Source organism: Lycorma delicatula, chromosome 1 (genome assembly GCF_047948215.1).
Source record: "Lycorma delicatula isolate Av1 chromosome 1, ASM4794821v1, whole genome shotgun sequence".
Lineage (NCBI taxonomy): Eukaryota > Metazoa > Arthropoda > Insecta > Hemiptera > Fulgoridae > Lycorma > Lycorma delicatula.
This window is the reverse complement of record NC_134455.1, coordinates 99,904,045-100,140,501: the sequence shown is the minus strand read 5'-3', so window position 1 is coordinate 100,140,501 and position 236,457 is coordinate 99,904,045. Positions and strand designations below refer to the sequence as shown.

The window sequence follows — 236,457 nt, the reverse complement described above, 5'->3', positions numbered from 1 at the left end:
GATCGAGTAGATCCCCGCGGAAGAGAACTGGAAGGGTTCCTGATGAATTCAGAACTTATTAAACGATGGATCAGGAACCTTTTTCAACGCCAGAGATGGATCGACGTCCTGTATGGATCTTGCACTTATGAGCGGATCGATAGCACTGAGGTACAGCTTCCACGTCTTAGACGATTTGCATGGAAGCGATCATTTCCCGGTGCAAATTGTAACTGATGTTACAAGAAAAACATATCCCAGCTCTAAAAGATGGTTATTTGATAAGGCAGACTGGACGAGCTTCACAGTTAGAACGATACTCTCTGAAACAACTGGAATTATCGGGGACGATGTCGACGGCATAACAAATGCAATACTTGAGTCGGCATCGAGATATATTCCCAAAGCATCTGGGAAACTTACGAAGAAACCCGTTCCATGGTGGAACGATGAAATAAATGAAGCTATAAAAAGAAAGAAAAGGGCGTATAAGCCTTTAAGAAGCGTCCTAGCATAGAAAATCTTGTTGCCTTTAAGAAATACAGGGTGTATGTAAAACGTCTGATAGATTCAAAGAAACGATCCTGGCAACAATACGTGTCATCCATCGACAAAACCACTACTGCATCAGATGTTTGGAGGAAAGTGAAGGCGATTTGTGGACGTAATAATTTTGCTCCCATAACTAGCCATCAAGATGAAGAAGAAATAAAAGACACTCCATATGAAATTGCAGAGCTATTATCCAATCACTTCGAAAAGGCCAGCAGAACGGCCAACTACGAAGAAGATTTTCGTACCAAAAAAGAACAACTTGAAGGTCTACTAAACTTCAGAACTGAGTATAATTACTCATATAATGTACGATTTAAAATGGAAGAATTCGCGAAAATGTTGGAAAAATCAGGCAACACAGCTGCTGGTCCGGATGAAATCCATTATAATATGATCAGGCAGCTGAATACCACTGCAAAACGTAGATTATTAGAACTTTATAATAAAATATGGCGGGATGGAATGTACCCGCAGCAGTGGAAAAAAGCTCATGTTGTTCCAGTACCAAAGAAAAATAAAAATTTAACTGATCCCAATAGCTATCGTCCTATTTCCTTGACGTGCGCTATGGGAAAAATATTTGAAAAAATGACTAATTGACTCGTCTGGGTTTTGGAAAAAGTAAATCTGATATCACCGTATCAAGCAGGTTTTCGGCAATACCATTCTACCACTGATCAAATGATCAGCTTAGAGGACGTTATATATAACAGCTTTATTACAAGGAAACATTGTGTCGGAGTCTTCTTTGATCTTCAGAAGGCTTTCGATATGACCTGGCGTCATGGTATAATGCTCCAGATACATGAATGGGGCATTCGTGGCAATCTACCAGTCTTACTGAACAACTATATGAATGACCGTACTTTCCAAGTACGAGTTAATAGCGAATATTCATCTGTAAGAAATTTGGAAAATGGCATACCACAAGATTCGCCGTTTACCATCGCCATTAATAAATTGATATTAGCCATTCCAGTAGAAATCAGCTAAAGCGTCTATGTTGATGATTTGGCAATTGTGTATGCCAGCGACAAGACTGCTTTGGTGAAGCACAAATTGCAACGAGCGATCAACGCTCTAAATGAAGTTGCAAGGAATAACGGATTCCACCAAAATTCTCGGATTCTCACCAGAAAAAACGTGCTGTGTACACTTTTGTAGGAAGAGAATTCCTCATCAAAGTCCTGCGTTGACAATTGATGATAATCCAATACAATATAAAGACAACGTAAGATATTTAGGACTAGTATTGGATAAATCCCTTACATGGGGATTACATATACAGGACTTGAGTGATAGATGCAAAAAAGCCCTAAACATTATAAAATGTTTATCGAACTTAAACTGGGGCTCAGACAAAGAGACATTATTGAGATTGTATAAAGCATTGGTTCAATCTAAACTAGACTACGGATGTATTGTATATTCATCCGCTAGAAAGTCGCATTTAAAAAAGTTAGACGTAGTTCATAATAGCAGAATAAGATATGCAACAGGCGCTTTCCGCACAAGTCCGGCGGCAAGTCTGATGTCTGAAGCCGGAATAATGCCACTACATTATAGAAGAGAGATCCTTTTACTAAGATACGCAGCAAATATATGGGCTTATCCTGCCCATATAAATAATAAACTTTTCAACAACCATCCTATGGCTGCATTTATACGAACGTCTATTCCAGACCAGCCGGAATTAGGTACTACGAATTAAGAAGTAAATACGAAATTGCCATTCCAGATACATTGGCAATTTCTACTAGAGAAATACCCCCATGGCTCTTGCCAGCGGTAAATACAAGGTTGGATCTATCTCAAGGAGAAATAAAAAAGAAACCAGCAGTGATCATCCAACAGGAATTTTTGGCAACCGTCAGTAGTTACGAAGAACATATTAGAATTTATACTGACGGTTCTAAATCCGAACATGGTGTTGGATGCTCAATATATGTAAATGAAAAAGCCCACTTTTGGAAACTGCCAGATGTGGCCAGTATCTACACGGCAGAACTCACTGCAATTCAGCAAGTTCTTCGCTACACTGAACACTATTGCGAAGAGAGAGTGCTAATATGTTCCGATTCTTTAAGTGTACTTGTCGCAATTCGGAACAAGAACATTAAGGATGTCCTAATTGCAAACATTTTATACGTTCTTAATCAACGAGGACAGCGATGCGTATTTGTATGGACTCCGGGGCATGCTGGTATTACAGGCAATGAAATCGCAGGCGAAGCTGCCAGAAAGGCAACAGTCTGCGATGATTTGGATGCATTTCCTGTAACAGTGGCAGATGTTTTTTACTATGTTTGTTAGAATGGTGAATGGAATGCTGAATGGAGGAGTTTAAATACAAAATTAAACTCTTACAAAACTTCTCCTTATAAATGGAAAAGCGACTTTAAGTTGACTCGCCGTGAACAAGAAGCGGTGACCAGACTTAGAATCGGTCACACGCGATTAACAAATTCATATTTGTTAACCGGCGAAGTGAGACCAATATGCGGTGTTTGTAATAAAACACTGACAATCAAGCATCTAATAGAAGAGTGTACCATATATGAGGACCTCAGAAAGAGTTTCCGTCTTAGAAATAATATTACTGCTGATCTGGATAATGGAAATGAAGAAAATATAGTTGCATTTTTATACGCCAGTGGACTTCTTAAAAGTCTATAAAATGAAAGTTTAAAGCTGTGACAAAACAATCTCTAAGCGGTAGTTTTATTTATATATAAGGTGGTCTCGAAGCGTGGCACGTATAGTGACGGGAGGTAGCCCTCTTGCCTAGGCCATTTTGGCTCACCTGCATTCAAGAGCAGCGAGTCGGGGTGTGTCCGATGATGGCATGGAGGACTCTCAAGGGTGGATTGACGGCGCGAGGCTATGGGTGTGCGCGGTGCATGCCTATAGCCTGTTTATAAGAAGGATTCAACTGCCACTGCACCTTGGCGCGACTGATATACTGCTCAACGGCGTTTCTGGTCGCCCCGAGGGTACTCAAACAAACTATAAACAGAAAGAAGGATGTGGTATTGATGGGTTGAATTTTTAATTTCATGGTCTTTTGAGAACCTTATCTCAAATTTTAATATCGGGGCCCTTTACACCCCGTAAGTGTTGTGTGTTGTACTTGTCTTTTGTGTCTTACTGTTTTGTGTAGTTTGTGTTTATTAAATAAAATGTAAGGGCCCTTTACACCCTTACATATGACGATCCAGATGGTGATAGTAATTTCTTTTAAAGAATGTGACGATGGCTAATGACCTTAGCAGTCGATGCCCGTAAAAATTCAGATAAAAAGAAAATAACAAGATGGCGGCTTGACACTATTAAAAAGTAAATATTCGATTTTTATTTCCTTTTTTGTTATCGCCGCCATATTTAAATAATAAGATGGCGGCTTGATATTATTAAAATGTAAAAATTCGATTTTTATTTCGTTTCTTTTAACAACTTCTAATTTAAATAATAATAAGATGGCGGCTTGACATTATTAAATAGTAAATATTCGATTTTTATTTCTTTTCTTTTAACAACGCCATATTTAAATAATAACAAGATGGCGGCTTGACATTATTAAAATTTTAATATTCGATTTTTATTATTATTTTTTGATTATCTATTTGGTGTTTGGGTTTGTGATGGGGTTTTAGGACCTTCTTTATTGGTTTTTTAACTCGTAATTCTAGAAGAGATTACTTAGATAGATTGACTTTATGTTAACATTTTTTTTTTTGTTTTCTTTAATCCTTTTTTGTATTTTAAATAACTGATTTGTGTATTTGGTGGGCTTGTTTTTTTTTCTATTTATTATTTTTTTTATAATTGATAGGGTATCGTATATTTTTTGTAGTTTAAGTATTTGAATTTTTATTGTTGTTTTTTTGTCTGTTTATTTTGATCTTTTGTCTAAGGTTTATATTTTTTGTTTTCATTTTTTATTTTATTGTTATTGATTTTTTTTATTTCTATTTTTTTTTTTTGAGTGTAGATTAATTCCTTTATTTTTATTAATTTTTGGATGAGGGTATCAGCTTGAGCGTTTAAGTGCAGGATTTTTTAAAATTTTTTATACTCTTTTTGGTTCTTTTCCCTTTTTATTCAGAATTTTTTATTTAAATAGTTTTTATGGTTATTTTAATTATTTATTTTTGATTGAATAATTATTTGATGTTTATTATTTTATTTTATTTTTTGATTAGGTTTCGTTTATTTGGGTTTCATTTATGGTTACCCAGGGCTCATACTTCAGGTTCTATAATTTTAGCTGGTGTAATATTAAAGTTGGGGGGGTTATGGATTTATTCGTTGTTTAGGTTATATTTATTATTTTTTATTTAATTATGGTTAGTTTTTTTGTTAGTATTTGTTTATTTGGTTGTTTTTTTGTTAGAATATTTTGTATAATTCAAAGAGATTTAAAAGTTCTTGTTGCCTATTTTTTGTTTGTCATATAAGTTTGGTTATTTGTGGATTATTTACTATGACTGGTCTTGGTTCATTCTTTTATGGTTGCTCATGCTTTTGTTTCTTCAGGCCTTTTTTTTTTGATTGGGGTTATTTATGATCGATTGGGAAGACAAAGATTTTTTCTTGTTAAGGGATTACTTAATTATTTGCCTTCACTTAGATTTTTTTAAGTTTTATTTTGTGTTATGAATATGTCTTGTCTTCCTAGATTAAACTTATTTTCTGAAATTTGTTTAATTATTTCTATTTTAAGATGGAGATTTTTTCAATTATTTTTTTAATATATATATTTTTTTCTGCTTGTTATAGAGTAATAATTTTTTCTTTAACTCAGCACGGCTTGTATTCAGGTGATTTAATTTTAATTAATTCTTGTTGTGTTCGTGAATTTTATGTTTTACTTCTTCATTGTTTTCCTATTTTCTATATAATGTTTGATTTGTTTTTTTTTTATTTTACTTATTTATTTTAATTTAAAATTTTGATTTGTTATGTGAAAGATCTTTTTGAGGATAGGCTATGTTTTTCTGTTACAATCTCTTTTGTTTTTTGAGTGATTATTTTTTTTTTTTAATTCCTTTTCTATGAGTTTAATTTTTTTTTTTTGATTGAATTTCTTGTCTTTTTATGTCTTTTGTATTCTTAATTAGAGGTTGTGTTCTATTTTATAGTCTTGGTTATATAAGAGGTGACTAAAATCGGTTTTATTATTTGGTTTTTTTATTTATTTTAAGTATGGTTTTTTTTATTTGAATACTTGATATTATTTGTTTGTTATTGGGTTGAGATGGTCTTGGATTAGTTTCTTACTGTTTAGTTATTTATTATCAAAGTAGATAGTTATATAGCTACGAGGACCATTGTGAAGATCAAGTCACGACTTCAGATGCAGGGGCTACAACTGTCAGCTAAGAAAACTGAAATTGTAGAAATGACAGGGAGGTGGTGAATACCCCTTTTTGCTGTCCAAGTGGATGGAAAAATGATTGGCTCGAAGGAAGAGGCAAAATACTTAGAAGTATAGCTCCATAGGTCAAAGGGTTTCTCACTTCACGTGCAGCAAGTGGCCATGAAGGCGGAAAGAATGTCCTCAGCATTGCTAAGACTTCTGGCCAATGGCACCTACTGTGGTATCGATGATATTGTGTATGGCACTGGTAAGGTAGAGGCCTTTGTAATGGGGAGAAATGCTCAGAGACTAAATGGCATATATAAAAGGCGGGGCACTGGACCTACACCTTGATCCCATAGTACAAAGGAGGCGCCTACACCTTGATCCTGGAATGTGAAGGAGGTGCACTGGACTTACATTTTGATCCCAGAGGTGGCTGCCTGAATCAGTAAACTGCACGGAGAGGTGGACTTCTAGACGGCTCAGTGGTTGTCAGGTCATGGGTCCTTGGGATCTACCTCTGTAGAATTGGAAAGAGGAGCACAGAACTACCAGTATTGTGATGATGTGGATACGGTAGACCACACCTTTTTTGTGTGCCCTAGTTGGAGGCAGGACATACCACATGGTGATTTGAACTCGCCAGTGGGAGTCATGCGGTTGATGCTCTCTTCTGATGAGGAATAGACTGCATGTGTGCCTGGTGGTTTAAAGGGGTGCTACAGCAGTAACTGATGGAGAGGATGACTGCGAGGTGGGCAACAGAGATATCGGTTGAGGACAGTGATGGATGCCAGCCTTCAGGGAGAGGGGGGGGGGTCGAGTGGCAGGGGAGCCTAGGCATTGTTGTCACCGGTGGGTCCTGTGGGACGCATTCCTGCTATCTGAGGCCAGCATAGCTATAGTGTAAATTCGGAACTGTAAATATTGTTAATTGTAAATATTGAGTGTAAATAGTACTGAATGTGTTATGCAAATATTGGTGTGAATGAAAAATGTGCCTAGGACACAGGTGGTGCTGTTGTTATACCTTTGTCAATTCCAACACCACCCTGTATGAGGGAGTGGGTGTTTAGTGGGTCCCACCGCATAGACAGTGAATCCCATATACAGTATGTGCGGGCTGCTAGGAATTTGATTCAGACAAATTTTCCCACTTCCTACAGAAAAAAAAAAATCTACTGAGCCTTATAGGTGAACAGTTTTTCATTGCTGCATAATTGATGTGCTCTGTTATAAATAGTTAACAAAATCAGTTATTAAATCCAAATATAATTTATCCTTGCTTCCTCCAACAAAAAATTCAATTAATATGCATTCAATGAGTGTTTGTCATCAAGTTCAGACTTGGATCGGATGATTCAAGGATTCTGAATTGTGGAGTAGGAAAACCCCCTCAAAACATTTCTACCAATACAGACACCTGCAATTCCAGAACTATTGAAGTTAATGTTTTGTAGGTGCAAAACCAAGTGTGGTGTAGTCTGTGAATACCGAAAGGCAGGACTGAAGTGCTAGTCATCTGCCAGCATTGCAATGGTGAAACCTGTGAAAGTGTAGATAGTTTGGATTTGTTAGATGAAGAAGAAATAGCAGATGACTTGCCTTCATTATTATCAGAAAATATTGATGACGTTTGACCTGAAGAAGATACTGAATCTGATATTGATAGAGATACTATTTTCAACGATAATTTGAGCCCTTGCTACAAGACCCATGCTACAATACTGAGAAATGATTAGACCTACTGGGATACCATATAAAAAAAAGTGCCTAAGACTACCTCAATGGTGGTATGGAAATGAGTTTAGTAAAAATATTAGATTATATAAATAATAATATAATTAATAGTTACAATAATTTATAAATTAGTATACATTAAAAAAACATTATTTATAATTAAATGCCTACAATATGAGAAAATAACATAAAATATGAAGAATATCTAAAATAAAAATACAATTTTTATACTCATGTACATCATTGACTCCTTAGTTGCTTCACTTTAAGGTGTAAAACAACTCAAAAATAATGAAAATCATAAACATTAGCAGGTCAAATTATTTGTTAAGAAAAAATCTAAAAAAAGCTCTATGTAAATTTTTCATAATAGAAAGTTATCCTTTAAAAGCATTCATCCCTTATTTTAAATCTATTTTTATTTATACTTTTTTGTTATAAAAGATACAAAAAAAATTATTAATAAAAGTTGTAGATAATATTATCTATAAAAAAAATTATTAATAAAAGTTGTAGATAATATTATCTATAAAAAAAATTATTAAACATCTTTTACGAGTTATAGTTTTCAAGATAAATGAAAAACTGATTAAACCCTTATTTTTAAGATGGCAGCACTACCATCCTAAAAACTCAAAATTTAAATCCAGTACTCTTTTATATGAAGAAAAAAGGCCATCATCATGCATTTTTTCAAGTTTAACATATCTATGAATATTTTTAGAAAAGGTTTTCTAAAAATTTATTCTCTATCTTTAAAAAATATATATTCTGCTTCTTTGGCTCTAATTCTTTTAAATTTTAAAACTTATTTTTATGTAAAGAAATGAAAGCAAGGCCTGAACATGCTTATATTATTTAAACAAATCTGATTATAATATCCCACATAAATTAAATTGTGCACGAGTTAATAAAACATGTTCATTCATAATTTTGGACAAAAGATACAGGAAATATAAAATGATAGACATAAGTCTCCTGATAAAGATTTATTGTTAATGGTATATGTGGGACTGATGACCTTTGTTATCAGCTGTTTGAGTCTGAGACATATTTCACCAAGACCTACAAGAAAAAAAAAAAATGGAAAAAAAAATTATATTTTACATTTTATATTTTCAATATTTAAGAAGATTTACCATGTTTATAATGGGTGAAGAAGAAATACTGACTAAGTTTAGTAATCTATATTTTTAAATAAGTTAAAGTAGTAATTTAAGTAGTGATTTTTTTTTAATATCTTACACTGGAAAATTTGGTAACAATAACTACAAGATAAACAACAAAATAAATGTACTATGTTTTATTTATAAAATACAACTCATTAGCAGCAGATACATAAACATATATATAAATTTTACAAGGACGGAATCACGCCTTTAAGTTTATCAGTCCGGTAAAACTGCATATAAATGTACGAAAAAACAATTTAAATACAACATTATGTTATATTAAGACGAGGCACAACAATGATACTAACAATAAAATAAAAATTGTTGCTAAAAGCTTAAAATGAAAAAAAGAAATAAATTTAAAGCTGTATTATAACAAATGAGTGAAAAATTTACAATATCAGACAAAAGAAAGTAAGGAATTTGTGTATATGGCACTCTTAGAACAAACAGTAATTGCACCATTGTAAAAGCTAAAATATGACTTAATCTCTTTTTTTTTAAAGCAATAAAATATAAACAAAAAACAAATTAATACATAAATTATAAATGAAAATTCATTTTTTAAATTTATAAATATAAGGTAAACCTCAATGTTAAATTATGTATAAAATTAATAAACAATAAATCAAATATTTACAAAAAAAAAAAAAGTAATATTATACATATTTGTATAAGAAAAAAAAAATTTATTTAAATATATGTAATATAGGTAAAATATAAAAATCAAAATCAGTATACACATAGTATAGTTTATCTTATGGCATAATATTTTTGTCTTAAAAGAATATTTACAAATAAGATAAAAAACACTTATACTAAGAAAATTAAAATATTTATTAAAGATCTACTCACTGCAGACAGTTCCTCTACGTTATTAAAACCATGATTACAATACTTAATAATTCATCCTTCAAGTTATATTCACTGTGTAGATGTAAATATGACAATTTATAATTGAAAATATAAAGACAACCTTAAAAAAACATCACTACAGCTATACTTCTGATAGAAATTGTAAAACAAATGAAGAGTACTAAAAAATCATCCAAAGTAATGAAGGTATGCTGCTGACTTCTAAGAGCTAGTTAAATTTACTAGAACAAAAAACAATATTGTGAATGAAAACTGGTAATCTGATATACAATAATACCTCAATAAAGTTAATTAATGTTTATTGTATATGTAGTATAAAATGTGAGAAAAATGATTTCTTGTTCAATTTTACACTTTTTTTTGTATGATGCAATAGTTCTTAAATAGATAGTTAAAATGAAAAGGCAGATGTACCTAATAGAATTATTTCTTCCTCTCTGCTAAGTCTTAATTATTACATCACTCTATAACTATCTCTTGAAATGTAAAAAATGAACAATACAGAAATGGAAATCACGAATATGCAAGGGTACTTAGTATCACACTTTAGTAGCTAGAATTGGAACTGCATTTCCGATTGGGACGGAAAAAAATGACAATAAATCTAAAATGATTTGTGATGTTTCCTGGAAGAAGACCTGCTTGTTGCTTTACATCTTAGTGTACCTATACTTGAAATGGCTACTGCCTGTTAAACAATTATCATAAAGGGTTCATCAATCAATTCAGATAACAACGGATCTGCTTAACTTTAGCAGTGAAAAATACAAATATTCTATAAACACGCTAGATCAGTTGTCTTGGGTTTCATTTCTAGAAAGGTGCAGGTCTGGTTTTGTAATAAAAAAACTAATCAAATAAAACAGTTCAGTTGGCCAGAAACAAGAGTTATCTATAAATCTTTGAAGGATCCAATACAAAAATATATGTTACTGGAACCATTGCCTTCTAGTGATAGAATTGATTTCTAATTTATAATATAAATATTTAACAGAATCATCTGCATTCACACACACAGACAGACACACACACACACTTTTTACATAATACACCATGTATAATTCATTATACACCATGATTTGAGTCTTTCTCAGTATGTGTAGAAATTCTTAACAATTAAGAACAATATATAATAATAAAGAACAAAAGAAAAATTTGGAATAATGAGTCATCATAATTAGAAAATTAAGCAAAATACTCATATATAAAAAAATCTCATTATAAAATACCAATAATACTGCAATGATTACATATATAAATAAAATCAGATAAATAAATACTGTGAACTAAAAAAAGAAATAATTATTGTCATTACTTACACACATTTTATTTACAAAACTTATTGACAGTTTTAATATACTGCCATTTAATTAACCCTGTTAGTAAACCAGTAATTCATTTAATCACTAAATGCATTTGTACACAAGTAAAAGGGAATACAATATAAGTTACGAAAAAAAGATAATTTAAAATTTAGATGAAAAACAAAATAAATATAGACTATTAAAACTGAATTATATATCAAAGTAATTACACTTATTATATTCAAATGAATAGCAACAACAATAATTGTTAATGTATATGAAAAGTAGTAAACATAATTATTTACAGAGATCTATTGTATATATAAATAAAGTTGAATGATACGAAGGGAAAAATGTTAAATGATTGGTTTTATAAGTAAACCCTACGATAATGTGGTCTCTAGGATATCTGGTGTAGGTATCTTTTTACATTTCTGAACAGAAATTGTAGTTAAGTTTTTTTAATAATTTAAATTTTAGTACAATTTATTTATCAGCTTTTAACGGTATCTAAATCAGCGATAAGTCTAATGAGATCTCACAATACCTATGATGTGTAAAATACAGAAACTATTTGGAAACATTTTTAATTTATATAAAAATCAGTTTTTAATAATTGATTCAGATTTTACTTACAATACAATCCCAACATTACTCTCCTTTTTGATCAAGGGATGTAGGAGTTTAAAATGATATCTTGATGACAATTCTAATGCCAGATCAGTCTAGATAAATAGAGATCTTAAAAACCTAATATAAAATACCTTTTGATCTTCAAAGTTACTGACTCTAGAAAGTTGATATGTCAACACTTCTTGCTACTACTTTCAGCAAATCTCTTTTTCCTCGACTTATTTGCATTTTTAATAGAAATTTATTTGTTTTATCTTCAATATGAATTCATAATTAACATCATTATTATCTGTCAATTATTACTGTCTTAAAATGAAATCATATGGCAAAGGTGCTTCATCAATTTTGTATTAAATATTTTTAAAAAGAAATTTATTTTTTCTATAATAAAGAATTTCTATAATAAATCTGTAATGAGTTTTTTTTTGTCTTTATCATTTGACTGGTTTGATGCAGCTCTCCAAGATTCCCTATCTAGTTTTGATTTACTTATTTTTAATTCATATATCTGTACACTTCAATGATAACAACGGTGAAAAGACAATAGTTTACAACATGACTTGTCACTCGTAATGTTTTTTTTTTAATGAATTATTAAAATTAAAATAGAATTCTGATAATGAGTACTATAATTATAAAAATTTACAAAACTGAAAAAAATTATTATAATATAATCAATTAATTAATATATTATTGTCAAACTAATGATGGAGTGCTTTTGACCACTGAAAGCATGAATTATTAAACATTTTAAAAAATTTACAGAATAAAACAATTAGCTCAATCAATTGTACATCAAATCAAAAAACAGTTTATACATTATTGTACCTTTATTGAATTTAGAATGCCTAAGGATAACATTTACGACTAGCAATAGACATATATTTTTGAAATTGAGAACACCAGCAAGTCTTAAATACTTAACGTATGAAAAAATACAATTGCACATTAAAAAATATAGTTGATAAATTTTTTCAGAAAATCATAGACTGCCTTATTTGTAGTTTTAAGTTAAAAAAAGAAGCCTTTTTTATATAGACAATGAAGATAGCACTTCAGACTTGTTAATCTGTATTAACCATTGTTGGATATACTTTAAATAAAATTCCCAATGACCTTTTTTAAATCTAATATATTTTTAAATACAGTTACCACTAATTGTACAAACGGTAAAAATGCTATCAATCAGCAAGGTTTTAATTTATATAAAAAAACTTTTCTTTACATGTATTAATGTTAATATGAAGTGTTCATTTAACTTAACCTACAATGAACACACATTTACATATATATTGAAATAATACACCACACTTAAAAATTGAGCTAGAGATTAAAGAGGGATATAAATAATGAACACTTATTATAAAAATAAAAGTGACAGATAAGGTACTTAATATACATACATACCACAAATATATATTTAATAATTTCTTTTTAAGTTAGTTATATATTAGAATCTAAAATTCTGAAATGACAATTTTTATAGTCATTTATTTCTTTTAAAACAATGATCAATTCATGGTGAAACTTCCCAGCCCAGTATCAGGAGAGAGTCAGTATTGAGCAAACATTTCTCTTGATCAGGAATAATGCATCTCTAAAAATTACAAATTCACACATAAAAAAATCAGAGCTGTAGATGCGTAGATGCACTTTAATGTACAGGGAACTTAACATGTCAAAACAATTAAATTGTGCAATTAGATTTTACATTTCTATATAAAATTATAGTGAAAACAAAAATCAGCTACTTAATATAAAAAGAACGACAAATTAAACATGTAAATATATAGTGTTGTGAATAGAATGAATGCTAATTTTTATTTTTAATATTATTGTCACAATTCCAGTCATATTATCACTTCACATCAGATGAATTAAATAAAAAAGGAAGTTGTAAATAAATTGTATAAATATAACAAGGGAGGTAGGTGTTATATATTTACGGCTACTTAACTGATGAAAAAAAAGTATAACTTAAATTACTAGAAGAATCGTGGATATTTTGCAGTTGTTCGCTGTTATTAGCTACTAATTAATGGAAGTGTATAATTCAGAAGAAGATCATTGAATTATAATTCACATAAAAAAAAACATTGTATATAAATACAAAATATACATTCCTAGATATTTTATTTGCTCACAAGCTACTTTTTAATAACTTTTAATGGACCAATTATTTGAAAAAATCCCACCTGAATACTAACTTTGTCATAACATGCTTCTATTATAAAAAATCGCATTTCAATTATAGAAAATAATATTATTAAAAATAAATACAAGGGTTTCTTATTGCATAGAAATAACTGTAATTGTAAAGAGAATATACTTCTGTTTTAATTTTTCACTTCAATTATTAATCACAGTTTTTAAATTATCTATATTCCATTGCACAGAACATTAATATTAATAAAGCATTAACTAATTAATTATATAAATATTGTATAATAATATAAAAAAACTATAGCTATTACTGTTCTCAAAGCTGAGTAGTAATAACAGTCTTCCTGATAATAGGGGTTGGTTCAGTTTTGTTAGTAGTAAGAGGTTCCGATGTTACCAACCATGGTGATAACTGATTTAAAGTGTTTCCAGCTCCAGTTTTACTATCCTGAAAAAAAAATTACATTAAAAATATACATTTTCGTTAGAAGCATAATTTTCAAAACTAAATCATAATTTTGTTTTTTATTTCAGCATATTATTATTAGCATAATTTTCATTAGTGTATGCAAATAAATATTAGGTTAGACTTGAAAAATATTGCCAATAGTAAAAAACTACATTTACATAAAGTGGGAAATACATTCATTTTTCAGTATATATAATTTGGAATGGCTGTGTAGGTTTGTACAAATATATCAAATTTTGTGTAAAACTCATAAACCATGGGCGTCAGATTGATTTTAATTGCTCTGTTTTTATTGAACATCAATGATGATTTTAAGTTATAGAGCAGTAAAATAGCAATGTGTTAAATAGAGCATGGGTCATCTTCAACAACAAGAGATTTTTGTGTAATATTGTTTTAAGTTGCTGGTTAAATTATTCTGCATGACATAGCTGACATATGGTTCCCAAAGACAAAATACAGAAAAGTATTTTGGCATTTCATTTATAAAAGTAAGCTAAAGTGCATATAAAATAAGAATGTTTTATATATATATATATATATATATTACATATTAATAGAAAATTTTATTTAGTTAAGCATTTAATAATGTAATTTTTAATGAATGCATATAATAGTACAGGTTCTTTATATAGGATATGCAATTATCTCAAGTTATATATCAATTATATTATATATCAAGTTATCTCTGTTAAAGGTGTTTATTTTCATGTTACATTTATGTTTTATACAAAACTGTAGCAAAAGAACTTTTGCTCCCTCTTGATGAAATGTACATTTTTTTGTATTTACTTGCTCCAGAATAAAGAACAACTTTTTTATCTACATCCATGCTCAGATGCAGTTTTGAAAACAATTCAGTAAACAAAAATAAAATTTCAACAACTTTTCCAAAAACAGGTTTTCAAATTGGGAATAGTGATATCACCCATCAATAACAATTTTTGAAATGTTAGAAAATATATTTTCTTAATCAGACAGTGTTATCCCATTGTTAAGCAAGTCACTACATAAGTGGACAAAAAATAATGATGGGAAAAACAGACAATAATTACAATGTAAAACAAAATGTTTTATCTGTTTTCATAATAAATAAATAAAAAAATAATAAGACAATGTCTGTATTAGGAGTCGAGTGGAAAAAATGATCAACTTTTTAATATTTCTTATAAATATTATATTGTGTTTTACATTTAGACTTCATATAAGAAAATCATATTTAATAATTTCATTGTAATCGAACATGAGGAGTATTTAACAATCGAAATATGTAGTTAATAGTTTTTTAACCTTTATTTGATGAAAATCTTGAGTAATGTTAATTTTTTTAATACCATAAGTTCATGCATTCATAATATATAATCAGATAAATAAAAACAAAAATCAATGAAGGTTTTGAAACTTTGCCTAACATAAAGAACTTCCTATGTTAAACCTGAGCTCTAAAATTATGGAAGAAAAGTAAATATGCTTTTTACATTAATTCATGAATGAGAGGGAAGCATTAGAAATGCACAATTAATTATAAAATAAATATGTGAAATGTGAAGATAACAAATATATAAATCATAAATTCAGAAAGTGTTAATGAAAATTATTTGAGTACATGTTTAAGTACACTTTGAACTGAGATATAGAAAATTCAGGACTGCTTGCAAGGTTTTTAATTAGTATTATTCGAAAACTCAACAACAGAGTAATATTGCTAATAGATATAATATTGAGTACGACTTATATTAGTGGTGTATATTAATATTTCATTGGTATTTTAAATTATATTTCATTCTGGAAAACTTTTCTTGAAAATCTACAGAAATAAAAACACATTATAAAGCAGAAATTAAGTGGAAATACATTACTCATCTTTAAATTTTCAACCAACATAGATAAATAACAGAGCCAGCAATTTAGATAACCTTAATAAAATAATGCTAATAAAACAATACCAACTTCAGGGTCTGACAATAAAATTCATAATATTGCTGAGGTGCATCTGATGTGGTAGTAGTAAACATAAACAATTTCATCTTACTACTAGACACTTTCACCATCAAATCGTCAAACAAATCATCTAATCTTTTAATTATGAGGATAATTTATTATTTATTATAATTTAATTATGAGGATCTTTTAATTATTAATCTCTAATTATGAGGATAATTTTGTGAAGAAACTGGTAAAATGGTTTTTTCTTATGGGAGAAAAAATGTTACTTGTGACAAAGATCAGGTAACCTTCAAAAAGCAAATGTGAAAAATGATGAAAAAATTGAATAAATTTTTCGAATTATCATGGAAACTATTGACAAACTATCAGAAGTATATCTGAGTTAGTAAATATTCATAGGGAGTCAAGAAACTCTTAACATGAATAAAATGTGTACAGAAATGGTATTAGAACAGCTCACTTATGACCAGAAGCAAAGAAGGGTTAAATTGTCAAGATTTTTTGAAGAGAGAAGATAGCATTTGAAATTATGGCATCATAAGTGATAAATAGCTCTATCTACTTAAACTAGAAATTTTATAATTTTAACCTTTATTTAATGAAAATCTTGAGTTACAAGATTTTCATTGTGTATATATTGACTCCAGTGCTGAATAACCAATAACATTCAGAACATAGGTAAAGGACCTACATATACAGAACTGTCTGGAAAAACGTTTTTGCAGGAAAACAGATTCTTGTGTTGGAACATCCAGTCTATTCATTGCATCTGATCCTGAGCTTTTCATTCTTTATAAAATAAAGATAACAATGATAGAATTATGTTTTTATGATATCAATAACATCATGAGCTACATAACAGCAGGTCTAAAGGCATTACCACAAAACCAATATAAGGTGTTCTTAGTGGCAGAGTGGTACCATCTCAGCCTTTCATCAGGAGGTTCCAAGTTTGAATCCTGGTCAAGCATAGCATTTTTCATACACTAAAAATTTACATTTCATATTTCCATGCACAAGCTTCAAGATATATATGGTGAATTAATCATAAAAAAAGACTACAAATGTTTTGAAGAGTGGACTAGGCACTGAAGTCAATACATAGCTTACCAAGGAGATTACTTTGAAGGAGACATGCACAATAATACTCAGCACAAAGGTAGATAGAAATATTTTCAAAGTAAGTTTGCAAATTTTATTGTCAAATCCCATATCAATCCATAAAATGTATACTACATAGAAAACAGAAACCAATAATGTAATCTGAACCATTGTTTATTACCTAGCAAACAATGTAATTGCCCCTAAACTATAACCCTGAAACTGAAATCATTATTACCTCATACTTTAAAATTAAATACAAAGGCTGTTTTATAAGGAAGGAAAATAAATTTTTATTTCCCTTATCCTGAATAAATAACATGTAAATATAAATAAATATTAAACCTGAATAAATTTATTTTTCAATATAATCTTCTTTCAGCTAACAAATTTAACACAATGATGTTCAAGAGACAACATGATGTTTTCTTTTTAGTGTTAATATAATATTCAGGTCTTAAAAGCAGAACAGAATAGTTTACATGTAAGTATAAATTTAATTGAAACAAAAAGGCACCTGATTTTACAGAAATACTACACAACTTTTAAAATTTGATCTGGTAATTATCATTTTTCATGATGAAACTATTCAGTTTTACATATGTGTGCATATGTATGAAAGGAAATAGTCTCAAACTCCTCTGATGCTCTAGTTCTTTTCAATTATTAAATAAAAACACCTCATTCATGTTTCAATTCCATTGATGAACACAATACTGCCATGTGAAAAATATCTTTCCTTATAGTAAGAATAAATAAAAATGTTGAAAGAAAAAGTTCAATGGCCATCTATTCTTACTGATTATCTAACTGATTAGTTATTAACCTGTACAGTGGCACCTTGAGATACGAATGTTTTGAGATACAACATGAAATATTCTAAAATTTATACCTCGACATACAACAAAAAATTTGAGATACGAATTTGCGATGTGCGATAATTGCATAGGTGATCCCTAGATGGCAGAGCGTTCGCTCAGCTTTCCTCCCGCCGCTTCTGCCCGCTATGTCGCTCTGTTTGGTTGTTGAGACTAGAGTCCTCTGTATGGCCGCCACGACGTGTTATTCGTTTTGTTTGTGCCTGTTTTTCGTGTCATTTTGGATAATATATATATTGTACTCTGCATATTTTGTTATTTTAACCATGGATCCCAAAGACAAAACTGGTGAAAAGAAAAAGCCTAAGAAAATGATCTCAATGGGAGCGAAACATGAAATTATTGCAAAGAATGAGCGTGGCATTCGTATCATCAACTTGGGAAATTAGTATGGCCGCAATCCTTCTACAATATCTACGATTATCAAGCAGAAGGAAGCGATAAAGAAGCTGCAACCTTCCAAAGACGTCACCATTATTTCAAAGCTATGAACTAATATACATGATGAGATGGAACAGCTACTTTTATTATGGATTAAGGAGAAGCAATTGGCAGGTGACTGTTTCTGAAGTGATTATTTGTGAGAAGGCTGGCGCCATCTTCCAAGACCTCAAGCGTGATGTAACTGAGACAGAGGGAGAATCATCGCAAGGCGGTGAGGGGTTCAAAGCTAGTCATGGCTGGTTTGACAATTTTAAGAAATTTAGTGGCATTCATTCAGTTATTCGTCATGGAGAAGCATCTAGTGAAGAACTCATTAGTGAAGAACCTACCGCAACAAGTGCTCAATTATGACGAAACAGGATTATTTTGGAAAAAAATGCCTACGCGCACGTTTATCACGGCTGAAGAAAAGAGTCTACCCGGCCACAAGGCTATGAAAGATAGGCTAACGCTTGTCCTTTGCGCTAACGCTATTGGGGACTTCAAAATAAAACCGTTGCTAGTCTACCACTCGGAAAACCCAAGGGCCTTCAAAGTTTATAAAGTTATGAAAGAAAAATTACAATTTCTGTGGCGTGCAAACAGTAAAGCATGGGTGACCAGTCATTTTTTATTAAAACATAGTTTTTGGGCCTTCAGTGAAAAAATACTTAATCGATAATGGTCTACCGCTTAAGTGTGTCCTTCTGTTGGATAATGCCCCCGCTCACCCTCCTGGCCCTTGAGGATGACCTTTTAGATGAATTTAAATTTATTAAAATTGTCTATCTGCCACCCAATACAACGTCTACCCTTCAGCCCATGGATCAATAAGTTATCTCCAATTTTAAGAAACTTTTCACGAAGCATCTTTTCAAGCGTTGCTTCGAAGTTACCGAAAATACGAACCTAACATTGAGGGAGTTTTGGAAGAATCATTACAACATTGTGATCTGTCTTAAGCTTATAGATATTGCCTGGCAAGGTGTTCCTAAAGAACATTGAACTCAGGTTGGAGAAAATTATGGCCAGATGTTGTTTTAAAACGAGAGGGATTTGAGGGATTCTAATCTATTGAGGAGGAGATCGTATCCATTGGTCGCTCCATGGGCCTAGAGGTAGACGAGGCAGATGTTGCTGATCTCATTGAGGAGTATGCTGAAGAACTCACGACGGAGGAGCTGAAGGAGTTAAGAAGATTTCCCACTCGGGGGTAATGATGGAACTCAGCAGTGAGGAGGAGGTCAAGCCGGAGGAGAAACTTACTTCACGTGAAATTAGTGATATCCTTGGCAAGTGGCAGGAAGTGTCTGATTTTGTGGAAAAAAGACACCCAGAGAAATTGTCTACAGGGAGAGCGAGTGCCTTATTTGATGATAGGTGTCTCACATTTTTTCATAACATTTTAAAAAGAAGGCAGAAAAAGACCTCTCTTGATCGTTACCTTGTGAAGGTCTCACGCAGTGAAAGTCAGGAAAGTGAGGCCAAAAAGGCCCGACATTAAAGTGATGATTAATAAACATTGTGTGTTAATATATTAATAAATAAATTAATAAACATTATGTGTTTTATTACTCGTTTATTTATATACAAATTGTGTATATTATATGTAATTTAACTGTGTTTTGGGTTAGTTTCATATCATTAGAACGCATTAATATATATTACATTATTTTAAATGGGAAAAATTGCTTTGAGATACAATTTTTTTGCCATACAACGATGATCACAGAACGAATTAAATTCGTATCTCAAGGTACCACTGTACTTTGTAGTGGTCTTAAGCAGTTGATATGGTTTTTAATTGTACTTGCACGCAAGTAGATTAAATAAAAGTAAGGAAGTAGGCTTGTTAAGCAAGACTAATTATGCATCACAGCAGTATTTAACTGTGTTCTTTATCAGCTGTTTTTTTCATTGTTGAAATGATCAAATACCAATTAACAGTTGAGTACATTACTCAATTTGAGTCTGACAGTTTCTTAATTGCTTCACTGTCACCAGAAAAATTCTGGAAGCCAATCTGGCAAATAAGATGGGATGTGATGACAATTTAATCCTCTCAATTCAGTAAAATAAAGATAGTTTTGATGAAACAGCATCTTTTCTTGCCCAATAGCAATCTGAATTTCATTTCACTGCTCAGATGTGCAATAAAATGATATAATATTCATTTGATTGTTTTCCTTACTGTGAGACAGTTGATAAAATTAAGACATGTACATCCCAATAAACAGTAGCAATAGCCTTTCCATTAAAGGAGATTTGCCTTCTTTGGGTTCAGTTCATTCTTCTTTTTTAATTACAAAAACGAAAATTTTTATAGAAACTTTTTATAGTTTGAAATTTTCATCTAATCCATTTAATAGTTTGTCTTTTTTCACAGGTATAAACCAAGGTTCCATTAATTGCTATGAATCTGATATAAAAATTCATTTGGATTCCATTTGAAATGCTTTAAACTCTAGGATGAAACTAACATGGCAACGTCACGCACAAAGCTTCTTCATACCCAAATGATTGTGCAAGATGTGCACAAGTTCAATTGAGCTCCTTACCATCTCAGCTATTTCTTTTAACTTCAATGTACGGTCAACCAAAATGATTTTTGTAATCATTTCATTGGTTGTCCACTTCAGCATTCATTTTTACATCTCATTTGGTCATGTTTAAACTTGGCAATCCATATGTGAACTGTTTTAAATAGATGTTACAGACTCATCAAGAACTGTACCTAACTTGCTTTTCATTTTGTGTTAAAAAAAGAAAATAGAATTTTATGACTGTACAAACTTTTTTTGTTCTACATTTTTATCAAAATCATAGAGAGTTTTCTTTAGAAACTGTCAAAATCAAACTGAGCATTGTACTAAACTGATAATTATTATTTGATCATTTTAACAATGAAAGAAAACAGCTGATACAGAACACTATTAATAGTGCTGCTATGTATAATTTGCCTTCCTTAAACCTACTTCCTTACTCTTATCATGCTTGCAATTATAACTAAAAAAAATACCAACCGCTTAGAGTCATCACAAAGTACAGATTAATAACTAAACATCCAGAAGGCACTGAATTATTTTCACCATTTTTTTTTTATTCCTACTATAAGGTAAGAAATTTATCACGTGGCAGTATTCTGTTCATCAATGAAATTGAAATATGAATGAGGTGTTAGTGTTTAATAAATGAGAAAGTACTAGTGCATCAGAGGAGTTTGAGACTATTCCCTCACATATGTAAAACTGAATGTCAACAGTTTTATTATGAAAAAATTATTACCAAATAAATTTTTGAAAAATAGTTGTGTAGTATTTTTGTAAAAAAAGGTGACTTCAGGCCTTTTTGTTTCAATTAAATTTATACTTACATGTAAACAATTCTCAATTGAGAAGCATTTTAGACATCTATTACAACAAAAATTAAATTTATATGTTATTAACTCTTAATGATAACAAAATTATAACATAACAAATGTATAAACAGAAAAAGCGGAAACATCAACAAATTTGTAGCTAACCAACAGCAAACCACTTTCTGCATATTAAGAAACCAGAATACCTATTATTACACTGTAAAATAAATATTAGATAGTAAATAATTTGATCCATACTTTTACTTTACTACATGCAGTTAAATAAGGTTTTGTTATTATGGTTGTTAGTATGTTTTTGGTTCAACAATGCATGTAAGCAGAGTGTTCCAAGACACTTAAGATGACAACTAGATGTGCAAATGCTGAGATAATCTACCAGTTCAGGTCAAGTGAATCCAGACTACTTGACCTCTGGGTTTTAAGACCCGATTTGGGTTCTCTATAAAAAAAATGAGGAGGGACATCTTTTGGGAAATTTCGATTGAAACATTGGGGGAGCCTCCAGAGGGGATCAAAGTTTTGAAAAATATGCCTGTCTGAATTGGTAGACTACTCTCATTTCCCATCCACTTGAAGTTGATTAATTTCAACATTAATGATGAGTTACTATAAAAATGTAGTAAATATTTATGAAAATTAATATAAAACATAATTTTTCTATTTAATTTAACATTTTGAAAATAAAGATTGATTGATTGAAGATCATCAAATGTACCATATACTATGTAATACTGTACAATGTTCATGTATGACATATATATATATATATATATATATATATATATACTTTACAAAAACTAAACAACTTTATTTCAAATAAAGACCATAATATAAAAGATTGATTGATTGAAGATCATCAAATGTACCATATACTATGTAATACTGTACAATGTTCATGTATGACATATATATATATATATATATATACTTTACAAAAATTAAACAACTTTATTTCAAATAAAGACCATAATATAGTGAAAGCAGTCTTAAAAAATATGCTAAAAAGAAAGATTAATATATAAAAAAATAGATAAAATAAAAAACATAGATAGAGTTTGGTGCAATTTTAAACAGTGTTTTATTGCCAGAAAAATTCTAGGATATACTGATTTAAAATTCAGCTGCTGAATTGGATTTTAAAACAAGTAGAATGTTAAAATAAAAAAAATCCAAATCAGAAAAATTACACGATACAATTGAAATTTATAAAATTACTAGCTTTTACCCGCGGCTTTGCTCGCGGTGAACCTTTAAACGAAATACGCAAGCAACTATGTCATGTCGATCAGTGGCTTTTTACCTGGACATTAGCTCTTTAGTTACATCCTGCCACGAAGGATTACAGGTAAAAGTTACAAAGAGGTCAGGCCTGCCGTAAGTTCGTACATAAGCGAAAGCGTCTTGAGTGTATTCATGTAGATAACGGGGACCGTTCACAAAAGTAGAAGGCAGAATAACCATCTTGCCTATGTCGTTAGGTCTAACATTACCATCTGCGTTAATCGCATCTTGTAGATGAATGTAGTTTTCAGCTCGTAATTTTGTCTGGTTTATAGAAATGTAACGAAGGCGTTCGCTCTCTACTTTAATATACATATCTACCAAGAATTGATGAAAGAGTTCCCTTGACCGCAAAAGGAGATTGAAGTCGTGCTCTCGAAGCATCATGCGATACGCATAAAAATCCATGCAGGAAACTTTTTTATTGGGAACTGGCTGTCTTGTTGTTGGATTAATGACTGGAATATTGAAATGATATCCTGGCTCACCTTTACTGAAAATTAATGGGTACTGCAAAGCATCGTAAAATTTATGAGTATCGGCTACGCGTTTCAGCGTATTATCATGTGCCCGTAACACTATGCCTCCTGGAAAGCATGGGTCACCAGTAGCCAAAACAGCAACTTCATTGATCATCGGCGCATTATAATGCCTCTCATGTTCACCACGTGGACATGAGTCCAATCAGCATGCATGACCACTATGTTATTATCCAGAGGCCAGTTTTCTATTAAGCACTTTTAAAGGTATTTACCAACAAAGTGTGGCTGTGTAACATTCTTTGAATTTTCAATACTGTATCTCTTTCGACTCCTTCAATATACTGACAATGACGGTTTACTTCATTTTCTTCATCACCCATAAAATACACCTGTAAAAATTTATGCTGTTCATTATCTGCTGGAAAAAGTGATCCAATTTGATGATATATCTGTCCTTGTATAGTAAAAGTTGGTGAAAATCCAGGCATTCTTATCACTTTATCTACTCCAAAGGATGTCATTTGGAAGCAACAGTTATACTTTCTGATTTTACTTAAAAATTGCTTTGACTCATCTGTAACACTTAAATATAGAGTTTTCAAAGGCTCCTCTGTTTTACCAAGTAAAGGAAGTGAAACTTTACCACTGGAACAGCACATTCCAGCAGTTTCATCTTTCCATTTCAAAGCATCGCAATGCTGACATCTTCTATTCACTGAGCCAATGCCAATTAAAGAATGCTTATGGTATTCAAGTGAAGGATCATATTGAAATCCAGAATTATTAAATACAGACCAATTGTTATGCATGAAATTTTGACGGCACACTATTTGCATTTCTGCATGAACGATTCTTCTCACCTGCGATTGTTCTGGAGTTCCTATCGCTCTTATAGCTGCTTGCTGTTCAGCTTCTTTCTAAACGAATTTATGTTTGAATTGGCGTTTCAGCTGCTCTTAAGATAGCTTAGCGTTCAGCTTGCTCATCTAACCTTTCTTGTCTCTGAGAAGTTGTTTCACCAGCCCTCAAAGCACATTGCCACCTTGCTTGTTGTTGTCGTCTTAGTTCTGCGTGAGCGGAAGATTCTTGAGTTCGAGCAACTTTTGCCGCGCGGACCCGTGATGAATCCCTGGACAGGTTAGATTTGTGCTTCCAAGGCATTTTAGAAAAAAAAACTGGAAAAGTTTTAGTATTGCTTAGAAGTGACAGAAGAATAACAATAAATATAGGATTCGAAACAGCAGAAGCACTATACTCAATTGAATAGTGACTTAACCGTCGGTATTACAGTGTTGGATTGGCACTTTATTTAATTTACTTACTGGAATGCCAGATGGCGTTGAATTTGGTCAAATTTTTTGTCAGACGATCATACCTACCAACATAAATTTTTTTACCCTCCTGAAAAAATATTGTTTTTTTTTTTTTACTAAAAAGTGTCTGAAGTTTCATGATGATCGGTTGAGTAGTTTCTACGTGAAAGCGTAACAAGCAAACTCACATTAACATTTATAATATTAGTATGGATAAATCTAATAAAATACTGAATTAATTATGAGTGAAGTTAAACAAACAAATTCATTTGATTAATGATGGTAGAAACTATAGGTTGGAAATGGGTACAAAGAAAACCTAAACAAGTAAAATTGTAAAGTTAAAAATTTTTTTTTCTAACTGGCATGTAGATGTCACTTTGTAGAGTAGATGAATAATATTTATTAGTTACTGATATGTTACTTATAAAATTAAGAGAATATGGGATTTTCTTTTATGTGAAATTTAAGATTTATTGCAAATTATTAATTTCATGTTTATTGACATTTATTATTTTTATAATTATCTTCAAATTTACTTACCTTATTTTTATTAACAATTTCATGAATATTTCTCGTTAATTAAATTCTAAAACTATTCTTTCATATATAGTTCTGCCACAGAACTTCATACTTATATATATTTAATGAAAACAGGTAATCAATTGGAAGTTATTGGCAGACAAATGAACACATTATTCTTATATTTCTAAATAAACATAGAATAAATTCCATTAAAATCTGTAAAATTACTTTGTTAGGTAGGAATGTAGTTAATTAAAATTATTTGGTCTATTAATATTTTTTAATTTAATATAATTAAAAAATGATTTAATCAAAACTGTAAAACTGGAATTGTTGAAAAGTAGTAATCCACATAAAGCTACAAAAAAATCTCAATTTGTATGCAATTTTTTTTAAATGAGCATTAACAGGAAGATTTAAAATAATAAAAAAAAAATCATTCTCTACCATAAGTTTAGTCACACCCTAATAGAAGATAATAATAATGCTGTGAAGCTCACCTTAAAAATCTTCAAGAATTATATATATATATGCATATATATATATATATATATATAAAATCAATACAAATGTTTTGAAGGTGATTAATAGTAAATAAATGAAACTAGTAATGCTAGACAGTGTATTACATTTTTGTCATTTGTCATTACATTACACACCAACAAAGAAAAAAAATAAAAAAAAAGAGAAAAACAATTTGACTTCCAAGAAATGTTCTATTTTCTTAAAATACATTTAGGACTGTATTCACCAAAATTACTGAGGATTTTTGAAACCGTAAACAAACACATGGTTAATTCAGTCAAAAGAAATGTATCTAAAAGTAAAATACTGTTACATGAGCATTTGATTAGGCCATTACTAGGACACAAAAGTAACCCATCATTAATTGAGCAATGGTTAACATTATTGTGTAACATAAGTTATGATAACTATATTTTATGATAAAAACTGGATTCTGGTCCAAAGTCAGATACAGATACATTTTCAAAATAATTTAACTGTCTTATGTTATAAACATATTTCAGAGTTCAATTAACAGCCCATCAGAAAACTGACCTGGGACCAGTTAAGATTAACATCTACCACCAATCTTAGTTAATTTGTAATAGGAATTCAGCCTCACAAGGGGCTGTATTATTTTTTCATTATTCCTTCACCCTCAATAAGTTATTCTATTACATACTTTATCATCATAAACTCTGTTATTAAAAAAAAAAAAAACATGCTAAATCAAACATAAATTATAGTTACTCATTCATATTTTATTGTTCAGTCAAAAGATGTAATCGATTTCCTGTAAAACATTAATAACAACTGAGGGAAATTGTTATCTCCGCAGTTTTTGTTCTAAAGTTATGAATTTATATACAAATTTATTTATTTAAATTATTTACCACAGTTTATAGATATACAAACTTATCTATAGATTTATATCCCCGTAAACTTTGGTAAACTAAAAGACAATTTTCTAAAATACAAACAAAAATTTAGAAATACAATGAGAAAAGCAAAAAAACACTGTTAAAAGCAATGATAAAAGCTAAATAAAAGAAATAATAAATGCAATTACCTTTGAGGTTTTTCTATGAGTCTCAGTTACATTTGTAGTTTCCAATGGTTTGGCACTTGAAACAGGTTTAACTGTATTAGTTGTTTTATCATTTGGAGACTGACCAGAAGTTAGTTTTGGAGATGTTGGACATTTTAAATCTCCATTAATGCGTGAATATTCCTTAATCTCTTTTTTCAGGATGTCTTCATTCAGAGAATGGTTTTTTTCAATTTTATTAACCTCTGCTTTTGTCATTTCTTCTAATGTTTCTATAAATGGATTAGATGTTGAAAGGAATGGATTCGTGCCAGTTTTATTATCAGTCGATAAAGAAGTGAATGGATTAAACGGATTATTAGTTAGAGGTGATGTTTCTTGGGGAGTTAATGAAAGCGAAAGGAATGGTGTGGGTGAACGAGGTGAAGGAGTCCGAGTCGGGGAAACCACTCTCTGTTCTAATTTACCACATTCACCCCAAGAAAAGTGAGTTACAGTCACTGGAGTCGGGGAACGGTTTGATTCTTCTTTGTTCTTTCCGCTACATCCATCTGAACTATCTGCACCATCCTCCTTTACTTCTTTATCATTATTTCCAGTCAGTGACAATGTCAACTTGTCCCCTCCCTGGTTCCAGCAAATATGCCACAAAAGCAAACAGAACAAAATAACACAAAATACTAATAAAACAGAAGCAAATAAAAATCAAACAAGCAGTTTCAAAGCAGTTCAGATTACCAGTCAGCATTATAACAACTAAATTATTGCATAAATAATGAATGAATAAATTTAAAATCACTTTGAATACATTATTATTAAGCTGCAAAACCATAATTACTTGCATATTATAAAATGAACTATAAAAATCAAATAATGAATAAAAAAATAATTTATCCCAATAATGTAAAAGCAAAAGTAGAATATAATAATACACAATTACTAAAGATTTAATTAAAAGAATGAGAAACAATTAACTCCTCCAGTAACATTTGCAATTTAGTATTATGTGATTAGCAAAATTAAATGGTTATAATTAAAAACTATGATGAAAGCAAGTTCAAAATGTCTGGCTTGCTAATCAACCCATGAATACAATTTCTTTCATCAATTTTCTACGATTCTAACATTTTAATTACATTATATTCATAATAAAAGTATTGTCTTTTATTTAGATATTTAGAGCGATAACAAGCATTCTTGATGCCTAAAAATGCAGTGTAATATTTCTTGATGTTGACTAATCTTGAAAGTATAATTGCTAGACGATGGAAGAAGAGCTATGTACTCCTGCATTTCCTTGGAAGGATTAAAAAAACTTTTATATAATCCTATGGTGTAGAAAATTATATGGTAATTATAATCCAGTTAATCATCTCATTTTTAATTGCAAAAAAAATTTTTTTGACAATAACAGCATTTACTTCTTTTATATCAGTGAAAGTTTATACAAGAGTGATGGAATACAACTCAAAGCCAGTACTTAAGAGTTTTTAGCTGAATCTCAGCTACTATTCCCAAACAAAATTTAGACAATAGATTAAAAATTAAAACACATGAAGTAATACGAATGAACTGAAATGACCCAAACAGTTTACCAGATGTTTATGATATTTAAATTTTGGGATCAGATTAGTATGCTTACATAAGATCTTACCTTCCATTATCCCAACATAATACTTTGTAGGCAGCATTTCAGTTTTCATGTTATGAACAATTTTCTTTAATCTTATCATTAAATTTTAATTAGTCATAACAAATTTTATTCTATTTTGTTTCAAAATTAAAAAGAAATATGGCAGAATATATCTTGAGACTGAAAACATATCAATATATCGAACTGAAATCCCATCTTGGACTAGTAATATATTTTGGACCGAAAGATTTAAAAGAATTGATAAGAGAAGATGCTATGCAAGACATAAAATTTTAAGTGGAAAAGAACCAAAATTGACCACGACCAAAATTTAAAAAAAAATTACCAATGAAACTGTGGATGAAGATTATGAGTTGTGAACAGAAATCATTACAGGAAAATAGATTAAAAATGAATGAAAATAACAAAATTAATTAGGTGGTATGAAAGACAAAAAGTAGATTAACTGATGAAATTTATTACAACACATTCACCAACTTGCCACTAAAAGAGAAGAGCTTTTCATTGGAAATGAAAATAATCAATTTTTTCAAAAATAAAAAATTATAAATTACAAAGATAAAGGAAAAAATTTATGAATAAGATTTTTTTTTGTCACTGTATAATAGGATTTTTATATTTTTAATAAGTGTATACTTTTTTAATTTTTACGTAACTCATTTTTTGTATTTTAAGTTAAAGAAAAAAAAATGATGTGACGAATTGACTTCTACTATATTACTGTTAAGACAGATAAATGTATTTTGCAAGATAATTTGGCTATGTTACTAACACTTACGATATGTATTGCAACTACTACAACATGTTACTCACACACTCATGAATTCTGTATTCATTAGTTCCCATACATTATCACCCAATACCTCTGCCAAAAAAAAAAATTGAAAACTGTCACTGACAATAGTTATATAATTAAGTAATGTAAGAAATTAAGATTTTAACAGGTACTGAAAAATCGTATTAAAACCCCATATTAAATCTACAATCAAAATAACTGTTCTAATATATTATTAATAAAAGATTTAGTTTTAAATTAAATAAAGATTTCACATCAAAATAAATTCAAACTCTTATACAGATATTTTAACAAATTCATTAATATTAGAATAAACAAAGAACAAGAAGAAGAATAAGAAAAGAAATTGACAATATATGTTAATCAATTAATAAAAATAACCAATAATTCACGAGAAAAATCTTTAAATGCAAATAAATAGGTCTGATTTTCCAAACACATGCACTTTATCATGTACTAAAAAAAAAGTGGGTTTAAAAAATCAAATAAAGAAACTAGAAGAAACTTTATGATAAAGCAAATTTCAGTAAAATTAACACCAGTTAATTTGATAAAAGCAAATACAAAATAAAAGGGTTTCAATTTTTTTTTGAATCTAGTGTTCTGAAATAATTTATTAAACTAATAACTACAGACTGTGAGCAGAATAAAAATTAAATGCAATAAAATGATTGCACTATAAAATAAATTTTTTACATCAAAACAAATACATACCACTGAAACAAATGTTGCTTGTTCTTTGCCAAATTGATGATTCTTCTTATGACCAATGGAAGTATCACTGGAAAAACCAAGAAAAAAGATCATTAAAATACAAATTATATTCGATACTGATATCTTAAAATAAAAACTAACCTTTATTCATCAATAAAACAAATCTCATAAAAATATAACCATTAATTACAACAATTTTTTAAATCTTTGAGATCTGTTATAAAATCACATTATTAACTTCTTTTTCTGTGATCAGCCCTCTTCCAGCTTCTTCATACGCTTTCTAGGCTTCTTCCCACTAGGTGATTTTGAAGATATCTATTTAGGATCTTTTACTTTGTGTTATCTTAATATTTGTACTGAGCTTTTTCTGTACTAGATTAACAATAAATGCTTATGGGACATGTTATCAAAATATTTGTTACAAAGATAAGTTAAAAAACACATTTCATTTGCTCCTTTTTTATTAAAAGGAATAACTTTAAATTTTATTAATGGAGGACTTGACATTTTAAAATAAAAATTTTCACGTTTTTCTTACTCTAAAAACTCTCACTTTTTTGTTACTCTTATTAATTGAATTGGTCTAATGGGCCTATTTTTAATTGCCTTGTTCCATCCTTCAAAGATTCAACATGCATTTATTATGAATGTATAATTAATACAATAATGTTATATATATATGAATTACAAGTTTAAAGATTATAATGAAAATAATTTATATTATAAATGAAATAAAGACCTTTATTTACTTGAATGAACCAGCGAATAACAAAATTCTTAGAATAATTAAAGCTAACTGAGATACTGAACCAAGGCGGCATATTATTTGACGTATCACAAGTGGTAAACCTAACATTTAAAAAGAAAATCATAAATAGTTTATATTCCTTACTATATTTTAAAATAAAAACCATACATACAAAATTCTAAGTGAGCAACTTAAACTGCTGTTCTTTGAGTGTCACCTTTACTGGAATTACCATCAATGTTATTACTAGTGCCATTATTGGATGTGATGTAATTACTGTCATCTTTATCAGTTGCAAACTGTTCATGCTTCAGTGCAGTATATTTTTATTCTTTGCAGTTATGTTTTTCTAAAATGCCTTATTTGATCAAGGGTTGCTATAGTGGAAGCTGATGTGCATTCTCGATACTTCCAAGAAACTCCTCAAATAATAATGGAAAAATTTCAGAATGCCAGCATCCCTGCAAAGATGATTTGGTTAAAGAATGGCCTGCAATGGGGGTCAGTTGACTTCAAACACAAAAAGAAATACAGGACTTTCTGACTTTTTAAGATTTCAGAAGCCACAGCCAACATTCACAGAATTTCTGCCAGTCCAAAAAAATCTACATATAAGTTATAACAACAAAGTGATGTAAAATACAAATCTTACCATAAGATTTTTTATGACAAGGGCAGCCTTACTTGAAAGAATTGAAAAAAAAATTATTTTTATATTTTTCATGTAAATTAGTCTGAAATTCACACTTTAAAATGATGCCTAAATCATGTTTCTATTATATTAACTAGAAATAAATTAATACTTTTTTTGTAATCATATGTATGATATTTTCAGCATCTGAATATTCAGTCATGATTTTGATAACCATTTTACTAACTTTTTTCTACAGCTGTTCACATTTTTATCATTTATTTCCTAGTATTTTAGGTTGGTGTTATAACAACTGTGATTTTACTAACTCCAACTGTTTTACTTTACGCAAAAACATAGGCATCAAGAAAATTGAAAACCATTCTTCTCAGTCATCAAGTGCTCAGAGAACTCCTGTCTCATCTGGAAGTGTACCAAATAAAGTACTAGGTCTAAGTTCGAATTACAAGAGTATTTGGGTACTAATGATAAATGAATTTGTAGAATACAACATTATAAATTTGAAACAGTTGGAAAATGTGTTGAAAGACATTGCTGTATGTAAACAATGTAGGCTCAGCTTGTCATTACAAAAGAAATCACTTATTGGGTCGGTAAGTAAAGTACAGATTTTTTGTTCTAATTGTGATAATTTTAAAGAATTTTTAAATTGCGAAAGCATTGTTGTAGAAAATTAAAATGATATTAGATTTGATCCTGAGACTTGTTTATAGTTTACGAACACTGGGAAAGGTATATACTTCAGTGCAGTTGTTTTGTGATATTATGAATTTAGCACCGCCTCTTACACATTATTGTGATCATGGTTTGTTTTGAAGTCTGTTAAGCAACAACATAGGTAGAAAGTCAATGAATAATAGTATTGAAGAAGCAGTAGTAATGAATGGGGGAATCAGAGATCTAATTGTTGCTGTGGGTGGCTCATAACAAAAAAGAAACTGCACCTCATTAAATGCCATCATAACTATGACATCTGCTCTCAATGGAAGTCCTGCACACAGCAATTATCTAAATATTGCAGTTGTTCTGGTAGAAATAATAATGAACATGGATTTAATTATACTGCTAATTATTTGGGCACTAGTGGAGGTATGAAGTAGCAGGAGCTCTTGAAATCTTTCAAAGATCCATGCCTCAGTACAATGTCAGATATACTCAATACTTAGGTGATGGAGATTCAAAAGGCTTCATTGCAGAATCAGAAGCAGAATCATATAGTCCAGGTGCCCATTGAAAAAGTTGAATTGTTGGACACGTTCAGAAGAGAATGAGTCCAGACTACATAAATTAAAATCTAAAAAAAATAAACTGGTTGACAGAAAATCCCTATCTTGAAAAAATTATTTGACTGATGCAGCAATACAGAAGCTGCAAACATTTTATGGGTTGGCAATTCGAAGCAATTAACATAGTATTGCTGGTATGAAGCAAGCTAAATGGGCAGAACTCTTTCACATTGGTTCTTCAAATGAAAAACCAATGCATTAGTTGTGCCCTACAGATGCAGAGACCTGGTGCAAATATAATCAAATGCTTCAGAAAAAAGAATATATGCTTCAGAATCACAGGCAGCACTTTCATCTTCCTGACAATCATTATGGCAGAAATAAAACCCATTTTTCATGACTTAGCTAACCTTAATCTGTTATAAAAGTATTTGAAAGGGACCCCAAATGAATTACTGAATTATGTTATTTGGACATGACTCCTGAAATGGACATTTGTTATGTACAAACAATTTAATTTGGGATTTTTGATGCTATTTTTTCTCTCAATGGTAGCTATATTACTAAATGTATGGTCATGGAACATACGGGACTGCATGCTGGGAAGTATTTAGTAGACGCAATGAAAAGGCTGGATAGAAAGATATAACCAAGCTGAAAAGGCAGTATCTAATCTTGAAAAAAAGTCTGACAAGCCCACATGAAAGACTTGTATGCAGAAGAGGAAGGTTCAGATGAACAAGCATATGAACCTGGGACTTAATAAAATATTCATAAAGTAAGTAACAACATACGTTTGTGTAATTTCATTTTTAATTGTAAATTACTAAAAATTAATTTTTTTTTAAAAACTAAATGTAAGTTTTCTCAGTCCCTGTTGGAGTTACCCATCTCCATATTTGTAGGGCATATATAGCATATATAGTACCGAACACAAGCTTTTTGTGATTAATTCATTTTAAAAACAATTATACATTTTTAAAAATGAAAAAAATATGGACCGTCAGAATTAAAAAAAAAAAATTGTTATATCAAAGATATTAAACAAACTCTTGTGTCAGGAACTACAAAAAAGAGTACTACTTAAAAAAAATTAAGGCTCTATCTAAATTATAAGCTGAGAAAATCATGCAAATGGTTACTTAAGGTTGGAAGAAAGGCTGCCCTTTTAAATTTGAAATCAAACTGTGTAATTACTATACAACAACTTTAGTGAACAAAATGTAACGTCTCAATTACTGTGACTGGCTCTTCAGAAACACTGTTGATATATGGGTTAACCTGATGAGGTATGGTTTTATAAATTTGGATAAAAAAGTTAATTCATATATTTAATGTTTAATTTTACTAAAATTTAATTTTTATGTAATTGAGTGTGTCATTGTAATTTGATGTCTGAAAATTCTGACCTGATGTCCGAGTGTTCATATCATGATGAGAAAATTGGTAGGGCTGATAAGTTTTTGTCCAAATTGTCAATACAGAAGTGTACTGAGTAATTCTCAAGCAACTCTGTGCTCCGTTAACAGATATGAAAAAGAGTATGGCTTCTTTGAATAAGATGCAGCAATGTATCATGCATCAAATGATTCATAGCACATGTTCACACGGCTTTTAGAGAAGAATGAACTGTCAGCAAAGTGTAGTAGCCACTGTGTTTTTAGACTGCAATATTTTCATTTCAGGCTATTTGAAGAATATAGTTTATAAATAATATCACCACATTCTCGATGAACTGAATGCAAATTCAATAAGAAATCGATGGCATTGACAACAGTGTTTTTGCATTCTCAATATCTTAGAAAAAAATTCTCAGTATCTTCACTGGAGCATAAAAATTCATCACCACTGTGCAGGGTGCCCTATTTTTTATATGTAAACTTTTGCTAATATAAATAAAAAATGTTATTTACATTTTCCTTTCATTCAAAAAATTTCACATATTGCAAGTGTGTTTAGTTTGTAATAGTTCGCTTTTAAATTGCTCATCCAGTATATTAAAAATGATTTAATCTCCATATTTATCTTAAAACATGCATTAAATTAATTTATTTTCATATAAAAAATGTAACTGTAACAGTAAATCTAGGAGACTGGGAGTTACGAGAGAGTGAGACAGGATAGTTAGATATATAGGTGCAGGTCTAGGGCTCATTTCATAAAGAAAAAAAGTCAAAATAGTGAAAGAAATAGGGCATTCCAGAGGATTTCCAGAGTATCCTTTTGATTCCTTACAAGACATTTCATATCTAAATTTATACTTCTTCTACCTACTGTAGCTATTATAAACACAAAAAAATTAAGTAAAATATATATTAAAAAATATAATTAAAAACTGAATTCATTTCTTACCCGTTTACAATTACAGTGTTATCAACCATATTGGAAAGCTTAGTACGGTCATCTCGACAGGGTATTACTTCTGTGGGCGATCGTCTAAGTTCTTCTTCTACTTTAGCTGTAACAAAAGTTAAGGATTATAAAATTATTCTACTGAGAACATAAATAGTTATTTAAACTTTAAAATCTAACTCTCTTTAACTATAATAACAATCACAATAAGATCCATGGTTTACAATTTAACGATTCAAAATACAAAAGTGAATTACCTATCACTGAAAAATAAGCTCAAAAGTATGAAACACAATGATACAAAGAATATAATTTAAAATAATGATAAAATGTGCCCAATAATAAAAAAATACTCTACCTAAACAATGCTGCGGAATGAAAGGTGAAATGCAACAGGGCGTCGATATCAGATATACACAATTCTATTTATTAAAAAAATCAGAATGTCATGTAGAAATAAAACAAAAGATCTTCACACAATGAATCTTAAACTCAAGTCTAGCTTGTTTTTTCTATTTTGATCAGGTATATCACACCTCATGTGTAATGGAGAATTGCTTGCAGCATACATATGATGCTGAATACTGTATATGTATGAAGAGCATATATATGATGCTAGTAATCAATATCAGCAATAGAATCTAGCAACATTCCCTTCATGAGCTTACAAAGATTTTGTAACTTTTAAATTATTAGCAAGTAACTTTATTTTTGTGAATTTTTATACTTCGTAAAAACTAAGCATTAAATGTAAATTATTTAATTTCATACACATTTTGATGATTAAAAATTGTTAAAAAGTTGAAAAAAAAAAACATAATTATTTATTTATAACGTACCAATCCGTTTTAATATAATTAAAACACCTTTAAAATGATCTTTATAGTGATAGTTTCACTGATATAACTTATCCTGGTTTTCTGGTTAATTTCACCTTCATAATAGATTATTTAAACTTAATTTAATAACCATTAGAGACACTACATTTCAACCAACATTTTTCTCTAAAATAAAAAAAATAAATGTAATAAAAAAGCCTTACAGAAGTCAAAATTACTCAAAAAACCTACAAAATGCACTATACAGATTAAGATAAGATGAATTATTAAAATTAGACATAAGATGCATTATTAAAAACAAATGCATCTATTAAAAAACGTTTTTAGAATGCAAGCAGGAGGTAAGCCAAACTAAAGTTTAAAATAATGACTCTGTAAACTAATATGCAATATTATGAACCATTGTAAAATGAATAAACTAGAAAAATATAAGAAACTGTTAAATAAAGCTGTAAGGAACATCTACATATAAAGTCAATTTTTCAAAGGTTAATTATCTATTATTTTACTTTTTTATTTTTATTTATTAAACAAAAAGCGACTTGCCAATCTTAAATGGTTTGTTGACTCTGAATAATTGTTTCTTTCAACTGAATAAGATAATTTGTATACTGTACTCTAACTCAGGTTTTCGTTAGCCTATCACCAATACAAGCAATTATAAAAATCTTTTATTAAATTAAAATAAAATTATCTACTTATAATAGAAAAAATATTACTGGGATTTGCATGGTCAGTTGCTGCTTAAAATTGGGAACAGTGAATTATCCTCTGAAGTATTAAAAATACTACATTCCAAAGCACTATATTTATTATTGGTTTATTTGTATTTTTATCCTTCTATTGGATTTTATACATATTCTGTCCTTATAGTAAACAGTATAAATTGAAAGATGCTCGATTCAACTCTTAGTGGTAAAATCAATTTCAGTTGAAAGGATTATCACAGAAACTTAATGTTTATCACCTTCTATAATTATCATCTTGAAAGGAATGTAACTATTACCAGAGACATTTTCAAGTCCCAAAAAGAATGTAATTTTTATAACGAAATCTGATTTGTATATCTCTCCTTGTTACTTTTGCCATGCATAGGTCATTCTTAAGCCACTACAGCTGAAACAATTTGTGAATTTATTCAGTTTTAAATTTGTTGGGTAGTGCTCTTTGCTTTAAAACCCAGTGCTCTTTGCTTTAAAACCTATTCTTTTAATCTACCATAATTGTTCTTTTTTCTAATGTTCTTTACTAGATTTTATAAAAGTAATTCTTATTCATTATAATGGTTTACACAGATCATCTGCTGATTAAAAGCCTACAGGACTAAAATTTGAAAATCTGTGAGCCTTTAGAAAGGAGGAAGTGTACAACATTACTCACTGAGAATTACAAAATATCCAGAATGATGGATAAATGATACAAAAAAGAATATAAACAAGATCAATAATTTCACAAAAAAATACCCATACATATAGATGATGATGTAACTAAACAGACAAGATTTATTTTAGTGGCAAATGTGCACTTAGATGAAGCAACTGATCATGACAAAGTTTATGCCTTCCTTTCAGCAAGCCATTTTTAATTCAGAAAAGTCTTTAAATGATCAGGAAAATAAATGGGACCCCGAATTTAACAGCAGCAGAAGGTGATAGGGAAGTTTATAACTTTTCATTGAAAAAGTTATGAGTGTGGATAGTGAAAGTGTAAATCTATTGGAAAAAATTGATTTCTCAAAATACAAATTTATGATTAATTAAAACAAATACATAATTATGACAAAACTAGTCTATATCAAAAAGCTCCACCTACTAGAACTTTGAAAATGAGGAAATAAAAAGTGAACAATTAAGGTTTTATCAAGTATGGAAATTACAGGCTAAAATAAACTGTGGTTAGAAAATTGAGATCTCTGAGAAATTTTAAATAAAATTTGTGTGTGAATTATTATGCTAAAAAAAACAGCATGAATTGATAAATTTTTAGTGCATGGCTTCGTAACAAATATGTTTGTAAAAAAGTAGAACTTTGCAAAAATGCAAAAATTACAAAAACTATGAAAGATTTAAAAAAAATTGGTTCAAAAAATGATCACATTTTTTTTGGAATTAAATCTAAAACCACTGATGTAATTTATATAAAGTAATCACATGTTCACATGCAAAAAAAGACTTATTATTTTTAAGAATAGTATCTAAAAAATCAGTTTAAAATTTTTTCAAAGAAAAAAATTCAGTTTTAAATCTTATAATTTATCACCCTTCAGTCTTCTCCAGCCTAATCTTAACCCTTTGAAGATCAAATGAGACATTTATTACTGCAGAGTCTCATTGATAATGTAGCTGATGTACCATTCTCATCACAATGTGGTCCTTTACTGACATTTATGGTATTTACATAACTCTTAAATATAGTTATACAAAAAATTTATTAAGGCAGTCGTGGGTAAAACAGCTATATGGAACCTGAAATGAGATACACTACTTTCAAAAATAGATAGCCATTCCCAAGAATAACATGCATCTATATCAGGCTTATTAAAAGTGAGCAGGCTATTTCAAGTAATATTTACAAACATATACATAGAACTAACAACAGATAAATAAGAGCAGAAAATATTTAGAGGGCGTAAGATAGAAAAAACCTACATAGGCTAAATAAAAACTAAATTTCCAGTAGAGAATTTTTTCAAAGACAGCTGCTAGCATTTTTATATAATTTGAATATTTTAACTCATAACAAAGAAACTTCTTTGGACATCATTAAATTATAAAAATAAAACCTTAAAAACAAATCCTTCAATTATATTTAATATATATTCTTTGAAAATGAGAATTAAAAGGGTTAATTTTAATTACATTTATAATTTTAATTTGAAATCATAAGATGTTTTATATGCAGTAGTACCTGAGCTAGGAACCTAGCTTAACCTAATCTAATAAACAATCAAGTTTAAAGGTAATGCTAAAATTAAATAAGAAAAACAATACATGTTTTCTGAATAATAAAAAAGACAACTGTTACCGGCATTGAAATATTAGAAATAAGTTTACCTTTTAGTATATTACACTTAAGCTGATCTGGAGGAATAGGACGAGGTCCACAGTTGGCAGTATGAGTAAGACTGCGATTGTTTGGCAGTGGAGACTGAGCGATCACTCCATGCTCCACCTCATTTTCTGAATCTGCACAGCCCACGCGTACTTTCGTTACTAAGTGGAAAAGATTACACCAGTACATATTAACAGAAATGCTAAATACTGTTAACATAATATAAACAAACGTACTGTGTCGGTATTAAACTGACAAAAACTATATGTAACTACTAAGTGATTATCATACTACCAAATATGCACACAAAACGTTTACTCAATTCACAATAAATGAAGATATAGGTATAGTAATCATAAAATAAATAACATGTCATCATTTCTACATTAAATATTTTAGGTTGCTTGAAATTGTTAGGAATACCGAAATTCGACTAAAAAAGAAACACAATGAAAACCTTAATTGATAAATAAAAAAGAAATCTAACCAACAAACCTGATTTAATATTTTTTATGATCAAGAAAAACAAGAAACATGAAAGTGGTATGTAACAGCTACAGTTAACAAAATACAATAAAATACCATATTAAATTAAATATTTCACAACTCATTTACATTGATATTACTGATTAAATATTTAGAAAATAATAATGAAATAATTTGATAATTCTGGATATAATCAATTTTTTAATAAAATCAACTTTCAGCATTACAAACGTTTTTTCAGTGACATTCAAATATTACTACTATCATTTTATTTCATTCATTATTATTTAAATAAAAATAAGTTACATTTTTAACTGGCATCAAATGGAGAATTTTGAAAATGCTAACTTTTACAAAATTTTTTAAGATAAGATGAAACCAATTAAATCAAAATAATCTGACTGAAAATTCAGGAAATTTGGGTTCATAACTACAATTCAATGATTTGTTAAAGGCTTTACGTAGTAAAGAAGTACTTCTTTACAAAAGGTCCATCAACTTTTATAATGAAACAACAACTTTACTCTTAAATGATAAACTCTGCACTAGATTTTTAAAGCATAACCTCCTGTAAACAAGATATTTTTTTATTAAATTTTATCATTTACTAAAAATTACAAAATAAATAAAATATTAACATATTATTATTTAAATTAAAAAACTGCATATAAAAAGCAGATTAATAAAAATTTATTTAGAAAATGTAACAGTTAATGGGATAAGCAAAGAAAGTATATTTTTGGTAAACATACTGGTGGATAAGAAAATCACTTGATACACTAGGCAAAGCACCAAAACAAAGGCCCGTATTATTAACTAACTATATACAACATCATCCAGATACTCAAAATTCTTGGTAGAAATTTTAAATACCTTCAGATTTGCTTCCAAGATTGGAAAGTGGAAAAGATGAATCATTTTTCTCTTCAAGACTAATGCTTGTAGTATCTTTGGCAAGGCTTTTTAATAACGTGTCCAATCTTTCTTCAGCAACACCTGCAAAAAAAATCTCTTTTATTAAGGCTAACAAAGATCTATAAAAAACAATCATAAAAAATAATGTATCAAAAAAAAAAAATAATTAATTTAAATAATTTTCCTTTAACAGAGTTTTGTGGAAAATAAATTTGTTATTGCATTTAGATAAGAAAATTAACTGCAGACATAATCAGAGAACTTTTGCAAAATTACCACGATTCACAATACATAATAATTTATACAAACAGATTTTAAAAATGTTATTGATAAGTATTATGATCTTTTACATACGAGAGATAAATACTTTTTTATAAGGAAATGAGGTAGATGAAATGAAAGGTAAAAAAATGTCTCACTGTGTCCAGTGGATAAAAGCCAGTATGCTTATATGCATACCAGAACTGTATACATATGCTGAATAATTAAATTATGCCCACAAAAATAAAAAAAAAAGGATGAATTAAACTAAGTATGTATACATTTAACAATAAGCACTGCAATATATCATAAACGATGTCTAATCTTTTTTCAATAAATTACAACATGCACATAAAAAGTATAATACAGGTTGATTCAAAGAAATGGGAAATTTTGAAAGTTGTGTTGGTAGCCGTGGGCGATTGGTACCACTTGATAAGTGGCGCCAGCCTCTCTAACCTAACCTGCCATTTAGTTGTCATGGATCCTTGGAGTGGTGTGCAACGTGCATTTGCTATCAAAGCATTTTACAAAAACAATGTCATTTTAATATGGGATGGCACGACTGTGTTCCATCAGCACATGCAATTAAAACATGGATATCTAATTTTGAAGAAACTGGTTCGGCAATGAAAAAGAAACCTCCAGGCCGTGAGCAAACCGTCCGTACACCACAGAATGTTCAAGCTTTACAAGATGTTGTCACACGAAGTCCACATCGGCCAATCCGTCATCTCTCAGCATCTTTACAATTGCATAGTTCAAGTGTTCGAAGAATGTTAGTGAAGGACTTGCAATATCATCCGTACAAGTTGCAGATCTTCCAGGAACTGAAACTGAACAATGCAGTTGTGCGAGTACAATTCTGGAATGTAATGCTTCAGAAGATAAATGATAACGAAGAGTTTGTTCACGAACTGTGGATGTCAGACGAAGCGCGTTTCCACCTCAGTGGATTTATTAACAAGCAAAATTTCAGATACTGGGCACAAGAAAATCCTACGCAGCTACACCAGCGTCCGTTGCACAGCCAGAAAGTGGCCGTGTGGTGTGCTATGTCATCTTACGGTGTTATAGGCCCTTATTTTTTTGAGGATGACAACAGTCTTGCGATTACAGTGACGTCGGCTCGTTACGTAGCCGTGCTTGAAACCTTAGTTGTGGAACAACAAAAGAGATTTCCACCAATTCTTAACACAGTCTGGTTTCAACAAGACGGAGAAACGTCACATACTGCATGAATATCGATGGCAGCTGTACGCCGATTGTTTGGACAACGTGTCATTTCACAAAATGGTGACATTAGATGGCCTCTCAGCTTGCGATTACTTTTCGTGGGGTCACCTTAAAAGCAAAATGTTCCACAGTAGACCTGCTACAACGGAAGAACTGAAGGCAAAGATCCGAGAAGCAATTGCGGAAATTCCAGTTGAGATGTTACGTCAAACCATGAACAATTTAACGAAGAGACTTCATGAGTGTTTACGTAGAAGAGGAGGTCACCTGCAAGATGTCATCTTTAAAAAATAAACTAAAATGTATATATCCTATAATGGCAACATTTGTACAATTACATGAAATAAAATTAATTTTCTAAAAAGAATTTTTCATTAACGTTATTTAAATTTTAAAATTTCCTATTTCTTTGAATCACTCTGTACAAAAAAAATAAATAAAACGCCCATTTTTATAAAAATCAAGAAATCAATAGTGTTAATAAACCGAAAAGGCAGGTAAGAACACATCAGAGAAATTTACAATTAGATAAAAACACCCAAGTAATGCAGTAAAAAATATAACTATGTGACAACAGTTTAATCAGACGCTAACATTAATATTGAGTAACAGTTCATTCCTGATTGGTATCTTGCGACGAACAGTTTAGTTTAAAAAATTTGAATAAAATTAGAAGAAAAAAAGAATATAAAATTTATTTTAAAAAGTAGGATAGAAGAATAAAAAATACACACTGACAAACTACAACTGAATACAGAAATGAAAATCCATTGCTTATTTATACTAACCAGAACTACTACTTTTATTCCTTTTTAATGTTCCAACAATTGATGTAGTATCACTATTACTTGATGTAATAATATCCTCAGTATCAGAAATAACAGCTGTAGTGGTAGTAGCAGTAGTAATTGGTAGAGATATTGCAGCATTATGATGAGATGATGTTGAACTGTTACTGCGACAACTTCCATTTGTCGATGACAACTGGCATTCTACTTGCTTTTTACTACTCACATCACTTGCTACATCCTTTTCAACGTTTCTATTACATGAAAAAATAGTTTGATAGACAAAAATATTATGTGAAAATAGCAATACAGTAAATAACCTTGAAATAAATTTTCACAATTTATCAAGGCAAGAATAAATAAAAAAACAGCAGACATACTTCATCCTTAAGAGATTAACATAACAGTTAGCATGGAATTATAGATCTTACTTTCACAGCTTAGTTGAGATTAATTCTTTGCTATTCTGCCAGTGTGTATGATGTCATCTGACACACTGATTCCCTTCTAGTCCAATTTAGATTTCCTCAAATCTATTAAAAATAATATTTTTATATTATTTCTGAATATTAACCTGTTACTAAAGCAAGTTACTATATTCACCACTACACTGGCACTGCATTCTGTTAACTTTTACTACAAGTATTGATGCACTGTTTAAAAATAGTCCATCAAGTAATTCAAAACTGAATTACTTGACGAGGTTATGTCTTCTCTAAAAGAACTGGAGAACCTAGGAAATGCTTTTAATAAAGGTCTGAGATTTGGTTAAGGAAAACCCCTGATATTGATTTTCCTGTGGTAGAGAGGGGGCAACGATTGTAATATTAATAACAGCTAGTGTGTACAAGCGACTAATGAATGAAGGGACTAGTTACTCCTGATATAAGGATTTCTCTTTATTACAAGTACCAATGGCCTCCTCAGACAGTGAGTATGCAGTATTGGGTACAGGGCACTCTTCTGCCCTAGGAGTTGGAAACTGCCACCAAAAGTGAAGAAATATTTTAAGGATATTTTAAGAATATTAAAGACACTAGTGATATTTCTTTGCATTATGTTACAATGCTGGCTTCTTTTGTTAAATGTTCCAGAGTTAAAATAGCTTCTCATTTGATTCTCAGGGAGAAGCAACAAAAGAAGTTAAAGGAATTGTATGTAGGGACTTGGAATGTCAAAACTTTGTTACAGAGTGGAAAAATTAGGGAATCTAGAGAGGGAAATTAAGATAAATAAAATGGATATATTAGGATTGAGTGAAGACAGATGGGAAGGACAAAGTGAAATGAGAAGTACAGAAAGTTATTGTACTCTATTTTGGAAGAAAAAAGGGAAAAACTGGAGTAGCAATAATTATGAGGACTGAAGTAGCAAAACAAGTTCAGAAAGTATTTTATGTAAATGATAGATTAATATCATTAAGTATTGGGATGTTACCAAAAGATTTAGTTATAATACAAGTATATATGCTAACAACGAATTATTAAGAAGGATACTGAAGAGATGTATGAGTATTGAAGACTGAATCAAATCATAAAAAGACTGCTGTAAGGTACTGATGGGAGACTGGAATACTGTGACCGAGAAGGTGAACAAGAAAATGTGGTAAACTTTTGCCAAGAGAAAAAAATCACTTATAACCAACATTTGGTTCAAAAACCATGAAAGAAAGAGATATATGTGGGTAACTCCTAGGATCAAAACATGCTACCAGGTAGATCATACTTTAGTAGATGAAAGGTATAGGAATACTGTTAAAAAGCCAATGAAATACCAGATGCAGGTATCATTAGTGATCATTTGCTATTAATGATGGGACTGAGAAATGCTTTAAAGAAAGTAGAAAAAGCAAAGATAGTAAAAAAAATGCAACTTAGATAACTTAAAAAAATAAATTAAGAGGGTTGTCTGAAAAGTTTTGGGCCTAACATAGAAAAAGTATTTTTTCTTTAAATATAGTTTAAATTTTCAACAGTCTCCTTTCAAGTTGATACACTTTTTCCAGCGATGCTCTAACCTCTTTAACCCTTCCAAATAGTAGCTGGTGTCTTTCTCTGCAAAATAGGTGTTTACGTATGTGATAACCTCCTCATCCAATGAAAATCTCTTTCCTCCAAGCAAAACTTTAAGGTTAGGAAACAAGAAAAAGTTGCTTGGGACCAGATCTGGTGAATGGTCAACCAATTCAAAATGCAGTTCGTGAATTTTAGCCATGGCGACTGCCGAAGTGTGAGCAGGCTCATTGTCCTGATGGAAAAGCACTTTCTTCTCAAATGTGATCGTTTTTTTTTACAATTTCTGCCTTCAGCTTGTCAAGTAATGATGGAAAATACTGTCCCATTATTGTTTTACTTTTTTGAAAATGGTCGATAAATAAAATTCATTTACTATCCCAAAAACTGGTTGCCATCACCTTCCCAGCTGATGGAACTGTATTCCCCTTTTTCAGAGTTGGTTCACCTTCACAAACCATTGTTTTGACTGTTGTTTTGTCTCAGGATTGTAGTAGTGGATCCATGTTTCATGTACAGTTATGAATTTCTGCAAAAAATCTGATTTGATTTGCTTAAATTGCATCAACAGGGCCTTGAAAATGTTCATTCGAATGCGTTTTTGGTTCAAAGTGAGCAAACACGGCACCCAATGTATGGATAACTTATGCATATCCAATTCTTCAGTTAATATATGACAAACACGTTCTTTTGATATGCCCATATCCTCTGCTATCTCTCTAATCTTAATTCGTTGGTCGTTCAGTACCATTTGGTGAATTTTTTCGATGATATCGGTGGTGGTTGCCATTTTTGGCCGTTGCGAACACTCATCATCAACCAAGCTGGTATGACCATGTTTAAATTCAGCTGCCCATCTTTAGTGAATACTTTTCAATGCATCCGTGAATATATTGCCTAACATTTATTGATGAGTGCTGCCCTCTTCATGCTGAGGCTCAATACTTTTCAAACAATCCTCAAAGGAAATAATGGGAGAACAACTACTAGAAAATTAAAGAAACCAAAAAGATAAATAAGACCAGAAGAGACATGGAAGACAATAAAAAATGCCATAACAAAAACAGCAGAAGAAGAAGCAAACTATTTTGTGAGGGAAACAGAGCCAAGAAACCATGGGCAATAACAAAAATGCTAAAGAAAATTGAAAAAGAAAGGAGTATAAGAATAAGACAAGAAAAAATGAAAGAGTGTTGTATCGCAAATTAAAAAAATGCATTAAGGAGGAAAACACAAAAAAGTTAGGGAAACGTGGTTGAAGGAAGGAATAATATTGTGGATGGATCTTGAAAAGAAAATGCAACATAAGAAGGTGCATGGGATAAATGGAAAAGGAATGGTAAATTGTTCAACATTGTTCACTGTTCAACATTTACATTGAAAATATAAGGAATATATTACAAGAAAGAGAAGAACGAATAATAGGAGGCCAAAAAATAAGATAAATAAGGTTTGCTCATATGTAATTCTAGCCGATGGCATACAAGCACATCAAAGGTTGTTAGCAGCCCTGAATGAAGAAATAAAAAAGTGTGAAATAAAAATGAATATACAAAAAATTAAAGTAATGGATGCAAACAAGAAAGTGTATTTAGTGGTAAGGATAAGGGATGGAAAAATAGAAAAAAGTAAAAAATTACAAATATTTAGGGACTATGGTGATAAAGGATTGGAAGAGCGCATTGGAATTAAAAAGAATGGTAGCAATGGCAAAGGAAGCCTTCAGTAAGAAGAGAGAATTACTAGGTAGTAAAAGTCTTGACTTAGAATTAAGGAAGAGGTTAGCCAAATTTTATGTATGGAGTGTCTTGCTGTATGGAAGTAAAGCATGGATGATAAGGAATAGGAGGGGGACTCAATTGACGCTTTGAGATGTGGATGTAAGTAAACAAGGATGGAGAAAATGAGATGGAGAGATGATATATGTAACAGGATTAAAGAAGAAAGAGCAGTTATTGGGAAGTACACAAAAGAAAAGGCAACTAGTTAGGACATGTAGATAGAAGAAGTGGAATCTTGGCAAGTGCATTCCAAGGGTCAGCAAAAAGAGAAAGAGTAAGAAGGACAAGAAGGACTTGAGCTGAAGATTGAAAACTAAAAGAGGATGAAGGAGAAGGTTTGGCACAGAAATATATGAAGACAAGAGGTGGTGTGAGGGACATGCCTGGCTGCAGGTCCCTCATTCCACCTCCTTTTGACAACGAGGTAATGTAAATTAGCTATAATCAAGATTTTATTTCTAAGTTTTAAAAATAAATAAAATATTTTCTGGAAGAGTGCATTCGCAAGTGATTTTAGTGATGATAAAAGAGAGAAAAGTTATAGTAACCATTAAAACAATGATTACATTATTAATGAAAATTAAACAGGTGAAAAAAGTAATGAAAATGATAGTGATGATTGTAAACATTTTAAAACTAAAAATCCACTACTAAAAAATTTCTTTTAGTAATATCTCTTGGCTTTAAAATTTCTTATAACTGAAGATGAGAGAATGATTTGTGTTACTTTTTTCTTCTTTTTTTACAAATTATTCTCTAAAATTGTTGAAACTAATCAACTACTACAGAAAAAATTCAAAGGTCACACTTCCATAGTTCTCGAATATTCCTTGAAATAAAAGTCTTTTATGGTAGAACAAGGGTGATTAGAAAATATCTACATTTCTGCCGTAATACATCTTCAAGGTTGTCATACTGCCTTCTGCAGATGAGTGTTTAGAGTTGGTATGGCTGTGGTCACATGTTGAAAATTTGATCCTGGTCGCTTTATTTGCCTTCTGGTTATCATAGTGTAAACATGTCCATTCTGCTATCAGTTTGCATAATACATGAGCAGAGCTTTATCATGTAAAAGTGTTTTTTTTTGTGGATTGAGAAGTTTATGGCCAGATGGGAGTACGTCGGAAGAGGGACCGGACCAGGAAGTCTAACAACTTCCACCATGGATAACAAGATTCAGCAAGCTCAAAAGGTGGTTCTGGCAAATAGGCGAGTTACCATCAATGAGGCAATGTCTTCTTTGAACATCAGTTGTAGTTCTGCCTATCAAATCATCACAAGCTTGGCTTCAGTAAAGTCTGTGGACTATGTGCACTAAGATAGCTTACAGCAAAACAACCCCAAACATGTTGATATCTGCCAATGCTTACTTGATCACTTCAACAAGGAAAAAGATACATTTTTGAGAATAGTCACTGGTAAATGAAATGTGGGTTTCAGCATAGAAACTATGAGCCAGAATTTAAACACCCAGGATCTCTGATGAAGAAAAAATTCAACACTGAGCCACCAGCAAGAAAGGTTATGCTAATCGTTTGTTTTGGGATGCAAAAGGACCTACATTTAAAGATTTCATGGAATAGGGGCTATGATCAACAGTGAAATGTTGGGAAACAAACTGAAGCCAACAACAAACACGGAGGTCTATTGTTGAAGAAAGTGTTGTTGCATGAAAATGCCTGTACATGGCTCGCCACACCCTTCAAACCATCAAGTTGAATTTTGAGGTACTGGAACACCCTCTGTATAGCCCAGATCTTGCTCCCTCCGACTTTCATCAGTTTGAGCTGCTCAAGGATGCTTTGCAAGGTTCTCGATTTTTCACAGACTTATATATACAGGGAGCAGTAGAAAAGTGGCTTTGCGACCGACCAACTTAACCTTCTTGGAATGAATATGCAAGCTTGTGGATTACTGGACCAAGTGCATTGCCAAGGGAGGTGGCTATGTAGAAAAATTATGTACGTACTGAGTCCCTTCCTTTGTGTAAATAAATTTTAGAATGAAAAGTGTAGACAATTTTTATCTTGCCCTCATATAACACTTCAATACAAAAAAATAAAAACAAATAGTTTGTTTTTGTATACTTTGAAAAAGAGACTGGCTTGATTAATTCTCTATTTAGTAGAAGGCATTCCCTTTTTTTGAACATTTATTATAAACTGGTACATATAATGCACTTTGGTTTGGTGTACAGTTTCTGTGTTCAAATAAAATTTGAATTTTTCTAACTTTTCTTTGTTTTATTCAACTATCTTACACCAATTTGTTCAGAATTAAATTCTCTACAAGTTTTGTTTAAAATTTCTATGTGTTTATTACCCATTTAAGGAAGTTATTGTATGTCAGATATAAAAAATAGGGTCTTTTACCCCCAATTTATTGGTTTTCACCCTAGATTTTTCAAAAGCTATACTGCAGGTATGGTTCTAGGACTTACTTTATTCAATTTTCAGGCCAAAAACCATAAGAAATCACTAATTCTACTCCTTAATTAACATGCTAAAAATTTCAGTATGACCTCATTTGGTGAAATGGGGTCATTTCACCAAATGAGGTACTTCGGGTGGGGGTAGCTGAAATCCATAGGAAATCTTTCACTAGCCGTAACTCACAAAAAAAAATATTTTAGGACATATGTTTATATGAAATTTTAGAACTGTAGAATAGGTAAAGAAAGTTCTTGTGATACACCTTTATTACAGTTTATAACAGTTTTTATCAAATCAACCTAATACAGGAGATCCATTTATAAAATGAGCACATCACTGAAGGTTGCTTGGGATCATGTTAACAAAGTTCAGTAAATTAGCTATGAGAATAATTTTAGCTGAAAAAGTGCATACTCTGAATGATCACCAATTCTAAAAGTAAGAAAATGTGTTTTAGCACTATCAGAAGAAGCTGTTTATCTAAAGATACAGATTTTTACTGCTCTAAGTTTCTTACTGATTTGTAGAAATATGCTACACTGAAAATACATTTACAGACAAACAATTTACACATAACCCAGTTTTAATATTTTAAGGAACCCCTCATTAAGAAAAAACCTTATAAATGTTCTTGCATAAACTAATATTCCTAATTGTTCATAGATTATGATCATATTTCACTATATTTCTTATAATTACCTTGAAAGCAACAGATTCTATTGTGAACTATCACTGAAGTAACCAATTTTTAAACGCAAGCTTCATAAAACAGTTTAAGGGAATGTTCCCAATAACAGTATAATATAACAATCATTACGCAGTATTCACCTGCCAACAACCTGGAAGGAGCCTTAAAAAAAATTTGGAGTACAGCTGTTCTACATTAAAAATTACTGTAGGCCCAACATTTTAGTGTTTTAAAACATTAGGTGCAATGTAGAGATTTTATAAGGGTTTATTAAAATTATTGTAACAAGACCGATATAATGGACCTGAGTAACGGATTCCTGCCAATTAAGAAAGTAGTAGAAAATACAATAATGGGAGGAACCCAGAAAAGGGCTAAAAGGGAACCCTTCTAGTAAAGGTAACATGTCCGTTAACAATCGCCTTCTGTAATATTGCTCATTGACACACCTAAGGTGCCATTGTCCCTAAGGTTCCATGAGAAGAGTTACAGGACCAAGGTTAGGAATGCATGGGAACATGAAAAATTATGCTGGAAAACACAGCATATTTACTACTAAAACCTTACTGCTCTGTTGATAATTTACAACTAAAATCATCCTAAAAGTTTAATAAAAATATTTGCACAAGAATTATCTAAATACCAGCAGTTCCTGAGTTTTAAACAAACATATAAATGTAAATACACACAGGAACATTCTGATTAATATTTAATGATGCTAGATAACCTAGAATGAAATTGTAAAGAGAATGAGTAGTGAAAAAGGACATCCAATGTCTTGCCAATAATCCCTAAATTTATTTGACTTACTTCTACTTTAATAATACTTCAGTTACTCTGGATTTATGTGAATGATGTCACATATGTAATATGCTCTGTAATCAGTAGGTGTATAATGGCTGGATGGTACCTCCTACTAACACTTTATAAATGAAATGTCTTTTTTTTAAAATTCAAATAATTCATTAACAAATTGACCACTGTGTTAATACAGTTGAATATTAAATGAAATGAAAATTTTCACAGGATCCTGGGAAAAACAATTCTTGGAATTAATACGGTAAGTTTAACTTATTATCTATTTACTGAGTTTTGGCGTAAACCACCAAAGCACAGCATGTATTTTCACAGGATTCCACATCTTCAGTTGTTATTAAATTCTATAATTATTTTAAAGCATATTTATTTGATTTGGTAATTTGTTACAATTGTTTTCTGAAAATTATTATGGACATATACGCAAATTTTGCTGTCCAGTACTAGAATGATGTAATATTTAAAACATTATATTTTTATATATATACATATATGTTATAACAGGATCAGTGCAATGAACCAGGATAACAAAAAGAAGAATCCAAAAGGAACTAAAAGGGATTCTTTTCTCAGATTAATAGCTCTGTTCAACAATTTGTTCTTTGTAATACAGGTAATGGCACCTCCAAAAGCTGTTGTTTGACCAGGGTCAAGACCAGAATAACAATCAAGACTGGAATGGGAATTTTTACTGGAATAAGAATTTAAGGGTGCAGACGATGAAAATTATTAACTTCAACAGCAAAGGGATTAGATGGATATTGGTTCTGAAGGACAGGGATATAAATACTGCGAGCAACCAACAGAGACGGTCAGTAGTTCTGCGAGGTCGTGTTTGGAGTGACAGTGATAATGAGTGAAGAGTACATCACGAACAGTTCATTGTGGACAGTGGGTGAATGCAGGAAGTTGTTCGGTAAGCTATTGATAAACAGTAATGAAAGTGATAGTATTCTACTCATTCATAAAGTGTAGGGTAGTTCTATTGTAATAAGTAAAAGTAATAGTGTTTGCAGAAAATTGAATTTTATGAACTTCAGACTGTTTCTATGTTATCTTAGTTAATGCAATATCAGTTCTAGTGGTCATTACTACATTTTCAGTAAATTAGACTGTATTCTGGTTTTTATAATTTAACTCTCTTTAAATAAATCTTGTCTTTCTTTGAATTATTATTTTTTTCTTTTAGGCTCTTCTGTAACTGTGTTTTGGTGGTTATGTTTTTTTTTTGAATTTAATTAACACAGTAGTATATATATATATATATATATATATATATATATATATATATATATATATAACAAACTATTAATATATATATTATATTTGTTAATATATATATTATATTTGTTAATAAGTTTTGTTAATAAGTTAATAAGTTAAACTATTAATAAGTTTATACAATAAAATCTCCTTATTCGCAAGGGTTAGAAACCGTAAAAATGCTGCGAACACAGAAAACCACAAATATAGAATGGAACTTATACTCTTTTAAGGAAGAATGGTTAGGTTCTATGTAAAATGACAAAAAATCATGCGTACTTACTTAGGGCAATGTTATTGATGAAATACAGATGGCAACATTAATTAACAGCACTGGTTTAGTACAGTACATAGGTATACTACACAAAAAATTTAACAAAATACAGTATACTTTCTTCTAAATTACTCATACGCACTTACCGAACTGTTTGACTTAAAAACTCACTACAGTACTTACGGTATGTACTATATTGGAAAACAGTATTACATATTCAAATCATACTCAGTAACTGCCTTAAAAAGTTAAGAAAATAGCACTACAGTACTATGTACACTAAAAATAAAATTACTGTAAAGGAAATTTACAAAACTAACCTACAATATTTTGGATTGCATTTACAAAAATCTGTAATTTTTCCTTGTCTCGATATTGTTTTTAAATCTGTGTATTCTTGCATGACATCTTCAATTTTGCAATTAAAGATTAAGCATCTATGGATCAGCATCTATAAATAATTGGGTAAGATCATGGGATAGTTTAATGCCTTCGGTCAGCGTTTTAACATTTAACTGTTTTTTAGGGATTGTACCTTCTATCTCTTCACATTCATACTCTACCTGGGCCATTAAATCTAACAAATATTTTTATTTTTTAATGTCACTAATAATGTAATGTACATGAATATGGAAAATTTTAGCAACGAATATGGGAAGCACGAGTAAGGGGATTTCACTGTAGTAAATATTTTAATTCATTATATTTACCATAATACGAAATGAATGAATAATGATGATAAATTATCTCACTTTCTGAAATTGTTAAAATTTAAAGATATTGTTTTCTGATAAACCAACCACCTTTAAGAAGTTACCAAGTTTACATATCTAACTTGAAAAATGTTACATTAGATAAAATTAATTATATAGAAATAACTGAAACCTAGTTTTTACTTTATAAATAAGCTTCAAAATTATATACTATACTGAGTTTAGTATTGATCTGAGTGAGAATACTAACACTGACACTGGTAATACCCACTGACCTGTGGATCAGATTCAGAAAAATTATACTTACTTTTGACGCTCTCTTAGAACATGGGATTGTCTACGAGCATATCGCTGACTTGGCCGTCTCTCGAACTGTACAGTTCGACGTGCACGATTTTGTTGAGTTGTTTGAAACTCTGTTTTACCACTGAAATGAGAAGACATAACATGATAATGTAAATTTTAAACCATATATTTAACAAATGAAGGTCATGAAATACAATAATTTATCACTTACACTTAAGCAATAAAAACTAACCAACATTAATTATAATTTGATGTAACAAAATTATAAATATAATTATGTTAAGCCAATTATGTAAGGAAAAGACTGAAGACTGGATGGTCAAAATTATTTTTTACAACTTAACATAACAAAAGCTACAAGAATTAATTTTATATGAAATCATTAATAATCAAGCTACTAGAAAATATACGAGTAATAAACTGAGACTTCGTTTATATCAATTTTCTTAAATTTAAATTTCACTTTATTTACTGGTAATTTAAAAAAAATAATACATAACTTGAAAATAGTTTTTTTTACTTGTTTGAAAATAATGTTTTGGGCTTGCAACACTTTTTTCACAAATAACTAGTCTGTTTTATTCAATTTTGAGATCAAAAACAAATAACTAACACATTTGACTCTTAATTTGGGTCCCATGAATTTTAGTATAGCTTCAATTTACCCTTCTAGCAAAAATTAGGGTGAAATATGGGGTGATTCAAAACATGTGTTTTCAAGTTATTTGTTAATAGGAAAATTTTTGCATATCTTTCAAATTTGATTGTTTTTTTAAAAAATGAATCAGCTCCTAATTATATTGATATACAATTTTAAATTATCCAATATGTTTATATATTGTTATTGTAAATATATATATATTGCTCTTTGTATTATAAAATGGTGGTTTATTTTTTATTTTTTATAATTTATTGCATTATAATAGTGGATTATTTCATGTTTCTAAAATGGTGGGCTGGCTATAGTTTTTCAGATTCGACTTGTAAAACCAAACAAAAATATCCTTAGGAAAAATTAAAATTTCTCCTTTGTTCTCCCCATCTGCTATTTTGTTATTTTTATATAAAAATCTTTCTCAAGTTTGGATAGAGGAATCACATTAATATTTGGTAAGCATCTTGGTAATAAAGTTATAAAATTAGCAAAAAACCAGGAGTTAAATGTCTGAAAATTACAAAATAGCGGCCATGCTTATTTCTTAATTCTTTATAAATATTAGTTTTATCAAACTGTAAACTATTTGCTAAAATATTAAGTCTTTTACTATGAACAAAATGACATTTTATTTTTTTAAATAGGTTAGGAAATAGCTGAATTATGGCAGAAAATTGATGTAATTTTGTGTGTTTTCATGTCCTCCACTTCACGTTCAATTTGATTAAATAGTAATTGTTTTTATTTATTGTTATAATTTTCTCACAACAATAGACCTAATAATTAAAAAAAATAAGACAAATACCAGTGAAAATCTTACATTAATTATATAATAATGTAGAATGTTAGGTGTATCTTTTTTTTTATGTAAGTAGTTAATCAAATATAAGAGATGTTCAAAGTGTCCACCATTAGAAATTAAGAGTCTCCAGTCTTTTTCAGAGAGATTGTCTTAAATATTCTGTGAGTATTCCTAATTTCTTGAAATCCACTTTGGATCCTTTGTTGAAGATCCTCAATGTTAAGTATTAGAGTTGAATAAACTATATGTTTAAAATGGTCCCACAGATAAAAAGCAAGAGGGTTTAAGTCAGGTGATAGGGCACTGGCCCTCCTGTGACATATCTATTTTTCATGGAAAGTTTTATGCAGGAACTCACAAATGTGCTGGAGCTCCATTGTGTGTGAAACCACACATTTCCTCTTAACTGTAGAGGCAGATCTTCCAACAAATGTGGAATTTTTTCGGCCAAATGAGCAAGATAATTTTTTCAATTTAAATGATTTGGTAGAATGATAAAACCCCAAAAAAGATAGTCATTAAATATATCTGCACATATGTTCAGAGAAAATCTTTATGGCTACTTTAGAAGGTACTATGAGGATTCTTGTCGCTCCAGATATGCAGGTTGCGATAGTTTTGAACACCATTTCTATTAAAACAAGCTTCATCTGTGAACAGAATTCTTGCCGGAAATAAAGGGGCTTCAATTAATTACAGAAACCAGTTACAGAAAGCCAAGCTATGTGAAAAATCATCAGCAGTCAGCCCCTATAAGTGCTGAAGTGATAAGGGTAAAGACAGTTACCATTTAAAATCCGCCACACATTCACATGGCCCACACTTTCTTGAACTGCCAGAGAACTATATTTTTATCGGGGGATTCTTCCACAAGATTTAGAACACTTTCAACTGATTCAATACTCCTAGTACTCCTTGGTCTACCATGGTCATGATTCCCTGGTGTAAATGAACCTGTTTCCCTAAGCCGTAAGCAAAGTCTTGCAAAAGTTTTTTTTTCATTTGGCACACGTCTATTAGGATATCTATTTTCATAGAGTCCTTTTGCTTCTGCTCTGCTGCAGTGCTAAACTATACATTAAATGCATGTCACACATTTCTGCAAAAGAATATTTAAACCCCATGATGATAAAACAATAAAACTTAAAAAATAAACCAATGACACTAAATGTTAAACAAATATACACAAGTAAACATTGAGTTTAAATTACTTTAAAATCACATAGTTTTATTCAAAACAAAATGTGCATTGCATTTTTAAATTGTTAATATGACCAGCAGTAATAATTGCTGCGTAAAATTATTTTAAGTGAAAAGTTAATATCAATTGTTTTATTATTACTTAATATTAAATTTTATTATGAGAAAATTATTACTTAATTTGATACTAATTTATAATACTAGAATTAAGAATAAATAAAAACAGTGGAGGACATAAAAGAGACAGAAAATTACAACATAATTTTCTGTCATAAATCGGCTATTTGCAACTGTAAAAAAATAAAATGTCATTTTGTTCAAAATAAAAGGCTTAATATTTTAGCAATAACATACATTTTGATAAAACTAATATTTATAGAGAGATATAATGGATTGAAAAATAGTCATGGGTGCCATTTTGTAATTTGCGAAGATATTAAAGTCCTGATATTTTGCTAATTTTAAAACTTTATTACCAAGACACTTACCAAATATTAATGTGATTCCTCTAGCTGAACTTCAGATATAAATTTTTATATAAAAATAACAAAATGGCGGACAGGGAAGAACGAAGGAGAAATTTCCATTTTTCTTAAGGATATTTTTCGTTTAATTGTACAAGCAGAATCCAAAAAAGTATAGCCAGCCCACACTTTAGAAACATTCTGTGTGTATGTATATATATGAGAAATATTTTATTTATTAGCATCCCAGCAGTATAAAATTTGTATTTTACAACAGATTTAAACTATTTAATTTAAAATACTGTTATTTATCTATTAAATTTACACAAGCACTTTCATTGTATCATTGTAGTCATGGCTTCTTCAGGAGTTTATGTAATATCTTAAGTATATATTATTTAATATATATTTAAATACTGAGTGAGCAACTAAATTGAACCTTGCCTTAAACTTCAGTTATTTGAGATTACTTTAACACAACTACTACCAGCACCACTGTGTATGTTACTACTCTCGTCTATTGCTGTCAGCTGTGAACTGTTCATGTTTCAGTACAATATGGTTTTGTTTTTTGGAATTGTGTTTTCCTCAACTTCCTTATTAAATTGAGGAAAGGGTTGCTATAGTGGAAGCTTATGTGCATTCTGGATTCCTTCAAGAACAATGTCAAAAATATTCACAGAAAAATGTCCAAATGCCAGTATCCTAGGAAAGAAAAGATACAAGATTCAATTAAAAACTTCTGTACTACAGAATCAGTTTCAAGTGCAAAATGAAACAGGCAAACTTCCATTAGAATTTCAGAGGGTGTAGCCAATATTCAAAGAAAAATTTCTGCCAATCTGGAAAAATCTGTATGAAAGTTATCACAATAAAGTGGTGTAAAATAAAGTAAGTGGTTTATTTTCATAAGACTTTTCATAATTTGAATTTGAAACCATACTGTGCAACAACTTACGAAAACAGATAAACCAAATGTCTTAACTATTGTGACTGATTCTTAAAACATTGTTGGTAGATAGATAAATCTGATGAATTTCATGTTTCCCATATCTGGGCATGTTAATTCATACACAACACTAGAAACTGTATGACTGAAAAACCTCACTGTATGTTTGAGTGTCCACTTCACAATTAGAAAATCAGTAAGGATTACTGTAATGGGATAGGTATAGGATTTTGTAGGTTACAGGGAGAAGTGATGTTCCTCCATAGTTGTTTGTGTCCAATTGATTTTTTTTATTGTGCAGTGGCTAAATGAGTGCACATTTCCAGTCATCTGATATCTTCTCTGTCTTCTATATCTCCTCACAGATCTGGTGTCTTTTCTTCCTGACAATTTTTTCTTATCATGGCAGAATCATGGCAAAATCATAATATTATTGCCAGTCTTCTCCTGGCAATTTGTCATTTTTTTATGATGAATTGGATTTCTTCTTCTGTGAAAGATTCTGATATATATATATATACTGGGTTTCAGACGATATATTGCAGCTGATAGATGAACGTAGAAAATATAAGAATGCTATCGGCAATATAAGGAACTATCGGCAATTAAGAAATGCTATAAACAGGAAGTGCAAACTGGCGAAAGAAGAGTGGATTAAAGAAAAGTGTTCAGAAGTGGAAAGAGAAATGAACATTGGTAAAATAGACGGAGCATACAGGAAAGTTAAGGAAAATTTTGGGGTACATAAATTAAAATCTAATAATGTGTTAAACAAAGATGGTACACCAATATATAATACAAAAGGTAAAGTTGATAGATGGGTGGAATATATTGAAGAGTTATACGGAGAAAATGAATTAGAAAATGGTGTTATAGAGGAAGAAGAGGAAGTTGAGGAGGATGAAATGGGAGAAACAATACTGAGATCTGAATTTAAGAGAGCATTAAAAGATTTAAATGGCAGAAAGGCTCCTGGAATAGACGGAATACCTGTAGAATTACTGCGCAGTGCAGGTGAGGAAGCGATTGATAGATTATACAAATTGGTGTGTAATATTTATGAAAAAGGGGAATTTCCATCAGACTTCAAAAAAAGTGTTATAGTCATGATACCAAAGAAAGCAGGGGCAGATAAATGTGAAGAATACAGAACAATTAGTTAACTAGTAGTAGTTAGCTAGTCATGCATCAAAAATCAACTAGAATTCTATACAGAAGAATTGAGAGGAGAGTGGAAGAAGTGTTAGGAGAAGACTAATTTGGTTTCAGGAACAGTATAGGGACAAGGGAAGCAATTTTAGGCCTCAGATTAATAGTAGAAGGAAGATTAAAGAAAAACAAACCAACATACTTGGCATTTATAGACCTTGAAAAGGCATTCGATAACGTAGACTAGAATAAAATGTTCAGCATTTTAAAAAAATTAGGTTTCAAATACAGAGATAGAAGAACAATTGCTAACATGTACAGGAACCAAACAGCAACATTAATAATTGAAGAACATAAGAAAGAAGCCGTAATAAGAAAGGGAGACCGACAAGGATGTTCCCTATCTCCGTTACTTTTTAATCTTTACATGGAACTAGCAGTTAATGATGTTAAAGAACAATTTAGATTTGGAGTAACAGTACAAGGTGAAAAGATAAAGATGCTACGATTTGCTGATGATATAGTAATTCTAGCCGAGAGTAAAAAGGATTTAGAAGAAACAATGAACGGCATAGATGAAGTCCTACACAAGAACTATCGCATGAAAATAAACAAGAACAAAACAAAAGTAATGAAATATAGTAGAAATAACAAAGATGGACCACTGAATGTGAAAATAGGAGGAGAAAAGATTATGGAGGTAGAAGAATTTTGTTATTTGGGAAGTAGAATTACTAAAGATGGACGAAGCAGGAGCGATATAAAATGCCGAATAGCACAAGCGAAACGAGCCTTCAGTAAGAAATATAATTTGTTTACATCAAAAATTAATTTAAATGTCAGGAAAAGATTTTTGAAAGTATATGTATGGAGTGTCGCTTTATATGGAAGTGAAACTTGGACAATCGGAGTATCTGAGAAGAAAAGATTAGAAGCTTTTTAAATGTGGTGCTATAGGAGAATGTTAAAAATCAGATTGGTGGATAAAGTGACAAATGAAGAGGTATTGTGGCAAATAGATGAAGAAAGAAGAATTTGGAAAAATATAGTTAAAAGAAGAGACAGACTTATAGGCCACATACTAAGGCATCCTGGAATAGTCGCTTTAATATTGGAAGGACAGGTAGAAGGAAAAATTGTGTAGGCAGGCCACGTTTGGAATATGTAAAACAAATTGTTGTTGTGGTATACTGAAATGAAACGACTAGCACTAGATAGGGAATCTTGGAGAGCTGCATCAAACCAGTCAAATGACTGAAGAAAAAAATATATATATATATATACTGGGTAATTTATTTTAAACCTCCCAGACAATTTTCTTGTAAAATATGTGCACAATATAAAAAAATGACCTAAACAAAAGTTACTCGGAATGGACGGGGACACCTCATGGTGACTTTGACTTATTTTAAGGTTAAAGTGATTTTTTCAAATGGAATGACCTACTGTTTACTCCACTAATGAAAAGGGTGGAAAAGTTTACATTGGAATACATGGTCACACATATGACCTTAAAATTTCAGACACGATCTATGATGGTTAGCCGAATGACAAAGTTCTAAAATAAGTGTGACCACATATTCCAATGAAACATTTTCCACTCTTTTCACTGGTGGGGTCAATGATAATCATTCCAATTGAAAAAATTGTGTTAACCTTGAAATAACAGTCAAGATCAAATGCAAGGTCACCACAAGGTGTCCCCTCCAGTCTGATAATTTTTGTTTAGGTAATTTTTTTGTATTGTGTGTAGTTTATGAGAGAATCATCTGTGAGGATTAAAATGAAACACCTGTATATATATATATATATATATATATATTTTTTTTTTTTTTCAATTCTATTACTATAAACCACCTAATACAGAATATTGAGATGACATATTTTACCTTATTTTATCATGAAAGTATTTTCACAGAATCTTGCATCTTCAGTCATGATTGAATTTATTTAATTAAACTGCATATTAAAAAAGCTAAAAATACTAAAATAAAGCAAATGGTATTATAACATTTGTTACATTTTTTTACTGTGCAGTTTATTTGAATAAATCAACAAGAAATAAAATAATTTGAAATGATAATAAAAATAATATAATAATCTGAAACATGTGTGTATGCGTGCGTGCGTGCGTGCGTGCGCGCGCGCGCGCGCGGGTGTGTGTGTGTGTGTGTGTGTGTGTGTGTGTGTGTGTGTGTGTGTGTGTGTGTGTGTGTGTGGGTGTACTGATACTAATATTACTCGTAAGGAAAGAAGAGGTATGTAGAATATTTAAAAATTAATTATATCTGTCAACAGATCAGCCAGCTTAGGAAAGTTATTTTTTATTCAGTTACTTGCCTCTATACTTTTCTTAGTTGATAATTTTCCTGAATTTCTGGCTAATCATAATCGATCATGGATTGGAATCTTCAATGAAAAACTAAAAGGTATGAAGATTATTTAATATTCTTGATAATAAATGTTCAATGTGGATTTTTGTAAAATGTGCAATGTGTAAAGTGTGTTTTTTCTCTGTTACATTAGACCAGTGTTTCTCAAAATGGGGCTTATGAAATTAGCCTACAACTTTATACATTAACAATAATGAAATCATTTAATTAAAAAAAAAAAACATTTATTACAAACACTTTACTTACATTTATAAGTACACATGTAGAAAACAAATTAATGAGACTGTGTGTTTATTTTTCATTTAAAAGTTTCTCCATTCACGGATCTTATGTTAAAAGCACATGAAAGCAAGTAGTTTTCAAGTGGTAAAAGATGATTCCTATATTTAGTTATGAGCGCAACCATAGATGAAAAACCCTTTTCACAGAGCTAAGATCTGGTGAAAGGGATTAATATTTTCAATTATCCTGTGATTAAATCTCCATATTCAGTTCAACAAGCAAGCAAAAACGTATCTAAATCTTCAGATGTGAATTTTAGTTGTAATGTTTTATCGGCAAACATTTTGATGAGCTAGTTGTGAATCTCAACTGGTAAATTAACAGCTGCAACAATTTGTTTCACTAAATGGATTTAGTATCCACCTCTTCATGAAATCACTTTTATCTTCTTATACTCCGCCAACTGAATTTTTTAGCTCGTGAAAATGCATCTTCATGCTATCCAAACTGTGGTGAATAATGGTGTCTTCTTCATCCAAATTTTTCTCAGAATAATCCAAAGTGAGTGGAAATATATCAAAATGTTTGCTTTGAAGCTTATAGTCCAGATATTAAAGGTTCTTAATGAAAGTGTGAAACTTATTCTGTCATTAATAAAATATTTTTATCATGTTCATTTAAATTCACATTCAAGTCATTTAAATGAAAAAATACATCAGCTGAGTGAGCCAACAGAAACATATACTCATTATTTTGTAGAAAAACATTGAGAATGATCTTTGCTTATCCTGCAAAAATATTAATTCATCTTGCAATTCCAACAGCCAGGTTAACACTTTCCTGTAATAACCATCTGACTTCTGCATGGAAAAGAAGAGATTTTACTTTTCGCCCATTTCATCGCATAGTTTTTAGCAAAGAGTCTATTCTGTAATGGTCAACTTTTAATAAAAATTAACAATTTTTAAAGTTTTACAAGAATTTGTTTGAGATTTTCTCCGGCATATTTTTTGTGGTAAGGGCATTTCTGTGAAGGAAGCAGTGTGTCCATTCTGTCCTTGGTATAAGACAATCTTTTATTTTTCAGAAATCCACTTTTCTTTCCAGTTATCACCTTTGCACCCTCACTACATACTGAATACTAAAAAATTCAGTTGAAATCACTTACTGAATTATCTGATCATGAACACATTGGTAGCCATGTCATCAATTCACCTTGATACTGTGTTGTTAGAAAGCGGAATTTTTTCAATTTCTTTGCTTCTTCCACGCCTATTAAAACACTGACCATATCAATTGCAGTAAACAATATGAGATTTTCTGTGAATGTATGGGATTTAGGCATCTTTGCTATTCTTAATGCTATGAGATAAGATGCTTCATGAGTACGTTCATCAGTATGGCTTGATTTATAAATAGAAGGTTGTTGATTTCTCAAAGTGTGTAATTTTCTTTTGAAAAATTCCAAGGGTTTGCTTTAATGATCTGAATGTTTAGTTTCCAAGTGAGGAATTAATTTTGATTGCTTCATGCTTTTATCAGAGAGGATTGAAAGCAAACACGCACGTGGTTTTTCATCCAATGAGGTAAAACCACAATTTAAATGTCACTGTACAATCTTGTCTTTTTAACAATTGATTTACTGGAGGTAGATCCCTTACACACCTTTAAATTACTGAGAGCATGACATGTTCAAACATGACACTTTCACAGCAAATATTATGCAAGCAGACCAAATTATAAGGAGCTCGTACACATCAAATTGAAACCTCTCACTCTCTCCCTCTCTTTTCTATTTAGCCTTTGGAATCACCGCAAGGTGTTACTCAGAGGATGATATGAATGAATGTAAATTAAGTGTAGTTTTGTACAGTCTCAGGGTGACCATTCCTGAGATGTGTGGTTAATTGAAACCCAACCACCAAAGAACACCGGTATTCATGAGCAAATTGGAACCTGTAAATTGCTCATGTTTATATGTTTCATGCATGTAAGTTCATAACCATTGCCATCAAAACATAGATAAATATTTTTAATACGGTTTAATTGGATTACGGTTGGGAGAGGTCGGCCCCCCCCCAACCAAAAAAAATATATATATATTTTTTTTATGTTTTTGATATCATGGAGCTAAAAAGGTTGAGAATCACCACCACTGCATTAGGTTGACCACTCATCAATATCGTGGCCAAAGGTTGCAATTTTTGCAGTACCCCAACCACCTAATAAGATTTCTGGCTTGAGATTCAAGCTTTAGCAAAAATCTATTAAAAAAATCCTGCAGTCTAGCTCTGATCATAAAGTAACAAATTTATTTTTCAAAACGTAAATTTCTCTTCACAGAAACAGCTGGAAACTTCTGTTTTAAATTCTGGTATCTTTGTACTGTACTTGGGGTACAAAGAATGGTGTTAAAAATGTTGTACTTTTATACATTCATCCAACTTCATCAAATACAAACAAAGAGGGATACATATCACATTCACAGAGATTTATTCACACTTGCTAAATAAAGTTATTTTATTTATGACTTAATACAGAAAGCACCCTTTACAAGATAAACTAATTTCTTCAATTGTCTAAGTCCAGAAAAATTATTCTTCACTGAATATTTCTTCCTTGACCACGTATTTAACATCCTCCTAAAATGAATGAAGGATAACCAACAGCCAACTAAAATACTATCTTGTAACAAGCAAATCATTTCATTGAAAAATAAGATGTAAATGATTACACGGATTAAATATATCTAAAAAGATAAAACAGGCTTTATACACACAACATGGGATTCATTTTATTGGAATCTACAATAAAAATTACCTGTATCTAAAGCGAGAACCCATTCTGAAAAAGTTTTGTCGAGCTGATGGACCTTTAACTGGTGCTCTTAACCTGAAAAATGCATGATGTTCTACTGCACATTTCCACAAATGCTTGCAGGCTTTCTCATTATGTAACCTGAAAAAAAAAATACTACTTTAATTTCATATTTCAGTAATGTTTTCCTTAAATTGTTGTAATTATCAATATACAACTGCTGAATATTATGTAATTGGATAAATAATATTAAAAAAAAATTTCTTTTACCATTTGAGTAAGAAAAGATGACTAATTATCAAATGAAGTTTTAACTACTTGTCTGTAGCCTAAACTTTGTACATAAACTGATGGTAGCACTGGAAACAGTGCGAGCTTACTTCCAAATAAAAAAAAAAATTTAATTTGAAAAGCTCATTGTAGAATCAAATAAAATAAAAGCTCAATCACAAAACAATTCAAATTAAGGGGGGGGGGGGGGGACAACGAAAAGATTTACTAGGGCTATGTAGTCTGATTACATGTATATTATTAAAAATAAAAAAAGTTAACATTAACAATACAAAAAATAATTTTTTTAACATTAATTGAACATATTAAGCATATCAAAATTATATGGATTCTATATTTTGAATCATGTATATGGAGTCATAGAAAACACACTTCCACACTACTCATCTGTCATATTTAAAAAAATAAAATAATTAACATTAACAATACAATAAAATAATTTTTTTAACATTAGTTAAACATATTATTTATATCAAAATTATATGGAATCATAGAAAACACATTTCCACACTACTCGTCTGTCATATTTAAAAAAAAAAATATCTTATCATTAATTTTTCTCTTCATTATACATAAGGATACTTTCCTGCACATATAAAAATAATGATGACCTCGCATCGAATACACCTATTTACCCAGTCTCACTGTCTTGTCATATTGAACAAAGAACACATCACCACTTCCGTGCGAGCCAACTCAAAACACGTCTCCACTCCATGACTGCTAAATTCACACTAGCCCCAAAACAAAGAATGTCAGTCTGGCTTCCCCCACCAGACGCCCGTTTGTATTTATACACGTACACACTTTTTTCTGAGAATGTATATGCTCTCACCAGCCCACGATGACATCACCGTCTGGCTATCCAGACCATGTCATACATCAAAAAACAAAGTTATGTAATACAATTTCTTATCAAACTAATTACGTTTATTTAACTATTAAAATAATATAGTTCTATCTTGCCTATTTTCTGTTTTCAATATCAGCTAAGACAAATGAATATTAACTACTTTTGAAAATATTGAAACTTTTTTCTTTATGACATAATATATATTGTTTGTAACCAACAAAATTTAGAATGGTTACAACAGTCAAACCTGCTTTATGCCTGACTGCATTTTTAAAACATATATTATAACAAAATAAGATATGCATCAGCACAGTTGCTTAATTTCTCTCAAATTTATTTTATCTGTTGTGGCCATCTGGCTATCCAGACCATGTCATACATCAAAAAACAAAGTTATGTAATACAATTTCTTATCAAACTAATTACGTTTATTTAACTATTAAAATAATATAGTTCTATCTTGCCTATTTTCTGTTTTCAATATCAGCTAAGACAAATGAATATTAACTACTTTTGAAAATATTGAAACTTTTTTCTTTATGACATAATATATATTGTTTGTAACCAACAAAATTTAGAATGGTTACAACAGTCAAACCTGCTTTATGCCTGACTGCATTTTTAAAACATATATTATAACAAAATAAGATATGCATCAGCACAGTTGCTTAATTTCTCTCAAATTTATTTTATCTGTTGTGGCGATTGTGTTTTATTTGTTTATTAAATATGTATGTTAATAAGTATTGATTAAAAATTTATCTTACCAAATATTACGTTTTTAGCATTAACAAGTATGTTTGATGATAACATTTCAGGAGTTGATCAGTTCGTTTGTGAAGCTCTTGCTTATTGTGAAAAAAAACTTATTGAACTGTCTTAAAAAAAGTGGGTAATCACAGTTTATAAATATATTATGTTCACTTAAACCTGCACAAATTACTATATTTTTAAATGTTAGAATTATAAATCAATTCTGTACTTTTTACTAAAAGTTATTTACGAAATGTTATTAATAAATTCAATATAAAATTAATCAACTTATAAAATAATAAAATAACAATATACTGATACTACTAAAGGAGGCCATCACCCCAAAATAAGTGTCTGAAAAATGATCACTTATTCTGAGAATGTAAATAAATTTTGATATCAATGACAGTTGATATTGTATGCTAACACCTCCTTACTTAACTGTGACCATCAAAAATATTTAGGCAACTAAAAGATTATTAAATTTTGGAAGTATTTAGCATATTAAAACTAAAATATGTATGCATTAAACAGATTATACAGCTACATTCAGATTAGTTTGGCTTTCAATTCTTTTTATTATTGAAATTTCTATTTGGTTATTCATAATCATTTCTGCATCACTCATTTCATTAATTGTACAGGGTTATAATATAATATATTTAAAAAATATAACTAATATTGGTCGGTCACAATAACTGATGTGGTTGATCAGATAAGTTATAATATTATTATGCAATATTTGAATCATGTATTTTAGGGCTATCTGTCCTCCAAATACACATGAAAAATATTGAAGATGAACTTGAAGATAAAAAAAATGATTCTACTTCAAAAGTGGGAGAAACTCTAGGGAGAAGAAAGTGAGACTCTGCTTTAGAAAGAAAAAAGTGGAACTCTGCTTTTCTCTTCAAAATAAAATTCTAAATTATGTTATCAAATTAAAACAATCTGTAACATACGACATAACAAGGTTTATCTATCTTAAAAAGTAAAAAAATGTCTAGAAAAGTATTGATTGACAATTTGATAAAAATAATGTAGGCAAAGATCATTATGTGAAAATATTAATACAACTAATAAGCAGGTGGAAGAGCAGTAATTTTTTTGTAAAAAATTTACTTTTTGTATTATAAAAATGCATTAAGTACAGTAAGAATTAAATATAATTCTATGTTTCTTTGATGATACGATTACAAATGCTGTTTCAGCCATTTTTCATCTAGAAGATTCCAGGTTCAAATCCCTGATAAGGCTTTGTATTTTATAACATACTAAAAGTTCTCCTATTATAGTTCCAATCTAATAGATTTATATCAGGAAGAGTAACTAATAGCAAAGTTCCCATCAAATTCTATCCACTAACTTCAGAAAAACTTGAAAAAAAAGCAGACATAAAAGACAAACAAGTATGTTTTTGTAATTACTATTTTATCAATGCACTTATATAATGTTAATTTATCCATAATTTTTAATTACTGTACTAAAAAATAAAACAGGGTCTACTACTATAAGTTTTTTTTTGTGCCAACCACTTGCAATTTTTTTTTCAAAAATCTGAAATCCATAATTACTACAGTAAGTGGAATAAATTGTTGGATACGTATTTAATGATGGGCAGCCTTCCTGGAGTTACAATGGTACAAACTGTACATACTTACTTACAAGATTGTAAAACACATTATGATAATTCTGCAGCATAGCAAACCAGAACATATCTATATCACTTTGCTGGATCAGTGGAATACCACTGGTCCAATCCCAACAAAATATTTATAGACTTATTGTAAGGATGAATATATATTCACCAGCCAAATTCATCTGTCTCTATACCCCTCTTTTTATGCATCTAATATAAGAATAACACAATACATTATTATGAAAATTTATTTATAGACGTTACTGCATAGTAGTATTACCTTAGGCTAAATTTCAGAACAATTTAATGAAATCAAGTCCCTTCTTTTGGAGATCTAGCCAAAAGTATGGCTAGTAAATAAATAAAAGCTATTGATACTAATTTTATCACACTATAGATGCAATTATCACACAGAGAAGTTCTTAAATGATTACGTTGATTAATCTATTTTAACAGCAAAAATATTTGTAAAACTTGCTTATATAAAAAAATCTCATATTACCGAAAAACAAAGGTGTGTTCTTGTTCTCTGCCTTGATCATCATCCTCCACAACAACCAATGTTAATTTTTTTTTCTTAAAATCCAACTTTCCAATTTTTGGCCTGGAAACAATAATTAAAGTTAGTGCAAATGAACTTACATATAAAGTTCCAATTAATGCATAAACACTTACAAATGCAAAAAAAAAATCAAGAAAACAACATGTAATATTTAAAAAATTATCATACCACCCTACTGCAGACTACTAGGCCAAACAAATATTACAAGTTTAATCTAATACTATCTTTTTCCAGCATTTTAAATTTGGCATAATCCAATATTCTTAGTTTTTAGAAGTGGTTACACAATCTAGGCAAGCAGTTAGCATTGTTACTTATCAACAGTTCTGAAGGCTGTATCAAACTCATGTGTATACATTTTTTTAACTAGATTTGATTGTCTATATTAACACTAATCTGATCTTTGGGGTGTAAGTAAGAATACTGTTTTATGAGTAGACTGTCCGAGTCTAAAAAAAAAAAAAAAAATAAAAATAAACATTAACAGAGGAAGAGAAATTTATATATTATCTGTTCATTCTTAGAAGGAGATATGAAATAAATAAACTGTGAGTGTGGTAGTGCATGTATATACAGCACACATTATTGTATGTGATGAACTGTTGTAACTACTGTATGTTTATAAACAAAACATCGTTATTTATCACAGACTTCAAAATAACAGTACAAATTCCCTTATTTCATACTGGATATTTTTAATTTTCTTTTAATTGTAGTTCTGTGTTTTAGTACTTTTTTGATGTGTGACTGTGTGTGTATATTTGGTTATTGTGTGATTTATTTATTTATGTTCTGTGTGACTTATTTAATAATAACATTATTGTGAGATTTGATAGTGTGATTAGCCTGTATGTGTGTGTATTCAAATAGTTTATCAGTATGGCTGATAATTCAGGAACATCATTTAATAAGCACAGAAAAGGGAAACATTTGTGAAGTGGTGACAAAAAAAAATAGTTTTAAATGTATTCAATCAACTGCTGGAGAAAAATCCTACGTTGGTTAAATGGGAAACACTTCTGAATTAACTGGTGTGTCAGTTAGTAGCATTAATAGATTACAGACTGAAATAAATAGGAAAGGAAAGGTAGAAACTCCTATTCAAAATAGAAAATGTGGAAAATCTGTGCTAGGAAAATGGGAAGAATTTGACAAAAATATATTAAGATTGACTGTAAATAATTTCTTTTATCCAAATGAAATAAATACCAACCTTAAAAATATTGCTGGCTGTGATAAACTGTGACAAGTGTTTACAAAAGATTTGAACACTAGTTTATACAAATTACTGTAGTCAATGAATTTTTAATTTATTAAAAGAAATAAAAAAAAAGTGTAATTGCTTATTGAAAAGAGATCATAATTTGGCGGCGTAATTATTTAAAAAAAACAGCAAATTATAGAAAAGTGGGTAGAAATACATTTTATTTGGATAAGACGTGGGTAAATAAAGGCCACACCACTTCAAGAATTTGGTATGATATGACAGTTACATTGGTAAAAACAGCATTTCTGTCAGAATTAAGCAGGGGCCTGCAGCCTCCAAAAAATAAAGGAAAGCGATTAATTGTAGTATATATTGGCAATGAAAATGGATTTTTAGAGGGGAGATTATTCATTTTTGAATCCAAAAAATCTGGAGACTACCACAATAACATGAACAGATATTTTTGGGAAGTGGTTTGAAAAATAACTGTCATAAAAGCATTATCCGAAAATAGTGTTGTTGTAATGGACAATGCACCGTACCGTAGTGTAAAACTGGAAAGTATTCCAAACAGTTCATGGAGGAAACAAGAAATTGCTTTATGGCTACAAACAAAAAATATCCACTTTGAAGATAACAGTTTAAAAGCAGAACTCCTTGAACATGTAAAACACAATTGTAACAAATTTAATAAATTTTTAATCGATTTGGCTGAAACGAAAGGTCATACGGTGTTAAGGCTTCCAGCTTATCACTATAACCTTAATCCAAGCGTTAGTGTAGAGCTAAGTAAATGGCTATGTTGCCTGAAATAATAATACACATAAAATAAAAGGTGTTAAAATTCTGCTTGATAAAAGCGTGAACGAGGTATCAACTGATAAGTGGAAACAGTGCGTAAAGCTGTTACATAAGAAAAGAAAATGTGGGATTTAAATCATTTTCTCAATGTTGTGGTTGATAAACTAATAATTAATGTAATAATAAATAATGAGATGATTTATCATCAACGCCAACTTCTGTGAGTGATGAAGAATCAGATGCAACGGAGGGATATATTTGTTGGACACTGACAGAGAATAAGGTAATGAATTTTCTTAACATTTTGAGCTGGTAAGGTTTTGTTCAAGTTATATATTTTACCTTTTAAATTATTTTTAATAATATGGTAGTTATTGTTTGGGATATAATTACATCCCAAACAATAACTACCCTTTTCGTAGGTTTTATTATATTAAAAATTTTGTGAGGAATTAAAAAGTTATAAGTTTAGTATAAAATTTTGGAGAATTACAAAAAAATTGTAAGTTTAGTAATATTTTTTAGGAATACTGTTCCACAGCACTCCATCTGCAGTGCTTATGTGATATCTCTTTAGAATGAACAGAGAGTATAACTTCCTTTATTTTTCTGCATCTTCCATTTTCACTATTAAGTTCTGATCTACAGTTACATAATATTTCTACATTTCATTTACCTGTCTGTATTTTAATACTTTCATTGCAGTCAAAAAAGTTACAAATGCTAATTACTAAACACAATTATTTAATTCATCACAAGTATCAAACTGTAATATTACAGCAATACTGGGCATATGCAATACACAGCAGAATGAGCATAATATGCACTACTTGAATCACAAGTATTTTCAGAGCTATTTGAAGATTAATAATATTACAAAAATTTTTCTAAATTTTTAAAACTTGCTTTATACTTTTTAGTCATACTTTAAATTAAATTATTATCGTACATTACATTAGTTTAATTAATAGGTTAAATTGGATTTCAAAAGATAACATCATATATTGATATTTCTAATATATTTATAAAATATCAAACAAATTTTCAATCAAACATTTATTATACAAAGTAACAAAATAGTAAAATTTTTGCATAGTGAAGTTTTTATTTCATTTACTTAATTAACTATCACAATTTTTGATAAATGTTTATATGAGTTTTTATAAAAGATTTCTCATTTGATCCATCTGTGATAATGCATATTATTGCAAGGGTTTTCCTGTTATTTTGGAGTTGTCCAATTCTCCCATCGGATTGTTCATCTCCAATCCCAAAAACCTGGCATAGCCATTTTGCAATTTTTTACACCCTTAATTTACCCCCATACGGGTGGATGTTTGTAAAAGTAATGATGGAATATTGTATTGTCACCCGACCTTAGTAACTGTGCAAAATTTCATCACTCAATAATGTCAGGAAGTATGTTAAATTAAGGATGCAAGATTTGAGAACAAACATGAAAAAACATTGCGAGTTAAAAAAAGCAAGTAAAAGAGAAATGAAGAAAGTTTAGATTGAATTGAAAATTAAATTATCAAGTAGGTAACTTAATGAAGAGAATGAACTTGAAGATAAAAATAACAGTAGGTATTCATTGTCATTTTTACCTGAATTACAAGATCGTAAAATGCCACCAACAGTTTTATCTTGTTAAAAGCCGTCATCTACCATCCATTATGCTCAGTGCTGATAAAAGTATCAGTGAAACATGCAACCAATCTTTAATCGATCTATCAACTGCAAGTTGCATGATTTGATTTGCAAGTATATGATATGTGCTGCCAAGATTCATTAATGATTGTATCATGTATATGGTAATGTAATTTTTACAGTTAGATGAATGAGGGTATGCATTTGTTCTACATTAAAAGTCACAAAAAAGACTATATCTGGACAATTCAGGTAGGAGATTTTTTCTACCCTTCTACTGTTTGTATTTGGTCCCAGTCTATTTACTACAACAAAGGTCTGGCTGGATATCCTGACAATGGAAGTTAATAACTGTCTACAAATTTTGGGGTCACAGTACTACAAGTTCCAGAAGTACCTGACAACTATGTAATGTAGATAACTAACTAATATATTTTCTTTTTTTTTCTTACCAGCAAAATGGAGGTCAATCTAGCCACTGTACTTGCTTATTATTTTTAATTTACAAAAATTAAAAAAGTAAAGTAAATAAAAAATTGTACTTAATAAAATTAAATATACAATTAAAATTAACTTTTCTGTTGTGGCAGAAGAAGAAGGGATTAAAAGAAGGTACAGTCTATTGCTGTTATAAGGAACTTAAATTTTTTTACAGATAATTAATGTATAACAAAAAGAACAAAAATTAAATTTTTATTTTTAGAGTATTGGATAACAGACTAATTAAAAAGAAAAAAGCACAACAATAATCTGCAGACCACACAGAAATGGAAATACGAAGTCAAGCTAGATTGAACGACTTTTGATTATGTCTCAACTGATTAAAATTCAAACAGCAACTCATAGTATTTTAATACAAACAAAATAACACAAACAGTTTTTCTACCTGTTACAAGTATGGTGTGATATATTGATATACCTGCAGTAACTTCTATATCTGACAGAAAGTTAGATATGGACATAATACATTTCACTTCATAAAAATATTTGCTAATTTGACTTAAAATCCAATATTTTAGAATTTATACAGTTGAGTTAAATCCTCTGAGTTTAGGGTCTGGGACTCTGGTATATGTTACAAGCAAAGGCAAATTTTTACAAAAACAATATTTTTTTAAAGTGCCACAAAAAATACATTTCCTAAATTAAAATAGTAAATTTTGGGGATTCTGAGGGACACAATAAAATATTTTTTCTTATAAAAGACTAAAGAAAACATCATAATGGTGATCGAGAAATTCTGATATAAATAACTGAAATGATTAGACAAAAGGATACAACTAAGAACTTGAGATATTATGAAGTAATCAATCCATGAATCAACTATTTAAAGCATTAAATGTATGTAAAACTAATTAAAATTAATCATACAAGATAAAAATAATATCCATCAATATTTACCAAAAGAACAGGCCAATTTTTTGTGTTCCTTCAAAAACTAATATTCCAGTTGGTGTTAATCCTAAAGCATATTCACAGCCATCTTTACCCTATAAATAACAAATAAAAACAATCACTACATATAATATTAAATTCTATAGTTTCATATTTTACAAAGCAGGACATTTTAACTCTGAGATTATTTACTGTAAGTACAAATTTACATTCTTATTTTTACTATTAATTATAATTTTCACAACTGGGGTCTGGATACATTTTCCCTCCCATATTCAGTTGATCTGTATTGGTTAAAACCATTTGGATTTTCACTACATTCAAAACTATAAAGAAATAGTTTTGAAGGAAGACAGTAATGGTTGAATTGCAGGAAGATTCATCATTGTCATCAGTTATTATGAAGTCAGATTCTGAATCTTAATATAATATGCCCAATAGACTCATTAAATTAATCCTTAATAAAAATACAATTCAAATTTAGAATAAACAATTAAAACAAACCAAAAAGAGGCACTGCAGATGTAGAAAACCACAAATGCCAAAATAACTTGACTAAATATAAGTAACTAGCCAATATGTGTAGTGAAAACTTTAAAATTCAATTTTTCCCTGAATACTACAGTATGCACTGCATATCTAAAGCTAATTATAATGAATGAAGAGCAAATTAAAAAAAATATAGTGTCATATAGCAGACCAGCAGGTCTATGACAAAACATAGACACAGACAATGCCACAATCATCAAGATAGTGTAATGAAAAAACAAAATTAAAAAAAAGGAAATTCTCCAGAGAATGCAAATAAAAAATATAATTTTTAACATTTACCTCTCGAGTCAGAATAAATGAGAGAATAATTTTAATTATGATCAGTGGCAGCTCGTGCAAAGGCACTTTAAGTGGAACTGCAGCACCCTCTCTACTTCCACTTGATATTATCGATAATATTTAATTTGAGTCCTTTTTTCTTTAATTCTTATTTTATACTTGTAAAATATAAAATCCTTAAGCTTAATGTCAGTAACCATCCCCCCCAGTTTATGAAAAAGATACAAAAATCTTTGTATGGAACTGTGTGTTTCATAGTTCCAGCATGGTGTTTGGCTGTTGTGCACATGCACACATAGGAAGCTGCATATGAGGTTTCAAGGGGGAGAGAGCACTGCCTCTTCCGCAGTGCTGTTGGAAGGTAGTTTTTGTTTTGTTTTTTTACTCCGCGTATGTATGGAACGTTCCTTGTTCGTTCCCTTTTCTAGTTTAGTCAGAGGAAGGAATATGAAAGCGATTTAGTAGTTTTTTCTATAGTGATCAGAAGGTGGCAGAAAGCAAAGGCTCTTTGATTGCCAAATCTGTCCAAAAACACGCTGGAAGGGTGAAAGGGAAGGTGTAATTAGTAAAAAATAATCATGTATTTGTTTCTGTGTACATAGAAATTTAAAGCAGACATTTTATTAAATTACTATCTAATAATACTAAAAAATACTACCTGTATTGATATTTTATTATTTATTCAGTTAAACTGAATATAATTTTTAAGCACAATGTGCTTAAAAACCGTATACCATATTGTTGAATGGGATAAGTGTAGAATTAGACTATTATCCTGCTTCCAGCTATTTTATTTAATTTTTTTTTTGGTTCTTTTATTTTACAGAAAACTTTAATCATGACCTTGAAAAGCACTAGAAAAAAATTTTCTGGCACAGCACTTCCACAAATTTTAGTTGCGAGCTGCCACTGATGATAAAAAAAAAATTACAGATAATAACATCAAGATTTCATTTGATGATTTCTAAAGTTAAAAGAAATGAAAATGAACTAAGTGAAGAGTAAAGTCTCCAGATTCCTAATTTAAAAGTTAAAGTTATCTCCTGAACAAAAGGCTCAATTTATCATTTAGGTATAATTTATTAAATGAACTGAACTAAATAACTTCTGACAAAGAAAAGGATAAATCTGTAAATGAATTTCAGATAGAATAACTGGCTAATTAATAATTCACAACTCCACCACCATGGCAGAATGGTAGGGCTTCCGTCTTCCATCTGATAAAATCTAGGTTCAAATTCCTGGTCATGTACTACACACTTAACGAATGAAACTGTACAATATTAATATCATGAAATATTAAACATAAATATTAAACTATAATTTAGTATTATTCTGTCATTCTAAACAAAATATATAAATGCTACAAATTAAATATGAAATTTACATCATATCTTCATAATTCCAGTGCTTTTAATTTAATAAACAGCATTACCCTGAATTTCTACCAGATGTGAAGTAGCAATGTTTAAGAGCAGTATTTGCTATTATAGCAAGTATTATTCATTGATTCCCATTAATAACAGGTTTAGTGAACAGAATGATCTTGCTACAATATGAACAAATAATCTTAAATCTGGTATAATTGAAAAAACATAAATAATGTCTAAGTAATATGAGAAGTAGGATTCTTGGAATATACCAGAAACTGTTAGTAACTTTACATTATTGTTACAGGGTTCGCTTTAAATTCAAGGTATCAAATGGTTTAAATTCAAGGTATTATGTAACGTGAAGTTTACTGCATTGGTGATTTTATGCACAAGATGTTGAACAGGTTTTTAGAATTTTGAGCAACATTATGTAAGTGATTTGCTATTAAGTAGTAATCTTTGTTGCCCAGCATCACTTTTGTACTAGCATTTGAATACACACCCATCTCAGATAAATCTTCTTTCCAATTTTTATACCAGTCTACATTCACTTGTTTTACTTTCTGCCAATCTGAGAAAACTATACAGAAATCAAAAACAATTTTCATGATTACCTACTTGCAACACATGTGTTGAACTTTTCAAAATAAATATTGCTACCATTAAAATTAATGATTCTATTATTTCATTGAATATGATTATTCTGAGAAATCTATTTATTTATTTATACTCTAACAACAGACTTATGTCTACTTTCAGTTACCGATGAATGATAAATGAATTTTGTAACGTGTGAAAAATGCTATGCCTGACCAGGGTTTGAACCTGGGACCTCTGAATAAAAGTCTGAGATGCTACTATTCTGCCAAACTGAAGGAGTACTGTTGGAAAACACATGAAATATTTTTTTAATCTTATTACATGATATAATGCATAATTATCTATAACTTGACGTTAAATGTAGTACAACTACATGAGCTATAAAACTGTATGAGCAAGCATTAGGTCTGTATTATATTGTAAACATACTGGGTGATCATTTGAAAACTTAATACATTTATTAATCAAAAGTTATCAATCCCATCGTATATCTGTTTGCAGGCATTCTTGAGAGGAACCTTTTTAAAATTATTTTCTAAGGAGTGGAACCCACTGTTCTCTGCTACACCTACCCCAACTCAAATATCTTAAATGGCAATGTCAACATTTAATTACATTAACTGACAACTCAAAAAAAATAATGAATTTCGCTGAAAAGAAAATAAAAATCCGCCCATTCCTTCGTTCAATAGGTGTGAAAAACAATTTGGGGTAGTACTTTTTTAAATTTCAGTTAAAAAAAAAAAAGATAACTATAAAATTACACGATATTACTTAAACTATTTGACATAATCTGTGGATTAAAAATGTGAAAATAATTTTTTTAAATTACCAACACAAAAAAATTTCATCCTTAAATGTTTTCTAAATTTTCAAAGGTTGACAACTTATTTTTTTTAATATGAGACAATATAACTTGTGACACCTCATTGGAAGACCCTTTAAATTACAAGTAATTTGGTACAAATAAGATAAAAATTGGTTCACTGGTATTGAAGTTATGATTAAAAATGTGGTTTTTTAGTTTATGTTAATGAGTGTTATATTATATTATATTAACAGTGTTAATGACCCTAAGCATTAGGTCTGAAATTGTCTGTTCTTGATAAAAATATGGATTTTAGGTTTCTCCAGCATAGAAAAAATGTACCAGTAAACACAGCATTATAACACCAGTTCAAGAAGAAAAAACAGTTATAAGGTACCTATTTCTTTGCTGGTAACAAGTTGAAAAATTGATTGAAGCTTTATATTTTGATTAGCAATTACTTATAAATTAGTTTTTATTTAATTATTTAATCATTAAGTTTATTTGGTAACACTAATACCTTTGGAATAATAAAAGTAGTAACTTTTCAAATGATCAGTCAGTATATTACTAAACATTGAGATTATAAAACTACATATCTTCCACAATAGTGCTGTTAAAACATGTGGTTCAATAAAAAAATATTTATACCTACTGAAAGCCAAAATAACAACTTAAAAAATAAGGTTTCCATATACTAAAACCATAAAATTAAAAAATCCTTTTATGATGCTTAAAATTTAAACAAATTAAATTCCGTTCCTAAATAGATATTAACACTAATACTTAATAAATTTGTTTTAGAGTTAATAGAAATCAAGTATTATAATTATATACTAGGAACAGAGGTAAAAAATGGGATAGTATTTATGCACAACCTTCTATAATTTCCACATGCTTTCTTCAATAAATTGAAAATTTATAATAATAATAATACCAAAAAGGACACACGTATTAACACCATAAAAAAATTTTCAATTTGTGTTCAAAACAATTTTTCCTTCCATAGTGTATACTATAGTGCACTGCAGAGAAACTTTCTAACTGCATTTTACTATGTTTTAAGATCTGACAATCTACTAAATAGATATGCTTATTTAGTTTAGTTCAATTCTTGAATTTCTGAGTATAATGAAAAACTTGCATCAGTTTTTATGTTATTATTATTATAGAGAAAGAGCCTTCTGTCATTCCTTAAAACAATATTCTTCTGTTCCACACTTATTTAAATTACAACAATATGCTTATGTAACAGTACTCCATTAACATGTAAACAATTTATATATACAAGAATGTGTGCCTGTGCGTGCATGCACACACACACGCACACACACACACACATACACACATACACACACACACACACACACACACACACACACACACACACACACACACACACACACTCACACTCACAATTTCTTTCTTTTCAGCAACAGCTATGCATTTTTTGGGGAGATGATAATATTAAAATGATGCCAGTCTCTTCATAGGAATTGTATCTAAGACGAGTCAAATGAAATGACAAGTATCCTTTCTGTTACACCAACTGGTTAAGTAATAAGATAAAAATTTAACTGATATAGAAATTTCTATTTAATTTTAATTCTAAGTAATGTTTTCCACATTTATTAAAATGTATTGGGTAAATATAAATATATATACACACACACATATCTCTATTTATTCAGTTTTGTTTTAGCATTATGTACAGGCCAATACAGTATTATTTATCATCAATATTGGTATACACAAAATTTTTGTAATATGATTATTATACATGGTTTTATATACAGTAAAAAGTATCAAATAATAATTATCAATGATTTTCTTACAAGCACAATATGATTATCTACACCATACATCTCCAACCACTTTGCCTTATTCAAATAATTCATCTCAGCTTGAGCAGGTGTAAGCCCTCTGAAAAGCAAAATTAAAAACTTAAAGTTAAAAAAAGTGTCACAAAATTATTATTATTATTATTATTGTACAGAGTATGGCAGAACCAATTAAACAGTTTTGAGAAGTTATAAAAAAGTAATGGGGCTGTATAAAGAAAAAAAGTTTTTATTTTCTAAATTAGCAGTACATACATACCATTTAATAATCATTAAGTTTTGAAAATAATGTCCTCAAAGTGGCAGCTGTTAGCAGTAACACACTGTTGGAGATAATCTCTGAAGCTTTGTACAGCTTGTTCCCACATATCGCAGGGTATGACGTTAACTTCTTCAATAATCCACTCCTTTAGTTCTGGTAGGGTATGAGGGTGATGTTTAAACACCTTTCCTTCAGTTATCCCCATATAAAGAAATCACAAATGCTCAAATGGGTAACCATGCAGGCCACCCCACATCACTTCTCAGAGACCAGATGTCTCTGTGAGGAAAAATTTCTCTTAAAACATTGAGTGAATTTCAGGCTGTGAGTTTTAGTTCCATCCTGTTGGAATCACAAGTCTCCCAATCCCTCTTCTTCAACAATCTCTTTCATTCTGGGCTGCAGAAAATTTAACAACATAATGTTTAGAATTCACAGTCACACACAGTCATGCTGTCCTCCTCAAAAAACTACAGGCCAAACTGTAATACGTCACACCAGACCATTAGTTTAGGGGAATGTCTTTCATGAATAATTTGGCAGTTATTTTCAGCCCTGTAGCAAAAATTTTGCTTATTCACAGTCCCACTGAAATGAAAATGTGCCTCATCACTACTGAAGAAGGCTGCCTTGGGATTAATCTGTGCAACTATTTGCTCACACTGATTTTGGCAGTTGGATTCAATTCTTAAGACATCATTATTTTGAAGGGTTGGAAATTCAAATTAAAATGCAGAATCCTTCTCAAGCTGTGGTCTGACATCCCCAAGGCAAAACAGCTTGCCTCTGAGCAGAACATCTTGCCAATTACTTGATCACTGCTCTTACCAGCTGTACATTTTCTGGTGTTCTGATGGACCTGCCTCACCTATGTGAACCTCATCTTAGTGTGCTACCAGTTTCCTCCAACTGCCTAACCCAGGGCCAAATTGTGTTTGTGTTAGGAAAGGTAATGTTGTGCAGAATGTTGAACCGTCACTGAAACTCTCTTTGCATTATGATCACAGATCGCTTATTTTCAAAGTATGTGTGCATGGCAAAACCACAATGTGCTCCAGTCCAAATGATGTTGGTTACTGAAATGGGGTCACTGATGTAACAGAGGGAGGCCATGTGCACCTGCTTACCCCCACCAACGCTGGAGTGTTGATCCCTACTAGCTGCTTAGTTGGTTCTGCTGCACCCTGAATACTCAATATTCTCTCATTTTCTAATACAAAGATTCAATTAAAAGGTAGATATAAAAAGGGCACTATTCTGATGCTTACCATAATGAAATACAAATTTTCTTTATACATGTGTAAGGCAATAAAATATAATCAGACTTTTGAAAAAAAAAAGTTAAAATCAATTACTTCATAAACATATCAATATTTGCTTCATAGCGATGGTCATGGCATATTGATTCATGAAAATCACTGGTGATATTTGCTTCATACACATGTTTGTGCTGTATCCAAATATTAGACAGATTTCATAAGAAAGCTACCTACTGTAATGGGTACAATGATTGGACTTCCGAAAAATTTGGACATATCTTTAATTTTCATATCCCCAGACCCCAAAACCACCTCAGTCCAAAAGTTTATATATACATATAAAGGGTCCGCCACGGGAAACGGACGTTCTTTAAGTTGGTATTACGCATCCGGTAGGAGTTGGAGAGGGGAGCCAAGGCCGGCGCGTCACTCGTCTGACCTTGCAGTTTATGCTTGTTCATTGTTTAGTTGCCATCATGCCTCTTTGGAATGTAGAGCATCGCGTTTTCGTGTATGACAGTTTTGTGCGGAGCGGCGGATCAGTTACGGAAGTTCAACGTCTCTTTCGTCGAAGGTTTAACGTTCCTCGGCATGGAGATATACCGAGCCAGAACACCATTTTGCGATGGGTTAATGCCCTTTGTAGTGGAGGTAGTCTAATGAAAAGGCACCCACCGGGACCACGTCGCACAGTTCGAACTCCGGAGAACGTGGAACGTGTAAGACAGGCTGTTTTAACTAGTCCAAGACGTTCAGTTTGTAGGCATTCTGCAGCATTACGAATATCCAATAGTTCAGTGCAGCGAATTGTACACCGAGATTTAGGTTTTCACCCTTATAAAATGTCAGTTGTGCACAAGTTAACAGAGGGCGACTACCCACAACGTGCAGCTTTTGCTGAAGCGATGCTCCAAATTTTGGAAGATGAGCCCAATGCGATTTTGATAATGAGCGACGAGGCTCATTTTCATCTCAATGGTGTTGTGAATCGTCAAAACTTCTGATACTGGGCCTGTGAAAATCCACGCATTTTACATGAATTACCATTACACAGCCCCAAAGTTACGGTGTGGTGTGGCGTCGGGAAATTTGGTATCGTGGGGCCCTACTTTTTTTAGGAAAACGGGAACACTGTAACCGTAACAGCTGATCGTTACGTAAATATGGTGAAAACATTCTTGAAACCTTAGCTGAGACGACGACGAATCAATCTGCCAGATGTTTATTTTCACAACAGGGTGGTGCTGCGGCCCATACTGCCAGAGTGTCGATGGCTGCTGTTAGACAAATGTTCCCTAATCGCGTTATCTCCAGAGTCGGTGATCTGCATTGGCCCCCTCGCTCACCAGACCTTTCGGTGTGTGATTTTTTCTTGTGGGGGTATTTAAAGTCTTTGGTGTATGAAACCAAACCTCGTACATTGGCCGAACTGCGACAAGCGATAGAGCAGAACATCGCTCAGATCGATCGTCAACTATTGGAGAGAGTGGAGGCTAACTTCAGAGAGCGTCTTCCACATTTGTCAGCGTGAAAATGGACACCATCTTAACGATATTATTTTTCGTACATAGGTAAGTCAAACTGTATATTCTCAGAAACTTATTTCTGCCAATAAATTATTTTTTAACCTTAAAATAGTGGAGTGTCGTTAATTTGTAAAACGTCCGTTTCCCGTGGCGGACCCTTTATTTTACTTACTTGTGGACACGATAACTGCCGTAATTTTGCGCCAATCACTTTCAAAATTGATACATAAAATATAACAACCCAAAATCTCATTCGATTTTGTTATGGGTAAAATCAAACCATCAGGGTGGAATGGGGGGTTCAAAAAAAATATATATCACTATAACTTTCTTATTAAGTAAAATATCAAATTTGTTTAAAATTCCTATTATTCTTTAGATAAGAGCCTAAAACATATCTAAGTAAAGTTTTTGGATATCACCAACCATTGGCAAAGAAATTGGAAAAAATGGGGTTTTGAAGAAAAAAAATCATACCTCCCTTAATAGGCACAATATTGAATTGGTTTAAAGTGGTCGTTAGTACTCTAAACATTACTTAAAACTTTTGTCTGAAACAATTACTGATATGACCACCAATCCTTACGGCAAAGGTTGACCAAAATATTGTCAGAATTGTAAGAAGAGGCTTTTCATATGCTAAACATGTGAAACTTGTTTACATATGAAACCATTGTCATATTGAGTGAATTTGAAGTGAACGTATTTAAACTGCCATGACTTAGTACTAGTACTGTGCATTTTTTAATTTTTGAAAGTGACAATATTTAATGTGGGTAATGTAGGCCTATTGTTGTTGTTATATTGTTGTTGTTATTACTGTTCTTATATTTATACATGTATTTAAATAAAACTTTCTTTCTAAATAAAACATTGTCTTTTTTTTATCAATACAAAGAGTCAAACCTAGAATCTTCCACTAATCCTCAAATACGTGTGTTGTCAAGCAGTTCAGGAAAATCATAAGGAAGTCTTGATAAATTTAGCAATAGCTTGTAGTCTAATGAGAAAAAATAAGGAAAGTCATGTTTGATACGAGCTCATACAATCTGAGTTCGCCTTCCCCTATTTTGCCCTGCTGAAATCTACCTCAGCCTTCTGGCATGGAGAAAGGAATTTTTTTTATAGGACATGTCTCAGAATTTTTTTATTATACCTTGTTAAATTTAGATCTATTACTGCAAATCATAAGTGAATCAGCTACCAGCAATAAAAAGTTTAGAATAGCTCTGAATTAAGATGATAAAGTAGTCCAGTTTCCCAAAGGGCTTGCAGGCCTATAATTTAAATGTCTCCTTACTCTTTCTTTCTAGAATAAGTACACTGCTAGAAATGCGTTGGCTCTTGTGACGTAATGTAACAGTATTATACATTCTTCCTTATTCAACTGTCAATATTAATAAACTGAATCTTTATAATAAAGTCACATTTCTGGTGCAGAAAGTGGATTATTTTATTTTACTTTTTCATACATTTTAAATGTTAATAAGAACTAAGATCATTAACCAATAATAAGTGTATTCAATATTCAGTGAAACTGAACCAACTGTCAATGGGGGAACATTAAAAGTAGATTTAGCGAATGAAATGATATCTCTCAATTTCAATCAGGGTGCTACTACCTGAAACATTTCAAGTAATAAATAATGGCAAAAGCATCATGTTACATGGGATGCAGTTTACCCTTATCTGAGAATTATCCTATATTAATTGATAAAACAAGTTCTGTGAACTGTAAAGAAACTTTTTGTAAGTTTAATGAAGAGTGAACATTTTTTCCACAATAGAAGACTGTTAAACTAGAAAGTACTTTACATCAATATACAGTGACAAATATTAACTAATTTCAATTGCTTCTGTCAATGAAACAACAAAGGCCGTATTCCTATAGTCCTTATATTTTATCTATAATTTTCCTTATATTTTAGCTAAATGAAACTTCATGTAAAATACTATTTCTATCATATATTATTACATTTCTGCCAGCTCAATAACTTTTAACTGTACAGTTGGCAACACTGCTAGATTGTTAAAAAAGATGCTTGTTGATCTTTATACAAGTAATTTTGTTTGTGAAAATAAATGTTAAATATTTCTAAAAAGTAACAAAGGTGATTCTCAAGTTTAATTTTAATGAACAGTGAGACTAGAATGAATAAAAAATTAAATATATAGAACTATAACCTCAAAAGCAACAGCTTTAGTTTTTTGTTGTTACTGTTTTGTAAGAATCATAAAACATTACCTCATTTTTTTCACAAAAACAATCTCTACAAAACATGCATCTTTTTATATTTTGAATTAAATTTTTTATTTAGAGTAGCAGGAGTAATCTTATTTATAATTTCTTAAACAAAGTACAAGTTCCAAAAACCTTAATTAATTCTGAAGAATTTGGTATAAATGTCATGCGAGTAATTATTGTATAGCATAAAATATAGGAAATTAAAAGTGTTGCAGAAGATGAGACAAAAGTAGACCCGAACCTATAAAAATGTATAACAATTACTTGAAGGGTTAATTTTTTCTATCTATTGCCTTTTATCACCTGATTAAATTGAAAATTTCATTCAATATATACATAATATCACTAAAACTGAAGAAATACGAGCATAAATTAGTGTTACTTTTTATTTCATAAATTCCTGAATATTTTTATTATTTTTTAATATATTTTTACGTAATTTTTGTTTTAATATGAACTAATAGTTTTATTATTTTTTAATATATTTTTAATAATTTTTGTTTTAATATGAACTAATGTTTTTAAGTCAATATTATAAACATAAGATTATATTTTTAAGCAAACAATTATGGAACTCCTATATCACAATGCAGAAAAAATGTTACAAACTTACCTGCACTTTTGGTATTCTTCCAGGACTTGTATTTCCATCTCCTCTGTCTGATTAGGAACAAACCGAAATTCCGAAATAACAGCTGGTGTATGATAACCCTCTTCATAGTCACCTAATTCAGCTACAGATATGAAAAAGTAATTATTATTCACAGAACTACAATGTGACATAACATATATTCGCTATAATAATAAAAAATTAAAAGAATGTTAATGTTAGCAATATATTATCAGCCTAAAAAAATATGGATAAGAAAACTAAGTTACAAGTATTAATAAGTGAATTAATTTTATTCTAATATCCAGTAAATTTAATAAATGAATATGGTATATCATATAAAAAAAGAGGCAGAGTAAATCCATATAATATGGCAAACTTTAATTTTTAATAAATTGACAGTAGTACAGCACAGGGATTGCTGAACATCACTAAACCTATTAATATCTAAGTACCAGGTGAACAAAAAAGAATATTGGAGTTTTAATTTGTTATAATATCTTTTGAATGATACAATGTTGATTAAGGCTAGAGCAAAAAGACAGTTTTAGTTGGACACATGTCTGTAAACTGATTCATTATCTTTCCACTTCACAATGTGACTCCCTGAACAGAAAGCCTTCTGTTTTTGCAGTTTGCTAAATGTGAATCAATCTGTAGTTAAAGAATATCATGCATTAAATAGAAAGTTCCAAGTAACAATACATTAGTCAATGACATAATCAGTTTAAAACAACTGGAAATTTTTGTAAAAGAAAGAGTATGGAACAACTGAGGGTGTCTGAAGAAAATGTTGAACATGTCAGTTTTCTAACATAATCCTAAAAATATTAGAAAGGCCAGACGTGAACTAGCAATGCTTGTGATAATGTAGAATGCTTTAAGTAAATGTTTACATGCATATCCACACTGTTTACAACCGTTATGCACATAATGTCCATATCTGGGAGATCAGAAAATCCCCAAAATTTAACAATGGGAAAACTCCCCAAAATTAAATGTTTTCAGTTCAATATTCCAATGGGCTGTTCTTTTTTGCTGAAGCAAGTGTAGTAGGAGTTACTTATTTGGATAATCTGCTTATACGGCTCATTCCTCAACTGCAAGATGAACCAGAGAATTTTATTTGGCAAAAAGATGGTCTACCTCCTTCCTGGCATAACTATGCTACAAGTTAAGTTAGGTTTTCTCCCACTGCTGCATTGGTTGGCATGGACTCGATGACAGATCTTGTTTGGAGTGGCCTCCAAGGTGATCTGCATTTCCTTTGGGTTTTCATAAAGGATCTTGTGTATGTGACTCGGCTACCTACTGATGTATCTAATTTGATGCACAGGATTGAAGCAGCTGTCACTTCCATTATTCCAGACATGCCGATTAAAGTACTGGATGAACTCTCCTATTACTTGAATGAGTGCTTTGCGAGAAAAGATGCTCACATTAAACACTTATCGAGAAATATTTGTAAAAAAAAAAACTGATGTATACATTAATTATAATTATGTTTTTTCAAGCAATAATAAAACCATAATTAGTTAACTTCCAAAAACTATTTTAAAAAAAAAAAAAAAAACTTGATGAATATTTTGACTATTAATCAACATCACCACGTAAAGAGCAATTAGATACGATTTTTTTTTACAAAAATATAAAACCAAAATTAAAAACAAAAGAAATATTGACAATAAGAAACTATATTAATAACTAATGCTTATGAAAGGCTAACAAATAACTATCATTGTTTTAATCAAATTAATTATTATAAAATTTTACAAATATAGGTAGAAGAAATATTTTTGATCCAAAAACTATGGCAGAGTTTAGTAAAATTTTTTACTCATAAAGATATCATTACACTTTATATAAAAAAAAGGAAACAGCCACTATAGACCACTACATCAAACTTACACTGCAATGCCAATGCAGTTAATTCAATTGCTGTACTTTCAGGACATTCAAGTCTTCCTTCAAGTATATCCAGTTTTAACTGTAGGAAAAACTGATACCTTGTTAATTCTTCTCGAAGAAGATTTGGTTCAGATGAGTAGAATTTCACTTTTAATCTGAGCGTATATGGTGGACCAACTGTAAAATAATTTTAAAAAAACAAACTTAATATACATCACCCATAAACAGCAAGATATAATGTCAAAGGAAGTAAGAAAAAATAATTCTATAACAATTAATTAAATTTTTTACAATTAAATTATCCTGCAATTGCAGGATAAAAGGTGTTTCCTCAATCTGCATCATTATATAATCTAACAAACTATCAGCACAAATTTTAATAAGGAATAATGAGAGAAAAATAAAGTAAATGTTACAATAAAACAGAAAAAATGGCCATAAAAATGAATTAAAACTTTCAACTTCTATGCTAAATTAAAAACTTTAAATTTCTGTGCCATAATATCAATATTATCTTATCCAGATATGTTAATGTTACAGTTTATTTAGTCTATAGCAATTTCAACTTGCTGAATTGGACTCTAAATAATGATATGTACACAATGAAAATGCATCTCCCCAGTTGATCTACACATCTTACTTTTTTGAATATTATGGTAAATTAATACTATTAAATCACTACTAGTACTAGGACAAAGAAATAGTAAGAATAGTAAATAGGAAAAGATTAAAGCAAATTTATAAAATTAAAAATGTTAATGGTTGATACTTGGACTTGAATCTATCTAATTTTGAGCCACTTTTAAGTATTAGCAGGTTTTAATGATCCTTTTGTTCTATTGACAAATATTATCTTCCTTTACCTGTCAAATTAAGATGTACTTTAACAAACTGAAAATTGGAACTTGTTTATGGAAGATTAAAATTTTACAAGGCCAATTATTTTGGTATGTACTGTTGTTACCTCAACAATACTGGTTAGTTTTGACTGATCCATGATTCCAACATAATGACTGTGTGGAGAGCTTGATGAAATTTTACATAAAGGTATTGATATCTATAACCAAAATGAATATATAAGTAACGGTTTTTTTTTCTGTTTAGCCTCCAGAATCACCGTAAGGTATTACTCAGAGGATGATATGTATGAATGTAATTGAAGTGTAGTCTTGTACAGTTTCATGTCGACCATTCCTGTGGTTAATTGAAACCCAACCACCAAAGAACTCCGGTATCTACAATCTAGTATTCAAATCCACATAAAAGTAACTGGCTTTACTAGGATTTGAACTTTAGAACTCATGACATTGTTGATACCTATGTTCACATTGGTCAAATAAAGATAAACTATTTTTGATTCTTGGTCCTAAACTGAATTAAAAAAACTAGTTCTACAATGGACTATGGAATTTTCTGTGAACTGAATGAGAGGTAAAAGATTATCGATTTTTGATTACAAATTTTTCTATTTCTACAACTTAACAATCTACCGTGAGTAATCCTTTTAAACTTTAGAATTTTAATAAAAAGAACAAATGCTGTAATAGTTTGCCTTCAGAAATGTATAGTGTTTGTTCTGGAAGTTGGGATACGGCTGTTTTTTTGGCTGGTAATTATACTATTAGCAAGAATAAAGTGAAATATACGAGGTGCGACAATAAAGTAATGAGACTGATTTTTCTTTGCAAGATGTGGCAACCCTGCAGCTTGCGTAGGCACACCATCTTTGACCTTGGTCTATAAGCTACTTCTAGTCCAAGCGGCACATTGATGCAACTGCTCAGTCGTGAGTTGTGCTGTAATAAGTGAACACGTGTTTGTGTCTCTCGTCACAGAAATGAAACCACAAAATATTGCGCAACGGTATGCCATTTCTTTTTGCTTTAACTTGGGTAAAAACGCGACGACAACTTATGACAAGCTTCAGAAGGCTTTTGGAGAGGAGGTTATGTCAAGAGGAGGTTGGTTGTTTGGTGGCATAAAATTTTTAGTGAAGGCAGAACGAATGTTGAAGATGAAGACCGCAGTGGACGACCATCAACCTCACGGACAGATGTCAACTTGACCAGGGTACGTGAAATCGTACGATCTGATCGAAGATTATCCGTGAAAATGATTGCAGAAGAACTCAACATCAATCGAGAAATGGTTCGTCTAATATTAACCGAAGATCTTGGTATGAGAAAGATTTGTGCAAAAATGGTCCCCAAAAATCTCACACAACAATAGCGAGAAACACGGAAAAATGTGGCAGCCGATCTGTTAGAGCAAACGGAAATCAATCCAGATTTGTTGAGCCGTGTTATCACTGGTGATGAAGGTTGGTTTTTTCAATACGATCCAGAGACAAAACGCCAAAGTTTGCAATCGTGCTCAAAGGGATCACCCAGACCAAAAAAAGCTTGCATGTCAAAGTCAAAAGTGAAATGCATGCTTGTGTGCTTCTTTGATTCCAAGGGAATTGTTCATAAAGAGTGGGTGCCTCCTGGACAAACAGTTAACCAATATTTCTACAAAGAAATTTTAGAAAGACTTTGTAAACGAGTTCTTCGTGTCCGTGCCAACATTGGTGATAATTGGATTCTGCATTACGATAATGCACCATCCCATACTACTCTGTTAGTACAGCAATTTTTAACCTCAAAACAAATTTCAGTACTAACACAGCCACCTTACTCACCAGATATCGCTCCGTGCGACTTTTTTTTATTTCCAAGAGTTAAAATGGCGGTCAAGGGACACCATTTTCAAACAACACAAGATGTCCAAAAAGCTGTGATGAGGGTCTTGGAGGATATTACAGAAGATGAGTTCCAGAAATGTTACCATCAATGGCAGAAGCGCTGGAATAAGTGTGTGCAATCAGAGGGGAACTACTTTGAAGGAGACAACACTAAACATGACTAAAACAGTAAGCAACATTTTTTTTTACATCAGTCTCATTACTTTATTGTCGCACCCCGTACATATACTACTAGTCTAAAACACTGAAATTAACATTAATGTATTACTGTTTGATGTGGTTAATGTGCACGTAAAAATGGAAAAACTCAAGAAAAGGTGGTTATCTGTTGGTCCAAAAGGTAATCTGGTTGTATTAGTAATTAAAACACTGCTGATATGCTCTTTCAGTACCACTCAACATGATTTTCAACAAGTAATTAATTCAGGTTGCTTTAAAAATAGTGAAAAAACTGATAAAATTGTGCAAGTTTTTAAGAATGGCGCTAAGAAAGATGTTTAAAATCATTGTCCTAATCTCACAGATATCTAAGTTTTTTAGTATATGATATAGTCAATCCTAAAAAGTAATAGTATTAAAAAACAAACTGGCTTGGTTTTTTTTATAAACTCTTACCAACCTATTGTCATAGGAACAACTTATAATAGATCATTTAATTTTTGGATGCATCTTCTGGTTGTCCTACGTGGTTGGTCATCTGTCCTCTTCTATTCTTTGCAATTATAAATGGTGTATGTAGCACATTTAATTCTAACATTTCTTACAGGTTATTCATCAACGATATAGAATTTTTAATATTCATTAAGAATAGTTTAGATTGTGAAATTTTACAACAGAATTTAATTAAATTTATCAAGTGGTGTAAAATAAATGATCATGAAGTTACTGCTAAGAAATAAAATGTCTTTCAGTAGAAAAAAAGAACCTAATGGCTTTCAATTATTGCATTATGGACAATGAATTAAAGCAAGTAAGAGCTGTCAAGTATCTTTGAGAATATTTTGATAACAAGCTAAAATTTAATATTCATATAAATAACGTTTGTAGTAAAATAAATATGTTTTCTGACTTTATGGTTTATTAAATAAAATTCCACTGATTTTAAGGCATAATTAAACTATTGCACTTAACATCTGTATGTCCTATCACTGAATCAAGACTCCCTGTTTGATAATCAAGTGAATGTTAAAAAAAAAGAAGAAATGGGTATTATTTATAGTAACGGTATAACTTCTTATGAAAGATACCAACTTTTTTATCATCTTAATTTGCGATAAAACATAGAACTTTGTGAAGTTTAAGCTTATTTCATAATTTAAGACCAGTAAACTTTTGGAAATAAGAGATTTGCAAGATATCAATAAATAATTTTATTGTTAGACAAATCAAAATTAAAAATTTTGAAAAAGGAATTAAAGAAGTTTTTAAGATAATTTTACTTAATGTTGGAGTATTCAAGAGTGGAAGGAAATCATAATTCTCTTTTGTATGCTGGATATCCAGCTGATCCTGCAAAAATATTTTAGAGATACTGATCAAATAATTCAACTTTCATGATGATCTAATCCAGGTGCAGGCTGGGATTTTATTGATTTAAGGAACTGGTAATGTCCAAGATAAGCTCAAAAAGCAACTGGAATGAATTTATTTTAAAAATTGCTAGTTACAATTTTGTAAACAAACTGCCTGCAAAACCTTTTAAAAATTCACATACATAATCCAACACTGTTCAATTATTCAAAACATTTAAAAAAATTATCTTTGGAAATATCATAACATCACCCTCATTACATTAAGTCTAACTTTTAAAAATAAGAAACCTTTTTTGCTAAGGTGCCATTTTACTTCTGTAGAGAGGATAATCACAGGGAGTGACAGTTACTCTTTTCAAATAAAAAGTATAATGTCAGACCTGTAGAATATATGCTCTGCAAGAAACTGTAAGACATAGTGTATTACTATGCATTATAGTGAACTGCTGCATTGTCATGGAAGAAATATCAGTAATCAATATATGATAATATTTCACAATGAACTATATAATTCCACAATACTTGATAGCAGTTCTTACTGATGGTCTGCTTTGATAGATGAAATTCATGATTTTATAATAAAAGCATCTTAAGTGGTACAACTTAGTAGTACTTTTCTGAGTCTATGAGAGTTCAGGTCTTATACTTTGAACACTTTAGTTTTAGGGTAATACTGCATAGAGACTAAAAAAATTATAAATACAATAAATTTTTTACAATAAACACACATTCACCACTTTTAATAAGTTTTAACAATTTTTTGGTATTTTCTGACACACTGAAGCATGCCATGAATAATTCCAATGGAAGCTTCATTTTGTTAATCATATATACCAATTTGACAAGATGTGTTTCAAGGCCAACCTGTTAATAATAATGTATTGAATGTAAATGAGACTTTTTAAAGAAAACTCACAAAATAGTAATAAGTGATTTTTTTAACACCACTACAAATACAAATGTAACATTTATTAGTTTTATTTCTTCTGGCTGTAAGCTTCTCATTTACATAACCTATAAACTTGAGTACATTTCATAAAATCAGCATTATTGTCTGAAAAATTTAACCAAATTTTGCATGTTTTCCAAACTTTAACGAAATATGATACAAACAGCAGTTCAACTTTTACCAACATGATGAAAGCGATGCACAGGGGTCTTAGTCTTAACCCACACCTATAAGAATAAAACACTATAAACAACTAGATGAGCAGCAGAAAAAACTTGACAGTAAATGTGTGGTAATTTGCAAGTTCAATCTCAGCAAAAATCTGCTTCCAGCCTCCTGGTTATGTATGAATTATAAATAAAAAAAAATTTGAAATAAAATTACCAAATGATTAAAAATTTCTGTAAATAAATATAATTCTTAGATGACAAAATAATAATAAAACTTATAATTTTTAATGAAAATCCATTATTTTATTTTTATGAAAGTTGACGTGTTATGTACCATATGACTGTAAAAGACAAATATAACCCATATTTTTTTTTCAGTAAAATTCATAAATTATAAATCCATATACCAATCCTGTGTTGAGAGATATCTACACGTAACACATTCAGTTTTATTAATTGCAGAACTTAGTGTTAAATGAGCATGTCTAAAGTCGTTCTGTATCACTGTCTTTACATTTCTTCAACTTAACAATAATAGAGATGTTACTATGCTAAGTAATGTAAATTCAAAAACTTCTATACTTCCATTATACTAGTACCTATGATTTAATTTTTCCCCAGCAACTTAGTGGCCAAGCAATCAGGTGATAATGCAGAAACTTCAAGGTTGATTTCTGCACTTTTTTATTATTCATAATTTATCTCATTTATCTATCCACAAATAAATAATAATATTTTTTTAAATAGGAATTCATTTTCAATAAAAAATTTCTTCAGTTATTCAATGAGGATGCACAAAATCAGTAGCAACTATAAATCCCTTCTAAAAAAAATCAATTAGCACATTTTTTTTTGTTTACTTAAATGATTTGATACACTTTTCCATTCCTTCCTTGTTCTATGCTAACCTCTTATTTACAAAAAATATGTTATTCCCTATATCTTCATTTATTTGCTTTAAGTGTTCTAACCCCTTCTACAGTAATAACTTATACTTTCTTCTATTACTAAATTTACTATTTTGGTGTACTTTATTATCAGGCTGTGAACCTTGTTTTACTTTTAGTAACAATTTTCCATTGGCTACTTTTTTCCTCTGATTCATCTTAAAATCTCTTCCTTTCAATTTGTCAATCCTTTCTTTTTTTTTGGGGGGGGGAGAATTGTTTTTACTTGAGGTACTTCAGTCATTAGCAGCTATGAACAATAGGAACCCTTACTGCGTTACACAGTCGTTGTCCATAGGTAGCATCCTATCAGATAGTAAGGAGAGCTCTGGCTCTTAGGGCACCCAACATCTTTACCATGAATTTAAAAAGATCACACTGGCAATCACAAAACCAATGATGAGAAGAGAAGGGAGAAAAAATTAAATGGGTGAGAAAGAATGATCCATTTATCAGGATAGAGATAAGTAGTTTATTGTCTTGTCTGGCCTATTCAGCCACTTCATTTTTAATATTCCTCAATAATATCACACTAATTAATATTAGTAATATCAATGATAATAATAAGATAATTAATATCAATAATTATTCTATTATTTGTCCTTCAGGTTCTCCTCTTATTGTACATATTTTGCAACAAACAATAAAGAGAAAAACACAACTATAAAAACAATGAGTAAATCTCAAGATAATTTAATAAATTTCATAACTGCATGATAAGTCTTTCATGAAACAAACACCAGTGATTACTTTGTGTGAAAAAATTAATTAACAAACAAGAAAATTGCAACTAACATACAACACTTATGTGAAAAACTAAAAAAAACTGCTACTCAAGGCCATTCTTTCTAAATATCTAAACTAAGTAGCTAACTAAAAATTCTGTATGTCAAAAAATAAATATAATTATATGCCAGTTTGTAATAAATTAATTAACAATCATAATTCAAATAAAGAAAGTTCAAAAAGATTATTATCTAATACATATAAACATACCTTTTTGCAGGTACTTACTGCATTCGTTAATTACTTAAATAGGTAACCACATCCCCCTGAATAAAAATTTATACAACAGAACTGCCTAAAAGCAAGAAGACTAGTTTACAGATGTGATTAATTACTCTACCATTAATTCGAGACTAAAAAATGAACAAATATACACTACAAGCAGTAGCAGTCTGGCATTACTTATCTTATAAACAGATAATCAAAAATTAAATTTCAAGGTTTAAGGATTAAGTAAATCATAATTCTTCATAAAATAATATTTTTAAATATTTCCTGAAATTCTGTAACAATCATTTACAAAAATAAAAATTCAGGATAATGTTCACCAAAATATATTAACAATAAATATTTGAACAAACCAACTTACGGAAGTTAGTGTAATTAATTTTTTCATAAAAAACTGTTAATTTTTATGTCTGATCAGATGCTAAGATAGTTGATTTTTTATTGCAAAATTAAAATAGGAAATTGCAATTTGCAAAAAATCAGCAACAAGAAACAGACTAATCAGCAAACCACACAAATCACAATATGGAAAAAACCTGTACAATGAAAGCCAAGGGTAAGGTTTCAAAAACATGCATCAATATTTTCTAAGTTTTTGCATCATTCAAAGCATAAATTCATACTTTTTATGGTGCGAGTATAAATATTAATTAATAAACAACATTTTTAAAAGCTAAAAATTTCCCAAAATTGGATTTAAAAATATTATTTTCTTACTTATGGATGAATTTCAATGTTGAAAATTATTCAATTATCAATCAATTTTATTGCCTTCTGGCATGTCCTTACTTTACAGTCCCCCAATGCTTCACAATTTTGTGCCAATTTCGTGTTATGATTGAATATATTCAATTAACACCCAAGAAATCTTGTCATTATTTATACAATGGATCTAGTCTGTAATACCTTTTTATAAGTGTACAATCTGGCAAATTACAACGCAGATAGAAGCCACAAAAATTGAAACATTATCATTACTACAAATTACAGAAGTAAAAAAGTAATTTTATAAGCTTTCTTCAGTACCAAATTTTCTGTGCGGATTCTTAGTCTTAGTCTCTGAGTATATCTCACTGAAGCACAATGTTTCTGTAGTTACAATTTACAAAAAGAGGTCTATGACATTGCTGTTTGTAAAAGTTTTAATAAAGCATTCAACATAAATTACTAAAGATATTTTAGTTCATTAAACATAAACAACTATGACACAAACCACAGTAAAAAAATTTGTGCAAATTTTCAAATTAATCACAATAAACTATTAAGAAAATTATAGTAATTACTACTGTAACCAAAATGTAAAATCCATTTTCACACTATGCAATCAAACTGAAGATGATTGAGAAAGAACAAAAATTCTCTTATAATACAAATAGAAATATGAACAATTTGATACAAATTACGGTAATAACAATGCCACACAGAACACAAAACTTCTCTAGGTTTACAACAGTATCACCTGTTATACTATTTACATCAATGAGAGCATTGGAAAAGGTAGATTTTTAAAAATGTACAACAGAAACAGAAATTATAAAACAGTATCACTGAAAAAAATGAACAATAGTAAACAATTTAATTATAAATAATCAGTATTTATGATATTTAATTTTAATTACCAAAAGTAAACAACACACAGCGAGAAATTATCTTGCTTTTAAATTAGGGTTTTTTGTTTGCAAACAAAAAAACCTTGAACTTGAAACAAAACAGAAAGAAAAAATATTTTATGAGAATACACAAATAAACAAACAAAAGAATCAAATAAAACAAGCAGAAAATAATCCACTGGAAAATGAACCGTAGCAGCTAAATAATTAGTAGCATAAACATCAGTGTATTACAGCAAAAGGAGCCTAACAGTGCAGGACATGCATCAATAACCATCTACCTTGACAGAATCAGTCACATGGAAAATACGAACACTTGTGTACCAAACTGACGTAAATACAGCCGCTGCTGCTGCTGCTGCTACTAAATAAAACAAAACAGAACCATTAAATTTAATTATTTAAAAAATAAACAATTTTTCTTTCAAGTCGTATATTAATTGAAAATATGTTTTACTTGTTTTTCTTTTTGCAGATATATTACTAATGATTGAAGAAATATCCAAATAAAAAGTTATCACTGATTGCAGCAGTTACAACTGTTTAAAATTATTGTATGATGATATTAAGCGTGTGTGAAAAAATACAGTCAGAAAACTCACTATAAAAACCAGTTTAATAATAAATAAAATCTTTTGAATGTAAAAATAAATATAAGTCACAAATATGAAAATGGGAGAGCAAGATTAAAAACGAAAATTACTAGCAAAGAAAATGAGTCAATATATTATAACCTTCTACCAGATTTATTCATTCAAAAAATAGAGGATAGAGCCTTTTCACTTCTACAACATACTTAATTTCTGTGTTATAAGTGATAATACAAAATGACAATTAAATGAACAAAGACAATAACCGTATTTATTGTTTAACATAGAACCACATTAAACATGTTCAGCACGAAAGCACTGACATTAAGAAAAGCTAATCTCATAAGAGGTTTTTTTGTTGAAGGAGGACTAATCTGAAGCACTTCTTCATTCCCTTTTCCATGTAGATCGGTCTCTTAATTTTTTCAAAATATTTGTTACAACCATCTTCATGCATTCTAACCTTTGTCTTCATCAACAAGATTACTTCTATATTTCGTCCTACTACTGAATTACCAAAAATACTTCCTCCTCTTGGTGAATTATGTTTACTGCATGTCTGCCGTATTATGTTACCTTACAACCTAATGTTTCTAGTGAAAATTTGAAAAATGCTTCCCTTTTCTGTAATTTCCTATAAAATTCTTTCATTCTGAACTTCATTAACCCACTTAATTTTCAACATTTTCTATAACACCAATTTCAAAAGCCTCTATATTCATTGCCTTATGGTTTTCCACAGGTTCATATATCATCACTGCACTCAGCATTATATTTAACATATCATATGCATGCATTTTTAAACTATGTATTATTTAAAAATCATGTATATACTACTTGACAAACTCCTAATGATAATCAGTGATGCTTATAATACAATTAATTAATTTTTTTACAAATTATTGTTGTTGAGCAAAAAACAATAATAATAAATTAAATTTAATACAGAAGAGCATTCAAAAGTATTTTATTTATATTACATCAGTTAATATCAAATACTCTTTATTATTAATATTATTATTACTATTTTTATTACTAGATCTGTTTGATACAGGTAAATTTCTTTTCTGTATAAAGATCTTCCTTCTGGAACTAGCCTGATTTAATATCTTCCATAAATCATCCATCCTTTGCAGTTTTATTGCCCAATAAAAAAATACTACAAGGTATAAAATACTACAAGTGCTATTTGAAAATTAACTTCTGTTCTTCAGAATTGTGTGAAGGAGTGGGGGTAATGATTCTATCTTTGCACAGTTGAATAGCCTGGTTCAGTGCAATTCCAGTAATGGTACTGGTAATATCGCTGGCTTCTTTGTTCTTGTAAAACTCTCGTTCGAAATGGCTGCTGTCACAGAAAATCCTGCCGATTGTGAAATGCATGCCGTCATCTGCTTCCTTCATGCAAAAAATGTGTCAGCTGAACTTTGTGCAGTATATAGAGGAAATATGATGAGTGACAGTGTGGTAAAACAACGGTGCCGTATGTTTTGAGAAGATCAAACAACATTCACGAAAATGAAGGAAGTGGTTGACCATCACTTGTCACAGATGAACTTGTTGCAGGTGTCGACATGAAAATTAGAAAAAATCATTGACTCACGACAACAAAATTATCCAAATTTTTTTTATCGCATATCATGAAGTGCAGTGATATATGAAATCATATTCGCACAGATTATGCTTCCACAAATTTGGTACTCACTGGGTGCCTAAGCTTCTTTCTGATGAACACAAAAAAGAGAATGGGGTCAGCACTAACCTTCATTGATTGTTACTATAACAAGGATAAATTCCTTAACCACATCATAACAGCCAATGAGACATGGGTTAAATTTGTTAACATAGAAACAAAGGCTCAATCAATGTAGTGGGGGCAAACCAGTTCTCGAAAAAATGTAAAGACCTGTCAAACACTTTCTTCAAAAAAGCTGAAGACATAGGTTTTTTGGGACCGCTAAGGTGTGATCATGGTTGATCTTATGGAAAAAGCCATGACAAATAACGCTGAAACTTAGTGCAAAACATTGAAGAAATCGATGCAACATGCTGAGTTCAGGCATTGTTTTTCTTCACAACTCTTGTCTGCATATTGCAGTTTGCATTTAATGCCAAATCAACAGTTTCAAGTGGGAGTTGTTTAACCTCCTCCATACAGTCCTGATTTGGCTCTCGCTGATTATCATCTTTTCCTGAAAATGAATGGTTAGTGACACGTTTTGAAAATTATGAGTTGAAAAAAAGGTGTTACTATCTACCTGGCTTAATTCACAGTTGGCAGAGTTTTATGATGAGATATTCAAAAACTTGTTTATAGATGTGACAAGTGCCTTAATTTGTACAGCAATTATGCAGAAAAGTAGCTAAAAGATATATAAAATAAATTCTTTTTTTAGCAATTGGGTATTTCTTTAATAACGAATTGGAAGTTACTTTCTGAAAAGTCTTGTATTAAACATTATGTGTAATTATATAGATTATTTGACAGTTATATGTAATTAAAAAGGATTTCAATATTACACACAAGCTGAATAAAAGAAACCTTTGTTTAATCTAATACCTAAACTGATAAATTTTCTATTTATTCTTTCTTCTAAAATCACAGCACTCATTGACAGCAGTCAAAAACAGTGTAGCAGCAGTTTCAGTGTTTTGATTAAACATTGGTAAACCTATATGATTTCTGATCTGAAAGTTAAAAAGTTAAGCAACTGTCCAGTGTAAGAACATAAACAGCACCCACAACAACAAATCTCAGAAACTGAAAGCAGTATAAAATAAAGAAAGAGCATGTCTAGGCATGTATCTCAGTAATAATCTACAAAAATGTATGTGTAGTAGTACTCTACAAAAAGAAGTACCAAATTTAAACATTTACCTATCTACTGGAAATATTACTACTACTTTATAGAGGACAAGCAATTATATAGTCTTTATACTGAAACATTTTACTACTGATTGTTTCTTTACTCATTTTTTAATATTATCAATGAATGTGTGTTTCTGGAATTTACTCCATGTTTAAGTTTCTTTTCAGAATAATTTTTGCTTCGTTCACTCATCATTGCTGAGCCTTTTAGTTATTAACCATTCAGTTTTTATTTTAGGCTTCTTAGTCATACTAAATTTCATAGAATAGTTCTATTAATTGATACAATAATTTAAACTCAAACAACTTTATGACAGACTGTCCAATTTTAAGCTATTTCAGGCGCTTCTAAATAACATTTTTTTAAAATGAAAAATTAAACTATCTATTAGATGATTTAAAAAAAAAAAGATATATATATATATATATATATTGCCATAACTGTTTAGTATTGTATTATTACTACAGCATTACGGCATCATTCTAATATTCAAAGTATTTTCAAGTGAAATCCAAGAAAATTAGTATTGGAAACCTGAGTATAAAAAAAAAATCCTACCATATTTTTTAAACTCATGTTCAGTAACACTTTTTTAAGTTACTTCTCTAAATTAATTTTATTAATCGTTTTTATCATGACATTTCTTGAGAGTGACTTTTATCATATGGGTAGTATTTTTATACGCTGATCCAATTTTAATAAATACATTTTTTTATCTAAACTTAAAAATGAACCAAAAAATAAAAAAATAAAAAATCTAATTAAATTTTCATCTGAAGACGGCATCAAATTAGGATTACTAAATTTATGGTGGTTTTTTGTTTTTAATTTGACAACAACCTAAAAGTTTAATATTAAAGAAGAATTTAAAAATTATTTTATTTTTAGATTTTTACAGCTTTTTGAAATCAGGTTTACATTTTATTTAGAAATCATAAATCTTGGATAAATGGCTGCAACAGACCTTGATAAAATGCTTAAATAAATACCTAAAAAAACATTCATTAGCACTAATTATCACAGTAGGTTTCTTCTAATGTAAGAAATTTTGAATTATTAATAATATTTATGTTCTTTTAAATAATTCAACAAACTCTTGAGATGGGAAGTAACGTAACCATTGAAATACATTTAGTAGTTCAGAAGATGACAAAGAAGATGTGTACAGCACGTACACAGAGGGAGAAATATAGTACTCCTTCAGGCTTTTTTTTTGCTTGATAGGTTAATTCAACACAGAAACTTACAGAGAAGCTTGTATGTGTGAATATGGAAATGGAATTTTGTAGTGTACGAAAAATGTCATGCCTGACTGGGAAATTAAACCTAGGACCCCCAGGATGAAAGGCCGAGATGCTACCATACCACCACGCTTTGTTACAGCAGAATAAAAAAAAAATCAATTACTGAATTTACAGAAAAAATTATCCTTAGATGTGAATTCAAATTAGGATCTAAACCACAAAAATAAAAATCTAGAAAGTTCCAGTCTAGTCAAAAAACAGAACTGGAGCAGAACTACTGTACAACTACTTAATTATAGAATGAATGCTACATAACAGGTTATGGACATACAATACTAACACCAAGTATTAAGGGAGCTGGGTTGGTTCCCCAGCTCCTTTAATAAGGAACTTATTAAGGGAAGAGGTTGGGTTGGTGGAGCTTTGCTAAAACAGGAACTTATATCAATAAGAAGTTGAAATATCAATAAGAATTTTTGTCTTCACATTAACTAAAATCATACGCAATATTTCATTAATAGCTTTAAATTAAGGTTAGAATAAATACTGAAAGAATACAATGGCAAAAAAAAGGAGAAATTAAAAAATTAAAAACACTTCCATAATGAAAAAATCATTCTGGTGACAGTGCACATTTACTTTCAAAATTTATTATAACTCATAAAATATTAACTGTAATACAACAAAAAAATAAGTTGCCCTCAGAAATAATCCCATCTGTTATAAATTTCAGTAAATTATATCAATATTCCAACAGACAGCACAAATAAAAAATCTGTTATGCAAAAAAAAAAAAAGAAAGAAACCATATAATTTCTAATGGCAGGATTTGATTTTAGCGGCTTCATGACTAGTATCACATTACATTTTGTTTGTTTATGATCAGTCTAGCCATTTTTGTTTATTTGGGGTTACACATGTTACATATGTTGTAATCATAACACTGATACACAAAAAAAAAAAAATTGTTTAACGCTTTTCTAAGTGTGATACCATTTCTTGAATTACTTTTTTGCGCAAATTACAGATCTGTAAATACAATTTTTCTATCACCCTTAGTTTTAAATAAATGTCACTACAAAATAAATTACGGGAAAATATAGTTAAAATGTGTAAAATTTATAATTTTGCTTGGCCATACCTGTATTAGAATGATTTTGCTGATGATTTTCTTTTATAAATAGCCTCAGGCACATCCTGAATTAACATCCAGCATTACATCGACTAGCATGTTAGTATTCCATTTCCCTTTATAGAGGCTTTCAATCACTGAAATGTCTTGGTGGAAACGTTCACTGTGTTCATCACTTATGTCTCCGAGGTTGTCCGAGAAAAAATCCAGATGTGAGAGGAGGAAATGTATTTTCAAAGACTTATTACAATCCATAGCTCTGTATGAAGTAAGAAGTTGATTAAAAATATTGTGCTAATTGTCGGATTTATGTTTGCCGAGAAAATTTGGGCAAACCTCTGTAAATGAACCCCAAGCTGCACTTTCTACATTATTTAACATTGAGTTAAATAATCATTTTTGACCAACTTTCTTATTTGAGGACCAACAAATATTCCTTCTTTAATTTTTCTTTCACTTGCATTCAGAAATTTCTGCCTGTTGTACAGAAATCCGGGACTATCCTTCTTCGCTGCTTTTACAAAATTTTTTATTAATTCTAGTTTGATATGTAGAGGGGGAAAAAATATTTTTTTGGGTTCAACTAAGGACTCATGAATATTTCTCCCATTTGGAGTTAAGTTGTCTTGTTTCTTCCACTCTTTGGTAACATAATGTTAATCCCTAGCTCGGCTCTCCCATTCGCAAAGAAAACAGATGTACTTAGTATGGCCTAACTGCATGCCTAACAAAATAGCTACAACTTTCAAATCACCATATGTTCCAGTTATGTTTTTTATAATTTATTTTTTCAATGGCGTCTTTCATCACATCCTATGCCTCTTTCAAAATAATACCATAAACGATTGGCATCAAAGGATATTTTTTTCTGTTGTGTAGTAGAACCACTTTTAAACTATACTAGCACAAATCTATGAAAAGGCACCAGTCCTCAGGTTTACGAACTTGTCCTAAATGCAACATAAGTTCATCAATATTTGTGCATTAAACCAAATTATTTTCATCAATAAAGTACTGAGAAAGTTCTTTTTGTTGGCTTCGAAACCCCGAAGTTATTTTATTTTTTTGAAGTAAATTCCAACCTTGCAGTCTTGATCTAACAGCAGAGCTTGATTTTTTGATAAATTTAAATCCCTAACCAAGTCATTTAATTCACCTTGTGATATAAGATGTGGCGGCTTACTGGAAGATAGTTCAAAATCAAAATCATTGTTGTTTTCTTCAGTACTGCCTGATTCTTCAACGCTGTTTTCAAAACATACATTCACAGGTGGCTTAGGAAGTGGAATAATTTCACTGTGACGTATACAAGCCTGATTGCAGATTGCAATGAAGGATATTTTACAGTATGTTTATATTTTTACAAATTGCAGACACACTTGTTAAACGAAAGTAACAATCAGTTACATGATCCTTTGGTTCATGCTAAACCATAGGTACACCAAATGACAAAGTCTTCCACGTACCTTTCAGCCATTCTCTTAAATATACAGAAAAATTAGTGCATACTGTATGAGAAGCCCATGTCTTATACTAATCACCAATTTTACAGTTAAAGTACCAATGATATGCTTTTTTAATTAAAGGTGTAATGTTTTTTCTATTCCATTTTATGGTAAAATCACCATATTCTAACAAAAGGCATCCATATCATTTACACAATTTTGAGGCATTATGACACTGCACTGTTAACAAACTTAAGACAGCAATAAAACTGAACAAAATTAATTCATTCCTAAATCCAGTACTTAATACAAACACCACATTTATGCTTTCAGCTACATGTTTTGACCTTCACAGACATGATTTTGTCTATGAAGACTCACTCTTCAGTGTTAGATATGATGCCATAATACGTGACAATGATATAATTCTTTGTATTGTATTTTTTATAGCTTACATACTATGTTAACAAAATTAAAGAATGAAAAATGAGCTAACAAAATACAATGTAGGAGCTTAAAATGCTAACTATTCATTGAAAAATGAAAAGATCCTTTAATTAAAATTAAAAAAATTTTCTGAAATGGTGGGTGATAGAACGATTCTGGGTTCATATTTGTTTTCAGCATCAAAAGCAGATTAAAATCATGTATCACATGTTGGGAAACAAAAATTGTGTTTATCAGTGTAATTGCACTGATAAACACATTATCCACTAATATTGATATCTTGAAAAAAGCAACAGCTATATACATTCTTACACAACTAATTTAAAATGTTGAGAGGTGGACAATGACCAATTTGAGGTGGGATGCAAAACCAAAATTTATTCCTAAGACTAGTTGCTTTGATGATATTATGTAACACATTAATGTGTATTGTATACAAATTCATTTATTACAAATTGTATTTGAAGTTCTGAATATAACCCCTCTAAGAAAGAAAAAAAATACTTTTAATATTTAAAAAAAGTAGCATACATGTAAAAAATAAGTATAACAAATAACAATACGACCACTAATACATAATGAAATCATATAATAACATAATAATGAAGTTCTAAAAAAAATCAGAGGATTGTTACAAGTACATACTTTTTTAAATAAATGTTTTCTATGCTAATTTAAACAGAAAATAAACTTCATAAAAATTAATTCCAAAAGTAACAGTAAATTTTTTTAAATTGATAATTATCCAAACATTAATAACAAATTTATTTAAAGCTCTTATTTATATATATAAACACACACACTTAATGCAGTAACTTCAACACAAGATATGTTTATTTTTATAATTACATACAGACAAGCAAATATAATATTATTATTATTACTAAAGGCTATAAACTTATACAATAAAGGAGGATGAATACTTACTTTTTACTTGTTTTTTAATTGCTTTTGTTGGGTCCAACCAATGCTGAAATAAAAAAAAAAGAAGAATTTAACTTATATGGAGAAAAACTTTAAAAAAATAATCACAAATAACTGTCAGTTTCTTTCATAACAGAATTACCTTTATAACATACATTAATATAAGAACATCACTTTTTATTTTTTCATGATACTGTTGCAAATTTTCCCACACAGTGATTTGTTTTATGACTTCTTCCTTTTATATTTTAACAGGTGATCATATTTTTAAATTTCATAAAATGTTGATGTTCCTAAATGATTTGATAACTACCATGATTTGCGTATTTGACATAAGCCACCCCTTTGCTTGGCAGCAAGATGGGCATCACCTCACAATGGTCTTCAAGTCTGAGACTACCTCAATTAAACCTATCCTGAATGGATAGGACATCAAGTAATAAATGAATGGCAACCATGTTCATGTGATTTGATGCCCTACAATTATTTGCTTTGAGGAATTGTCAAAGACATGGCATTGTCTTCAAATTTAAATGACCTCTATGACTTTAAGTTGTCAGTTGAAAAGTCAGTTTAGTTTAGAAATCTGGAAAACTTTAATTTAAAATTTATTCAATGGTTAAACTTTAGTGGCAGAAGAACAATATTTTTAATAATTCTATGATACGTTTTGATATGTATTAAACATGAATTAATACAAAGACAAAATAATTATTTATAAAACTATTGCAACTAGGATCTATTTTTAAGTTATTAAAAATTATTTAAAAGAAAGAAAAACAAAAATCATGGAAGAAATGAAACCAAGAGAAAACATGCTGAATGAAACTGAAAGTGAATCTGTAACATTTGATAATCAAATTACATTACATTTAATAAACTACTTCTAACAATTACTTTTATAGTTGAACAATATAAACATTAAAAAAAATGTGGTGGTTAGGTAACTTAGAACTGCATAAAAAATTATGAATAATTTGTAGTGTAATTACAAATTTAAATGATAAAAAATTAATTAATAGTCTGAAACTTTTAATATTTTTGTTACATGTACATTCAAATTCGATCAACTGTGCAAAGATTATAAATTGTGGAATTTTGTAACAGACTGAAAAACTTACAGCAGTGAACTAAATCATTTTTCTCTAAGAAATTACTTCTTTAAATAAAAATAATAACTAATGATAAATGAATATGGTGATTGATTACCAATTTAAAAAATAAATTCTATCATTTTTGGATGTACGCTTTCATATAAATGACCAAGATAACAAACATAACAGTCAACACTGGAGAGCAGTAACAATTCCTGATGATTTAAAAAGCTACAAGTAACTGATCAGAAATAAATTTATACAAGATTGTTTGTTCATTAATAAATTAAAACTTTGAGAAGAATAACTGACAAATAACGAAGCCTTCAATTTTATATGGTAATTTAGTACGAATTTCTAATCAAGGCAGGTAAGTAAACAGGATTCTAACAACAATTCAGGAAATTGACACTTGAAAGCTATTATTTTCTTTTGGGAACCTGAAAGACAGAGTTTATGTAACTAAACCTAGACTGTTACTGAAATAACAAGATGTTTAATCGAAGAAACTGTTCATAACATGATAAAACAAGCTCTAAATTAACAAATCATGTTAATCTGAGAGCTATTACGTCAGATAAGCTGTCAAACCAAAGAGGAGAAGGTTTTTAAATGTTTATTATAGCTGGGTTAATGAGCCTATTAAATTTGTTAATTGATTGAATTAAAGGAGAAAAACATTTTATTATCCTTAAATATTGAAATTAATCTAATTCTGTAATACTGTTGAACAATTATATGTAATTTTGTAAACTATAAAAGAAATAATAAATTCATAATGTTTGTGTAGTTCAAAACTGCAAAAATAATTTTTAAAATCAGTTTATTGAATGGAGCTTGCCAATTAAGACATAATGAAAAATCACTAATTGAATTTAGTACATCTCTTCCTCAAAATTCATTTCCTGCATAATTTTTGCAAATGTGTACTTTACATAGCTAATATCATGAAAATCAAGCACATTATTGATAAATAGTTTTCACCTTTATTTTTCTTCAAATCTTTTTACATGAAATAACCTATCACAAGAGAATTACACCATTGAAAAAAAATTAAATTTATCTTCAAGAAAACAGAACCAAGAAGACAGAAACTTCATATTAATCATAAGGAAGTATTTTTATAGCTTCTATTCAGTAGAAGCAGTTATATAATTCATTGTTTAACAACAGAAAGGAGTATATTAATTAGTTGCTTATATTAATGTCCAAATTTTTTTTATGGCTGTAATCTATGTTAACCACTTGAACTATCAGTTGTTAGTATTGCTGTCTGAGAATAATGGATGTATACTATACAGCCACAACCAGCAGTGGAAATGAAAGGATCCCACTTGTAGTGGCGAATATCACTCTTGTTTCAGTGGACTTTGTAAGCTGGTGTGTAACCATGTATTCAGTGCAATACAGGCAACTAAATACTTAAATGTTTATTTTTCCTAGTAAAACTTCTTGAAGAGTGCTTATTATTCTTGAAAACGGTACCTTTTTCAGGAGTAACATGCAACTCAGGATTCTTCAAGTGATATGGTTACAGTACTTAATGTACATACACATTAGTAATCTGTTTATATATTCCAGTGACACTCATATTTATATTTACTAGACTATTACCAGACCTTTCTAACACCCTATAAATTATTCTCTATATTTTTAAAATATTGTTAAACAGTAATTATTTTGCAAGAGCAATATAAACTTAAGGTCATCTTAGTTGCTGAACCTATATACATACCGTTTCAATTAATTCTCTGATATCAATTTAGAAATCTTGTTTACACCCAGAAAAGTTATAAAATATAAATCATTATAGATTAGAGTAGCTACTGAGTACCAGATCGGTGAGCAAACACATCAAGTGATTACACTGATAGACAAAAAAAATTTATTTAATGTTTCTCTAGTGTGATACCATTTCTTGAATTGCTTTTTTAAGTACATTACACATCTGTAAATAAAATTTTTCTATGACCCTTAGTTTTAAATAAATTACACTTCAAAAAAAATTAAGGGAAAATATAATTAAAATCTGTAAAATTTATAATTTTGCATGGCCATATCTGTGTTAGAATGATTTCACTGATGATTTTCTTTTATAAATAGCCTCAGGCACATCCTGAATTAATGTCCAACAGTAATTGGCTAGCATGTTAGTATTCCATTTCCCTTTATAGCGGGCCTTTCCATCACCAAAATGTCTTGGTGGAAACATTCACCGTGTTCCAGGAAAAAACCAGATGCAAGTGGAGGAAATGTATTTTCTGACACATATTACATCCCATAGCTCTGTATGAAGTAAGAAGTTGATTATCAATATCGTGGTAATTGTCGGATTTTTGTTTGCCAAGAACGTTTTGCATACATCTTTAAATGAAGCCCAAGCTGCACTATCTACATTATTTAACATTGAGTTAAATACTTCATCTTTGACCAAATCTCTGATATCAGGACCAACAAATATTCCTTCTTTAATTTTTTCTTCACTACATTTGGACATTTCTGCCTGATGTGCAAAAATCCAGGACTATCTTTCTTCATTGCTTTTACAAAATTTTTCATTAGTCCTAGCTTGATATTAGGAGGGAGGGGGTAAAATTATTTTTTGGGTTCAACTAAGGGGCTCATGAATAATATTTTTCCCATTTGGAGTTAAGCTGTCTTGTTTCTTCCACTTTTTGGTAACATAATGTTTATCCCTAGCTCGGCTGTCCCATTCGCAAAAAAACACATGTACTTAGTATAGCCTAACTGCATGCCTAACAAAATAGCTATAGCTTTCAAATCACCACATATGTTCCAGTTATGTTTTTTATAATTTATTTTTTCAAGATCGTCTTTCATCACCTATGCCTCTTTCAAATTAATACCATAAACGATTGGTATCAAAAGATATTTGTTTCCACTGTGTAGTAGAACCATTTTTAAACTAGCACAAATCTATGAAAAGGCACCAGTCCTCAGGTTTATGAACTTGTCCTAAATGCAACATAAGTTCATCAATATTTGTGCATTAAACCAAATTATTTTCATCAATAAAGTACTGAGAAAGTTCTTTTTGTTGGCTTCGAAAGCCTGAAATTTTTTTTTTTTTTTGAAGTAAATTCCAACTCTGCAGTCTTGATTCTAACAGTTGAGCTTAATTTTTTGATAAATTTAAATCCCTAACCAAGTCATTTAATTCACCTTGTGATATAAGATGTGGCTTATTGGAAGATAATTCAAAATCAAAGTCATTGTTGTCTTCTTCAGTACTGCCTGATTCTTTATCGCTGTTTTTGAAACACATTCACAGGTGGCTTAGGAACTGGAATAATTTCACTGACAGGTACAGATTGCAATGAAGAATATTTTATCCTTCTAATTACATACTGTAATTTTACAGTATGTTTATATTTTTTACAAATTCCAGACACAGTTGTTAAACAAAAGTAACAAACGATTACATGATACTTTCGTACACGCCAAACCGTAGGTACACCAAATGGCAAAGCCTTCTGGGTACCTTTCAGCCATCCTCTTAAATATACAGAAAAATTAGTGCATACTATATGAAGAGCCATGTCTTATCCTGATCACCAATTCTACTTGAAAATACAAATGATATGCTTTTTTAATTAAAGGTGTAATGTTTTTTCTATTTGATTTTACGGTAAACTCACTACAATTAAAAAAAGGCATCCACATCATTTATACAATTTTGAGTCATTATGATACTGCACTGTTAAAAAATTTAAGACAGCAGTAAGACTGAACAAAATTAATTCATTCCTAAATCCAGTAATTCATACAAACAACACAGCTGTGTTTTCAGCTACATGTTTTGACCTGCACAGACATGATTAATCTTGTCCATGAAGGCTCACTCTTCAGTATTAAATATGATGTCACAATATGTGACTATGATATGATTTAATTCTTTGTCTAGCATTGTTTATTTATAGCTTACAAATTATGTTAGCAAAGTTAAACAATAAGAAATGAGCTAAAAAAATACAATGTAGGAGCTTAAAATGCTAACTATACACTAAAAAATGAAAAATATCTTTTAATTAAACTTTAAAATTTTTTTAAAAAATGGTGAGTGATAGAATGATTCTGAGTTCATGTTCGTTTTCAGCATCAAAAACAGATTAATATCATGTATCGCATGTTAGCAAACAAAAATTATGTTTACCAGTGTTATTTATCTACTTAATGATATCATTAAAAAAATGCCAACAAAAGCTTTTGTGTGTTTTTCTGCATAATATTCTTCAATGATGTAATGTTACTAATAATTTTCTAAGGTCTGTTTATAGGGGTTGTAACAAATCTAAGAGTATTTAATATTTTTTCAAATTTTATATTTTTTTATATTTTGGATTACGACAGTCAATTCAAAATCAAATTTATCTGTATTTATTTATTAAAAATGAACTTAACACTTAAAATTTAATCACATTAAATGTTATATCTATTACTGCAGAAGGATACACTTCATTGATTTAAAATAAATAATATAAATAGTAAAAAAAAATTATTTTTACCTGTACATTGTTTGCATCGGTAAACTGTAATCCAAAATAATCTTTCTCGATGAGATCAAGCGAATAAAATACTTGTTCATAAAGATCACTTCCAACTGCCTTTTTCTGTGAAAAAATTGAATAATTATTAATTTATAATAAAATGAAAATGATAATTGCATCACTGCAGAAAGTTGTATTTGAAGGGTAATGTTTTAGATTTAAGTTTACTTTAATATCTTGTTTATAAGATCTTATTTTTAAAGCATCAGCAAGAAATTTGTAATAGATTTGATAAAGTACATTATCCATACATAAAGTTGCATATTTTACTTTACTGTTGAGCAAATCTGGCAAAATTTACTGAATTTAAACTTGTGATTGTAACTGCATTTGCATTCAAATTAAAATGTATGCCTTCTACAAATTACAAAAATGTGAATAATGCTTATCCTTATCCTTCACTAAACCTTTCTAATTAATGCATTTACTTATTTTCTTAGTTGAAGATAAATATATTCTATACTGATTAGTTTAAGCAGTGTAAGTCATACAAATTTTATTATCTTTACTCCAATGATAAAGAATAAGAAAACTAATTCTAACTTACAAATACTCATTTAGAAAAATAAAAAGTTCAAACTGATAGCTAGAAATCATAAATCTTAGAAAAATTGTAAAAGTGTTCCTTATAGGTTATGAAAATTCTGTACTTCTATCCTGTGTAAATAAATAGGGGCTACTCCAACACTAAAAATGCTTCACTGAATGAATGAAAAAAAAAATACATAAAACTTCAATTTTTACAGTTGTATGAGGTTTTTTAGAAATAATTATTTTTGAAAAAGTTGTAATAGTTACAATTTTACAAACTGTATTATTTTTAATGCTATTTCCTAAAGTACATGCACAAATATTTTTTTTTATAAATTAAAAACAAGGGAGAAAACATTTTCATCAAATTCATTCTTCAAAAAACAACCATCCTCACCTTTTTTTTAATTTTATTGAACAAATCAGACAGTATTTTACAAATATAATTTTATGATTGTATTAAGTTGTATCTGAATACTCAAACATTAATTTACACATTTGCATACTTATGGAATTTTCTAATTATTAAGTTGCTAAAGACTTTAATTGTTGATGTAACTATAAATAAAAAAATCATTATTATTCTAATTAAGATTTTAGTATTTTTGGACTCAGACATAAAACACTGAGAATACAGATAATAGGAGGAGAGGTAATTTTTAATTACTGATAGGTGTACTTCCATTCCTCTACTCTAAAATAGCTGAGACAGTAAAAAATTATTATTTTTAAAATTGATTACATATTTTAAACTGTTTGATATTGTTATGAAAGAGCAGCATCAACATTTTCAGTCATCTCGGCGAAAACTGCTATTGTTCTTTACGTTCCCTTTCATGATTTTCCAAACCATAGAAACCATATTGCTTCATTAAATCTCGAATTCATCACACCAGAAATACAGTACATACAGTTTACGAATTTTTGTTTTGATGTGAAATACAATTTTTGTCAGAATAGAAATCACATTTCTGAATCTAAAATCAATTATTGTATTTTAGGGTTATTTATAATGGTATTTTAGGGTTTAAGTTATTTAGGGTTATTCTGGTAGATATTGTACAAAATTAAATTGAATTAAGGGGAGTCAGGAGTTCTGTTTCCAACCTACCTTCCCTATACTAACATAAGGAACATTTTCTCAGCTTGTATTATAGTCTGAACATTATGACATTTTTTGTGCTGTTTATTCTATCCTTGATACATATTTAACATGAAGATTTTTTAAAATTTTGATTTAAAAAATAAATAATGGTTTTGTATTCTAGTGCTACATGTATCAAATCTCGGTGAATTTAACTACATAAAAACATACAGACTGTTTTCAGCAAATATCTCGAAGTTAAAATGTGTATATGGATATCTAAAGGCATACCAGAAAATTTGGGTTTGATTGCTCATTTGGTTTCCGAGAAAATGTTCCTGTTGTGCTAAAATCATAAAACTCACAAAACTGCAAAAATAAAATACAACTTTATCCAACCTCAAAACAGGCCAGCTCCATATTCTTCTTCCTGCTCCTCCCAATTTTCTCTTGGCAATCTTCTTTTCTCTTGTGGCTAATCTCTCGTAATATGAAATTGACTTTTCAGCTCATTGGATTTGTTGTGTGTCAAGTTCTTTCGAGTCCTTTAGCATGTAATATCAAGGTTGAAGTCCAAGTCTATGAATAACATCACAACAACTAATGTTTCATTTGTTGACAGTAGCCACAGCCTCATACCCGCCAAATTCAGGAGTTTTTCTTTTTATTAATACATGTTTTGGAAGCACTGTCCACACTACATTATTGAAGGAGTCATTTACATTTTCCATAGTTCAATGAATGCACTTACTCAATAAATTACGGTTAGATAAAGCTTGAAAAACAGTTGAAAAACAGCTGAGGATCTACCAAGTGTTAATTATATTTACACCAACTTTTTATTCCTTTAGGACACAACCTGTTACCATCTGGTTCATCGCAGTCACAAACACTGGAGAAAAATCTATTAGCAGCATAAATTTCAAAAATTTCTTAAAAATAGAAAGGAACATCGTACAACAATGTCATATACATCACATTAATTACAAGATTTTGGAATATAATAAAATGAAAAAACCAAAAAAATGACAAAAATAAGATTTTCGAACTCCTGACTCCCCTTAAGCTAAGTTTCTATTTAAAATAATTTAAACTTTAAAAAATAAGATGCAATCCTTTAAAACACACAATTAAAAAATAAAAGGAGGCTCGGGAGGCAAGCTGGGGAAAATGGAAAGCAATAAAAATGAAGGAATGTTGATTTTAAAATATATAAATACTAAATCTAGTAAGGAGAATGCGGTCTATCCTGTGGTATAAACTGTAAAACAAATATGATAAGAATAATTATCTTGTTATGAATTTTTTTAAAAACTGGTTTGTGTTATACAGTGTTTTTCCTGTTAAACCAACCAAGCTAGGTTTACGAAGAATACCATACCTGCATTTATAGTATTATACATGTAATCATTATATTTTGTATACTTCACAATAATTCATAATTATAATTCATCTATTAGCCTAATGGAAAATCTGTAATTGCAAAATATTTATTTTTGAAATTTTCAGTTAATTTTTGTGTTGATCGAACCAATAATCAATTTTTATGGATTTTTACAATTATGGTAACATAAGAAGCATGCATGAATTAAATTACTGTGCTAAAAAAATACAGTTCACTGTAAAATAACCAGGGAAAAATAATTACAAAGAAATGGAAAATAAAATAAATATTTTCTATTGACAGTTTCTTCTGTCAATAAAACTGTTATAATGATGATGCTGAAATTTCTCAGCACTTGTAGGACTTAAAATTTCCCTTCCTAAAGTAATCAAGTCTTAAATTACCATTACTCTTATGATTTTCCTCATTTTTTTATCAAAAGAAAAAATATAAGTTCTGGAATAGTTCCTAGTTTCTGAAAGTACATGTAAAAAACTTAGTTCTATGCTAACGTGCTTTGTCTTCAGTTATTATGCAGTTAAGAAACCTCAAACAATAGTATTTATTGCACAAAACATTTAAAAAAATTATCCTTTACCTTTGTAATAAAGAAGATAGATAATTCCACACTGGTAACATCTCATTAAAAGACAAATATTAAGAGTTTAGTGACGAAAGATTTAAATTGATGCATTATAAAAGTAAACAAATTTTTTTAATCGAATAATTTTTAAAGCCACATTTCTTATTATTTCTAACTGCATTAACAATGATATTTTTTGACGGGCTAAAAAAAAAACTTATGAGTAAAATTTATAAGTTTTTTCTCTCTTTGAAACAGCAATTATTTCAATATCTTCTAAACTCCTGGTTTGATATCCTAAAAAATGAAACGCATCAACATCCTGATCATAAGAGTTACAGAATCAAGTTTTTGTACGTAAAAAAAAAAATATTTATCCGATGTAGTTTTTCATGCAAAAACTGTAGTTCTTCCCTCTGAATCAAACTTCAAAAGTTGTTTTTCAATAAATATCTAGTGCAATTGCAATAGAAAATGTTCTGATCAGAGCACGAATCTTTCATTGTAAATTATTGGCAGATACCTATCTAAATTTTCTTCAAGATGAGTTTTTTCAGTTTTTAAAGGCTGTACCTCTGATAGCAGCTTACTGTCCTGTGGTATATACTGTAAAACAAATATGTTAAGAATTATCTGTTACGAATTTTTTAAAAAACTGGTTTGTGTTATACAGTGTTTTTAAAGGTTAAAAACATACATGCATTTCCCACACGACACAGTACAAACTCATTTTGTTGCTGCGTAATTCAACACCTCAATAGGTGGATTGGTCAAGGAAGACACCACCACAAGATTCTTTGTACGAGGAACAAGAAAGCAATAGATGATGCTCACATATCCGACAATGTAAAACAACTTTTACAAAGAATCATGGAGAATGCAATTGCATATATAAATAGATTAAATGTGCACCGAAACTTGGATGTCATTTTGAAAAATTGATGTAATATTACCGTAATCAAATTATACATTAAATAATTTTTAAAATACTTTCATTTTGTTATAAAATTATTTTCAGAGAAGTAAGACTACCTTTTTTCACTCATCTATCTATAATGCAAGATTTTCAGGAAATTTGGGTCATTAGTTTTTCAGTAAAAATGAGATTTTTTAAAAATTTGGTTTTTGTGGACTTCAATAATATTGATTTCCTCAGAATTAAATTCTCTACAAATGTTGTTTTTATTTGGTTATATGCTTTTCGTCTCCAGTTTTTTTTGTTTTACAATGTTTTTGGAAACTATTAAAAATACAGTTCTGGAACTCATTTTTTTTTTGTTTTTTCTCTCTTTTTTCATTTCCCAATTTTTCATGTCAGATAATATAAAAAACTACTTACTAATTTTGCTCAATAATTTATGTCAGTGGAATTTGAATATAACATTTTTTGTATCTTTAAACAAAGAGTCTGCGTGAACTCTTTCGCTAGCTTTAAATAGAGAAGAAAGCCTTTCTAAACATTTATAAAAACATTTTTCTTTATTTTGATGTGAGGGATATGCCTATAAAGTATGGCAAAAACTTCTTGAAAACCTTTGTATAAAGTAACTATAAAAGTTATCATCTATAACAGGGGATAAAATGCGTGTGTAACACTGCACGCATTTGCTTTACAATTCTGAAATTAACAAATTAAGTTTAAAAAAAAAAAAAAAAGAGTTCAGCAATTCGTATAATGAGCACATTGACAAACTTCAATTTTTCTTTTTTAAATAAGATCAGATGTTCAGAAGATACAGAAGGAATGTGCTGCTATATTTCCACGAAATTTACTTGTGCATTTTATTTTTTAATCCATAAAAATTAACGCAACATCATAATTAACGCCATTAGAAATAAATATTATTAAAAAATGCTTGGGGAAAATGTTTTGTAAAATCTTCCCCACCATAAAAAAAAAAATCAATTGGTTTCGGAGATAAAAAGCAAAACGCGTAAGTGCATACGGATGAGCACAGCAATTATTTTTTTTTACAAATGACGACATATTTTATTGTATCCAATAACAAATTTTAGGCAAAAACCATACTTCTTCCTATTAATGTATAACATTTTATGTGAGTAGTATATATTTACGTATGATAGCTTTTTTTTCTGACTATTATAGTATAACTAGGAAACTGCAAACAGCCAAATATAAAATTAATATAATAAAAAAATATATACAGAGCGTTTCATAATGTTCTTCGGAGTTTCGAAAATTCATTAACAAAAAACTATTTTCACTCATAAGAATAAAACAAGTACTTTAAGAAAGAGTACCTCAAATAGTTTTTTTCCACATATACTAGGCACTTAGTAAACCATTTGCTCGAAAGGCGTCAACAGTAGAGAAAATGGCTGCCACGGTAAGCGAGAAGCCGTTTTGTGTGTTAGAATTTTACTTGTCAAAGTCAGTAATTTCTGTGCAACGTGCGTTTCGGTTGAAATTTCATAAGGAGCCACCAAGTGACAATTAAATTCGTGCATGGTATAAACAATTCAGTGAAACTGGTTGGTTGCTTGTGCAAGCGAAAATCAACTGGTCGTCCATCAAGCTCAGAAGTCAATGTCGAACGTGTGCGTGCAAGTTTCATTCGCAGCCCGTCAAAATCGACTGCGGCTGCAGGCAGAGAATTAGGAATTCCGAAAACACAGTGTGGAGAGTTCAATCATCAATTAATCCAGCGTCTTTCTGATGGAGATAAAACACGTAGGCTCGATTTTTGTTTACAGTTACAGGAAAAGATGTTAGATGAAGGTTTTTAACAAGATAATTTTCAGCGATGAAGCTACTTTCCATATTAGCGGCAAAGTAAACCGTCGTAACGTGCGAGTTTGGGGAACTGAAAACCCACACGCTTATGCGGAACACATTCGGGATTCTCCGAAAGTAAACGTTTTATGTGCGATCTCTCGTGAGGCAATGTATGGGGTGTTCTTTTTTATGGAAACAACAGTAACCGGATATACCTGGATATGTTACAATTATGGCTTATGCCTCAGCTACTCAACGACTTTATTTTCCAGCAAGATGGTTGTCCTGCCCATTTTTATAACGAGGTTCGACAGTACCTTAACACAACATTACCTCGGCGCTGGATAGGACGTACGTCTGAAGAAGACCAACACATTATGCTGTGGCCTCCAGGATCACCAGACCTCACGCCACGTGATTTCTTTTTCTGGGGTTACGTGAAAGATACGGTGTTTATCCCACCAATGCCGCACGAGATCGCTGAGCTAAAGGATCGTATAATTAATGCAATCAACTCTATCGAAAATGACATGCTAGAACGACTTTGGCAAGAGCTAGACTTTCGTGTTGATGTGTGCCGTGTCACCAGAGGAGCAAATATTGAACACTTACAGATTTTAACAAAAACTGTTTTGAGTCCCTGCATCACCTCGTACAACTTTCATTTAGGTAAGTGAAATACTCTTTTTGTACTGAACTTTTTTACTCTTTTTGTAACGTTTATTTATTATATATATATATATATATATATATATATATATATATAAAATAAAACTTAACTAGACCTTCATGCATAAAAAATAAAATAGCTAACCCCATTTACATTATAATAAAACAGAAAAAAATAGATCATTATGTTTAAAGGGTGGTTATCATGTGAAGAAAAAGATTTACCAAATGATAAGGTTACATTTTTGCAACACCTTTTTTATAATATGAAGGTTTTCATTGAAACTACACATTCGGAGATATAAATAATTATAATTAAATAACTCACAATTTAAAAAATCATAAATAATAAATTCTATATATAAATCAATAAAATATAATTGACGCAATGGTCAGTCTAAGTAATGAGAACCCTATAAAAAATATTTTCCTTCAATTTGAAAGTTGCCAGAAGAAAATAATTACGGTACTATAATCTTCTAGTAACCTACCAGTACGATTTATAATATTCTGATCTTTAGCTGGTGGTTAGTATTTATTAAAGATGACCTACATTACATTAATAATCATAGTCACGTTATGAGAACCCATATGTCAGCAAAAAATACTTTTTTTATTTATTTAAAGGGTTACTTAGAAAACACCTATCCACGAATATATAAAACAATAAAATATCACATTACATTTATATTATTTATTTTTAATAGATTAATGTACAAAAAACACATATCTACTTACTTAAGGCATAAAATTCTAAAATAGTACAGGCATAAAAAATCCGTCCATTTCAATGAATTTGTATATTGTTGGTAAACATATCACTATACTTTTACGATCAACCATTTAAGACAAACTGCATACCTGCTGGCAATAAACCTAGGCATTTATTGTACATCAGTCAGAACATGTGAAGATTTTTTGTCTTCAGTCATTTGACTGGTTTGAAGCAGCTCTCCACGATTCCCTAACTAGTGCTAGTTGTTTCATTTCTGTATACCCCCTACATCCTACATCCCTAACAATTTGTTTTACATATTCCATATGTTGCCTGCCTGCACAATTTTTCCCATCTACTTGTCCCTCTTATATTAAAGCAACTAATCCAGGATGCCTTAATATGTAGCCTATAAGTCTGTCTTTTTTTTAACTATATTTTTCAAATACTTCTTTCTTCATCAATTTGCAGCAACACCCCTTCATTTGTTACTTTATCAACCCATCTGATTTTTAACATTCTTCTACAGCTTTTTCATTTCAAAAGCTTTTTAATCTTTTCTTCTCAGGTACTCCAATTGTCCAATTTCACTTCCATATAAAGCTATGCTTCAAACATATACTTTCAAAAATTTTTTCCTGAAGTTTAAACTAATTTTTGATGTAAATAAATTATATTACTGACTGAAGGTTCATTTCGCCTGTGCTATTTGGTATTTTATATCGCTACTGCTTCGTCCATCTTTAGAAATTCTACTTCCCAAATACCAAAATTCTTCTACCTCCATAATCTTTTCTCTTCCTATTTTTACATTCAGTGGTTTATTTTCGTTATTTCTACTACATTTCATTATTTTCGTTTTATTATTGTTTATTTTCATGCGGTAGTTCTTGCGTAGGACTTCATCCATGACGTTCATTGTTTTTTCTAAATCTTTTTTACTTTCAACTAGAATTACTATATAATCAGCAAATTGTAGCATCTTTATGTTTTTACCTCGTATTGTTACTCCAGATCTAAACTGTTCTTTAACATCATTAACTACTAGTTCTATGTAAAGATTAAAAAAATGGGGATGGGAACATCCTTGTCGGACTCCCGTTTTTTATTATGGCTTCTTTCTTATGTTCTTCAATTATTACTGTAGCTGTTTGGTTCCTGTAAATGTTAAATTGTTCTTCTATCTCTGTATTTGAACCCTAATTTTGAAAAATGCTGAACATTTTATTCCAAGTCTACCTTATCGAATGTCTTTTCTAGGTCTATAAATGCCAAGCATGTTGGCTTGTTTTTCTTTAATCTTCCTTCTTCTATTAATTTGAGTGCTAAAATTGCTTCCCTTGCCCCTATACTTTTCCTGAAACCAAATTGGTCTTCTCACCCTTCTTCCACTCTCCTCTCAATTTTTCTGTGGAGAATTCTAGTAAGATTTTGATGCATCACTAATTAAGCTAATTATGTATTCTTCCCATTTATCTGCTCCTGCTTTCTTTGGTATCATGACTATAACACTCTTTTTGAAGTCTGATGGTACCTCCCCTTTTTCGTAAATATTATACATCAGTTTGTATAATCTATCTATCACTTCCTCACGTGCACTGCACAGTAATTCTGCAGGTATTCTGTCTATTCCAGGAGCCTTTCTGCCATTCAAATCTTTTAATGCTCTTAAATTAAGATCTCAGTATTGTTTCTCCCCTTTCATACACTTTGACTTCCTCTTCTTTCTCCAGAACACCATTTTCTAATTCATTTCCTCCATATATCTCTTCAATATATTCCATCCACCTATTGACCTATCCTTTTGTATTATCCTATTGTGCTATCCTTTTGTAATCAGTGTACCATCATTGTGTAACACATTATTAGATTTTAATTATGTACGCCAAAATTTTCCTTAACTTTTCTGTATGCTCCGTCTATTTTACCAATGTTCATTTCTCTTTCCACTTCTGAACACTTTTCTTTAATCCACTCTTCTTTTGCTAGTTTGCACTTCCTGTTTATAGTATTTCGTAATTGTCGATAGCTAGTTTACATCTTCATCACTAGCATTCTTATATTTTCTACGTTAATACATCTGCTACAATATAACCTCAGACATCCAAGGTTTTCTACCCGTTCTCTTTGTTCCACCTAAGTTCGCTTCTGCTGATTTAAGAATTTCCTTTTTAACATTCTCCCATTCTTCTACATTTTCTACCTTATCTTTTTTACTCAGACCTCTTGTGATGTCCTCCTCAAAAATCTTCTTTATCTCCTCGTCCTCAACCTTCAACAAATTCCACCGATTCATCTGACACCTTTTCTTCAGGATTTTAAATCCCAATCTATATTTCATTATTACCAAATTATGGTCGCTATCAATGTCAGCTCGAAGGTAAGCTTTGCAGTGAACGAGTTGATTTCTAAATCTTTGCTTAACCATGATATAACCTATCTGATACTTTGCAGTATCACCTGGCTTTTTCTATGTGTATATTCTTCTATTATGATTTTTAAATGATCTTTGCTTAACCATGATATAACCTATCTGATACTTTGCAGTATCACCTGGCTTTTTCTATGTGTATATTCTTCTATTATGATTTTTAAATTATGATGATTGTTGGCAATTACTAAATACTTCATGCAAAACTCTATAAGTCGGTCCCTCTTTCATTCCTTTTGCCCAGCCCATATTCACCCACTATATTTCCTTCCTTGCCTTTTCCAATGCTCGCATTGCAATATCCACCTATTATTAAATTTTCTTCTCCTTTTTGTGTTAATTGTGAACGTGTATTTATTTAGAAGTGTACACCAGAATTTGGACTATCTTCAATTTCAAATCTCTCAAATGTAGTACCAAGATATCACAGAAAATTTCACTGATTACAGCCTATAAATATTTTCTTATGTAGTGATTTACGAATTTAAATATATAATGATTGCTATTATGTGAAATTAACAGCGTAATATTTTGACTGAAACATCCTACGTAAATGTAAATAAATAAAGATAAAATAATACATTAATGGCATTATTTGAAAACTAAAACTAAAACTAAATTACTACATGTACAATAAGTATAAACTGTGTTCACTCAAAAAAAAAAAAATAAATAAAAATACAGTTAGTACAATTATTGAATATTTTGCACATAATTGTGAAAAAACCTGTCATTTTCTTAATTTTATTAGCAATTTCTTTCTCACTTGTAATATAAATGAGAATATCATTCAAACGGTTTCGCCAAGTGTCTAAAGAACAGAATCCAAACTTAAACCTTCCCACGATAAAAATAAAATTTTGTTAAAAACTCCTCCAAAGAAAAAAATATCGCCTCCAAACATATAAAGGTATCATCAAAACCGATCTATTCAGAAACGAAATAAATACTTTAGTATTTTATTAACCAAGTTATTTGTTAACAAACTTCAATAAACGAAGGAGATTTGCATTTCGATAGTATATATTTTCTAGATGTATCCTCAAGCTTTACAAGTTACCAAAAGGATTGATTTCGTTGTTCGCTTTTTTAATTTTTACAAGAAGTTCCTGTTATACGTTTTTTACATATGGCATACAGAGTGAGTATGCAGTTAAAAAATAACTGGAAAAAATCTTTAAACGAAAAATATTCTTAATTTGTTTACAAATACAAATGAAAGATATTTATTTTTTTATCATGATCGTTGTTTACTTTTAAAATTGTAACATACGATTTTAATATGATTTTACTATATTACTTCCCATAATTAAAATGCGTAAAAAATAGTACATTTTACTGCATTCCAGAATTTCTTAGTTCACTCTCTGCAGCAGTCCCTTTTTTTATTTTTATTTAAAGACATTACTTTTCCATTTATTAATCGCAAATTTTTGCTATTAAATCGTTTCTTGGTATCTCTTGCAAGCGATTATTTTCATACGAACTACATTTATTTGTCAAGAAATTCAAATTTTAAATAAAAATAAACTTACTTAAATAAAAAATACTATTTAAAGAGTAAAAAAAATCAACTATTTTTTTGTTTAATTTTACTTTATCACCTTTTTTAAACGTCGCCACCAAAAAGTTAAATTGTTGCTACTTTTGTTTATAAATTCCATCTGATTTTTTAATTCGAAATTTACTGACGAATTTTCAAATAATTAATATTTTTAGTGTTTGTGAAGTTTTTTTTATTACATTTACAAAACGTTTTGAATGAATTAAAAAAAAAAAACAAAAAAAACGCGTTACAAAAAACTATATGACAAATTTTATAAATTTGCATTAAAATTCCAAATATTTGTATTAGCAATCAATTCTGATGATGTAGAGTCGATTAATAATGTAATTCAGTAGAAATTGAAAGATTATGAGTACTTATAAAAAAATCTTAAAACTACGGATAAGTTATAGTCATCCTATCATTATAAAAAATAGAAACCTTTCTTTCTTAAAGCAGCAATGTAGTAATAGATATAATTCATGTAGCAATTAATTTACATTCATACATATTATCCTGATTCATCCTGTAAAGTAATACCTTACAGTGGTTCCGGAAGCTGAACAGAAAAAGAAAGAAAAGTAATAGATGTAAAAAAAACAATTTATTTACTATTAGACTACATTTTTCACATACAATTTATAAATGACTCATGAGAAAATTTCCTACAAAGTTTTACGGTATCCACTTCTAGTATATGAATACAAGACAGTGGATACCAGTGTACTATTTGGTGGTTGGGGTTCAATTAAGCACACGTCCAAGACTGCACCTCATTTACAAGTCATACATAACATCTCATCTTATTGGCCCGGAGGGGGAGGGGGGGTGTTGCTTATCATTCACCGGTTGAACAGATATTGTACATATTAGGAAAAAAAAATTAACACTAACAAAACATTCAAACGCCTAATAAAACGTAACCCAAAAATAACTTCTTTTATCTATTTTAATTTAATGTCAAATTAAAAAAAAAATATCGTAAAACAGGTATTAAGTAAAAAAAAAAAAAAATGTTAGCAAAATAACTAAAAGCAAGATTATTTTCAATAAGATTAAAGTATTAATGTTATGGATACATATACGTAATTAACGTTGTAATATGTTGTTTGACATAGCGGAAGGGGGGATAAGAGAGAAATGGGGCGAAATGGCGGCCAGGTGTCAGGTCAACTGGCCCCACCTAAAAAAATTATAAACCACGTTACACCCACGATGTGGTAAATTTTGCTACCTTATACATACAGAATACGATGTATCATAAAATAAATGATACATATAAGTGAAACCATGCACACTCTCTATTTATAAATTTAGAAGAGATTCTAAATTTCAATAAGATTGATGTAGTAGTTTTGGAGATTTTCGAGCCACAAAACTATATATATATAGTGTGTATGCTTACGTATAAGGAAACCACTATTTAACTGAATGGTATATTCGTACCTCATATACCTCAAAACGTAAAGAAAATTTTTTCACCCCTCACTCGAAACATGGGAACGAATGAAATAATACTGTACTTTTCGACGAAATGACGGTAAAAATTAAACAGGAATTTTAATACCAATAAATTGACATACCCTATTTTTATTTATTTGTTGGGTTTTATGTACAAAAATATAACATACGTTTTTTATTCATATTTACAAAATAAATCCGTTAAGACTGGCATAGCTATATGTTTCAAAAAAGACCTTTTGAAAATAAAAATACGCTAAAAAAAATTCGTAAAGAAAGTTATAAAATATCATGCGCTCAATTATCAATTGCCGTATTGGTCTGGGCCGCCAGAAGACCGATCAAAATAACTCATTTAGAGGGGGAGGGGAAATTATTACCTGTTCTTTTATAAGTGGAAATGGTAAAGGGGCTTATAATAAACGTAAAAAAAATAAATACTTTCACCAAATTTAAATTATTTTTGCAGAAATGAGAAATAAAAAATAAAAAAGACATTTTTCTCGGAAATTTTGAGGTTATGTTAAAAAGTGACCTCTACAAAAGTTGTAGATTTTTGCAAGATCTACAACTTTTGTATTGGAAAATTTTTTTTCAATCCCCTAAAACATCGCCCCCCCCCCCACCAACGGTTTATTTATTTTACGTTTATTGTAAGTCCCTTTACCATTTCCAGTTATAAAAGTCGAGGTAACAATTTTTTTCTTTAAGTGTAATTTGGTTGGGGGCTTTTCATATATTTTTCTGACAACAGAAAAGTCATAAAAAAATTTAGTATGAACAAACAATATTTTATAAATAATAACATAAAACTTATTTTTTAAAAATTAGATATTTACAAAAACTTCGCAGTGATCTGGAAAGACAAACAAGACAAACTATAAGGTGGAAGTTTATTTTCCAATTAAGAACGGCACAAATGACTCAGGAAGCGTTGTAGTGAATATTGAGACTGGTACAAGTGACTTTTCATAAGGCAACTAAAACTGAATCTAAAAAAGAAGACTGCACACAGAATTGATCAATAATGAGGATTTTAAAAAAAATACGTATAGAGCGTGCAAGCAAATTAATCCGAACACAGAAAAGATTTTGTTTTTTTTCTATGTTGTGGCTACACTGCTTGACCACATACATTCTCTAAGTTAATTTAGTCATTTTCAAGTTGTAAATAGAGTTTTGTGAATGTTTATTGTATTACAAAATCATATTTTTTGTACCGTGTGTCTTGCATATATAATAATGGACATAACTCCAAGAAATCGTTCGAAAATTATTTATCTTTCTGAGCATACTGGTATGACACAACAAATAAGTTCTGAATGTGGTGTTGGACAAGGGACAGTGAATGCTATTTTAAAACAATTTATAGAAATCTGTTTCTTTTCACCTCAAAGGAAACGTAAATGTGGCCGTAAAAAACTATTCCAACACAAGATCGGTTATTAGTGAGAAAAAGTAAACTTGATCAAAAATTATCCGGCGTGGACTAGAAAAGAAAGACAACTGGAAAAATTTTATGTTTTCGACGAGTCATATTTTTATGTTCAGGGGTAAAGGATTCCATACGTTAGACAGGCTCGTACCCAACGATCAGTTAAATATTCCCAGCAAAAAACGTTTTGGGGTTGTTTCAGATTTGACGGACCTTTTCATTACTTCCAGTAGATGTGTTAAAAAGTGTTAGATATATCAAACTTCTGAAGGAAAGGACACAACTTCAAAACAAATTCTCACAAGGCAACGGATTGTTCCAACAAGATTTAGCGCCATGACATACTGCCAAAAAAATGAAAAATATTTCGAAGAATGAAACATTAAAGTGTTCCCGTGGCTAGGCTTAAACCCAATTGAAAATATTTGGGCAGTAGTCAAAAACGACTCTCAAAAATGAATTATACCACAATTGACCTCATTAAAGCAATAATAACGGCATGGTTTCATTATGAAGAAATAAAAAAAAAATATTGAATCGATACCAAAGCATGTACGCGAAGTGAAGTTAAGAATAAAGGACATATTAATTACTACTAGATACTCAAGAACTGTAAAGGTATGTTTTTTTCCTAAATTAAGTTACTTTTTATTAAATAACATATGTATTCGGAAGCTACTATACACACATTTTGAATGGATTTACCAAGAATTTTTTTTTTTTTTAATACGAGTATGTAGCCCAACTTCATTTTGAACATTAAAACTACATTATAAAATAATGTTATAACGATATGTACAGTAATTATTGGAATTTAAAAAACTAATAAAAACAGCTAAAATCTCTATTCAAAATTTAGTGAAAAATGTTGGACATTCAAATTAATCAAATCTTATTTAATAAATTAGACTTACAAACGTTAAATGCAAAGTCATAACGAAGTATTTTAACTGTTAAAATGTAAAAAAGAAATTCACTTTTGTTTAGTATGTAATGTGAATCTGACTGCTAGCTGTCATACACGTAAGCTAAATGCGTTGTTGCCAAATTTGGCTGCCCATCTCTACAATTATATGACAAAACATGAATAAATATAAGATCTAAAAGGTACGGGTTGCTCTCTAGTGGCGAACGCATCTTCCCAATTCAGCTAATTTAGAAGTCGAGTGTTCCAGCGTTCAGGTCCTAGTAAAGGCAGTTACTTTTATACGGATTTGAATAATAGATCGTGGATGCCGGTGTGCTTTGGTGTTTGGGTTTCCACTAACCATACATACATCTCAGGAATGGTCGAACTGAAACTGTACAAGACTACACTTGTACTTATCATCCTCATTCATTAGTACCTGAACGGTAATTCCCGGAGGCTAAACAGGAAAAGGAAAAAGATATGAAAGGTAAATAAATATTTTTCAATAATTTGAATGCAGTTTGTAATCTAAAGGTACGGTGAAAATACAAAAAAAAAATCCTACTTAAGACTAGAATATTAGTTGTTTACTTCCACTAATATTTTCCTTTAACAAAACAGTAAATGATATAATTACACGACATCGGTAAAAAGGCCTTGTAAAATTAGAATCATTTCGATATGAACATCGTATCCGTATCTGTAAAATAAAATTACACTTTTAATTACACCTAAGGTGTAAAAATGTACGATCTACAATCTTTAAGAAGAGCAATAATGTTCAGCCATTAGAGAAACTAAAAATATATCACTGTGCTATATCAAAAACTTTAAAAGTTTTGGTGTACATTAATTAACAGGTTAAATAATCATCAGTAAATTTTATTACATCTGACGTCTATTAAACCTCTGAAAAAGGAAAAACAGTATAATAAAATAGAAATGAATTTATATTAATCTGAAATATATAGAAGCCTCAATCAAATTACTGAATGAAATTTAATGCATAATAAAATAACAGCAAGAAGCCTAGGCAACGCTGAGAGAACACTTTCCAATCATTATCCAGTTAAACAATCGGCTTACATAATCTCTTGGACAGTTTTGTCACCGAATTATGAATAATGTAATGTATTTACAAGAATAATAATTGTAAAATACAAAATTAACGCAGGCTACCTACGTTAAATATAAACTAACAATAATTAATTAACTAAGATCGTTTTAATTCCTGAAGACATATATAATTATACGAATAAGTCATTGTAAGATAAAAACGTAATTAAAATATTCTCGACCCCATGACCGTACTTTGTTCGAGCGCTCAGAAAGAGTTTAGTTTATCATGCCGCTGTACACAGCTGCAGCGTTCAATTAGCTATTGTAAATTATTGTCGGTTTATATCTGAGCAGTAATCATTATAACTTCATGAACGAACGATCTTCTTTAATCTTTACTGTACTTGATAAAATTTGTAAAATCTATAATTATTGTAGAAGGAAATTTTCCATTGTATAAAATTTTATACATTTCAATTACGCGATAAAACACAGATTTATAGTACATTCTTTAATTAAAAAATGTTATAATTATAAAATCGGTTCTTTTTTTTCAAAAACAAATATTTCTTTTTTACATATTAAGGGAAAAAATAGCGGTGACATTTGAAAACTTAATAGCATTACAAGAAACCCACCGGTTTGGTCTAGTGGTGAACGCGTCTTCCCAAATCAGCTGATTTCGAAGTCGAGAGTTCCAGCGTTCAAGTTCTAGTAAAGTCGGTTATTTTTATACGAATCCAGATACCAGATCGTAATCGTACCAGATTACGATCTAATACGAGAAATACCAGATATACCAGTATACGATCGAATACCAGATCGTACCGGATAGCGGTGTTCTTTGGTGGATGGGTTTCAATTAACCACACATCTCATCTCAGGAATGGTCGAACTGAGATTGTACAAGACTACACTTCATTTACACTCATACATATCAACCTCTGAAGTAATACCTGAACGGTAATTCCCGGAGGCTGAATAGGAAAAAGAAAAAAAAAAATAGCATTAAAAGAAAGTAAGGAAATTGATATGGTGAAAGAAAGTCAGCTGTACTTAAGTACCGAATAAATGAAGCGGTCGATTTACCAAGCAAAAGCATATTAAACAATGCGTGCGACTTTGAAATGTTTAAAAATCATTATTTTAATAACTTACTTCAGTAGTTAATTCTATACAAGATTAATATTTAACTTGATGCAATTTGAAGAAAAATTTCCGGAAGTAGTAACTTTGTTGCCGTACATTCCCAGCATTTTCATTGAGCTTATAAACCTAACGCTTCCCTAAAGACAAAGCTGATAATTGTTATTAACCTTACGACCACATATATTTCACATTTCAATTTATTTACATACTTTCTAATCTTAAAAAAAAAATCTTTTTCTTTTTGTAGTAATCAATCCTAGAATTAGTTTGCAGCAGTCTTCCTCGTTCTATCTTGTTTTAATATCTTTGTTTTCATAAGGTTTAACCAATCATCCTATACTACGGTTCAATATACCCAACCTTGAGCCAAAGTATAGTTCAGTATACCTTGGTCTGCCTCTTGGATCGTTTCCTTCAACTGTGCCTTCCATTACGGTGTGGAACAAATTGTTACGCCCAAGTAAATGTCCTAACAAAGTGTCTCGCCGCTTCTGTAATATGCTTCGTAAATATGGAACCTCATCAACACTTTGTAATGCTTCTTCATTGGTTATTTTCTCCTTCCATGTAGTCTTTAACATCTATCGGTAGCACCACAGCTCAAACGCATCTATTCACCTTTTTCCTTCGGCCCCTATGGGCCATGCTTCAAATATTCATAAGTAACTTATAAATAAAACAACTAAATTACTATAAAAATCAATACAAAAGGCATTCTTGAGCTGAGGTGCTCCTCTGTCTTACGTATCTAAACATACTTCAAAACAATTCAATGATAGTATTTTTATCCTGTGTCTATCAGATATAGGTTAAAAAGTACTTCCACCCTGATAAAGCCTTGGTCAGAAAAATTAAAAAAAATTAATTTCAAAGGCTGAAATAGTAAATATTTCGAATTTTTTTAATCGTTTATCCTCGGACAAAATTTTGAGGAATTTGAAAGTTAGCCTGATATATTGAAAGTTACAAGCTAATCAAGTTTATAGAATTTTTTTATTTTCGGGTAGGGATGTACGATTACAAACTTTCTTTTATACTTAAAAGTCACACACACCAGTGAAAGTTTCATTAATTCGAATTTCCTAATAAGCTACCGACTTATTTTATGAATGATTTCAGAAATCAGAAATTTTATGACGTAATGGATACGTAAACTGTAAGGAGATATTTCACTACGTTCAACTATAGAAGCCACAAACGTCACGAAATACTAAAATCCAGAAGAGAATCTTTTAACATAGTGTTATTGTCTATATATATATATATATATATATATATATATATATATATATATATAACAACCCAATTTAACAACATATATGCATTGAATGCCTCACAAATGAAAGCCTAATACATTAAAATGTGAAAAGCTTAGAAATTAGATTGATTCCATGTTGAGAACCATCGAATTAGAAGAAAACATAACTTTGATTTTAGTTAGTTATTTATGTGTTCTAATAAAGCAATTATTTCAAGTACTTAAATTATATTATACAACGCGATATGACAATTACTTTCTAAACAAACTACAAATTAAAAAACTGAACCGTAAAAAACTGCTCACATATGCTGCAACCGAAGTTAAATAAGAGATGAGACAGAAAGAAAAGTGAGAAATATTTAAACTGAATACGCTTATACTATGATAAAATAAAAAAAGAAAGAAAAATTGTGAACGCAAGGAAAGAAGTGGGCCGGTAGTAGGTGCTTTGACAGAAAATGGCTCCACAGCGTAAGTTGTATCATCAGTTAAAGATTGTTACATAAGTGGGTCATGCTAACACATTAACACAAACCACCATCACCCGAATACTAGACACTCTCAAATACAAGATAGATATAGGCCACTTACAAAATGAAACTATAAATCTCAATATTAATATATACCGTTTCAATTTTATCCATAATATTAATCATGGATAACCACGTAAACTATTTACAAGTAAATCACTTGGGTAAAGTTAAGAAGAGAATAAGGATATTAACTGACTTTAGAATATGAAATGTATATTTAAAAATTCAAGAAAAATAGCAGAAAACTTAATTAAAAAAAAAAAAGAATTTCTTATTTATCTGCGTTACATTAAATAGTTAATATCAGGTTATAACTTCTTCGCTGATGCAATTTTTCATTATTACATACTTTCATTCATATCTAATTTCAACTTTCACAATCTAAATTTACATTATATTATTAGAATTTAAATAAAAAAATATATAAACAACTGATCAGGATCTACTTTAAATTTTATCTGAAAATCGGTAGGCCAATTATTTCACAAAGTTGTTTTGTAAGAAAACAAATAAAACGTCAACGAATTATGTTAACTTTAAGTTAATGAACAATTTTATTACAAAAAAATCTGATACTGCTTTAAAAAACCTTGACACAGTTTTAAGAAATCAATACAGCAATTTTTAAACTGAAAAATAAATTCTAAAGTATAAAATATTATGGTTACTGTTTTTCAAAGAAAGTTGTTCGTGACTTAAGAAAATTTTACTTATTCATAAAATAATATTTTTTTGTTTAACGTCTACGTCTATAAAAGCCGGTAAATTACTGGTTACTGACTGGCTGATGACCAGGATAAAATATGTATTAAATTAGAAATAAAACTTATAGTACATGCTTTAAGGCAACGTAAATTCAAAAAAATCGCGAAAAGTTAGAAAATCTCAAGTAATTAAATAGCAATTTTATAATTACAATTGATATATTAGGACCGAATGAAGTAAGTGGGAAGGATAGGGTAAAATGAAGACTGGAGAAGTTACACATTCTATTCTGGAAGAAAGATAAAACGAAGTGGCCATAATTACGAAGAAAGAAGCAGCAAAACGAATGCAGAAAGTATGATTAACAGTTTGATGATGCTGAGCACACCTCTTGAGATGCCCCAGCTGGGAACAAATGAGGCCCTTTGACGGGTTGATCTCCCCAGAAGATATTATGGGCATTATGTTCTCCTCCAGTGAAGGATGGAGTCGGTGTGGGCTGTGGTTCCGTAACGTCCTGCATACGAAGATGATGGAAGAGGAGCAGTAATTGGGAAGTGTCCGATCGGAGGGTGATCGAGGAAGGCCAGCCCTACGGATGAGCAGCGGGGGCTCCAACCGGATCGTCGCTGCTGGGTGCCCCCGGGGGACGCTGGAGCCGGTCGCCGGACGATGTCACTGGAGTACCCGTGGCACGCGCGGTAATGAGGTTATGCCTAAGCGGCAGTTTCCGTCACCGTGTCGTGGGAGGGGGAAGGCTTTTAGTGGGTTCATGCTTCTGCAGGAAAACCCACACACTTAGTAGTTTGGGCTGCTGGGTGTCTGGTTGCAGATTTTACCTTCTCCTAAAAAAAAAATAGTATTGAGATGTTACCTAAAGCTTTACAAGTTACAGTACAAGTATATATGTCAACATCGAATTATGAAGGAGATATTGAAGAGATGTATAAGTGTGTTGAAAGTATAATAAAATTAGAAAAGGGCTGTGGTAAATTGCATAAGGGAGACTGGTATGCTGCGGTCGGAGAAGGTGGTAGGAAAATTTAGTTTGGGGGTATAAAATGGAAGTGGGAACAGATCAGTAGAATGTTGCAAAAGAAAAAATGATTTATACCAACACTTCGTTAAAAAATCATAAAAGGAGTAGATATACGTGAATAACCGCTGGGAATAAAGCAGGCTATCAGATAGACCACCTCTTAGTAGATAAAATGTAAGAAATGTTGTTAAGAAAGCCTATGGATTACCAGACGCAGTTGTCAATAGCGATCATGTGCAACTTAAGATGAAATTGAGAATAGCTTTAAAGAAAGTAGAAAAGCAACGGTAGCTATGAAATGGAATTTAGAAAAGTCGAAGAAATTAGATGAGGAAATAATGCGAGAAAAATTAACTTTAGTAATTAAAGAAAATAAAAATGAGAACAGTGAGGAGACCTGGATGAGAATAAAAAGTCCAATGTTTTTAGGTTTTTTTTTGATCGACCTATGTACTTTCCCGTTACAGTTATAGCTGGTACAGCAGCATATATCGCGACAGACGAGAAAGTAAAAATGCCATAGTATATACAACAGCGGAAAAAATGGGCTATTACGAGGAAAAAAAGACAAGAAGCAATGGGCAACAACAAAAATCCTAAAGAAAACTGACGAATGAAGACTGTGTAAGAATAAGAAAGTAGAAAATGAAAGAGCAATGTATTGCAAATTAAATAATAAGTTAAGGAGAAAAACAGAAAAAGCTGGAGAAAGGTGATTGAAGGAAGAATATAATTGTATTTGAGGATCTTCACCTTCCTTGTACAGGAAGGTGACGAGCTGTACATGGGATAAATGAAAAAGGAATGGTAAACTGAGAAAAATTCAGGATGATAAGGATGGTAAAATGCAACACGAGAAAAAAGAAGTAACAGAATGATATTGCATCGTTCTGTAACATCAGGTCAGAAAGTCATTCATGTATAGGTCTGGAGGATCTGTACATGACAAGAGTGAAACCTAAGGAACTAAACATAGAAAAAGAACGGAAGGTAACCGAGGAGGATAAAGGATTATCGGTATTAAAATATGAAGTACAAAAAGAAATTAAAGAAATTAAGAATCAAAATCCACTCGAAGTAGATGGGCTTACCATAGAATTTTCACAATTGCTTAAATGACGAGTGAAAGAAATAGTTGACCTGTGAATACAATACACCGCAGGGAAAAGTATACTGTAGACTGTAAAAAAAAAAAAAATACCCAGTAATGGTAAAAATTCCAAAGAAACCCGGTACCAGAAAATGTACAGAACACAGAACGATAAGTTTAATGTCCATGCTCCTAAAACATTGTTAAAGAGTCTTAAATCATGGGTTGGTAGGAATGATAGAAGAGAATGTAGGAAAAGTCCAGTTTGGCTTCAGGAAAGGGAAAGGAACCACAGATGCCATTGGACTACTAAGGATGGTTGGAGAGAGATATTTAGAAAGGATTTGGCCAGTTCCTTATCGATCTTTATAAGTTCTGTAGGAGCAAGGGTTTTCTTCGTTTCCCATCGCATCACTAAATAACCCTACCGAAGAATTCTGATAAGATAAATGGCTCCAAAATCTCTACTATAACTTAAGTAAAACGTTTCTGACATGTAAAATTCATTATAATTTTTTTATCTCAATCGCTACAACAAAAAACAGATTATTGCGTTGGTGAGACACAAAAATTTAATGAGACTACAAATCCTACGAAAGTGAATATTAAAAAAATTGATGTGGACACCACATGACTTCCTTGTACGCCTATTAAATTAGATATACACATTTTTTGCTGCAATTCATTTAAACTTCTTTCATTTGAAAGTGAGATACGATCCTCCAATTCTTTAATAAAGTGGACAGTTAGTTACACAATTAATGAGCCGCAATACTGTGGTGGACATGCATCACATTTTTTTTTTTGAGGTGTGCGTGTCAGTATTTAATTAGTTTATATATTAATTTTGTTTCGCGTCGATGAAGTAGTTACGTGGTGAAAGTGAAAACGTGTCGGATTTCTAACCATACACACATCGGTTCGAATCCGACTTCATATACGTATATTTTTTCTTTTTTTTTTAATTTAAGTATATTGATTTATTAATAATTATTAACTTCTGTAAAAATGTTTGAATTAAAATGAAAAGTACATAAAATTTTATTTCACTAATAACTTCTATTTTTTTCAATCAGAGGTTAATAATTATTAGCAAATCAATATATTTAAATTAAAAAAATAAATAAAAAAAAAGAGGAAATGAAGTCGGATTCGAACCGATGTGCCAGTACTCTGGAACCAATGAAAATAAATACCACTTATGATATATCGCTGTAAAGCTCTCAATGAGGGCTTATTACTGCAGTTAAGAAAAAGTTCAAAAATCCAATTTTGTTGGATTTTGGGTTTTTTTGGACACTTTTGGTCCAGCTGATTGCAGTGAAAAGGAGAGGGATACAGCTAGATGTTACAAGAGGCCTAAATCCAAAATTTCAACATTCTACGGCTAATCGAATTTGAATTATGCGAGATACATACGTACGAACAAACGTTACTCCGAAACTAGACAAAATGGATTCAGGGATGGTCAAAATGAATATTTCCGTTGAAATTTGAAATTTTTTGCTATTACAATAATTCCTTTAATTCGTACACGGAAATAAAAAGGTTTAAATCATTTTCTAATTCAATAAATATACAACTTCATACCTGTCTACAGGTTAAATTTCTCCACTGACAACATTTACTACGTCCGATTGGGTACGTGTAACCTAGCTTGCTTGTTTACTCGAGCTGGACAATAGAATTCTTGGCTACTGAAATGTTATTTAACCTTTCAGAGAACCTAATACAAGTTAATTAATGAATTCATAAAAGACCTCGAAAATCTATTTTTATACATTAAAATCTCTATTGGTAATTTTAATTCATGAATTATTAATAACAACACAATGCGTATTGATAATTCAAACAATTGAAAAGATCGAACAGCCAGATCACAATAACTGTAATGAATAAATTAATTTGAAAAATTTATTAAGTATTCGTAAAATATTAGAATTTTTAACTGCGTCATCGTGAATTTTGTATTCTGTGAAAAAAGTTTAATGTTAGAAATATGATGGAAATTTCTTATTTTAAGTGTATTTTTACTCGTAAACACAGATCACAGAGTGAAAAAGTATTTCCTTCTTCAAAGAATACAATATAAAGAATAACAAATATCCCAAACAAAAAAAAAAACATGTAACTCCAACGTTATACGTTAATTAAATCTGGTCAGATTCTAATATCATAAAATATCAGTGGATACTGTTTCTCAAGAATGCATCAGCAATTAAAATAAACCATTTTAAAAATTAACTTTTTGTCCTAAAATATTATACTGGACATTGTGGTCCTACCCTTCGTTCGAGTACCATTACATTACGTAAATATAAAAAACCAAATTCTCATTTTATCGCTAAAAAATTACCATTAATTACAGGAAAACTTATCTACGAGACAATAAAAACATAGTATTTTACAAAAATTTAAATATTTTATAAGGCTTAAAAATTGGTCTGCTCCCAATTATGTACCTTTTTTCTGTAAGTTTTGATAATCAAGTAAGTTTCTCTAACTATTTTCATAAAAATTACGGAGAAAATTCATTGTTAAATAATGATACGGAAAAAATGTTTAAGAGTCATTAATATTGTATTCCTAGAGACAAACATTTTAATTTTACCCCGATTTTCTATATAAGAGGAGTCAAACAGGAGGTTTGCTACACCCTGAAATGGTTCCATCAGATCAAGAAATTTTGTGAATACATACGTGTCCTATTGTTTTTAGCTTTGACAACTCACGGGGAATTTTTTCTAATTTTTATTTTCAGTTCTTATTTTATTTTATAAATACCAGTAAACATTTTTTTTTTATATTGTTTTAATACTACTTAAATTTTATGATATATTTAATGTTAAATGCTACCAATTTTTTATCGTTACTGATGATGACTATTTAACAATAAAAATGCGCATTTAGTTGCCTTAGTTTTACTTGCAGTCAGCATACTTCAATAAATGTAACGATCCACTTTTTTAAAAATAAGATTTGGTTTTAAATTTACTTTTAATTTTTAAATACATAAGTTTGTTAATTTTATACGTTCCTATACCAAGACTCGACGAGAAATTCCTAAAGTATTAACACTAGATTATTCAAAAAAATTACTATTCGGACGATTGAAAAATTTTCTACGACAAATTGGCTGAAATAATTTTAATGACTTTATACTACGTGAAGTATAATAAAATACCCTTAACTTTATTTACATCCTTATCATTGTGTTTTAGTTTAACACTCAGTGTGAAAAATAAAGCTACCGTAAAATAAATAATTAACGAGATTAAATTTTCCGTAATCTATCCCCATGTCGAACGCTTGAATAACGTTACCAATCCGTTCAACAAATTCGATATAAAAAACTTTAAATAAATGAATACAAAATAAAAACAGTATTTTAATAACGATAGAATATTCATTCAACAAAGAGTAATAAATTATTTAAAACCAGCATGCATTTTACAGAAAATGTACTGCGACATGAATAATTCATGAACCGTGTTTGAAATTAGACAGTCTAGGAATAATGCTTTACGAGACACTGACAATGTCTGCGTCATACGAGAAGCCATTGAAATAAATAACGATAGGCTTATATAGAATATTACCTTACAAAGTAACTTACATGGCTAAATAAATTAAATATAATTCATTAAAGGCAGTAATTAAATAAATCTTGAGTAAAACATGCGAGTTACGTTCACAACTTTGTTACGAAAATATAACAACAAAATTATTAACAAAATGAACGAAGAATCAATTGACGAAATCGTTATCAAACGATTCATCATCAATTTTACGAGTTATGTAGATACGTAGACTATTGTGAGGATACGGCGAGCTCAAAACTGGAAATGAGAAAAAATAAAACACTTTTGTTACAAAATAAAAACCGTATTAAAAAAAAAATAGTAATAACCAATATTTAAAAAGATCTAATTTTTCAAAGATAAAGAATTTTGAATAGCATATCAGTCTTTTATTCAATCTTGCGGGTAAGAGTTACATTTGGATTTGTAAGTTCAGAGTCTTCGACTCTATCTGTATTGTATTGAGAAAAACTTACTGAAAAGTACTGATGATGCCCTTATGGTAGTTAACTGTCAAGAAAATCTGTCATCAGAACCAAACCGCGTGGATTTTTTTAAAAGTAAATACTTTTATTGCCGGTAAATCATAAACATTTTATTAACTTTACTGACCCGATACTAAAAGGACTAATAAAACTTAATAAACTTTAAAATTATTAATAGACTAGTTATCAACGATTCCCTTTCAAATAACGCGAACATTTTTTCAGAGGATCATCTGTCTGAGGAAGTTGTCCGGGAACAGACGTATGGGAGTTGCCTGGGAAAGCATGCACATGGTTGTATGGTTAAAAGTATGAATATAAAAGGAAACCATAGTAATTTTTTTCACCAAAACATACTAGACGTCATTTTGTATGAAAATTTTCATAGAACATTTATGTACTAAAACTGTATTCCGTCATTACACAAATGGTAGGCAGACCATTTTATGATTCTTTCCCTGATTCCATAAATAGTAATCACTGGAAAGGATCATACATAATTATTGAAGAAAATAGCGGAACTTTTAAACACCTTTCAACAGGTACCTTGAAAATTTATTTTAAAAATTAAAGTTAAAATAATTATTTTCTCACGAAGGAATATAGCATAAAGGAAACACTTTTTTTTACTTATTAAGTAATCGCTGTTTCGATTATGTATTTCCCATTAAGCAAACAACGTATAACATCGTATTACATCATCTAAAAAACTAATTCTGGATGATAATTTTTAGCCGACGTACAGAGAGATTACCTCAAATATGAATTGAACTAAATAAAACTTTATTTGTGTAATTATGTATTTATCTAATTTAAAAATATTACTCTTGACGTAAAAAAAACTTTAATCCCCAACTTCTAAAAATTCGACTTTGACTTGCTTTTACGCTAAATACAAACTCCGGCCCGAGAATGGTTAGCAGCACGATGCCAAATTATTTTTAAAGAAAATATCTTTTTATTTTTTTTCCACGTTGAACACAAAATATACACAACTCAATGAAGAAGACGAGGAAAAATTTATCCCTCTACAGTTGAATTACTTTTGGGAGTGACTTGCATCACATGCCGGAAATTAACTGCAAATGCTCCGGTTAGGTCACCTGAAAGACAGATTTTATGAAAACGTATAACACGAAATACTGGGCTACGATACTGATAAATGTTTCCCGAATCTACGGAAGGATAAAAATTTAGCGAGTTAGAAAAACGGGATGAATAAAATTTCCATTAAATTATACCCGCCTTTGCGACGTAAACTTTTTTCCATATCTCGCGACTCCTTCGTTCGGATTTTTCCAATTATTTAATAAATTTACAAGCTATTATAATAAAAATTTATTATATATACGATTGTAAGTTAAACAGTTCCAGAGATGTAAAGCTACATACAGGTCTGCTCACAACAAAGATGTAAGCATCATGCAGAATTTTCTAACTATGAGTTTAATATTTGAGGCTCGGAGAGATATTTATTTAACACCGAGAAATACATGTAAAAGTACAGAGAAAGGATCATTTTTTGAACGATACCATAATCAGGTTTTTTTCTTCTATAATACAGATTATTCAACCTAAATGAGGCTCTATCACTCAGTTTATTATATACATAATAGTTTATTGGCAGTTACATAATTCACAGGTGTTGAGAATTACGTCCATCCGCTTCTATGTACTTGTCAACACGTTTGATCATATTCCTGGCTACTCTTGTTAGCTGTACCCTGTCTTTTCCTGGATGGCATTGGCAATATTTATCTTCAATTCCTGTCGGGTGTATGGATTACTCTAATACACCGATTTCTTTTAAGAAACATTACTCTGTAAGTGAACTTCAGAATTTTAACCATCAGACTTACTGTGCAATCTTTATACAAAATTTAGTCCTCAGTTCATTCACAGAAATAGATTTCACCAATGATGCATTATCTCGACAGGTTCTAGAAATCTCAAGCCTTTTGGTCAATAGAGTGTTAATAGATAGCGTTTTTTTTATTTTTGGGGAAGGGGAGAATTAGGGGGCAATTTTTATTTTTTTGGATAAGCGTGTATGTATGTATGTATGTATGTACTGAGCTTTATATAAAACTACGTTTGCAAAATTTTTAGGAAAATTGATCCAAATAAATTATTTATCTCATCCACTGGAAATATTGTCTCCAAACTTTTACCAACAAATTTTCTCATATACACATGTCTCTGACAAATTTCATCAAAATCGGTTTTTCTATTCGATAGTATTAAGCTTCAAACACCTCAACACACGTACACACGTACGTAAAAACATTACGGCCCGCTTTTTTTTCGAGATCTCTGGGTCATGAAACTTCGAGAAATTCAAAATACCCCAATTTTTGACCGATTACCATATTTTAGCTACTTACACCATAGATATAAAACTATCATCCCAGGAGAATAAAAGGAAGCCAGTATTATTCTACTAAGTTAAAATCCAACTAATTTGGTTCAGAGTTAGTTTATAAGAAAGTTTTAGTCCTATCAAGTTCAACGGGTATGATACAATTTTAATGAAACAATGCATAATTAATCGATCTCACTCTTTTACATGTTAGTCAGTGAAATCTATTAAAAATTTACAGATAACAATCGCTAATCTCTGCAAAGAATCCGGGAGCCAGAGTAAAATCCAATTTTGCCTTCTTTTGATTCTGTAGGACTCTTACATAAATACTAAGAAATCTCAGATGACAACACAGTAATGTTTTTTTTTTTTTAATTAATATATTACTTAAATTAATATAAGCTTCCTCAATAATGCTTCAACATTTATAAATGAATAAAGACAACAGGATTTATCTTTTAATTTGTCTTTTGGGTCTTTAGATGTTTATTTATAATTTATAAGTCTGATTTCACGTCTATTTGTCTATTAAGGTGCTTTAATTATAATAATTTAATTTTAAACTTTCTAGTAACAAACTAAACCAAATTTCTATGAACATTTAAAAATATTTTCTTTTTTTAAATGGAAATCGAGTAAATATTAAAATTACTTACTAAAAAATGTACATACTACTTAAAAAATGTTTATCATAATATTAAAGTTTGTATTAAAATATTTTAATACAAATAATGTTACATACCAGTACATAAAAATATCTTAAAATTTCATTAGTTACTTATTTTCTTTAAAGAATATTCAATTAAGGTCTTGAATTTTCGGCATGGGGGGCGCTTCACCCCGTCTGGCTTAATCCCACCACCCCTCCGCTATCGTAATCGTTTTACCATTTACGCTTTACTTTTTTTTTTTACTTATGTCAGTTTTCATTTAGTGTATAAAAATACCTTTATCCTTATAGCAGTGTCAACTGTTTTGAGTTTTCTTTTGTACGCTTTCCCCTTTGGTTTTTGGTTTCTTCTTTAAACCTTTTTAAATTGCTGTCTTTCTTTTATTTATGAAATATATTTTAGTCTAAGCTTGTTACTTAGTTCGCTTTTTATAAAGTCCTTTTGATTCTTTAAATATTTATTTACTACTTGTAAGTGCATTATTTTGTTTCTCTTGATTATAAAACCTTGCTTTGAATGGTTAAGAAGCATTTTCTTTTTCTTAAATGTTGTTAATAAACTGATTACACCTTTTCGATTAGTTTTGTTTCTTGTTTCCTAGACTTCTTTTTTTTAATTAATTAGAAGAAAAATTCTTTATTTACTACTTATATATAAATATCTAAAAATAAAAAATATGATAAAGTTCGGGATGGGGGCCTCCACCCCACCACGCTTACTTCCATCCCTCCACTATCGTTGTGGAGGGATGGAAGTACCATTTCCACCATTTCTGTTTTTACTTTTCTTTTACTTATGTTAGTTTTCGTTTAGTTTTTAAATACCTTTTTTCTTATATTATAGTTTCTTCAAACAGTAGCACTGTCTTGATCACAGTCAATTTACTTATCGGTTCTCCGCTTGCAAATTTACTATTACATAAGGGATTGTTATTTGAAGATTTAATATTTAATAAAACTAAATAACGAGCAAACTAATAATAAAATTTCACTAAGAAAAAAATTTGAACTACTAGGCCTACAACATAATTTTTACTAGCACTATCATATTTTACCATTACAAGTATGCTGAAGAAAAAAGATGAATTGATTCAAAGTAATACAAACTGCACTGATGAAAATTAACAGCTGGTTGTTATAAATTGTAATTTACAGTTTACATTAGCAACTAAATTTGCGATACAAATTAATTACTTTTAAGTAAGTATTTCCAGCTAGCTGATTTGTTTCATTTACGATAAGTAACAAACATTAGCTGATATTAACACTGGAAGTTAATTTTTATTTAGAAAATAGCCGTTTAATTTGTTATGTTGTTAATGACTAGTTATTGTTTATTATTACCAATATTATAGCATTGCATCTTGTTTTATTTTTAACACGCTTTTTCCGTCATTGCAACTTTGAATGTTTATAACTCCATAACGAAGGGATTGACAGAAAGACGAGTTTCACATTGACGAGTTCTCTTGTAAAATTTTGAACCGAAATCACTGTCATATGCCCACCTTCCTATTTAAAAAAAAAGTTTGATTAAATATAGCGGGTACAAGATGGACAAATATTAAAGATTCACCAAAATGCGGATTTTTTTTACTATGTAGAAGCCAATTTCTTTCTGCCTCCAAATACCGCTCAAGTATGCAGTATACAGCTATTTCCATTTTTAAATATCTCTCTCTCTCTCTCTCTCTCTCTCATATATATATATATATATATATATATATATATATAGATTCCTCTTTAATCTCAGAACTGCTACACCATTTTCAGTGAAACAAACATCAGATCATTTGCTCCAACTTCGCGACTGATACTGTAGACGTGGTGATGAGGAATAAAACAAACAAGTTGGCGAACAATATACGCAATTTTTCTTTTTTCCAAAAACGAAAGCCGTCCAGAAAAACATGAATTGGGGGTACAAAACAAGGGCAGTTTATAGATGATTCAAATACATATATAACAAAATTCCATTATGATCACATAAGCCGAACAGTTTCACTTGTGTTCGTATCTTAACCACCAGGAATATAATAAGGCTCAAATTAAAATGTTACACTGTAATACTTTCTTTTTTTTTAAACGTATATATAAAATAAATAATTTAAAAAATAAATCAAAATATGGATGGTACATCATAATGTCACAAACTGAAAAAAATGTTTAAAAAAACGCAAACATCGACTTTTAAAAGGGTACAATCAATGTAGACTAGTCTTTTAAAAACACGAGTATTAAGAATACTGTACTGTCATCTCAGACAAGTTAGAAATTGAATTAGAAAAAGGCCGGGAACTTAAAGAATTATTCAAAAAACCTGATTTGGCATTAATGATAAGACTGAAATATAATTATCAATTGTTCATTATCTTGAAGAGAGGAAAACAATTATTAAAGCAATAGTAAATGATAAGAATGACTGGTCAAGATTTATTGTTCATAAATCTTGGAAAAGATAAAAAAAAAAGAGATTGACCGATAACTTAAGGAAAGATCTGAGACCACTGGGGCCGCAGAGAAGCGCCTACAAGTAGACTGAATAAGCTGACATATGAGGCTATGTCTCAACTATTATTTAAGGAAACAAGAAAGTAAACTAAAGTAGTAAGTTGAACAAGTAAAAATTTACCGGGTTACAGCTAGAAAACATCAAAGTCTATAATTTTAATTAAGCTGACCTTACCAAAAAATTTAAAAAGTCTATCCACATAACAATCTTATCTTCTCAGTTCTGAAGTTTCATAAGAATCAATGCGATAATTTTCAATGTATATCAACAAACATATTTTGGAGAAGTGTTTAATGTAGCTTTTAGTTTTCTCTTCTCATTATTATATACATTCTCTTACAATCGCATAAATATTAAATTAAGGACGGCCACCATTTGGTATTCATTATAAGCAAACTAGAAATTAAAGGATCAACTTCCAAATATAATCTTATCATCCCGTTCCTTTAAAATTAAAAAAATTAAAATAAAAGCGGTTGGAAAGTTTTCAAATACCAAGTCTGAGGTACCGAAAAAAAAATATTCTTTGAATATTTCAAAAAAAATAAATTGAATTAAATGTTTTAGTTCATTAAACGTTAAGTACTATTTTACGATTTTTTAAGATATAGGCTAGCTATAAATGGAAACGTAAGCTATAATATATGACAAACTTTGGCAGACATCCTTTTATTTCATGAAAATCAGATTACGTAACAATTTCAGAGAAAGAGGTAAGGAACATTTAATTTCTGAAAGCAGACATATCAATGTGATCTTGCAGGTATATTTGATGTATATAGTAATAAATTGCATAAATTTCAACAGGAAATATTTAAAACGTTTTACTTTCTTGAAGTAAAAAAAGTATTGTGATCGCGAAAAATTTTGGTTTTCAGATTTCAACGTAAATATCCATTACTTATGAAATCGCTAATCAAGTCCTGCTTACAAGTTCGTCCCGAAGGAGCCAACCTGTGACTCGTCCTTCCCAGAAGAGGAAAAGCAGCCGTCAAGCCTTACCCCAGCCAGAACCCCCCCGGGTTTCACCCGCTTGGACCTACCTTTTTCCCTGTAACTCTCGTTTCAGATATTGTCTGAATCGGGTGCACACTTTACAGAATTAAACTATTGCTTATCACAAGAAAAAAATAAATACAACTTAAACAACCAAGAAATATATACCGTCCAATAACCGGCATCGTAAACAAAGTCACCGACCAATAGCAGTCAACGTAAACAAACCGACCGACCAATGGCAAGCCACGTAGCAACAAGATGGTTGCTACAACAGCTGGTTTAAATAAACAACTATTTACAAAAACCAAAATAAATTAAATAATTGTAAATTATAAATTAAAAGATTAATAACTAGTATAAATAATAAATAAAAACAAATCCTGAGAGGCAATTTAAATAAATAAAAAATCTACCGAATTGATAATCTAGATAGCCTAGGCTACAAATGCGTTCAAAAACACAAAAATTAACTATTGAATACATGAATCCCATAAAATACAGTCGAGCGTGGAAAACACAACTAACAAGAATCACACAAAACCTAATAACAAAATTAAAAGGAGATATAAAAATACAGCACAATTCAACAGACAAACCCAAACTAACTTCCTTCTCTGGCGTTGCATGTTACTTACAATGCCTGACAGTTCACGAGAACCTTATTTTCTCCTTTACCTTGACATTTCAGGGTAAATGCGATCTTGTTCATAAATTATCCAAGATACATATTTTGATAAAGACTATACCTAACCTTTGTACATTTAATATGAGAGCTCATACTAAAATGTATTTTTGCAGTATTTACAAAAACGTATACTTCAACTTAGCCCGCGTATATATTTATATTTTGCCGATACATCCAGTCTTACATAACAGCTAAAGATATCTGAGCTCTGTATCCCACAGTCCACCAAATTAATTTTTAAACAATTCAGTCCTTAGACTTGAAAAAACTTCCGTCTACAGCCATTATTTTAATTTCATCTATTCAAATTATACTCAAAGAGATATGGCTCAATTTTGCAACATTATTCAACCATACCATTTGCTAATTATGACAATTAGGGCATCCATTCTTCTCGCTTTCAGTTCAAACATGAACGGCAAGATTGATTTTTACGAAGCTTGATGAAAGAAGTTATTCTGATCTCGGTTTATACTACTTTAGCTAACCTTCACAAGAAAAATTTAATAAAAAAAAGGTATTTGCTATTTTGGGACATAAAACCGGCCCGAGTCACATTAGTATTAAGCAAAGATAAAACGAAATTCCCAAGCATAAATCACAATGTACTTATAATAAAGTAATTCGAAGTAAATACTGAAGGGTAAATAAAACAATGCCATATTACGGAACATTTAACAAGCCTACCGCAAGCTGACCTTTATAAAGGTGTAAATAACAACCTTGAATCTCTCTCTTTCTCTCATTCCGATTAACCATTAAGTTACATAATAAATTACCAAACAATACTTTCAATAATGATTTTAATTTCTAACTATATTTTCCCTATATTATAAAGTATTGCTCCTCTTAGATTCAATAACCTTATATATTTGTTGATATAAACAAACTCGCAGCAGACGGGATAAAACAATAGTTTTACAAAATCGTTAAACTTTTGAATCCTTGATTAAAACTCTGCGAACAAACTGTAAAGGTCTGCGAGAATATTTTCCATAAAAGGTAAATTTTTAAATTGCAGAATGTACGTGCTACATGTATCAAAAACGACACGTGAAAAATGAGCAAAACATCAAAAAACTTGTAATACAATCCAGTAATTTGTTTTCTATCCAATAAACAACACTTCTTTCTCCAATAAACAAATGCAATGCACCTTTTTAACCTAATTTACAGAACAAGTTTTAAAACTAATTACGTATTTAAATTTTTATGTATTCGTACTGATGACGTACGCAGTTTTTAAACCGCACTTCATTTCTCTCTTTATGCAAAATAATTAATTGTGAAGCGAAAAGTTCGATTCAATGTTTGTTAACTATCTCCAGAGCGCAAAAAAAAATAAATAAAAAACAAGGCATATGGGGGAAAGAACAATACAACTAGCACTAAAATAAAAAATAAAGCCCTTGATACTGTAATTCACTGCCAACCAGTTGTCGAGCAAGAAATGTTGAATAGTGGGGATAGGCAGGTTCAAGGGGAGGCTTTTCTGGATAGTCCAGAGGAAGGCTGGCAATGACACCGTTTAGGTCAAGCCGTGCTGCTGGAACGACTGAATGAAAACAAATAAGACAACAAACTAGCCGACTTTAGAAATGGAATATTGCTGCTATATTGATATCCCCTCTCTAAGGAATGAAATATCAATACAATACCTTTAAAACAGAATCGTGCTGTTATGTAACCACATGATTAAAAAAAATCAGGATACTGCTAAGCAACAAAACAACGTTATATACCAAGAATAACAACAACCGAGAGAAAGTAGTATTTAATATATAAAACAACATAACTTTGTAAAATACACTACGTTAGTTTTACGCCACACACTTCAATTGCGTCACCGATAACAACCACCCTCGCTCAATAAATATTAGTAGGCTACAAAGCCAAAGAAAAATTGTTACACAACAACAAATGACAAAGACGATATCTTTAAAGCAAATAAAAAATAAACGTAATAATATATGTAGAAACTAATTGAATAAAAAGCGATGGTCCGTAAATTAATGTACGAGTTAATACAGTCAAAAATTAAGCTGATTTTTCAGTATTTTTAAATTACAACTTTCATAATTCCGTTACGTAGATTCAATTTCTATTATGAAGTAATAACAGAAACGGAAAGAATTCTAAGCAATTAGAATTGAAATCTTTTTAAAAGACTAGTACTAGAAAAAAAAAATCACTCGTAAATCTTTTTATACGTACAATACGAAGAATAAACATAAAATAAACCTTTTTCTTTTACAACTAATATAATAATTCATGCATTAAATTGTAATTGTAGATTACAAGCAAAACAAAAAAAAAAATATCGTGAAGATAAATTACATCAATTACAAGTAAAGTTTCGAAGTAATATAATTTGGTTTGGATCTTAAACAAAACTATTTTAAAGTATGTAGAATAAGTTGGGTGAATTATGCTGACAACTTCAGATACAGTATTGATAATTATTTAAACGAAAAACATCGATCAAAATTGAAACAAAAGTCAATTTTGGTTTTTCAATTCTTATTTCTAGAAATATTTTATAATATTGCATCTCAGGTGATTAAATAATAAAACTCTTCCTGTAAAGAGAATGGAGAAATTCCCCGTTTAAAATTTTATAAAAGTTTTTCCAATGTAAAGTTACCTTGATCAAAAATTTTAGAATTCTTAGCAGATAAATCATAAGAAAAATATTCCAAAGGGAGTTCGCGTGCGAAAAATATTTCTTACAAAAGTTGTACCGAATTGTATGGAGTTTGGTAAAGATACACAGAGGAGTTACCAAAAACAATTTTTCATGAAGATAAGACCCTTCGGTACTTTTTATGGCACTCTTTCGAAATTACTCTTCACATTTTTCTATTTCATTTTAACATGCTTGTAACATTGTGCAATATCATTGCAATATTCATTAAAAATACTTTAATAATTTTAATAAGATAAAATTATTTTTGGGAAACGAGGGTATAATCAAAAATTCATATATTTTTAAATAAAACATTTATAAATCATAATTACAATTGCTTTTATAAACACAATACAATACTCATTTTACTTAACGATAATCAATATTAAAAAGGATGAAACTAGTACACGTTGAAGTATAAAATTGAACAAATCTTCCTCATCGTTATGTCGGTGACGCCATAGAAATTCACATAAATAAGAATCTAACAAATTCTATTAGCCACCATTAAATATTACATCACTTTTGTATATAATTTTATATTTAACGTTAATTAGACCAGGTTAGCGAGCGAAGCGAGCGTAGGTTATGTTCGGTTAGGTTATTTTGACAATTTGTCATATATCGTTAAAAAAAAAAAAAAAAAAAAAATAGAAAAAAATGTTCGGGGAAACTCCGAAAGAGTACCCATATTTTAAAAGATTACAATCGGAATTCATCATGCAATTTTCGTTAAAATCAGTTAGGCAGTTCGCGCATAATCATCGAATCCAAATAAAAGGTTTCGCTCCATTGTTGTACGAAATGTAAAAATATCACCATATATATCATATTAATGCATGATATTGTATTTATTAATGCACTGCATATTTTTAATGCAATATCTGGACAAAATTTCATTTTTATGTGATATTTTATTCTCTTACTGCGAAAACTTATGTCTCTTGTTTAAGTACAGAGAATTATATTTTCTAATCACAGATTTCCTAGAATAGATAATTCTATTTTTAATTGAAAGGCTAAAAAAGAATTCAGACGATATTCTAAATTTTAATCCGGGGAACCACTCTACAGCTCTTTCAGTTCGCGATTTAATCGGCGAATCAAACCTCCCTCCACGAAAAATGACAAAGTAAAATCCGAATTGCTCTCACTAAGTCGCATTGCTCACTAAATAATGGCCTTATAAGTCGTTCCAATAATGTAATTGCATAAATCTAAATAATAAACCCTTAATGTAGTTCAATAAATAAAGATAAAATCATTTAAAGTGGCTCAGCGATTACAAATAAAAATATTGGTAACTTTTATACAGGTAGTTTGGTCTGCTTTACACACTTTATTAATCTTATCACCGAACTATTTCGATGGCTTTTTTGATTTTAACATTTACGCGTCCATATGGTTTTTGAAATATCAATTTCAAATGTAATCTGTTGCGTACCAGCTTTAAATAATTAAGTAGTTAATAATCCAACTACAAGATTATGTCACCTGTAAATCGAGAACTGGTAAGTTGTCTATAATTTACTGAAACATCCTGCCCCGCCAGTCTACCACTGCCAATGCTACTTATAATTTCTAAGGCTAATCTCTAATAATAAATTCTTTACACGGACAGAGTACATACGCGCGTACAGTAAGTACTTATTCCGCTCTCATAAATTGGGAAATTACAATGGGGGAAAACAAGAATTGACCAGAACGAGGACAGCTCAAGCCCTTAGTCGTTAAACGAATTAGTCAAAAATTAACAACAAAATGAAAATGCCAAATTAAAACTAATAACAAAGGATTAAATACCGTTTCAAAAGTGAGGGAATATGTTAAGTAGAATAATGATACATTGAATTTAAGATATTTGGTGCAAAGGGCATTCTTGAACGTTGGATCCTTCATAAGAATTCAGGTAGGCACTTGTAGACAACCTCCCCGTTAAAATTATAAGTGACATTTAATTACATATTTCCTGCAGTCTTTTAAATATTAAGTACGATTATTTAACCGTGATTAATAAAAAAGCTACTAATTATTTTAAACAATAAAATTAGGAAAAACTATAAAATATTATCATCCACTATTTAGAACAGGCAATGTAAACAACGCTTTCTTTTTCGCAAAAAAAATTAGGTAAATTATTTTGTTGTTTTACGTTATCAATTCCAGGTCTTCCTGATATCCGAGAAACACGTAACGTAAAACTTACTTGAAGTACGATCGACACTGGTCAGAGTTTTTTCTCTGAGCATTTAAAATTTTATTACACCGAAATCGAACTAATTTTCATATTTATTGATTTAATGATCTTTAAATATTTTACACACACACGCACACGCACACACACACACACACACACACACACACACACACACACACACACACACACACCCACACACACACACACACACACACACACACACACACACACACACACACACAAGAAAACATAAGGAAGGCAAAACCGTATATAGTTTTTTTTTTATAAATAGGTAATTTCGGGAGGTTTTTTATAGTCAGAAACTAAATAAATCTTATACAGTGGGGAGGACACTTCGGCGTCTCATCCCTGATGATGGACCGGGGCTTCTGGAGGTGCCACGGGGGAGGGGCGGGAATCAGTCCATAGTCTCGGTGGGGTCCCTACGGGGGTTCCCCATTACAGGCAAGGCGGGAGGAATGTACAACCGTAGTCCCAGTGGGGGTTCCTTACTATAGGTAAGGCGTAAAGACCGGAGTCTCGGTGGGGGGATCCCTTTGGGGTTCCCTCATTTGAGGTATGGCGAATAATCAAAAGACCGGGTTCCGGCTACCTGGGTGGGACCTTGAGTTTTGCCGAGGTAGTTTGAGGCGATGGCAACACCCGGATATATAGATATGCTCAATTGTGGATCCGGCACTGTGGGGCGGGGTAAACAGAGAAAAAAGTTTTTGTTCAACAAAATAAAATAAAATTAAAAACAAAACAAAAAATCTCCTCTTGTTTTACGAAGAACCTCAAACCTAGTACATCTACCCGTTGCCATCCATAACATTTATAACACTTTAACAGAAATAAATTCAAGATATACTTTTCATTTCTATTGTTAGAGAGAACGAACTACAGTACACTAAATTGTAATTTGATTCCCTCTAGCTTTTTCAATAACTTAAGCTACTTAAGTATTTAAGGTAATCTGTATACCTTTAGTAAGTGTTTTATCTCCTGTATGGCGAAATAAATTATAAAAAACAGTTGGGGAGGGGGAGGAGGAGGAACGCCAATTGTTATGGTACACCATTGTTCCCCGACACAACAGCCGCCGTCGCCATCCATCACTAATATACCGTTAAATCTGTTCTTGACCTAACTGATACTGCTAAGTTTTTTTTTTTATACACTGGCGTCAAAATATAAAATATGAATCCTGCAAGTTCCGAGTTATAACAATGAAAAAGCTGCAAGGGGGTTCTACGTAGATATTTAGAACATGCTGTAAACAAATTATAAAAATGAATCTCGCCTTACATGTATCGCAGACGACCTGGATACATTGTGCAACATGAAAAATAATGTTTTATCTCACGAAATTTATTGTTAATTAGAACTAAATATGAATGGAACGCTAAACTATTTTAACATATTAAAATTTACTAAGAAGCGTTTATAACCGTAAGAACTACATAACACCAAAATGATGAATTTGGACGTAGAAAATTATTCGTCAATTGGAATGCAGGTAACAGTAATAAGGAATTAAAATATTATTTGAAGAATTTGGAAATTTATCAATTATTATGTAACTAAAACAAATTTTGATCAGTACATAAAAATATTTTGGTAACATATAGGAATAAATTATACAGCATCTAACAATAAGATAAAATAAAATATCTTCGTAAAATATTGTTTTACGAAGTAAAACGATATTTGGTGAATTTTAAGATGTTAAATCTGTTAACTTGGACAAATAATGAATAGAGAAAAATATCTGCAAAGGAGCAACAAAGACAAATGTTAAATCTGGCGCAACATTATGTTTTTGAATGTTTAAAAACTATTCGGTAACAGCGTGTCAAGGAGTAAATTTTTTTTATTTCCAACTGTGAGTTCAAAAGGTACACTGTGAGTCTCACAGTTTTCAGTAAATTGCGAGTTCAAACTTGTTAAGTCAGAATTTACTGCGATGTATAGGCTTAGGAAAATTTTTATCATATTATATTCAATTCTCTTTCACAGTATAAATTTATTTTAAATTTCTGTAAATTTATTGATAAATAAATAAGTATACGTATACAGGTGATTCAAAGAAACGGGAAACTTAAAAAATTAAATAACACGTTAATGAAAATTTTTTTTAGAAAATGAATTTTATTTCATGTAATTGTACAAATGTTGCCATTTTAGGATACATACATTTTAGTTTATTTTTTAAAGATGACATCTTCGGGGTGACCTCCTCTTCTACGTAAACACTTACGAAGTCTCTTCGTTAAATTGTTCATGGTTTGACGTAACATCTCAACTGGAATTTCCGCAATTGCTTCTTGGATCTTTGCCTTCGGTTCTTCCGTTGTAGCAGGTCTACTGTGGAACACTTCGCTTTTAAGGTGACCCCACAAAAAGTAATCGCAAGCTAAGAATCAGGCGATCTGGGAGGCCATCTAATGTCACCATTTCGTGAAATGACACATTGTCCAAACAATCGGCATACAGCTGCCATCGATATTCGTGCAGTATGTTACGTTGCTCCGTCTTGTTGAAACCAGGCTGTGTTAAGAATCTGTGGAAATCTTTTTTATTGTTCCACAACAAAGGTTTCAAGCACGACTACGTAACGAGCCGACGTCACTATAATCGCAAGACCGTTGTCATCCTCAAAAAAATAAGGGCCTATAACACCGTAAGATGAAATAGCACACCACACGGTCACTTTCTGGCTGTGCAACAGACGCTGGTGTAGCTGCGTAGGATTTTCTTGCGCCCAGTATCTGAAATTTTGCTTGTTAATAAATCCACTGAGGTGGAAATGCGCTTCGTCTGACATCCACAGTTCGTGAACAAACTCTTCGTTATCATTTATCTTCTGAAGCATTACATTACAGAATTGTGCTCGCACAACTGCATCGTTCGGTTTCAGTTCCTGGACGATCTGCAACTTGTACGGATGGTATTGCAAGTCCTTCACTAACATTCTTCGAACACTTGGAAGTATGCAATTGTAAAGATGCTGAGAAACGACGGATTGACCGATGTGGACTTCGTGTGAAAGCATCTTGTAAAGCTTGAACATTCTGTGGTGTACGGACGGTTCGCTCACGGCCTGGAGGTTTCTTTTTCATTACGGAGGTTTCCGTAATTTGCTTAAGGGAAAGACTATTACCGTATTGCCGTGGGAAGCTAACTCTGAGTATGGTTGACCACCAACCAATTATTATGGCTCCAAGCGCTATAAAATAGTGGAGAGGTACTTGTTGACATTTAGCGACCTAGGGGTGGTAGCGAATTGCTGCCTAGACTAAATAAATTTTATTTATGGATGTCATATATATTTTTAGTAGTTGACGGGGTGCGCCTACACATTTTAGCCAACAAATGACAAGCGAGCGGTTGGGACACGTAAGCCGGTGGTATATGGCACAGACATTCGGTCTTATGCTTTAGGGCGACGGAATGGGGTGGTGGCGGAAGAAATGCCAAGCAAAGAAATTCTCTTAAATTACATACCTTATACTACTTCTCTATGTAATCGTCATATGAATAAGACATTAATCGTAGCTTCAATATACCCTCGTCGTATCCATTTAGCTACTGATTAACAGCATTTTTAAGTTCATCTCACCCGTGAATTGCTTACCATTCAAAAGTTCTTTCAATTTCCCAAACAGATGTAATCAAAGGATCTAAGTCCGGACTATGGTGGGTGATCGTAAATTTCCCATCCAAATGTTCTCAGTAAATCACGTGTCAGACCCGCAACGTGTGAACGTGCATTATCGTGCAACAGGACGACGCCGTCGGTCAGCCGCCCATTTCGCAGATTTTGAATGGCGCGTTGTAACTTATGTAGAGTTTCGCAGTAGGCTTCTGCATTTTCACGGTGTGTCTGAAAATTTCTCAAACTAAATTAAATAAAAACAGATTAAAGATAAATGAATTTACTCACAGGCCTCTACATGGAACCCTGCTCTACTGGTACACTCGTTGCAGAGCCGGGAGAGCACGTCAAACGTCTGGAGAAATCACTTTGCGAGATGGCCTTCAACTGCTCGGTGCAAGCACTTTGGATAGCCTGAATGTCGTCAAAAAAGCGGCCTTTCATCAAACTTGAGTTTCGGAAACAGAAAATAGTCTGCTGGAGCCAAGTCGGATAAATAGGGCGGGTGGGATATGACAGTGATTTGATTTGCGGTGTAATAGCGTGTTAAAACTGTTGTTGTGTGCCAGAGCATTGTCGTGCAAGCGTCCAACTACCCGGATTCCGGTACTCGGGCCGGATACGACGCATCAGACGTTTCATTACTTCCAAATAGAATTTAGAATTCACGGTTTTACCGGTTGGGATAAATTCATGATGAATCAGACCCTTTGAGTCAAAGAATAAAATCAACATCGTTTTCACTGTTGATTTTTGCTGCCTGACTTTCGCCGGTCTTTGTGCTCCAGGACTCAACCAACCAGCGGATTTACGCTTCGTTGGCGAATCATACATGAAGCATCAACTTTCATCCCCGGTTACAACTGTTTGAAAAAAATTCGGGTCGCTATCGGCAATTTCAACGAAGTTTTGAGCGGAAGAAAGACTTTGTTTTTGTTCTTCGGTCAAGAAATGTGGAACGAATCGAGAGCAACCTTTCGGCGGTTCATTTTTTTGTTAGAATTGTACGTACCGCGTCTTTACCGATGTTTAGCTCTTCTGCTATGGCCCGAAGGGTAAGATGAGGTTGTTAAAAGAATAATCATTTTCGAAACTAGCATAAATATTTCAGAACATAATAATTACAACAAAAAAAACCTTTTTTCTTTATTTGAATAGAACAAAATTAATTGATTAAAGATTTGTACATCTTTATTAATAAGAAATGATCAAAAATATAAAATAACTAGTTTGCAACATACTTAACTCAATAAAATGTATAATTTTTCAAGTTAGTTTTATTCATATACGAAAAACGTTATTAAAAGCTGAATTTTTTTTTTTTTTTGTCTTCAGTCATTTGACTGGTTTGATGCAGCTCTCCAAGATTCCCTATCTAGTGCTAGTCGTTTCATTTCAGTATACCCTCTACATCCTACATCCCCAACAATTTGTTTTACATACTCCAAACGTGGCCTGCCTACACAATTTTTCCCTTCTACCTGTCCTTCCAATATTAAAGCGACTATTCCAGGATGCCTTAGTATGTGGCCTATAAGTCTGTCTCTTCTTTTAACTATACTTTTCCAAATGCTTCTTTCTTCATCTATTTGCCGCAATACCTCTTCATTTGTCACTTTATCCACCCATCTGATTTTTAACATTCTCCTATAGCACCACATTTCAAAAGCTTCTATTCTTTTCTTCTCAGATATCCCGATTGTCCAAGTTTCACTTCCATATAAAGCGACACTCCAAACATACACTTTCAAAAATCTTTTCCTGACATTTAAATTAATTTTTGATGTAAACAAATTATATTTCTTACTGAAGGCACGTTTAGCTTGTGCTATTCGGCATTTTATATCGCTCCTGCTTCGTCCATCTTTAGTAATTTTACTTCCCAAATAACAAAATTCTTCTACCTCCATAATCTTTTCTCCTCCTATTTTCACATTCAGTGGTCCATCTTTGTTATTTCTACTACATTTCATTACTTTTGTTTTGTTCTTGTTTATTTTCATGCGATAGTTCTTGCGTAGGACTTCATCTATGCCGTTCATTGTTTCTTCTAAATCCTTTTTACTCTCGGCTAGAATTACTATATCATCAGCAAATCGTAGCATCTTTATCTTTTCACCTTGTACTGTTACTCCGAATCTAAATTGTTCTTTCACATCATTAACTGCTAGTTCCATGTAAAGATTAAAAAGTAACGGAGATAGGGAACATCCTTGTCGGACTCCCTTTCTTATTAGGGCTTCTTTCTTATGTTCTTCAATTGTTATTGTTGCTGTTTGGTTCCTATACATGTTAGCAATTGTTCTTCTATCTTTGTATTTGAACCCTAATTTTTTTAAAACGCTGAACATTATATTCCAATCTACGTTATCGAAAGCCTTTTCTATGTCTATAAACGCCAAGTATGTTGGTTTGTTTTTCTTTAATCTTCCTTCTACCATTAATCTGAGGCCTAAAATTACTTCCCTTGTCCCTATACTTTTCCTGAAACCAAATTGGTCTTCTCCTAACACTTCTTCCACTCTCCTCTCAATTCTTCTGTATAAAATTCTAGTTAAGATTTTTGATGCATGACTAGTTAAACTAATTGTTCTATATTCTTCACATTTATCTGCCCCTGCTTTCTTTGGTATCATAACTATAACACTTTTTTTGAAGTCTGATGGAAATTCCCCTTTTTCATAAATATTACACACCAGTTTGTATAATCTATCAATCGCTTCCTCACCTGCACTGCGCAGTAATTCTACAGGTATTCCGTCTATTCCAGGAGCCTTTCTGCCATTTAAATCTTTTAATGCTCTCTTAAATTCAGATCTCAGTATTGTTTCTCCCATTTCATCCTCCTCAACTTCCTCTTCTTCCTCTATAACACCATTTTCTAATTCATTTCCTCCGTATAACTCTTCAATATATTCCACCCATCTATCGACTTTACCTTTCGTATTATATATTGGTGTACCATCTTTGTTTAACACATTATTAGATTTTAATTTATGTACCCCAAAATTTTCCTTAACTTTCCTGTATGCTCCGTCTATTTTACCAATGTTCATTTCTCTTTCCACTTCTGAACACTTTTCTTTAATCCACTTTTCTTTCGCCAGTTTGCACTTCCTATTTATAGCATTTCTTAATTGCCGATAGTTCCTTTTACTTTCTTCATCATTAGCATTCTTATATTTTCTACGTTCATCCATCAGCTGCAATATATCGTCTGAAACCCAAGGTTTTCTACCAGTTCTCTTTATTCCGCCTAAGTTTGCTTCTGCTGATTTAAGAATTTCCTTTTTAACATTCTCCCATTCTTCTTCTACATTTTCTACCTTATCTTTTTTTCTCAGACCTCTTGCGATGTCCTCCTCAAAAATCTTCTTTACCCCCTCTTCCTCAAGCTTCTCTAAATTCCACCGATTCATGTGACACCTTTTCTTCAGGTTTTTAAACCCCAATCTACATTTCATTATCACCAAATTATGGTCGCTATCAATGTCTGCTCCAGGGTAAGTTTTGCAGTCAACGAGTTGATTTCTAAATCTTTGCTTAACCATGATATAATCTATCTGATACCTTGCAGTATCGCCTGGCTTTTTCCAAGTGTATATTCTTCTATTATGATTTTTAAATTGGGTGTTGGCAATTACTAAATTATACTTCGTGCAAAACTCTATAAGTCGGTCCCCTCTTTCATTCCTTTTGCCCAGCCCGTATTCACCCACTATATTTCCTTCCTTGCCTTTTCCAATGGTTGCATTCCAATCTCCAACTATTATTAAATTTTCATCTCCTTTTACGTGTTTAATTGCTTCATCAATCTCTTCGTATACACACTCTACCTCATCATCATCATGGGCGCTTGTAGGCATATAAACGTTAACAATCGTTGTCGGTTTAGGTTTTGATTTTATCCTTATTACAATGATTCTATCGCTATGCGTTTTGAAATACTCCACTCTCCTCCCTATCTTCTTGTTCATCACGAAACCTACTCCTGCCTGCCCATTATTAGACGCTGAATTAATTACTCTAAAATCACCCGACCAAAAGTCGCCTTCCTCTTCCCACCGAACCTCACTAATTCCTACTATATCCACATTCACCCTATCCATTTCCCTTTTTAAATTTTCTAGCCTACCAACCTTTTTTAAGCTTCTAACATTCCACGCTGAATACAAACTGAAATGGCACAAACAAGGTATCAGCTGTGCCAGATTACTCGAAACCTATAGCATAACAATAAATAAATTAAAACAACTGTACAAACACATAAACACAGTTAGAATCATAAACCAAAATCTAGCGATAGATTTGGTTCTTGTTTAATAACAAGAATATTAACAATAATACATATTTTTTAAAAATTCAGAACTACCATTAACAGATCAAAACACAATCAATATACGATAAAAACGGCTACTCTCTCGATAAAACCCCAAAAATACAGTATTATAAGGTGAATCAAATATGTATGTCTTCATTATTACAAGACAATGCTAAAAAAATGTAGCGTTTCAAAAGATAAAAAAGAAATAGAAATATCATTTAACAAATTAAATAAATATATTTTCATATTATCTTACTATGATAATCTCAAGAAAAAAATGTCATAAGATAAAATACATTATTCTAGCCTACTTTTGAAAATAATGATCTATAAGCTCTGCCCAACATTAATAATTGTCCATTAACATATAATGACCAATTTCAAAAGGTTCCATCGTTTTAAATTCTTAAAGTAAATATAATGCACAGTAAAATAATGAAAATCCACAAATTAATACATTTCATTAACATGGAACAAATATAAACAATAATTTTTATGCATCCAACAACAATCTAAACGATTGTATCCAACAATCTAAACGACTCACATTATTCTAATTGGAAAAATCAATCTTTTTAATGTTACTGTTGATTATGATAAATCTCTTCATTTACAAACCAATCTAAAAATTTGGGAATATATTAAGATTTAATGATACATTGAATATTCCTTTCCAGATAATTAACCGTGATCTCTAAATAATATTCTGTATTTCCTTTTTAGTGCCGTGCGATTTAAATTCAGAAACAAGTCATCTTATCCAATAAGAGGTCAAAATAAATTTAAAATATGAGTCACCCGCAAAAGTTTGATTCAAGTAATACGTTCAAAAATATGCGAATTTAAAGATCATTCACACATAACAATTTTATCACAAAAAAAAACGGAAAAAGATTTAAAAACAGTAAATGTCGGGGATAGATCGGGAAAGACTACTCATTTTTAATGAACTAGTGCTACACTTTCTCCAAATCTTTCAAATAATAAAAAGCCAAAATTGTTGATAAACACATCATCGTAGATTTAATAGTCGAGTTTAATGACTTTAGTCAATGCTATCTGGCTTTAAAATTAATAAAAATAGACTTCACCACATTAACTGCGATTCTGCCTGCTGCAATAAAAATGTTTTGCTGCTTGATAAAATTTATCACCAAAGGAGAATATAGAACATCTTGATATTAAAACGAAATGACAAATTTCTAACTTATAATTTGCAAAAATACATTACAAAATCTATTTACTTGAATTTTGTTTGAACAACACATTTTTACTCTTATTTTACAAACATATTTTTACTCTCCCTGGTATTAACTGCAAGTAAATTGAAGTAATATTTTTTCTCCTGAAGTTCAACTACGATTTGGCAAAAATTCAGATATCATCAGCTAACAACAATAAAATAATTTAGTGTTATCACCTAGGCTCACACTTGTGGTGCCCTTGAATTTAAAAAAATCTACTACATCAAACAAAATAATGATGAGTATCTCTTCAGCAAATCCTAAATTCAGAAGAACTCTCATTTGTACATCATTGCAAAAAACGTAAAATTTTAGTTTAAAAAAAAATAATTTTTTGAAAAAAGAGCTCCTGTAATAATTGGTACAGTGAACGAGTTTTAAAACTATGACGGCTTTTAAATCTACCCTAAAATCCTTATCTAATATCGATTTAAATAAATGGAAGCTCTATCATTAAAAGCGGTAACTGCAAGAGATGCAACTAATAATTCTTTTTTTTTTCTTTAACTTCCATCGACTTGATTTTTTTTTAAACAGCTCAGTAATATGCACGTCTACTGGTGAAATAAAAACACATCATATAACGGTATTTTCTGCACGCTAAGTTTGTGACGATAATCTATAAATAATTACTGATATTTATGGATTGAGGATCCAACAATGGATATTTTCTTTTGTATGACTAAATAGGAATATAAACAATTTGTAATAATAAATGCGCTTATCTAGCAACATATACATATCAAACTCAATTACCGTAAAACCAAGACAACAATGATACTGCTTTGTAGAGTAATACAAAGCGTCCCAATCGGTTCTAAAAAATTGTCTACAATGAAAAAAGTACCAAGGCTTGGTTGAACGGTTGAAATAAAAGTAATAACTTACATTAAAACTGTTCAACCCAGCGCAGCGACCGGTTGTATATAAAACATCATTACTCTACAGGAAAGTAACCCAATCGCTTGCAACACAAACCTTTCACGTGAATCATAGTCTACGTAAGGACTAGCAGATTATGTTAAGGAGGAATTGACTGCACGCCTTTCTGTGAAAACAACTTATTTATATATACTTTCCTCACTCAGCAGAGAAACATACATACGTATACATCAGAATAACAGGACGATTACAATTACTCGTGTAAAAAGTGAACAAAAATAAAAATTTTATAATTGTTTTACAAAAAATACTTCTTTACAGCAATGGATTATTCATGCTTTTAATTTAAAAAGGTTTTGATTACTGAGCGACCTATTAATATAGGTTTTCATGATGAAACGCTGGAATATAATTTCAGCTTAAGTTTCTGTAAAACTATTTAAAAATTACTTCGGAAAAAGCTTATAGAGATAGACTAGTAAAGGTAGTTTTATAGTTCGTAGCATACAATTAATTTTAAACGGCGATGATGTACTTTATGCAGACAACCTGCTTTGTAATTTAAAAAAAAATGCATGAAACTTTCAAGTAACTCATTTCTAAAAAAAAAGTTATTATCAAGAAAATAATGGTAACACGAGGAAAAATTATGTAGTTTATTTTGAGCAATTATTTGCTAAAATTGACTATTACAATCTATCTTAAATAAACGGCAGTAAAACTTAACTAAAATAAAATTTAAAAAACAAAACAGAATGGCTCTAACTTAATTTTCAGGAAATTACAACAGACAGATGTTTTGCACTACAGGTATCATTAGAAAGCATTTATACATGACTGACGTATTTCCTTTACGAAAACCTATTTTTTTAGAATAAAAAACAGCAAAGAAAAGATAAAACACAAACTTTGCAGGTTTCTTTTTGGTCTTATGTTACAACAGAAAGACAATGACAGCTAAAAAAATTCACGGTCGCTTAAGAAATTTTAACGCTATCATGCTTCGTCTCGCTCGAATTAAAGAAGTAAAAAATAAAAAAATGATCTACGCTATTGAATGAAGGACTGAGCTGTAAGCAACAAAGCCTAATATTATAGAGCAAGAAGCAACAAGAGTCTCGTCGATGTACCGTTACACCATTACCATGTTTCCGCGAATTATTTCTCCCACTGCAGTACATCCATTTAAAAACACCTGTCTACCAAAACAAACTGTACGATAATGTTGCACGATACACAGCCTACGTGCACACTTCTTTTAGTTGGGACAAAAGAAAATGTTAATTAACCAGTTTCTAAGGTGAAATAATAACGATGATAATAATAATAAACACATAACCTTATCACCGTCAATTTTCTACCACGAGATTATTACCTCTACAGGTAATGTCTATTTAAATAAGTAGACGTACTTAAATAATGATTCATCACATTATTTCATCACAATCTGAATTTCATAAACAGGGATTTTAGATGCGATAAAAACTTGAATGAGTTTATTTTCTAATTTTGAGCTAGACTCGCACTAATATTTTCCACTATGTTAAAAATTCGATAAGAAAAAACAAAGTGTCATTTTGTTTACAATGGAATACTTACAATTTTAGCAGATAAATAATTACAAAAAATAGCAATTCTTGAACTACAGTGGAGTGAAATGTCTGAGGTGGACACCACATAACTTCCTTGTACGCCTATTAAATTAAATTACATATACACAATTTTTGCTTACACTTCAGTTTAAGTAATTTCATTTGAAATTGAGATACGATCCTCCAATTCTTTAATAAAGTGGAAAGTTACACAGTTTCTAAAATATTAGTTTTTATGAACATCAAATATTTATACAGTTATTAATTTAACAATCTTACCTGAAATACTAGAATAGAGTTTAAGCTCCTTTATTACTCTTTAAATAAATGTGTGTCATATCTATCTAATACTACGTTGTTTTTTATTATTATGATGTAACAATCAACAAGATGAAAACAAAAACGAATATTCAGATGTTTCATTAAATCTGATGTGGACAGCACATGATTTACTCGTACGCCTATTAAATTACATATTCACATGTTTTTTTTGTTTTTTTTTTTTATGAAAAGTACATAAAATTTTATTTCATTAATCACTTCTGATATTATTTCATATTTATTTTTTTTATTATTATTTATTGTAAATATCCTTTTACAATCAGAAGTTAATAATTATTAATAAACCAATATATTTAAATTAAAAAACAAGTTAAATAAAAAGATGAAGTCTGATTTGAACCGATGTATGTGCCTTCCCCTTATATGATCCAAATATTTCATTTGACTATAACTCTGGAGACAACGAAAATAAATAATACTTATGATACATCGTTGAAAAGCTCTCAATGAGAGCTTATTACTGCACTTAAGAAAAAGTCCAAATCAATTATTTTTTTGGATTTTGGGCTTTTTTGGACACTTTTGGTTCAGTTGATTGCAATCAAAAGGGGAAATACAAAACTAGATGTTACAACAGTCCTAAATACAAAATTTCAACATCCTACGGCTAATCGTTTTTGAGTTATGCGAGATATGTATGTACGTACATACGTCACCCCGAAACTAGTCAAAATGAATTCAGGGATGGTCAAAATGGATATTTCCGTTGAAACCTGAAAAACGAAAATTTTCGCGATTCCTTTACTTCGTACAAGGAAGTAAAAATTAAGACGTTCGCCGTTTTTTAATTCACGAACAAAAACTTTTCATATTTGTTTACATTGTAAAGAATTTTAATTTAAAAAGATATCCCAAATTTCGTTACAGTTATTATCAATTCGTTCTGGAAATATAAATTTCGATTCATAAAACACAAAATGGTGGATAACAATTAGAAAGCGATCTGGACCTTTTTCTCCGTTATGATGGTAGTAATACACTACTTAAATACATTCGACGACCTTTTACATGTCCTGTATACGGGTTAAATTAATTTCTAATATTCTATTTTAAATTATAAAGAATATTAAGAAAATAATTATTCCGGTGCAGACCATATAAAATAAAGAGGATAAACTGTAATAATTATTTATATACACTTTCTTCACTCATTAGAGGAATTCAGTAAATATTTTCTATGAATAATATACAAACCTAAAAAATTCTATTATAGTATAGTAAATCTTGAAGCTTAGCACTGTCAAGTGAACCTCCTAACATTCTATTACCCGTTTAGCGTAATATACGATTAACTAGGGAACCATTAGTACACACTACCCAAAATTAGCACAACTAATATTTATTGTTATCATAATTATTATTTCATTCATATTAATAATAATTATGCCAAGAATTAATATTAAATAATACAACTAATTCATTTTTAATTGATAATATACAGTTAAATATACTTTATGAAAATATCTTCTTGTTTTCCAGTTAATATTATACTGATCCAATGATGAATTAAACGAAGAGTAATTCACTGAAGTTACATAAATCATTTTATCGATCATTAGAAAAATAAAATTCTAAGCTACTGCACGTTTTACACAAATTTTACAAAAAAAATAACACAAACTTAGAGACTAAAGCGGATGAACGTCATCATCCGAATCGCTAAATTCTAAGTTTCCCTACCACTATCATCTTCTTCAGAAATTTGAAAAGATTTTGTACTGTAATCAATTATGTGCTCCTGTCTAATGTATTCATCTTCTTTTTCGCAATATTTATTCCAATGCAATGCTTCTTTTTTAGGAAATCTATCTTCGGCAATCCGTTAAACATCGTTAAAGTCAAAAGTGACATTGTGGCTTCCAACGTATCGTTTTACTTCTGATCAAACCGTTTCAATAGGGTTTAAGTCTTGGTGGTACGGGAAAGTCGTAACACTTCAGTCAATTTTTCTTGGCAAGTTCATCAAACATAAGCATTTTGTATTTTTCTTTGTTCCTTTTAATTTTTCTTATAGTTGAGGTTTCAGCGTAGTAAATGAAAATAAACTGCAATAATTACGTAATCAGTCCAACAATCTTGTTTTCTTGCATTACATGAGGATAATTTTGCTTGAAATGTTCTGCGATAAGATGCGTTGTCTAAAATTGTTACGGAATTTTCGGGAAGATTTTTCATTTATTTTTCTTCAGCCCATTTTAAGTAATTATTTGCATTCAGACTCGTGGTAAACGCCAGTTGCTTTCTAACACTAGGAAGTTTAGAACAATCATAATTTTCAACACTTGATATGATAGGACTATGTGATACGATATAAAAAATAAGTTTTCTCAGTTTAAGCATCAACTAAATCTAAAATCTTCCCATACCTCGAATATTCAAATAACCAAATCGTGACACTCATACTTTTATTTTTCGACTTATTTACGTTTTTACCTTACCGGTAAAAACTTTTTTAAAAATATATATTTGAATGAATGAAAAAAATTTCCCTTGCACAAAATATATCGTAAAAAAAAGTTACAATATATAATTACGAAACATAAACCTGCAAAGGATAACCTGTGCCGCAAATATAAGCCACTTTTTACATTATTTCTAAAACGGGAATATAACAATTAAAATTAGTTTTAAAATAATAGTGGCAACTAAACGTTCCTACATAAATAAATAAAAGTTCTTACAAACAAAAACTTAACTTTTAAGGATTGAAATTAATTTAAATGTAAACTTACTTTAGAAAAACAAGGAATGAATAAAAAACGTTTGAACATAATACTGTAAATAATGAACACCGGCACCCATGCATTAAAATTCAACATTCTAGATTTAGTAATATCAAGAAGATACAAGAATATGAAGATGATGTAAATAACATTTATGGTGTACCCTTTTATGCTGAGTATATTGTATAAATTGGAGTAAAGTGGATATTGTTATATCTGTTAAGTTGTTAACACTACTATATACTGTTTTGTAACAATATAAAATAATGCTAAAAAATCTCAGTAAAAATATTATGACAATGCATTATAAATTTACGGTTAATAAATTTGCCTTTCTACTTTTGGATTAGCCTCGTTATAGAATTTTACGTAATAAACCAAATCGTTATTAAGCTTGGATTAGAAAATTAACTAATTATTACGTATCATTTAGACAAAATGGTAAAAACATGTTTACAATGGTGATTCATAAACATTATTTGTCATTATCAACTCTATTTCGTTAAAGAATTTTTTGTTCGCTTTGCTATATATAAATTTAGCAGGAATAAGGTTTATTAGTTTAGCAGAAATATACATGAAATGTCTTCTGTATATTGATAGGTCATTTCCGGGTATTATAAAGGTGATTTTAGATGGCCTCAGATTACATGATGAACCCGCCGGGTTGGTCTAGTGGTGAACGCGTCTACGCAATCAGCTAATTTCGAAGTCGGGAATTCCAACATTCAAATCCTAGTAAAGGCAGTTATTTTTATACAGATTTGAATACTAGATCGTGGATACCGGTGTTCGTTGGTGGTTGGGTTTCAAATATCCACACATCTCAGAAATGGTCGACATGAGACTTTACAAGACTCAGGACTTCACATATCATTTTCTGAAGTAATACCTGACGGATTCCCGGAGGGTAAATAGGAAAAAAATTGATGATGAATCACCGGTATTAAAAAGGTTTAAATTTTTGTTAATATATAAAACCATGCTTTTGACGCAGAGCTGTTTCATTGTTAACACGTTAAATTCCCGGAATAGGCCAGATGTAGGGTAAAGTTTTGGCCTATTTAAGGCTGCTTTTATTAAGTGTTTTTGAAGCACATACGCTTTATTAAAGTACACGTTTCTTGCCCCACGCCATTAACATATTCCATACTGCAATACTTATCGGGCATAAGCAAAAAATACTAGTCTAGCGATACTGTTATTTTTTAGTAAACTTATTTAGTGGAAGTTAATGATTAAGTTATTTAATTTTTTTGCACATATTGTTAATATGTTCGTCCAATTTAAGATGAGGGTCTATCCAGATGCCAAGATATTTTATTTTACTTACTTTCCCTAGTATGAGACACAGACATGCAGTAAAAGTTGGCCTTTTGCAGTTTATTAAATGCATTGTTAAATTATATAGGTTAGAAGGCTGACTACCGTGATTTGTAGGAAGTGTCATAAACACGGTTTTTTAACATTTAAAGTTAGTAGATGTTCATCAATCTAAGCTTTGACACCCTTAAGACCTTCTTCAGCTGATCTTATAACCTCATCCCATGAAAATCAACGCAATGTCATCGGCGAAAGATATTACATCACATTTTAATTTACTAAATAAACCAATTAAAATAATTTTTAAAAAAATACACACAAAACATCGTTAAAAAGAAGAATAAACGAAAAATGTACTAAGAAAAAAAAATTGCAATTTTTATTTAATTACTGTAACTTCTTTTCAATTATTAGAAGGTAGCTGAATCATCGAAGACGGGAATTTGTACGGCACAGCGCCAATGACGCGTTCCTGTTTCGCATAAAAGATAGTTGTAAAAAGAAACAATACAGATGTCATGTGAAAGCATCTCCTGTACGAGTATTTTTCTAACAAATGAAATCACAACAGCGAAGACGGCGGTGCAGTATGAGGCAATATTCGAGATCATGCAGATAATATTCGCCATTACTAATATTAGTTAATACATTCAGGTTCACTTAATTCTGTAATACAGGGGTGTGTGACGATAAAACTGTAAAGAAGGATAAATATTAGAATAAATAAAACAAACAACTGACACGCACGATCTAATAATATGTTGAGGCGTTTAAAACACCAGCACAAATTCGAAAGGACCTACTATTTATACTGATTTCATAAAAATAATAAAAAATTAAGTTGGAATTTTCAGAAATAACGGACCTGAGTAACGGATTCCTGCAAATTAAGAAGAAAGTAGTAGATCATATAATAATGGGAAGAATCCAGAAAGGGACTAACAGAAACTCTTTTAATTAAGGTAACAGGTCCGTTTAACAATTATATTTTGTAATATTGCCCACTAATACACTAACTAGATGTTCGTTCCGTGAGAAGAGTTAACGGACCAAGGTTAGAAATGCATGTGAACGAAAGGGCTCGGTCGATCGTTTTCACGCTTCAAGTTGGGTCCGGTCCGGCAGGTAAAGAGGCTAGGACTATAAATACTCCGGGGAAACCAGTTAAAAATGAGTTCCGCAATATGAGTCTGCAGTCTGCGAATCGAGTTCTGTAAATAAGTCCGCGAGAGTATTCTGCGAGAAGGTCAATGAAGGAATTTCGAGTGCAGGTTCGATGCAACCTAGGAGACCCCACGAAAACAAGAAATGAGTTCGGAGAGTTACTGTAATTTAAGTGAAAGACATACTGTACTAAATTTCATTCATAAATTGTTAGAATAATTTTATTTGTGAACAGCAAAGGTATTTGCAGTGAAAGAATTTTATACTTGTCTTATCTATTGTTGTTAATACAAGACGAGTGGTTAAAAGTGTTAAGACTAGCTGTCATGCTGTCTTTTGCAATGGGAATGAATTCTGGTTTTCATCATTTATCTACCTGTGAATAAATCCTGACAATTACTTTAAATTGTTTTGTATGTAATCATTGTTTAATATTATTATTGACATTTATGATTATTTGTTTGTTAATGACATTTAATGTTATTATAGTATACTGTTACCATTATTGTCATTATTCTAAATATTATTGTGAGATTTTTTTTTATTGTTTGTTATTATTATTATTATTCTGATTATTATTGTAGTTGTGATTACTATATTTTTATTTATTTGCTCTCTGATTGTCGTTTACTATTATTACTATTATCATTATTATTAATTTGCCTTGTTTTACGTATGTTTTTAAACCAATAAATTGTAATTATATAAATATTTTCAAATGTCAATCTCACAATATCCTGGTCGAGCCGCGAACACGCGACAATATTTATATACGGGTGAAACACAAAATACGCATGTAATTTTATCCTTGTTTAAATATCCAAGTAATATTTCAACAAATTATAAAAACACAATTTTTTCAGAATAAAGCGCTCCAAATTGCAAGCTTAGAATTAATACCCCTAGTACTGTATGAGCGCTGTAAGCATATACACTAAGCAATTTCATATCGGTAAGAATGCTGTGCGATAAGGTTCCGAATGGACCATAAAAAAGTTCTTTCTACAAAATTCATCAATTTAAGCCAAGTACCAAGGCTTATGAAATCAAGATTATATGGCCCAGGCAAGACTCTAGCATGTAAGTAGATAAGGAACGATAGGCGACATTAATATTAAATATAAAACAACTGAAACGAAGTAAAACAATGAGCTTAATCGAGAAAGAATGCTTTAAAAAAATCAGTTCCACAGTAAACACAAAACGGCTGTGAAAATTAATTAAAAACCGAATAAATTATAAAAATTAAGAATCGTTTAAATTAAAATTTATGCGTAAAAATTATACAGTAAATTTATCACACTAAACAATACATTTCCCAATTAGGCTGACTTTTATCGCTATCGTAATCCTACAGATACTTAAACATTCAACACAGTGAAGAGATTTATTTCACTTCCTCAGTAACGTAGAATATCACGCAGATTGTAAAATTAAAAATTCGTGTCGATGAATAAATACAAAGAACGGAGGAAAGTAATGTAACGTAAGCTCAAGACAAACGAAAAAAATCCTCTCATTAATTCAGACACGCCTTTGTGTGTGACTGTAAGCAGTTAATATTACTATTCACATGCGGTCACACACAGTTTGCGATTAAAACTGTCTGTCTGTCTTCCATTTTATACTTCTTATTTTCATTTTTCCTTTCTTCTCTAATGATAACCCGAGTGACTCGATCCCATCAATGCACACGAATAACAATTCTTCATGCACGCTATACTATCAAGAAACAATTACGAATTGGATGGATCATGACGTCAACAAAAGAATGAATTTTGGCGAACTTAATTTCTTTTGAAGAAAAATATAGCACATATATTCTCGCTGCACTTTAATCAAGATGTTATTGACATTTGGTAATATATACCACGGAACGTAGGTTTTGTCGTTTTAATGATACTTTGCAAAGTTAATAAACATAAAGTTCTTGCAAACCAAATTTTAAAAAAAAAGTAGAAAAACTCATTCTAAAGGAAAACTTTGTCTTAAATCTATGACTATAAAAATATTTACAAGAACAATATTTACATTGTTACAGCTATTTTTAAAATATTCCTTCCAATGATATCTAATACACACGCTTGCGTGTGCACACACACACACAAAAGTCAAGAGGGTGAGGCTGTAAAGCAAGGGATCTCATCTCAGTATCTTATCTTTCTTAGGTACATTTGTTAACAATTGAAAAATAATATTACTTTCAAAAAAACATGTTCCCACCCCCAAAAATGCTCTAAAATAGTGGGTATACTGCGTCATACCCCAAATAAAGAGCGCTAGTGTAGCACTTACGTACAGCTGTACAAAAAATATTATATTTAAATAAAATTATAAATATTTTAAATTAAGTTGTGCGAGTAAGCCGTGCATCAGAAAAAAGCTGCGTGACGGGAAAGTACTGCAACTGCGTTGTCACCATTCTTCACTGCGATATTGATAGTAATATTTTTCCTTTATCGACATGGGGATAGAATAACGGTTATTTACTTCTGAAAGTATAAAAATGAATTTTAGAATTTCTTTCTTATATATATTATCAATTATATTAAAAAATTACTTACAATCTACACAAAATAGAAGTAAATAACAATATAAATAAAACCGTAATACCAACGCAACTCAATTTAAGTGGCTTAAAGGGCAGTTATGCTTTTAGAAACTATACCATTACAAAAAAAAAAAAAAAAAAAAAAAAAAAAATATTTAGATAAATACATAAATCTGTAGAAAAATTATGGAATACTAAGCCCGAAAAAAAAAGAAGAAAAACTTTATCTCTAACCAGTTTATCAGCGTTGCACTACGATAAATGTGTGAAGTAAAAAAACCGCGTTTTTTTTCTTTAAACGTTTAGGTGTACAATAACCTGATGGAAGTTCTAGAATACTAACCCCAAGTTTTTTTCAAAGAAAGCCGTTTATTTCTATTCTTTACAAGAAAACAGTATATTGTTTTATAAACATACAGAAAAATTTTGGGAGTAGATTCGTCGTAGGAAAATAGTAAAATGGTTCCAGTATGTCCGGTAACACATTTCCGTTTTCTGTCTCTCTCTTTATGAATGTAATATATATTCTTTCCCCCCAACACTTCAATATTTAAGAACTAGAATGAAATAAAATAACTTCTGTAGATCGAATCCACCATTTTCTGACAAAAAATATACCGAAATTTCGTTTCAAATTTCAAAATCGTAACAATAGTAATTTTTAAATCATTAACTAGGTAACTATCTAAATCTGTATTTTTTAAATAATTTTATTAGCCTTAAAATAATGTCTTAATTATTTTATTAAGTACTGAATGATAGTTCATTTTTTCTATATAGGACTTCAAAATATCTCAGTAATAACGGAAATCATTGGACTAAGTAAACATTTAAATACCGGAACAAAAAAATAATTAAGTCTAAAGAAACGATGCGACAGTTTTCGTTTCCTCCATTAAGAGATAAATAATATTTTATTACGTGTAATAAAAACACGTTACCTCTTAATTAGGTTGTATTTTGTATTTATAAAGTTAAAATAGTCTAAAAACAGAAACGAAAATTTTTGGAGCATACGATATAAATCACAGTACATCCCTAAAATAACTTTCACTTTTTGGAAAATTTTACAAGAGTATTACTTAAAAAAAATTATTAAAAACTTAGTGTATATATAAATGTTACGGTAAATTTGATTAATTCGGTGATTATGCATACTTACCGGTTAAATATGTATGATCGCCTCCAATGTTGGAGAATTTAATAAATATATAGCAATAAACATATAATTTGTATATTTAACGTTAACTAGACGAGGATAGCGAGCGAAGCGAATGTAGGTTATGTTGATACACGTACGATTAGTCAGTACACGGAATCAATATGTGTATATATATTTTTGTCTTCAGTCAATTGACTAGTTTGATGCAGCTCTCCAAGTTTCCCTATCCAGTGCTAGTCGTTTCATGTCGGTATATCTCCTACATCCCTAACAATTTGTTTTACATATTCAAAGGTTGCCTGCCTGCACAATTTTTTCCATCTACCTGTCGCTCCAATATTAAACCGACTATTCCAGAATGCCTTAATATGTGGCCTATAAATCTGTCTCTTCTTTTAACTATATTTTTTCCAAACGCTTTGCCGCAACACCTCTTCATTTGACATTTTATCCACCCATCTGATTTTTAACATTCTCCAATAGCACCACATTTCAAAAGCTTCAAATGTTTCTTCTCAGGTACTCCGATCGTCCAAGTTTCACTTCCATATGAAGCTTCCAATCTCCAAACAGATACCTTCAAAAATCTTTTCCTGACGTTTAAGTTAATTGCTGATGTAAACAAATTATATTTCTGACTGAAGGCTCGTTTCGCCTGTGCAATTCGGCATTTTATATCGCTCCAACTTCGTCCATCTTCAGTAAGTCTACTTCCCAAGTAATAAAATTCTTCTACCTCCGTAATCTTTTCTCTCTATTTTTACATTTAGTGATGAAACCTATCATTTCTACTACATTTCTTTACTTTCGTTTTGTTCTTGTTTATTTTCATGCAGTAGTTCTTGCGTACGACTTCATCCATGCCGTTCATTTATTGTTTCTTCTAAATCTTTTTTACTCTCGGCTAGAATTACTAAAATCGTAGCATCATTATCTTTTCACCTAGTACCGTTACTCAGGATCTACATTATTCTTTAACATCATTAACTGCTAGTTCCATGTAAAGATTAAAACGTAACGGAGATAGGGAGCATCCTTGTCGGACTCCCTTCTTATTACGGCTTCTTTCTTATGTTCCTCAATTATTACTGTTGCTGTTTGGTTCCTGTAAATGTTAGCAATCGTTCTTCTATCTCTGTATTTGAACCCTAATTTTTTTTTAAATGCTGAACATTTTATTCCAGTCTATGTTATCGAATGCCTTTTCTAAGTCTATAAATACCAACTATGTCGGTTTGTTTTTCTTTAATCTTCCTTCTACTATTAATCTGAGCCCTACAATTGCTTCCCTTGTACCTATACTTTTCCTGAAACCAAATTGGTCTTCTCGGTTCTCCGTTTTGTCCACGTTCCAAATTTCATGAGGTTGAAAATTATGTCTTCCAAGAACTGTTGTCAAATTTTTATTGAAAAAAATTCTATATTTGTTCGGTTGAAGCTAGGAGCTCATGCTAAGCTGGTCGCCTCTGGTTTTCATAATGAAAGAGTCGGATGTCTTTTAAAAAAATCAGCAAACCAGTCATCTCCTGCACACCCCATTATCCTGCCAAGATTTAGGACATTTAATAGAATTTGCCACGCATAGATCATAAGCCAAAATTTTGATTTCTTTTGGCGTTAAACCGTAGCAAACATCGGCTTATTTAAGAACATATTGCTTTAATTCCTTCTCATCAAAAAATATTTTTCTACTTGGAAAATAACCAACCAAGGTGATGGAAGGTCGAACTATCTTTTGATCGTCAATTTCATCTTGGGGAATTTTCTAACAATATCTTGCTGAAGTTCAATAACTGATTTGAACATCAGCTACAGCATTACGAATTGATAATCCCTCCTTTTTTACCTTTCTCATTGCTGCAGGCGTGATGTCCGAAGCAACTTCTCCTCGGTTTGGCTTTTTTTTTAATGATTTTTCACCAGCTTTACCTAAACGAGCGAAAAAACTTCTAAAACAACCTGCCGGGGTAGGTTGTCACACGTAACAACCATTCCCAGAACTTTTGTGAAAACCATCCCCGAACAGACATTTCAGACAAAACCGAGCTGTAAAAACAGACCTTGAACCTAACTTCAATGTTGATACAGAATAACATTGCACAACTGTTATAAAATAATAGAAAATAGTTGGGATGTAGATTTCATTGAATGCAGAGTGAATAAAGAGAGTTAATTATATCAATAAATAAATACTTATAGCTGCCAAAAGTCGAAAAACACCAATAAAATCTAGAAAACTGTCATCAGGAACCAGAAACTGCGTGCACTCTACTCAGAATATTGTGAACAAACTGTGGTTTCAGTTTAGACCGCTAGGAAGCAGCAGCAATTGAGAACTGAGACTTGTGACAACCTGCCACGGTCTCTCCTACCTCTTTTTACGCCTAATGCACATTCATTAAATTAATAAAAAAAAAAATGTGACAGTAGTTACGGAATCCGGGAAATATTCTTTTAATAATATAGATACAAAGTATTTGGTAATATGAAAAGTAGAAATACTCAAATATGTAAACTATAGGACAGACTGTACTATGGTAGTCCACCGATCGCCGGTAATTTTGACTCGTTCCAGAGATTTCATTACAAGCTTTCAGAAATTAATTTATTTTTAAAACAATATAATCAAATTTATGCTGTTCTTTTGAATCGAAGTATGTAATTGTTTCCAATAAATATTCATTATAATACGAAATGCATAATTTAAAAAAAAAACTACTCATTCAAACTTGAAACTTCACTAGTTTACATAAATATGCTTTTATATTCAAGTAATAAAATTTCAAAATTTTATCTCAAAAAGCGAGTTTTCCTCTTTGATTTCGGTGATTAAACTTAAAGAAAATAAGTCAATTCGATTTGATCTCTTTTTAGGGGGTTTTCTGGGGGGAAAACGCTTTTGCGTTAAAAAATAATTGCCGAATCCAAAAACGCTTTTAATTTAACGTAATTTAAGCACAAACATAAATTTTACGTTCTGCTTATTAAGGTTAATAATTAATTATTACCTGATTGTGATATTTTAGTTTTTTCCCAGTATTATTATGTCTAGGAAAAAATAATTGTCGAGATTATGAAATTACAGAGGACGAGTACACACAAGTAACTTAACAATATAATAAAAAAGTCCCACTAGTTACTACGCAGTCAGTTAAGAACAGAATATTAGTTTACGTTAAAAAAATGCTAACCATTCAGATATTATATAAATGATTTTTAACCCGCGTCTTTTTTTTTTTTTATTTCCTTTGAAGGAGATATTTTTATAGAAATAAGTCACGTGTCAGAGTTTATTTATTCACTCTCGGGGTTATGTTTCTTTTAATATGACGAAATTTTTATATGCTATGAATATAATACTGCACAGATATCAGTTTTTACTCTTACGTCCTGTAAACTATTACTTCATTTATTGGAGAATGATAGTAAACATTGCTTTTAATTTTTAAACAGCACTATGATGAAATTTTACTAGAATATTGTGTAATAATCATTTTCTAGTCACATGATTCCACAGGCTCAGTGAACTCATTCTTAACTTAACAAAACTCTTTTCATGTCTTCCAAAATTTCAGAACTTTATTCTTTACGTGTAAGAAATCTGAACATTTAAAATTCTTATAGTAATAAAGAACCAACAATAAAAAAATAAACGTTTTCCTGCTTTTTAATCTAAAATAAAAGGAAAATGAAGAATAAAAATACCTGTTCAAGGATAAAATATCTATTCACAGAAATCCCCAATTCCAAAGGATATTTTAATTATAATAATAAAAAGTATTCATAATCTGAATATCGGATTTTATTTGATAAAAACAAATATTAAGTTAAAAATAAGAACAAAAATCTTAACACATTTTTGTTACATCTTACGTCATTAATGAACCACCCACTGGTTGAAATTAAATTACAAGATTAAATTTTAATTCTTAATAAATTACAATCTAAATCAATCTATAAATGAATTTCTTCTTTTAATTTTTTGGAAACACAATGTATAATTAAATTCTTCATTTCTATACTTTAACAACACGAGGTTGATGCTTTATCATATGAAGAATGAAAACATGTTTGGCTGAATGAAAATTAAAGAAAAAGATGCATAAACATGTTCTCCATTGTTTTAATAAGCTGAGAAAAATTGTATACAGCAACGAATAACTAACAATAACTCGCGGATGAAATGGAATGTGATTAAGTTTTTCACCAAGTCAGTATAGACAATGTACAACAAATTTCGCGTGAAAATGTATTGTCGTTGAGTCTTCAGAACAGTAGCCTACAATCTACAACAGTAGTTATGAAAAGAATGTTATAACGACATTGCAATACTTTCCCGTTCGCATTATTTTATAAAAAAAAAAAAAAAAAAATTTTTTAATTTATTTTTTTCAAGTAATACAGTGGAGGATAATTCTGCGCATCTGTTTGGAATATACAATGAAGTTAGAGAAACATAATTAAAAAAAAAAAACATTTTCCACTACGTTTCCTACATTTCCGTGAAATCAAATTTCTGTAATAACATGGTTAATAAAAAAAAATCCAAATTCGATATTTTTTTGCCTACCTTAAGAACGAGATATTTTATTCGTTCTTAACAACGAAAAAAATTCCCGGCTCATAGGCAGACACACAAAACTCTGTATAGTACATCTGTAGTTGAACAACTAGGATAATGAAAATCCTTTGTCTTAAAATATTTAAAAGGAGGATTTGATTAAGAAAATTCTTAAAATAAAATAAAATATAATGATAAGTTTGAAAACCATTAAAGAGAAAAAATAATTAGGATATTTTTAATAATTTTCCATTTAATTGTTAAAACAATTCGTCATACTATTCAACTTAAATAATTACTAAGACTAGTAAAAGCGAAAACAAACTATATGGGACGGCGACAATATAAATCGTTGCAGTGTGTGTACAAAGACCACCACGTTTGGTCAGCAACTATAAATTTTACTTTAATGTAGCACAAATGAGATACTTCATGAGAATTATACGGGAATCATGACGACATTGATTTTCATACTATTCTGTTTTGTTCGTGCACAGAGGGTTTGTTGAGAAGAATGAATTTTAATATCCACATGAGAGAACATATAAAAATAATCACTTTGAATAACAGGAAACATTTAAAATTTGATATAATTTCATAAATCAAATGTTGAAGCCGCGAGCATTATTTACGGCTATTTGAATTTCAAATGTGGATCTGCTTTTGAAACGAAAGTTCTACCTATAACCTATAGGATAGGAGCCATTGACTCCTCTATTGGATACATTTCTGTTTTTTCTATCTTACGGTAATGAATTTAAGACGGGTACAGATTTCGAGCCGGGAGGTATTTCTATAACCAGCTACTCAGGCTGGATATAGATATAGGAAAAACATGTTCCATCTCAGAAAGACTATAATTAACAACTTGTAGGGCTAAGTAACGAAATGGTGACTGAAATTAGCTGTTTCTACGGTAGAAGTCTTCCCTTTCAGAGTAATAAACTCTTGTGTTAGTACATCTTCCAAGAAGTATCTAGACTTTATGTAGCAGCTCAGAGAAGGTCATCAGTTTCCATTCTGATAGCAAACTGTATATATGTAACAATTATCAGCTTGTAACGGAATCATATTTTTCCTTAGTTCCGAATAAAACTTTAAAAAATAATAAATAAAAAAGGTGTCTGCTGAGAAATATTAAATGCTTAAGGAAATAGTGAAGAGAATGCATAATACTCCTCACAAAAGTTTTGAAATTATTTGTTTTATCTTTATTTACGGCAATAATAAATCACATTTTAATACAATAGGTTGTAATAATGTTAGTTACATAATACGGTGAAAGAATATCAGCACTACTAGTTAATGGCAGGATAATTTAGGGAATGAATAGATAAATATGATTTAAAAAAAAAAACATCCCCAGAGAAGATATTTATGAAGATGATAGATTAAACGAATAAAAAACTATATAAAGTAAGATTAAAATAATTATTGTTCTTTATATGATACTTCAAACTCTTTTCCGTTCAGATTGAACTCTATGAAAAAGAAATACTTTCAGTTATACAGGAACAGTGGGAAAAAAGGTAGATAGATTTAATGTAACCAGAATTTAACGATCGGTTATCAGATAAAATAAGAAACAACAACACCTCTTGTTCCACACCACTAATCTTTCGTTGTTTCACGCATTGTTTCAATTAAAACGTCTAACCGTAGCAACATATCAAAACGAACAGTAACATCCTTACCTTCACAGTGAAAGTAAATCACTATTCTTTAAGTAAGTGCTCTTATTAGACAATACACATGAAGTGTATCGTAATAGCTCATACGGAAAACAATCTCAGTTACTGATCGTAATAGCGTAAAATCATTTTAGGTAATTAAAATTGCATCTAAAACGTTGGATAATAGGAGCGAATTCATATGCGAAAAATGGAAAGTGAAATCCATTCAACGTTTTAACGATCTCTTTTGAATAGCCATATCCTGCAATGACCTCCACCCAATACCAAACGCAACGTATCTTTAGTAAGGATTACTGGTTCCTAAACTGGATTAAAATTATCCCCAAGGGAACATTCAAGACTAAGGAAGTATGATAACAAAAATAATAGAAGAATCAGAAAGATACGTAGTAAATTACGAGCAATATTAATCGGTAAAGAAACAAGGATTTTATAATTATAAATAAACTAGTTTTTCTACGATGAAATTCAACGAGGAAATGTAATTAAAAGAAAGATCAAATATATTTTGTATCGCTATTTTTACAAAACATAACAAAAAAAAAATCCCTTTCGGCACGCCGGAAGGCGGAGATAGATTTCACCGGTGCTAAGTAGGGGATAAAAAACATTTCCACCTTAAAGTTAAGAAAAACTTCAAATTTACTCAATACAACAATGGTTGCAGGTGAAAAAGTTTCGCAAGTTTAGAATACGACAAGACCTATCTTACAAATCCACCAACATTTTGGTCATCCCTTGCCGTAAGGGTTGGTCATATCAAAAAATGTTTCAAAGATTTTAGGTAATGTTTAGAGGACTAACGACCACTTTAAAGCGATTCGATATTGTGCCTACAAAGGGAGGTATGATTTTTTTGTCTTCAAACCCCCATTTTTTCCACTCCCTGAGCCAATGGTTGATAATATCAAAAAACTTTACTTACATAAGTTTTAGGCCCTTATCCAAAGAATAGTAGAAACTTTAAACGAATTCGATATTTTACTTAATAAGAAAGTTATAACTTATTGATGGAGAAATTAAAAAAAAATCATTTAATAATATAAAAAGTGTGTTCACGGATACAATAAAAATCGACGTTTACACTTACAAAATAATAAGTGCAATATTACATCACGGATCTTCGATTCGTGAAGGTTATTATACCAGTTTTATTAAAAAAAAGAAAAATATGGTATGAAGTGGAAGAACTGACTATCAAAAAAAAAATTTACAGAGAAATTCAAAAAGGTATAATTGTTTGTTCTAGAAAGGCAATAAATTTTAATAATAAATCATAAGATAACAATTAGTAATTCATAAAAGAATAATTTAACAAAACGCAGTGATATAAAAAAAAATTATAATGAAAATGTAAATCGTACGCTAAATCTCGTAGATATCATTTCTTCCGCTCAAAAAACAAAAATTTCTGTAATATAAATAAAACTTTTAACAAAATGAAAGTGATATCAAAAAAGGTAAGACATTACATTTCTGTTATCAAAATTTGTTATTATTAAAATTCTGTTTAAAAAAGAAATACAGGTTAAATAAAACTCTTACCCGATTTCATTTATTATACAACGAATAAACATAAGAATTGTATTATTTCTGTAAATCTGATATGTTTTACATATAAATGAAATCGGGCCAGTAAGAGTTTTATTTAACATGTATTTTTTTAAACGAAATTCTAAATTGATAAAAGATTTTGATGCGATAAACAGTTTTTTTCGATAACAGTATAATTTTGTTAAAAACGGTTTTATATATATAACAGAATTTTTTTTTGAGCGGAAGAAATGATATCTGCGAGCCTCTTACCGTACGGTTTACAATTTCATTGTAATGTTTTTGGATTCCTTATATGTTCTAACACAGATAAATATCTTGTAACTTCTCTTCAGGGAATCCATTTCAATGGCATTAAGCCATTCCTTATTTCTTTCTGTTAACTTTCAGGCTTCTGCTTATAGGACAAGACACTCCACAGAATTACTTATTAATCATTTATCCACGCGAAGGCTACTTCAATGGACCATGGCAGGGAATTTAAATTTAAACTTCCAGTCATCATTCTAACCTGAAATATCCAACTAGCTTACTTCATCATGGTTACTCCCAAATATTTATCAGACTAAAAACCTTTAATAACACAATAATCAACAGTTAACTTAAATTTATTCACAATTACTCTAGCATCTAGATTATAATTTTTGTCAAAACTTATTCTCAATATCCATTATTTAATTCTCTGAAGGAGATAAAACGCGGAATTTTACTAGTTCTTCAGCTGTTATTTCTAATCATACTTTTTTCTTCAATAATCCAGATTATAAACCGCTTAACATTCCAGTTTACCCATGATCAGTGCAGTAGGTGATTTTTGGTAAAACGGTACACGGCACCTCCTTTTTACCAATGGTTCTGTAACACTTTAATCGCTTCAGGGAGTACCTAGAAACTGAACGACATGATTATAATAAACTGCCAATGGCTAAAGCAATTTTCAATAAATATATTCCGCAGGCCAATGAAGTTAGAACGCATAACTAGTTAAGTAAATAGTCTATTAATAGAAGTAAACTTTCAAAAAATAACCTAAATAAAAGCAATAACCTTCAAATTTTGTTAGGCGCTAAGAAAAATAATAAAACTCACACAATAGACATAAAAACTAATCAACCACGTTATCAAAAAGATGTAATCTGCGAAATATACATCCAATATTGTTATTCTAAAGAAAAAATCAAGCAGAGATTATTAATTAGCACATAAAATCGATGATGTATGCCATTACTTGCAGGATTTTTTTCAATAGGTACCAATGGCCTACAGTATTAACAGGTTTAATAGCATTTAAGAACAACTACGATCAGATAAGTACCCTCAAAAAGGTAAGTTAGTCCTTCGTTTAAATCAGGAAATGAAAAGAACTCTCCGGAAACGGCAAATTGACGAAGTTTGAACTTCAAACCTTTAGGAATGAAAAACTACCCTACTATTCCTAAATGCATTCTTTAATTATAGTTTGTTAATTATAGTCTATCAGCATTTGTTTATTGTTAAACCAGCATTCGATCATCCCTCCCACCACAAAAAAAAAACATTCAAATAAGTTTTTCTTTCCTCTTTTTTTATTAATATTAATTCACAACTTAAGCTGACAGTTTGCATATAATAATAATGGAGTGAAGGTTTTACAGCGTAATGAAAAATACCAAGCCTGATCGAGATTCTTACACGAGACCTTCTACATGAAACGTTCAGCCATTAACAGTCTACCAGCGAGGTTAGCATTTAACGAGTAAGTGATTTTCTTGCATTGGTTTCTGCGGTGAAGATTTATAGAATTAGAGTCAAAAGTTCATAACTTTTTTTTAATTAAGATTAGTAAATGAAAGATGAATTTAGCATATGAAAAATTAAATCTAATCGGATTCAACACCTTCAACACTTCAATCGTTTTCAATTCATAGCGACAATATATCACTTTTTTTAATTCTGCAAGCCAAAGTGAAATACAAACTTTAGAAATATTTTATGAACTTTTCAGTCAGTCACCTTTGTGAAAAACTGAAAGGCACTTTTAAATTTCATATTAAGATAATTAACAGAATTGATCTGATGAAATAAAAATCAAGGTATTTTCCAATAGATCATGTAAATCTGTTTTAAGCTTAAAAATAATGCTAACGTCTCGATAAATAACGTATTATAAAAATGAGTTATAAACAAGATTTTATAACAAAACAATGATTAAAGGAAGTATACTATATATAAATCCAACCGGTAATGAATTACTGAGTTTTGTCACGTTCATTTGCTTATCATGTTGTACATAATGCCATTACATAGCTTATAACAATACAATATAATTAGTAAGAAAAAATGTATAAGTAAGCAAACACAGAAATCCATTTATAAATAAATAGATAGTATTGATACTTTAAATATTATTATAACTACTACAAAATTAATATGAAATACTGTTATCTAGATTTAATAAAATTATAAATCACAAATTCATAATAAAAAAAAATAAAAAAAACAACAAATTATTAAATTAAAAGTATTTATAGTCATTTCTGTATCTTATTACAAATTTACTAGCATTACGAATATGGGTATTGAACACAACTAAAATTGAACATCACCAAATTTCAATTATAACAATGAGAAATTAAAACTCCTATTCAGAGTATATTCTACTCAAAAACATTTTCCAAACACAATAATAAAATGCTAGCATTTATTTTTTAGCAATTAATTTGATACCATTGAAAACAGCAAAGAACTTAAATTTAAACTCCATGCAAGACAGAAATGTAAATCGAGGTTAGATAACCCAAAGATATTTCATCAACAAAGCATTTGATGATGACAATAATAATTTCATTGTAATCATAAAAATAGTAAAAAAGGTTTAATCGCAAATCTAAGTCACCCAAATACGATATAACAAAAGTTATTTACATCTTACTTATCTATCCTTCGTAAATCGTCGAAAAGTTACGTTATGTGTAAGAATGTATGACGCAGAAAAAGATTGGAAATTATAAGCCGACTGAAATCTAAACAAGTTAAAAATCCCGTAATTATTAAGTTACGTATTTTACGAAGACAAAGTTTTTAACAGAAATGTTAAATATTCTGAAAATACTTACGTAAAATTTCATATATAAAAATTTCAAAGTGTAATTAATATTAAACTTTCAGAAACGACAAAAAACTTGGATTTTAGAAATGTACCGAAATAGATGAGAAAACCATTCACGATAGTGTCTAAGAATTAGATCATTTGACAATATCGAAAAGAATCTTCCTACTTTCGAAATGTTCCAATGCAAATGTAACTGACAGTAACCGACTGAAAAAATAAGAAAGATTTTACAGATATTCGGAAGTATAAATATCAAATTAACAGGCTACTGGTTTAATAACACACTATTACAAAAGTAATGAAAAAATATATACATTTTTTTGAGTAATTTTGAAGTTTTTCTTAACTTTAAGGTGGAAATCTTTTTTAACTCCTACTTAGCACCGGTGAAATCTACCTCCGCCTTCCGGCGTACCGAAAGGGATTTTTTTTATTTAACCCTGATATTTCAGTAAAATCAGCAATAGTACATCAAATTCCTTGATCTAATCGATATATATATATATATATAGAGAGAGAGAGATTATATATATATTACAGAGCTATTATATATATACATACATACACACACATACATGCAAACGCACACTATTCTGAACACTATTCATCACTGAACACAAATTCGTCCACTAAATAAGGAATCTGGTTGTCTTCAAAAGAATAACTGAAACGTGAACCAGTTCACAGTTATTTTACTGACCCGGCAAAACTACAAAAACGCGAGAATTTAGGAAATCTGCATAACAGTTTTTCTCGTTCTGTTCAAAGGAAATTCAGAGAGCGGTTGTTCGGAAGGGTCAAAAACCAGTGACGGAGGATCTGATTATGTTGGAAAGGAGAGGATGGGGAGGAATGATGAGGGATATAGCAGTAAGGAGAGCTATCATCATGAAAGAAGTCAAGGCCCATAAAGAACCGAAGTGCTAAACAAAGAAACTTCACAAACACTTCTTTCTTTTCATTCCAAACTGGACAAGGAGTAGCGCAATTCTATTTTTCCTAATTCTTATTCTTTAAAAATATGGTACACTCGTTATAGAACTCAGTTTTTAACTCGAGTTTTTTATTATTCAAAGAACCTATTAGCAGTGGATAACAATAATCATCGTTCCCAAGCCAAAAACTTGTCATTTCGGCAGTTTTTTTTTTTTTGTTGTAGAAAATCCGATTTTCTCCTTGCTACCCAAGTTCATCCTCTCTGCTTTTGTATCGGATCCATTGCACGACTTTTTTGTTACGACTGCAGTACTCTCTTTTAAGTCGATTTCATAAGAAAACTACCTATTGTAATGGGTACCACGATTCGACTTCCGGAAAATTTCGACATATCTTCGCGTTTCACATCCCACAGACCCCAAAACCACCGCCAGCTTAAAAGTTACATATACATTTATCTATTATCTATTTATATATATACACATTTCACTTTCTTGTGGACACGAAAACTGCCGTAATTTTGTGCCAATCACTTTCAAGTTGTTGCCTAAAAATAACTCGACCCAAAATCTCAATTTAGTTCGTTAACGCCCATAATCGGACTATGGGAGTGGAAATGGATGGCTTCTTCGAAAAAAAATATTGCTATAATATTTTTATTAAGTAAAATATCGAATTCGTTTAAAGTTTCTGCTATTCTTTGGATAAGGGCCTAAAACGTATAAGTAAAGTTTTTTGATATTATCAACCATTGGCCCACGGAGTGGAAAAAATGGGGTTTTGAAGACAAAAACAAAATCAGACCTCCCTTTATAGGCACAGTATCGAATCGCTTTAAAGTGGTGGTTATTCGAGTAAACATTACCTAAAATCTTTGAAACAATTTTTGATATGACCAACCCTTACGGCAAGGGATGACCAAATGTTGCTGGATTTGTAAGATAGGTCTTGTCGTATTCTAAACTTCTGAAACCTTTTCACATGCAACCATTGTTGTATTGAGTAATTTTGAAGTTTTTCTTAACTTTAAGGTGGAAATCTTTTTTAATTCCTACTTAGCACCGGTGAAATCTACCTCCGCCTTCCGGCGTACCGAAAGGGATTTTTTTTATTTAACCCTCCCTTCAAGGCGCAAAGAAAACTACGGATCAATAAACTATTCAATTTTTCATTAAATTTTGGTTCACTAAAAATTTATTAAATTTTCATGCAAACGTTAAACGAAATCTTCGTTAAGTAATAAAATAAACCATTAGACATTTACCGTCACCATTAAACGATTAAAAAATATATATATTAAAACAAAATGTTTATACTTCATGATTTTTATTCTGTCAATAGTACAAAAAAAATCTGACAACACAGTTGCAGGACTTTCCCGTTATGCGGATACAGCCGCGTTCCGGGAACTAATGACACAACTTAATTTAATTAAATAAAATATTCCACACAACTGAATTTAAAATATTTATCATTTTATTTAAAATTATTTTTTTAATTCAATAATTTTAACTAAATCGCGTACGCATACCGTATTTAATTCGCGCGGGTGAGGAGGTACTAGTGATGACGGTCGGCTCTTACTAAACTAATGTAATTTCACTACTTGCATTGAACAAATTTCGCTTGTACGGTCGGTATAATGGTGTAGGTGCGACGCTTAACGCACCTACTACCGAGTCAACCGGACGATGAGTTCGAGACCCAGACAGACCGAGTTACATTTTACACTTTAAATATTATTCATTTATTTAATTCTACCGCTTACCTGTGATGTCACAACATAGCAGTAGTTAAGGGAATTTTTTGGGATGGGAGTGCGATTTTGCAAAACCTTCTTTTGAAATATTGTTATTTTTTTAATTGTTAACAAACGTGCCTAAGAAGAATATGACCTTAATTAGGCGAAATCTCGAGATACAGAGGGTGACCTTGCTCTACAGCGTCACCCCCTTGATCTTTTCAGTTAAAAATTTAATGGAAATGCCCCATATAGAAGTAATCTGACCAAGTTTGATCAAAATCAGCTCAGTAGTTCTGGAGAGGTAAGGTAATTTGGAGGCCAAAACCGAACACACGTAGATACGAACATTAATATCCGGAAAATTCCGTCCGGTTTTTATGGGTTCCTTAGTTGTCAAAACATCAAGATACGGTGGAAACCGCATATGCTCAAACTGGACCGATTACTATACTTTCCCTTCAAGAGTTAGCGCTACCTAGACGGAAAAGTAAAAGATTAATAATATGCGTGCAGGAGGCAAAGGTAAGAATCCACGTAGAACCAACATTACTCCAACCCACGGTTAAATATGATCTTGACCTCAGTTTTCGATCAATTTAATTCAAATAATTGCGTAGATTTTCAATACATACGAAACAATTAAAGAATCTTCCATGTAAAAAAATAAAATAAAACCTTGGGTATGGATTGATTAGCCTTACGGTACTGCAGTGTGCAAAATTTCAAACATTTTCACGCACAAAACCATATAATGTTTCCTTAGTAAATCAAGGATTATTAATTTAATATCTAAATTCGTTGAAATATGATCTAATAAACAGAAACACGCAAAAAAAATTATTTAAAAATCCATTTTTTGTTTAAGCGGTAAAATCTCACAGTGGTTACATAATACATTATTTAGCAAAACAAAAACAAATAAAAAAAGTTGTTATTATAATGGGGACAGATAGATACAAGGAAATAAGAAGAGGAAGTCGACCAGTCGTCTATGACGGGTTTTAACAACCACATACATATTTCCTCTTAAAAAACCTATATACCGTAACCGGTAGAAAAAATTCAATGTCAACTAACAAAATTTATCAATGTGATTAGATATTTAAAATACTCATAAAATAATTTAATTCTACAAAGTAATAAATAATTATAGTAATTACAAAACTAAAATAAAGATCAACGTACATTCTATAATAAAATCTATCAGGAAAAAAGAAGTTAATCACTGAAAACTTTATTGATTCCTCCATTAACAGATTTTGGAAATTAAAAACAAAAGCCATTTTATCGGTCATCTTCTTCTTCAAAAAAAAAATAATAATTACAGTTTTTCTGCTATACATAGGTATTTAAAGACAAAATACGACCTACGGAAGGAGGTCACAGTATCACTAAACTTGAACACTTTTTATATAAAAAGCACAAAATAAATATTTTTCTAGACAACCGATAACAATATATTTAAGGATAAAAACCACATTTGATTATTTCAATAAAAAAAATCAAAACGGGTGGTTGTATTTTTATTTTAAATAAACTGCATCCAGGAAATTTATCAATTAATAAAAATATAGGTTAAAGAAAACCGAACCAGACGAGTTCGATGCGTTTTCCACAAAAATCGCTATAATATACCGTCATACAAGCAAAGGTATTATAGGTTTATCTTATCGATTACAGGAAAAGATAATTATTAAAGCCTTTAAAGACCTTTCATAAACAAACTATCAATTTTCAACCTACGACAAATAAGAACATCAAGCTTAAATTTTATCAAAATTAGAAAAAAAAACATTAATAGTTATCTATTATAAAACATAACAATAATTAAATTATCTATTCAATTTAATAAGTGTAATTAACAAACAACATTAACTTATAATAATAACACACCTATACTGACGGAAAATAACAACTGATAAAATTTTTAATTGAACGGAAAACAAATGTCTTCATCAAGTGGAATAATTTATAACCTTGCAAAACTATTGTGATTAAAAAAAAAAAATGAAACGATATCATTCAAAAATACAATATTAAATATAGGTTACCTTGAAAATTATTTATAGATATGTTTACCCATCATTTAATTACAATTAACGAAACTAATGAACTTCCTGATCTACAATTATGTGAAATGAACAATTAATTAGACCTTTAATTAACTACACATAGTTAAATGTTTTCTCGTGATAGCTTTCATTAAGAGATTCAATCCTTTAACAAGATTCAAGTGAAACAAAAATATAAAAGGTAATAATTAAATTTAAAAAACACGAATAAATAATAGTAATACACCAGCTACAAATAACACAGAACACCTGTATAAAAAATTAGTGTTCTTCGCACTCAACCAACATTACAACGAATCAACTGATTACAGACACCGGTTAGAATTTAAGAAAATATGATATCATAATTAATAAGTAAACATAAAATATTTATACTGGCTAATTGATCAAATTACAGTAGTACAGTCGCTTTTATTGCATGTAAACGATTACCACGGTCGTTCGGGAAATTCTCGGTCTGATGTAGAAATGGCACAAATGTTATCTAATGACCATGATATTTGTCAAGTATGACTGTTAGCGTTTCTCGAAGTTTCAGAGCGTACGTTTAGCTGCTTGTTTGTGGCGATCGAGTGAAGCAAACAATTTTTAACATTTTCTGAAAAATGGACAAATTCGTAGTTTGAGCTGTTATAAGTTATTTTATTTTAAAAGATATAATCCTGATAGATACACTGTGCATATAATAAGTTACATTTTACTTTACAGGATTGGTCTCCTTCGTTTAAGAATGTAAAAAATGGGCTGTTGAATCAAAACGTGGTTGTGCATCCATTAAAGATGATGAATACATCTCGATAGACCATCTCCACTACATTTTACACTATGTTTTGGGTATTAAAAAGCTTTCCTCTGATGGTTGCAGCGTTTTAGATCAAGTCGATCAAAAATGTATTCGACTGAACGGAACGTTTAGACTTATTACGCGATTCCTCAGTCTCTTCAAATTTTACAACAGACAGGGGACATGGATTTACTACTATACGCCAGAGACCAAACAGTGGGTGGGAGAAGGTGAAAGTGCGCCAAAGAAAGTGAAAACAGTTCCATCCGTAGGAAAAGTCATGGGTATATACATTTTTTTTACCTTCTCCCCGGGCCGGATACTGCAGTTAAGTATTACACAGCTCAGGGGAGTGTCCTTTACTCTAACGAGCGTCCACGTCTCGGCCCGCCGGTGGAATGTTACTTTGCGCCCGCCTCAAACCCCCAGAATAGGATTAACCAGGCCCGGCTATGCCGTCCCTGCGTCCCCACTCCGGAAACCAGGATTCGGTCTTTATCCCAATGCCTCTAACAGGGACACCCCGAGTGGGGCAACCCTGCCGGGACTTGGTCTTCTTCGCTCGGGGGGTACGAGAGTCCCCGTGCCTCATCGCTACCGTCCATTCGTGCAAGCATGTGCAAACGTCAGCTTCGCAGAGGGCCGTCTCTCAACCCCGATCCTTCTCCTGAAGAACCCTCGCCACGAACCCTGCGATGGTATCAAAACTCTTGGAGTTCCGCAACATGGTGGCGATGATGTTCTGCACGCTGAGCGGTTCGGTAATCGCCGAGCAAGCTAGGCAGTATTCATTCCACTGCGGGCACCAGAATACCACGTGTTCTGTGGTATCCGAGTCACCACAGTAAGGGTAGTAGGGAGGAGAAGGTAGAACTATCACCAGGAAGTATTACGCTTCACTTCTAGACCAAGTGAAGTGTGGTGTTCACGCTAAATGTCCACATTTGGCCAAAAAGAAAGTGCTCTTTCACCACGAAATGCGCCCGTCCAGATGTTTCGGGTTGTTGCAAAATTCAATGCTCTGTGCTTCGAAATGTTTTCACATACGCCGTATACGCTGGATTTGGTTCCAGCAAATTACTTCCTCTTCCAAACTTGAGAAAATGGATCAATGGATGAAGACTCAGTTCAAATAATAAGGTCAAAGCTGAGACAACCGCTTATTTTGCAGTGTTCGATTAAACTGAGGGTACTCAAACGTTGGTAAGTCATTGGTCTTAATGTATCGAATTCCCATATGACTACACTTTATGTAATATCTAATGTCATGACTAATGTTTATGTCATATAAAATCGATATTTACTCTATACAGATGTTACTTATTAAATTGAATTGATTTTTTAGTAAATTGTAACTTGATATTTAATAATAACAATTACATTACACTTATATAATAGAATAATATGATAACGAAATATCTATTGATAAAATTTAATAAAATTAATACGTACCGCTTTTGAAAATTACAATAAATATTTGTAATAAATAATTAAATTAAAAATCACAGGGCAGTGTTGAATAAAATCATATAAACAAAGAAATAATGTTTCTATTAATCGCAAGAAGATTCTTATATTACTATATTATATACTATACCAGCACACGGTTCTTTAAACTTTATGTTTTGAACTTTATGGTTCTTTAAAATTAAGTTTACCAAACTTCAATTTGCTACTTGGTTTGTTACTTAAATAATAATGCACTGAATGCCGTATATTTAAACCTCATGGTTTTACAATGAAACTTGATAAAGCTGTATCAAGAAGATGTTTGCTCTATTAAATATCAATCGATTTATAACACGGACAATCAGAGAGTACCAATACCAGTGTCTTGAAAGTATATCGAAAAATGATTACGGAAATGCTAAACAGGAAAATTTAATTTAATCTTTAAAGAGTAATGCTAGTAATGAACGCCTTGTTGTTCTACTTCTGCGCGTTTTAACCTTAAAAAGCCACCAGTAGGTACAATAGTATCTTACTACACGAAGAGGAAAAGATCGTCGTCGTTAATTACTTAAAAAAAAAAAACAGTGAAAACATTTCTTCGACATGATTTTGTTTAACAATTCGATTTCAAACATTTCAATTGAACAAAAAAAAATTCAAACAGCTTTTTATGCATAAGATAAATTATATAATAGTTATAAATAACTTATATAAGATAAGTTATAATAACTTATAAATAACAGATAAGTACATATAATCAAAGTAGCCAAGTTTTCTATCATGAAACCCGGCGGGTTTGTCTCGTCATCGTGAATCAGCTGATTTCGAAGTCGAGAGTTCTCAGGTTTGAATCCTAATAGACAGTTGCTTTTATCGGGATTTGATCGTGAATAGCGGCGGTGGCTGGGTTTCAATTAACCACACATCTCAGGTATGGCCGACCTGGGTCTGTACAAGACTACAACTCTCTCACACATCGTGAATAAGGGACGCGGCTGCCAACGGACTCCAAATCCAGAAAGCTGCATAGGAATATCTGTAGACTTTCGGAATACAAATAAGATAATAATAATAATAACAATAATTAATTTTAAAATCGAAACTTAATGGGGGAAATAAATTGAAGGCAGTGAACACAAATGCAGTACCAGTGCTCACGTATGCGTTAGGCATAATAAAATACAGTGAAGCAGAGTTAGAAGAGTTGAAAAGACTCACTAAAAAAATATTTTACCAAGAAAATTTCCACCATATCCACTGGTCAAAAGAGAGATTCTCGCTCCGGAGAAAGGAAGATGGAAGAGGAGTACTCGATATTAAAAATCTATGCTACGGCCAGAACGAAAACTTAAGGGATTACTTCCATAGCAGGCAACACCCCCTCTATCAAGCCATCGTAGCGCAGACCAAACCTATACGCCATTACACCTAGCCAACAGGACTAACAACGTAGAACACAAGAAAGAGAGCAATGCAGATAAAATTCTAGATTGGGGAAGAAAAGAGCTGCATGTAAGATACAGGCACCGTCTAGAGCAGCTACAGAGTCAACAAAGCAGCTTCAAATAATTGGCTTGTGCAAGGAAAGTTACATACTGAAAGGGAGGGGTTTATATGTAGCATACAGGATCAAGTAGTAGCAACAAGAAATTTTAAGATTTATTCTTAAAGAAAATAGCAATAACAAATGTAGCTATGTATGCAACACAATGAAACAATAGACCATATAATAACTGGCTGTCCGATTCTAGCTCCGACGGAGTACACCAGGAGGTACAACAACGTGGCAAAAATTGTACACATAGAACTCTGCAATAGATGCAAGTTAAGAGTTTCAAAAAGGCCCTACCATACTATGAGCCAGCCTCCTCTTTGGAGAACAACGCAAAAATTTTCTGGAACCAGAGAATTGTAACGGCAAAACACATCAACTGTATTAAGCCAGATATAGTAGTAGATAAAATGTAAAAAGTAACTTACCTAATAGACGTAGCCATCCCATCGAGTAACAACATCAACACGAACACAATGAGAAGCTGCAGAAATATACAGATCGTGCTTTTGATATTAAAGAAATGTGGAAACAAAAAGAAGTTTATATAATCCCGATAATTATATCCGCGGAGGGAATAATACCATCTACTTTGCACAACAGTCTTGAAAAACTGAAGATCCAGTGGAAGACCCACGCGCTAATGCAAAGGAGCGTGATAAGTGACACCTGCCATGTTGCCCGGAAGGCACATAGTCAACACTAGCAAGCCTAATCTCTTTGGTATAAATTACTACGAGTTTAAGGAATGTCACCGGCAAAAGTAAAAGCTGTGAAAATGTGGGATAATAATATAATAATAACAATCATTAAACAGTCGGTATTCCCACTAAATGTGGAATAAAAAAATAGTATATTAGGTTAATATATTCGTCGTTAATTCTCAATAACGCGATTCAAAATAATGATAAATAAAAATCAAGGATGGCCATGCTGCGTTTTATTCTGTAATGTGTTTTCTTTTAAATTTAAATCCAGTTTATTACAGAAACTGGTCTTTAAATAAAAATATAATAAAGAAATAATATGAACAATTAATGAAATTCACCTTACCAGCACATTGATATGAATTCAAGATCTTTATTATATGATCTTATTTTATTACATGTTTGGCAACTCAACTTTGCCAAACACATAATAGAATAGGGTCAAACAAAAAATCACAATTTCACGAAAATCTTAGATATTTCTTATATATATATATATATATATATATATATATAATACTTCTTATTAATATTTCTTATAATACTTCTAATTTGGAAAAATATCATACATACTGTAATAATAAAAATTCAATTAATGAACAAACATTTTTTTAAAACGATATATTATTTAAAAACATACTAAATATAAAGGTAATAATTTAATCTAATAATTATCTCTTCGATAACATGGTTCCGTTTGATTTCATTTTAATCCACCAGAGTACATGTATATACCTTCAGTGTACTGGTAGGACCAGACAGTCATGACTGTTTTCTATTTTAATTGTGATCTTTTAAATTGTTGACTTATGAAATAATTTTATCTCCTTATGGTGGCTTTCAAGTACGCCAAAAGATCTTGGGTTTATAACAATGTGCTGTTAAGGTGGATTTCATTAATTGTTATATTATTTATTTAACAAATCAGCGGTATCATGTTCAAAAATCAATTCTTATAGATAATAAAGAAGTAGAAAACATAAACCAAAAAACTAAAGAAAATTAATCACTTTAACTACTTTTTAATTTAAATGACGAATTCGTATACCAGCGAAACAAAAAAATATAATAGTAATGCAATTTCCTATTATTTGTTATCAAATAATTAACCTTTTCTAATGTTCGCCAACAATTTGGGAGTATTTGAATTAAAGGTTTACCGGTTATTAGCAATTCTTTTTTTACAAATAATAGCTATTTCCGTCATAAATGATAGATTTTGCAATTAAAAAATCTATTACGTTGATTGTGATAAGCTGAATAAGAAAGAAGTATGGAAATTAAAAGCAATCATTATTAAGACGGTAAAGAAAATAAATTCAGGCAAAAATCTTTTAAAACAGCTAATTCAGAGAGGTTGTATAATATCTACCACATAGTAATAAACAAACGAAGCTGCTATTGTGAACTGATAGTTATTTCTAATATAAGGCGGTAAATATTTTTTTTTTTCTTGCGAGTTTCTATAAATCGCAGTCCTAATGTGAAAAATCTAATATTTTTATTTCCCGACATCTCTCTAACGTTGACGTAACAATAATGATTACTTTTCTTTAGAAAATTCGTTTTCTTATTTAGTTTATAATCTTTTTCTGTTTATAGGCTCCGGAACCACCGTATATTACTTCAGAGGATGATATGTATGAATGTAAATGAAGTGTAGTCTTGTGCAGTCTCAGGTCGACCATTCCTGAGATCTGTGGTTAATTGAAACCCAACCACCAAAGAACTTATAAAAATACTTACCATGATTGAAATACCGGTCTGTGCAAAATTTTCCAGGACTACGGGTATAAAAACAGAACTAGAGGCGTAATCTCATAGACGAGGGTGTAAACTTGTCAAGAAAAGTCTTGTGAACTACATAATCAGTTTATTCAGGTTGAGTTAGGTATTTGTGTTTTAAGTGTTTTTAAGAAGGTACAATTGTACCTATTCCCGGATTTTTAATATAAGGAATAAGAATTGCTACAGAAACGTTTGAAATTATAAAGCAAGCATATAGCGATGAAGTTTTGTCTCGTTCGGGTGTGTTCGATTGGTTTGCTCGTTTTCGTGAAGGACAAATGTCATTAGAAGTCGACGAGAGATGGGGAAGGCCGGTAACTAGCTGTGGCGATCAAACATCGAACGCTGTTGCTTTCTACAAGATTTCCTGAAACGTTTATCGAACCGAATTCGTCGCGTACGACAGCGTTTTGATAAAGCCAAAGATTGGTTCTTGCTTCAGTATGCGCCAGCTTACATAGCAATCACTGCGTGATAGTTTTTGCCGAAACAATAGACGACAGTGCTGCACCACCCTCCATACTCGCCAAATGTAGCTCCTGCGGACTATTCTCTATTTCCTACAGTAAGGATGCCCATGAACGGGGAGCGGCACGATAAAAGCCAAACAAAGTATTACAAAAAAAGGTAATTCTAAAAGAAGATTTCTCTAAGGTTTTTGACAACTTTTATAAACGACCTAAACGTTGGATCAAGTTGAAAGGAAACTATGTAGAAGCTTAAATACGTTTCCTTTTTTTTGTTTTTATAGGTTCAGTCCGGAAACTTACCTACAGATTGCCTAGCCATTACTTGGATTATGATAATCGGAAAAACTCCTCAAACTGGACAACGACCAAAAGATTAGTAGCAATTTAGTAAGATATAAATTTAGAATTTGTTTTCGTATTTCACATTGGGCTGCGGGCTGCGCAACACATTTCAATAATAAAACGGAGTAAACAATTATAAGGCAATAAAATAAATCGCCTTCGTTTTTTTTAACTTTAATATGAAACGATTTAAGGCTCGTCAGCCAAAACATAACGTGAATAGTATAATTTTATCACTGAACAGGCAATACATTCTTAATGAACTTCTAAGGATAAAAAAGGAGTTAACAATCAACATTCGAGTTATTAAACGGTAAAAAATTCGACAACAACCGGTACAAATAATGATGGAAGAACACATCCGGAATCATAAAATTAATTAAAGTAGAATAATTAAAATTAAACAGCATCTTTTTAATTAATTTGCCAAAATTGGTAATTATCATAACACTTCCTTTTTAGCAAAATATAACAGTATAAATAATATATTTTCTCAATTAAAAAAAAAGAAAAAATTTAATAAATAAACCCGTTAATTTATTTTTAATGAACATCACAAAGAAAATATTTCATCTATATCTACACCGATAAAATATAAGTACACAAATATAAAAAGTTTACATACTTTTTATTATAGTACATTAAAGTAGTTACACATATTAACTTGTACTTGGAATGTTATGTCTGGAAAATTTATAACCCTAACATATAAGTTACAATTAATACACGATTCAATCTATTCCATCTTTCATCACTAAAATTTATTTACATGACTAAGTACCGCATCAAAACCTTAACAACTGGTTATAATTAACTGAAACCATTTTAATGTCTATGTAATCCGTCCTAGTGCAGTCTTGTTACATCACTACTTTATTTTTCCTGTTTAGTCTCCAGGAATTACCGTTCAGGTATTACTACAGAGGATGAAATGTACGAGTGTAAATGAAATGTAGTCTTATACACTCTTAGTTGTACAATTGAATTTTTAGTATTTCGGCTGTACGTGTGAATTCTTAACCAATTTGGATATATACTTGCTCATTCCTGAAATATGTGGTTAATTGAAAACCCAACCACCAAAGAACACCGGTATCCACAATCTAGTATTCAAATCCGTATAAAACTGCCTTTACTAGGACTTGAACGCTGGAACTCTCGACTTCCAAATCAGCTGATTTGGGAAGACGCCTTCACCACTAGACGAAACGTGGGTTTGTTACATCAGTACTAGCTATAGTCAAAGATTTGTGAATAGTGTGTAAAAATGTATTCTACAAAAAAATTTGATTCACTCAATCTTCGTATACGTGTTAGAATATATGTACGTTTTTGTTTTATCTACGTACGTTTTAGTTATTATTATTACCATTTTTGCTATTATTACAATAATGTAAACTGAAATTATCTGGCTTATTTTAAGGAATTTGTAAATTAATTAACAAAAGATCATAAATATACTTATTATTGACCTTTATAAAATTCGAATGGCAATTATTTTTACGTACATTTACATACAATATTCATAACATCAAAGAGAATAGCACTTTTTTTATTAATCACTCGCTACTCTGACCTTTCTTCCACTTCTTTAATAATAGAAAACCATATACAAAAAAAAAAATCAGCTTCTACATCACTGTTTTCTGTAGTCAGACGAACTTTCTGGATCATTATTTATACTAATGATGTCTTCAATCGACCTCTGAATCTTTCTATATTGTTTTACAACCTTTTTGGTGATTGCATTTTCTTTTTTACGTCCCTTTTCTAATATATTTCGGATATTTTATGCTCGCACGGACGTATGAAGTCTTACAGACTAAACGTCGTATTATAAAATTCTGCCCAGTCCATTAATTCAGTCGGTACATTAGTTCAATAGCGTTAAATTCCAGGTCTTAAGAAGGAAAAAGGATAATGCTGTCTTTTCACAGTTAATACACATACGAGTATACTGATGCAACATCGATGCCGTAACAAATAAATGGTTTGTTGTTTTATTAGTTAATACAATTGAATTTTTAGAATTTCGGCTGTACGTGTAACCGTGAATTCTTAACCAATTTGGATATATATTTGCTTTAAAAGATAAAATTAGTATTCTATCTATATGAACGTTGAATTAGGATGTGTTATGTATCACCAATACAAATTGGGTATTAAATTTTTGTTGCTACTATTTAAAATATTTTTTGAAATTCATTTCGCTATGGTAATGGCCAGTATTGGAGCTTGATTTCCGCATCGTGGAACAACCTGCATCAAGCATTTTGTTAGTCGTTTATAAGAAACTTTCACTTTTGAACTTCTTACTTATATGATTAACAGTTAGTGTAAGTGTTGCTATAGGACGACCGTCTTCCCAGACTTTTTTTTTACGTGTGTATAAATCTGCGTAGATGATTTATCAATCATCTACACAGGTTACATGTGCATATAATGTTTTTGCAAGGGGAATTGAAAAACGATTGTCTTGTTTGTTTTTAAGCATCCTCAATCGTTTTTATTGAAGTAAGAAACATTTTTCTGGCCTTAGCAACTTACCATAAGATCTTCCAGGAATCAATCAGAAATATCCCAATCTGTGCTTTCTTAGTCATAAAATCAATTAAAATTTTTTTAGTGTGTCCACAAACTTCCGCTCAGTTATTTACTCTTTCTGGTTTAGACATTTTCTTTCAATTATAGCAGGCCAATGAAAATGACCCGTAATTGTTAAACATCCGTTTAATAAAAAGTATAATTAAATGTTCGAAAATGCTTTAATTTATCTACACTAATAACTTTAAAAATTCTAAGCACTAACCTACGAGGTATACCGATGCGTAATAATAATTAAACAATACTACGTTTAAGAAATACGATCACAAATTAATATTATATTTTTATAGAATTTAATAGAATAAAACAAACGTGTGATGTGCTCCCGTATACTCCACGAAAAGAACTATTGTTTCGGCAATGAAACGAAGGAAATAAGCAGACCATAAATATTATACATGTGCGATGATCAGATAACACAAAATACGGTAAACTATAAATAAATGAATAGCTAAAGAGTTCGTAATGGTAATAAGTCACTATGTTTTGATGGTGCAAATGAGTCAGCGAAGTTATGTTATTAGTAAGGTCAACGGACGATAATAGGTCGTTGAGGGGTGAAGAGCAAAATTCTTTCAATATGGACTAGCAGAGCTTACGTACAGGTAGACAACCTACACTCCTGACTGAGCATAGATAGACGGGAAATTCAAAGGTATACTGTACACGTACTTTTCAATAATTTATCACCTGAAATCAGATCGAAATTAGAAGAGATCTACTTTGAAACGCAAAGTTTTCTCCAGGTTGTTAGAAAAGAAAAGATACACACGAAGCAAGAACGTCTAATGTAGTCTCTTCAGTTACCATGTTTACTCTAAGATATGCTTAGGTATTTCTTTTTTTATGTACGATTATGTAGGTAGTAATTTTTTTCTATTGTAATTTTATCATCATTATTACTATCAACTCTTCTAATTAAGAATCCGTTAAACCATTCAATTCTACGACTGTGTTGTGAATTATATTTGGTAGATTTATACAGAGTGTCGGAGCTAAAGGCATCTAAAAGTAACAGCTTATATTAAGAGAACCTGTTAAGATGATGTATTTTTTTTATAAACAGCAACTCACCAAGTTTTAAAGTAAATTACTCAATTTCAATTTTAGTACCTTTTGTAGCTCGAGAGACGTGTCTAGACGATAATATAACTCTTGCCAGATGTTTAAGAGCATCTACGGCGTTATTAGACCAGCAACTTCAATAATTCTCCGTTATAAATTGTCCATAATTCGAACCTTTCTTTGGTTCACATAACTTTTAATAAATTCCCAAGCAAAAAGGAATGATATCTGGAGATCTAGGCGGCCATGCAGTTGGATTTCCTAGTCCGATCCAACATCCGGGAAAGTGTTGTTCAAGAACATATTACACCTTGATGAGTGTGGTGGAGGGCAACCTTTAGCCCGGGTACCCTATTATTGATTAATTATCAATTAATCAATAATAGACTATTAATTATTGATATGCGATATCAATAATTTATTACATTATAATATAATATTTTACTCTAAATAAAATTTATAAATGTATTATTTATCTTAAATAATAATAATAAAAATTATCAGTTATCAAAAACAATAAAAATCACTGAAAACAGTAACAAATGTAGTATAATAAACTGCGTTTTCCATTAAAGTTTTTAAAAAGTGTAAGTAACTTCATTGCTTTCAGAAAATTACAACCGCTCTCAGTTTTTTTAAATTAAATAAACAATTTTTTGTTAAAAAATTTGTTCTGAAAAACCTGCGCTGAGTGAAGTTATTTTTAAGATCTGCGCAAAGCATTTTCTAACGGGATGGATTACATACAAAGCAACTTGTTAACCAGTATATTTTTATTTCATAACTAATGGATTAGAAAATCATACTAAAATTGATCAGCAAATCAATCGTTAATCATATTACTAGACTTATAAATAAAAATAAAGAGAACGTAATTAAAAGATTACGTAAAATTCCTTTTTACAAAACGAATTCAATTTTTACAGAATAAAAGGCAACCAACAAAGTGACGAATATCAGATTTTATATAATGACTGGATTATTTTAACCAACTTGATCAGAAGGTAACAGCACCAATTTAGTCAACGGATTGCATAAAAATAATTAGTAATAAAAGGTTGAAAAAATTTCAAAAAGTAGGAAGCAGTCATGTGCAACAAAAATTATTTTAAAGTAGTGTCGAACAATGAAACTCACGACAAAATCCTAGTAATAATAATAATAATAATAATAAATAAAGGTTTAATGAAATATGAGTAGCTAAATACTTGTACTTGAAATAACGAAAAAATTAGAAATTCATCAAACCAATCGGCTAACTTATGAAGAAAATAAAAATAAGATAAAGCCAGCAAAAATACGTATTAATAAATTACAAGACGTGATATTTAATTATTTTATTAGAGGTATTATTACGGATAAATTTTACAAAAGTTATCCATACTCTAAATTAAAAATGAATTTGACGGTACGTATTAGAAACTTTAATTAACAGTATTCCCGACTAGGGCAGTACTCCTAAATACACTTTACCAACATCGTAATTCGTAATATTACAAATAAAAGCTTGTTGTATGTAATCATCGACCCCTTAATTTTAAAAACAATTTACCACAATCACGAAGATACAAATTCTGTTTGTAGCTTGAGGGTTCAAGATTTTACTTTATACTTGTTTCCTTAATAATTATTTAAAATTATAAAATAGAAACTGAGATAAATACAAGGACACACAGAAATGCATACAAACAAACACACCTTTTTTGTAGTCATAATAGCATTCATAGAACCAAATATAACACATATTACAAGCCTTGAAGGAAAAAATTAGCAAATTAAATAATATTACAGTTGTTAGTACAATATTCTAATAATTATAATACAATATTATATTATTATTATACTGAATAACATAACAAAAAATTAAGCCAACGAAAAATTGGTAAAATTAAATAATAGACTAAACAAATACCGATTTTTTTATTTATTTACAGCAGTATGCAAATGCACAATATATTTTTATAAAAAAGAATTTAATATTATTTTTTTATTTATCTATTACTTGGAGCTGAATCGTGAAAAAAGAGAGGAGCTAGGCTTAGTTCAACAGTAGTTACAAGACTAGAGTGGCGACTTCTAACATTCAACTGGTGATCAAAACGTATCGTGACCACTGCATGCAGGATAATTGTATAGCAGGCTTACTTAGTATTTATAAAATGTAATTTTTTACCTTTTATAAATATTTACAGCGATTGTATTTTATTCATATTATTTTTACATAAAAACCACAAAAACCAAATTAACGTATTTCAACGATAAGTAAATGTGACTCATATCTGTATGTAAATCTGAACTACACGGAATTGTCACTGCGCAATACTATTACATAACCGATCACAAAACGTTTGCATATCTGAGAGTGCCTCTTTTGCCAACTCGTACCAATCAATCATATTGATAGATACAATCATTTACTGAATGACAACGTTTTCTTATAGCAACAGGTTGATTTAATTTGTTCTTCCTAATACAGACAACTGCGTCTCCAAAAGCTTCTATTAGACCAGAAGGGTTTCCGGACAGGGAAAAGGAAAACGTTAAGGCGCGGACAATGAACATCATTACGCTTCAACAACTAAAGGGACGATTTGGGTACTGGTTCTGCAGGCCAGGGATATATAATCTGCCAGGGACAAGCGGACAGAGTCAGTAGTTCGGCTAGACCCTGTTCATTACAGTCGTGACAACAAGCGATAACACTGAGTAGTTTTGCAAGCACGAGTTCGCGGTTGCGGTGACAGCGATATCAGTAAGCGTGTGATAAAAAGTGTACGTCACGAGTATTCCAGTGTGGGTGAATGCAAGAAGTTATTCGGTGAGTTATTGGTAAACAGTAGGGAAAGTAACAGTACTATATTCATTCATAAAGAGAAGGATAGTTCTTTTATAAACAGTAAAAGTAATAATACAAAAATTGAAATGTATGAACTTTAGACTTTTCTAGTGTGTTATTATGTTGTTAATGCAATATTACGTTCTGGCGGATATTATAACCGTTTTAGTAAATTGGACTGTATTCTGATTTTTATAATTTACCTGTCGTTAAACAAATCTTGTCCTTTTAATTTGAATTACTATTACGTATGTTATATCTATTTATTGTCATTATTATTATTGTAATTATAACATTTTTATTTATTCTATTTTCTATGTTTTTAGATTAATAAATTGTATTTATAAGACATTTTTAGTTTGTCAGTCACTCAATATCCTGGTCGAACCGCGAACACGTGACTTCTTGTAAAAAGGGGTAATGGCAGTGAATTATTGCCACAATAACAGTTGAAGCTTGTAGAGCAACTGACCCCTGTTATTCCCCCTTTCATCAAAATCTAACACCCAGTTCTTAAGAACATAATTTTATAGTCAAATAGAAAGACCCAGACATAAAATTTTTTTTTCAAATTAACAACTGGAAAGATCAAGCAACCGAATAAATTGAAAAGAAAAGAACGTAAAATTATATGAAAAAAAAAAAAAACTAAATGTATGATGTATTTTCCTTTTAACCAAAAATAACGTCACTTTCACTTTTAACTGCATTTTGTCATTAGCATTTAATTTATATATTTATAATAACGTTTAATATTATTAAAATAAAATTATTTTTAATTTACAGTACAAAATAATATTTTTACGATTTTGTTTTTAATAAAACCTTTTGCGGAGCTTTCAGAACTATCATATAAAGAATTAATAAATTTATATTCATTGCTTCGATTCAACAACAGTACGAATAATCGTGATTAAAAAAATTGACAAGTTGGAACGTTTGAATTACTTAAATTACATTTCTTACAATTAGTTTAAGCACTCTACAATTTCATATTCGGATAAAGTCAATTTAAATAGTTCATAATATTTGGTGAAAATAATAGTTTAGAACAGTTACTCCCGATTATGAAAATTGGAACGTAATAAAATACAGTATGTATGTAATGTAAATATAATAAAATACAGTGAATTCCGGTTAATGGGACCATCGGTTATTCGGGGAAGCCGTTTAATTGGGGCAGTTTTGTAAAACCAGAAACTTATTGGCAAAATTCATGTAAACTTAAGTCGATTTAGCGGCCCAAAATGCAGCTTATAAGTCCCACTAATTCGTGTTTTTTTTATTTTTCGTAAAATAACATAATTTTATTTGTGATGAAGGGTCGTTTAACCGTTGTTTAAACTTATAGGGAGGACGTAACTTCTTAATCACTAGGAGAAATATTTTGTACGAACTAGTTTGCACAGCACGTAATTATTTCAAGTTGTGTGGGAGTGATTACGAATTAATCAAAACGATTACTTAAAAACTTGACAAAGTTGAAGATGATGAGACAAACCCGAAGTCACACGCGTATGTAGATAAGCGACAAGACAGGAAAAAAATTCATTGACCGACTTAGCAGTATTTTATGTAAGAAAGTAGTGAAGGAAACCCGCTAGCAAAACTGCGAGTTTGAGCCAAATTTGTAGAGCGCCAGGTAATGAAAGGAAAACAACAGAGCAAAGTAGAAGATTTAGTAAAAAAAGGAACACTAATGTACTTTTTGTTTATTTTACTGGCCATAAAAGGCACTCGCAATTTTGATTTACTTTTATTTTTTTTATTAAGCTCTGTTTTTTTATTAATGACTACAAAAATAATACTGTTGTTTATATAAATTTAATACAGTATTAAAAATAAAATTCCGAATAATAAGACGTTAAATCGTGTTTAAATATAAATTAGTATGTACTGTACTATTATGTATCTACTGTACTTAAATCCACGAAATTTTGCTATATAAAATATATGTGTGTGTTTATATTACAATATACCCAAGATTGCACCTTATCTATCTTTAGCAGTAATAGCCGAACGATGGGGCGTAGGTTCGATACGCCCACCATAAATCGCTGATACGTTATTTCAATGTTTATAAATTCAAAAGTTATAACAAATGTGTAATAATAACAAAAAATAATAAAGATTTTGTTTTAATTATTTAAAAAAGTTGAGGGTTTCAAGGAAGTTAAATTTTATTTTATTTTACAATAAAGGCAAGCAAAGAAAAAAAATTCTCTTTAGAAATAATTTCAAATTTAATTTTAATACAAAGTACGGTTTATGTTAACGTAATAAACATTAAAAAAGATTTAAAGGCAAAATCACTGTCGAAAATATTATACGACACAGGAACATTAATTTATTCAGAATCGCTTTTTTTAACTGCAATAGGAATTGATTGACAACCAAATAAAACTGAACAGCAATGAACGATTGTAAAATAATAAATTGTGTGCCGACAACAAAAATATAAACAATATTAACAATATAAAGTAACATCAATGAACATAACACAATAAATGTATTACAACCTTAATACAGTTTTAAAAAGAAACAGAAATACTAAAAATAAATAGTGCATCAGACGAAAACACATCACAAATCGTAAGATTACAAAATCAACTGAGTTAAGGTTTTCTGGGAAAATTTCTCATCAAGTAATACCGAAATATATATTTTTTTAAACGTATTAATACAAAAAAGAAATCAGATGCAATGAGATATGGGAAAATAAGTGAGGAAAACCCAACACAAAAAAGAGAAGAGAGAGAGAGTAGTTTTTTAGGTAATATAAGATGCAAAAAAATAAAAATAAAAATGAGAAGCACAATGGGATAATAGTCTATGCACATCTTTTAAATAAACAATTCTGTACGAAGAAATATCACTGAAACTGAAACTTACAATGAAAACAATGTAATAAGCCTACAGTAACATTTCATAAAGGTAATTACGGTTATTTAACTTCATTTAAACGTCACTGGTAGTACCGGTTTGTAATAAGTTAATTACTTAAGAGTGCAACACATATTAAATTAACAATCGAATGCAATGTAATTGTGTAAATATTAATATATGCGAGGATAAAATAAATAACTTATATGAGAAAGGCAGCACCACAAAACTAAAATGTAATTTAAAAACGAGATTTTTCATATTTTACAATGTTTATTAAAAGCAACAAGGAATTTAGTATTGTAATATATAATTAAACCAGCTGTTTCAATTAAATGGTAGCGAGCGGGTACCTACGATTAAAATATGTAAATAATACTATTTATTTAAATTTGTTTGTTTTTCATATTTATATGGGTATCAAAAGGGCTAAACGTATATAAAATTTGAATTTTATATAAAAGTCCTTTCTTAAATTAACGTCCAGCAGAAAGCGACCGTTTACTGATGAATTCGCTGTAACTCGTTGCACCAAAGGAACCGGCTTCATTCGCTTCACTAATCCTAACTAGTTATCGAGTTATTATTCGATATTTAATACAATATTATTTTTCGATCTATATGACGTGAAAAATAGGGTAATATTTGTTCCTTAAAATTTGTTTAAAACCGATACGTATTGCTAACTAAAGATTAAGGCGAAAAGAATTTTCTTTGGAAAGGCATATGGAAGTTGCTCAATGACCACGGGGGCAGTTGTACTTTGTTGTATGTTCTCCATTATTACTATATTTTAATCAATAATTGTAGGAGTTAAAAGGGGCTACCAACAATGAACTTTTTTAATCTTTTTTTTGTAATTTTAATTTTTTTTTCTACAGTTACTTAATGTACAACATACATAGTGGTTTGTACAGATTATTCGTTCACCACAATAAAGTTCTAACCCTCCAAATGGCTTTCGGAAATGGAGCGTGAAGATCAACAATAATAAACTGGCGAAATAAAACGCACCGGGTTGGTCTAGTGGTGAACGCGTCTTCCCAAATCAGCTGATTTGGGAGTCGAGAGTTCCAACGTTTAAGTCCTAGTAAAGTCAATTATTTATTCACGGATTTGAATACTAGATCGTGGATACCGGGGTTATTTGGTGGTTGGGTTTCAATTAACCACACATCTCAGGAATGGTTGAACTGAGACTGTACAAAACTACACTTTATTTACACTCTTACATATCATCCTTATTCATCCTCTGAAGTATTATCGGAACAGTATTTACAGGAGGCTAAACAGGAAAAAAAGGTACTACATCAAGGTGGATTTATCTCGACAAATATACTGCTACTATTTAGTAATATTTAAAATAAATAGAAAGTTAATAAAAAGTCAAATAGTAATATTATTATTATTGTTGTTACGACATGACTAATGGGTAAATAATTATAACAGGGTATTTACTACCCCAGCTGACTAATAGCAAATGAGTCATATCCTCATGTCCTTGAAACACAGGGGGAAAAGGGAAGAAATTCCACAAACTCGGTCTAATATTGTTGATAATCTTATTTAGTACTTGTCATTGCTAATCGATTATTTCAAAGAAATCAACATTATGATACTATATTAACTTATGTACCTGTTTGGCTACATAATACAGCTTACTAACTAATATTAAACTATAAAAAAATACACACGAAAAAATATTTTCTAACAGTTAGCAAGAAGTAGCTTTCCTCTGTATGGTTAAAAAATCTTCAAAACAAACGAATAAATTTAATTTAATAAGATTATAATTAACAGTGCTACCTATTTTAGAAAGTATTAGGAACACGAAACTAAATGAAAAATATATAGGTACCTACAAGTGGGCAAGTATTTGACAATGTAGTACCGACCGGTTACAGCAAAATACAAAGAATGACCAGCTGACAAAGTGATTTCTCTCTCTTTCAGTGACCTCCTTACACAATGAAATTTTAATATATAATTCCGTAAAAACTGTACCGTTAGCAGTACGTTTTATCAGGTATCACTCATCAATTAAAAAAAACATATACAATGGAGATAAGGAGCCTTGTCATGTGTTTTACATAGTATAAATCCAAAAATAGTATGGTTTTATAAATCTAATAACTCAAAGATACCGATCTGAAATTTTAGAAATGATCAGGTAAAAGTTCGACTTTAAGATATTAAAATGTACGAAATATTAAAAAAAAAATTCAATATCACCCAACTCAAAAAAAAAAAGTAAAAAGAAGCAATTTGTTTTGAAATTGACCGGTCTGATTTACTTATGAAAGGTCGCAAACTCAAACGCACGAGTTTCTGCTATTGACAGTATATTTTCTTACCTGAATTGCAAAAACCAATAAAACGGTTGGCAGTGTATGCTTCTAAGAAGCAAAGAAACCCACCATTCAACTCTATAATATTCGGCCAAGCACATTTCTATAAAGCTGCTTCGATTGTGTTTCCCTGACCTTAGCGATTAGAGGCAGAGGAAAGATGAAAATAAAGAAAACATCCGAAACCGGCGAGCCGACCTGCCATGCCGGCAGGTGGGAGGCTCATTAGAACTGCAAGGACAATTCCCTTGGCTGAGTAATACTTGATTGTTGAGCCTGCTCTGGGGAGCAGAACAAAAAAAAGGGGTACTTACGTATTAACGCCACCGCAGCTACAGCTTTATTTGAAAGCAAAGTAGTCAATTGGATTTCGGTGCTATAACATTAATGTTATATTATTAATAAGTTGGTATATATTATGCAAATTTAATGTTAATTATAAGGTTAATTATTAGGTAAGGTAATTATTAGGTTATTTTGATATACGTACGATTTGTCAGTACACGAAGTCAACATAACGTAAACAGCAGCTGTAGCTGCGGTGGCGTTAATACGTAAGTACCAAAAAAGGTTGTTTTGTAACAAAACAGATTGAGGCATTAGAGGTCAAATCACACTTTCAATCACAAATACACGAGATCCAATTACAAATTTTAACATCAGATTATAAATATCGAAAATATTAAAAGAAATTTGTACGGTGATTTTTATTCACTATTCGGTCCTGATTAAACAACGGAATTTTGGGATTTTGTTAAAAGTCACTTGACTAGTTTGATAAGTTTCTAAATTTCTGTCAGTTTTACGCTCATCTTTTAATTTCAACATAGTACTTGCATCACACATAACATATCCTTCAACTGAATATTTTCTAAAGGCTAAATAATTCTAGGGATGGTTTACTCATTTGTCTAATTCACAGCCTGTTTTAGGAATTGTTCTTAAACATCTGAAGGAAAACAAATTCATAAATGGACATGTTTTGGCTGATTAACGCAAAATCGTTGGTTAATAATGGTACTGCTTCCATCTTGAGTAAAAATACTTAGAATCCGCTTGGCTTAGTAATTAAAACGGATACCCACCCTGACTAGAGTTCATGGTTATTTTCGGAGGAGTTGATTGTACAGTTTCGTGGTCCCTTTGTGGTTAGAACCCCTTTCCCACTATCTACCTATTTCCCTTATCCTCGTTCACTTTTCCCACTATTGTTCTGGGGATTTTGTGAAACATCTACGTCCGTGCTAAGAATGTAGGAAAGTCTCTGTGCGCGTGTTATTTGTGTGATTTTATCGGGTCGACTCTGGCATGGGCGTGTTCGGAGCTATTTGTCTACTTGTTGGCGTAACAAAAATATCAATATAGCACTGAGGCACGCTTTCGGTAAATCCGGGTCTCCTAATGCTTCTTAAGGTATATCCTACACCCTTAATATTTTTATTTTTCGATACAATTTTGATTAAAACAAAAGATGAACAGAGTGGGATGATGCGTAAATCCCGAAATGAAGATCTCAATCATACACCCTAAATATACACCAATTCCTGCCCGCGGATGTTGCCGAAGATTTTTACTTTCATTCAGCCTAACATTATCCAATTTTTCATCCCGTACAGGACGCTGACAATTCGACGCCTGGCTGAACCAGTTAAATTTTGGTTAATGATGGTGAACACAATCTTCGAAATTTCGAATACTGAAAATTATCCGGGATCTTAAATATTAAAAAATACCTAAAATTAGAATATTGCGTCTTTCGTACTGCATAATCTTTTTCGCAGCGATTACGTTTCGCAGATAAGAATTAGGCCGTGCTCTCACCACACTGCCTACATATTTTTTATAACTACGTACGGCGCGAAATAGTGGTAGCAATGCCAGCTGTGATTCCTGTCGGTTAGATTACAGACGTGATGATTGACCCACCTACAAACGGCCCAATAGTTAGAACAAATAAATTAGTTCCAAAAATGATAATACGATAAATAAAAAGTTTTTTCTAAATGATTTTCCTATTTTGTCTACTTTTTTATTTTTGCAAGACGTTTTGCGTTTTTAACTTTTATCTTTCTTAGTTATTTTAAATATTTAAAAAAATGTATTAATCTAAAACAATATATAACCGCTAAAAAATTAAATAAATATAAATTAAAATTTAACATAACGGTTTGGCTATTATTATTTGAAAACTGGCTAAAATTCAAATTCCGAGGAAACTGGTTTTCATCCCACGATTCGTTTTAATTCTAACTGCTCCTCGATAATGTCCCTGGCTACCATTCAGTTATTGAGCTCTAATTAATAAACACATTCTGGCCTAGAGATCTACCGGCGTATCAAGCAACTTCTACACGTTACACAACAACGAATGCACCATACGACCCCAAAATTTAAAGCAATAAATATACTAAATTACCGATAAAATATTATGCTACTAATCGTGAAATAATTACCTAAAAACTTCTAGAATTATAAGGATATCGATCAATCCACTTTTCGTTTACTTAAAGCACTACACACTCCATAGAAATGTTATATAATTTTTCTTATACTTCATACATAATATTTTCTTCATATTAGCACATTTATTTTCTGATTCGAAGCTTTCATAGGCAAGTGTCACTGCGCTTACGATAAGAAAATTAAATAATAACGAAATAACAAAAAGTAAATTTTTAAAGAATATTATACATATTGATACTAAACAATTTTTTTACATTCCTTTGTGTTAATTTCATCTTGTTTTTTTTTTTAAGTTTTAAATTGCTTCCTTTCATTAGAAGTCGAAAATTCCAACCAAACTGTACCAGTAAAATTATCACTATATGTGCATCAGTTACATCTCTGAACTGTAGTACACTAATTACATCACGAATAAGGAACTCAGCTACACGGTAATGGCGGAATCCAATTTTATCAGATACGCCGACCAAATTACGTATAATATCAATAATAAAACAAAGAATAAGACTTTAAAAAACAATTGATAAAAAAAAGTTCTGCGATAAAATCGTAGCCATATGCAACCATCATGAGATTAAAAATACGGTAATCAGAAAGCATTAATATATCAGGGTAATAAAAACGTTTTTTAAGTAATTATTAAAATAAATGTAAAACACTGAACAAGATAGTGTAATATTGATTTATAACGGATTTTTTTCTTTTAATTTACAGCTTTGTTAGAAATAGAATCGTTCTAATATTTTTAACGAAGTAAAAATATTAGGACGATTTTTTTATTTGTTTTCTTTTTTTCTAAAATTCTTATATATTAAACGAAAAGAAATTAAACGAGACAGGTCCACATTTTCTAAAAGTATAACGAGTTATTTCAGTTCTAACTCATCGACAGTTAACAATGCGACGACCAGCAGAAGCTATACATGGAAAACGTTAATGACCGATTTATAAATAAATAACACAATAGATAACTTCATTCCACAATACAGGAAAAACGTGAAAATTGAACAAGCGAGATATAGCAATATTCCCAGCACAACTACATATATTAATCTTTACAAACGAAGTAATGGACCACACAAAAAGATATTCTTTTTTGAATACTTTTTCATATTTGTTAACACCATAAAAAAATGAAAAAAAAAAAAAAATGTTATACGTAAAAAACGATTAAAATACGTTTAAACGGAAAAACTCTTACCACGGTTTTTATCGATGTAAAAACAAGATTGGTAATTTTAAAATTTCCTAAAGTTGTAACATTTATGATACTGTACAAAAAACTACACAATTTTTAAAAATAAATAAAAATAAAATCCCTTTCGGCACGCCGGAAGGCGGAGGTAGATTTCACCCGTGCTAAATTGGGGATAAAAAAGATTTCCACCTTAAAGCTAGGAAAAACTTAAAAACTAGGAAAAATTTAATCAAAACGACAATGGTTGCATGTGAAAAAAGTTTCACATGATTAGCATACAAGCCACTTCTTCCTACAATTCCAGTAACATTTTGGTCATCCCTTGCCGTAAGGGTTGGTCGTATCAAACATTTTTTAAGACAAAGGTTTTAGGTAATGTGTAGAGGACAATCGACCACTTTAAATCGATTCGATGCTGTGCCTATTACGGAAGGTATGATTTTTGTCTTCGAAACCCCATTTTTCTACCCCCTGGGCCAACGGTTGGTGATATCAAAACACTTTACTTAGATAAATTTTAAGCCCTTATCGAAAAAATAGTAGGAACTTTAAACGAATTCGATATTTTACTTAATAAGAAAGTTGTAGCGATATTTTTTTTGAAAAAGACTTCCATTTCTATCCCCATGGTCCGATTTTGCCCATTAACGAACTCATCGAGATTTTAGATCGTTATATTTTACGTATCAATTTGAAAGTGACTGACGCAAAATTATGGCAGTTATCGTGTCCACAAGAAAGTGAAATATATATATATACTTTTGAACGATGGTAGTTTTGAGATCTGGGGGATGTGAAACGCGAAGATATGTCGACATTTTCCGGAAGTCAAATCGCGGTACCCATTACAATAGGTGGCTTCATATGAAATCTACCTAATAAACGTGTTGTAATAATAAGCTTGTGATCAACTAAAGTTGAAAATTACAAACTTTTTTTAAGCAAAAGAATTACAGAGCTAATAATTTGAAGTGGTTAATATGGCTGCTAAATAATTCAGATACTTAATATTTTCAAGTAGGGATTAACTTCTTTTTTTTTAATTATAAAGACGCAATAAAGTATAACTTGAAGACGGGTTTCCAGTGGAAGGGCTCTCTAATCAAATATTAAAGTATAATATTTTTTCACGAAACTACATTGTTAAATATTTACAGGACATACATTAGCACATGTTTAAAAATATGCTTACAATAGCTCTTCATACGTACATACAAACAGAAGTTAAAAACATTTAAATTAGTTTCAGTTACGGATTTGAACAATTATTTCATAATGATGGAGAGATCATAAAAATAATCTAAAATTTTGTGGAATTTAAATTTTCATTTGTGTAACTATTCTTCGTTTGTGAATTAGAGTTAAATGACTTATACAGTTCAATACCTTACTTACTAAATCCATACTTCCTCTGGTACGTATGGTATTTGAGATACAGATTAATTTTGGTGTTTCTGGTAAACCAAGAAACAATTAAAATATTACTCAAAACTTCCTTCTGAAAAGCAGAATTTTGTTTTTACTATTAATAACGGTACCCCGCAACCGGATACTAAAAAAACGAGTTAGTTTTTTTTTTAATACTTTTATATAATTTTTTATTAGAGATAATTTTGAATTCTTTCCAATTAGCCAACAGATTTTACTAGAATGTGAAGTATTATCTACTCTTGTATGATTTTATTCAATTGAGTTTTAATAAAATGTTAACCCTAAATAGCTGAATTTATTTTTTGCAGAAAATTTTCATAATTAAAATCGATGTAGCGTAGATTTTTCTTTTCTGTGAAAATATGCCATGATGAAATTAATTTTAAAGTTTCATTTATTTGACTAGTTTTGTAACACGTAATTCTTCCTGACAATTGAGAAGCATCAGAGTAGGAGTTTCTTCTACAAACTAGTAACGCTGTGTAGTAAGTAGACTGGTAGACGAAGATCATAAACGGATCCTTGAAGTACTCTGAAAAAATTTCATCGAAAACTAAAAAGTTCGTTTTGAAAACTAATCTGAAAGAATTAGCAGTCAAGGTAATATTTCAAGAGTAAATAGAAAGGTTGCGGTACACTTTTTTTCCAACTTGAACAAGTTACTGAATTGTCAAACATCATAGGAAGTTTACAATATTTATTTTTGTTAAACGTATATGATTAACGTATTTATCTGTAATACTAAAAAAAACCCTTTGAAGCTATTTCATCAACACAGCGATTATTTCGAAAAACAAACTGATGTGGAATTAAATTTTCATCGTTTATCATAACTCTCGATTTCTTTGGTAACAGTTTTCCAAATATTTTATTAAAAATAAGTTATAAAATAATCGGTCTGCATGAAGATGTTGAGGGCTAGGTTTCAGAACCACTAATACATGAGAAAACTTCCACTACGGACAATAACGGGTAATTATTTAGTAGGCCGTTGTAACAATAGTTAAAAGTTTTATTCCTTTTTTGTTAAAACTTTTGAATGAGCGAGTGTCTGAAAATCGTATCCTGAAGCTTTCTTTGGAATCAGTTTTCTACCTCCTTTGAATCAATTACAAGATTATTTAAAAAAGTTTCAATTTTGAGTTCCTAACCGATATCAAGCACATTGTGATTGCAATTTCAGACAACCGACAAATGTTGTTGACTGCTCAACGAAAGAGTAACAAATATAATTCAATACCAGTAATATACTGACAGATATTTTTCTAATAAATCGTAATATTTTAATATTAAATCGTTACACTTATGCCACTTCGAATTCGTTATTAATGCCTAAACAGTCCGTTAGTTCACATATCTTCCGAGAATCTCTCGGATAAAGCAAAGAGCTCTTTTAGATTATAGATAAAAAATTGGGGAATTCGATAAATACTACAATCGCCTAAATTGCTGACATCATATAATATCAGCCGATTCACAAGACATTACTGTAGGTTACCCAAATTATTTATTTCACACTCCGCTAATTAGTCTTATGGCCAACTGCAACTACTACCCGTTCTTTTTTACGATAAGAAATTTACTTTCTTGCATGTTAAAATGCCAAGCCTGATCGAGATTCGAAATCAGGACTATTCGGGGAAAAGGCAGAGTTGCTATCAGTCCCCCACGGAGATCGAATAGTAAAACTCCAAAAGTATATTAAAATGAGCGTTTTTTAATTTAAAAAATTAAATGTATTTATATCCTTCTATAACACAACAAAAATTTGCAATGCAGAACAATTACGTCTTTACAGCAAGTAATAAACTGCAGAATAACTTGAAATTGGATAAACTTAACGTTAAATTATTAGAAAATACGAGAAATTCAATAATTCCTTTAAAATGGTTTGAATGTGTAATTATTCAAACGTTTTTCGCTCGAATGATATTAATATATAGATTAATCACCTCAGAGATAACTTTGGATAAAGTTCAATAATAGACAATTAAAATAAATCAAGGTATCTATCACAATTGATAGGCTGTATAATCTTACGAAGATTACACAGCATTTATACTGAGTAAAGATAATCCAAAATTGATATTTATTGGAATTCCTATATTTGGCACGAAAAATTCAAACTGCAGTTCGTACTAAAAAAACTAAACGCATCTGTTTAAAGTTACAATTTAATGATCGGTAGTTCATTTCAAACCGAATTAAATTTTAACTTCTTCCGTTATTCTTGGAAGTTGAAATTTGTTTGACGAAATCTTAAGGAATTACGGATAAAGAATACAAATTTTTGCATGTTTTCAGTATGGCCACATATTTTAAAATAGATTACTAGAACTCTCAGTGAAGACAAACACTTTCTTTGCATCGAACAATGTTTTAATGAGACCAACATACTATAAATGCATAACTCAACAGATAAAATATACAGTGCTCATAAATGCAAGTAAAAATGAAAAGATAAAAATAGATCCTTAAGAATTAAAAAGAATTTTCTCCTAGGTATAAGGAGAAAAAAAATAACCAACTAATTCTGCAATAGTATGAAACAAACAGATAACATACAGTAGAAATATATATAACATAAGTTGAGTAACATTAGAAAAAATCTAAAAAAAAACATATTTGGAGGATTATTCATATAAAACATATATTGTACATATAAAACTAATATATGACATAATTTCCCATTATTCTGCACAAGTCATTAAGTATTAAAAAATGAAATTCTTACACAAAGTAAACAGAGTTATTTACCTAGAATACTAAATTAATAATTCAGGATATTCAGTAATATTGTAATATGCTGAATAAAGAATGGAACACTGAATAATTAAGAAATATTTACATATTATAAATCCAATATTCTGAATATTATAATTTCTGAAATCTTATTATAATTATAAATCCTGAAATTATAATATCGATAATATTCTATTTATAAAATTAAAAAGAATGTTTATAAATCAACTGTAAATTGGCTCCCGACGATATCAAAATGAAAAATCCCCAATATTAATATTCAATAGTCCACATTAGTAAAAATATTAATTGGTTAAAAAGTTACCTTAAATATTTTCACTTAAAAAATAATTAATTCCAATTAAAAATGCCAATTTTTATAGTGAATTTTATGCTTACACAACACCAAAACTTGTCAGTCTACAATTATTGATATAATTCACGATTAAATTTTAAATAAATACAATAATTTAGTAAACCAAAGGTTAACAAGTATAAACTAAAATCAGTTAAAAGAAAAACTGAAGAAAAATTTAATGAACATTAATTTTCTGATAAATTAATTGTTATCTATTAAGATCAACATTATCTATCTAAAAAAGTAAAATATCTTGTTTGCTATTAACTAAAAAACGTGTAATAATATTTTAGAATATTTAACAAATAGATGGTGATACTAATCTATTTCTTCTTAAACGAACTTATTATTTTGATTTTTTAATTAACAACCAATAATATATGACTTCATAGTACAATTTAAGTTTATTACCTAAAATTATGTAATAAAACACTGCACCAAATTAAACTCTTTTAAATTTAATTTTAAAATTATACAGCTATAAACCTACCACTAACCTGTAAACTGAATTAACCACTTGATACATACAGTAGATGTTTTTGGCTGTTAATGCAATCTTATTATTGATATAAAAGGGGAAATGTTCATCAATAAGGCTTCTTTCGTTCAGTAAAATGGCCTACAGAAAAAACTAACGCAATGAATTTCAAAATATTACTTACTAAACTTCAATCGTAAATTACAATTCATTATATCTCATTATCAATATTAATTTGAAAAACGCACAGTCTGTAACTTAAAGTGAAATAGTTCTCAAAATACAACAGTGTACAGAAGCAAAGCAAGCTTTTGTTGAGACCGATATAGGATGTTAAATTGTGGAGTAAAGAAGCAACGATCACCGAGATGTCAACAGGTTGAAACAAATAAATGGGAGCACTTTCATGAAAGTCACTATTGGAAGAATTATCAGTTTATATACAACTATAGTTTTGAGGTTGTTTATAATGTAATTTACCGAAAAAAATATTACCAACAATAAAAAATTCTCATGTAATTTTCAATTATTACATCATAATTTTTATCATTACATAATTTTCATTGTTAACTTCAATTAAAATACACACATGCCATTTATAAGTATTTTACATAAATACGCAGCATTTTGTAACACTGAAAGTAACCATGTGTCTTTTTTAGCTGTAATTCTCCGAATTATACATTACCAGCACAAGTTACTTTTTTACATTTTTTATTGTTTTTTTAATTTATCTCTTTTAGTTTAGTATAAAAAATGTAATTTAAAAAAAAATTTAATTTAATTTAATAAAAAAAAAACTAACTTAAGAGTGGGAGTAAAAATTAATATACAACAGAACAGTTATAAAAAGTGTAGAGGTACTTTTCACTAATGATTATTTGATTAAACAGCACATTAATATGTTTTATTTAGATTTATAAATAATGCCTCTAAATTGAGAAGACTAAATTAGCTGTACAAAAGTAACAATTATTAAGAAAGTAAAAAATCATCCTTTAATAATGTAGTAAATGAAGCAAATCTTTAAGGTTTAGATCTCCGGAAACTTAGTTCACAAAGCGCCTACTAGTTGCACATACTAACTTCACATAGTGTGAAGTTATTGGAAAAAATGCAGATAGCATTAAGTGTCATTTGCGGTTTCATCACTGGATCCACTTTCACTGTCCAGTACAATTATTTCTTGAAACTGGCTGTTAATTCATAAGGCAACACACTTGAACAAACTTGCAAGGGACTGACAGCTGGTCAAGGAAATAAAGTAAACGTGTAGACTTAGACCAGAGCACTTCCAATATATATAATGATGAAATGAAAAATGAATTTATGTCAAGCCTATTAGGATTCAAATCCAGGACCTTTCAGATTAAAAACAGCGGGGCTAGCCCAAGCATTTTTGCCGCAGTAGACAAACCAAAAAGACACTGCTCCACAAGTTTCAAAAAAACGTTAAAATTAAAAAAAAAATCAGAATTATAAAAGAACCATGTTAACCAGAAAAATGGCATATAATTGAATTAATACAATAATACTAACACAGGTTAAGGGAAATTGCTTACATTACGAAAAATAAAATTTACATTTTTATCGAGCAAACGACAATGAACTTATTAAAAATGTACCTACTATTTTCAGAAATAATCTAAAAATCTTTTAAAACAATAAACAAAAATAGTACAATATTAATATCATTATTGTACTAATAAAATAGTAAATAATTTTCTAGATTCAAGTAATCGAAATATATTTTTGTGGGTTGTGTTTTTCTTTTTACGCTTTAGTTCAGCTGGTTTACCCACTCCTAAATTTTGCTACCGTAGGCAGTTGCTTACCTTGCCTACCGCCTAGAGCCTGCCCCTCAAGACAGATATGCTATCACTGTTATGGAGTCAGAACATTGGCAGCATAAGTGATCGATCAACAGGTATACAAAGAGCGAATATTATATAATGTTGCCTAACAAAACTTAAAATATTTCTTATTCATAATAGAAAGCGATGTAAAAGTTTGAATTATCAATAAGCACAGTCTATAGCTTTAGAACAATTGCACTATGCAAACTATTAAAAACTGAATAATTAATTAACTAAATTCATTCCATAAGTAGTTACTTTCACACTGAATTGTTGGTATAATTTAAATAATATAACACATGTTATGATTTCATTTTAACAACAGGATACATAAATAAATATTATTACTACCTTGAAAATTAATATATAATATAGTACATTCATTTTTGACAAAACAATTGTAATATGTTTATCATGACAGATTAGTCTGGAATTTAGATAGCAGAATTAATAGCACTGAAACATGCAATCTATACAACATGCCTACAATCACACTAATTCAAAATAAGTAATGTGCCCTTTCCAACAGTGCTTTATGAGTATACAAATAGAAAATAATAAAAGAGTAAGGACAAAAATGGAAATTAATCATTATAATACAAACACAAAAGATTCAATACCAAAAATACTATTGATATTACATAACTGATTCAAAACACTATTATTAATAAAATGATATAAGCCAACACAAAAATTTAACAATGAAAGGAAACCTTTCACTGCTAAGTCATAAATTTTACAATCTTGCATAAAAATACTTTGAAAAACAAGTCCAATACTGTCAAAAATGAAGTATAAAAAAGATTTTGTTTACGCAAAAGTAAAACTTTACAGTTGACTGAAACCGAATATTAAAAATTTTTACAGAACATCAAAAATTATAACAAAAAATAATTTTAAAGAATTTATATATCTGGAGATTGGACAAATTGATTTATGCTGATAACCGACTACACATTTCTCTTACAAATGAAGAATTCTTAACTTTAAAAAACTGGTTATAGCTCTTAAAGTATACATTATTACAACATAACAAAGTACCAAATGTTATCATTAATTTCTGCAGCTTTTTATTCCTGAAAAGATCATATAACTAAGAATTTGTATCTAAGACAAGATTATGCAAATAAATGCAGGTAAACTTAGATAAAATTTGAGTTAGTTATGTCATAGCATTCTACAACACAACTTACAATTGTTCAATTATTCAAAATATATATAAATACTTAAAATAAAGAACTTCAGTACTGTTAATTACCAATTTTTTAATACTTTTAACATAGTATAAATGTGATGAGAGGCAGCCAGAAGTAGAGAAAAATCAGCCTGATTTCTATCCAAAAGGTAGTGGGCATTGAAATATCAATTATTGGGGCCAAACTGGCTCATGGAATTAGCACTTGGCACTAACTACACTCAAATATGGGTCTAAAAAGGAACTAATTAAATGTAAAATACAAGTGAATGATGGGGGAACCAAACCCACAGTAACAGTTTTGTTACTGTTATTTGGGTTTTGAAAACCCAAATAATGATCTTATTATACCTCTTCTTAATTGAACACACAGTCTTAGAAAAATAAGACTGGTTTTCCAACTGGAAAACCAGTTACCTTAGGAATAATTTATAATAAACAATATACCCTTTTTGACAAAAACTCAATATTTAGGTTATACTAACAAACTAATAAGACCAGTAGGCACTTATTTCTGGAATGTCAGATGCTCCAAAATCAAAAGAATATAGATTTTGTAGTATCCTCTTTCAATGGCATAATTAGTTATAATTTGGTATACCATCTTACTGAGGATATAGATCTGGAGTATAAGAATCAAAAGGATAAAAAAATCTTCAAGACTTAGGTGCACATGATTTGACAAACTCTTCCAAAAAAACTTTATAAACAAATATCAATTCATAAAAGAGCTCAATTCAACAAGAACATCTATCAGCTTATTATATGATAATGTCTATACTGATGAGAGGAAAAACATTTCTTATTGATGATGAAAAATTCTTCATCTATACAGCAGCATGCAAATTAATCCCAGCATAAATGTTATTAAATGAAAAGTAACTTTATTTAGAATTTCTAAATGTCTTGTAGTAATTAATATATCATTTTTCATTCTTAATCACTTCACATACACATTTTGCATCGATTCAACAAGGGATCTACACATTTTTTTTTTATTTCTACATAATGAAACTATACTAATATTACTGTTTTAATGAGGTAAATTTTTGTGGTACAATTTATTTTTGAGAGTCGTTTTTTGAATATTGGCTAAAGATATTCATTGGATTTAAGTCAGGGACTTTGCCTAGCCACAGGAGCACTTTAATGTTTAGTGTTTTGAAAAACCTTTCCACATTTTTGGCACTATGGCATGGTGCCAAATCTTGTTGGAACACTCCGTTGCCTCATGGGAATTTGTTTTGAAGTTTTGTCACAATCCTTCCCTTCAGAATTTTGATATATTCATCAATTTTCAACATACCATCTACTTAGATGTTGTTGGATAAAAGGCCTTCAAATGTGAAACAATCCCAACACATTTTTTCTGGGGATGTTTTTAACTGATTGTTATATATGAGCCGGTGATGTATTTTTATCTGATGCTTTACTAACATATAGAACCGTTTGTCCCTGACCATAAAAATGTGACTCGTCAGAAAACATAACATTTTTCCAGTCTTCTTTGGTCCAGTTAGCATTTGCTTTGCCCCAAAAGAGCCTTTTTTTGCACATTTCTGGTGTTAAAGCTGCTTTTGAGCTGGCTGATGAGCTTTCTGTGCAGCTGTAAAAAGTCACCATCTAACATAGTTGTCATATGTAATCTGTTCCACTAGCTGCTAACTCTCAATTCATATCCACAGCATATAATTTTGAATCAAGTTTACTTTTTCTCACTAATAACCCGATCTGTGTAGCAGTAGTTTTTCTTTTACAGCCACACTTCCCTTTCCTTTTAGGTGAAAAGGAACCATTTTTTTTTTAATTGTTTTAAAATATATTCACTGTCCCTAGCGTTACACCAGTCAAAAGTTTTTTGTCTTTGTGGCATTGGTATATGTAATGTGACATATTGGTATGTTCAGAAAGAAAAACAATTTTCAAATGCTTTCTTGGAGTTATGTCCATTATTGATATATTCAAAATACAGAACAAAAAATGTGAAAATATGATTTAGTAACAAAAAATGAAACAATCCCTCACAAAAACACTATTTATAAGATGATAACTGCTAAATGACCAAAGAAAAGTAACCTCACATTACACAGACAACTTAAAGAATGGGTGAGGTCAAACAATGTAGCCACAAAATAGAAATAAACAAAACATTCCCTCTGTTAGGATTAATTTGCATACTAATGTAGGTATACTAATATTAATTAAAAAATAGTATTCATCATAGATAATGGATGAGTTTATAATAAGTTATAAAAGAATAATAAATGGTAAAATGTAAATAATCTATTTTTTACTTAAAAAATATATTATTTAAATAAAACATATCAATTTAAGACATTAACAATTAATTCTACAACTAATTATTATGTATAAGTCTATTAAAACATCAATTAAATAATTAATTAATATGTTACAACATAACTGATAAAGAGATTGAACTTTTATTATAATTAAAATGTAGAGTGTGTAAATGTAACACCCAGTACAAGTAAAACCAATAGATTTACTATTCATTTATTATATTTATTTACTTTGACAACAAGAACCTATCCCATGTACATTAATGAGGAAGACCAGTTGACTGAAATGGCAGAAAATGAAATGCCAGACCCTTGCCAATAACAGAACTTAGCGACCAGCTGATTTAGATGCCATCATGCAGACCACTATAGTGGCTGGCTAAAAAACATGGCTGTATTATTATTTTATTTATTTTTTATAAAAATACAACTTTTGAATCATTAAAATAATATCAACTCGAAAACTTAAGTGAAAAAGAATACATTTCAATAAGTTTTAGAACTTCTTAAGTTTATACAAAAAAAATCTGAAAAAAGTACAGCTCCTTAAATTTCTATATTATACTTTACAAAATTAAAAAGGTTTATGAATCTAATGAATATAAACAGATTTAATTAATAAAATAAAGCTACCCACATCTACAAATTAAAAGAAAGAACAGTTTTAGAATTAACTGAATTACATTCGTAACTCAAAAGGTTCAACAATTCAGGGTATTTACTCTACAAAAATATATTACATGATTTGAATAAAAAAAAAAAACTCAACGTACCTTATACTTATTCTATTATGTATCTTATTTCTGTAATTATAAAAAATATTAGTTTGTTACTACTTTGTGTACATTGTATAATATTGCATATTCGTTACATATTTTGTACATCTGTATATAATAGGGATATTATAAAATAATATACTGTAAATAATAATAATGTATCCTATTATCATACTGAATATATTATTTTTATCCAATTGACTGATTCATACAACATTTTGGAAGTCTTCATATAGCACAGTTTTCCTGGTTTGGGGTTTGTAGCTAGGTGCATCCCTTGCTCATAAACATACAAGTCTCTAGTACACAAGTATCTCATAAATATACAGTAACAACTATGGACTGTCTAATCAGGATGTTTTCAATTAGAACTTAATAGTAGAATGGGGCAGTATCAAGAAGTGAATTAGCAATAAGATATAACTGATTATAATATTATTATTGTATTGATTTTTTTAATCATGAATAAATAATTATGTTAATTCATTTCATTTCAACATCGTAATTAAATAGATGTGTAATTTCATATTGAGGTTTGTAAGATAAAATCAAAATATAAATTATAGGAGCAAACAAGAAGCTGAAAAACAAAAATTAATATAAAGTAAAACAAATCTTCTGCAAATACACAGTAAATCTCAGAGAGTAGGTAAATAAATGATATGTATATATTATGATCAAGATATAATACACCTGTGTAATATTACTGTAATACAAATAAAGAGAATAATATTGCTGATAAGAAAAGCAAAATCTACAACATAACTCTAAAAAATAAACTGATTATAATTTCACCATTAAGTATTCTGTAATAATAGTAAGCAAATTAATTTAGCTATAAAATAATAAAATTTCATGCATACTTTTATTTTAAATCTATAGACGAAAATGTCTCTAGTACAATACATGTCAATACTTTTGGGACTACATATCATCTCCATCCATTTTGTAAGTCACAATAAGTATATTATGACTTACAAAATGGATTGCAGTAACAATCTAAAGAAAAAATAAATAAAGATTAGAATTTCTGCCAACAGCAGACTTCACTCATTATAAACTATAATCTAAACGAAACTGAATGAATATATAATGAAAATTAAATAAAATAAACTATTATTAAATATTTTTTAAATAATAAATTATTACTAGATATTTCTTTGTGATTGTTTCACCCTATAAGCTGGAAGCTTATGCATAGTGGCATGGTTCCATGCAGAATTAAATTTTTTCCATACCTGACTGGGATTTGAACCCAGGCCTCCGGATAAAAGGCCAAGATGCTACCAATCAGCCATGGGGATAGATAAATGATGGTGAAAGTTTTAATCAAAACCAAAATAATAATCTATTATACCAGCAACATTGGCATTGTTTCCAGAGACTTGTAACATCTTACAGACTCAGAAATAAATAATTCCAAAAATCATATCATAAACAATTTTTGCTCTAGACCTATGTTTTTCAATTTTTTTCAAACTGTTCTAAATGAAATAAACATACGCCAACATTTAAGAAATTCTAAGTCATACAAAAAAAAAACCAGATTGTTAACAGCTTGCACTTTTCTCACAGCTGTACTAGTCACCATTTAAAAACTTAGATTTTATGATAAATCGCCAAATACATCATTATGTCTAACAATAAGGCACTATACTTGCTTTGCTCTGCCAACAAACATATTTAGAAAAAAATAAAATCGATCTAACAACTGAGAATTTAATAAACAGGAAACAGCTTCTAATAATTAAAACCATATTAAACAAACTAGTGACAAAATAGAGGAATCAAATCTGGGAAAACAAGCATAAATGAAAACAATATAGAAAATTGTACAAGAAAGATATGTAAACAAATTGCATAATCATTTATATCTGTAACTTTTTAAACATTATTAAATAAAACACACAAATTACAGTAAAAATCTTGTAAAAAGTGCAATAGTTATGGCACCTTCGGTATGTATAATAAACCGTCCTTTTCAACAGTTTTAACATTTTATCATTTAGATCAATGAAAACATTTTGAGTAGAGAATACTAGTCAAGCATCAAAAGACCTTATTTACATATGTGTACATGTACTCATTCTCAGTCTTATTGCAAAAACTGATCCTTGATCAGCACAGGCTATAATTGAGACATCAGGGCATTTTTTTTAAAAATTGCTTCTAACTAGTTAACACCATAACAAATCAATCATAAAATTTCTTTTACCTTTTGAATTTTTTTCTTGCAACAAACTAAAAATCCAAATATAATTCAACAGTAGGATTTTTTAGAGAAATATAAAGTGATCCTATCCATTTTTACATAGTTAACCTTATCTGAGTAAAAATAAACTAAAACCAATGTTAATTCTTTTAAACTAATGAATACTAATATAAAAAATAATGGTGAAACAAAAGTTAAAAAAAGAACTGCAAGAATTACACAAATATTTTACTATTTGTTACTAAATTTGCTGTTCCATTAACTGAAAGGAAAAATGAACATTAAACATGTTCTTTTCAGAAACCTATAAGATATTTTCATAAAGCTACATATTTAACTTCATAGATTTTTTTGAAGCCCAGAATTACATTTCTATTTTTTCCAATGAAAATATTCCTTGATTTAATTTTTCCTAATATGTTTATCAAAAATATTCCTAACACTAACTATAGAATGTTTTATATTAAATGTATAAATAATTATTATTAGTGAATTACACACTGCAGGCAATAGGCGAAATACAAGTAATTTTAAATATTTACACACCATACAACAATTTATTTTTAATTTATTCCAAGTCAACAAACAGCATTGTTTACTGAATTAAAAAGCTCTTGATCAAATCCAATAAACTGTTTTTACATGTCATGACCTCTGCTAAAAACATAAATAAAATAACAATCTATCTCCTTGCACATCTCTAAAAGAAGAAAATTACAAAACCTTTTCATTAAAATAAATAAAAGTAATTTGCAAACTAAAATGGTTAAAATTGGTGGGGGAAATTACACAGCAACTAGATTTTAGCTCCTCTATACTTTAGTAATCAAAATTGGATTTCCAATAATCTCAAACACACAATTAAGTATAATATTAAATATATACTATTCGTTACTTCCCTTATAAAAACAGTAAGCTTAGTTTTTCAAAGATAACCGAATTAAACCCATGTATCCAAGTAGTCATGGATCTCAATAAAAGACGAATTAAAATTCAACATAACTATTTTATTTTTACTCAGGTTTACAAATTTCTGCAAAATATAGATAAACACTAATCATACTAATAATTCTATATTCATGTACAATAATAAAGAAAATCATCTTTACAAATAGAAACTGCTTCATAAAGGGTAAAAATAAGATTCACAAACTACCCATTTTTATTGTTTCGGATGAACCACAGGGCTTCCACCAATATTAATTGCAGATTATTGCATAAGGTTCAAAAAAAAAAATCAACCCTGATTAAGCTAGCATTACCTCACATGTAACCAAACATTAGCTTTTTTTTCTTTTAATTTATGAAACTGTCCATGAATACTTTGGTATCTTCATTTTTTTTTATTAACACTACATATATGTATTACTTTTAGGAAACCGAGTTACCGATCGCTGTGCGAATTACGAAAGCACGTAAAAGGGAACTTAAGAACTTCTAACACACAAGTGCTACACACATGCATGCTATACAATTGAAAAACATTCAGATATCCTGACAGATGAACACACAAAAATTCTGAAATCACTAACTTCCAAAATAATACATCTGGGAAATAAATTTATCTAATAAAATCTTCATGAATATAGAACTCATTTAAAGAAAATCGTATTTAAAACAAGGTTATATGTACAAATTGATATTTAATTTCAAAAACATAACTGTTCAATAAACTTACCGACAGATCTACAGAAAGATCAGTTCCGTCTAAAAGAATAACTTTACACTGAATTAAGTTCTTATTGGGTAACAATCTTTGAGACCCGGTTATAATTTGAGCAGGTTTTTGACCATTGCGCCCTTTCTTCCTACTTAGGAAACGTAGCATTTTGTCTCAAAATCCGAGGCTATAGAATAAACTTCTAAGACAACTCTTATAAAATAAAGGCACTATTCACAGCATTTTGTAACACTTAACACTAATAACGAATATAATTTCTCTGGAATTATCAATTAATATTTTCACACTGCATAACGGAACATCTCAACTACTATTTGAACACTACTAGACCAAAACAAAACATGGCAGTACCTAGCTTCGAATGCCCTCAAGGTATGAAGTTTGGTTACTTTAGCGCATGGAGCTGCGCAGGTGACAAGTGGTGGGACTAGTGGTTGCGCTATCTTACGAACAATTTAAAAACTACACAGGCGGTATTTAAAAAAGTACTTCCAAAGCAAAGAAAAAAATCCGCTGTTAAGTTACAAACAGAAAAGATGAAAATTATTGAAAAAATCTTCGTCGTTTTACATCATCCATTTAAGGTATACTGACATGTATTCACATAAATATTTAAAAATAATTTTAAAGATTGAGTGATTTTGCAAAATGTTGAATTAACATTTTTTTAATCAAAGTTAACCTTCTTGAATCAATAAATATATTTTTATTTCTTCTGTAGCAGTTATTCTGAAATGCTTTACAGTAAATAGTTTTCCTGTTTGGCTACTGAAAAGATATCCAATGATTTTTTCTGGGTTTAAATAAGTGCATTATAAGTTGGACAGATCAAAAAAATTATTATCACTTAAAGTTTTGTCAAAAATAATTCATTCATTTTTTTAAGTGTTGTAATTATATGTCTAGAGTGCATAGAACTTAATCATTAGTTTCATATAAGCATTTATTTACATCAATAATCTTCTTTAACAACATCAAAAGTACTCATACAGGAAAAGAATGTATTTATTATGATTGTATACTGTTAAAGTGTTCTTATTTTTACAATTATTTTTATTTTTACGAGGTGCGACAATAAAGTAATGAGACTGATTTTTCTTTGCAAGATGTGGCAACCCTGCAGCTTGCGTAGGCACACCATCCTTGACCTTGGTCTATAAGCTACTTCTAGTCCAAGCGGCACATTGATGCAACTGCTCAGTCGTGAGTTGTGCTGTAATAAGTGAACACGTGTTTGTGTCTCTCGTCACAGAAATAAAACCGCAAAATATTGCGCAACGGTATGCCATTTCTTTTTGCGTTAACTTGGGTGAAAACGCGACAACAACTTATGGTAAGCTTCAGAAGGCTTTAGGAGAGGAGGTTATGTCAAGAGCTCAAGTTTTTCGGTGGCATAAAATTTTTAGTGGAGGCAGAACGAATGTTGAAGATGAAGACCGCAGTGGATGACCATCAACCTCACGGACAGATGTGAACTTGACCAGGGTGCGTGAAATCGTATGATCTGATCGAAGATTATCTGTGAAAATGATTGCAGAAGAACTCAACACCAATCGTGAAACGGTTCATCTAATATTAACTGAAGATCTTGGTATGAGAAAGATTTGTGCAAAATTGGTCCCCAAAAATCTCACACAACAGCGAGAAACATGGAAAAATGTGGCAGCTGATCTGTTAGAGCAAACAGAAATCAATCCAGATTTGTTGAGCCGTGTTATCACTGGTGATGAAGGTTGGTTTTTTCAATACGATCCAGAGACAAAACGCCAAAGTTCGCAATGGTGCTCAAAGGGATCACCCAGACCAAAAAAAGCTTGCATGTCAAAGTCAAGTGAAATGCATGCTTGTGTGCTTCTTCGATTCCAAGCGAATTGTTCATAAAGAGTGGGTGCCTCCTGGACAAACAGTTAACCAATATTTCTACAAAGAAATTTTAGAAAGACTTTGTAAATGAGTTTTTCGTGTCCATGCCAACATTGCTGATAATTGATTCTGCATCACGATAATGCGCCATCCCATACTGCTCTGTCAGTACAGCAATTTTTAACCTCAAAACAAATTTCAGTACTACCACAGCCACCTTATTCACCAGATATCGCTCCGTGCGACTTTTTTCTATTTCCAAGAGTCAAAATGGCGGTCAAGGGACACCATTTTCAAACAACACAAGATGTCCAAAAAGCTGTGACAAGGGACACAAACACGTGTTCACTTATTACAGCACTACTCACAACTGAGCAGTTGCATCAATGTGCCACTTGGACTAGAAGTAGCTTATAGACCAAGGTCAAAGATGGTGTGCCTACACAAGCTGCAGGGTTGTCACATCTTGTAAAGAAAAATCAGTCTCATTACTTTATTGTCGCACCTCGTAAACATATTATTATTATTATTATTATGCTTTTACGGCCAACATGGGACCACTTAAGTCAATTTTAGTTGGATGTTTTCTGAGAAAAGCGTGTTATTTTACTCTTTCGAGCTGCCCAGTATTTCTTCATCCGTTCAGATCTTGCTTTCTTTTCTTCATCGGTAAACACCCTCTTCGTTGTATTTTGTCGTTTGTCTGTCTTTTGTTTAAATCTAATGCTTTTATCTTTTAGCTTTGTAATTTTTCCAGTTTTATTCTGTAGGTCAGTCAGGGAAATTCCCAATTCTTTCATATCTTCTCTAATTTCTTTGATCCATCCAACTTCTAGCTTTTGGAACCAGAGCTTTTCAATGATATTTCTTGACAGTCTTGTTTGCGGTGTCCTTATGAGATGACCGAAGAAAGAGATTCTTTTTTTCCGCATAGTATCAGTAACAGGCTCTATTTCTCGATACACCACCTCATTTGGCACAATCCACCATTGGCCTTCTTTTTGGTGTTTTTATTGATACACGTTCTGACAATTCTCCTCTCTATTTTCAGAATTTTTTCAATTCGGTTTTTCTGAGTGATTTTGAAAAGGGTCTCGCTTCCGTAGGTGACTTCTGGCTGTACTACAGTTTTATAATGTTTAAGTTTTGTTTTAGCAGAAAGGCATTTTTTTATATGTTGACCAAGTTAATTTTTGGGATTTAATCATTTTATTTGTCCTGTTTTGCCATGTCACTTTTTCATTTAAATTATAAGTTATTATTTCCCCTAGATATTTAAATTGTTTTACTATTTTAATTTTCTGATTGTTTACCGTAATGTGCTCTATTACCAGAGGATCTATGGCCATTAGTTCAGTTTTTTCGAAAGAGATATGAAGCCCTATCTTTTGTGCTAGGTTTTGAAGGCTCATGATTTGTGTTTTGGCTTCTTGAATATTATTTGCTAAAAGAGCGAGGTCATCTGCAAATCCTAGGCACTTTAGTGTGATGGAGTTTTTCTTACCCATTTTTATATTTTTGGGATTTATTTCATACCATTTTCTCATGACAAATTCAAGGGCGCAGTTAAAAAGGAGTGGTGAGAGGCCGTCTCCTTGCCTCAATCCAGTTTTTATGTAGAAGGGTTGAGAGAGTTCACCTCTGAATTTCACTCTGGACTGGGTATTGGTTAAAGTTAATTTTATCATGTTTACGAGTTTAGGGTGAAGGCCCAGGTTTCTCAGAATATTCAGCATGGATGGTCGGTGTATACAATCATAGGCCCTTTTAAAGTCGACGAAGGTGATTATTAGTTGTTTTTTCCGTCTTTTATATAAGTCCATCATAAGTTTTAAGGATATTATTTGCTCCGGGCAACCTCTCCATGGCCTAAATCCCCCTTGGTATTCCCCAAGTTCCAGTTCAAGTTGGTCTTTGCATCGGTTGTATATGATTCTCGACAGGATTTTGTATGTGCAATCCAGGAGAGATATGCCTCTGTAGTTTTCAGGATTAGTTTTATCCCCTTTTTTATGTAATGGATGGATGAGGGCTGTGGTCCAGTGTTCTGGAAGTTTTTCTTCGTTCCATATTTTCACGAGGCATACATGTAGGGAAGTTTTGACTGAATAAACTGATGAGTGTTTCCAGAGTTCTGCGAAAAGCTGGTCTTCTCCGCTTGCTTTGTAGTTTTTTATTTCATTTAAGGCTGCAAGAACTTCTTGAATTGTTGGCGGGTTGATATTTACTGGTGAAGTTTTAACTGGAGTTTCAGTGTCAATCTCAAAAAGCTCTGGGGGGTCGTCACAGTTGAGGAGTCTATTGAAGGTTTCTGCCAAAATTTCAGCATTTTCTTTATTGGTGTGGGCCATATTTCCTTTTTTTCCTCTCAGCATAAGGGTGGGTGGTTCATATCTTTGAAGAGCCTGACCAAAAATTTTATAATAGTCTCGGAAATTAGTTTTCTTGGAACTTTCTTCTATTTGCTGAATCAAGTTTTTTTGGGCTTGTCGTTTGGTTCCTCTTATAATTTTCTGAGTTATTTTCCTTTGTTTAGTGAATTCATGGTTAGATTCTTCAGTTTTCTGGGGTTGGTGGTTGATCCAAGCCCGGTGTCGGTCTTTGACTGCTTTGTCACATTCTTCATTCCACCATTGGTGTTTTTTTCTTGGGTTTATAGGGGCTAGTTCTTCAGCTATTTCTTTCAGTTGGGATGTCAGTTCTTTTAAATTATTAGTTAATTTGATTTTTTTTGTTGTTTCTTCAAAGATGGCATTGTTTATTAATTTATGTGGATCATAAGCTCTTTTGTTTTTAGGTTGGGATTTTTTATTTTTATGCGGGGTGAATTTTATTTTAACTTTAATTAAGTAATGGTCCGATCCAGTATCCTTTCCTCTCAAGACTTTTACATTATAAATCTCCTTGTGATAATTCCGGTCCATGCAAACATGATCCAGTTGCCATTCTCCTTTTTTCCAATCTGGGTGTTTCCAAGTCTTCAATTTGTTTGGTTTTCTCATAAAATAGGTGGATTTTGAGATCATATTATGGTTTCTGCAAAATTCGACAAGTCTTTGGCCGTTCTTATTAGTTTTCTTTTCTTATCGTAAACATATATATATATATATATATATATTTTATTTTTTAGATTTCAGTTAGTTTCCTGCATTTTTCTGGAATAATTTGAAACAAATGATAATAAATGTAGATTACATTTGAAGTGGTATGTGATTACTCAGCTCCTGCATCAGTTTATTAAATCCAATGAGAAACAATTTAAGAGTATTCCTAAACATCTTAGTGAAGAATTTTTAAAATTTCTTTTACTTATATTTTATTTTGATTGAGCTACCTAAAAAATTCTGGTTAATTATAATAGAACTGAATTTGTTTCAAAAGTATACTCTGAATACAAATTATACTTTCAACAATTATATTGAAATAATTAAATACAGATATTGTTATACAGTTTTAATATTTAAAAAATAATTTTGCAGTATTAAGAAATATCAATAATCAATGTTAAACATCAATAATTTACATATTACAAATGTATTGATTTATTGGCTCAAATATTTGTCAATATGAATGTCTTTTGATAACTATACTGTATTATAAAAAATAATTTGTGTAACTTTAAAAAAAGTTCAAGTAATCTTAACAAAAAAATTCATTTTAAAAAATTGCAAATAAATTCAAATAAGTGATAAGAACTTTTTGTCACTAAAATCTGTGCAGTAACATGTTTAAATTCACTGTTTCCCATTCTTGATAAACCACTTTCTTAAATTTTAAAACATGAACTTACCAAATAAGAAGTTTATTGATAACATTGTTGTGAATCATATGTGTGAGTGTAAATGAATTTGTAGTCTTGTACAGTCTCAGTTCAACCATTCCTGAGATGTGTGGTTAATTGAAACCCAAGCAACCAAAGAACACCAGTATCCATGATCTAGTATTCAAATCCATATAAATATATCTATAACTACCTCTACTTATTGCGTAAATTTAGCCGCAGGCCTACAATTGGAGATCTAGATTTGTACCGTAAGGCTAGAACGGTATGTCTTCGGGTATTCTTAGACACTAAGAGGAAGTCATGGAGGAAATACGTGGACACCATCTCACGCACTACTCCCACTCTACTGTGTGGAAAAAAACAGTGCGATTTGTGTATCACCAAAACAATCTATTCACAGGCTTCTTCATAATGGAGAACTCCTTTCATCATCTTCTGCGATGGCAACTATATTAGCAAATACTTTCCGCTCGGTGTCTTTCACTTCATCATATGGTAACGAATTTCAGAGGTATAAGATTCAGATGGAAAGATTATCGATGAACATTGGTGATTCGGTCGGGGAATTTAATGCTCCAGTCACATTCAACGTGTTATCACACGCACTTACAAACTCGCGTGACACGTCTCCTTGACCTGCCAACGTTCGTCTCGGTATGCTATCGCACCTTTCTCATTCGTCGTTACAACATCTATTGAATGCTTATAATGATCTGTTCTCTCCACAAGTCTTCCCACCACACGCGTCTGGTTGGAAGCCGTTGATATGTCAGTACGCCTGGTAACGACAAACTAGCCCCTCAAGCTACGCCCTATCTCCTTGATAAACATCCTACACAAGATAATGGAGAGGATGGTGAACCGCAGACTTACGTGGTACTTGGCTCTCCAAAGTACCAAGTAAGTCTGTAGGCCATGTCTCTCATGGCCTTTTATCTCCAGAACAGTGTGGTTTCCGACAAGGACGATCCTCCCAATGACCATTTAGTGTCATTGGAAACAGCTATTCAAAACTCTTTCCTACTACGCCAGCGCCTCGTTGTCGCTATCTTCTTTGATATCAGGAAGGCATTCGACACAGCCTGGCGACGTGGTATTCTAAACACCCTTAAAGACTGAGGAGTAAAGAGCAATATGCTTGCTTTTATTGGGGGTTTCCTGAATGGCCGAACTTTCCGTGTTCGTGTTGGAGATTCTCTCTCGGGTAACGTTGACTTAGAAAATGGAGTACTTCAAGGAAGAATATCAAGTGCCACCCTATTTTTTATTGCCATCAACGGTATAACTAAGTGTGTGCAGTTACCTGTTTCATTTTCTTTATATGTTGATGATTTTGCTAGATATATTGCGTCCCGTTCAACAACCACAACCGAGAGACTACTACAGAACACTATATCTCTTGTTGAAGTTTGGTCCAAGGTTACCGACTTCACATTTTCACCTGAGAAAACAAAATGTGTGGTCTTTTCTCGCCTGCGGGACCCCTTTATTCCACTAGTCTTTCTCAGTAGAGAGCTAATTGCTATCTTTCCTGCTGTCATATTTTTACATTTATTTTTTGATAGCCACCTTATGTGGGTCAAACACATAAAAGAATTAAAAACGAGGTGTTCCAAACTTTTAGATATGCTGCGAGTCCTTACTGACACCAATTGGGGTGCCGATCGGTCGTGTATGTTGCGTTTTTACTATTCCCTAGTTCGTTACCGTTTAGATGATGGTTGTGTTGCTTACTTTTCAGCGCGTAATACCGTGCTTAAACTGTTAGATGCTGTACATCATGTTTTCTTTCTGCTTGATTTTCGGTTTTTAGGTGCTTTTAGATCAAGCCCTGTCATAAGCATCCTTGATAACTGCGGTGAGCCGTCACTTTGCGATAGACGGAACGAGGTATTAGCATCTTATTTTACTCGCCTTGAAGGATAGCCAAATCACCCGGCTTTAGACGCACTTTTTGAAAATACTTATTTTCGAAGATATGAGGACCGTTCACGTTATATTATACCAGTCGGTATTTGTGCCCGACGTTTACTGCACCTTATGAATGTTGACGCCCTTCTATTTTTTCCTATTTATCCGTGTTCATCTCCTCCGTGGACAATCAACCTTATAAATTTTATCTTTGACTTCACGAAATACAATAAACAATCAACACCGCCTATTTTCTTTTAGCAAATGTTTTACTGTATTCTCTCCAAGACAAACTCGGACGCAGTGGTATACACGGATGAATCGAAACAGAACGATATCGCTGCATGCGTATTTATTGTTAATGATCGAACCTATATGTTTAGTCTACCTGGTATTACGAGTGTTTTTACTGCTGAAATTTTCGCTGTGAATAAAACTTTTAATATTATTAACCCTAAGTACCGTCATATCTTTATTTGTAGCGACTCGTGTAGTGCTCTCCAAGCCTTAGTGAATTTTTATTCCAGGCATCCTATCGTCACCAAAATCTACAGTGCAATCGCCGAGTTGAACCATCGCAACACACAAATGAGTTTCTGCTTGATTCCTAGCCATGTGAGGATTCCGGGTAATGAACGTGCAGTTCCGCTGCTAAGGACGCATGTAGTCAACCATCCTTCACTATCCGTGTTACTACATCCGACTTTATTAATTGTGTAAAACTCACTCTTTGCGCACAGTAGCAAGATGGACGGTTACGGTAGATAACAAGCAAAGGTTCTGTGTGGCAATGCTACTCCTCATACAGGAAAATTCGTCGTGAGGAAGTGGTCCCCTGCCAGTTATGAAGAGGACATACGAGAGCTACTCACGGATATCTGATGTCAGCAGTAAATGCACCACACGCATGCGATGCTCTATCGCTTGATTGTGCGCCACATTCTTGTAGAATGCATACGTTTTGTGGCCTCGAGTCGTAAATTTAAATTGCCCAGGTATTTTCGTCAAATCCTGGGCAATAATAAAGAAGTTTTGGACCAGGTGTTTTTGTTTCTCCGAGTGTTATTTTACATACTTTTTAATAGTGTTTGTAGATTTTTACAGTAGTTGTTTGTTTTTGTCTTATCATTTTAGTTTAAGTTTTTTGTTTTGTCTTTGTTTTTAATTTTTTAGTTTGTTTTGATTTTGTTTAAAAATTTCTACTTTGTTTTTATTTTGTTTTAATTTTTTTTATTATATTAGATTTTGTATTTATATTTTATGTTTTGTTTTCCGGGCGTTTTTATTTAATTTTTAATTGTGAATTTTTAGAATTTAGTTTTTTAAAACATACATAATGTTCGGGCGTTGATAACGCCGCCGCGTTTTACGCCCAGAAAAAAGCCAAATGGAAAAAAAATCTAAATCACCCATGTACTGGTTTCTATACATTATATAAGTAAAACAATCTCTACATTTATTTTCAAACATTTTCACCCATCGCTCACATTGAGAATCAAAAGTTTTCTAGCGCTTCCCAAAGTTTTTAAAATTACCATCTGTTAAAAATAATAATTGCAGTTGCTGGTTTTAAGATGTGCTCTTAAAAACAGCAATTGCAATTGTTATTTTTAAACGTGGCATATCCTATTTCTGAGTTAAAACTTACATTTTAGTTTGAAATATCAGGAAAACATAATGTTTGCCTTATTTTTTTGATCAGCCAACGCCTTCCTATACCGCCTGAACACCCCCAATTTTCTGTGGGCCTACCAGCGCCGCCCCTGAAGGTCTCCAGTGCCAACAAGGGGGCGTAATCGCCTACTTTCAGAACGAACGTTCTACAAATAAAATTTGCCACAGTCTTTTAGGCCATGCATAACTAGAAAAATTTTTGACTTAAGTAAAACTTAATTGAAAAACCGAAATTTTTGTGGAATGTGAAGTAATTAATTTTTTTATTTTTATTACTTCTAACTGGAATATCAGCAAAATTTTTATACCAAATTAAATAACAAATTCTGAGTGAAAATTGATTGACGTGATTTTCGACTTCTAGTCTTACCTTTAAAATCAAGAAATAAATTCACAAATTTAATAAGCCCCTAATAAAAACATATCCTATCATTCTCTGCTCTGGTTCTCTTTCGGGAGTGAGATCAATGCCTACACGCTCCCACACCGCAGCTCCATCACAAAGTTCTCCATGCATCCATTTTCATCCTAACAGTGAATATCTCAGTTAACCGGGGCTCAATGCTAAAATGTCTATCTTGATGAAGTAAGCATCCAGCCTGGCCCCTAGCCATTCGGGTTGCTAATCAACCTGTACATCTATAACAATATCAAACCATCACAGCCATCATCTGCAGGGCTGAGGGTTTAAGGAAGCCTGCAACTATGTTCCATTCCCTTTCGGTTTTCCAGTTAATTTGGAGAACAAAACCACAATTTATTCTCGCAAGCTCTCTAGCTACTTTGGTACATTCAGCTTTCTATCTGAGGCAGACATATAAGACATGACCCACATCATCATTAACCTACCCTTCGGACACACGCCTGAATTGATCAACCAAGTCTGACTAACCAATTTCAAAAAGCACCATGTCCAGAAAGAAACCGCAACATGCTTATTGGGGGAAATCCACCAACTACCTGCATACTTCTTTCATCAGGAAAAATTCCACGCATGTAACAGTCTTTAGGCAATTCAGTCCATCTGACCTGCCATAAATGAAAACCCTGCTCCTTTAATGGTATTTACATTTGACCAGAGCAGAGAATGATAGGGTATGTTTTTATTAGAGGCTTGTTCCTTTAATGAAAACCTTGGTTTTTATAATTAAGGTCATAGTGTAGCTTTAGCATCAAAATACCCAAAATGCAATATTACTATATACATTGTTATTGTATGAGAGGGGAGGACGCGATGAAAATTACTGAAAGGTTGAGAAACCCTGAATTACATTACTATTAATGTTCACACTTTAGTATTACTATTAATGTTCAGAACTTTATCATAGGCAATCAGAATGAATTCTCATTACTGGCACTGAAAGTTTTCATCATACCAAATCATATAGCCCGTGAATTATAAGTGTTAAAAACATTATTTAAATTTATTATAGTTTGTTAACCAAATAATCACTTCTTTTACTAAGAATAATGTTTAATTATATTATTAAAAAATATATTTTTAATCATAGTACTCTAAACAACTTCTATTAAAAGAAAAAAAAATTCTCTATTTAATATGTTGATACATTTGTTCCTAATGTCATTTGAAAACTTACTAACCTGTTAGGAGATATCAAGCTAAAACTTCTTAGTCTCTCAAAATGAAATAAAGAGGTATGTAATAAATCATTTGACCTAGCTTCATCTAAATCTACAGTGACAAAATTAATGATAACATTAACTGTGCAATAGCTTGGAAATGCTTTAAAATCAAATAATACTTCTCATGTTGTTTGAAATTTGACTAAAAGGAATATGCTCAGTTCATAACTCGGTATTTATTAATACTTTTGTATTTTTTTTTTTTAACCTCTAGATCCACCGTTAGGCATTCTTCAGAGGATGAGATGAATGATTTGTAGTGTGTGTGAAAATGCCATGCCTGACTGGGATTTGAACCTGGGACCTCTGGATGCTACCACTTGTGCCACGTTATTTACAAACACTTAAGTCAACTGGTAACTCAGAACACCAAATAACCAGTAACACTAAAATGAAGTACCAAAACTAAAAATAACAAAACTACTAAGTTTTATTTTCATTATTTTATTCTAAGTAGTTTATAATTTAATTTAGGTTTTTAATAACATTTTTAATTTTAGTTTGACTTAAGATACCTAGTTTCCAAGATACCTAGTTTCAGAAAAAAATCATTAACTAATTCATCAATATTTCCTTATAAAAGATGCCCAAAAATGGAAGAAAAATTGTCTAAAGGACAAATGATACTAAACAAACAGGCACATTTTCTGATGACTGGGCATATGTCACTCATGAACACATTGCTGCTTTTGGGTGGCAGTATCTGAAAGACTAACTTCCCAGTCATGTGAATGACTGGGAAGTTAGTCATGCTCAATTTTTCAGTTAAGATTTTTTGTTGGTAAATCCCAAAACAAATTGCAAAATTAATATGTAATTCATGGATAAGTTCCAAAATCTAGACCACATTTTCCAGAATTTTACAGGTAGTTTGCTACCCTGAGTAATCATTGTCTTTAAGTGATAAATCTACAAGTCTTCAAATAATAATACCATTCAAAATACTTCATTCAACCAAAAGAATACTTTTTAAAAATCTTAAAAACCATTCAAGTATTGGTAGACAATTTCAATACTTAACAATAACAAAAATTTGATGCAGCATGTTGTTCAAACTTATAAGCCATCATGACTGGTACCAATACTAACACGTTATAAAATCATTCAGTACTGACTGAACACTTATTCAACATAACATTTGGCAGACTAACCAAGCAGACTGGGGAGTAATGATATTCAATATTCTGTGTGGTAAATATTATTCAATACTCTGCAAGACTTTCAGTATTCTTTGTCATAAAGACCAATTGATGTAAGTATAGTCAGAAATGTTCTGATAACTCATATACTACTATATTATTCATAACTGAGTCACTATATATGACGTGCATGTACAATGGCTGTCCAAAACAGGTCTTTTTTAATTATATACATAAATTAATCATATCACAATGCTATATATCACTGGAAAAGTAATACATCCACACTGTAGGAGACTATAGCACTGACTGATCTATTTCTGTGATCCATATCTCCAATCAGTAGCCTACTGTTTCTGTAAAAACCTATATGAACTTGCAGAAACTTAACCCTTTAGCTGCTACACTTATTCTTAATCCCTTTCAAATTTTTAAAAATAATTAATTTTTTCAAACTGTAGCTTTTATTTGGTTAATTAACTTTTCAATTATATTTAATTTTAAAATTAACATTTCATTTTATTTGTTAAATTAAATATGTTGTAGACTAATTCTAAAGCTTACTCAATACTAAAAATCTGATGTGGACAACACATGACTTCCTTGTAGACCTATTAAATTACATTTTTAAAATGAAAAGTATATAAAATTTTATTTCATCTAAAACTTCTGCTATTTTTTTCATATTTTTTGTTATTATTGAATTTATTATACATCGTAATTTTTTTTACAATGAGAGCTTAATAATTATTTATAAATCAATATAATTAAATTTAAAAAAAAAAAGTTAAAAAAAAGAGATGAAGTCTGATTCGAACTGATGAAGTCTGATGATCTTCCCTTAAGATCCAGATATATCATTAATTAAATTTTTGGAACTTTTGATACATTATATCATTTTTTGGACACTTTTGGTTCAATTGATTGCAATCAAAAGGGGAGGGGCACAACTAGATGTTACAACGGTCAAAATCCAAAATTTCAACATACTAAGGCTAATCGTTTTTGAGTTATGCGAGATACAAACATACATACATACATACGTACATACATACAGACGTCACGCCAAAACTTGACAAATTGTATTCAGGGATAATCAAATGGATATTTCTGTTGAAATCTGGAAACCAAAATTTTTTGTGATTACAATACTTTTTTTACTTCATACAAGGAAGTAAAAAAACAAACTAAGCTTCAAACACGCAAAATTGATATGCTCAGATGATGATAACAATGTGTTATCTATTAACCAAGGAATTGGTAGTTTAAGAGGTAAATCTTCTGCTGTTAATAGCATTACATTTGTTTTTATTTTATTCATTAATTTTCTTCTTATTAAGTAAAAGTAATTAGTTTAACTAATAATTAATTAAATGGAATTCCTTTGAGAACTCTGTAAATTGGTCTAGAATGAGATTAAATACAAAGCAATAAGTAGAGCCTGTGGTAGGTTAGGATTCAAGTTAAAGTTAATAACAACTAAATAATATCTATAAATGTTTATACTCCAACTTAAGTGACTTCCTCTAACATAAAAAATCAGCAAGACAAAACAAACAATTAGGACAAAACAATGTATTAGGAAGTATATAGCTTAAGGGAATATGTAGTTTATTTTAAAGCAATATTTTAAAGCCAAAAATACATTGGAAAAGTTATTTCAGTTCTTCTAATGCCAGACAACACTTAATTAACTTCTTCAGTGTTGCTATTATTGGTAATGATTATAACCTACAACAAATTCCATACTGAAATGTAGAATAATTAAATAATGAATGGTCTTAAAAACAGAACATGGACAAATATATTTAAAAAAATTGTTAAAACTGAATTCATATAAATTTTAAATATGTAGTTTCGAGCTATAACTTTTGAAACAAGCCTTAAAGTCCTAAATATTTTGTGTGCTCAACCTACCAATTTTAATTCAGTTTACATAATAATTCAAAGCACATCTTAAATTTAAAGTAGATATAAACTTTTCCATTTATCTTGCAAGGGAAAGTGATTGAACTTAAGTTGTAATACTTAAAGCTATTTTATTAATTATAAACCACATTTTTGTTTATTCATATTGTTTTGCATGTAAACTCATAACAAAGAGCAGCATCATCTGAAGAGCAAATCAATAAATGTAAGAACCCTACATCACGAATTATTTATATGGTCTAAAAATATTTCATATTCAAGAACAGACTCTGATAAGTAGACACAACAAAGCTAAAAAAGCTTTTTTATGCAATGATTGTAGTTATAAGTAATTCCTACAATAGTTCTTGACTTCCTGCAACCAGCCTTACAAATTTTCTTGATCAGTTAGA

General features: G+C 30.6%; 1 protein-coding gene across 4 annotated transcripts; it reads right to left on the bottom strand.

Annotated features, from left to right (window-relative positions):
- Positions 1–8,912: 8,912 nt before the first annotated feature.
- yrt (erythrocyte membrane protein band 4.1-like yurt) lies at positions 8,913–222,482 on the bottom strand. 4 transcript variants are annotated; one of them, XM_075358187.1, is made up of 17 exons: positions 222,119–222,482; positions 109,443–109,547; positions 103,826–103,868; positions 86,206–86,382; positions 84,301–84,421; positions 78,390–78,477; positions 72,949–73,037; positions 67,830–67,931; positions 63,795–63,932; positions 53,142–53,261; positions 42,856–43,109; positions 40,529–40,651; positions 39,172–39,330; positions 35,280–35,385; positions 30,299–30,365; positions 27,156–27,761; positions 8,913–14,232 (listed from the first exon to the last, which is right to left on the bottom strand). In XM_075358187.1, the coding sequence occupies exons 1-17, from the start codon at positions 222,266–222,268 to the stop codon at positions 14,101–14,103; spliced, it is 2,580 nt and encodes an 859-aa protein (XP_075214302.1). In that variant the 5' UTR covers positions 222,269–222,482; the 3' UTR covers positions 8,913–14,100. The 4 variants fall into 4 exon arrangements, with proteins under 4 accessions (XP_075214302.1, XP_075214310.1, XP_075214319.1 ...); XM_075358195.1 differs by having other exon boundaries at positions 39,172–39,303; XM_075358204.1 differs by lacking the exon at positions 39,172–39,330.
- Positions 222,483–236,457: the final 13,975 nt, after the last annotated feature.

Excerpts from the sequence above, each read along its gene's own strand:
- yrt (XM_075358187.1), bottom strand. The coding sequence starts at position 222,268 with ATGCTACGTTTCCTAAGTAGGAAGAAAGGGCGCAATGGTCAAAAACCT. Across the intron at positions 103,869-109,442 it reads CCGATGCAAACAATGTACAG|CATTGGTTGGACCCAACAAA; the intron begins GTAAAAATAATT and ends TTTTTATTTCAG. Across the intron at positions 53,262-63,794 it reads GGTTCTCGCTTTAGATACAG|TGGTAAAACAGAGTTTCAAA; the intron begins GTAATTTTTATT and ends TTCTCATTTCAG.